Genomic DNA, 288358 nt, shown 5'->3' on the forward strand with positions numbered 1-288358 from the left:
ATTGCCAGGGTGGTGGTGGAGGCTGAAACAATAGAGGCATTTAAGAGACACATGGATGAAAGTAAAATAGAGGGTAAGTAGGGAATGTTCTTTTTTTTTGGTGGGTATTATCGTGTAATAGTTTATCCCATGTAAGTCAACACCTTTTTTGGCCCCAAAATCACATATTTTCCACATATTCCATGTAAAAGTCAACCCTCCCTAATTTTGGCCCCACTCACCTGCCCATCCGAGCTTCCAATGCCCCGAACATGAACTTTTGATCCTGCCACTCACCTATCTGAGCTCCCAATGCCCAAACCGTGAAACCTAGACTCTGGTGTCCACTCATATGAGTAACCAATGCTCTGACTGCCCAGCCATCGGAACTTCTGACGCCTCGACCGCTGAACTCACCCCAGCCACCTGCCCACCAGAGTTTCCGCCACATCATGGATTATTGCTTTAGCTGCCCGCTCATGGATTTTTGCTTCGGCCACCCAGCTGCAGGCTCTCTTCTAGACTCCAGCTGCTCACCCATCCAAGCTCCTGACACCTGAACTTTGACTTACCACCCAGTCCCGGCCATCCAAGCTACTGATCCCTTGAACAATGCAGGTACTTAGTGCAGTCAATAGTATCCTTGTAAAAGTCGACCCCCCAAAATTGGTACCCAAAAACTCAACTATTACACTAGTATATATGGTTATATGTAGCTTGGCACAACATCACAGGCCAAAGGGCTTGTAATGTTTTGTGTTCTATATACATAATTTTTGAAAGTTTCAAAATGTCTACCAGTGTGCTTATCCAGGTGTCTTCTGCAATTTCATGTGCAAAACTTATTCTGGCCCTGTAAAACATGATGGTATGTCACACAAGACCTTGTCATTTGGCAGGGCTTTGTCATTATAGATTCAGGACACTTAGGTTAGCAAGTTGATATCCGCAGATCTACAAGTTTATACTTAAATGTTCCTAATGTGCTGAGTAATTTCAACTATTTTTGTTTTCACATTTGTACTTATCTTGAGGACAGATCAGTCTTAAATTATCCTGTGGATGAATTTTAAATAAGAATGAATAATATCACTCTTTTGGTTTTGATTATTTAGTAGATAATCCCAGAAAATATACTTCTATTGGGCATTTATCCAGTGTCTGCAATTTTTATGAAGAATTTCCTGAGAACAGTTCCAAATGTGTTCGTTTTTATTGATTTGAACTTGTTCTCCACCACCCCCCCCCCCCCCACCCCCACTCCATTTAATAATGTTGCAGATAAACATATTTTCAGATTGGAGTTCAAAAAATTCAGGCAATTTTTTTAAAGCATTCAGCTCTTTTTACTTCTGATACTTTCAGAAAATAAATCTGCTTCCTTGTTTACACCTCCCAGAACTGACCTTTTGTTTCTGCACTAGCTTCATAATCACTCTCATCTCATTTTGGCATTGAATATTCATCTGCAAGCCCCAAAGTGTCTTTTACTCCCCTTTACATTCCAATAAGTGAAAGTGGGCATTGAAATTTATTACATTTCACCAATGCCCTTCACACTTTAATTATTAGTTCATCTTGAATATTGTTTTGCTGTGGATTAAGAATTAGCTTTGTTTATTGAAACAAAAAAGCCTTAGAAGCTGGAAATCTTTAACAAACAGAAAATGCTGAAAGAAGTTTGCAAGTCAGATGACATATAAACAGTTAATGTTTCAGGTTAAAGTCCCTTCTTCAAACTACAAAACAATCTTTTCCTGCATTAGTTGAGTATGCTTAACATGCTTTTGTTATGGTCTGCCTACTTCAGGCTCCTTTATATTTTCAATTGTTTAAATACAATAGCAAAACTCTTACTTCTGCGAATGTCAGAGTGTTCATTAACCAAAAAATGGTTATCACCTGCTAAATGAGGTCAGTAAGAATGCTTCGTTAATTTTTATAGAAGAAATTGAAAACTTATGTAAAACATGCAGGAAATGCCAAAAAATTCTATTCATTTGCTTGGTGCCTTGCTAAAAATGTGGCTTGCATGTGGGAGTAAACAAGTTAAAGTCTTAAAGGTCTGGAGGATGGAAACATTGTGATTCATTGAGAAAAAAAACCCATGCTTTGTTGCTGAGTGAATGGATTTCACACGAAATACTTCAGAGCTAGTGCTGTTAATTGCATTCTCATCATTCCGGCACAACTCCATCTCGCTTCTACCTTCAGGCAGGAGATACAGAAACCTGAAGACCACCACCTCTAGATTCAAGAATAGTTTATTTCCTCAAGCTATCAGGCTGAAGAACCTCTCCTCATTATACCAATCAGGGACTGCTCTGACACCACAAAAGGATTGTCTGTATGATGGCAATTTCAGGAGAAAAATACTTCAATTATAATAACAAACTGTCATTATATTTTCAAATTATAATTACTTTCCATTTACTGTATGTTGATTTAATTTTCTAGCTAACAGAACATTGAAAAGAATCACTTTAATGAACAGTGAGGATCTCGAAAAGGTAGCAATAGCTAAGTTGTCGAACAGACTTTGCCAATTTTATTCTCAAAAAGAAATGTCTTATTCTGAAAAAAAATCTCAAATTTTTATCTATATCCCAAAGTAAATTATCACTATAAGTATCCTTATTTCAGATTCTTTGATACAAAAACAAAACAGTGCCACATGTCAAATTTTATACAAAAATAATAATTGCTAAAGTATTTTTATTCAATACATACAATGAGTAATACAGTGAATACAATTGAATCTTCTGATAGTAGTTGCTGAGTTACAATTACACAAGTTCCGAGTTCATCCAGATCTTATTAGATACAGCTCTGAAGGCCGTCTTTTAAAATCATGGCTCAGAATTCTGTTGAATAAAGAGCCAAAAAAGAGTTTTATCATATTGAATATTTCTATATTCTGTAAATATTCTATTTACAGTTTTTAAACTAATCAACTGTCTTTCAACTTTTCAACAAGTTTGAATGTTAAGTGTGGACATTAACAGCAATGTTCAATATAACTTAATTATTTTCTTTTGATCCGGTCTCTCGTGCTTGAGGGTCTTTAGTAATACATCTCTCATTGAAAAATGAGAGCATCTCTCTGGTTGTCAAGTTTGCTGCCTTCATTATCAAGCTTTCTCCATCATCTGTTAAAAAGGTTAAAAAATAGACTTTTATAAACAAAATTATCATTATTGAACCCTAAAGTAAACAAGCCAAACCTTGAAAGGGCCATGATCTTTCCAGGCATTCATATCATTTACATTATTACACAGAATTTGATAGATTAATTTTTCACATGAAATTAAATTCCCAGATCTCCAAAATATTTTGAAATGCAAGATTCAAGATTTTTTTTTAAAACTTTATTTATTCATTCGAAAAACAAATAATATGACATATGCAGCAGTTAAACATGAACATGAACGATAGGAAAAAAAGGCCCCCTCCCCCTTCAGCCAACTCTCCTAAGGAGAGCCATAAAAATAAGAAAGAATATTAAAGAAAAAGTAAAATATACATATTGAAATCTAGTCAATATAAATTGAAATGTAAATATTCTGAGTATAACAGCCACTTATTAATAAAAAATATAATTATAATGCAAAACATACATAATTTTTTCCATTATTAAACAATATTTCATCTCATTATGCCATCTATTAATATCAATCATATTTGTAACTTTCCACGTACTAGCAATACATTTTTTTTCGCTATGGATAAAGCTAAATATACAAAAGCAAGCTGGAACTTATCTAATCCCAAACCTTTCAAAGGTTGTTACAAGCTACCCAATAAAAATACTGTTGGATCTAAAACTATTTTAATCTTATACAGGTATTCTAAAAACGATTAAATTTTCTTCCAAAAAGATTGTATATGTATACATAACCAAACAGCATGAAAAAAGGTTCCAACCGTATCACCACATCTAAAACACAAATCTGATTCATTAAAACCATTTTTTTTTAAATTTTTCAGGTGTCAAATATAATTGATGTAAAAAATTGTAATTAATCATTGCATAATGTGCATTTATCAATCTAGTTACATTATCATAACAGATATCTAACCAATCATCTTCAGAAATATAAAACCAATATCCGCTTCCCATTTAATTTTAGATCTATCCCAACCCTTTTTATCCATACCATCCTGTAATATTTTATACATAGATGAAATATAACCCTTCTCTGGTACCTTCATAAGAAGTCTCAAATTTAGTCATTTTATGTAAAATCATATCTCTACCAAACATACATTTTACCAAAGATCGAATTTGATAATAAAAAAAGAGTTCTTATCAATACCAAAATCTTCCCTCATCTGATTAAAAGATATAAACTTACCCTCTTTAAATCTCCCACATTTTTCACACCTTTAAATCTCCAATGCAATTAACTTTGATTATGTATTGAAAAATAAATAAGTTGATTATTATACAACGGAGTCAAAGCCAATAATTTACCCCTAGAGTCTATCATTTTATTTTTCTTAATCCATAACTTCATTAAATATTTTAGTATAGGCACATTGTATTGTTGTAACAAATTTATATTCCACCTAAACAAAAATTGATGTATTTCAAATTCAGAAATACTTGCCATCTCAATTTTAGCCCAACTAGGAGGCCGTACCAAATCCATCAATGAACTAATAGATTTAAGTTGGGCTGCTTCAAAATAATTTTAAAAATGTGGTGAACGTAGTCCCCCTCATATTTCCAAATTAATTTATTTAAAGCTACTCTCGAAAATTTACCCCTCCATAAAAACTCCCTAACCATTTTATTCAAATCTTGAAAAAAATTTTTATCAAGTAAATACGGAATAGATTGAAACAAATATTGTATACGTGGAAAAATATTCATCTTAATTGTATTTATCCTTCCCATTAAATTAAAAGGTAAATCTTTCCATTTAATCAAATCAGTTTTAATTTTTTTCATTAACGGAACATAATTTAATTTATATAAAGATTGATAATTAACACTCAAAATTATACCCAGATATTTAATTCGATCAGTCCACTTTAAATTATAATATTCTTATAAACTGAATAATCTCCTTCACTTACCAGTAATATTTCATTTTTTTCCCCAATTAACTTTATATCCAGAAAGACATCCATAACGTATTAAACATTCCTTCAAATGCAAAAGTGACTGAGCTGGGTTTATTAAATACACCAATACATCATCAGCAAATAAATTAATTTTATACTCCTCATCTAAAACTTTCATACCTTGTATCTGTGTATTTTGTTTTATCAACTGTGCTAAAGGTTCAATCATTAACGCAAACAAAGCTGGTGATAAAGGACAATCTTGACGAGTTGATCGAGTTAACTTATAAAAGATTCCAAAATCAAACCATTCGTCTACCGGTTTACTATATAGAGCCCTAATCCAACCAATAAAAGAAGGACCAAACTTAAATTTCTCCAAAACTTTAAACAAAAGATTCCATTCAACTCTATCAAATGCTTTTTCTGCATCTCAGGATATCACCATCGGGTGATCTAAAGATTGTCAAAATCTATTAATCAAACTAATCACGCGCAAAATGTTATCTGAAGCATATCTATTCTTTATGAAACCTGTTTGATCAATATGAATCAACTTTGGTAAAAATTTAGCCAATCTATTCACTAATATTTTAGCTATTATTTTATAATCTACATTTAACAATGAAATTGGTCTATATGAAGAGACTTTCAAAGGATCTCTATCTTTTTTAGGAATTACTGTAATTAAAGCACTAGAACAAGACTCAGGTAATTCAGAATGTTCTCCAACTTGACGTAATACATCCCCAAACACAGTAGATAAATCATCATAAAAAATTTTATAAAATTCAACCGAAAATCCATCATCACCAGGCGATTTACGTTCGGCATTTCCAGCATAGCCATTTTAATTTCTGAATCAGTAAATGGTTCTTCTAACTCCTGTATATCTCCATCCTCTAATATTGGTAAATTCAACTGTGATTAAAAAAAAGATCAATTGATCCAGTTTCTTGTTTTCCTTCAAATGTATATAACTCTTTATAAAATAAATAAAATTCATCATTAATCTCACGAGGTTTATAAGTAATAAGAGAATTCCGTCTAACAGCATTAATAGTCCTCGATATCTGTTCTTTCTTTAATTGCCACGCCAATAGCTTATGTGCTTTCTCTCCCCATTCATAATACCATTGTTTAGTCCTATTAATCACACATTCAAATTGATAAGATTGCAAAGTATTATATTTCAATTTCAGCCTAGATAGAGTTATCTTCTGTAGCATCTTTCTGAAATTCCTTTTCTAACTCATCGATCTGTTTCTCTAATTCAAGACTCTGATTTAATCGATTCTTTTTATTTTAGAAGTATAACTAATTATTTGTCCTCTCAAATAGGCTTTCATAGATCCCATAATACAAACTTACTTTGAACAGAATTAGAATTTTCTTCCAAAAATTAATTTGTTTTTTTCAAAAAAATCAGTAAATTCCACATTTTTTAACAACATTGTATTAAATCTCCAACGATAAGCTATTTGAGTTTTCTCAGAAATTTCATATGTAAAATATAACAGAGAATGATCTGAAATCACCCTACTTTTATATTCCGCTTGTTGTATTTTCCCTTGTAAATGTGCCGATACTAAAAAGAAATCAATCCTTGAAAACGATTCATGTCTAGTTGAATAAAAGGAAAAATCTTTCTCTGTTGGATTAAGACGTCTCCAAATATCTACTAAATTAAGATCTTTCATCAATGCTTGGACCTGAATTGCCATCTTGGATTTTTTTACTTTCTTCGGAGATTTATCTAATAAAGGTTCCAAAACACAATTAAAATCACCACCAACTAAAATATTATCATTAGCCTGACCCAAACATAAAAATGCATCTGAAATAAATATTTACATCATCTGCATTTGGGGCATAAATATTAAGTAAAATCCAAAATTCACTAAAAATCTTACAATTCAATTTAAGAATACATCCTGCCTTTTCCTCCATTGATTGTAATTCAAAAGATACATTTTTATGTATCAAATTGCTACACCTTTAGCTCTAGAATTAAATGAAGAAGAATATACATGCCCAACCCAATCCCTTTTTAATTTCACACTTTCCTTCACATTCAAATATGTTTCTTGCAAAAAGGCAAGATCAATTTTCATTTTCTTAATATACGCCAAGACTCGCTTACGCTTAATCAGACTATTTAATCCTCGAACATTAAAACTAGCAAACCTTAACTTCGACATATCTACTATTATTACTAAATACCAATAATATCTTTATATAAAAACTCAAATCAACGTATATAGGCCCTCCAGTAGAAAAAAAACATTAAAAACTAAAAAAAAATAAAAATTAAAATTAATAAAGGAAAAAAAAGAAAATCCCCCCCCCCAAAAAAAACTACCAAAAGGTAGTAATCCCCTAAACAAAAACTGGGTGTGGGTCACCCACCAGTGGCTAATGACTAGTAAAGAACAGTGCAAATCTCTCCCTCCCCAGCCAAACAGTCAATAACATCAAAATATCATAATAACAAATGAAAAAAATAGAATAATAAAATTCTTCTTTTCATCCAAAAGATTCCCAGCTCGAAGATCCCATTTCAGAAGAAGGTGGACTCTTTCCGTTCCTGTTTTTTTCCCATTTTTGCCATTTCTTCCGTTTCCAGATCAACCAGATTTTTCTTTAGGAGATAATGGTGGACTACGTCTTTGTCCTCTTATATCTGGCAATGAATCAGCAAAAATCATTGCTTCACGATCAGTTTCAAAAAACCGAAATTGATAGTCTCCATAAAACACCTTCAACATTGCAGGGTAACGAAAAGTAGACTTATAACCTTTACGTCACAAAACTTCTTGAACTGGATTGAATCGACGTCGACGTTGAATGACCTCTTGACTCAAATCAGGATTTTAAAAAAAGACACTGCTATTCTGAATCAATAATGGGGTTTGTCGTTGTCTCACATTTTGTACTGCAAGTCAAAGTATTGCTTCTCTGTCCAAATAATTCAAACATCGAATTATTACCGGTCTCTGAGGTTGACCAGCTGAGGGTGTTCTTCTTAAAGCTCTATGGGCTCTTTCCAGTACCAATCCCCCAGAGAAAAATTCTCGCCCTAATATTTGCAGAATCCAGTCTTTAAAGAAATGAAGAGGATCTTGTCCTTCTATACCTTCTGGCAAACCAACAATTTTCACATTATTCCTTCTGCTTTGATTCTCCTAGTAATCTATTTTTCTTTCTAGCTCCTTCTCACGTTCTCCTAGTTCTATGAATGATTTTTCCATCTTCAACACTTTTTCTATTTTAGAAGTCACTTGTTGTTTACAGTCCAAAAAGCAGTCTGAATTTAAAAAAATTCTTCATAAGATGCATCCACACGTGCCTTAACCATATTTAATTCTGAACTCATTCCAGCATTCATTTGAACCATTTCATTCATTTGAGATGTCAACAAATCCATTCCAGGTTTTATAACAGCTTGAACAATAGCATTCAATTGCATACACTATGATTCAGTAAAGCTCAGCTCTGCTCTTTCTGACATAGTAGCAGAACAAGGTAACTGCAGCTCCTGCTGCAACTCAAGAGAAGGCATTTTAAAAGTTTTACTGCGGGTCTGGACTCCCAGCAACGGCACCCCAAGTTCCTCAGGGGGTTGCCACTGGTCTCCCCCCGCATCTCGTTTTTTCATCAATTCACGAAGAAAAACGATTTCTTCAGATTGAAATGCTACCTGGAGTCGTCTTCTTGCGTGCTCCCTCCGTTGAAATCGAAAGGCTTTCCAAATCGGGGTCCACTTCTTGGGAACACGCACCTTCTTCCAGAGAACGGGTAATTCCAGCGCCATCCTTCATTTGGTGAGCAATAGATTTTTTTTCCAGCCCCCACAGGCAATCTTTGGGGTTTAGACAATGAAGAGATTAAGCCTGGGGCTGTATCAAGTTGTCTAGGCCCCAAATCTTCAACACTTCGAAAATGTAACTTCTTCTGAACTTGAGGTTTAGTCTTTTTACCATTAGTGCCCATAATAATTCCTTAATAATTTAAACTAAAATTTTAAAAGTTTAAACTTGAAAACAAAGGATTAAAAAACAGGTATTTAAAAGTCTGGCCAGAGAGGTCGAGATTACACGTCTAGACTCTACGCCATCTTGCCACGCCCCCCAAGATTCCTTTATTGTCATGTAAAAGTACACAACATGGAATATTGCACAAGATTACTTTCTGCCTGCCACAAGGCAGAGTTTCCATTAGTGTCACTCCGCGCTACTTACAGTAAGAGAGAAAGTGAAGCAAGAGTTCCTTGGATTTATCTCCAGTGCTCTTGCAGCCTCTACAGCCACACGGACTCCTGTTCGATTTATTAGCAACCCTTGCTCAGTATTGAAACCTCCAAAAAGATCAGGAAGCCTTCAATGGCCGAGGCCCTTCAGGGACTTTCTTGCCCTCTGCACCCTCTCGAATCCCAGCTCCAATGCCTGGTTATCATGAGCCAGTCCCCAGCACACAGCAATTTGTGTGGGTCCGCAAGTTGCTCACAACCTGTGTAGGTCCCTCAGCCGAGCCCCTCTCTAGTCTGAGACCTTGGTCACTGTCCTGTAGGGTCATATCCCATGCTTTTCCTTCTCAACAAGGTGTACTTTCCCCATTTCTGGTGCCCTTCAGCGATCTGGTACTTCCCTGGAGTCTGCAAACCCTCGTAGCCGTTGCCAAGAACAGGCACTACCATCTTGGGCACAGATGTGTGGTTAAAAGATTTTAGTTTTAAAACACCATTGGCTCCTCTAACAGGCCATTTAATACCGGCATTAGGACCAAGCAGCTGAACCCTTCAGAGTAACATGTGTGGTAAGTAGTTTTAAGTAAAGTTTTTTTAAAAAAAAAACTAGCTTCAGGCATAAATATACTTGGTGGTGACCGAATTCATTTTTATAAAATACAAAAGTTTCCAAATCCCAGAAGATTCCATTGGAAAGTAGAAAGGAAGTATATTATTTAAAATATGTTAGATTGGAAAACATCAATGTGTTAAAAGATTTGGGTGCACACCAACCTTTGAAAGCAAACACAAGTACAACAAGCATTAACAAGACAATCTGCTTTACTACAAGATATGAGTTATGGAGCAAGTATGTCTTGCCACCATTATTCAGTCTGCAGTGTTCTTTCTATTTATCAAGAAATTTAACATAAGGAAATACAACAAAGATCCAATAGAATGACGGAAAATCAAAAGAAAATACATGTCCCTTTGTCCTTTTATCTCCACCCTCATTAATCTATCAACCAATTCCTTGGATGCTGGGATAGCTGTGTGAGGAGAAATAAAATTGACTAGGTTTATATTCACTAACTGAATCTTCTTATAGATGTTGACACGCTGAACAATTGATGTTAAAAGTTGCTGATGTTAGGTTTGCACTGCTTCCCTTGATGGCTGCAAAGGCCAAGTTGCTGAAAATACTTAAAGAGAAAGGGAAATATCCAGTTGCAAAAAATAGCCACGTTGCAAAAATTAGCCATGCCTTATTGAATGGGTGAGCAGAGTTGAAGGGCTGATTAGACTTCTCCTGAGGCCATTTTTACATTTCTCATTTCTTGTTAAAAAAATTTACTCAGCCAGACTATTTGGACCATTTTGATAGACATATGCCACAATGAAAGGCAGTAAATGCCAAATCTAACCTAGTCATGGAAATAATTAACATTATTTGTTTACATTTTGAATTTATAGACTTTGGCATAGTGCCAAGGAATTTACAAACATGTTTCTTGCAGTTTCTTTTTTTTTCATAATTGAATTGCTTGTCAGGATTCTCTGTAGCTTTAAAAATCAATTTTCAATTAATTATTCTGATTAATCATGAGGGTGTTCACTTAATTTTCTCATTTATCCATTTTAACTTCAAAATAGAATAAAGGTTCATAAAATAACAGTGATCCAGTATTATTTAGTTTTTTTCCCCCAATGGCACCTCTATAGAGGCTTGAAGTGATTGATGAACTGAATCATTCAATCAAACACAGCATCATTCTCAAGGTGGGTCAGAACAGGGTAAGAGGGTCAAAGCTATAGCATCTTGTATGGCCTGGTTTCGATGGTGGGCAAACTGGAATGGGTATGATATTGCTGGAAGGTGGATTTGATGTGTTCCATTACCATTTGCTCAAGGCCTTCATAATGGGATGCAGTCATTTAATCCAGTTACCTGTTAGAGACCAGGAATTATGGTGACTGCCTTGAATCTGTGAGGATAGATGACTGCTGAAGTGAGATGTTGAAGGTGTCAGTTAGAATCTCTGTCAGCTGGACTAGGTTGTTGTTTTCCTGTCCTGCTGCTTTGTGTGGGTTCATCCTGAATAGGATCCTCCTCATCTCAGCTGCAGCTGTGCAGGGTGCCTGTTCTTTAGGGTAGATAGTGTCACATCATTTTTTTCCCTAATCAAACCATGAACAGAAGGCATTCAATCTGACTGGAAAGGAAACATCATTGTTACTAACATACAGGGTTGACTTATAGTTAGTTATGGTTTAAATACCATGCCACATGTGGGGCATTGAATATTCCCTCTCAAATTATTCCTCTCTGGCAAGCAAATGTTTGGCCTCTGCACTATACTTTGAAAAGCAATAAAAACGAGTTTGGAAAACTCAGGTTAACCTTTCAGATCAAGTCTGACATAAATTGACAGCCACCTAAAAAGGTAATGACTATAAGATAAATTATGAAATATCATACAGACAGTTGAATACCTTCTCTATGCAATTTGATGAAACAAAAATGATCTGACACCAAGGAAAGCCTCATCTTCCCCCCAAAAAACAGGCACCCTGCCTAGCCACAGCTGAGATGAGGAGGATCCTATCCAGGATGAACCCACATGAAACAACAGGACCAAACACACAGGTCAGGAGAGGCAAAGAGAGTTAAGAGAAAATTATAGGTCTTGAGGCATAGAAAGACAGAGATAAAGAGATGCATGCAAGAAGCAGAATTTAGAAAAAATAAATATTAAATTAATTGCTACTGGTATAAATTGAAATTAAAAATAGAAAAATGCTGGAAAAACTCAGCAAGCCAGGAAACATCTATGGAAAGAGAAACAGTTAACCTTTTAGGTCAAGGGCCCTAAATCCGAACCAAGGAAAAGAGTAACACACGAATCTCGGTAGCAAAGGGGGGGGGGGGGATTGAATGGAACGAAGTGAGGTTCTCTTACAGGTTAAAATAATGAGACAATTAAGGGATAATTCATGTCGTATTTAGTTTCTTTAGCTTGTTAGCTCATGCCCAATTGACCAAGAAATACAAACAAAAATAAAAAGGATGATGGAGGCAAAAAACATCAGTTTTTATATAAACAGAAAGAAAGAGCAAGTTATCTAAAGTTGGACAATTCAATTGAACCCTACAGATTTCAAAGTTCCCAGATGAATGATAACCTTTGAATATAGAAATAAAAGCCATTCAAGCCCATAGTGTTGGGCCGGTCTAATAACTGATAACTGATAACTCTGGTAACTGCCTAGAATTTCCTTATTGCATAATTCTCCATTTTATGTACCCATCTGATAGTCTCTTAAAAGATCCTATTTACCTACCTCCAGCATTGTTGCAGGCTGAGCATTCCATTCACATCCCCTCTATACTTATTCCCAGGCAACTTAAAACTATGCCCACTGGTGTTAGCCATTTCAGCCCTGGGTAAAAGTCTCTGGCCATCCACATTATTAATGTCTCTGAACATTTTTTTTAACCTCTCATCTTTTTTTACCTCTATCAGGTCACTCCTCATCTTCCATCACTCCATGGAGAAAATATCAAGTTCAGTCAACCTATTCTCATAAGCCTTGCTCTCAAATCCAGGCACCATCCTTTTAAATCTCCAGTGCACCCTCTCTCATGATTAAACATAACTACTTTAATATACATACCATGGCTATGTCCCAAATATTATGGTGAGCTGAAATGAGGGGACTATGCATAAAATATGCTGTTATTTCTATATGTCAAACCAAAATGTATACAAATAACCTTGAATAAAGTCTGGAATATGCACTTTAATCACATGTGAATTGTTTGATTACAAATTTAAAATGTGTATCACAGGGGCAAATAAAAGAAAGAAGTGTCTTTGTCCAAAACATATGGAGGGCACACGTGGTTGAACTCCACTTAAAATAGTGTTCCGTTCTGGTCACCCCTCTAAAGGAAACAACGTTCTCCGGTGAAAAACATGCAGACACACAACCAGATATAACACACATCCAGACAAATATTACAGAACAACTATTTTATCTATATAAATAAATAAATAAATAGATAGCTTTGTACAAATGAGTTTTTTTTAATTACTATTTTTCACACTATGAACCATATTGACCAAAAATACACAAACATTTCCCTCTTGAATATACACAGTGTCATTTTCTCCCCTTTTTCCCCCTCCCTTCCCTCCCTCCTTCACCCACCCTCCCCACCCACTCAACGTTCAACATAAATGATACATTAAACCTATTAAACAATGTCATCACACAATGAAAATAAACAAGAAAATTGTGTCATCTACTTTTACATACTGGGTTAGTTCATTTTGTCGCATTTTAGGGGGTGGAGGTCCACGGTAGGACTTCTCTGTTGTGTTCCATGTACGGTTCCCAAATTTGTTCGAATACTGTGATGTTATTTCTTAAATTATATGTTATTTTTTCCAATGGAATACATTTATTCATTTCTATGTACCATTGTTTTATTCTCTTCTGATTTCCAGGTTGACATAATACATTTTTTTGCTACAGCTAAGGCTATCATAACAAATCTTTTTTTGTGCTCCATGCAAATCGAGTCCAAATTCTTTGTTTCTTATATTACTTAGGAGGAAGATCTCTGGGCTTTTTGGTATATTGCTTTTTGTGATTTTATTTAATACCTGATTTAGATCTTCCCAAAACTTTTCTACTTTCTCACATGCCCAAATTGCATGCACTGTTGTTCCCGTTTCCTTCTTAGAACGAAAACATCTGTCTGATACTGTTGGGTCCTATTTATTTAACGTTTGGGGCGTGGTGTATAGCCTGTGTAATCAATTATATTGCATCATGTGTAACCTCACGTTTATTGTATTTCTCATAGTTCCGGAGCATAGCTTTTCCCATGTTTCATTCTTTATCTTTATGTTTAGATCTTGTTCCCACTTTTGTTTGGGTTTACAGCTTATTTCCTCATTCTCTTTCACTTGCAGTTTGATGTACATGTTTGTTATAAATCTTTTAATTATCATTGTGTCTGTAATCACATATTCAAAATTGCTTCCTTCTGGTAACCTCAGCCTACTTCCCAATTTGTCCTTCAAGTAGGTTTTCAGTTGGTGGTATGCAAACATTTCGCGAGTTATACCATATTTGCACTTCATTTGTTCAAAAGATAATAATTTATTTCCCAAAAAACAATTTTCTATTCTTTTGATCCCTTTTCTCTCCCATTCTCTAAAGGAAAGGTTATCTATTGTGAAGGGAATTAGTTGACTTTGTGTCAATATTAATTTTGGTAGTTGATAATTTGTTTTTTCCTTTCTACATGAATCTTCTTCCAAATGTTGAGCAGATAGTGCAGTACTGGTGAATTCCCATGTGGCACCAGCTTTTCATTCCACTTATATAGTATATGTTCACGTACCTTCTCCCCTATTTTATCTAGCTCTAATCTGGTCCAATCTGGTTTTTCCTTTGTTTGATAAAAATCTGATAGGTATCTTAATTGTGCTGCTCTATAATAATTCTTAAAGTTTGGTAGCTGTAAGCCCCCTTGTTTGTACCATTCTGTTAATTTATCTAGCACTATCCTCGGTTTTCCCCCCCTTTCCATAAGAATTTCCTTATTATTTTCTTTAGCTCCTTGAAGAATTTCTCTGTTAGATGAATTGGTAACGATTGAAATAGGTATTGTATCCTTGGAAAGATATTCATTTTAATGCAATTTATCCTTCCTATCAGTGTTAGTGGTAAATCTTTCCAATGTTCTAAGCCGTCTTGTAATTCCTTCATTAATGGCTAATAATACAAATGAGAGTCTTGATGGTTAGTGTGATCATTTCCTTTGGTCATTCAACATTCTCACTGCCCATAGGAAGAAACTGTTCTTCAGCTTGGTGGTGCTGGTTCTGATACTCCTCCTGTATCTCTTCCCCAGCAGGAGCAGCTGAAAGATACTGTGTGTAGGGTGGAAGGGATCCTCAATGATTTTACGCGCCTTCTTCAGACAATGATCTTGGTAGATCACGTCGATGCTGGTGGGGGGGAGAGGGCTCCAGTGATCCTCTCTGCCGCTCATATGGTTCTGTGGATTGACCTCCGATTCATTTCTCTTCAGCAACCTTACCACACTATGATGTAGCCAGCTAGGATGCTCTTGATAGAGCTCCTATAGAAGGTTGACATAATGCTTGGCTGATAGCCTTGCCCACTTCAGTCTTCTCAGGAAATGCAGCCATTTTTGTGTGTTCCTGATAAGTGAGGAGATATTGAGTGTCCATGATAGGTCACTAGTTAAGTGAACTCCAAGGAACATGATGCTCTCCACTCTCTCTACTAAAGAGTTGTTGATGTGTAATGGAGAGTGGTCATTCCCAGTCCTCCTGAAGTCCACAATCATCTCCTTCGTCTTGCCCACGTTGAAACTCAGGTTGTTACCTTCGCACCATTTCACGAGATTTTTCACTTCATCTCTGTAGTACAACTCATCATTGTTGCCGATGAAGACCACTACTGTTGTGTCATCTGCAAACTTGACACTGATGGAGCTGAATCTGGCAATGCAATCATGGGTCAGTAGCATGAACAGGAGCAGACTGAGCAAACAGCCCTGAGGTGCACATGTACTCAGCATGATGGTGCTCAATATTCTGCTACCAACCCAGATAGACTGTAGTCTTTCTGTTAGGAAGTCCAGGATCCAACTATAAGAGGTATGTAATGAATAAATATCAGGAGGAATTTGGTAAGATTAGTGGGTTACATACACATTTTAAAACAGATCTTATTTGAAAGACTGAAGAATTCATATTCAGTAACATTGCAAAGACTATGGAGAATTTTATGCACATTTCACAAGTAGGTGCTAATTGAAATGACATCATGAAATGATTGTTTGGAAGAGACAAAGTGGCTGTTTAAAAGTACCTACAGTGTGCTCACGGAAAGGTCACTCCTAGGTTTTGTTTATCTAAGACAACAGCTTGACCAAGAGAGGAGAACTCCTGTGGTTTGCTGAAGAAGGTGGGGTTATTTGCAAGTGAGAGAATCACATGGGCTTGGGGGGGGGGGGGGAGGGAGGGAGGGAGAGAGGGGGAGAGAGAGAGAGAGAGAGAGAGAGAGAGAGAGAGAAGAAGACAAGATCAAGAAGCTCTCTCAGCTAGTGTGTGTGACACTGAAAGCAGCTGAACAGTGCAACCCAGGAAGCTTGTTGAAACAGAAAGCTCCAGAGCAGTGGATGGCTGGAAGTGCCATCTGTCTGAAATTTCTCTTGGAATAAGAGGAGCAGAAAAGAACTCTGTACCATGATGGGGCAAGTTTCATCAGTGAGACATTGAGGTGACTAATGGTGGTACCTCAGTTGTGGAAATCCTGGAACAACAAATCTCTCTCTGCAAACCCTACAAGAATATTCCTGAGCGGTAAACATTTACATTTTGAGCACCAAAGCCTGGTGAACTTGTAAACATTTACATTTTGAGCACCAAAGCCTGGTGAACTTTATACATGTTAAATTATGTGCACAGTATAAGATTTGCCTTCAACCAGTGAACTTGGAAAAAGGAGAAATTGAGACTGAACTGTGAACCAAAGAATTTTTTTAAAATTTACATACACATTACATACATGTGCACTTAAAATTAGAGGGGGTTAATTTGGGTTAGTTAAGTATAGAGATAAGTTAAAGTCTGGTTCTGTTTTCATGTTTAAAGTTTATTTAAAACAACTTTTGTTTAAATAACTACTTGTCTTGGTGAATGTCTATTGCTGCTGGGTTTTGGGGTCCTTTGAGCACCCATAACAGGTGTATTAAGTCCCAACGAGGACAGCTTCTCCACCAATCTCTGGGGAATGATTGTGTTAAATGCCAAGCTAAAGTCAGTGAACAGCAGCCTGTCTATGAGGTGTCGTTCTCCAGGTGGGCCAGGACAGAGTGAAGCGACAAGGATATAGCATCACCTGTGGAATGGTTTCTTCGATAGGCAAATTGAAATGGATCCAGCGTCTCTGGGAGGTGTGCTTTAATGCATTACTTCACCAGAAGCTTGAAGCATTTTATAATGGTGGCGATCAGTGCCATAGGATAGTCATTAAGGCCTGTTATTGTTGCCCTCTTGGGTTCCATGATGATGGTGGCTGTCTTGAACCCTGCGAGAGTGATGGACTGCTGCAGTGAGGTGTTGAATATACCCATGAAGACCTCTGTCAATTGTTCTGCACAGTCCTTCGGTACCTGACCAGGTATGTTGTCTGGTCCTGCTGCCTCATGTGGGCTCTCCTTGAATAGGATAGGTCTAAGGTGACAACCTCAGTAGACAACTCCTCTACTACTACCCCTTTTCTGCACCCGTGAGAGTATCTCTGTTCAGCAATGCCAGTTCCTCACCTTTTACCTCGATCGTTGTCCTTTTTTAAACATCTGAAGCCTGGCATGTACACCATCCATTTCTGTCCCTAGACAGCCAAGTCTCTGTAATGTCCACAATGTCAAAGTTCCATATTATGAGCCACGCCAAGTTCATCTGTTCAATTCCCAATACATTGCATTAAATTAGACACATTTCAAATCATCCAAATTACTGCCATCCACTACCTATCCTTCCGCACAGTCTACCATTTCCATCATCTGACTTAACACTTCAGTTCCAATTCCCCCATCTACCTAGATTGCACTGGACCTCACTAAAACACTGCAGTAAAGTGGCAAACAACCAAAACCTCAGCCATTCCTGTAACTGAGCACAGATGCTCTTCAATTATCCTATTTTTGTTTGGTTCTGAAGTGTAGCAGCAGCACTTAAAAAAGATTTAAGAGAATGATTTCCTGGACAGAAAAATATCAAAGAAATTTGCTCAGCCAAAATGATAATCGCTAAATTCTTAGAAGGTGTTCTAAGAGATTGGATTTTAGTAAGGCCTTGGACAAGGGAAGTTAGTCAGGAAGGTTCAGATGCTAGGTATTCATAATGAAGTAGTTAACTGGATTTGACAATGGCTAGACAGGAGAAGCCAGAGAGTAGTGGTGGATAATTGCTTCTCAGACTGGAGGCCTGTAACTAGTGGTGTGCCTCAGGGATCAGCACTGGGACCATTGTTGTTTGTCATCTATATCAATGATGTGGATGATAATGTGGATCAGCAAGTTTGCAGATGACAATAAAACTGGTGCTGTGGACAACGAAGAAGGTTTAAAAAGCTTGCAGAGGGATCTGGACCAGCTGGAAAAATGGGCTGAAAAATGGCAGATGGAATTTAATGCAGGCAGTTGTGAGGTGTTGCATTTTGTAAGGACAAACCCAGAAAGGACATGCATGGTAAATGGTAGGGCACTGAGGCGTGTGATAGAACAGACGGACCTGGGAATACAATTCCCTGAAAGTGGTGCCATGGGTAGATGGGTTGTAAAGAGAGCTTTTGGCATATTGGCCTACATCAATCAAAGTATTGAGTACAAGAGTAGGGATGTCATGTTAAAATTTTATAAGACATTGGTGAGGCCAAATTTTGGAGTATTCTGTGCAGTTTAGGGCACGTAACTACAGGAAAGATAGCAATAAGATAGAAAGAGTGTAGAGAAGATTTACAAGGATTGTAATAGCCCACGCTGTTAAGATAGAAAAATGCACAGCAGATCCATAGAGCATACAATACAAGTTTACTAAATTAAGCTAGCGGGAGTGAGGGATATCAAGTTCAGGTAGACAGTAGGAAAGAGTTTTGGCAAATACTAGAGCGCTTCGGATGCCCCCCAAAGTTCCTCAACATAGTTATCCAACTGCACGAAAACCAACAAGGTCGAGTCAGATACAGCAATGAGCTCTCTGAACCCTTCTCCATTAACATTGGTGTGAAGCAAGGCTGCGTTCTTGCAACAACCCTCTTTTCAATCTTCTTCAGCATGATGCTGAAACAAGCTATGAAAGACCTCAACAATGAAGACGCTGTTTACATCCGGTACCGCACAGATGGCAGTCTCTTCAATCTGAGGCGCCTGCAAGCTCACACCAAAACACAAGAGCAACTTGTCCGTGAACTACTCTTTGCAGACGATGCCGCTTTAGTTGCCCATTCAGAGCCAGCTCTTCAGCGCTTGACGTCCTGTTTTGCGGAAACTGCCAAAATGTTTGGCCTGGAAGTCAGCCTGAAGAAAACTGAGGTCCTCCATCAGCCAGCTCTCCACCATGACTACCAGCCCCCACCACATCTCCATCGGGCACACTGAACTCAAAACGGTCAACCAGTTTACCTATCTCAGCTGCACCATTTCATCGGATGCAAGGATTGACAACGAGATAGACAACAGACTCGCCAAAGCAAATAGCGCCTTTGGAAGACTACACAAAAGAGTCTGGAAAAACAACCAACTGAAAAACCTCACAAAGATTAGCGTATACAGAGCCGTTGTCATACTCACACTCCTGTTCGGCTCCGAATCATGGGTCCTCTACCGGCATCACCTACGGCTCCTAGAACGCTTCCACCAGCGTTGTCTCCGCTCCATCCTCAACATTCATTGGAGCAACTTCATCACCAACGTCGAAGTACTCAAGATGGCAGAGGCCGACAGCATCGAATCCACGCTGCTGAAGATCCAACTGCGTTGGGTAGGTCACGTCTCCAGAATGGAGGACCATCACCTTCCCAAGATCGTGTTATATGGCGAACTCTCCACTAGCCACCGAGACAGAGGTGCACCAAAGAAGAGGTACAAGGACTGCCTAAAGAAATCTCTTGGTGCCTGCCACATTGACCATCGCCAGTGGGCTCATATCGCCTCAAACCGTGCATCTTGCCGCCTCACAGTTCAGCGGGCAGCAACCTCCTTTGAAGAAGACCGCAGAACCCACCTCAATGACAAAAGACAAAGGAGGAAAAACCCAACACCCAACCCCAACCAACCAATTTTCCCTTGCAAACGCTGCAACCGTGTCTGCCTGTCCCGCATCGGACTTGTCAGCCACAAACGAGCCTGCAGCTGACGTGGACATTACCCCTCCATAAATCTTCGTCCGCGAAGTCAAGCCAGAGACAATATTAAGACCAATATTAGTCAATATCAAACCTCAAAGATCACAATTAAATGGTACAATATACAAGGCATTTTTTGGTGGCATATCTCTTACAAGTTGATAAGCATACATCTTTGAATTCGTTTGTAGTGTTACAATTGCTCGTTAACATGTCATTGTTTTAATCTCTTAAGAAATGTAAATCAGCACACATCAATCAGTTCCCCATATTTACAATTAATACTGTTAAAAACAGTTCAGGCAATGTCTAAGAGGGTTTACCTTCAATAAGTATCGAACATCCATGTCTTGTGTACAATTGGTTTAAGTTTTAATTATTACATGCTAATCATTTGTATGGAGAATTAATCGAATCTTTAAGACACACAAAGGAAAAGAAACTTTTGCTTAAGGTTGAAAGAGAAAACTTCATCGGGTCCTGATACTGAGATGTGAAGTCTATGCCTTTTGTTTTAGCTTTACAAGCTATCTTGTGGCTGGCAATTGTAAATGGAAGACAGCTGTGACTGCCCAGGAAAATGCTTATGAATGGTTCTGTTAGTCCTGTGACTGTTAATTTAAAGTGTCTTTGAATGGTTATTAAAATGCTAATCTAATTGTCTGGGAGAAACCTGTGGGTTCTGCTTTCAATAAACATAACTGTAACTCCTTGAAACACTGGATTAAATTCATGAGGATTCTGTATTAATAAATTTAATTAAGACATGCTTTTCCTTAATAATCTTCATTTACTGATGACTCACCAATAATTTTTCACAGGATATTGCCTGGACTTCAGGAACCAAGTTACAGGGAAAGGTCAAACAGGTTAAGACTTTGTTCTCTGTAGCGTTGGTGAGGGGAGATTTGATAGAGGTATTTAAAATTCTGAGGCGAGATAGAGTAAATGTAAATAGGCTTTTTTGCCATTGGGATAGATGAGATACAAACCAGATGACCTGAGTTAAGAGTGAAAGGGGAAAAGTTTAGGAGGAACTTCTTCACACAGAGAGTAGTGGGGGTGCAGAACGGACTTCCAGCTGAAGTAATAAATGCGGGCTCTTTTAACATTTAAGAGGAATTTAGACAGGTATGGAGGGCTATGGGCTGGAACTAAGGACAAAAAAATGGTTTGGCACAGACTAGAAGACACCTTTTTCTGTGCTGTAATGTTCTATGGTTTTAATAAATAGCATTTTTTTTAAAAATTGCAGCAAGTTGTGAACTAAGACAGAGAAAGCTGGATATCAGCCTGAGTAACCATAATGACTTCTACCCATAAAGTTGTAATATTACATCATTAATTTTTGTTGCAAGATATGAATATTTTCCAATAAACTAATGTTCTGTTTGTGTATTTGCATTTCATGAAAAAAATTTATAAGTTTTTGAATCTACTGATTGGTAACTTTTCCCATCAAACAATCTCTGAAAGATTATTTCTTTTAAAAATATATCTATAACAGCACTTTTAGAACTAGTTACCATATTTTATAAAAATGAAAAAGTGTATAAACGAAGATAATCAATAATCATGAAATAATCACACTATATAAAAACTTCCAGAGTTCAGCTGGAATAGACCATTAAGCTGATCAATACAACAAAAACTCATTTAAGCATCGTAACTAACCAGGAAAAGTAATTTATAGTCAAGAGCTAAAATTATCTAGCTGCTCAGTCAACAATAAATCATAAGAAAATGACACACATGCATAAGTCCTCTGACATTGAAACTAACATTAGATGAAAAATGTGAAATTGTGTGGGCTTCCTCTTTATCATTTTTGATGGATACATTTTTCATCAGCTAAAATAAGAAGCAAAACTTACTGAAAGTTATTGTTATTACAGGCTCTGTCTCATCATGCTTTACATCAGCTACAATCCGACAGTTGGAGTTTGTTTGACGTGCCTTCTCTGTTCCTATTATAGCAAGAAATTCTCTACAAAACAAGTTGGAAAAGAGATGTAAATGAACACAAACCATTTCCAAATACTATTACACTGGCCTGTTTTTTTCATGCAGTGCATTTATCTTTCATGCCAAATTGCGGAACACAAGGTTGGAATTTTTTGAGTCTTTAGGGATGGAGGAGGGAGTTTGTCCATGGTGGGTCAGTGGTCTGGGTGTGGTTACCTAGTTTCTCGCGGAGTCGCTGTAGCACTATGGTGTTCTCTGGCTCCCAGTCGCGGGTTATTGGCAGGAATTCACCAGGGACTGTCAGGGGCGCACCGTAAACCATTTCAGCTGTTGACACCTGTAAGTCTTCCCTTGGGGCTGTGTGGATCCTGAGAAGGACCCAGGGGAGCTTATCTATCCAGTTGGGGCTCGTCAACCTGGACATGAGCGCTGACTTGAGGTGTCTGGGGAAATGCTCAACCAGGCCACTGGATTGGGGGCGATAGGCTGTGGTGCGGTGTAGCTGCATGCCAAGGAGGCTGGCTAAATCAGACCAAAGGGTGGAAGTGAACTGGGCTCCCGGGTCTGTGGTTATATGTGCCAGGATGCTGAAACGGAATACTCACGTAAACAGCAGGGTCCTGGAACAGGAGTCAGCGGTGGTTTTGGTGATTGGGACAGCCTCAGGCCACCTGGTAAAGTGGTCTACAATAGTAAGGAGGTACCGGTAGCTGCGCGATACTGGCAGGAGCCCTACGATGCATTCAAACTACTGGAAGGGGGCTTTGGTGGTCCGTGAGCGTTGTTGGTTTGACACTGCATAACACACAGAGCCGGTTCGCCTTACACATATTGACTAAAAATAGTATTAAAACCACAGCAATTCTTGAATCAACTACACCCAACCCTTTTTATCTGCCTTTACTGCCAGTCAGTAAAAATACTAATTTCATGCTGTCACAGCGTTTCTGGTATTGAGGCTATCTGTGTGAATTTCAATGGTTCACCCATTGAAAACCTGAGAGATTTGAGAGGCAATTTTTCCCACACAGAAAGTGGTAGTTGTCTGGGACAACCTGCAAAAGGTGGTGGTATAGGCAGATGCAATTACAACCTGTAAAAGGCATTTGATAATGTAAAACACAAACATCTGTAGGCACTGTGGTTGAAGTAAAAAAAACACAATGCTAGAGAAACTCAGCAGGTCAAATAGTGTCCTTTGTATTCTTTCTTCTTTGGCTTGGCTTCGCGGACGAAGATTTATGGAGGGGGTAAAAGTCCACGTCAGCTACAGGCTCGTTTGTGGCTGACAAGTCCGATGCGGGACAGGCAGACACGGTTGCAGCGGCTGCAGGGTAAAATTGGTTGGTTGGGGTTGGGTGTTGGGTTTTTCCTCCTTTGCCTTTTGTCAGTGAGGTGGGCTCTGCGATCTTCTTCAAAGGAGGTTGCTGCCCGCCAAACTGTGAGGCGCCAAGATGGACGGTTTGAGGCGATATGAGCTCACTGGCGGTGGTCAATGTGGCAGGCACCAAGAGATTTCTTTAGGCAGTCCTTGTACCTTTTCTTTGGTGCACCTCTGTCACGGTGGCCAGTGGAGAGCTCGCCATATAAAACGATCTTGGGAAGGCGATGGTCCTCCATTCTGGAGACGTGACCCACCCAGCGCAGCTGGATCTTCAGCAGCGTGGACTCGATGCTGTCGACCTCTGCCATCTCGAGTACTTCGACGTTAGGGATGAAAGCGCTCCAATGGATGTTGAGGATGGAGCGGAGACAACGCTGGTGGAAGCGTTCTAGGAGCCGTAGGTGATGCCGGTAGTGGACCCATGATTCGGAGCCGAACAGGAGTGTGGGTATGACAACGGCTCTGTATACATTTATCTTTGTGAGGTTTTTCAGTTGGTTGTTTTTCCAGACTCTTTTGTGTAGTCTTCCAAAGGCGCTATTTGCCTTGGCGAGTCTGTTGTCTATCTCATTGTCGATCCTTGCATCTGATGAAATGGTGCAGCCGAGATAGGTAAACTGGTTGACCGTTTTGAGTTTTGTGTGCCCGATGGAGATGTGGGGGGGCTGGTAGTCATGGTGGGGAGCTGGCTGATGGAGGACCTCAGTTTTCTTCAGGCTGACTTCCAGGCCAAACACTTTGGCAGTTTCCGCAAAGCAGGACGTCAAGCGCTGAAGAGCTGGCTCTGAATGGGCAACTAAAGCGGCATCGTCTGCAAAGAGTAGTTCGCGGACAAGTTTCTCTTGTGTCTTGGTGTGAGCTTGCAGGTGCCTCAGATTGAAGAGACTGCCATCCGTGTGGTACTGGATGTAAACAGCGTCTTCATTGTTGGGGTCTTTCATGGCTTGGTTCAGCATCATGCTGAAGAAGATTGAAAAGAGGGTTGGTGCGAGAACACAGCCTTGCTTCACGCCATTGTTAATGGAGAAGGGTTCAGAGAGCTCATTGCTGTATCTGACCCGACCTTGTTGGTTTTCGTGCAGTTGGATAATCATGTTGAGGAACTTTGGGGGACATCCGATGCGCTCTAGTATTTGCCAAAGCCCTTTCCTGCTCACGGTGTCGAAGGCTTTGGTGAGGTCAACAAAGGTGATGTAGAGTCCTTTGTTTTGTTCTCTGCACTTTTCTTGGAGCTGTCTGAGGGCAAAGACCATGTCAGTAGTTCCTCTGTTTGCGCGAAAGCCGCACTGTGATTCTGGGAGAATATTCTTGGCGACACTAGGTATTATTCTATTTAGTAGAATCCTAGCGAAGATTTTGCCTGCAATGGAGAGCAGCGTGATTCCCCTGTAGTTTGTGCAGTCTGATTTCTCGCCTTTGTTTTTGTACAGGGTGATGATGGTGGCATCACAAAGGTCCTGAGGCAGTTTTCCTTGGTCCCAACAAAGCTTCAAAAACTCATGCAGTTTGGCCCCGGCCTCGGTCGAGTGAGGCAGGCGGAGGCCCCGATCCGGGCAGAGAGTGGGAGGCGGCGGCCCCAGTCCGGGCACAGAGAGAGCAGCAGCGGCCCCGGCCCCGGCGAAGGGTAGGCAGCGGCGGCCCCGATCCGGGCAGGAGCAAGGGGGAGACGGTGGCCCCGGCCTCGGTCGAGTGAGGCAGGCGGAGGCCCCGATCCGGGCACAGAGAGAGCAGCAGCGGCCCCGGCCCCGGTCCGGGCGAAGGGTAGGTGGCGGCGGCCCCGATCCGGGCAGGAGCAAGGGGGAGACGGGGCCCCGGCCTCGGTCGAGTGAGGCAGGCGGAGGCCCCGATCCGGGCAGAGAGAGAGCAGCAGCGGCCACGGTCCCGGTCCGGGCGAAGGGTAGGCGGCGGCGGCCCCGATCCGGGCAGGAGCAAGGGAGAGACGGCGGCCCCGGCCTCGGTCGAGTGAGGCAGGCGGAGGCCCCAATCCGGGCAGAGAGAGAGCAGCAGCGGCCCCGGCCCCGGTCCGGGCGAAGGGTAGGTGGCGGCGGCCCCGATCCGGGCAGGAGCAAGGGGGAGACGGCGGCCCCGGCCTTGGTCGAGTGAGGCAGGCGGAGGCCCCGATCCGGGCAGAGAGTTGGAGGCGGCGGCCCCAGTCCGGGCACAGGGAGAGCTGCGGCGGCCTCGGCCCCGGTCCGAGCAGTATGGACCGACCTAGGAGGGGAGGCAGACCCCTCCAGCCCGGGTAAGAAACCTGCATAGGAGAAGGCCACTCCGATATAAAACCTACGACCCAAGGACCTCGCTGCCACATCCCAGCTTGCTCGGCCACGGCACACGAACCATGGGTGTAAAGGGTGGGGCCAGTACTGCGCGCACTGCACTCCACCTAAAAGCTCCTTTGCGCAGGCCCGAGGACAGGTCCACGTCCTCCCCCTCCACGTCCTCCCCCTCCACGTCCTCCCCCTCCACGTCCTCCCCCTCCACGTCCTCCCCCTCCACGTCCTCCCCCTCCACGTCCTCCCCCTCCACGTCCTCCCCCTCCACGTCCTCCCCCTCCACGTCCTCCCCCTCCACGTCCTCCCCCTCCACGTCCTCCCCCTCCACGTCCTCCCCCTCCACGTCCTCCCCCTCCACGTCCTCCCCCTCCACGTCCTCCCCCTCCACGTCCTCCCCCTCCACGTCCTCCCCCTCCACGTCCTCCCCCTCCACGTCCTCCCCCTCCACGTCCTCCCCCTCCACGTCCTCCCCCTCCACGTCCTCCCCCTCCACGTCCTCCCCCTCCACGTCCTCCCCCTCAAAAGATGCTCACAAACTCAAGCTAGCATGCTGGAACATCAGAACCATGCTAGACAAGGCTGACAGCCACCGACCTGAACGTCGGTCTGCCCTCATTGCACATGAACTCCTCAGACTTGACATCGACATAGCCGCTCTCAGTGAAGTCCGCCTGGCAGATGTAGGCAGCCTCCAAGAACGCGGCGCGGGCTACACACTCTACTGGTCTGGCAAGCCTTCGGATGAACGACGCCTATCTGGTGTAGGCTTCATGGTCAAGAACTTCATTGCCTCCAAACTCGAAAACCTTCCGACAGGCCACTCGGACCGAATCATGTCCATGCGACTCCCCCTTCAAAACAAGCGTTGCATCACCCTCATCAGTGTCTATGCTCCAACCCTCCAGGTGGAACCAGCAGAAAAGGACAAGTTCTACACCAGCAGAAAAGGACAAGTGTCCTTTGTATAACAAAGATAAAAATACATAACTGACGTTTTGGGCTTGAGCCCTTTATCAAGGTAATGTACATTTGACAATGTACCTGGACAGGAAAGTTGAAGCAGTATTCAGGCCTAATGCAGGCAAACAGGATTGCATATACAGTCATAAGGGCCTGTTTCTATGCTCAATGATTTTATTGAAACATACACATTTACAAGTATGAAGACACAAAAGACTGCAGATACTGAAATCTAAACTGCTGGAGGAACTCAGCAGGTCAAGCAGCACCTGTGGAGACATAGAGGTCGCTGATGATTTGGGTCAAGACCTGATTTGGGTCTTAGAACTCTCCAAATTTAGTAGCCCCTCAAGCTTAGCTGCCCTTTGGCTGATCTGCCCAACATTTCAATTCCTCTTTTGTGGCAGCTTTCTATAGCTTTGGAATCTCATATTTGTTAGCCTCCACAATCCTACAGGTACAGAATTCCTGGGATTTACCACCCTCTGCAAAATAGATTCCTATGCACTTCAGCTTTAAAGAGCACCCTTAATCTTGTAATTGTTTTTTTTTAATTGTTCAAGGCTCTCTCGCTGAAGGAAATACCTGACCATCCATTCACTCATGCATCCTTTGAATCCTGTTATTTTATTTAGACACTTTTCATTCTTCAAAACTCCAAAAAAATACAGATCTAATATCTAATACAGCAACCCTCTCATCCCAAGAATTTTTCTAGTGAATCTCTTTTGGACTTCCTCCAATGCTTGTACATCCTTTCTTAAAACATTAGGACCAAAACTCTGTCATCCTCTAGGTGTAGCCTCATCAGTAACCTATACAATTGCAATAATCCTTCTCTAATTCCGAACTCTAGCCTCCTATCTGGTTTCTTGTTAAACCTGCATGCTAACATTTTGAGATGTACTTTACTCATTTGCAATTTCTCTCCATTTAGATACTGAGTCTGCCTTTTGATTCCTCTTATCAAATTGTATCACCTCATATTTGCCCACATTACACTCCATTTGCCAGGTTTTCACACACTTACTAAAAAAAAATACACACACACTCCCACCAATTTTAATGCTACTGACAAAATTGGATACTTTACCCTTGGTCTCCTCTTCCAGATCATTAATATAAACAGTACAATAAAGGTCAAACAATCCATCTTTGGGAACTAAGTCACATTCTATCAGACTGGAAAAAAAACCTTTTAAACGTTTCCAGTATTTTCTACCTTTATGTCAAATTGTTTTATAGGCAAAAACACAGAATGGGGGGGGGGGGGGGGGGCTTCTAACAAATGTGTAAAAAAGAGATAGCAAAAATAAAAGGTAAACAAGAAAATCTGCAGATTTCAGGCTCTCGCCTGAAACGTTGAATACCTTTTTCTTTCTTTGGATGCTGCGAATCCTGCTGAGTTTCTCCAGCACTTGCGTTCACCAACTAAGTCCACTGGCAAAAGTAAGTGAAGCAAGAAAGTGTGCAGACTTTTCCCTTCCAGATATTGACATACGGATAATAGTAAAGACAACAGTTGATTGATTATTAACAGTCGATTGTAGATTTTAATTTTGAGATTGACTGATTACTTACCAAATGTATTTAATCATACGAGACTAGACTGAGGTTACGGATTAGAAGTAGGTCATAAATCAGGCATGACTTCTCTTAAAGAGAAAAATGTGGCCATTCTTAACCTAAAACATTTAGCAACGTCCTGGAAGATTAGTTTTATTCCGAAGGGCTTCCCTACCTGGCACTTCGGACATTGGATTGGAAAGGACAAAACTGTACGGTGACATCTTTCACGGTTTTCAACATCACCTTCATTCTACCCGCCGCCATTTTACTGCACTCGGTGTGTGCAAAAGGGGGGGGGAGGGGAAGAAGCGGGTAGGACACGTGATCAGAGTTTCGGTATGAACGATGGGAATTGTAGTCCGCTCCGGGTCACTGCGCAGGTCCGTGTAGAGTTCCCTGCGGTGTCACTGCGCAGGTCCGCGCAGAGTTTTGGCGTCCGGGCTCTTTTTGTTTCCTCGGGGGTGCGCAGCCGTCGTCGCGTTCTGCCCAGCTGTTTCCAGCGGGTTGTGTCTGGTCCAACGTGTGGGAGGAGCAGCAGCCGCAGCAGCTCGGCAGAGTCGCCAGCTTGCTGCTGAGTGAAGCGCTGTGAGAACTGCATTGGAAAGCGAGACCGCTTTTCTCTGCGTTCAGCGTTATAATTTACTGTTTCAAGTAGTGCAACATTTAAACTCCGAGTAATTTCCATCAAGTGGAACGAGGAGTATTGCGCGAATTAGAGGATTCGTACGGTATTTTTCGTGGCAAGTTTTTATTTTTTAAAAATATTTGCAACTGTATGTGTGAAATTATAGATATAAATAATGTGGGCATCAGACTAAAGAAGTTGAGTGTAAAAGGACTCGTGGGTTTAATATTTGGAACATTAGAAGGCTGTGTAAGACTTTGATTGCGAGTACAATGAAAAACCTGGTGGAATAACAACGGCTGAAAGCACTAAATTTTTGAACTAGAACGTGAATGTACATTACATTGAACTATGTTTTAGTTTTAATCTTTTCCAGTAAGTGGACGTAGTGAAGACAATTTATTAACGCTGCAGATATTTATGGAAATAAAGGTTCTTCGTGAGAAACCGTCACAGTTGCCGATGTGACTTGGATTTAAATCTGTAAATTGTGCAGAGTTAGGAATTGCATGATGCACTCACCGTTTTGTTCATTTGTTCTCCCAGAGAGTTTCGCCATGGTGTTTTCAAACATTATTAAGACTTTGAAATGAAAGCCTGACCGTCTCAGAAACAGTTATGATAAATTTGAGATCTCTCTAACCGTCTGCAAATTGCCTGTTTTCATGCCTATCACCACGAACTGTCTGTTAAGGTCTTGTGCTTCTATTATGAAGCACTTTATCGTGTCCAATGAATTGAAGGACTCTTGAAGATGAGAACACCAAATCTATCTGATTAATTCACTTTTGTGCAAGAATTGATGTATACAGATTTTAGTAAGGCGTTTGACAAGGTCCCTCGTGGTAGGCTTGTGCAGAGTTCTGAGGCATGGGATCCAAAGAACTGTGACTGCTTGGATGGGCAATTGACTTGCCCGCAGAAAGCAGGGGTTGGATATTCTGCCTTGATGTTAGTGTCTAGTGGCAAAGGTCCATTATTGTCACGTAATACTGCAAGGGAACATCCATTAAATTCTTTGTCTACCGTAAAGAAGACAGAGTTGCCACTTTGTTCAGCACCCCCTCACGTGATTTTTATAAATAACTGGGAGGAAGGAGAGGGATGGGTCAATAAGTTTTGGATGATACAAAAGTTGAAGGTGTTATGGGTACTGTGAAAGGTTGTCATAGGTGACAACAGGATATAGAAAAGATGCTGAAGTGGCGGATGGAGTTCAATCTGGATGAGTGTGAAGTGATGCAATTTGGAAGATTGAACTTGAAGGCAGAGTATTGGTTTAATAGCAGGATTCTTCATTGTGGAGGAACACTGATATCTTGGGGTCCATGTCCATTGATCCCTCAAGATTGCTGTGCAAGTTGATAGGGTGGTGAAGAAGGTGTATGATGTGCTTCCTTCATTAGTCAGGGAATTGTGCTCAAGAGCCATGAGGTAACATTGCAGCTCTATAAAACTCTGGTTCGACTTGGAGTATTGCTTTCAGTTCTGTTCATCTCATTTCAGGAAGGATGTAGATGCTTTAGAAAGGGTGCATGGGAGATTTTAATAGAACAAATTCAAGATTGAAGAACATGTCTTGGGGAGCAAGGCTGACAGAGCTTTTCCCTTTGGAACAAGGAAGATTAAGAGTTGGCTTCATGGAGGTATACATGTTTATGAGGGGCTGAGATAGGATAGACAGCCAGCACCTTTTTCTTGGGGTGACAATAGCAGATACTAAGAAGAGTGTTTAAGATGAATGCAGGGAGATTAGGGGAGATGTCAGATTTTTTTTTGTAGAATGGTGAATGCCTGGAATGCATTGCCCAGGGTGGTGGTGGAGGCTGGTCCAAGAATCTTGGAGAGACATAAGGATGCAAGAAAAATAGGGGGTGAGGTGAGGAAGTATTAGATTGTTTATATAGATAACCACAGCATTGTGGGCTGAATGATTTGCCCAAATGCTGTAATGTTTTATGTTCTATTTTGTTTTTCTAGATGTATACAGTTGTGCAGCATAGTTTGGTGAATCTTAATGAAACAAAACAAAAACTAAATAGTTTCCAGTGCCTGGGTGAATGAGTCTTTGGATTGCAGTTATGCATAAGCTAATTGGATGCATAATAGTATGGTGAACACGAAAAGATGTATGTTTCACAAAAGCCTAATATCCATTTGAAAAGTGGCCATTGGAGTGCAATATTCACCACCCAAGCCTTTGTTCTCACTTCTGACATCAGGAATGGTGTACAGGTGCCTCAAGAGTTGTACCAACAGGTTCAACTACCGTTTAACTATCAGTCTCTTGAATAATAAGGAATAACTATACTCATTTAGAAACTCACTTAAGGAATTTTATCTTTCTTGTTGTTATTTATTTATATCTGCGTTTGTATAGTTTGTTCACAGTGCTAAGATTTTCTAAACCTGACCAACAGAAAACAAAATCTCAGGGATGCATGTTGTCATGTTTCTAATCTGATAATGAATTTAGCTTTGAACTTTGTATTGAACCGTGCAATGGTGCTTCATTACCATAAAGCAGGAGGGGGCCACTGGCCCATCAAGTCCATGCTGGATTCTAGAAGGTCAATCACATCAGTCTCAGTGCCCTTTGAAGACTGCGTGGAAAGAATCAAAGGCTTGTTGATCCAAACCAAGGGTTTTATTAACTAGAAGACTGGAGCGTATCACATGTAGGTCGACCAGTCCAGAATGATCTGGGTCTGGCTAGGAGCAACCCTTTGTTGTCGTGCATATCTATTGCTGCTGGTTTTTGGGGTCCTCTGGACTCCGTAAACAATGGTGAGTACAACTGTCATGGCTGATACAGTCGCATCAGGATGTCAATTCCATTTGAAACTTCTGTTCTTGCAGTATTGTACTTGTGAATCACAAAGGATGTTTACAGAAGGAAAAGGATGATCAGTTTTGAAGTTCTTCAATGATAAATTAATAGAATGTCATTGCTGGTTTAGTGAGGAGTACATATTAAACTTTTGTTGATTCAAAGAATCCAATGTTTATAGAATGATGTAATAACATTCATTCAGTTGAGGGCATTTTGCCTTATTTTCTGACTTGCTTATATCTCTTGCAGGTATTATTCAAGTCAAGTTTATTGTCATGTGATTGCACAAGTACAACTCCATGAAACCGTGTTCTTCTGGTGCAAAAACATGTATTCACAACCAGGCATAACACACTTACAGACAAATAATATATATGCAGGACAAGTAATTCATGTATAAAAATAAATGTTGTTTTGTACAATGAGAGTCTTGCTTGGTTAGCGTGAGCAGTTCTTTTGATTGCTCAGCATTCTTACTGCCTGTGGGAAGAAGCTGTTCCTCAGCCTGGTGGTGCTGGCTCTGATACTCATGTATCCCTTCCCCAATGAGAGCCGCTGAAAGATGTGTGCAAGGTGGAAGAGGTTTTCGATGATTTTGCAACCCCTCTTCAAACAACGATCCCAGTATATCACATCAATTGTGGGGAGGGAGACTTCAGTGATCCTCTCTGCCACTCTTATGGTCCTGTGTTTGACCACCGATCCATTTCTCTGCAGCAACTGTAGCACCCTGTGATAGAGCTGGCCAGGGTACTCTCAACAGAGCTCCTATAGAAGGTTGACAGAATGGTGGCCAGTAGCCTTGCCCTCTTCAGTTTTCTCAGGAAGTGCAATCACAGTGGCATATTCCTGCCAAGTGAGGAGAAGTTGAGTGTCCATGATAGGTCACTAGTTAAGTGGACTCGAAGGAACATGATGCTCTCCACTCTCTCTATTACAGAGTTGTTGATGTGTAGTGGAGAGTGGTTGTTTCCGGTCCTCTGGAAGTCCACAATTATCTCCTTCATCTTGTCCACGATGAGACTCGGGTTGTTTTGCACCATTTCATGAGATTTCCACCTCTTCTCTAGTGCGACTCATCGTTGTTGATGTGGCCAACTGCTGTTGCGTCATCTGCAAACTTGGTGACACTGTTGGAGCTGGATCGGGTGATGCAGTCATGGGTCAGTGTGTAAACAGGAGCAGGCTGAGCTGTTGTGTCATATATAAATTTGATGACACTGTGGAGCTGGATCTGGTAATGTATTCACATGAACAGGAGCGGGCTGAGCACACAGTCCTGATGCGCACCAGTGTTCAGTGTGATGGTGCTTGACATTCTGTTACCAACCCAGAGAGACTGTCAACCCTCCATAGGTGTTGCCTGATTTTCTGAATTTTTGCTCCCGGTTCGAGGATCTGCATCTCTTGTCTTCCATTTGTAGTACGGTTGATTTTCTCTAGGTCTCAAAAGTCAGAAGAGTGCAGACATGGGAAATAGCTCCTCTTCTTTTGGACTGTTCCATCAGTCATTTTAGCTGCATGTCCTAAAATTCTTTTCGTGGCTAAGACTCCAGCTTTAAAGCACTCCATTGTGTCCTTGGTTCTTGCCTAGGCTTTGGTTATGTCTTGCCTTTTCTTTCTGTGTATCTGCCTAGTTCCACTTATGAAGCTCTTTGGGGCTTTTAACAAAATAAATGCATAGTTATAGACTAGTTCATGTTAGAAGTTTCTTAATTAAATATCACACATCCAGTAGTAATTTCATTTTTTTAAATTTACTGTAGTTGGGTTTTGTTTTTATCTTATTTGATTTTCAGCTTAATGAAAATGTTAAATTACTTGTACAAAATTCTGATGGAGCTCGAAAGATTGGATTTGGGGAAGATAATTTCTCCTATTGGGTGTTTAGAATGAGTAATCAGGGTGGGAGATTTTGGTCTGAGTTGCACAGAATTATCTTGAAGGTGGAGAACCAATCCACGTTGTGACCGTGATGACTATAATGACCTAACTGCTGAATACATTTAAGGAGTTTTTAAAAAAATATAAAGAAAAAGTATTGAGATTTGGGAAAGAGCATGTACTGTATATGGTCCTGAGAGATGATTAACTATGATTATCTTGAATGGTGAAAGAGGCTCAAAGGGCTGCATGGCCTACTCCTATTTCCAATTTTTATGAGTTGATTTCACTTGATACTTAACTGCTCCTCCCCTCTCGGCCTTCTGCAGGAACAACTCCCTCTATGATTCCCTTGTGCACTCATCCCTCCCACCCATTGCATTTCTAGCACCTTCCCCTGTGCCCACAGGAGGTGCAACACTTGTGCCCACACCTCCTCCCTTACCACAGTCTGAAGTAACACTTCACTAGCACTTATTTACTGCATCAGGTGCTCTCTTTGTGGCATTTTCTACATCGGAGAGACCAGTCACAGATTGGGAGATCGCTTCGCTGAGCACCTTCTCTCTGTCCACAACCACAGCAACCTCCCAGTAGCCAACCATTTCAGTTCTGAACCACACTCCCACACCCACATGTCTGTCCATGCCCTTTTGCATATCCCACCATGATCACCTGCAGATTGGAGAAACAACACCTTATCTTCTGTCTGGGCAATCTCCAGCCAGATGGCATTAACGTTGATTTCTCTGCTTTCTGTTAAACTTGCTCACCTTTTCTATCCCCTCCCCCTTTCCAGTTCTTCCTGAAGCGCAGTAAATAACTCGAGCGGCTGAGACTGGGTCACTGATTAACAGGCTTTTATTCACAATGGACCGGGACCTCATTCTGTGCCGTGACCCTGGCTTTCTGGGGAAGGGCCGAGGTGTTAGAGGCTTTATACAAGGTCAAAAGAGGGAGGTGGGTGGGGGGGGCACAGGTACAGTCACAGAACAGGGTGGAGCCAGGTAATCAGGAATATCAGCAGTTCATCTTACTCCCTTCCCACTTACCCACCCAGCCATTCCTCCTCCCTTTCATTGCTGCTGTCCCCCACATCTCCCCTTATCCTCCTGCCTTTGCCACCCCTCTACCCTTTTGTTTGGATGCCTGCTGGCATTCCCTCATACCTTCATGAAGGTTTAAAGCCTGAAACTGTTTTTATATATATATATATATATATATAAATATATATATAAATATATATATATTTATATTTATATATATATATATATATATATATATTTATATTTATATATATATATAAATATATATATATATATATATTTATATATATATAAATATATATATTTATATTTATATATATATAAATATATATATATATTTATATATATATATATATATATATTTATATTTATATATATTTTTATATATATATATTTTTTTTTAAATATATATATATATTTCTACCTTTGCTACATAAAGGCACTGTTTGATCTGCTGAGCTTCTCCAGCTTTTTGTGTTTTATACTTAGGAGCTTGTTAGGTTTGTTTTTACTAACAGTCAAATGAAACAAGATGTACAGTTTGTAATATAATCCCTAGTTACTACTTCTGCCATCTTATAAATATTGAAATTATAACTGAAATACTTGGGATAGTGATGGTTTGTAGTGTGCTTATCAAAGTGGATATTAATAGCTCTCCTTAAAGGCAAAAGGTTTGCTAATGTTATATGAATTTTAGATCCCAATTCTAAACTCTATTTTGTTCTTCAGCATTACTACCTGTTACCTCCCACCTCACCAGTCTCTGCATTCAACATATTCCGCAATTTCCATCACCTACAACATGATCCCACCAACAGACACATCTTTCCCTCTCCACCTTCCACAGGGACCATTCCCTCCATGACTCCCTCATCTGCTCATCCCTTCCCACTAATTGCCCCCTTGGCACCTACCCCTGTGATTGCAGGAAATGCCACACTTCTGCCCACAGTTCCTCCCTCTCCACCATTTGGGGCCTCAAAGTAAAGCAGCATAACACTTGTGAATTTGCGAGAACCATCTATTGCATCCAGCATTCCAGAGTGGCCTTCTCTACATTGGAGAGACTGGATGTAGACCAGAGGATTGTTTTGTTGAGCACCTTTGATCTGTCCACAGCAATGGTGGAGATCTCCCAGTGGGCATCTGCTGTGTTGAGAAAGTATCAGGTTCAGTGGGTTCATAGAGAGATGAATCTGGTCACAATGGTTTGCAAGCATGTAGCTTTTATTAACACAACAATTTATAGAAAATTGTAATGGGAACAAAATGCACACAATTTATAAAAGTGCATGGGAAAATGTCAAACAGTACATAATTACTAATTCACACAGGCAGTGCTGACATTTGCACACTATTGGCTAGGATAATACGCACCCTGATCATTAGGTGGCTCTGGTGCAAGCAGTACCCATGGGTATACATACACTCTCAGATCCCTGGTCATCAGGAGGTGTGTCTCTACTGCAAGCATCAATCTATAGCAATTTGATCTATAGCAATGCTTCAGCACAGTGCATACCTTACCTGCGACCCTTCCAAGCAATGTCCACAGTAGCGACCTGACTTGGAGTGGCGTCCGGGGCTATCATCATGAGGCAGAGCGAAATGTGCTCTGTGCTGGTGCTAAATACAGAGCTAATCTGTGTGTCTAGCCAATAGAGATGCTGAGTGATTTGAATTGGCCAATGGCAAGGTGTGCATTAATTAGTGGCCAGAGTCCAACCCTGACTGACAGGTGATGTGACTTCCGAATATATTCCAGATGGAGAGGACAGGTGACCACCCACCACACACTCATTCCAGATAGGCAGGCGGGTCACATTTCCTTCATGCACACCACCCATTTCAATTCTGTGCCTCACTCCCACACTGACTGTCTGTCCATCGACTCATGCATTGCCAAACCAAGGTCATCTGCAAATTGGAGGAGCAACACCTAATATTCTGTCTGGGGATCAACTTCTCTGGTTTTCTTTAGGCCAATCTTCTGTCTCACTCTTCTCTGACCCTCTGTGTCCTTTCTTCCAGCTCTCAAACCCCTTCCTTCTCCATTTAGTTATCTCCTCCCCATCACCTGTGCTCCTTCCCTGCCCCTCCCCTACTATTTTATTCAAGCACGTACTTGCTTTTAGCCCTTTCCTCAGTTAAAGGGCATCAGCCCAAAATGTTGGTTATGTATATATCTTTGCTACATAAAGAATGCTGTGTGACTTGCTGAGCTTCTTCTGTATTTTTTGGAAACTTTTAACACCTCTACAATGACTATGTTCTACAAGGTTAATATTAATAGGTGGCATGATTAAAGTAGTTAGTGCAACGTTGTTACTGCACCAGAGATTGGGACTGTAGCGCAAATAAAAGCTCTCTCGACTGGAGGGAGAACAAATGCTTTTATTAGCTTATAACTATGGGTAGGTCTTCACAGTAGTCTTCAGAAGGGTTCTGGGTTTAAGCAGGAAACCAGGGTTATATGTGAGCAGATGGGGGCGGAGCCAGCCATCAGCACAACACACTACCAGTGAATCCCAGTTAACTGCAGGGATTTGGGTTTGAATCCCATGCTGTCTGTTTGGAATTTGTATGTTCTCCACCTTTCTGTTACTCTGGGTGCTCCAGTTTCCTCCCACCATTCAAAACGTACCAGGGATGTAGGTCAATTGGGTGTAATTGGGTGACACAGGCTTGTGGGCCAAAAGGACCTGTTACCGTGCTATATGTCTAAATTAAACAAAAAAAAAATTGTCGTGTACACTGAAAGTTTGCTAACTCAAGGGGCCACTATCCCCTTTTGCACTCCTCTTTTTGACTTCTGCATTTGAATTTAATGTTATTTATGCAATTTATGCAATGAGCAGGTTTATCAGTAAATGGAATAATTGACTTGAACATTAAATAAAGGTTATACAGCTAACTTGATGAATAACAAGGTTGTGTACAATGGAGAAAAAGCATTATCAGGGAATAGATTTTTATCAACAATATTGTAAGCATTACATGTCACATTTGGAACTGCATGGCAGCAATTTGGAGATACCCAAGGCTTTTTAAATAGTTTTTTTTAAAACCATGAACTGTTTAGTTAAAACACCAAATTTCTTTTCATTCAGTCTAAATGGCATTCTTGTTGATGGATCTCTTGAAATCTTTACACTTGTGTTCAATAGACATTAACAATTTATCCTTGGAATTATTCAATGGAGAATGAAAATATCCAAGCCCAATTTGTTTGTGCAACTTGACTTTGCACTAGAATTGTAGAACCAATAAAATAGCCCTTATAAACAATAATAGAAGTTCAATATTTATGGTCCATCCAAAGTAATGAATCTGCTTTCTTCATCTTTATGGAAGTTTCTTTTCTTTCTGTTCAACTTCCTCCATATCCTTTCCTTCATTGCCTCTGTAACCTCATCCAGTTCTGCAGCCCCAATTCCTCCCTTTGGTGCATCCCTGATTTCCTCTCTCACACTATTGGTGATCATGTGGCCCATTCTCAGATAATTTGGTTATGCTTAAAAATAGATTTTGAAGTACTGCAAAATCAATTGCATCACTTGAGCAATAGCTTGTTGGAAGCAAATTCAGCCCAGAAAGACTTATTTGCAGTCATGTTGAGTGCATAAGTTGTACCAGTGCCTTTTTATTTTTGGAGAACATAATTGTGCAAGAAATAGACCAAAATCATTTAAATTTATTTTTTTTAAAACTTACACATACAGCATGGTGACAAACCCTCTGGCCCATGCTGCTCAATTGCACCCAATTGATCTACAATTTTGTACATTTTGAAGGATGGGAAGAAATCTGAGCATCCGGAGGAAACCCACCAGATATGGGGAGAATGTAAAGAGCTGTAACAACATCGTGCGTACTGCTATGCAAACTGTGCTGTCTCAATCATATTTCCACAAGCTTTATTATTTTGCTTAAGGTGCCAATTAAGTTTTCTTTTTCAGAAGCTTTGAGCGAAACCGTGAATATTTTCCTTCGTCAGCCTGATAATTTCCCATGGCAATGCTCAGAAAAGACCATCTATTTAAAGTGTCAGGAAGTGACCAACTAATTGGGTGCAATGAGGGCCTCAATATTAGGGACTTTGGCTTGGAAAAAGACACTGGCACTTTGAGTTTGGAGGATTTTGTGAAGGTAATATTGGTGATATTTTCCAGCACATTGAGATAGTCATTATAGGTCTCAGAAGTATATCATTGCATAGAACACACATTTTGTGCCACATCAGAAGTCTTAATGTTCATCCCAGAATTTGATGGATTATTAGGAAGACTTATTTACAGTAATTATTAATCTTAAGACGAAGGCACAAGTTGTATCAGCACCTTTTTTGGACAACATTATTGGGTGAGAAGAGCAACATCTTGCTATTTTCTGTAATTTGCTGATAACTTGATTTTTAAAATTCCTAACAGCCTAAAATGGAATACACAGCACTTTTGTACTTAAAGGAACTTGCATCAAAGCATCCGTTAAAGCAGGAGCTAATAGTTATTATTTCACTAATATTTGATGTTCCAAGCAAACTCCGAATTTTTTTAGCAATGACAATTAGCTGGCAAGTGTGGTACTTTCTCCTGCCGAAGATGTTAAAGGGAAAATGGAAGCCTTATCCTGCAACTGAAATATGTAAATAGCATCTTATTTGGTACTGTCAGAGTATCTTTTGGCAATTTTGAGGCCTTAGTTTTCACATGAATAATGATAGGGGATACTTGTAGCTCCTGCATACTTCATTTTGGAAAGGAGTAAATAGCAGGATTACAGAATATGTAATTTACAGAAGAATAGTTGCCATCTATTTGCCATCTATGTTTGCAACAAAGTTTGCTTACTGTCATGTGCACTGAAGTACAGTGAGCAAGATTGTTTTGAGTGCAATCAACTTAGTCAAGTCATAGAACAGCAATAACAAAAGTCATTACAGAGAGAAATTAGTTAGAACAGAGCAAAGGCAACATTATTTCCATTTTAATTTCATTTGAAATGGAGGGCTTCAGTGTTAATGTAGCAGGATATGGATTGTGCTTGATCAGACTAGTTATTTTGGTTTAACTGTAGTGTACTGCATAAATTTGCCAAGATCTGCCATCACATCATAACTCCTTTTCTTGATCAGGTAGTGTTCTGACTCTTGTGGAGATGTTTATTTTTGCTGGAGGTGTAATTATCAATTTTAATAAACAGGAATGAATTCAAAAATTTCTGTTGATATAAATTTTGAAATTTTCCTCCATTATTATACATGAAAGTCTGAATATTTAATTCCAATTATAAAATGTAATGGGCTGGAAGGAATAGGGCTTGTTATAATACTAAATACAGTATGTAGTTTTATTTCCAGTTAACTCAAGATTATAAACTTGACCTCATCGTGCTGTAAAAATCCTTTGAAATTTCGTTCCACTTTATTTAAACAAATGCAATGATTTTGTTACTGTTTTTGTTTCTGGTTTATCTTCAATCTGATGTACATTCTGACTGGAAGAAAATCATCCTGTAAAATACGTTGCACAATTATGTGCATTTATCCTGTCATCAGACAGCATTTCTTGTGTAATTAGGCTGTAAGTTTTTGTTGTGTTATTATCAAGCTAAATTGTACAGTGCGTGCTCTTCAATTGTATTTGAAATTCCCACCCCTATATTATCAGCATTCATAGATATTTCCCAAGAGCTGATCTAGTGCAGATGAATTTCTCTCTCTGTCCCAGTAATGTCCAAAAGGTGTTGTTTGCCTGCAGCTGGCAGTATCTGAGCCTGCCTGATGAAGTTAATGGTGCATGTGGTATATGAAGACAGTTTCTGATCTCTTGTGGGAATGGGAGAGTTTGAATTCATTTCTACTCTACAGGTTAAAAGTCTGAGTGATTGTTATACCTTGACTTCAGTGGCTATTCTGTTGTCCCTACTCTTGCAGCATTCAAACAGAAACTCAGCAGAAGAAACTGTGGCAGTGGTAATTCTGGAGAAATGAATGCACTTCATTCAGTGAGATAACTTGCAATTATGTCTTGTGATCCTCAGTGAAAAGTGATTGCATAGAGTCGTAAAAAGTACAGGAGATATGAATGCTATGAAAATCCTTGCAAGTGCCCCACAATGTTTCCAGTGGCAAATGTCCATATAAACATTGCAAATGAGTGACAGTATCTCCACACACATCCTACTGAGTGCAGTGTAGTAGCAAATGGCATAATTTGACCCATGTTTCTATAATCTTACACAAATCAATGACTTCACAGAAACGTGGTGGAACTATTTTTTAGCACTTGTTCTCATGCAAGCACTTAACTTAATTACTCAACCTTACCTCTCAAATGATGCTCCCTTCCCTTTCTCACTCAATTTTACTTTTTTCTCTGAGCATCCATTTAATTCCACCATCTTCAGTATTTCAATCAGTGTTTTCCCCTTTTGTTCCCACAACTGCTCATAATTGATACTTTTGCACTTTGAATTCCATTTGCTCCACCCCACCACCATGGCCTTGACCTTGGGGTTTGTGCACTAAAGACCCTGCAACTTTTAGAAACACTGGATTCAAGTGGTGAAATTTGTCTTGTTTTTCCTCTTGGCTTGTAGATACCTGATGGGCTAAGCGGTCTCTTTCCCTTGCTGTAAGTCTCCATAATGTGACTCATACACAATACATTAGAATGATTATTTCATATTCTTTAATTTTCAGGCTTTCCTCCCCTCTTTATCACTTGTGGTTACTGTTGCTATTTGTGTACATTATTAATGGGGGATCCATTCTTTTATAGGCACTTAAGGCAAATATGATAAAAGTGACACAATGGAGAAGTGCAAGTTCTGATCGAAAGATGATGAGATAGGAACAATGATCTGGAGCAAAAATAGGTTCAGCAACACTGACAATTTTTCTTTATATATGCTCACAATAGTAAGCTCTGGCAAGGCCAACATTAATTGCTACATTAAGAAACTGGAGCTGCTCCTAGTGAACAGGATCCTTCATGTGGCAGTGATCCTTATGGTGCAGGGTCCCAGGATTCTGAACCAGTGACTATGATGATACTTTGCAAGTCAGGGCAAAGGGAGATGATTGGATGCAGCCATATTTTCTCCTTTCTTTCCCGTCACTCACAAGGATTTTCTCCAATTCGTAGTGATGGAAATCATGGATTTAGAAGGCTCTGCTGATGTCTTGAGTTGTTCCTGTGCAGCTTAAAACTATGTATTGCAATACCCCAGTGGGGTGAGAAGAAGTGGCAATCATATGGGGTTCTCTGCTGTGGATGAAGACCATCAGTGGTTTAACTGAGATTTTGTGCATGTAAGGAAGTGGAGAGCAGATTTGAATCATGTTGATAGGTGGGGACATTGATTTTATTGTTGATCCAGCTCTATTTCCAGTTTGTGGCTACATTTGCTTTCACCTTGCCTTTGAGACATTTGTTCTGTCATATCGGAGAATTTTTCTGGTGTTACTTCCTTCTATTTAGCTACTTAATTGTCCCCCACTGTTTCTTGATTGCTTGCAAAAGGACAGCTGTAGGGTCACAGTTCAATCTGATCCAGGACCATCATTTTGTTGCTTTGGCTAACCAATTCAAGATGTGTATATGGCTGATGGTGCATGATCTTTACAAGAAGTGCCAACCCCTGCTTCGGTCCAGGTGATTTGATTGTCCACATTTTGGACTGTTTGCCAAGATGGCCTGGAAAAGGATAGCCTTGATGCAGCTGCAAGAGATGACTTTGATCGACAGGCAATTCCCAGCAATGCATACTTGGGTGGACATCAAATGCTGTTGGAAGATGATCTACTTGGAGAAAGACACACTGATATGCCTTAAGCATTTTGATCTTCCAGTGTAGAGAGATGCTTATCAGGGAATAGTGGCACATTTGAAACTTTGAGCACATGCCAAAGAAGGACCACAGTCTCGGTTCCTGCCACTACAGGAAATGGATGTCCCAGACCCTGCCTAGCAGCTTTTAAAAAGCTTTGCAGGTTTTGAGGGAGGACATATGTAATGAATAAATTTTACAATGAATGCAGAGAAAGATGTGCGTCCTAATCCATATTTTTGAAGTTAATAAAATAGAGGTGAGAAAGAAGGGCTTGTAGAATTGGGAAGAAGAATCTGCAAAGTATATAGAAAAGTAGTCTGAAAGATTATTTAGATCAGTTTGGGAGTAGGAAAGGAGTTTCACTTCTGTTGTGAAACTGAACAGGAAAGCTTGTCAAAAATTATAACATTTTTGCAATGGTGTTTTTTTTAAAAATAGCTCTGCTTGGTGTGGTTAATTTTAATAAACTGAAGGGCAAAATAGCTATTTTGGTCGTGTTAATGATGGTGAATCTCATTAAGGACCATTTTGCGTTTGAAACATTGATTGGTAGTCACCATTATTGTTATAAAGCACTTAGTCCCTGGTTACTATAACCAACGAATCAAATAAACAAATTGATCATTTTTAAATTATATTTTGCGGACTTTATAAGAAAGTAGATTTCATATACCAGAAAACAGAGAATATTTGGGTTAATTTAAGAAGTAAATACTTTGCAATTTTAATGCAAGCTGTTTTAAAAAAAATTTTTTAAAAATGTTTAGGTTTCTATTCACTGTGTGTTTTGCATTAAAACCAATCACCCTGGAAACCTACTTACTTGGCCTATTTTTATTTCAGCAGAATTGGAACATGATTATAAATATCATTTTTATTTCTCTCGCCATCCTTTTAATTTAGCATGCTTACTGCTGAAGCAAATGTTCTGTTTTGCATATGGTATGTCTAAATTTAATTTAATTTTATTACTAGTCCAGTCACTCAAAATAGCTACAAAGCTGCTATTGTACTCATTCAATTGAGTTTGTTCATTTCATACACTGTTTGCAAGGTGTTGCTTTCTACTTTGTGATGTTGTACTACTTTAAATTGGTGTTATTTATGATTACTTGGCAGATTAAGTTAGTAGGTCCTCACTGATTTTCTTATTGCATTGCCTTTCCATGCTCCTCCTCTGCTTAACATTATTTAAAACTTAGCTTGTGAATTGAGAGAATATTGAGCATCTGAAATGGTTTAACACTTAGATCTTAATAAAACAAATTCTGCAATCATTTCCTTGCAGAAATTATATTTTGAGTTAAATTCACTTTCATCAGCTCCTCACAGTAAGATAGATAATTTGAATTGGTCTGTTCATTACAATACATTTTTCTGGTTTAAAAATGCATGTAATTGATAACATTTTTTTTGGGAGGGTGGTTTGGAGTAGAAGAATCATGGATTATTTTTGCACTTTTACTTAAAAACTCTTTGAAATTTGCAGTAGGTTGTTAGTACAGGTCAAGTACCCCTTATCTAAAATGCATGGGACCAAAAGTGTTTTGGATTTTGGATTTTTTTGGATTAAAAAAAAATCAAGTCAAGTCACCTTTATTTATTGTTAATACCATGCTCGCACGGTAAAGAAGATAGCATTTCTCCAGGACCACGGAGAATATTTGCGTAAATATGTTAGAATAGAAGTTAAACACATTGAATTATTAATATATTAAGACTTGTAGAGTAAAAGTCCACTTTATCCTTTCCAAAAATGTTCGGGGAATTTAAGAGTCTGATGGCTTGGGGAGGGAAAAGCTGTTGCCCAATCTAGACGCAAGATCCTGAGTGCTGCAGTACTTCCTTCCAGATGGCAGAAGGGAGAACAGTTTACATGAGGGGTGTGCATGGAGTCCATCATAATATTTATTGCCTTTTGCCTGCATTGAGTGTTGTAGATGCCCTTCATGATAGGAAGAGGAACCCCCCCCCCCCCAATCTTTTTCACTAACTTCACTATCCTCTGCAAGGTCTTGTGGTCCGAGGAGGTACAGCTTCCAAACCAAGTGGTGATGCAGTTGCACAAAATGCTCCCAATGCATCCTCTTTAAAATGTAGTGAGGATGTAGGGTGGGAGATGAACTTTCAGTAGGAAGTAGAGGAGCTGCTTGGCATTCTTGGCAATGGAGCTAGTGTTAAGGGACCAGGTGAGATTCTCTGCCAAGTGCACTCCAAGGAACCTGATGTGAATTGACTCATTCACTCAGACTTAAGATACATGCATTAACATTACAATACAAATATTTACATCTTTGGCTTGGCTTCGCGGACGAAGATTTATGGAGGGGGTAAAAAGTCCACGTCAGCTGCAGGCTCGTTTGTGGCTGACCAGTCCGATGCGGGACAGGCAGACACGATTGCAGCGGTTGCAAGGGAAAATTGGTTGGTTGGGGTTGGGTGTTGGGTTTTTCCTCCTTTGCCTTTTGTCAGTGAGGTGGGCTCTGCGGTCTTCTTCAAAGGAGGCTGCTGCCCGCCAAACTGTGAGGCGCCAAGATGCACGGTTTGAGGTGTTATCAGCCCACTGGCGGTGGTCAATGTGGCAGGCACCAAGAGATTTCTTTAGGCAGTCCTTGTACCTTTTCTTTGGTGCACCTCTGTCACGGTGGCCAGTGGAGAGCTCGCCATATAATACGATCTTGGGAAGGCGATGGTCCTCCATTCTGGAGACGTGACCCACCCAGCGCAGCTGGATCTTCAGCAGCGTGGACTCGATGCTGTCGACCTCTGCCATCTCGAGTACCTCGACGTTAGGGGTGTGAGCGCTCCAATGGATGTTGAGGATGGAGCGGAGACAACGCTGGTGGAAGCGTTCTAGGAGCCGTAGGTGGTGCCGGTAGAGGACCCATGATTCGGAGCCGAACAGGAGTGTGGGTATGACAACGGCTCTGTATACGCTTATCTTTGTGAGGTTTTTCAGTTGGTTGTTTTTCCAGACTCCTTTGTGTAGTCTTCCAAAGGCGCTATATTTACATATGCACAAATTAAATTCAACATATTGAAAAATCTACACTCAATAATGCACTACATACGTCTGCTTCGTCCCGTTCTCCGATTGGGATTTCTGAACTCTACTGCGTATTTCGTATTACCTTATGGGACCATGGATGAAAAAGTTTCAGATTTTGGATCATTTCAGGAAATCAGATTAGGGGTACTGTCTGTATTGTCATTCAGACTCAAGAATAACATAAACATTTTCATATCAAGATAATAACCACATCACATTCTCAGTTCTTAAAATTATTTGTACTCAAAGTACAACCATTATTTTACTCATATATCATTATTATTAAGTGCCAAAGCCTTTTCAATTCTCCGCACTCTAATTGCAGAAAGGTGGCCTGTACAATGGGCTTCCTAATGTTTGGGACAAAGACACTTTATTTTCCCGTGCTCCACAGTTTTAAATTTGTAATCAAATAATTCAAGTGCACATTCAGATTTTATTCAGGTTATTTGTATACATTTTGGTTTGACCATGTAGAAATTAGAACACTTTTTACAGATTGTTCCCCCATTTCAGGGCACCATAATGTTTGCCACATTTGGCTTCACAAGTGTTTGTGATTACTCGGGTATGTTTAATTGCTTCATTGGTGCAGATATACATGAACTAGGCTTGCTTCTAAGCTTTTGATCACCTTTGGAGTCTGTAGTTTCCATTTTTCAACATGAGTTGTCCCAATGTAAGTCAAAGAAACCATTGAGGCAGGAAAAACAAGATTGAAATAGTAAGAGAATCACCCAAACCTTAGGATGATGAAAATAAATGGTTTGGAACACCATTAAGAAGAAAGAGCATACTGGTGAGTACAGTAATTGGAAAGGGAATGGTAGGCCAAGGAAGACTTCACTCCTGATGACAGAAGAATTCTCCTCATAATGAAGAAAAATCCCCAAATGCCTGTCCAACAGATCAGAAATACTCTTCAGGAGGAATGTGTGGATATGTCAATGGCTACCATCTGCAGAAGACTTCAAGAACAGAAATACAGAGGCTACGCTGCAAGATGCAAACCACTAGTTAGCCACAGAATCAGGATGGCCAGATTACAGTTTACCAAGAAGTATTTAAGAGCCTGCAGAATTCTGGACAAATGTTTTTATGGACAGATGAGACTAAGATTAACCTGTATCAGAGTGATGGCAGGAGTGAAGTGTGGAGGAGTAAAGGAACCGCCCAAGATCCAAAGTGTACCAGGTAATCTGTGAATCATGGTATTATGGCCTGAGCATGTATGGCTGCCACAGATACTGGTGCTCTTATCTTCATTGATGATACAACTGCTGATGGCAGTAATAAAATGAATTTTGAGGTGTTTAGAAACCTCTTATCTGCTTAAGTTTGAGCAAATGGCTCCAAACTTTGTGGACAGTGCTTTATTCTACAGCAAGTCAATAATCCCAAACATACTGCTAAAACAACAAAGGTTTTTCAAAGCTAAAAACTGGAAAATTCTTGATTGGCCAAGACAGTCACCTGATCTAAATCCAATTGAGCATACCTTCCATATGCTGAAGTGAAAACTTAAAGGGACAATCTCCCAAAACAAGCAGGAACTGCAGTGGAGACCTGGCAGAGCAGCACCTGATGATGTCTGTGAATCACAGACAATATATAAATATTGTACCAAAATATATACAAATAACCTTGAATAAAACCTGGAATATGCACTTTAATCACATGGGAATTGTTTGATTACACATTTAAAACTGTGGAGCACAGGGGCAAATAGAGATAAAAATGTCTTTGTCCTAAATATTACAGAGGGCACTTGTATATTGATATTAACAAACATTTTTATGTCTGAATGTTGTAGGAAGTTGCCTTTTGATTTGAATTTTTAAGTTTCAAGTTTATTTGTCAGAAGTATCTAGATAGGGTCTGTCCTGGACCAATTGTATTAATGACATTGTGAAGAAAGCATGACAGCGCCTCCTCTTCCTCAGCAGTCTGCAGTTTCATAATGTCATCATAAACCCTGAGAAACCTCTGCATTGTGTGGTGGAAAGTATGCTGTCAGGCTCTATCTGGCCTGGTATGGGAGTGCCAAGACCTCTGAGTGAAAAATCCTGCAAAAGGTAGTGGGCTCAGCCCAGTACATCGCAGGCAAAACTCTCCGTCCTTGAGAATATCTACATGGAACATTGCCATCAGACAGCAGTGACCATCATCAGGGGTGTGCATCATCTGTTATCACTGCTGACATCAGGAAGGAGGTGCAGGTACCATAGGACTTGTACCACCAGATTCAGGAATAGTTGACATCGTTCAATTATTAGACTCCAGAACTCTTAAACTCATTCGGAGGATAATTTAAGGACTCGGTTATTACTCATTATTTTATTGCTGCATATTTATACCTACTTCTGCAGTCAATTTGCTTAAAGTTTTTTCTTTTTTAAAAAAAATTTGGTTTTCAGTTTACAGTTCCCAGTATAGAGATTACTAAGGGTGGCCTTCAGAAAAAGAATCTCTGGGTTATATGTGATATTATGCATGTACTCTGAAAATAAATTTGAACTTTGAGTACAGTGAGAAGGGTTCTTCTGTGAACAGACCAACAGATTATCTCTAACATTACATTCGGCTATGTAAAGAGCATAATTTAAAGTATAAGATTACAATATAAAGGATGATCACATTAGCACCAAGCAAGATCGGCATGAAAGTACCTATGGAGTTCATTCAGGAGCCTGAAGCTATCTTTAAGCCTGTTGATGAGTGGCTTCACAACATTAAGCTTTCCACGATGAAAGGAGATAGAATAGTGTACTCAGCCTGTGGCGGGTCTTTCAATATGTTGGCTGTCTTTCCTAGGCAGCTGGAGATATAGATGGAGTCCATGGAGGAGAGGAAAATGTTCATTATGTTCCAAGCTGCATTCACTGCCTTCTATATCTTGCTTTAATCTTGAACCGAGCAGCTCCCAAACCACATTGTGATGCATCCAGCAAGTATGTGTTGGTGCAACTGTAGGAATTATTGTGGGATGGGATGAGGAGGGGAGGACATACTAGACTTCCTTGTTTACATTTTTCTGTTTTGTATCTTTACTACTGTTTCCATGTTTAATGATAATTAAAAGCAACTCTTGTTTAAGTAACCATTTGTCTTGGCATTTCTATTGCTGCTGGATTTTGGGGTCCTTTGGGCTCATAACAACTATCAGGTCATTTTTTAAAAATCCAGGCTAGGTCATTGGAATTTGAATCTATGTACTCTTTCGACTTGATATAGATGGGGTGTGGACATTTGCACCCTCTCCAGAAGTCAATGATCATCTCGTTGTTGTTGAGAGAATGGTTCTTTTCTGCATTCCATTTCATCATTGTTTGATACCCACCAGTATTGTGGTGTCAAGAGCAAATTTGAAGTTGGATTTGGAATCGTATTTAGCTGTACAATCATTGACGTCGAGAAAGTATAGTAGGGGACTGAGTACACATCTTGAGTGCTGGTGTTGAGTGTGATTGTGAACGAGACGTTTCCCATCTGCACTGATTTAAGAAGAATCAAGATGACTTTTGTCATCACATTATTGTGGCAAATGCCAATGACTGGTAATTCAACAAAAATAAGTATTTGAGTGTTCAACGGGTTTTAAAATTGATACCATGACTGGAGCTGATCATAGATGTAACTTGAGTGAACAGATGTCAAGTTGCCCATTGTAAATAACAAATTCAAAGAAGCTGGAAACTCTCCGTACCCCATTTTCTAGCCACTGGAAACCAGATGGAAACAAGTATATCAAGTATATCAGAATATATATGTTAAACCAGCATGGGATTTGTGATGAAAGATTTGACTAGACTCGAAGCATGTGGGATGGTGAAGCTGGGTATAGGAAATTAACACCCAGTGTGACGCTGTTTAGTCCTCTTGTAGTGGATTTTCAATTGGGGAATTAAATCTGCTGAATAGATGCCTCAACAATTGTGAAAACCCATCTCCAAGCAACACTGCAAAATAACAATTTGGACTTTATTTAAAAAGAGACATAATAACTTGGTTTTGAAGTTGTCTCTTCATTGAATAGAATTTGATATGTACCATGGATGCAGCCAAATAACCAAGTTAATTTCTCATTGCTATTGTGTAATTGGAATTAAAATGACAGCAAACATTTCCTCAAATGAGTCAACAAATTTTTGCAGTTTATAACAGCCAAGTACCAACTGTTGCTATAAATAGTAATATGCATGTTTCCAAATACTTCATTATACTGATCATTAAGTTCCTCTGCTTAATATTAATGTACAGTTCCGGGTATTTCTCAATACCACGACAAACCAGTTTCATGCGGACATTGCTCCTAGTTATCTAACTAGGAGTAATCATTGTGGCAGCACGGTTGGTGTAGGGGTGGCACGGTTGGTGTAGGGGTGGCACGGTTGGTGTAGGGGTGGCACGGTTGGTGTAGGGGTGGCACGGTTGGTGTAGGGGTGGCACGGTTGGTGTAGGGGTGGCACGGTTGGTGTAGGGGTGGCACGGTTGGTGTAGGGGTGGCACGGTTGGTGTAGGGGTGGCACGGTTGGTGTAGGGGTGGCACGGTTGGTGTAGGGGTGGCACGGTTGGTGTAGGGGTGGCACGGTTGGTGTAGGGGTGGCACGGTTGGTGTAGGGGTGGCACGGTTGGTGTAGGGGTGGCACGGTTGGTGTAGGGGTGGCACGGTTGGTGTAGGGGTGGCACGGTTGGTGTAGGGGTGGCACGGTTGGTGTAGGGGTGGCACGGTTGGTGTAGGGGTGGCACGGTTGGTGTAGGGGTGGCACGGTTGGTGTAGGGGTGGCACGGTTGGTGTAGGGGTGGCACGGTTGGTGTAGGGGTGGCACGGTTGGTGTAGGGGTGGCACGGTTGGTGTAGGGGTGGCACGGTTGGTGTAGGGGTGGCACGGTTGGTGTAGGGGTGGCACGGTTGGTGTAGGGGTGGCACGGTTGGTGTAGGGGTGGCACGGTTGGTGTAGGGGTGGCACGGTTGGTGTAGGGGTGGCACGGTTGGTGTAGGGGTGGCACGGTTGGTGTAGGGGTGGCACGGTTGGTGTAGGGGTGGCACGGTTGGTGTAGGGGTGGCACGGTTGGTGTAGGGGTGGCACGGTTGGTGTAGGGGTGGCACGGTTGGTGTAGGGGTGGCACGGTTGGTGTAGGGGTGGCACGGTTGGTGTAGGGGTGGCACGGTTGGTGTAGGGGTGGCACGGTTGGTGTAGGGGTGGCACGGTTGGTGTAGGGGTGGCACGGTTGGTGTAGGGGTGGCACGGTTGGTGTAGGGGTGGCACGGTTGGTGTAGGGGTGGCACGGTTGGTGTAGGGGTGGCACGGTTGGTGTAGGGGTGGCACGGTTGGTGTAGGGGTGGCACGGTTGGTGTAGGGGTGGCACGGTTGGTGTAGGGGTGGCACGGTTGGTGTAGGGGTGGCACGGTTGGTGTAGGGGTGGCACGGTTGGTGTAGGGGTGGCACGGTTGGTGTAGGGGTGGCACGGTTGGTGTAGGGGTGGCACGGTTGGTGTAGGGGTGGCACGGTTGGTGTAGGGGTGGCACGGTTGGTGTAGGGGTGGCACGGTTGGTGTAGGGGTGGCACGGTTGGTGTAGGGGTGGCACGGTTGGTGTAGGGGTGGCACGGTTGGTGTAGGGGTGGCACGGTTGGTGTAGGGGTGGCACGGTTGGTGTAGGGGTGGCACGGTTGGTGTGGGGTGGCACGGTTGGTGTGGGGTGGCACGGTTGGTGTGGGGTGGCACGGTTGGTGTGGGGTGGCACGGTTGGTGTGGGGTGGCACGGTTGGTGTGGGGTGGCACGGTTGGTGTGGGGTGGCACGGTTGGTGTGGGGTGGCACGGTTGGTGTGGGGTGGCACGGTTGGTGTGGGGTGGCACGGTTGGTGTGGGGTGGCACGGTTGGTGTAGGGGTGGCACGGTTGGTGTAGGGGTGGCACGGTTGGTGTAGGGGTGGCACGGTTGGTGTAGGGGTGGCACGGTTGGTGTAGGGGTGGCACGGTTGGTGTAGGGGTGGCACGGTTGGTGTAGGGGTGGCACGGTTGGTGTAGGGGTGGCACGGTTGGTGTAGGGGTGGCACGGTTGGTGTAGGGGTGGCACGGTTGGTGTAGGGGTGGCACGGTTGGTGTAGGGGAGGCACGGTTGGTGTAGGGGAGGCACGGTTGGTGTAGGGGAGGCACGGTTGGTGTAGGGGAGGCACGGTTGGTGTAGGGGAGGCACGGTTGGTGTAGGGGAGGCACGGTTGGTGTAGGGGAGGCACGGTTGGTGTAGGGGAGGCACGGTTGGTGTAGGGGAGGCACGGTTGGTGTAGGGGAGGCACGGTTGGTGTAGGGGAGGCACGGTTGGTGTAGGGGAGGCACGGTTGGTGTAGGGGGAGGCACGGTTGGTGTAGGGGGAGGCACGGTTGGTGTAGGGGAGGCACGGTTGGTGTAGGGGAGGCACGGTTGGTGTAGGGGAGGCACGGTTGGTGTAGGGGAGGCACGGTTGGTGTAGGGGAGGCACGGTTGGTGTAGGGGAGGCACGGTTGGTGTAGGGGAGGCACGGTTGGTGTAGGGGAGGCACGGTTGGTGTAGGGGAGGCACGGTTGGTGTAGGGGAGGCACGGTTGGTGTAGGGGAGGCACGGTTGGTGTAGGGGAGGCACGGTTGGTGTAGGGGAGGCACGGTTGGTGTAGGGGAGGCACGGTTGGTGTAGGGGAGGCACGGTTGGTGTAGGGGAGGCACGGTTGGTGTAGGGGAGGCACGGTTGGTGTAGGGGAGGCACGGTTGGTGTAGGGGAGGCACGGTTGGTGTAGGGGAGGCACGGTTGGTGTAGGGGAGGCACGGTTGGTGTAGGGGAGGCACGGTTGGTGTAGGGGAGGCACGGTTGGTGTAGGGGAGGCACGGTTGGTGTAGGGGTGGCACGGTTGGTGTAGGGGTGGCACGGTTGGTGTAGGGGAGGCACGGTTGGTGTAGGGGAGGCACGGTTGGTGTAGGGGAGGCACGGTTGGTGTAGGGGAGGCACGGTTGGTGTAGGGGAGGCACGGTTGGTGTTGGGGAGGCACGGTTGGTGTTGGGGAGGCACGGTTGGTGTAGGGGTGGCACGGTTGGTGTAGGGGTGGCACGGTTGGTGTAGGGGTGGCACGGTTGGTGTAGGGGTGGCACGGTTGGTGTAGGGGTGGCACGGTTGGTGTAGCAGTTAGTGCAATGCCTTTATAGCGCCAGCAATCGGGACTTGGGTTCTCATCTTGTGCTGTCTGTAAGGAGTTTGTATCTGCGTGGGTTTTCCCTGGAGACTCTGGTTTCCTCCCAACCATTCAAAATGTACTGGGCGTGTAGTTAATTGGATGTAAAGTGGGTGGCCTGGACTTCTGGACCGAAATAGCCAGTTACTAAGAGGAAAAGATAGAAAATTACACAATCAAAATTATAGTAATAATTAAATAGCCTTTTAAAGGAAAAGTGATCCCATATATATAAAAATAGTAATTATTTTAATATGAGAGCAAATAAGTTGCAAAACTGACTGGTACAATCAGTACAGCTATGAGGAACTTGATCTGCATCAGCAGATTGTTGGGCATATAACATGGGGAGAAGCTTTTTGAGGGTTGGAGGAAAATTTGTGCCATGTAGGAGGCCTCTTGCCCACCATGACCTTGAGCTCAAGTATTTGTCATAAGTATAAATTGTTTGCTGGGAATATTTCTGCCTCCATCACTATTTCAGCTGATGTCCCTTCCTTCAAGAAAAATTAGGTAATTTAGTTTCCCCTTGTGAAGCCCCATGAATTCTATTAATGATCTAAAATTTGTGCTCCCAGCTATTGATTTCCAAAAGGAACTTTCGATTCATGACTCAGAACCATCATAGTTATACTGTATACATTTCTCTTTTGTTTTTCTATGGACAAAACGCCTCAACATGTCCAGTTTTTCCTCATAAGGAACAATTTCTCTCTGGCAGTATATTTTAATTTATTCTGAATCTCTGCTATTGCATTCTTCCTGGAACCTGCTGTGAAACCACTTTGGGTTTTAAGGTTTTGCTTTTTATTTATTCGTACCATTTCCCTTTGAATTGCTGTTTTAATTTCACTTTTATTTCCCATATCTTAAATTTTCCACAACATGGATTTCTCAATGAAATAGACTTCACATAGCACTGCATCTCTTCCCACCATGTCTCCAGTAAGGATTCTAATTCTTTCTCTCAAATCTCTATCGAATCTGCTCCCAGGACATCCAAGATGTCGTTCTCCTCCTTCAGAAAATGTGGCTTCCCCTCTACTGCCCTCATCTGCCCCTCCTCTCTTTCTCCCATATCTGCTCCTCCTCTCTTTCTCCCATATCTGCTCCTCCTCTCTTTCTCCCATATCTGCTCCTCCTCTCTTTCTCCCATATCTGCTCCTCCTCTCTTTCTCCCATATCTGCTCCTCCTCTCTTTCTCCCATATCTGCTCCTCCTCTCTTTCTCCCATATCTGCTCCTCCTCTCTTTCTCCCATATCTGCTCCTCCTCTCTTTCTCCCATATCTGCTCCTCCTCTCTTTCTCCCATATCTGCTCCTCCTCTCTTTCTCCCATGTCTGCCCCTCCTCTCTTTCTCCCATGTCTGCCCCTCCTCTCTTTCTCCCATGTCTGCCCCTCCTCTCTTTCTCCCATGTCTGCCCCTCCTCTCTTTCTCCCATGTCTGCCCCTCCTCTCTTTCTCCCATGTCTGCCCCTCCTCTCTTTCTCCCATGTCTGCCCCTCCTCTCTTTCTCCCATGTCTGCCCCTCCTCTCTTTCTCCCATGTCTGCCCCTCCTCTCTTTCTCCCATGTCTGCCCCTCCTCTCTTTCTCCCATGTCTGCCCCTCCTCTCTTTCTCCCATGTCTGCCCCTCCTCTCTTTCTCCCATGTCTGCCCCTCCTCTCTTTCTCCCATGTCTGCCCCTCCTCTCTTTCTCCCATGTCTGCCCCTCCTCTCTTTCTCCCATGTCTGCCCCTCCTCTCTTTCTCCCATGTCTGCCCCTCCTCTCTTTCTCCCATGTCTGCCCCTCCTCTCTTTCTCCCATGTCTGCCCCTCCTCTCTTTCTCCCATGTCTGCCCCTCCTCTCTTTCTCCCATGTCTGCCCCTCCTCTCTTTCTCCCATGTCTGCCCCTCCTCTCTTTCTCCCATGTCTGCCCCTCCTCTCTTTCTCCCATGTCTGCCCCTCCTCTCTTTCTCCCATGTCTGCCCCTCCTCTCTTTCTCCCATGTCTGCCCCTCCTCTCTTTCTCCCATGTCTGCCCCTCCTCTCTTTCTCCCATGTCTGCCCCTCCTCTCTTTCTCCCATGTCTGCCCCTCCTCTCTTTCTCCCATGTCTGCCCCTCCTCTCTTTCTCCCATGTCTGCCCCTCCTCTCTTTCTCCCATGTCTGCCCCTCCTCTCTTTCTCCCATGTCTGCCCCTCCTCTCTTTCTCCCATGTCTGCCCCTCCTCTCTTTCTCCCATGTCTGCCCCTCCTCTCTTTCTCCCATGTCTGCCCCTCCTCTCTTTCTCCCATGTCTGCCCCTCCTCTCTTTCTCCCATGTCTGCCCCTCCTCTCTTTCTCCCATGTCTGCCCCTCCTCTCTTTCTCCCATGTCTGCCCCTCCTCTCTTTCTCCCATGTCTGCCCCTCCTCTCTTTCTCCCATGTCTGCCCCTCCTCTCTTTCTCCCATGTCTGCCCCTCCTCTCTTTCTCCCATGTCTGCCCCTCCTCTCTTTCTCCCATGTCTGCCCCTCCTCTCTTTCTCCCATGTCTGCCCCTCCTCTCTTTCTCCCATGTCTGCCCCTCCTCTCTTTCTCCCATGTCTGCCCCTCCTCTCTTTCTCCCATGTCTGCCCCTCCTCTCTTTCTCCCATGTCTGCCCCTCCTCTCTTTCTCCCATGTCTGCCCCTCCTCTCTTTCTCCCATGTCTGCCCCTCCTCTCTTTCTCCCATGTCTGCCCCTCCTCTCTTTCTCCCATGTCTGCCCCTCCTCTCTTTCTCCCATGTCTGCCCCTCCTCTCTTTCTCCCATGTCTGCCCCTCCTCTCTTTCTCCCATGTCTGCTCCTCCTCTCTTTCTCCCATGTCTGCCCCTCCTCTCTTTCTCCCATGTCTGCCCCTCCTCTCTTTCTCCCATGTCTGCCCCTCCCCTCTTTCTCCCATGTCTGCCCCTCCTCTCTTTCTCCCATGTCTGCCCCTCCCCTCTTTCTCCCATGTCTGCCCCTCCCCTCTTTCTCCCATGTCTGCCCCTCCCCACTTTCTCCCATGTCTGCCCCTCCCCACTTTCTCCCATGTCTGCCCCTCCCCACTTTCTCCCATGTCTGCCCCTCCCCACTTTCTCCCATGTCTGCCCCTCCCCACTTTCTCCCATGTCTGCCCCTCCCCACTTTCTCCCATGTCTGCCCCTCCCCATCCACCCTCCCCATCCACCCTCCCCATCCACCCTCCCCATCCACCCTCCCCATCCACCCTCCCCATCCACCCTCCCCATCCACCCTCCCCATCCACCCTCCCCATCCACCCTCCCCATCCACCCTCCCCATCCACCCTCCCCATCCACCCTCCCCATCCACCCTCCCCATCCACCCTCCCCATCCACCCTCCCCATCCACCCTCCCCATCCACCCTCCCCATCCACCCTCCCCATCCACCCTCCCCATCCACCCTCCCCATCCACCCTCCCCATCCACCCTCCCCATCCACCCTCCCCATCCACCCTCCCCATCCACCCTCCCCATCCACCCTCCCCATCCACCCTCCCCATCCACCCTCCCCATCCACCCTCCCCATCCACCCTCCCCATCCACCCTCCCCATCCACCCTCCCCATCCACCCTCCCCATCCACCCTCCCCATCCACCCTCCCCATCCACCCTCCCCATCCACCCTCCCCATCCACCCTCCCCATCCACCCTCCCCATCCACCCTCCCCATCCACCCTCCCCATCCACCCTCCCCATCCACCCTCCCCATCCACCCTCCCCATCCACCCTCCCCATCCACCCTCCCCATCCACCCTCCCCATCCACCCTCCCCATCCACCCTCCCCATCCACCCTCCCCCAGATATAGCCAGGACAGTGTTCCTTTTGCCTGTGTTAGCCTGTGCTTCTTCCCTTCCTCTCTGACTCCAAGCCTCTTCTCCCACCTTTTCATTCAGTTGTCTGTTTTTCAACAGACATGAGGCTTCGTCCCAAATTGTTGAATGCCTTTTACTTCCTACGGATTCTGCATGAGCTTCTGTAGCACTCTTGTGTATTGCAGGTGTGATCTTGAGTGACTTGATGTCCGACTTGATGTCCGACTTGATGTGCTCAGTATTTATAATGTTCTTGGGGTAGAGATTCAATAGAATTGTGTTGGCCGTATTTTACTTCTTGGATCCATTCCAAATTCTATAGATTTTTTTATCTTTCATATTTCCTCTAGTAATTATGATACTCTGTTTGAAAAGGTGATCCTTGTCATGTGATCTGGATCAACTGGTAAAATGGACTGAAAAATAGCAGGTGGAGTTTAATGCAGACAAGTGTGAGGTGTTGCATTTTGACCATTTTGGAAGCACAAACCAAGAAAGGACATACTTGGTAAATGAAGGGCACAGAGGAGTGCAGTAGAACACAGATCTGAGAATACAGATACACAATTCCCTGAAAGTGGCGTCACAGTTGGATAGATTTGTAAAGAGAGCTTTTGGCATATTGGCTTTCATAAATCAAAGTTTTGAGTACAGAAATTGGGATGTTATGTTTAAGTTGTATAAGACATTGGTGAGGCAAAATTTGGAGTATTGCATGCAGTTTTGGTCACTTAACTAAAGGAAAGATATCAAAAAGATGAAAGGAGTACAGAGAAGATTACTAGGAACTGAGTTACAGGGAAAGGTTAAACAGGTTAGGACTTTATTCCTTGGAGCGTGGAAGAATGAGGGGAGATTTGATAGAGGTATTTAAAATTCTGAGGGGGATAGACAGAGTAAATGTAAATAGCGCTTTTATTTTCAGTGAAGGTAGGTGAGATACAAACCAGAGGACATTGGTTAAGAATGAAAGGGGAAAGGTTTCAGAGGAAGTTCTTCACACAGATAGTAGTGAGAGTGTAGAACAAGTTCCCAGCTTAAGTGGTAAATGCAGGTTCAATTTTAACATTTAAGAAGAATTTGGACAGGTACATGGCTGGGAGAGGTGTGGAGGGCTATGGGTGTAGTGATACCACTGTGATGCTGTTATGCCATTGGTATATGGCTGGCCTGCCTCCCCTGTAACTCCTCCTCCTGGAATTCCCCAATAAAAATGATTACGTCCGAATCCCTCTGTTCAGTACAAATCCTGGAATCGGACCAGGAACAGCAGCACATGTCCAGTCTTATGATTTAAAAAAGCCTGTAGTCTAGTAACCCCAGTCTTTTGGCATTATTGACAGTATATCAATTTTATTACCATAAAGTTTTTAAACCACAATGGACAAGTTGCTGAGGCTGGAGAAGCTAGATCAGGGGTGTCAAACTCAAATTCACGGAGGGCCAAAATTAAAAACTTGGACTAAGTCGAGGGCCGAACTAAATATTTATTGAAAATTTTCAACAACATCTGCATGTTTTCTCTTCTTTCAACATATGTAATGTTAAACTTTTTCTTATTAAAATAAATGTTTAATAATAGTTTTGGATAAACTCTTTCCAGAAGCATTAACAAATGAGAAATAAAATATTCAATAAATAATATTTCTCTATAGAGGATTTGTCAAATGTTGCTAGTGTGCTGTCGAATAGTAAAATCTGAGGGCTATTGAGAATGTGGGAGAATAACATGATTCCTGAAACAATCAAATGGGTGACTGATTGTGGGCATGAACTCTAGCAGGGTTATTTGCCATGCCCTTTTTCCATTGGTACAGATATCCTTTGATTTATACACTTTTCAAGTTTTATGCCTAATGAACTTGTATCCAGGTGCAGGACCATTTTTAACCAGGAATATATTTATCACTGTGACATGAAACTATTGGAAGATCGTTTTATCCTGAGATTAAAGTTCATAATACTTACTCAGGCCTGTGTGCGGGAGGGCGGGGTTTGCGGGCGATCGGGTTGGACAACGACAGTGCGGGGGCATCGGCTCTCGCTGCAGGGCGGCATCTCGGCGGATCAGCGGCCCCGTCACCGTGAGTCGCGGATCGGCCTTTTGCAGGGAGGGGGAGTGGGCAACGGTCCTGGCGAGGTCAGGCCCGAGGCCTCCGGTTCCGGGCGCTGGGAAGCGGCCTTGGCTTCCCCTGACACTGGCCAGACCCCAAAACCAGAGTCCACGGTGAGACCCTGCAACGTAAACAGAGGAGGTGGGGGCGATTAGCAGGCTGACGCCAATGCATTCTGGGATTTGTTGTATTACTGTGCATGCGCTATACTGGTGCGGCGGCCAGCGGCCCACCTCTAATACATTTTTGAAATGATCTTGCGGGCCAAATATAATTATATCGCGGGCCAAATTTGGCCTCCGGGCCAGAGTTTGACATGTGTGCCCTATGCCATCGGAACTCTGTAATTAGTAAGGGATTGCTTAAGGTGGGATGTGAGTGGGAAGGAAAGGGTGAGAATCACTGCTCTAGACCCAATTGTTACTGAAATATTTTGCTTGAGAAAAATTGTCATTGGCCCATTCCCTTTAGCGTTCTGAAACCGTGCACATGACGAGTCAATGAGGGACGATTAAAAAAAGTGGTCTTCAAACTTTTTCTTCCCACCCACAGACCACCTTAAGCAATCCCTTATTAATCACAGAGCACCAATGGCACAGGGACGCGAGTGGAAAGAAAAAGGTTGAGAACTGTTGTATTGTGGTAACTCCACATCTGATTAGGTTAATTGTTAGGCAAGTGGTCAGAGAAGGACCCCCCCCCCCGCCACCCCAAGAAAGGCTTAAATCACAGGAACAAAATAAGCTTCCGTCTCACTGCTCCCAATCTTACACACAGTCCTGATGTGGAATGTGGGGTCGCAGCTCCACGTTCACCTGAGTTCAGGTGCTGTCTGTGTGGAGTTTGTACGCTCTCCCCTTGTCTTGGACCAACAGGTCAGTCGCCTGACGAAGGCACCTGAACCCCCCTGTTGAAACGCCGGCGTCCGGGGCGGTGGAGGAATTGGCTGAGAAAAGCGTGTTGCTCCCACCCCCCTCCCATGGTTGGAGAGGGATTAAACTGCGATCTCATGGTGCCGGGCTCGTCTCCAACAAAAGGAGCGGGAGGCAGGGTCCACCGCGCACAGAGCGAGGGGGAAGGCATCGCAAACGAGACTTTCGGTCCGGCGTCGCCGTTGAAGCGCAGACCCAGCGAGGATGGTCCCCAACTCCAGCCGCGTCTGTGTGTCCAGGAGCCGGGCGGGCTGAGTGAGGCGCTCCAATCCCCAGGATTCGGGACTCTGAGATCCCTCCACACCTCCGGCGTCTTCATTTTCACCTTCAGTGTGCATGCGCTATACTGGCGCAGCGGCCAGCGGGCCAACTCTAATATATATTTAATATGATCTTGCAGGCCAAAAATAATTATATTGCGGGCCAAATTTGGCCCGCGGGCCAGAGTTTGACATGTGTGAGCTAGATACTGATTTGCAATCGCCCAAAGCCCTAGACTGATTTGCAATCGCCCAAAGCCCTAGACTGATTTGAGCTCTGGCTACTCTGTTTTAATGAGTTTTTTTTCATGCCTCCGCTCAAGTCATAGGTTCCAACGACAACACATTATGCCTGCTACGATTGCGGGCTGGCTACCATGCCTAAGTGATAACAGGGCTGCACCACATTTGAGAATGCCATGAACAAACTCCAAAGCCAGAACAGACCCAGGATGAATGTGGTCTATGTCAGACATCTCCTGGCCACTCACAGGCAACAGCTCTGGGAGCCCCCGGAATACTTTCGGGTCCTGCATAAACTCTGGTGAGCTTGTGGCTGCAGGGACATTATTGCTGATGTCTACACAGATGAACTAGTTCGGGACGCCTGCGTAGCAGGGATCCGATCAGACTGTATCTCCCAATGATGGCTGGAACTGGATGATCTGACGTTGCAGAGGGCCTTAGAGGTGTCCCTCTCTGGAATATGGATTCATTCTCTGACAACATGACTGCCTCATGGGGAACACAGTCCCAGGTTGCCTCCAAGCAGAGAAGCCCTGATCTCACTTCCACCCAAAGTGCTCCTTTTGCAGCCAACAGAAACATCCTCAGAAGCTCTGCTCAGCCAAAGAATCGTGTGTTCAGGATGTGGGAAAAAGGGACACTATGCCAAAGTCCGTAAGTCCAGACCTTCCCCCTCTCCCTAGCAGTGTCACATGTGGGCAGAGGGGCCAGTGCCATCTTGGCCAGCGTCATCTCCAGTGTCACTTCCGTCCTTAAATGACAACACTGCATGAGGGCAAAGGGGTCAGCCATCTTGGCCGGCATCACTTCTGGAACCACTTCCGCCCCTGAGCAACAGTACTGTGTGAACGCCATGGAGGTTGCCATCTTACCAGCCCAAGTTGAGGGCACCATCTTACCAGTCCGAATCAGACAGCGACTCTGACAATGACGGGGTACTGCCATCGATTGTACTCGACCAGGAAAGCCCCCACCAGCTTGCCCATTTGATGATGGGGGTCGAGATAAATTGTCATCTCACTAACTGCATATTCAATAGTGGGAGCACAGAGAGCTTTGTGCACCCTGACACCATGTGGGACTACTCTCCTGCAGTGATCCCAGCAAGTTGCAAGATCCCCATGGCCTCCAGGTCCCAGTCAGCAGAGATTTGTGTCTACTGCATGATGACACTGACTGTACATGCCACAACCTATGAAAACTTTAAACTGTTAGTAATGCCACAGCTCTGCGCACCTGTGATACTGAGCTTCAGTACCACCTCTTGGAGTTAGACAAATCCCAACCAACCACAACCACCTGTTTTTAAACTGCCCACCCTCCGGATACCCTCCTGGCCTTGTTTACCAATCTCACTCCCGACTATAAGCCAGTCACTACCAAGAGCAGGCAATACAGCACTGGGGACAGGACATTCATTAGGTTGGAGGTGCAATGGCTTCTGGCCAAGGGGGTCATTGAACTGAGCACTAGTCCCTGGAGGGCCCAGGTTGTGGTGGTCAAAAATGGGGGAAAAGCTCCGCATAGTGATCAATTACAGCCAAACCATTAACTGTTTCACGCAGTTAGATGTGAACCCCTTCCCCTGCATTGCTGATGTGGTGAACCAGATCGCCCAGTACTGGGTTTTCTCCAGCATAGATTTAAAATTAGTACAGCACCAGCTCCCCATCCACCCAGAAGACCACCAGTACACATCATTTGAGGCGGACGGCACCTCTACCACTTCCTACAGGTCCCCTTTGGAGTCACCAACGGTGTCTCTGTCTTTTAGAGAGAAATAGACTGGATCGTGGACCAGCACGGGCTCAAGGTCACATTCCACTATTTGGACAAGGCCACCATCTGTGACCATGACCTGCAGAACCATGATGCAAACTTTAAAAAAAAAATTTAAAAAAAATTCCTCCAAACAGCCAAGGCACTCAACATCACTTATAATATCATGCCTGGCCATCCTTGGTTGCATCATGGAACATGGCGTCATCTGTCCTGACCCTGACTGAATGCGCCCCCTGATGGACCTCCCACTCCCTCACATCCAAAAGGCCCTGAAGAGATGCGTGGGCTGCTTCTTGGACTATACCCAGTGGGCCCCCAATTGCATGGACAAGGCCTGGCTCCTGGTGAAAGCCACCTCCTTCCCCCCTGTTAGCGGAAGCTCGGGCAGTATTCACCTGCATCAAAGGAGACATCACCAAGGCCACGATGCATGCCATGGACAAATCTATCCTGTTGCAGGTGAAGAACAATGCCTCTGACTTTTCCCTTGTCACCACCCTTAATCAAGTGGGCAGGCCCGTGGTGTTTTTCTCCCACACCCTCCATGACCCTGAAGTCTGGTCCTCCTCTATTGAGAAGGAGGCCCAGACGATCGTTAAGGCAGTGCAACACTGGAGACACGACCTGGTTGGCAAATAATTTACCCTGTTGACTGACCAATGTGCAGTCACTTTTATGTTTAATAATAAACAGTGGGGTAAAATCAAAAATGATAAGATTCTGAGGTGGAGAATAGAACTCTCCACCTATAACTATGACATCTTGTACCAGCCCGGGAAGCTTAACGAGGCTTCAAATACCCTGTCTGGGGGACGTGTGCCACTTCACAGCTGAACTGACTCCAACCACATCATGACAACCTCCATCACGTTGGGATCACCAGGCTTTTTCACTTTAAAGCCAGAAACTTTCCCTATTCCAATGATCTTGTCAAGATGCTGACCAGAAACTGCCAGATCTGTGCTGAGTACAAGCCAAGTTTCTACAAGCCTGACAAGTCACATCTGATCAAAGCCACTGTGTCAGAGTATATAGCTATGTTTTTGGGAGATAAATTAGGAAAGGTTTGTTAGAGTAGATAACATACAAACACTTTAAAACAGATCTTATTTGAAATACTGGAGCTCTGCTAATGCTAGACATATCGGCTCCACAGCATTTGCAAGAGGTTTGGAGAGTGCCCAAGAGACTTCACTAATGGATTGTTTATAAAAGATAACAGATGAAATATCTTGTTGGAGCTGCAGATTGTCTGGAGTTGTTCTAAGAGGATCATGTGGTTTTGCAAGCCGAGAGAGTCAAACAGGTTTTGTGTGTATGTGTGAGAGAGAGAGAGAGAGAGAGAGACACACACACACACACACACACACACACACACACACACACACACACACACACACACACACACACACACACACACACACACACACACACACACACACACACACACACATCACTTCTACAGTGTTACAGCCAGTAACAGTAGCTGGGACTGGAACAGGACAAGCTGGCAAGCTTGTGTAAAGCCCCATTTTGGAGGAGTGGTTTGCAAGTCCTTTGTTCAGCCGGGTCAAAGCCCTAGTGGTCACACAAGAGGAGAGGACTGGCTGTCTAATGTTTCACTTGGAATAAGAGAAACAAAAAGGCACTCTGTGGTGACCTGAAAGAAAGAGGTTATCATCTGGAGAACCCTGAAGGGAGCAAATTTCATCAGCGAGACACTGGAGTGGCTGATAGAAAAGGAATCAGTTGTGGATGTCCTGGAACAACAAATCTCTCTCTGAAAACTGACCAGAACCTTCCTGAGTGGTAACCATTTATCTTTCAAGCACCAAAGCCTGGTGAACTTTATAAATGTTAAATTCTCTGCACAGTATAAGAATTACCTGCAATCAGTGAACTTGGAGGAATGAGAAGGGAGATTGGACTGTGAACCAAAGAACTTTTCTGAACTTGCACACATATTACATACGTGTGTGCTTAGAATTAGAAGGGGATTAAATAAGTCAATAGCGATAAGTTGGTTTGATTCTATTTTCATCTTTAAAGATAATTAAAAGCAACTTTTGTTTAAGTAACCATTTGCCTTGAATATCTATTGCTTCTGGGTTGTTGGGTCCTCTGAGCTTGTAACAGCACCCACCCCTTTGAATGACTGAGCATGGATTTCAAGGGGTCCCTGCCCTCCAACTGAAACATGTACTTCCTCAAAGTCGTTATTAAGTACTCTCAGTTCCCCTCTACCTTTCCCTGCCTGGACATGACCACAGTTCAGACATAAAGGCATTGCGTAGCATCTTTACCTTTTTCGGGTACCACAGCGATCATGGGCCCTATTTCATGAGTGACGAGATGTGTCAGTACCTTTTGACATGGGGTATCACCACCGGGGTAATGACCAAGTGGAATGGGAGAATGCAACTGTTTGGATGGCAGTCCTCCTACCCTTGAAATCAAGAGGCTTACTCATTGCCCTTTAGCAGGAAGTTCTCCCCAAGGCACTCCACGTGATTAGACCCCTTCTGTGTACAACCACTAACACCACGCCACCTGAACAAATATTTTCCTTTTCCCAGGACATCCTCGTCGGAGACGATGCAACCATCCTGGTTGAGTTTCTTAATAAACACTCAGAGAAGCTTGTAAGTTAACAGCACAAACTTTTACTTACATCAGTATTGGCCAAGCTGTTTGTCATATGTAAATACACTCTCGCACTGAGCATGCTCACTACTCTGGGTGATGTGGCTTTTACAGTCTTGCAGTGTTCATGCTCCAGCATAAAATAGTCCCAAGTTTCCACTGAATGTAACATCCCTCCTTCTTTAAAAAAAAATGTCTAAAAATTAAAAGATTAAGATTTAAATTTCTTAAAAATAAATTGTTACTATTTCTTTACCTGCACTTGCCATTAAGAATTAAATATTCTAATTATACAATTGCAGTTCTATATTCTTCTCAGTGGAATCACACTGCTGGTAGGATGTTGCTTCTCCACCTCGTAGACCTTGTGTCTGTTTGCTTCGGTGGTGTTAGTATGCTTGTGGGTGGTGGTGTTGTTTGCCTCGGTTCTTGTGTTGCTTGCTGTTCAGTCGTTATAGTGTTGTTGGTTGGGGTTTCTACTCGTATTCCCTCACAAGTTGTTGGATTTTTAGAAGCTTCTGGTGCTTTCTGTATCAGATCTGGGGTTGGGCGAATGTGGATCCTGTTTCATTTCAGCTGCTTGCCAGATTCTGTCTCAATGATGTATGACCTTGGTGTCTCAGCTTCTCTAACAATCTTTGCTGGACTTCAGGTTTTTATCACTGGCTCTTAAACATGCGCATGCTGCCCTCTGAAGAGTTCTGGTTAGTGTTTGTGCATGTTTATTATAATGTTGACGACTTTCCTCTTGTATGATAGTCAACTTGTTTCCTCTTGGTCGTGTGGTGGATGGATTTTGCTTGGCAGGGTTGTCTTGTACTTTCTGCCATTCAGAAGCTTTGCTGGGGATTTCATGTTGGCCCTCAAAGGCGTGGCTCGCAGTGACAGAAGGGCGAGGTAGGGATCTTTCTTTGTCTCTCGACCCTTTGTGAGAGGGCGTTTAATTGTCTGTACTTGCCTCTCAATGAATCCATGACCTTTGGGGTAATGTGGTGATGAAGTAGTGATGGTGAACCCATATTCTGAAGCTATTTCTCTGAATTTGCACGATGTGAATTGGGTCCCATTGTCACATATCACTTGTTCAGGTATCTCCTGTTCTGTGAAGAGCACACGTGCTGCAGCAGTGATGGTCGATGCTTTCAGGTCCTTCACTTTCCTGATGAAGGGGAATTTGGAGTAGTAGCAGGACACAATCAGATACCATTCTTTGTTTTCTGTGAACAGATCTGCTCCCACTGTATGCCATGGCCTGACGGGTATCATCTCTTGTTGTGTATTTCTGGCATGCCGGACATGTAGCCACCATGTTTCGATGTCCTTGTACATGCCTATCTAGTAAACTGCTGACTTTGCTCTAAGTTTGCATTTCTCCATTCCCATGTGGCCTTGGTGTATTTTCTGGAGAATTTCTTTTTTCATTGTCTCTGGTATTATCACCGAGACCCTGCCAGCAGTACACTGTTCTCCAGGGATATGTCATCCCTGACAGACCAATACTGACATATTGTAGGCTGTACCTGTTTTATCCTTTCTGGCCATCCCTGTATCATCTATTGGGAGAGCAGCTGTAGCTCTTCATCCTTTGTGGTTTCTTCTTTAATCAGGTTTAGTTTGTTATTGGTTACCCTGACGAGGTGATGTATCTTGATTTCCATGTCTTTCATTTCATATTTTTCATTTGGGGAAAGATGTGACAAAGCATCAGCAAGTACCATTTCCTTCCTTGGCCTATACTTCAAGGTAAAGTTGTAACATTGGAGCCGGAGGTGTAGTCTCTGTAGTCTGGGTGGTGCCTTACTTAGGTTCATTTTCTGGATGTGTTCCAGTGGAGCAATGATTACTCTCTACCACGAAATGTCTCCCATAGAGGAATTTGTGAAACTTTTCGCAACCATATACGACTGCCAAAAGCTCCCTTTCAATATTGGCATATTGGTTCTCTGCTGTTGTCAGGGCTTTTGAGGCAAAGGTTATTGGTTTTCCTTCCTGCACCAATGCTGCCCCGAGGCCTCTGATAGAAGCGTCTACTTGTAATGTGGCAGTTTTTTTTCTGTCATAGTAGCTCAGATCTACTTCTCTGCAGACCACTTCCTTAAGCTTGTCAAAATCTTGCTGATGCGATGGTGACCATTGAAACTCCACATCCTCTTTCAGCAACTCTCTGAGGTTAGCTGTGTGGTCTGACATGTGTGCGATGAAGGAACTCGTACATTGGACCAGGCCGAGGAAGTTTCTTAGTTCCTTTATGTCCTTTGGGTGGTCCATTTCAGCAATGGCTGTTCCCTTCTCTGGGCTTGGCCTGACTCCTTCAGGTGTGTCCACCATTCCGAAAAACTGGCACTCCTCCACCTGAATGATGCATTTGTCTGCATTAAGTTTGATGCCGGCCCCTCTTGTTCTCTCCATGGCCTCATGTCAGTGGAGATGGTGGGTTTTCCCATCTCTGCCAAAAATCTGGATGTCATCTGCGATTCCGACAGCACCCTTGCATCCCCTGTTGGTCTCATCTATTTTTTGCTGGAAGATACCTTGGCTCTCCTTTAGGCCACAATGTAGGTGCAGGAACTTGTACTGGCTGAATGGAGTGTTGAAAGTTGTTAGCAGTGTCGATTCTTCATCCAGCTTCACATTCCAGTAACCATTCTTGGCATCTAGCTTACTGAAGATTTTGGATCCCGCTAGTTCAGAAGTGATGTCCTCCAGCATTGGTATTGGATAGTGCCCTCTATTGATTGCTTGGTTTAGGTCTTTGGGGTCCAGACATATTCTTAGGCAGTCATTCAGTTTTTTTTTATTACTATAGAATTTACCCTGTCAGTTGGCTCGACTATTTTGCTATTACTCGTTTTTCTTCCATTTCTTCCAGCTCCTACTTTAGCTTTTGTTTCAGCTCTACTGGGACCTTCTGTGAAACATGGATTACTGGTTTGTATTTTGGCTCTATAGTAATGTGGTATTCAAAGTTCCCAAAGCACCTGACTGTGTCATTGAAGCATTCAGGATACATGTCCATGAGCTTGGCCTTATTTGTGATCGGAAGCCGTTGCTCAAGTGGGGTGTCGCTATTGATCCTCTTGGATATTTTCTTCTCCCTGATCTCATTGTTTACAGAGATTAGCTGTAATTTTTGACAACTATTCAGGCCTAGGATTGCTGGTCCATCTGCATCAACCACAAAGAATGTGCACATGATGCTCTTTCCTTTATGTTTGCTTTTTATTTGGACGTTTCCTAGTTGTTTAATCACAGGGCCACCATAGGCTGTGAGTGTGACATTTGTGGCTTCTCGTGTGCCTTCCTCCGGGTACCCATTCTTTATGTACTTGGGGAACATTCAGTGGTACAGTCTTCGTGGGATGCTTTGTGATCCAGTATTCAACTTTATTTTCAAGTTGAATGTTGTTGGTTTGTTTCTGATCTTTCTTTTAACTTGGATCGTGGTGTGCAATTCATCTTTTTCTCCCTTCCCTTTCTTGGACATCTCATGAAGGAGTATTGTTTCGATGCCGAGCGTCAGTGAATTGGAGTCACTGCTGTCACTTCCCTTGACGTGGTGTACTTCTGTATTCTTGGTTTCTTTCTCTTTTCTTGTCAGACCTACACATCTTTTCCCAATGATTGACCTTCCCACAGGTCCTGCACTTTGAACCATACGCCAAGCATTTCTTGCGGTCATCGAAGGGGTGTATTCTGCCGCACTTCCTGCAGTCCTTGGATGTCTGCGACTTTCTCTGCATGCGCTTTATGGCATTGACGCTTCTGTCTCTGTGCTGCATGTTAGCCTGCACGGAGAGGGATTGCATTTGCCTCCTAGCTGCGTCTACAGCATCTGCTAGTTTCAAGCTATGAGAGCTTTCTGCACTTCAGGATGAGCACTTCCCCAGATTAGTTGGTCGACTATTCTCTCCTCGATTTCTTTGAACATGCATTTTGCTGCCATGTTCTTTAGCCTTGTGAGGAAATTATCTACCAACTCATCAGGCTCTTGTTTTAATCCCTGGAACTCATAGTACTTTAATCTCTGGTTGGATTTTGGTTCCAGATGAGAAGAAATTTTTTCTAATATCCTTTCTGGGTTTTCTTCCCCTTCAGCCAGCTCCCAGCTATTAAACAGGTCTAGTCCTTGCTCCCCCCGTCCAAAGAAGGATGTAACTAACCTTTTACTCTGGTGTGATTCCCTTGAGGAGACTTTTGAATGCCAGGTTGCACTTCTGCTTGAACTTTTTTAAGGTCTCTATGACGTCGCCAGCTTCCCAGTCCATGACTGGGTGTAATGTTGTTGCTGCTACTGTGGCCATTTTCTTCTCCAGCTCTGATAGTCAGGTAATGCTGCTTTTTTCCTTTGTTCCTTCTCTTCATGTTTATTTTAGTTTATAAGGATTTTTTCCTTATCTGATGTGGGTTTCTGTCAATCCCACCGTTGCCACCATGTTATGTCCTCGGTTGTCCCATGGGCAGTTTTAATAAACATTCAGAGAAACTTGTAAATTTACAGCACAAATTTTATTCACATCTCAGGTTGCCAGTCATGTATGAATACACTGTTGCACTGAGCATGCTCACCACTCAGTGTGATGTGGCTTTTACAGTTTTGCAGTGCTCATGCTCCAGCATAAAATAGTCCCAAGTTTCCACTGTATATAACAGTCTGTATTTGGTATTCATCTAAAATGTTCATTCTCTCCACGTTGGCCAGGTAACTTCCTATGTATTTTGTTCATCCCAATTATTATTCATCTTTATTCTTAGGGAAATAAATTAACATCTATTTTACATAACCTATTTACATATTTTTTCACAGACTTGCTGAAGACTAACTAATAACACCTGTGAATTTGTCTTGTTCAGTGGGAGTTAAACAATAGCCCCATTCACATTTATGGTTTTTAGACTGCAATTTCAGGAAAATTGCAGAAGGAATTAGCATAAATACTGCCCATGTGGTCATTTACATGGGTGTCTTTTTAGAGTGGAAGAACTTGAGTGCAACAATCCCGGTGGTTGGATGTGTAGTAGAGTGGATGATCGTCAACAAATTTTTACGGCACGATTTACACTGCAGGCTTCCTCCAAAAGGTTGTAGGAGTCCTGCAGGATAAATTGTGGTGCAGGAATTGACTCAAAATTCCTGCACATTCCTTTTCAGACTGCCCATGTAGCGACAAAATTCCTTGATCGTGCCGTTACATGCCTGTAGTCTAAAAACCATAACTAGCATATTAACCCAGTAATTAACCACCAATCTACCAGTTAATGTGCCAGTGTGAATGATCACAAACTGGCATGCAGGTGTCAGATCGCCTCGGGGATGAATCGCTGAGGGAGGGTGCATCATCGTCAATTCATTTTGAATCTGCATGCCGGTTAGCCCAGTGTGAAAGAGATGGGTAAGCAGGACGTCACTGCTGGAGGATAGGCACCCCTTTGCTCTAGGATTCCAGGTGATGAGTGTGAAAGAGTGCCGAGAACCCATTAATATTGGTTCAAAAATGCTATTTTTAATCGTTTTGTTGAACTGCCAATTTACCGGTTAGCCAATGTGAAAAGGGCTCATGCAACTATCTCATCTGAGCAGGAATTTGGAGGCCTAATTATGAATGCTATGTGGAAGAAAATATTGTGCTCTTTATCAGATGAGATGCCAAGGCCCTATCCCCACATTCATGCTATAAATCACCAGAGTGACTTTTGAGATTAAGGAAGACCTCTGAGCATATTGGTCAATGTTAATCCTATGTCCAACACCACATCAACCCAATTTGTTTGTTATTTTGATGTACTGAGATATAATTATGCTTGGAAAATCCTTGGGTATTTTTAAGTGATAAAATTTCACTGCACCAAGAGGTAGATTAATTTTCAAAATATATCGTCAAATTTCAGATACTAAAATATCAAATTTGCATCATATACAAGATATACAACAAAAGCATGTGTGCCAACTTCCATCATAGAGCAGAAGAGATAGAAGAGCATCACCATCTCTGCCACGACTGTCCTGCCAACTACACAGAACAAGCAGGGCCAGTGCGTTGCCACATAACCTCACACCCCCTGCCAAGAACTGGCACCGGTAGTGATTAGCGTGTAGGAGCCCTTTCTCTGCATGGTGGCCGCTGCACATGGACTGGATGTCTTGTCCAGAAGTGCCAGTTTCAGCCAGTCCACCGTGAATATCTCCCCTCTGTCGTCAACCTGCAAAGTGAAAGTGGTGTGGTAGAGCACCTTGTAGGGTCCCTCGTAGGGGCGTTGGGGTGGTGCTCTGTGACCACCTCTACACACAAACATAAAAACACATCATTAAATCTGAGGGCACACGAGTGGGGGGGGGGGGGGTTGACAGTGTCTGGTTGGGGCTGGTGGAGCCAGGGTGCCTAGTTTCTAACAGAGACACTGGAGGTCCCTGGCGGGGTCCTGAGGCTGTTGCGCAGAGGGCGGTAGGAACTGACTTGGAACTGTGAGGGTGTTGCTGTAGAGCAATTCCATGGTGGAGGCCTGCAGGTCATTTTTTGGGGCTGTGCGGATGCCGAGGAGGACCCAGGGGATCTCGTTTACCCAGTTGGGGCTGTCTAGCCATGCCATGAGGGAAGACTTGAGGTGACGGTGGAACCATTGGATTGGAGGTAGTATGCGGTTGTACGGTGCAGGTCAGTGCCCAGGAATCTGGCAAGGTCAGACCACAGGGACGATGTGAATTGGCCCCCTGATCCGTGGTGATATGTGAAGGGATACTGAAATGGGCAATCCAGGAGGAGAGGAATGCCCTGGCACAAGTGTCTATGTCAGGGAGGGAAACCACCTTGGGTCACCTGGTGTGCCTGTCATCCATGGTGAGGAGGTACCTTTGTCCTCTGGAGACGAGAAGGTGCCCGATGATGTCCACTTGGACATGTTGGAAATGGCATGGGGTGGGCTTAAAGTTCTGCACTGGCAGGTGGGTGTGGGTCCGGAATTTTGCCAGTTGGCAGTTGGGGCATGTCTGTGCCCACTTTGTGACACAATTGCATAGGCCATGCCAGATGAATCAGGTTGAAATGATGTGGAGTGGATGGAAGGGGAAGACAAACCATGTATTTGGTGGACCTTGCCCCATTTCGCTGGGACCACCGGCTGAGGAATGTTAGTGGAGATGTTGCAGAGGATAGTGATCTTGCTGTCGCCGAGGAGCATGTCTGCCAGGTGGAGGCTGGTCATGGCTGTGCAGTAACAGGCTGTATCCGGGTCCATCTCCTGTGACAAACAAGGGGCAGATGGCTGGCCTGGAGATGGTGTCTGCAACAAAGTTGTCCTTGTCCAAGAGGTAGCGTACATTGGTGGTGATTTCGGAGATGTACGGTAGGTGTCTCTGCTGATGAGCTCACCAGGGGTCTGAGACTTTGTTGAAGGCGAAAGTCAGCGATTTGTAGTCGGTGAAGTCTCTGCCCTCGAGGAAATAGTGGAAATGGCGAATGGCCAAGAATTCTTGGTTGAAAGCACTGTACTTGTACTCTGGTGGGTGCAAACGGCAATTGAAAAAGGCAAGTGGCTTCCATATACCATTCATGAACTGCTGGAGGACTGCTCCTATTGCTGTTGTGGATGTGTCAACTGTAAGGGCAGTTGGGGCATTCAGCTGTGGATGCACAAGTATGGTTGAGCTGGCAAGGGCATCCTTCGTCTTCTCGAAATCCACTGTAGCATCGGTGATCCAATAGAGTTCTTTTGTGGAGGTGGAGATGAGGTCAAAGAGGGGTCACATAATGGCAGCTGCCTGGGGAATGAACCTGCTGTAGAAATTGACCATTCTTGCAAATTTCTGTAGGCCTTTCAGTGGGGTTGGATGTGGGAATCGGCGAATGGTGTCTGGTTTGTCTGGGAGGGGGACTGTGCCGTCTTTAGTTATGCCGTGGCCCAGGAAGTTAATCTGTTGGCTGCTGAATTGACATTTGGCTGGATTGATGGTGAGGCTGAACTGACGCAGGCGGGAAAAGAGTTGGCAGAGGTGGAAGACGTGTTCCTCCGGTGTTGGGCTTGTCACCAAGATGTTGTCCAGATGAATGAAGAGATGGGGCTTGTTATGCTCTTATGGCGTCCAATAGTCGCTGGAACATTTGGGCTGCGTTTTTAAGGCCAAAGGGTATCTAAAAATTTGAAAAGGCTGAAAGGGGTGATAATGGCCGTCTTTTGCACATCATTGGGGTGAACCGGTATTTGGTGGTAGCCCCGAGAAGGTCGACCTTGGAGAAAATGTGGGTGCCATTGAGGTTGGCCGTGAAATCTTGTATCTATGGGATAGGGTAATAATCGGGAATGGCTCAGGACTATTTGCCGTAGGGTCTCCAACTGCCATTGGACTTCGGTACCATGTGCTGAGGTGAGGTGCATGGGCTATCTGACCTATGGACAATGCCCAACTCCTCCATGCGTGTGGACTCTTCCCTTGTGAGCTTGAGTTTTTTGGGTGCTAGTTGGTGGGCCTGGAAGTGAATGGGCAGACTGTTGGTTGAAATGTGGTGCTGCACCCCATGGGGTGGCTGAGTAGCCGAGAACTGGGAACTCAATGAGGAAGCGTGAGTAGCAGTTTGTAGCCGTCTGCACTGTGATGAGGTGAGTGGCTTGCTCATTTGACTTTCAGAGGGGGACAGTTTGAAATGTCTCTGTGTGCCTTGTAGGTCAACGAGGAGGGGATGTGCCTGGAGAAAGTCCGCTCCCAGAAGGGCTTGTCGACTGCGGCCAAGGTAAAATGCCGGTGGAAGTCTGTTGTTGAACCACAGCCGAATGTGTTTGCTGCCAAAGGTGGAGATGGCAGAGTTATTGGCTGCGTAAAGGGTGAGGCCGTGCAGTCTCACGGGAATTGGGAGGTATGATGCTTATCTCTGTTCCTGTGGCAACCAGGAACCTGTGGCCTGAGATGCTATCCTACACATGGAACAAGCTGTTCCTCTAGCCAGCGTTGCGGTCACTAATGGTGGCTGGCCCGCTTGTTTCCCTGAAATGTGCAGGGTTGATGGCATTTGTGTGCATTTGACTTCAGCATTAGTGGTAGAAGCACAGATGTGGCTCTGTGGAACTCTGAGGCTGGCCGGAGGGGTGCTTATCTGCTGGCGGGCTTGGTTTGCGGGGTGTTTGCTGTGGTGGTTTGATTATTCAGTGAAGGGCCTCCGGATTCTCACATTTCATGCGGTAGAGGACATTGGCCCTAGCATCCACCTTCCTAGTGTCACTGAAATTGGCATCAGCAAACAGGAGGCGAATGTCCTCAGGCATTTGCTCCAGGAAGACCTGTTCAAACACAAGGCAGAACTTATGTCCTTCCACCAGTGCAAGCATCTCGTCCATTAAGGTGGATGGCATATGGTCCCCTAACCCATCGAGGTGGAAGAGCCTGACTGCCCTTTGGCGGCGCGAGAGACTGTACGTGTCTGTGAGGAGGTGTTTCAAGGCCAGGTATTTACCCTACTCCGGTGGCACCTGTATGAGGTTGTCCATGCGGGCAGCAGTGTGTTGGTCAAGGGAACTGGCAACACAAAAGTACCTGGTGGAGTCTGAGGAGATTTGCTTGAGCTGGAACTGGGTCTCCACCGGGCCGAACCAGATGCGGGACCAGTTGGTCCAGAGCTTGAGCTCCATGGTGCCGACCATTGCAGGGTCCATGTAGCAAGAGTCTGCAGAACATGGAAACTCGTTGGGGTCACCAAATGTAGCATGCTGGATGCAAGCGAGTGAACAGACTGGAGACACAGACCTTGAGCTCTGAAGTCGCAGCAGGAATGTTTATTTAAACTTTGCGCACTTGCTTTTCAGGGGTGTGGTTGGACTGCCACTTGCGTCATGCTGAAGAGATGGAAGAGCTTCGCCATCTCTGCTGCGACTTCCCCGCCGACTGTGCGGAAAAAGCAGGCCGGTTCATTGCGGCAAATTTCTGTGTTTCCACGGCTTCGCTATATCTTTCATTTAATGTCATAGTCCGAGAACCCTGCAGTGCTCCTAATGTTCTTTATGCATAATACTGATTCAGGATAATTTACCTAGTTTTCAATTCTATTCCTTCAGAAATTTATTTTTGTTTCCAGATTCAAAATCATTTATCAACTTCTAAGAGCAACAGAGACCCCAGGCCTAATCCTTATGGAAAACTGTTTGCCATCATGGATAGCTGCATATTTCCCTCACCCAGTTTTTTTACCTAAAGCTTGTCCCCAAGTTCTGCATTCTCAGGACCACTGTACAGGCTTTTGAAAATGTAAATAATTTGATATAACTTTTTGCCTACTCCATTAATTAAAATTTACTAAAGTTAGTTGAGTGATATTTTCCCTTTGTGAAATCATGGTAGTCTTGTTTTAGCAAAGATTCCAAAATTTTCATGATGGGATAGTTGGATTCCTTAGATTTTTAGATTTAGACATACAGCTTGGAAACAGGCCCTTTTGGTCTGTTTTGAAGGATGGGAGGAAACAGGAGCAACCTGATAAAACCCACATAGACATGGGGAGAATGTACAAACTCCTTACAGACAGTGCCGGTTCAAACCCTGGTCGCTGGCGCTGTAAACAGCATTGTGCTAACTGTCTCACTTGAAGTTGTTTCATATTATTGTTTATGTATTCATGTTCTGTTTTTATTAATATTTTGGTTATTACTAGTCCTCAATTATTATGTTTCCATTGAATTATTAAATATGTAGTATTTATTCCCTTTGCAATATTTTTAAAAACTCAATTCTTGTGGTCAAGGGGATTAATTCTAAATTTGATTAAAGTAGTTAATATATCCCTGCTTTTTACTTTCCAAAAGAGATCAATGAAAATAATTCATTGGTACAGGTACATGATCCTTTATCCAGGCATCTAAAATCCAGAAAGCTCCAAAATCCGGCAAATGGGGATCGATTGGGGGAGGCGGCCGAGGAACCGGTGGTTGGGGGAGACTGCTGGGGGACTGAAAAGGGGTAGGGGTGGATATGGCAGCATAATTCGGGTAGGCTATCCGAAATCCAGAAAAATTCAAAATTCGGAACACAATGTCCCCCCAAGGGTTCCGGATAAATGATTGTGCACCTGTACGACATAGTGTGACAGGATAGATGTTGAGATGTTTCCACTAGGGAGAGAACCTCAAATGAGGTGACATGCTCACAAGATGGAGGACAAATTTTAAAAATTAAATGTAAAAACTTTTCAAAGGCTGGTACAGTTCTGGAATTTTATCCCCAGGTAGGTATGGAGACTGTCACTGGAGGATTTGAAGAGTAGGTAGATATAATCTGAAAGATCACTGAATTGAAAGATATGGGGAGCTAATACAGAGGGTGCCTGGCATATCAGTCGTTATACTGAAATGGCAGAACAAGCTTGAAGAGTCACATACCCTTCTCACTTATATTATTTTAAGTTATTCTTCCTCGTTAATTAATATAAGGTCTATTAGAATAAAACATTTGCAAAGCAAATTGGTGAGTGACTGTTGATCAAGATTACTCGAGATGGTCCATTATTTCACTCAGCCCCTTTCGACTCTCTAATCTCAATTTTTGCCCATCTTTTCATCCATTTCAGGATATCTAATTGAATTCTGAAGTTAAAGCAAAGTTTAATATAGGTGCGCAGCAGCCATTTTGTAGATTGCAAGTTCCGAAAAACAGTAATACTGAGGTACAATTATTAGCTAGAGTGTACACCAAAGTGCTGGAGAAACACAGCATGCATAGAAAATAAAAGGCAGTTGACAGTTCATCCCTGAGCCCTTCTTCAGGAGTGCAAAAAATCAGGAAGATGACTGAAAAGATTGAGGGGGGTGGGGGATAAGTTGAATGGGGAGGAAGGTAGATGCAGATGGGAGGGAAAAAGAAGCTGAGAAGTATTAAATGGCAGAGGGTTAAGAAAGTTGTCTGATAAAAGGAAGGGAAGAGGATGGGGTTCTGGAGGAAGAAAGTGGGATATGAGGAAGAAAGAGACCAGGAGAAATGGGGGTTAACAGAAATTGCAAGTTGATATTGATGCTATCTGGTTGAAAACTGCTGAAGCAGAATACAAGATGTTCCTCCAATTTGCAGGTGACATCAACTTGGCTGTATGTGAGGCCATGGATGGACATGTCAGTGTGGTAATAGGGTATGGAGTTGTAGTGGCTGGCATCTAGGAGATCCTTGCTGTTGCAGCAGATGAAGGTCTCAATTCCTCCGTCATCGTCACATTTGATCCCAGGATGAGACTTTCCATTCAGATCATCTGAGATGTCCTCCTTTGGAAAACGTGGCTTCCCCTCTACTGCCATTAGCTCAGCCCTCACCCACATCACCTCTATTTCTTGCACATCTACCCTGGCCCATTCCCCAGGTGCAACAAGGACAGGGTTCCCCTTGCCTACCGCTCCACCAGCCTTTGCATCCAATGTATCATTCTATGGAACTTCTGTCGCCTCCAAAAGGATCCCATCACCAGACTGATCTTTCACTCGCATCTCTGCTTTCCATAGCAATCCTTACCTCCACAGGTCCCTTGTTCACTCATCCCTTCTCACCAATTACCCCCTTGGTATCTACTGCTGTGATTATAAGTGTTACACTTGTACCTCTTGCCTCATCACTATTTTGGACTCTAAACATTCCTTCCAAATGAAGCATAATGTCACTTGTGAATCTTTTGGGTCATTTACCATATCTGGTGCTCCTATTGTGGCCTCCTCTACATCAGAGAGACTGGCGCCAACTGAGAAATTGCTTCACTGAGCACCTCCACTCTATAAGCTTCAACAGCAAGGATCGCCCAGAGGCCAACCAGTTTAATTCCACACCTCAATGCTGTGCTGATGGGTCTATTCATGGCCCCATGGATCACCAAGATGAGGCCACTTGCAAAGTGGAGGAACAACACCCTGATTTCCATCTCAGCAGTTTCCAACCAGATGGCATCAATATCAACCTCCATTTGCATGCTATTTAGGAAGCTTCATTTTCCACCTCCTGTGAGATATTTAGTCAGTTCATAATGCTGTCAAAATTTGATGGTCAATTATGCAATATTAAATGCTGTCAAGTAAATGCTAGGTTGCTGAGAAGCAAAGGTGAAATTAATAATGTAACCTATGCCCTTCCTTTGAATAGAGAATGATGCCCTAGCTGTAGCAAAAAAATGTATTATGTCAGCCTGGAAATTAGAAGATAACTTGAGAATACAACAATGGTATATAGAAATGAGTAAATGTATTCCATTAGAAAAATTACATATAATTTAAGAAATAATATTACAATATTTGAACAAATATGGGAGCCATACATGAAACATAATAGAGAAAACCTACCGGGGACATCTACCACCTAAAATGACAGAAGGAGAAGAGAATGAAAAGAACTGACTCAGTGGAATTTCTTGTTTGTCTTTATTGAGTGACAACATTGTTTGACGGGTTTAATGTATCCTATTTTTTGAACTTTAAATGAATGGGAGCGGAGGTAGGGAGGGAGGGAGGGGGGGGTGGGGAGAAAACGACACTGTATATGTTCAAGAGGGAAAATGAATGTATCTTGATCAATGTGGTTTATAGTGTGAAAAATAAAAAAAAATTAAAAAAGTATAGAGAATGATGCCAGAACACTGGAGGATTGCAAAAATACAAACTTGAGGTTTTGTTTTCAAAATAAGCTAGGGTAAAGGGGGTGTAACAAGAATGAAGCAACACAAAAAATGCTGGAGAAACTTTGCAAGTTAAGCACCATTTGTGGAAAGCATATGATAATGTTTCAGGTTGAAAACTTCAAGAATAGCAAGAACTGGGCAGATGGCAGAATAAAAAATTGGGGGTGGGGGTGGTAGGAGCACAACATGGCAAAACATACCTGAGGTGTATACTGCCAACCTTGTGTAGGGCCCAGACTAACTGCTAAAGAAAACATTGGAACATTTGCAACTATCTTTGAATAGAGGTGTTGAATAGGCCCATCTCTAATTCTTCCTAAATTTCCAGAAGTCTATCCAGCCATTTTGATTCACTCCATGTAATATCAAGAAATGACCAAGAGCACTAAATGCAGACAATATCCCAGCTGTTGCTCTGAGCTGCTCCTCTAGCCAGGCTCTTCCAGCACTAACAATGCCATCTGCCCAACCAAGGAAATTGGCCAGATGTATTCTGTCTGCAAAAAAAAAGGATGAATCCATTCTAAGATCGGCAAAATGATGAAAACATTTACTAACTGCATTTAATCCACAATAACCAATTCACTGGTGTCCATTTTGTGTTTCACCAGGATTATAGAGCTCCAGAATTTATCACAGCCTTGGTTCAAACATGAACCAAAGAGCTGGAATGAAGTGATTGTGACTGAAGGAAAACTGAAGCTTCATGTCTTTGAGAACCTTTGGACATTTTTACTGCTGACAAGTGCGAGTTCAGTTTTATTCCAAGTAATGACTGTCTCTGTCTCCTCTTGATAATTTTACTAAAAAGCCATTAAGGAGTGACTGAAAGGAATCATTTTGTGATTGGATTAGAATTAACAGCAATGGTTAGATGGTTGATCTTTTTTTTTCTCTGGTTGCTTGAAACCCTAATAAACAAAAGATCTTTGTTGTGTAAATCTGCAAAATACTTTGCATTACTTGTCAGTTAAGAGGTCATTGAAAATTCTTGGATGCACAGTAGGAAATGTAAGTTTAAATCAAAACGTTGCATCACTCATGGTTAAAGATGAGCAAATATAATGATATCGGATGGGAAGAACATTTTTTTTAAAGTTATAACCCTAGCCCTAATGCTTCAGCATGTCTAATCTTTTCCTTGTTTGTATTTGGTGAATTGCTAAACATTTGGCTATGTTCTCTTCATTTTCCTTTCTCTGCTTTCAATCATTTTTAGCCTTTTCCCTTAATAATCTAGCAATTTGTTTCATGTCCTTGCAGTGAAGAAATATGCTCCCTGGATTTAACTCCCAAGGTTCTTGGAACATCTCTCCTGATTTAACATTAATGTTAAAGTAATTACCTTTGTCACAAATTCCATAACCAGATTCTATATCAAAACTGCTCAACTGTCACCTATTTTTCTGCATTCCAGGAATGCAATTCCTTGCAAAAATGTGATTTTTATTTGTATTACAAAACAGAATTGGTACTTCAAAATGTAATCACTGCCACATTGTAGTTAACTAGGACAGAGAGAAATGCTGACCATGGCATCAGTAAAACACCCTTTGCCATCGTTGACTACGGCTGAGGTCCCATTGTATCAACTTAAATCTCAACATTGCATTTCTAAGCCTAGATCAATATATAACCAAGAGCAAAAGTGATTCCAGCAATGTGAAATGTAATTGAAATGTATGGAAATTATTCACTAGGTCAGGTAACATCTATGAAGAAAAGGTTAATGTTCTTTGTCTTTTAATTGTCTTTTTTTTTTCTCCACCAGAGTTGAGATTGTGGAGAAAGGGAGGGATGTGGGTGGGTAGAACAGAAAGGACAGTAGATAAATAATAAATGTATCAAAGGAGTAACACCAAAATGAAAGATGGTGATGAATGGATTAGGAAATCCAGAAAGATAGGCATGGAAAAGGTGTAAATAGATGAAGTTGCCTGAAATTAATACTAGAAATGTGAATGGCAAGGGCTGGAAACTCTCATTATCAGAAATTGTTGAATTCCTTGAATTCTTAGTCAAAATCATTGAGTTTCCCTTCAATTTAGATCTTTATTTTGGAGAAAGGGAAATGATCAGCAATCATTACAAGCCCCTTCTGAATTCCCTGCAGACTTAATCTGAAAGGATTCTGGACTGGGACATCAGTGTCACCTTGTCCAAGAGACCTAGACTGAGAACAGTCAGGGTGCTGCTGTGATTTAGACCACAGAAGGATGTAGATTTCTGTGATGATTTTCTGTTAAATCTGGAGCTTGGATTTCAGTAAACACTGGAGAGAATTGCTCTGCAGTATTTAGCCTTCTTACCTGCCTTCTCCAAAGATGACTATGTGCCTGTATCCTTCTCTAATATTTTTGGAAATCTTCCAGAGACAGTACCAGCTAAGTGCCCAGAGTTTCTGGGTCCTTCAATTTCAGTGGAGCTGTCAGCCCTAAGAATCTCATGGAGCACCATGCACCATCAATCACTTGAAAGACTATTGTAGAGAAACCAATAGGTTTTTATTCACTTGAGAACTGAGCATATCCCTACTGAGTAACAGGGGGCTGTAGAACAGACACCTTTATACAGGAGCCTGTGGCGTGGGGCCACAGGTACAACTGGCCTTTAAGTGTGCATGACCAGAAAATTATGCTTAACAGTGGTTTACCACAGAGCAGTGTACACAAGCAGAGTACACAGTGTACTCAACATGATTATCCAACTGCACGAAAACCAACAAGGTCGGGTCAGATACAGCAATGAGCTCTCTGAACCTTTCTCCATTAACAATGGCGTGAAACAAGGCTGTGTTCTGGCACCAACCCTCTTTTCAATCTTCTTCAGCATGATGCTGAACCAAGCCATGAAAGACCCCAACAATGAAGACGCTGTTTACATCCGGTACCGCACGGATGGCAGTCTCTTCAATCTGAGGCGCCTGCAAGCTCACACCAAGACACAAGAGAAATTTGTCCGTGAACTACTCTTTGCAGACGATGCTGCTTTAGTTGCCCATTCAGAGCCAGCTCTTCAGCGCTTGACGTCCTGCTTTGCGGAAACTGCCAAAATGTTTGGCCTGGAAGTCAGCCTGAAGAAAACTGAGGTCCTCCATCAGCCAGCTCCCCACCATGATTACCAGCCCCCCCACATCTCCATCGGGCACACAAAACTCAAAACGGTCAACCAGTTTACCTATCTCGGCTGCACCATTTCATCAGATGCAAGGATCGACAATGAGATAGACAACAGACTCGCCAAGGCAAATAGCGCCTTTGGAAGACTACACAAAAGAGTCTGGAAAAACAACCAACTGAAAAACCTCACAAAGATAAGCGTATACAGAGCCGTTGTCATACCCACACTCCTGTTCGGCTCCGAATCATGGGTCCCCTACCGGCACCACCTACGGCTCCTAGAACGCTTCCACCAGCGTTGTCTCCGCTCCATCCTCAACATCCATTGGAGCGCTTACATCCCTAACGTCAAAGTACTCGAGATGGCAGAGGTCGACAGCATCGAGTCCACGCTGCTGAAGATCCAGCTGCGCTGGATGGGTCACGTCTCCAGAATGGAGGACCATCGCCTTCCCAAGATCGTGTTATATGGCGAGCTCTCCACTGACCACCGTGACAGAGGTGCACCATAGAAAAGGTACAAGGACTGCCTAAAGAAATCTCTTGGTGCCTGCCACATTGACCACCGCCAGTGGGCTGATATCGCCTCAAACCGTGCATCTTGGCGCCTCACAGTTTGGCGGGCAGCAACCTCCTTTGAAGAAGACCGCAGAGCCTACCTCACTGACAAAAGGCAAAGGAGGAAAAACCCAACACCCAACCCCAACCAACCAATTTTCCCCTGCAACCGCTGCAATCGTGTCTGCCTGTCCCGCATCGGACTTGTCAGCCACAAATGAGCCTGCAGCTGACGTGGACTTTTTACCCCCTCCATAAATCTTCGTCCGTGAAGCCAAGCCAAAGAGTGTACACAAGTTGCAATTGAGTGGCTCTTTACATCAGAGCAAACAACAGCCTGAAACTCCAGTCAGAAAGATGGGACTGAATTTCATCTGGAAAGATGAAAACTACATTGCAAGAGGCTTACTGACAGCAGGTGTATGGCTAAGGCCAGAAATGCTTAATTCATGCAAATAAATGTTTTCTGAGACATATCTGTTCAAAGACTTAACCCACAAGTTGTTGCTACTTGGACTTCCACTCTGGAGTAAACTAATTATCAGTCTCTTCCTGGCCTGGCATTTGTTGCTCCATGATTTGGCTGAGAACTGTTGGGCTGTGGAGAAGAAAGGCACCGAGTTCAGCTGGAAAACCAAGAACTGCCTATGATAAAAATCTAAAATAAAAACAGTGCAGGAAGCGAAGCTTCTGCCACGTGTTCAGCCAGAGTTCCCTCCTCTTTATTCTGGCCTCCTGCTTTTGACCCCTGTACCATCAAACAGAAAAATGGGCCCTTCCTCCATCAAGGACACTCATTAGTTTATGTACCTCAGTTGTCAGTCTCCAACGAAAATTCAAGCCTAATCAATCTATCCTCATTACTACAATGTCTTAGACTTGAAATCCCATAAATGTCTGCCCCTTTGCAGTGTAATCACATCCCCTGCAACACAGTGACCAGAACAGCATGAGTGATCAAGCTGTGGCCAAGCTCATGTGTATTTGGCTTCACTGTCTTACTACTAACGAGGATCTGTGCATGTCTAAGGTTCTTCAATCTGTACTTCAGTGTCTTTCTATTCATCATATCTGAATAGTCAGGGTATCAAAGGTTATGGGGCTGAGTAGTAGAATGTATTAGCTCATGATGGAATGGTAGAGTGGATCGATGGACTGAATGGCCTATTTCTGTTGCTCCAGTCCCCTCTATAATGTTTGGAACAGACTTTTTTCCTTTATTTTCTCCTGGGCTCCACAGTTTTACATTCGTCATCAAACAATTCACATGAAATTAAAGTGCATATGACAGATTTTATTCAAGGTTATATGTACACATTTTGGTTTGACTATGTAGAAATTACAGTACTTTTTATACATGGTCTCTTCATTTCTGGGCACCATAATGATTGGGTCATATGTCTTCAAAGGTGTTTGAGTACTCAGTGGTATTTAATTGCTTCATTGGTGCAGGTATAAGAGAGCTAGGCTTGCTTCTAAGAGTCTGGAGTTGCCATTGTACAACATGAGGACCACAGTTGTGCCAATGGAAGTCAAAGAAGCCATTAATGTTGAAAAATAAGAATAAAAGAGTAAGAGACATTGCCTAACCTTTAGGATTACCGAAATCAATAGTTTGGAACATCATTAAGAAGAAAGAGTGTACTGGTGAGCTCAGCAATTGCAAAGGGATTGGTATTCCAAGGAAGACCTCCACTGCTGAGGACAGAAGAATTCTCATCATACAATGGTAGGCACTGTATATCTTAAGGTCTCCATGGGCTCTCAGTCTACATCTCCTGACGAGACTTCATTCCCTTGACTGGTTTCTGTATCACCATTACAATTATTCCCATGATGTCACATTTCACATTTATGCTATTTATAAGTTTCCTTTTTCCTCATAGTATATATAAAAAAAGTTTGTGGGTAGGTGTTTGAAATGCAATAATTAGTGTGTGTATGAACAAATGCTACAAAATTGGATATAACATTTTTTTTTCTGATGCATGCAGCCTTTATCCACAAGGAAAGAATGGGATGATGTTAAAGTGATGGAAATTGGCATTTCTGATGACATCTGCAGAGAGAGAAAGAGTTGTTCTAGAGTCCGAGTTGTCTCATTGAGGAAATCGTGTAACCAATTTAAGCAGCAAAGTCTCATAAACAGATTAAAAAGTCACAGGCATTCGCAACACCATTCCTTGAATATTGCTGTTGGATGGAATTTCAAATGCATCTTTCATTGTTTTAATAAAATTATTTTAATTTGTATCTTCACTGAAAGCTTAATAACTATGATACTTTGTGCTCTTTTTGCCTTTGTTCAAGAAAGTGGTGTTACATTTTGTGCACCAAAAAAAAATCATGATAGAGACTGATTTAACATTTCTCTGTAGAAATTCCCACCATCATTCTTGAGGCAGCTATTCCTTCCTTAAAATAATTAAGATATCATCTTCAGGTGGTACAAGATGGCATGCTGAAGTGAAAATCAGCTGAGATTACAAATTTCACACAATTCATCTATTATTTTCTATGTTTAATAAAATAATATCTATCAACAAAAAAAAACATTTATTAACCAGTTTGGCATTCAACACAATCATACTTCAGTACCTGATAGGGAAGTTGAGCCTGCTGGGTCTAAATACTTTCCTCTGTAATTGGATTCTTGACTTCCTGTTGGGGAGACAACAAGCAGTCTGGATCGGAAATAGCACTTCCAAGACCATCACACTGAGTATGCCCACCCCCCCAGGCTGCTTGTTTAATCCACTGTTGTTCACTCTTATGACCCATGACTGTGCAGCGAAACACAGCTTGAGCCACATCATCAAATTCACTGACGACATGATCGTGGAGGGCCTTATTAGTAAGAATGAGGAGTTAGCATACAGGATGAAGTTCAGTTGATACAGATTGCTGCCTCTGCCCCATTCTGCTATCTGAATGTTAATAAAAACAAAAGAGATGGTTGTCAGCTTCTCGAAGGCCAGGGGGACCACACTCTGCAGACTATTGACGGCTTGACCATTGAGGTCGTCAAAGGAATCAAGTTTCTTGGAGTAAACGTGGCAGAGAATCTCACCTGGTCCCTGAAAGCCCAGCAGCGCCTCTACATCCTGTGAAGGCTGAGGAATGTTCATCTTCCACCCTCCAATCTACAGATGATGTATTGAGAGCATCATGTTCAATTGCATCACTGCCTGGTTTGGAAACGATACCACCCCGGACCACAAGACCCTGCAAAGGATAGTGAAGTCAGCAAAAAGATCATTGGGGGATCTCTTCCTACCACGAAGGACATCTACAACACACGATGCAGGCAAAAGGCAATAAACATTGTGAAGGACTCCACACACCCCTCATGTAAACTGTTCTCCCTCCTGTCATCTGGTAGGAGGTACTGCAGTACTCGGGCCCTTACATTCAGATTGGACAACAGTTTCCCCCCCCCCCCCCCCAAAGCCATCAGACTCCTGAATTCACAGGCATATGTGCATAATGTACCATGGACTTTTACTGCATAGGTTTTAATATTTCAGTGTGGTTAACTTCTATTCTCATTTGTATTTATGTAAATCTGCTTCGTGTGAGCACGGTATGAATGATAAAGGTGACTTGACGTCATGGCAGTATTTATTCTGCCAAGTACAAATAATAGAATAGTGTGAGCTTGAAGTATGCAGTTTTTTTTCCCAAATGGAGCTACTTGACAAGAAGCAATGCCTTTAATTTGGGTGTTAATTACAAGATTTATCTGTTGTGACTATTGGATGGATCGAAAAACAGAAATACATGAACACAAACCAGTTCAAAAAATGAAGTACTTCTCTATCAATTTGGTGGGATAGTTTTTGTACAGTGAAAATCTAATTTTGTAGAAAAATAATCAAAGTCTGAAGGATCAAAGAAAATTGGTCAATGGTACAACTTGGATCGACATAATATTATTCCCCTCTGATCAATTGCACATTTATCCATATCTATACAACTTGCCCCATGAAAGTAAAGCAAATTTCTGATGCTGGTGGCAAATTACATGTGGCATGACTTGGTTATTGACAGAACCACGTTGTCACAATTTATTGTCTTCTATGAATGAGATATAGATAAAGGTTAGACCATTCAACTGTTTGAATTTGTTCTGCCATTAAGATTGTAGCTGGCCTACTTTAGCACCATTTTCCTGCATTATTTTTTGATACTATCCATATTCCAGAAACCTATTAATCTTTTGAATGAACTCCTTATCTGAGAGTTCATCGTAGCACATTGTGGAGAGTTCCAACAATTGAATAGGTGAAATTACGCACAAAGAGGGAAAGAAGTTGGGGCAGGGGTTTAGAACATTTTAGGTAACCCCTATTCCTAACTGATTCCACTGTTTCAATCTCTTCTGTTTTCTCTCAAACTTTTCTTTCCTCTCACTCTTTCCTTATAGTTTCTCCCTCTACCTCCCACACCTTCTGTCCTATCAGATATCACCTCAGTGGCCCCTCCTAGCTTCTTTCCCCTTTTTATGTTGGTAATTTCACCTATTTCATCCTGGCCTTGATTAAGGGTTTAGAGTATTTCTACCCAATGGATGCTGTCTGGCCTGCTGAGTTCCTCCAGTAATTCTTTGCTCAAGTTTTCAGCATCTGCAGCTTTCGTGTTCCTCCTTGGTTCTCTATTTCAGGCAAAGTATTTGTTTAATCTCTCTGCCACTTTTTTGTACCCCATTATTAATTCTTGTTAGTCTCTTTTTTGCATATACACTAAAGCTCTTAATTTGTTTTGGTTTCTGTTCATTTCACTCGTATTCTATATTATCTTTCCATATCAATCTCTTGGTCCTACTGTATGTAGTTATAAAATATCTGAATTCTCAGGCCGCCTTCTGTTTCTGCCAAATTTAAAGCTTTTAAGTGGATTTATATCTTATTTGTGACTGAGGTTTTTTCTTTTGTATATTTCATATGCTTCCATTGCCTGTTTGGTGTCATTCTATTCAATGTATTTTCTCCATGAACCATGTAGACCTTGCCCTTTTCCTTCTTTGTCTTTATTTCTTTGGTTCAGATTTAACACCCTAGTTTTGGATTGAACAACCACCTCTTCAAATGAAGAAGCAGCTAGGATATCAAGGTAGGTTGTTGAGAGGTAGTGACTGAAATACTTTGAATGTATGTTTGAATGTATTTTAATTTGGGCACAATGTATAAAAGACTTAAATATTTTAAAGTAATCGTAGCAATATAATTGACAAAATGCATTTATCTATTGCTAAATTTTCTCTGGTACATTGAAAGATGATGAACATTTGATTTTTTTTTTAAAAAGCTACTATTCTTTCCATTCCAGGTTGTAAATATAATTGCACAGATGCTGTTTCTGCCCTATTGCAGTGCTTCTTGTACATGTAGCAGTGATGAAGTCCCAACGGAGGATTAAGTGTTTAAATAGCATTAGATCAGTTAGCATCTATTGTACTGGGTGTAGTTAAAGTACTTGAATTTTGCAGCTGCCCTCAGCCAGTTTCATTATGGAATGGAGCAGACGTGCCATATACATAGTGAAAAGGTTTTGGTTGCCTCAAGAAAGCACAAGATTCAAGATTCTTTTATTGCCATGGAATAAAACAGAAAATATATTACACAATATTTCCAAGGGTTGCCCAGCACCCCTTACAGTTAGACAAAGAGAAGCAAACGAAAGTTCCCTCCCCCCGCCCCCCCCCCAAGAGACGCTGAGTGTCTATGAATTCTTCTCCAGTGCTTCTGCAACTACACAGCCTTCAGTCCCAACCATCGGAAACCTGAGCTCCAGATGCAAACCTCTGAAAGGATCAGGAAGCCTTCAGCGCACTTGGCACTTTCTCACATCTTGGTTCCGATACCTCGTGTTCCTTCAGTCAGTTTCAAGCCAATCTCCAGCAGTCCACGGCCCGGTGCAAGTCCCTTGACTACAGTTGCTAGCCCCCAGCAGCTTGCATGGGTTTCTCTTCTCGAGTCACCTATGTGTGCTTCAGAGCCCCTCACTGGTCCACCACCGTGGTCACCGTCCAATATGGTTGTCTCATCTACTTAAACAGGGGAAGGTCTCTTTTGCACTAGTCCCCTGCTTCCCTGGAGTCTGCATGGCTGCTGCTGAACATGAGTGCTGCTCTCTTGGTCCCAAACTCCGCAGTCAAAGGATTTTAAATAATCACTGTTGGCACCTTTAACAGGCCATTTAAAGCCTCATGAGAGCCGGCAGCAACCAGATTTGGTGGTTGGACCTTGTGGGGAGGAGCCGATGGTTGTTTATTTTAGAATCCTGCAACCGTGGGGTCTGGGATCAAGATGGCAGTGCTGATGTACAGTAGCAGCCTTGAGGGGTTGCAGACTGTGGGGAATTAGAGGACTGTACAAAACATGAAAAACGGGGAGCCCACTTCAACCAGCAAGGGGCATTGAGACTGAAGAATATGCAGGCTGCTGGGGACTGAACCGGGCTGCAGACTGCTGGGGACTGAACTGGGCTGCAGACTGCTGGAGACTGTCTGAAGGCGTACAAGGTATCAGAACTGAGATGCGAGAGGGTGCTGAAGGCTTCCGGATCATGTTAGAGGTTGGATCTGGAGCTCAGGATGCCAATGGTTTGGACTGAAGTCTGTGTGCCTGTGGTGGCTGCTGGAGCACTGAAGGCAAATCCATGGATACTCAATGGGGAGACTCTCTTTTGCTTCTATCTCTGACTGTAAGGGGTGCCAGGCAATTTCTGCTGATGGCAAATCTTTGCTTTACGGTATACTAAAGGATATTTTGTGTAATATTACATTTTCTTTTTTCTTAGATGACAGTAATAGAATCTTGAATTCATAGAATCCTACAGCTCAGTACAATGAGAGATGCAAGATGTAGGGAGTCATTCAATGGTAAATGATTATGGCTATTTGCTCATACATTCACAATAAGGTTTTGCTTTTCTGTGATTTAATTCGGCTTGAGTTGGTGTTAATGCTACATCATATTTTTTATTTGTAATTATGTGGTACTTGTAAATAATTTGTAAATTATCCACCTAGTCGCTATCAACTCTTCTCTGAGGGCAATTGGCCCGTCCCTTGTTACCCTTCCACTGTCATCCCACAGATTGCACCAAGCAATGACTTTTATTCTCCTTGAACTTGTTCCGTACCAACAGCAGTATCCACGGATATCTGGTACCCATTTTCTTGGCAAATATGTAGATGATTTCCATCTGTGGGAAAGTTGTCTTTCTTTACTAACCAGTGAGAAATGTACCATTTTCTATTCCCATACACCAATCTTCATGATGCCTAGCTAGCACTTAATTTTCATCTTCAATAAGAACTCTAACTCCCTGCCCAGGAATGGTTATTTTTATACATGTTGTTTAAACGTATATATCATAGTACAGCTGGTGTACAGTCAGTACTTTGCAGCACATTGCATTCTGTGCAGTTATCCCATGGTCTCCCAAGATGTAAAATACGGTAGTTGTCAATGTCATTTTTGATAATCATCTGAAAAAATTCTGTTGTCACTTTAATATCTGCCTTTCAATACACTCCCCATCTCCTTGGAAAACAAATCACCTCTCCTCCTCCTTCAAACAGGTTCCATTCTCTGAGCCAACAGCTGATCATTAGTTCCTTCATTATACCATGTGCATAACCTTGATGGACATTTAGCTTGCTGAAATATTTTCATCGATTTGCATGTAACCCACTGGTACTTCATTGTCCAGGATGAACTTGAAATCAGACAAAACTGAAAGGTGCAGAATAACTGGGGTTTGGAATGTTCCAGTCTGATGGACTTGGATTAGAGCCTGTGTCTCACTTGAAATTTCAGAGATTTAACAACAATCAAAATATTCTTTCATTTACCCATCTATATGGCAGCAGATATCTATGATATTTAGAATATTGAGTAAATATCTCTGTCATTCATGAGATAGTGAATCCAGCTGTGAAATGGATCATTCCACTCCCAGGCATTGATATAGAGAGGGATTGTTAGGTGCAAGTCCACAACTCCCTGAAAGTGGGAACACAAATTATAGGGTGAAAAAACATTAGTTGGCCACATTTGGAACATTGTGTGCAGTTCTGGTTGCCACACTACAGGGAGGTGTAGAGCTAGAGTGGCCAAACTACACCCCCCCCACCCCAGTCAACTGTGTCCTGTTACCCATTTTTAAGTAGCACAGGGGCAATTTTAAAAATAAAATGTAATATCTCTTTCTTCTTTCTCTCTTTGCCTTGGCTTCGCGGACGAAGATTTATGGAGGGGTAAAATGTCCACGTCAGCTGCAGGCTCATTTGTGGCTGACAAGTCCGATGCGGGACAGGCAGACACGGTTGCAGCGGTTGCAGGGGAAAATTTGTTGGTTAGGGTTGGGTGTTGGGTATTTCCTCCTTTGTCTTTTGTCAGTGAGGTGGGCTCTGCGGTCTTCTTCAAAGGAGGTTGCTGCCAGCCGAACTGTGAGGCGCCAAGATGCACGGTTTGAGGCGATATCAGCCCACTGGCGGTGGTCAATGTGGCAGGCAGCAAGAGATTTCTTTAGGCAATCCTTGTACCTCTTCTTTGGTGCACCTCTGACACGATGGCTAGTGGAGAGCTCGCCATATAACACGATCTTGGGAAAGCGATGATCCTCCATTCTGGAGACGTGACCTACCCAGCGCAGTTGGATCTTCAACAGCGTGGATTCGATGCTGTCAGCCTCTGCCATCTCGAGTACTTCGATGTTGGAGATGAAGTCGCTCCAATGAATGTTGAGGATGGAGCGGAGACAACGCTGGTGGAAGCGTTCTAGGAGCCGTAGGTGATGCCGGTAGAGGACCCATGATTCGGAGCCGAACAGGAGTGTGGGTATGACAACGGCTCTGTATACGCTTATCTTTGTGAGGTTTTTCAGTTGGTTGTTTTTCCAGACTCTTTTGTGTAGTCTTCCAAAGGCGCTATTTGCCTTGGCGAGCCTGTTGTCTATCTCGTTGTCGATCCTTGCATCTGATGAAATGGTGCAGCCGAGATAGGTAAACTGGTTGACCATTTTGAGTTTTGTGTGCCCGATGGAGATGTGGGGAGGCTGGTAGTCATGGTGGAAAGCTGGCTGATGGAGGACCTCAGTTTTCTTCAGGCTGACTTCCAGGCCAAACATTTTGGCAGTTTCCGCAAAACAGGACGTCAAGCGCTGAAGAGCTGGCTCTGAATGTAATATAGTCTAACAATAAATTGCACTGTATGTACATTGCACTTAGTTTCAATGCTAGATGTTGCTATCATTTTGAACAACTACTAGACTGACCATTAAAATGTTACTCATCAATGAAAACATTTCATTCTGTTTGAAAAAAAGGTTCATTTCATTTGATTAAACGTGGTGGAACCAAAAAGGCAAAAAATAGCAAGGGAGTATTGAAAATTTCAGACGTGGTAGAAAAAAATTAATATTTTTTCACAGAAGTCAAGGGGAGGTATGTTTGATTTTCAAGGAATCTGTTAACTTTAACAGCCTATCTACAGATTTGTATATTGCATCATAATCATTGAGGTGGACACTTAGACCATGGAATGTATTCACTGAGAGTTGTGGAGGAATGTTGGAGACTGCTTTGTCCCTTTCTTGATCTTTTCTCCTGTTTTCATTTTGCACCAGCTTTTTGCACTGCTTTTTGAATGGGAGTTTTAAAGAGTTTTATTGTATTAATTAAATTAAATTTAAGAGCAGCAGATACAGAAATGCCGACTGTAATATGTGAGCACTTCAATAAACTGCTGTAATATCCACAGTTAAATTGTTCAGTAGTATCATCTAGTTATTATGATAGAAAATGCATTTTTGACGACACAGGGTTTTTTTAAATTAAAAACATAGGTTTTCTTGTAGTACAACTGGTTGAAAAATGCCGGTCTTAATATTCCTTGGCCCACAACCAAAAAGTCTTGGCCACCACTGGTGTAGAAGGCTTTGGAGAGGGTACAGAAGAGTTTGATCATAATTTTTCCTGGATTAGAGGATTCACTAGAAGAGAGTGGACAGACCTAGATTTATCTCTGGAATGAAACACTGTGATTGTAGTAAAAACACAGATGCTGGAGGAACTCAGCTAGTCTCGCAGCGTTGTTACAAACCGTGCATAACGAGCAGGAATAGACAATGAACCAGACAGTGTTTAATTTTAAAACACAAATTTTATTTTTAACTCTTAAACTACACTATCCTTAATAAATCTATCCCCAACTATAGGTGGACTAGTGTGTGTGATACACCCAAACCATTAGTCCAGACCAAAATCTAAAAAGTTACTTCAAAGTTCAGTCTTTTAAATTCAGTGTTGAAGTGGAGGCCTTTGAAATTTGATGCCCAGAATTAATGAACTGATGGGATGACTGGAGTTGTGTCTGCTACAGACTCAAGATTTCTCCTTGCGTTGCCTTTGAAGAAATGTCCATCCACATGAGCTGTAGTTATAACACTCCTGGTCCTTTTGTAGACAAGACTCAAACTGGGCGGCCTCCACAAAGCTTCCAAGACCCTGGCACTGATCTTTCCAAGTGACCTTCACTGTTAGTCACAATCAAAATGAAGGACTTTGCTTCCCAAAAGACCCTCCTGGCACAGGTCAATCCACTGAAAAGGCCCAGTCATTCACAGAGCATACATTGTTCTGAATTCCACAAAAATGGCTGGCCACAAGAGCGGCTTCAAAAGAGTTTTCTCTCCAGCCGTCAGAATGGTTCTCCCTTGTCTTTGCAAATGTATCGAATCTAGAACAGACTGCGACAAGCTTTGCCTCAGTTCTTCCAATGTATAGAATTGTCGCTGGGCTGTGACTTGTGATGATGCTTGTGTGAAATGTTAACTATGATTATTCAGTTCCTTCTGGCTATACTATCTCTTACAGTGATAATCCCATTTTACTAAAATGAGTCTTCGTAATAGCGTCCACAGGGGTTAAAGATATATTACTGATGTTTAAGGCCTAAGCTCTTCTTCGAGGTATGGCTCTCTGGAGTGTCAGAGGCAGATGGTGACCTGATAGCAGTCAGTGACTTTAAACAGACCTGTCTTTAGAAAACCCCGCTTAATTATCACCAGCATGTCTCAGCACGCTTAAACTTGTCACACTAAGGAAGGCCTGTTCTTTCCTGAGACTGCATTTTAGCAAGTTGGATCACTTAGTGGTGTTCCTAACTGCATGGAGACATACCGGTCGCAGGAGGCTGAAGAACGAATACAGGATTGCCTCGAGTCGGTAAATTGGGCGGTGTTCAAGAACTCAGCAGAGGATCTGCATGATTGCAGACTTAACAATACAACTGCGGACAAGTACATCCTCGCAAATTGTTGGTGTTTTCCCCAATCAGAAGGCTGAGATGAATGATGAAATCTGGGACCCTGCTGAGAACCAGATCACAGGCATTTAAGTGTGGAGATTCAGAACACGACACAAGGCACAGGGATGGCCAACGGGAAGTCATCTCCCGGGTGAATTGGAGAATGGAAACAATGAAGGACTGTGGCGTCACTAGGGTTGGTGTCTCCCAGTGCAGTAAGTCATGGTGTCACCCTCAGCCCCCCCCCCCCCCCCCACCATGGACCTCCTCCCATACCAGACCATACAAAATTACAATATACTATTCTCAAAAAAAGTTATTGATATAGTTTCTCAAATATTAATTTCAACAATATTGTATTAAAACACCAGGATATTTGACAAAAGCAGTGTCAATTAAAAACACCAACAGCAATGAAAACAACAGCGAGTGCTTGTAGCGCATGCAGACGAAGCCACATGATTCAAAGTGTCGTTGTAATTGGGTAATAATGACAGCTCTGACTGGAGCACATTAGAAGATTCCAAAGATAAATTAGCACAGAGTTTTAGCCTTGTAGGTATATTGACACATTTCAGCTGGGCTTACAAAAAATGTTCTTGTTGTTATAACTAATTACAGGGATATTTTTATAAAATAATAATACATTTTTGCTGAAACACTGCACAAAAATTTATAGACTAATTTTGGTGTCACTCCCTCTGATGGTGTCACCCGGTGCAGTCTGGATCCCCCTAGTGATGCCAGTGATGAAGGATACCAGAAAGCTGTGGTAGGGCCTAAACAACATAACCTGATATAAAATCAAATCTGGTCCAATTGGAGACAGCAAAGCTTCACTCCCAGATGAACGCAATGACTTCTCAGCCCAATTTGACCACCAGAACAAAACCAAGAACCATGGTGCACCACCAGGACCCCTGAGGATCGTCTGCCATCAGTATCTCAGCATCTGAAGATGATAGGTGGACTGCCTTCAGGAGAGTGAATCCAAGGAAAGCATCCGGTCCTGATGGAGTATTTGGCTGAGTACTTAAAACCTTAGCTGACCTAATGGCCAGTGTATTCACACATGTCTTCAATGTCTCATTCTAACAGGGCATGGTACCAACCTTTTTCAAGCAGACCAATCACACTGGTGCCCAAAAGGTAACCTGCCTAAACATCTACTTAGAAGCATTCACATCCACAGTGATGGTGTTTTAGGAAGCTGGTGTTGAAGCATATCAGAGTGGAGACATGGATCCATTCCAATTTTCCTACCACAGCAATAGGTCTGAGGTGGATGCTATCTCACTGGCTCTACAGAAATCTCAGGAACAGCAAAGATGCATACATCAGAATGCTCTTTATTGGCTATAGTTTGGCATTCAACACTATCATCCCCTCAAAACTAATCCAAGACCTGGGCCTCAATACCCCACTGTGTAATTGGATCCTGGACTACAATCATTGAATGTCTCCATTAGTACTGGAGCACCACAGGGTTTTGTACTTAGCCCCCTGCTCTACTCGCTTTACACCTATGACTGTGTGGCCCGGTACAACAGCAACATGGTTTACAAATTTGCTGACAATACCACCCTAGGAGTCTGTATAAAAGGGGACAATGAGTCAGTATGTAGAAGAGAAATTGAAAACTTGCCTGTATGATGTACTAACAATAACCTCTCCCTCTCGGTCACTAAAACCAAGAAGATGGTAGCTGGTTGTGGACTTTAGGAAGGGAAAACCAATGCTCATTGAGGATTAGAGATGGAGAGAGTCAAGAAAATTCAAATTCCTGAGAGTCACTATCACTGAGGAGCTTTCTTGGCCCCAACACACTAATGTCATTGAGAAGAAAGCACGTTAGAGGGCCCCCCGTGCACAAATTGGACTATATGTGATAGGGGAAAAGATGGGACACTAAATTAATATCCCAAAAGATAGACAACCCCATACTAAAACATGGATGTCAGACATGACTTAAAATACATCAGTGTATTGGGTTGAAGATGAGGTAGTCTCCCAATAAGCCTTTGACCCAGAACAATTTAATACCCATGACTCTGGGCAATATGATCATGGATACCTGGTGCCAGAAAGGGATCAAGGTATCAACAAGGATTGTTATGATCAGGGGCAGTTGATTTTATTCGAACAGTTGAGGATCAAATTTGGATTTGCTATCTGCAATTAAGATCTTTCTTAAGAGACAAATTAGAGCCACCAATGACTCTACTGGAATGTGGTACCATGGATATTCTAATGTGTTTGTTAATTTCTAGGATATATTTCTTTCTCCAGAGTGAGGGCCCGAAGTCGGGGTTATACTAGTCGAGGGAAAGATAGGAGTCAGACTTGGGCACACCAATTGATGAACAGTGGTGGGAAGACCGGTGTCTGAGTAGCATGACGGGAATTATCAACACCAGATACTTGCGGGTGCAGTACAATTTCCTACATCAGTTGTACCTCACACCGCAAAACGCTCCATAAATCAAAGCCAGAAATTTTGGAAATGTGCTTTAGATGTGGTGTATAGGTTAGAATCTTTTCCCACTCCACCTTGCTATGTCAGAATGTGAGATCCTTATGGGGGGATCTGGGGGAAATTCTGAAAAAAAAAATTACAAAGGTGGATTTTCCACATGATCCAGAATTGTACAATTTAGATTGACCAAAACCAAATTCAGTTGGTAGTCAGGAAGTGTATGGGGATTGCGTGGAAATCTGGCTTTCAGCATAATGGAATACGGAAATGCAGAGTTGCATTCCCCTGGAGAAGATTATGTATAACTTAAGGAAGAAGTATGGCACATTCGTTAAAGTGAGGCAGCAGTATCTCAAACACATAGGAGCGCAAATGAGCTATGTCCACCCCCCCACCCTCCGCCTCCCCTTTGAGCCGTGAACTTTGAGTAATGATGGGGGGGGGGAAAAGCCATCCCACTAGGTCTATAAAGGAGAGGATGAACTAGCGGGCATAGCACAGATGATGTGTTTTAGTTTTAATTTTAATTTTTATTCTCATTTTCATTGTTTATCCCCTATGTTTTTATTGTTTAATACTTGGGGTCCAGTAGCATGTTGTTTTTTTCTATGTAATTGTGTATTTGTATAAATTATGGGAGAAGGGAGGAAGGGATTAAGGGAAGGGAGAGGGGAAAATTCTGATCAAGGCAAATGAATTATATTGTGCAGAAGGAAAATGTATCATATTGTTTGCTTAGATTTGGATGAGCCTTGAAAGTATTTTTTTTAAAAAAAGGAAAGCATGTTAGCGTCTCAACCAGGAGAAGGCTTGGTATGACATCAGAAACGGCAAACATCTACAGATGTGTAGAGGAAAATGTACTGTCGAGCTGCATCATGGCCTGGTATGGGGGCACTAATGCCTCTGAGTGGAAAGCCCTGCAAAAGATAATGGACGCAGCCCCGTATATCACAGGTAAAACTCTCCCCTCTGTCAAGAATATCTAGATGGAACACTGCCATCAGAGAGATTAGCAGCAATCATTCAGGATCCACACAGTCTGGTTGTTTACATTTCTTTCTTGGCTTGCATTTCTCTCTTCAGTATATATAACATTTTTCTTGAGTAGAGTAGTAGAAATTCTGCCTGGCCTACAGGAAAAAAAATCTCAGGATTGTGTGTGATGTCATGCATGTACTCTGGCAATAAATTTGAACTTTGACTTTGATAATAGTTATGACATTTGAGAGGTGTAGATGGTGTTTTACCCAGGGTGAAAATGTCAACTACTTGAGGGCATAGGTTTAAGGTGAGTTGGAGAAAGTTAAAAGATTTTGTACCCAAGTTTTGTTGCACAATGGTAAGTGCCTAGAATGTGTTGTCAGAGTACCCACAGCACTCTGTGTTGTGTGTGTGTTAATATATATAAAAAAAACGTACCCCTGATCATAGCTACTGCCCCAGCTATCTCTTCCCTCACTTCCCACAGAAGCCTGGGATAGATCACATCCAGCCCTGGGGCCTTATCAATCTTAATGTTTTTAAGAAGATCTAACACTTCCTCTTCCTTAATCTCCACATTGTCCAGCACAGAAGCCTGTTCTATATTTCAATCTCACTCTGTTCAAGGTCCTTTTCTCTTGCGAATATTGAAGCAAACTATTCCTTTAGAACCTCCTCCGCCTCCAGGCACATGTTGCCTTCTTTGTCCTTAGCGGCTCCACTTTCATTCTGGTCATCCTGTTCTTCACATATGCATAGAATGTTTTGGGGTTCTCCTTAATCCTACATCCCAAGGGCTTTCTCATGCCCACTCTGAGCTCTCCCAAGTCCTTTCTTAAGCTCCTTCCTGTCTACCATATACTTCTCATGATCCTTTCCTTCTTCCTATATCTAATATATGCTTCCTTCTTCTTCTTGACTAGTTGCTTGACCTGTTTCGTCAGCCACGGTTTCCTTTTCCTTGTCCCAGTGGGACAAACCTATCTTGAACCTAAAATTCCTCCACATTACTTCTGTGCTTTCACCCTTAAACATCTGTTTCAAATTTATCCTCACTTGTTTCAGCCTCATCCCTTCCCCAGTTAAGCAATTTCCCAGTTTTTAAAGATATTTTTTAATGCAGTCAGAGAAAAGTAAGGGAGAAACCAAATAAACTTGACTGTTTCATAGGGAAGTGGGCCCATAAACTTTGAGTAGACTCTTGGGGGAGACCTAGCCAAAAGAAAGGGTTGAGAATAGGTGCTTTAGAACTAACCTGTATGTAACATTGAACTTGGCTTTTCAAGGTTTATATTCTAAGTGCCTTTGACCTTGAATTCGTTCCTTTATTAGTAGACTGGAATTCCAATTGAACATCAGTTTTTCTTGGGTGGATGGTCATGCCACTAATGTCTGTTCAACCTGCCAAATGTGAATTGTCCCCTCGACCCTATTTCCTAACGCTCTTCATGGTTATCTCGCTTGCATATTGTCTGTCAGGGCATCCCAGCTGCATGACAGTTTTCTTTTGTTCTTCCTTTTATGATGCTGGTATTGTCTGTCACCCTGTTCAGCTTGATTACAAGTCCTATGCAGCAAATTAAGCAATGTCACTTGTGTCAACTAGTTATAACCAGTTCTCTTAAAAAGAGAATTATGTCATTGCATGTAAGGGCAATTGGATGTTGGGAAGCGTGGGGTAATGTTGAAACAAGATGCAATCAACAGAATCTAGAGAAACAAAAATAAGATTGACTGACAAATTAATCCAGGTGAATAATTTAAATCACTTTGCAGGAGAGTGTGGTTGGAGTAAGAAATAAATGACAGAGAAGTAGAGAAAAGAAACCAGTGGAAGGGAGAAATACTTAACATTATAAAAACAGAATTTAAATGGCATTGCAGAAACATGAATGTCATCAAATGAAGTAATAAAAAATTAGGCCAATTCAGGTGCTGTGCTTCATTTTTCAGAAACTGATTTAAAAAATGATGATAATTTGCTGTTTATGCAAGTTTAATCGCAGATTGGTGAAAATCTTCCAGTGATATTGTGAGAGATGGGAAAATTGACCTAAAATTATGAACATGGAAGAAACTAAAGTTCATCAGTAAAATGGCTGAAACCAGTTCAAACAGGATAAGTTTGGGGCTTAGGATGCAGGAAAGCAGAGTCAGCACGATTAACATAAGAATCTTCTATCCTTTGTGACAAGACCATAGGACTAAGATAAGGAATGGTAAGGTACAATAGAATGTAGGAAGTTGAGGTAGTCTGGATCAGATAAGGGTCTCCTAGCCCTGGACAGAAGTACCAAGTCATACATTTCTAATTAGCTAACCATACACAGATTTATACATATGAAATTAGCCAACCCTAGATAGAATGAGTCAACTCTGCATATCAAGAGACTGTAGCCCAGAGAATCAGGAAGGTGTGAATAAGGACAATGACATGAAGGGACACCGACAGGATACCCCCCCTGGTCCTCCAAGTGTACTGAAACTGCACGTAGGCAGGAAGAATTACCTATGCCAAACCCATTCAGGGGGCAGAAGAATGTAAGGGGGAGGGCATTCTGATACTGAAATTGACTGTATAAAAGTTGGGTGAGCCCCAGTATGTGTGTGTATTCCCAAGGTAAGGGGAAGCACCCAACTTTGCATTGTTGTAGTAATAAATGTTCTTTGTTCTCAATTTTTGTCTCGAGCAATTTCTTTAAAGGTACTTTAATTCCTAACAAATGGGGGCTCGTCCGGGATCACACTCCCTCCACTGACAGAGTACCCCGACGACGAGAGTAGGTGCACCCCGGCTGATTCAGCTGGACTCACGGGCGACGGGTGGCTGGTCAGTGGAAGAAGCGAGTGATATCCGAGAAGAGGCATTGAGAACAAACGGCGGAAGGACGCGCGCTAGAGCAGTACTGCCAGAACTCGGTAAGAGTATTTTACTTGTTCCTAAGTATGGGAATAGCGGGCAGTAGAGATGAGAGTCCTGACACAGGACGTGACCACCAGATAGCTACGTACAGCCCGCTTGGGATGATGTTATCTGAGTGGGGCACAGGAAAGACCCGCGGTAAAGACAGACTAGCGGGCAGTAGAGATGAGAGTCCTGACACAGGACGTGACCACCAGATAGCTACGTACAGCCCGCTTGGGATGATGTTATCTGAGTGGGGCACAGGAAAGACCCGCGGTAAAGACAAACTGACGACGGTCAGATATTGTTGTAATGAATGGGTGGGATACCCGGTTAAAGGGAGCTCCGTGTACTGGCCAAAATTCGGATCCGAGGATGAATGGATGTGTGAAGCTTTGAACTTATGGCTCTATCAAAACCAGCCAGACAATGTTGAGAGCAGGGAATATGCAGCCTGCTGGCTCAAGGGATCCATTGAACAGCTGGTTTTGAATGAGAAAGAATCCAGGGATAAGAGAGAGGAGGAACCTCTTGTCCCTGAACCACAGGGTTGGGATGTGTTACATTCCCTCCCTCCACCCTATGTTCCTCCTATGCCGGCTCCTATCTTTCCTTCCCCTCCTATGACCTACCCTTCTGCACCTTCCCCACCTCCCCCACCACTAGAGAAGAGAGCAGGAGTGGTATGATAACTTGCTCACAAAGCACTCGATTACCACCTCTGTTGGCAGGAGAGAGAGGTAACTTTAATTCAGAACAGCGTGAGACTCTTCAGGAAGAAAGGGCAGAACCCTTTGATTCATTTCCCAGGGAGCAGGAACCCAGACCTAATAAGCCAGAAACCAATTGGATGAGACCACTGCGGGAAGTTCCCATGAGAGAGGGTCTCGGTTTCGTAAATGTGCCCCTGACCAGTACTGAAGTGTGTAACTTTAAGAAAGAACTGACCTCCCTGATAGAAGATCCCCAGGGATGTGCCGAACAGTTAGACCAATTTTTGGGACCAAATATATATACAATATGGGGGTCTCGACATAGAATCCCCAGCAGGGGAACAATTGGTACTAACAGGTTTTGTTACCAACTCAGCCCCAGACATTAAGAGAAAATTACAAAAGACAGAAAATTGGCATGAGCAGGGAATAACCCAGCTTCTACAGATCACACAAAAAGCATTTGTCCAGACATCTGAGGATAAGCAGAAAGCAAAGGCTAACATTTTGATGCAAGCAGTTAAAGGAATAGTAGATGAGTAACAAAAAAAAAAAGGCAGGGACTGTGTGCCAGCTCCTGAATGTTGGGAGAAGTGCAGGGAGTGGGAGAGTAGAGACCAGAGATAATTTCATAAATCACGACTTCCCACTTCAGTCACTGACCAATATTGATTAAAATTCATGCTAAAAATTAAATGTCATAAATGATCGTTTTTCAATACTGTAGAATTAGCGAATTTAACTACCAGTTAATTCCAATTTATGAAATAAATTGTATTTAAATGTGATTTTGCACAGGGAGTACCTGAGAGTTGAGTGATGTTATAACATTTGCAGGGAGAAATGTTTGCGCAAATAGGGTGAGTTCTATACATCTTAACTTTAAGTGTATGTGAGATAAAGAAAGGATCTGATGTGTAAAGTGGCTGGATCAGCCAGTTGAAGGGGGAGTGTGCATGTCCCTTTAAGTACACTGTGGCACTTGAAATTGAGGCTTCAGGCTCTTGTCTTGCAGTTAGAGGTATGGAGCCCTATCAACACATTTAATACATTTCTTCTACACATTCAGCAGTCAAGGTCCGTGAGTTTAAAGATCACCCACCTCTGGAGAATAAAGATACCTCTGGGGATTCCTATGGGGATTCCTATAAGTTTAATCATTCATTTCTCTGGTGCATTTTCCTCTGGAGTGAAATTAATGCCTCAGCACAATTTCTCTGTATTGCCGCTGTTATTTAATTCATGATAACTTTCCCCCATTCATCAGGTTTATATTTAAATCCGGTAGTGCGGAAGTTACATTGTAAATAATCACGGAGGTAAACCCTGCGCAACTGGATTCAGCTTAATGGAGAAATAAACCTGCGAACTGGTCTATGGTGCTGTGTGAGTACTGCAATAGGTGGAATATGATTTAAATTGGTGGCATAGTTCAGAACAATTGGGTGCATAAGAATAATAATATCATTAAGAACTCACAGATCTTGTACCAGATGCTATTCAGTACATCTTGACTTAAGGACTGGAGAAATTGGCATGTTAGAATGAGATTGGCATGGTACCAATATTTCTTGATTCAATAATGACTCCACAAGCTCCAGGATTCATGCAGCAGAACTTTTAAGTGGAATATAATAGAAACTAGCCTGTACTTAAATTATTGTGTGTGCAATCCTCAGAAGAACATCTTTTAACTTTTTTTTGGTGCCTGTTTTACAGACTGTTTTAAATAAGGCCAGCTCCTGTGAGCTGTGGCACAAGGCATTTTACTTAAGGCAGAACTAAAGGTTGAATATGTTTCAAGTTCTCTTGCAGGGGCTCTTGTGCTGCAATGTCTGTTATGTACTCACTCTAACAAATTGGAGGGTTGTGCCCCATACAGACAAGCAGCTCCAACTGCATTTTAATAAGGTCTAACATATTCAAAACCCATGCAAATATGGTTTGTGTTTCATTTTACAATTTTTACACTAACACAAAGGAAAGTCAGATTGTTATTCATTTTATTAAAATCTAGTGATTGGTTATATGTAAAAGCATGGCAAGAGGATCAACTAAAACCTGCCTGGGATGGTCCCTTCTGTGTACTTTTAATTACAGACACAGCAGTAAGAACAAGAGAGAAAGGCTGGACCCACATTCAAAGAATTAATGACAAAGTGCCATAATGTTACAATTTTATTCGTTTTTTTAATGGTTTATTCAGTTTTGTGTATTTTATTGCTGTTTTCAATGAGCTTTACATTTATTGTGGTTTTATTCAGTTCTTCTTGCATTTGATTGCTGTTTTCAATGAGCTTTACATTTCTTGTGGTTTTATTCAGTTCTTCTTGCATTTGATTGCTGTTTTCAATGAGCTTTACATTTATTGTGGTTTTATTCAGTTCTTCTTGCATTTTATTGCAGTTTTCAATGAGCTTTACATTTTTTGTGTTTTATTAAGTTCTTATTGTATTTTAATGAGCTTACATGTATTCTTCATTGTTGTTTACTAATTTCTTTGGAATATTGTTCGTTAATGTTTTAAGCCCCCCTGGAATAGGGGCAGCAGAGGTTACAATTCAGCTCCTTTAGAATGTAGACAGGGCATAGATTTAATGTATAGTCATAATGGGATATAAGGGATCCCAATACGGACCAGGGGAATTAAACAGCTTTAGTGGAGTACTCTCGATGTTTTAAGTACTTCTGGAGAAGGGGTAGCAGAGGTTACAGATTGTACTGTTTTACAGGCTAGAGAGGGCATAGAGGCAAGGTATTTAGAATACGGATCAGGGAAACACAGTGGGGATAGGCAGTCACACAGTGAGGCACCTGTGTACACAGACTAACCGCAAAACAAACAATGTACATTTCACACAAAGGGGGAAACTAACAAGCTAACCGCAAAACAAACAGACACTTCACACAACCACGAGACACATAATCCCCCACCTGGCTCTCTCTCTCTGATCATCCCTGAAGGGGAACACCTGTTTTCAGGGAGCTGCTGCTCATCTGGTGCTTATATAACGTGGAAAGGAGCGAAGTAGAGTGCAGGGTGTCAAAATCCTCACAAAGGACATTGGATTGTACATGTAGCAGAGAGAGAGAGAGTTGACACATATGCTAATGTACACAGACAGGCTGCAACTCACAAGTTCAATGAATGTTAGCAGACAAGCTGCAACACACAGTTAAATCACAAGAAACAATCCCCCCCCAGCTTGGTCTCTTTTCATCACCCCATGAAAGGGAGCACCAGTTTCCAACAACGTGAGCTGCTTGACACTTTAATATCAGGCTCCAAACAGCCTTCGGAGATCGGTGGCCCTAGGGTTCGGGGCTGAAGGGGACATCAGATACTAGCCACAATCAAACGGAACCGCCTGACTACTGCTACTCGTTCGCTGCTGAAGGCAGCGCTTCTCATAGACTGCGACTCGTTCGCTGCTGAAGGCAGCGCTTCTCATAGACTGCGACTCGTTCGCTGCTGAAGGCAGCGCTTCTCATAGACTGCGACTCGTTCGCTGCTGAAGGCAGCGCTTCTCATAGACTGCGACTCGTTCGCTGCTGAAGGCAGCGCTTCTCATAGACTGCTACTCGTTCGCTGCTGAAGGCAGCGCCTCTCACAGACTTCGTCGGGACAACACTTAACAAAGGTCGTGTGCTTCAAAGACACTGCTTCCATATTTCAACGTATGGGATGGACTAGACTCTTTACTGAGAACTGGAGCCTGATACTCCAAACCCTAATAAGCAGCTGGACTCACTCCCCTGACCTTCATGGTGCTCCCCTACCTAAAGACTTTACACAGACATTACAATTCGGTTATTGACCAGCTGGGTAAAACTACACCTTACACTTGAAAGATCAGTGTTACTGATCTAAAAGAAAAGTGAGGAAAGGGGGGGGGGGGGATCAGTCACACTGACACTAGTAACCAAAGATCAGTAACACTGATCATGGTGAAAGATCAGTATTACTGATCTAAAAGAAAAGTGAGGATTGTGAGAGATGGGAAAATTGACCTAAAATTATGAACATGGAAGAAACTAAAGTTCATCAGTAAAATGGCTGAAACCAGTTCAAACAGGATAAGTTTGGGGCTTAGGATGCAGGAAAGCAGAGTCAGCACGATTAACATAAGAATCTTCTATCCTTTGTGACAAGACCATAGGACTAAGATAAGGAATGGTAAGGTACAATAGAATGTAGGAAGTTGAGGTAGTCTGGATCAGATAAGGGTCTCCTAGCCCTGGACAGAAGTACCAAGTCATACATTTCTAATTAGCTAACCATACACAGATTTATACATATGAAATTAGCCAACCCTAGATAGAATGAGTCAACTCTGCATATCAAGAGACTGTAGCCCAGAGAATCAGGAAGGTGTGAATAAGGACAATGACATGAAGGGACACCGACAGGATACCCCCCCTGGTCCTCCAAGTGTACTGAAACTGCACGTAGGCAGGAAGAATTACCTATGCCAAACCCATTCAGGGGGCAGAAGAATGTAAGGGGGAGGGCATTCTGATACTGAAATTGACTGTATAAAAGTTGGGTGAGCCCCAGTATGTGTGTGTATTCCCAAGGTAAGGGGAAGCACCCAACTTTGCATTGTTGTAGTAATAAATGTTCTTTGTTCTCAATTTTTGTCTCGAGCAATTTCTTTAAAGGTACTTTAATTCCTAACAATATTGATATAGAAATCTTAATCTCCAACTGAGAAGGAATTGATTGGAGGTTAAGAACAGAAAATAATTGATAAATATAATTGATATAACAAAGAAAATGCACATTCATAGACTGCTGTGTGATGCTGAGAATGACATTCTGGACAGTTCAGTCAAGTTCTCAGTTGATCAATAGTGCAAGTCATTGTAGTTTTGATAGCTGTTTTGCACCTTTTGATTTCACTGGTAATTGGGAAATTGCATGTGAAAATCTGATAACGTTACTGGTTATAACTGGTTGACACAAGTGATATTGCTTAATTTTTTTTAAATGACAGTGTGTAGCGAGGTTGCTACGGCTACAGCTAGGTTATAGCTCTTCGTTATAGCCCTAAGGCTGTAGCTCAATTCTGCAGGAGAAGAAAGACACACACACCAGTAGAGTGTATTCACTGGCAGTTCTACCTTTCATAGTCAGCTTGGCCACGTCACCACCGGGGCATGGCTTGAGTGGGCCGACTGCTGATTGGTCACCTCGGATGTCTGGGCTACAATTGGGCCCCTGCGATCCACCAGCGGTGATTGGCTAGTTTCACTGCTTTGCTGATGGCCTATGGAAATGGGTATTTCAGCCTGCATGATGTTTTGCTGGTGGCCGTGCTCAACGGACTTTCCTGTGTCGGCCTAAGGCATGGGCCATGGGCCACTACACGACAGCCCACCCCCCCTGGCCAAAAGCAGGTGATCAGGGCACTGTTTTTAGGAGGCCGACCCCTGCACCATGGGGTTGGGTGAGTGATGGGCTAATCAAAGTCCAAGTAGGCAAATTTCAACGTATGTACAGTCAGTAAAGTTCTTTGGGATGTAAGTGCAGGATCGGCTGTGGGGGGTCTAGGTTTAGCAGGGGCCAGGATGCCTAGGCGCTCGCGTAGTCATGACAATCTGGTCACTGGGTCTCCCCTAAGTTCTCGTGGACCATCATGAATTTGCCCAGTATAACCAGGGATGCGCCATAGACTAACTTGGCAGAGGATGCTTCGAGGTCCTCCTTGGGTGCAGTGCAGATGCTTAACAAGACCCAAGGGAGTTCATCAGCCCAGTTAGGTCCAGTAAGCTATGCCATTAAGGCTGTCTTAAAGTGTCTGTGGAACCTCTCCACCAACCCGTTGGCCTGTGGGTGATACGCCGTGGTGTGATGGAGTTGGGTCCACAGGGTGTGGGCTAGGGTGGTCCACAGACTGGAAATGAATTGGACCCTGGTCTGATGTAAGGTGCTCGGGACCCCGAAACACGTTATATGCAAGTGTTGAGTAAAGCCTGTGTGCCTGCTTCTGTGGAAGCCTCTGATAGTGGCACCGCCTCTGGATATCTGGTCATCCAGATGACCAATGTGAGAAGGTCATGTACGCCTCTGGATAGGGAGAGGGGTTGCACAATGTCAATGTGCACATGGCTGAAGCGGCGATGTGCTGGCTTGAATGTCTGTGGTGGAGCTTTGATATGAGTCTGGATTTTGGATGACTGGCACTGAGTACTAGTCCTGGTCCACAGGGTGACCTCTTTGCGGAGGCCGTGCCAGACATACCTGTTCGCTACCATTTTGACTCTAGTCCTGATGGCGGGGGGGTGGGGGTAGGGGGGAGAGCCACGTTGTGGAGTGAGTTTAAAACTCGCCTCTTCCATGGTTAAGGTGATGCCTCGAATAAAGGTGGCTAAAAAATTGATATTCTTGATCAAGGAACTTTATTGATATATGGAGGAAATTAACCCCGAAAGAGAGGGACTATTCTTTTTATTCAGCTCAGTATGATACTTATTCTAGAATTGATTTTTTTATTATTATCTGCTCAATTATTGGATAGTGTAGTATTGACTGAATATAATTCTAGGAATTTTGTTGGATCACTCACTTGTTTTATTGACAGCTGCAACAACAGAAAAAATGGGCTCTATATATCATTGGAAGTTTAATTCATTATTATATAAAAATAAAGAACCGTAAATATATTAATGAACAAATACAACAGTTTTTTGATGTAAATAGAAATTCTGTGGACAGTAAATTTGTATTATGGGATGCTTTAAAAGGTCATTATTAGTTTTACAGTCAAACTTAAAAAGCAATATTTAGATGAGGTTGATAAGTTAGAGAAAGACATAAATGTTTTGGAAAAAGAGTTACAGAGGAATCCATTTGATAAAGAGAAAAAAGTACAATTAGATTCTAAGAAATCAAAATATAATACATTATAAACTTATAGAGTTGAATGTTTATTGCAAAGATCTAATCAAAAATATTATGAATTTGGAGAAAAGGCACAAAGTTTTGACATGGCAATTGAAATCTGAGCAAGTATCTAGAACAATAAAGGCAGTTAGAAAAAAAATTGAACATTTCTTATAAACCACAGTAAATTAATGAATTGTTTAAGGAATTTGATTTAAAAAAATTATGTACTTCAGATGTGCAGCAAGATCAAAGTAAAATAAACAGATTTCTAAATAAGTTACAATTACCTATTTTGAATGATTGGATTAAGGAACAATTGGAGAAATCAATAGATTTCTAAGGAAATTATGCTAGTTCTTAAATCAATGCCAAATAGTAAATCTCCAAGAGAGGATGGTTTTATTGTGGAATTCTATTAAAAATTTTCAAAAATTATTACTTCTGTTTGTTGAAGTTTTACAGCAAGCTAGAGATGCACAATCTTTACCAGATTCTTTTTCACAAGCTATTATAACAGTTATTCTTAAGAAAGATAAGGGCCCTTTGAATCCTGGGTCTTCTAGACCAATTTTATTATTGAACGTCGATTACAAACTTTTGACTCAGGCTTTAGCAATTTTTACCAAAGTTGATGCATATTGATCAAACGGGTTTTATTAAAGGTAGGTATTCTGCTGATAATGAAACTAAATTAATTAATTTAATTAATATTTCATGGGAGAAATCCAACTTACCAATGGTCTTATCATTATATGCTGATAGGATGGAATGGTGTTTTTTATTTAAAGTGTTGGAAAAATTTTGGTTTGGACTAATGTTTATAAGTTGGATTAAGGCAATATATAAACAACCAAAAGCTAGAGTTATGACAAATGGGCTTTTATCTGAATCTCGTAATTTAGAGAGATCCACTAGACAAGGTTGCCCTCTGTCACCATCATTATTTGCATTGGTAATTGAACAATTAGCACAATTAATAAGGCAGGATAAGGATATAAAAGGTATTAAAACAGGATTAGATTAATTTAAGATTAGTTTATTTGTGGAAGATGTGTTGATTTATTTAACAGAACCACAAGAGTCATTAAACGTTTTACAGGAGAAGTTAAAACAATATGGAGAATCATCGAGGTATAAAGTGGATTGGAATAAAAGTGAACTTATGCCATTGTCTGAAGCTGATTATTTTGTTTGTAAAGGAGTAGCATGTTTTAAATAGACTGATCTAATTAAATATTTGGGTATTAAAATAGATAGACATATAAATCATTTATATGCTTTAAATTATTTGCTGTTATTTTCCATAATTAAAGAGGATTTAATTAGATGGAAAGACTTGCTGATAACTTTAATTGGTAGAGTGAATTGTATAAAAATGAATATATTTCCTAGACTTCAGTATCTTTTTCAATCTATTCCTTATAATATTCCTAATCTTTTTTAAAGAGTTGAATACAGTAGTTAGGTCATTTTTATGGAAGGGCAAAATAGCAAGAGTATCTATTCATAAATTAACATGGAAATATGAATCAGAGGATTACAACTTCTAAATTTTCTAAATTATTATAAGGCAGCTCAGCTAAAATTTATTAATAGAATGTTTGATCTTGACATTACTTGGGCAGATATAGAATAGAATTAGTGAGGATAGAAGGGATCAATTTATTTATAAATGGAATGTTAAATTGTTAGGTTCTTGTAAGTCACCAATTTTATCTAATTTGATGGATATTTGGGATGGGATAAATAATGAAATTGATACTCAAGGTAAAATATCTAGATATACTCCTTTGTATAGAATAAACTTTTTTTCCTTTTATGGTTAATAATTATCTTAAGATTTGGGATCAGAAAGGGATTAAGATAGAAAATAATTGTTATGAATTAAACTGATTTCTTTTATTTGAAAGAATGAAGAAAAGCAAGTACCAATTAGGACTCCTTTGTTATTATCAAATTAAATCAATGTTGTGTGATCCTTTTGGGAAGAATGTGTTTCTTCCAAGAGCTGAAATTTGAAATGATGGTTCGTGATGGAGGGAAGAAAGGATTAATATCTGAAATATATAAATTTTTGCAACAGAAAATGTCTAAAATTGATTTGCATAAATCAAGATTCAAATGGGAGAAAGATTTGGGAGTTGATTTGAATAGTGATCATTGGAAGACTATTAGTAATGATAGTGTGACAAAAATTATAAATGTCCAGTGTAGACTTGTAAGTTATAATTTTATACATCAATTATTTTAACTCCGATGTCTTTAAAAATATATAATTTGACTTATATTTCTGATTTGTGTTTTTTAGACAGAAGGGTACATTTTTACATTCAGTATGTTTCTGTGATAAGTTTAAACCTTTTTGGTCGTGTTAAGGGTTGTTTATAGGATATTTTGAAAATAAAACTTTAGATTCAAAATTTTTTAAATTGGTGATCTAAGTGGAATTTGTTTGGTATATGGATTGGATAAACTTCAAATAGCATTTTTGAGACTGGCTTCAGCAGCGGCGAGGAAATAGATAAACTTCAAATAGCATTTTTGAGACTGGCTTTAGCAGCGACAAGGAAATGTTTAGCAAGTACATGGAAAGATCAGCTAGAAATTAATTTACACAGATGGGATTCAGAATTAAGGTCCTGTATTCCTTTGGAAAAAATGACGAATAATTTGAGAGATAAACTCAATATTTTTGGGAAGGTTTGGATCTCTTATTTGGATTATCTCAATTGGAAACTTTGAAGATATTGATCTGGATGTAGTGGGGTTCCCTCATTCCATGAGGTGTTCACTCTTGGTTTTTTTTTTCTCTTTTTTTTCTTTTGGGTCAAGTAGGGGTGGATATGGGTGGGGGTGGGTAGAGGATTTTAATATATATAAACCATGTTAAATTTGAAGATAAATTTGTATTATTACTTTATTGGTGTAATCATGATTGATATTTTAAATAAAATATTCAAAAAAAATGTTTGTCTGGAAAATATGGAGTTAGAAATCACTGAGTTCCCTATCCTGAATGAAATTTATTTTTAAGTTATCCTCCAATTCCTCAACCAATTAATTTAAATCAGTTATTGAACCATCAACTAAGAAAAAAATACTCTTGTCCAGGCCTTCAAACATGTTCAATTAAGTCACACAATTCCCCATTTTCAAAGAAAACTGTATTTGCTTCTGCTTATAACTACAATAAATTCACAAGTCCTGATAATATTTTTACAAATATTTGCCTATAATACCATCAAATCCTTTATACAGTGTATAAAGAACTGTTTAAAAATCAGGGGTCAGCTATATTTTCTCTTAATTTGTGTCAAGCAGCCTATCCAGTGATCATTTCTTTTGGAAAAAAAACACATTCTCTGTGTGACCATGAGGTATCAGGATCTGTACTTGATACATCTCAGAACCCTTTGTTGTCATAGATGGCTCTTTTCCAAGATGGTCTTGTTCCAACATACTCAAATTTCCCAACCCTTCCACCTCACAAATAATTTCTGCAATATTGGAATGGAGTTTATGTGATAAGTTGATGAAATGACCTGTTTTTGCTTTACTTGCATTTTATAATATAGAAAGCTGTTCATGGAGTGACCATGCTTTATAGCTAATTATACAAAAGTATAATGAGTCTAAATAGATAAAGTACATGGAAACATTATTCTTTTTCATGTTCATGTAGCCATTGTTTAAATGCAACTATTAAACTAAATGTGCTATGCTGTAGCATTCTTGTAATTTGGGGAAATATGGTAGCCAAAGTGTGCATAAAGTCAGTTGATGATAGGATAAATGTTGGCAGGCTACTAGAAAGACTTCCCTCCCTCAGAGCTATATTTATTTTTTTAGTTGACATTTTTAGAGGACAGGACTACCATTTACCAGCAAAAAGATGATATGCTAATTTGAGGTCCATTCTATACTTGTCATGTATTTCCAAAAACTTATCCCTTCTGAAGATTGCAGAAAGCCTATGTTAAATTAAGAAATCTCCGGTGCCATGATCTACAGAAAAGACTACCTCTTTCAAAGCAGATTTCCTTAAAATATTAGCACGAATTTTGTGTTCGGTTCAACTTTCGCAAGATCTATTCTAGTCAGTGTATTGCTGCTGAGCTACGAGTGAGTGATTCCTGAAAGCTAGTAATATGATGGAACTCTTCCTTTTTCCCTTCAAATTTTTTTGATTATCACGTGTGAAATATATTCTTGTTCACATAGTTTCTACAGTAGAAGTAAATTTATGAGCCTTTTAATTGACTGAATTTCTGTTTCTCTTAGTCGGTTTTGCACTTGTGGTCCCTGATTATTGACCCTCAACTACAGGAAATCCTCCCATAATTTCATCACTTTATCCATTCTATCATTTTTCTTTGCACATTATTATTTTTCTTTGCATTTCTTCATGCTTGGCAAAATATTGTAAATATCAATAGCAGTCTGGAAAAAATTCAAATCCTTTAGCATGGACAGAAACCTGGAGGGATATTATCCTAATTGTACTGCTAGCAGTAAGCTACCCACCCACATCCAAAAAATGTATGGACTTAACATTGCTGGAATCTAGAGCATCTATGGAGGGAGAGTCAAAGTCGATGCTTTGGGTTGAGATTGCACATCAGGACTGGGTACAAGGTCTTGACCCAAAGTCTTGATCTGCTGAGTGCCAGCAATTTGTTTTTGCCCCACTGTTGCCATGGTTATTTAAATACCATCCAGGTTGCAAAAATACATACCTGCAGTCCAGAACAAACATCTTTCATGGAATGTTTGATCATTTTGACATCTGTTGCAAGCCAGGTATTTGGGCTTGGTCAGATGTCAAAGCAATCAGATTGAATACTTAAATGAAATATTAATGTTTGCCATACTTAGTCTTGGTTTTAAAGCAAAGGCAAGCAATATTTTTAAAGTGAATTGTCTTTTATTTGCCCATCTTTTGCATGATTATTGGGGAGTTTCACAAGTTCATTCTCCAGTGTAGAACACCAAATGGAGTCTTAACCTGGAGTGTAGCTGGGAATAAACAGGTGGCAAAATGTTCAACATGAATACTATGAAGTAAGGTTGATGTCATTCATTGTGGAACTATTTACATTTCCCAGAAAATTCCAGCCTATTAAGTTTCTGTGAACTTCAAAAGGAACAAATGGAAGTAATATTTTCTGGTAATACTGAGCTACGTAATTTCGAGTGTTTGCCAAGTGGACCATTCAATTGTTGTTTTGTATCATCCAAGTATTAAAGGGCGGCACTGTTAGTATAGTTGTTAGCGCAATGCCTTTTTTAGTGCCAGTGATCAGGACAGGATATGGGTTTGAATCCTGCGCTGACTGCAAGGAATTTGTACATCTTTGCCATGTGTGCATGGGTTTTCACTGGGAGCTCCAGTTTCCTCCCACCCTTCAAAAATGTACCAGGGTGTCGGTTAATGGGGTGTAAATTGGGCGGCACAGACTCAAGGCCAAATTGGTCTGTTACTGTGCTGTATGTTTAATTTTTTTTTAAAATCTATTGTTTTGCCCACACTGGTATTTCTGTACTGCAAAATTAGTTGAAAGTGTTTATTTGCACGTTAATCGTGACCACCAATGCTTCAGCCACTGCTGATCTTGCATTTCCTGTTTCCCAACAACTTTGAAAGAACAGCATTAGCTATAAAGCATGGTCACTCCATAAACAGCACATTGTAAGTGGAAATTATTTGCTTGTATTGCAGATGATCATGGATTGACTTGAAACATTTTGTAAAGGGAAGAACTTGTGCAGTTTAAAAATAATTATTTGTCCAACGAGAGAATTAACAATATTGAAGACTATGTACAGAAAAAATGTATTCATTTTGTTATGAATCCAGAGGACCCCAAAACCCACCCGCGAAAGAAATTCTCCAAGACAAATGGTTACTTAAACAAAAGTTGCTTTTAATTATCTTTAAACAAAAACAGGATCAAACTTTAACTTATTACTATTAACAACTTAACCCCCTTCTAATTCTAAGTGCACATATATGTAATGAGTATATATAATCAGGAAAGTTCACAGTCCAATCTCACTTCTCACTCCTTCAAGTTCACCTGTATTAGGCAATTCTTATACTGTGCACAGAATTTAACATTTATGGATTTTCACCAAACTCTGCTGCTTAAAGGTAATTGGTTACCACTCAGGAAGGTTCTAGTTGGTTTCAGAGAGAGATTTGTTGTTCCAGGACATCCACAACTGATGTACTTCTATCAGCCACTTCAGTGTCTTGCTGACAAAACCTGTCCCTTCAAGGTTCTCCAGATGATAACCTCTTTCTTTCAGGTCACCATAGAGTTCCTTTTTGTTTCTCTTATTCCAAGTGAAACATTAGACAGCCAGTCCTCTCCTCTTGCATGAACCACAAGAGCTTTGACCAGGTCGTCTTCCAAAATGGGGCTTTCCACAAGCTTGCCAGCTTGTCGTGTTCTAGTCCCAGATGCTACTGCTGTAGTAGTGATCTCTATGTGTGTGTGTGTGTGTCTCTCTCTCTCTCTCTCTCTCTCTCTCTCTGTGAGAAAGCCTGTTTGACTCTACTTGCAAAGCCACATGACCCTCTTAGAACAAGTTCTCTTCCAGACAATCTGCAGCTCCAACAAGATCTTTCATCTGTTGCCTTCTGCAAACAACAATCCAATAGTGAAATCTCTTGAGCAAAGCTCTTGCAAAAGCTGTGGAGCCAATATGTCTAGCATGGGGTAGAGCTCCAGTATTTTAAATAAGATCTGTTTTATTATTTGTATGTGACCTACTCTAACTAACCTTTCCCAATTTATCTCCCAAAAACATATCTATATACTCTGTCACACTATCCCTTTTGAAGACAATATTTATGGTGCAAATCTAATGATTTCACTGCACTAGTTTCTAGTTTATTTCCAACTAGCAGTGGAGAGATAGAAGTCATCTGTAGTTTGTAGCAATTTACAACTAGCGTAATTCTTCCTCCCTTAAAATCATTAATAATGATAGCTGTTGCAGTTTGCCATTTCCCAAGCAACATGAAACTGATCTGGATTTGAAATTGGAGCAATTACAGGCAATAATTAACAAGTGAAATAAATACTACTGGACTTTGACTTCACTAACAACACAGTAGGAAGTTGCTGAAGGGCTGCAGCATTTGATTGATCCTGGTGGAAATAAACTTTTAATTTGACCATAGCAGATGTAATTGCTCCTATATGGTAGGGGAATCTTTTAGAGAGACATTTTTGTGTAGAATTTACTTCAGAATTTTTCACTGGCCATCAGTGAATTGGACCCATCTGGAGATACCTGGTTGTTCCTTTGCATGATGTTAATGCTAAGTAGAAGGAAGCTATTAAATATTCTTGTGATACATCTGTGACATTAAAATAAATAATGGTACTGTAATATCAATAAATTCCTAACTTTGTGGAAATAGGAAGGAAAAGTTCAAGGTTCCCTTTATTGTCACATAATAATACATCAAAAATATAACATGCATGAAATACTTTAACTTTTGTATGCCATAAGGCAAACAGAGCATTGCCCGGCGCACTAACAATATCCCCTCAAAGACACCGAGTGTTTGTGGATTTGCCTCCAACACTTTCTGTGGCTGCGCAGACTCCTCTTCGATTCATTGACAACCGGAACTCCAGATCCAAACCCCCAACACAATCAGGAAGCTTTCAGTGCCCAAGGCCATACAAGATCATTTCAAGAAGAAAGCCTTTTTGCATAATAAAAGATGTGAATAGATTGGTAAAAGTGGAATTGATCATAATGTCATCGCTAAGTCACTTATTTGCCTTCAGTCTCCATAACTGACATCATGAACTTAAATGCCATAAAAAGTATTCAGGCAATTCCTTTGAATAATTCCAATGTGTCTAAAAGAATTAGTAAGATAGCAAGGGACATTGGGAAAACAATTAGTAATTTCCTTACAATCCAAGAAATTCTGTTTACAATTAGATGAATCCACTCTGCAAAACAACACTCTTCTCATGCCTTATGCCAGATTCTGGAATGGATACAGGTGATGGCTGAAGAGCTGAGCTCTTCAGCGCTTGACGTCCTGCTTTGCGGAAACTGCCAAAATGTTTGGCCTGGAAGTCAGCCTGAAGAAAACTGAGGTCCTCCATCAGCCAGCTCCCCACCATGAATACCAGCCCCCCCACATCTCCATCGGGCACACAAAACTCAAAACGGTCAACCAGTTTACCTATCTCGGCTGCACCATTTCATCAGATGCAAGGATCGACAATGAGATAGACAACAGACTCGCCAAGGCAAATAGCGCCTTTGGAAGACTACACAAAAGAGTCTGGAAAAACAACCAACTGAAAAACCTCACAAAGATAAGCGTATACAGAGCCGTTGTCATACCCACACTCCTGTTCGGCTCCGAATCATGGGTCCTCTACCGGCACCACCTACGGCTCCTAGAACGCTTCCACCAGCGTTGTCTCCGCTCCATCCTCAACATCCATTGGAGCGCTCACACCCCTAACGTCGAGGTACTCGAGATGGCAGAGGTCGACAGCATCGAGTCCACGCTGCTGAAGATCCAGCTGCGCTGGATGGGTCACGTCTCCAGAATGGAGGACCATCGCCTTCCCAAGATCGTATTATATGGCGAGCTCTCCACTGGCCACCGTGACAGAGGTGCACCAAAGAAAAGGTACAAGGACTGCCTAAAGAAATCTCTTGGTGCCTGCCACATTGACCACCGCCAGTGGGCTGATAACGCCTCAAACCGTGCATCTTGGCGCCTCACAGTTTGGCGGGCAGCAGCCTCCTTTGAAGAAGACCGCAGAGCCCACCTCACTGACAAAAGGCAAAGGAGGAAAAACCCAACACCCAACCCCAACCAACCAATTTTCCCTTGCAACCGCTGCAATCGTGTCTGCCTGTCCCGCATCGGACTGGTCAGCCACAAACGAGCCTGCAGCTGACGTGGACTTTTTACCCCCTCCATAAATCTTCGTCCGCGAAGCCAAGCCAAAGAAAAAGACAGGTGATGGAAGAAATGTTTGCTAGAAAGATTAAAAGAATTACTAATGGACTATTTTCAAAGTTAAGAATTACATGAACGATAACAAAATTCCATTTGAGAATGTCATTGCCCGTGCAACTGATGGTGCCACTTTGATGTTGGTTGATGCAGAGGGTTCATCACACACCTGAAAAATGTTATACCTTTAGTCTTTACTGTTAACTGTGTCATTCACAGCAAGCACTTAATAGCTAAAAACCATATATACTCATGTAATGGTCGACCCCACCCCTCCCCCCAAACCTTTTTGGCCCAATAATTGCAAATATTCCGTATATCCAGTGTAAAAGTTGACATCCTATTTTTGGCCCCCACTGCCCACCTATCTGAGCTCCTGATGCCCGACCAAGAACCCTTGCCCCGCCCATCCAAGCTCCCAAAGCCCCGACCACAGACACCTGCCTTTCCACAGGAGTTCCAGACACCCGAACGCAGACCCTCGCCCCATGAAGAAAATGGCAAACATTTCCAGATGCCTCTGCTGCTTACTGAGGTGAGATGGCTGTCCAAAGGAAAATGTCATCGTCGTTTTTGTTGCACTCTGGTACACTATTGTTTCCTTTCTTTCACATAACAAGCATGTAGAAATACTTGTTGATGCCAAGGTGGACATATATCTCTGGCAAACTGAATTTACTGAACAAGTTCTTTCAGGGTAAACTCGATTGCCTCACTGGTGGGAAGGAAGCCATTGCTTCTTTTAAAAATCTCCAAGCCTTTTGGAACAATATCAGACAATTTTTACAATTTCCAAATCTAAACATTAATGCAGAGGCACGGAGAACTAGTGGTATGAACATATAGGTGAAACACCAACACAAATACACACAGATCTGCAGGAAAGATTTAATAGCCTGTTAACCTCAATATGCCATATTGGATCCATTTGAGGAACAAATCACTGATGTGACACAGAAATTCAAGAAAGTTTGATTGATCTTCAGAGTGATATAATTACACATCACAAGTTCAATCAACTGAAGAAAGATTTTTGAGTTAAGAGTGATCTGCCAAATCAATTACCAAAACTAAGGGAAAAGGGTCAAATTTTTTTTATTAGCCTTTCCTTCAACATACTTAGTTGAATGTGGATTCAGCAAGTTAGTTTCCTTTACAAAATCCAGGAACAGACTTGATATCACAACAAGAGATGACTATCATTATCCAATATGGAGCCACTCATTAAAAAAAACATTAGCTCTAGGTTCTCACTAACATTTTCATTTTATAAGAATTATTTTTAAAGTTATTTTTATTAATTTTTTTTTTACATCCTTGAGTTTATGCTTAAGTTTGCCTAATAGCATTTGTGTGCAAACCACTGTACTCTAAGAATCTTTTTTAAAAAATGTAATATGTATCTTCATGTTTTCTTTTCTACATGTTCAATGAGAATGACTTCTTATTTACCAGTTTGTTCTGGAATCACATGCCACAGTTGTTATGCTCAGAATAAAAACCTTGTTTTCTTCTCACCTCATGTAAATTAATATTTTAATTTTTTTAATGTGGTTGGTGGGAGAAAGCAACTACACAACTGCTTCAAAGTGAAGGGGGCCTGCAAACTTTGCTGTGGGTTCCTGTTGATCAATGCATGTATCCTTTGTGAATTCAATCTAATCAAAATTCAAAACATTCACTTCTGCAAAATGAAATTACTCATAGTAGACAGTGTAGAAGATTATTTAATATTATAACAAGATGTAGATGGACTGGGAAAGTGTGCAAGGATTGGCAGATGGAATTTAACTTTGACAAGTGCAAGCTCTTGTACTTTGGTAGGTTAAACTGGGAAGGACCTGGAGGGTGAATGGTAAGGTCCTGGGGAGTGTTGCAGAAAAAAAGAGACTTGGTCCACAGAAACAGGGAGGTAATGGTTAAAATATAGAGAGCATTGGCATGGAGTATTGTGTGCAGTTTTGGGTCATTCACCAATAGCATGCATGTCATTAATCTGGAAATGACACAGAAAAGATTCATGTTGACACAGTTAGTCACAGAGTATGGGAATCTATAGCTAGAATGTACAGATTTAATGTGAGAGGGGAAAGATTCAAGGACGATTTGAGGGACATCTTCACACATACGGTGGTGGGTATGGGGAGTGAGTTGCCAGAGGAAGTGGTGGAAGTGAGGATAATGATAATGTTGTCCAAAAGGCATTTGGATAGGTGCATGGATTAAAAATATTTGGATCCAGAGATATGAGACAAAAGCCCCTTTTCCACTGACACCTTGTCCCAGGAATTATCTGGGACAAAATCCAGTGGAAAAAGAAAACTGTTAGCATGCAGGTGTCAAATGACATCATTTCACACCGGGGATTAGCCATCTCTACCCCTACTCATATCCCCGGTGTCAGTTGATGCTGGCATGTTGATAAAACCAGTGGAAAAGGGGCAGAAGAAAGTCACCTGTTTCCAGTTGAAGGTAGAATGCTCTGATCCCTGGCGATGAGCTGTGTCCCAGTTAAAGGTGGCCCAGTGGAAATGGCACAAAGAGCTTCCTATCCAGGACACAGCTAATTAACTGGGATGCCATTGGAAAAGGGGCTAGTACCAAGTGGAGCTCTGATTCTATGATTATGAATATTAGCTTATGGAAGTAGATTAGTTTTTGTGTTTTACTTTAAAAATTCTTTCTCAGAACTAAAATCATAAAATATTTTATTTAGGTTTAAACCTGTTTCTCCATCCATTTCCCAAGATGACAAGGAATTAAAGCACTTTTGTGTCTAACAATTTCTGTTGCCTTTGCAGTATGTTTGTTTCCATTTATCCAATTTATAGCCCTCCAGAAATTGACGTGGTCCTGCAGATGCTTCAGGCACCAGCCCATCTCAAGTTTCAAAGCCACTGATCTTGACCAAAATGCTGCATTCAGCCATTAGAATTCCAACTAAAAGAATCCAGCACTCAGAATTGAAAGCACACAATCTTCAATGCCATAAAATCATTACCAGTCCACTGAGGAGGTAGAAAGTGGATAAAGAATTACAGTACCAGTTCACCAGAGTAGAATACGAGAAATGCCCAAGTAGACTTCATGTGCTAGCAGCTTTTCTGTCAGTTAAATCACCTCTATACCAGAAGTTGAAAGAGACTTAATTGAAAGAAAAAACAGCAATAAACATTCTGGTTCATTTTGGAAAATTGCTTTTGATCTGTCAAACTCTTACAAATTTTGATCTGTGCATCTGGCTTATATTTTAATGACAACTTGTTTTGATTCATTAAGATTTTTAAGATTTAGCGAGGAGATGTAGTAGATTTTCTACAACAAAAACTTGTTTGGAGTCAAAAACACAAGCGAGTTTCAATCTGATTTGAAATGAGAGGTGTAAGATGACATTTCATCCATTGAAATGTATGTAAATATTTTCTCTGTGGGATGAAAAGAACATTGTGAGAAGTAAAAATTTGGTATTTTAAAGCTGGTTTATTCTTTAGTATGCTTTTTTTTCCTGTAAATAGTGGTTCACAAGTCACCTTCTGTTACATGATATGTATTGGCTGTATTAAAGTAGGGGGCTTTGGGAGACCTGCACAATATTCACCAAACAAAAAGCTAAATACTTCTTTCCTTTATTTTTCTGTCCTTGGAGTCTTATGCTACTAACATCTTGGAATGTTGAAATGTACTGTCAAAGGAGCCATCCTGTGTGTCCTTTTGGGTGAATGCGGAAAATCATCCTGCTTAATGATTGAAGAATAACATTTTTTTTCATTATGTTCCTCAAGCAACAAAAAAAAAATAACTTTAAATTTACTTTGAGGCTATCATGCACATACCTGTTTTATATTTTGTAGTACTTCTCATATAATAGAATATGAAGCATTAGAGGAAAGCATTAACAGGTTAAGTCCCCATGTTTTGTTTGTTCTTTTCTCTAGCCTCTGTATTTAAAAAAAAATGTTTGGCACCACTTGAAATCCAATTCTGAAAATCATGGAACTAGTTTGATAATTCTGTGGCCTTGCCTTAGATGCTGCTGCTAGACTGAGAATTCCAAATGTGAAAAAAGAGTAGGGGAGCTCCTAAACTGGAATATTGTCACCCCTAAGCTGATAAATTGCTACATCTGTGTTTAATTAAAAAACAAAACAAAGAACAGTTTTTCCATTATCTAAATGAAAAGTATACCATTGCAAAAGCCACTCGCTGTCAAAGTGCTTGAGAAATCTCAACAATATCATAAATGCTGGTCTCCCTCTTCATATTTTTCCTGAAACAGTTCTGCTGCCAAAAAAAATGTCTTGAAGTCCTTGGCAAAATTTCTCCTTCAAGAGGTTGACTGATGATTTTCTCATTGCTTCTGAGTGTTGACTTAGAAGTAACTACATTTTGTTCAGCTTGGAATGAAGTTCTTTCTCCCCCCCCCCCCAAAAAAAACCTAAGGTGTTTTAATAGTGTTGTTTATGAAGAATACTCCCAGCTTGGAGTTAGTGGAGTGAAAGGAATACGAGGAATAAAGTTCTGCCAGCAATTTTACTATTTATCTGTTAACTACATTTATAATCCATCAAGAATGAACTCAAACTAGGAAGACATCTGCAGGACAGATTCTTCAGCACTTAACACATTTAAATTTAGTATTTGAGCTTCATCAAAATATTGAGCCAATCAAAGTGATTTTAAAAACTATGAATTTAAATTACATTGCGCACATGTGTAAGTAATTTAAGTTTTCACCGAAATGATTAAATGTTTTGTGGAATACTGTGTCTGCTGATGTACTAAAACTCCAGAAATGTTGTCAGAAGCAAACAACCAGGCAGCAAAGAATGTAGGATGGAGAATAAAGGTTGAGAAAATTTGTAAAAATATTTTTGGAGAGAATTTCAAGATCGAGTGAAAATTATACATTTTTGACATTTTTAATAGGCCATAGGGTCTTGCTTTCTTCCAGGAGCTCAAAAATATCTATGCAAATTCTATGCTCCTGTGATAGATGACTTTTCCATGAGAAAAGCTATGTAACAAGATATAATTCTCACATGCAAATGAGGGTTAAGATCTCACTGTTCACAGGAGAGTATGATATCAAAACAAGACCAACCATTGCATTAAAAGTGCAAAGGGTCAAATAATTAAATTTATTTAACAACATTGAACAGAGGTTGCTCAAATAAATATGGAATTTAAGAATATATTTTAAATGGTGAGAACTGGCCTTTAGTCTGATGCTGTCTACATCCCCCATAACTGTGGCTGTTCTCCATTGTCAATTTCAAATTCTAGCCAGATTCTATGATTCATTTTCATTTCCAAAAAAGCGACTATGAAGCCAAATTAAACGAAGCTTATCTTCATGCATAAGATGTATATTCCTTCAAGCCCTGATTGATCATGTGCCTAAGTGCCTGTTAAATGTCATTATTGTATTTGCTTTCACCACTTCCCTTGGGACACTAACACAATACTGTATTTGAATTGTAATACACAAAAGTGCTGCATGGCCTGCTGAGTGCATCCTCATAAGCAACTCAATCAGGCTCAGGGAGATTGGGTTTCCAGTGTTCACTCTGGCAGAAAATGCTCCTTGTTGATTTCACATATTTTGTATAGAATACAAAAGGCAACAACAATGTTTGATACAAAAATGGTACAAACCTCAAGTGATCTTTGAGACAACTGTAAGCATTTTCAAACAACCATCCTTGCTGAGCTCATATGGAAGTTAAAACTTCTCTGATGTTGGTTAGTGAATCCCTTCAACAGCCACTTCCTGAGGGGGTAAGCTGGGTCTCTGATTAGATCAGTGGTTCTCAACCTTTTTCTTTCTGCCCACATCTCTCTTTGGCTTGGCTTCGCGGACGAAGATTTATGGAGGGGGTAAAAAGTCCACATCAGCTGCAGGCTCGTTTGTGGCTGACAAAACAATGAGGGCAGACCGACGTTCAGGTCGGTGGCTGTCAGCCTTGTCTAGCATGGTTCTGATGTTCCAGCATGCTAGCTTGAGTTTGTGAGCATCTTTTGAGGGGGAGGACGTGGAGGGGGAGGACGTGGAGGGGGAGGACGTGGACCTGTCCTCGGGCCTGCGCAAAGGAGCTTTTAGGTGGAGTGCAGTGCGCGCAGTACTGGCCCCACCCTTTACACCCATGGTTCGTGTGCCGTGGCCAAGCAAGCTGGGACGTGGCAGCGAGGTCCTTGGGTCGTAGGTTTTATATCGGAGTGGCCTTCTCCTATGCAGGTTTCTTACCCGGGCTGGAGGGGCCTGCCTCCCCTCCTGTGATTAGTCAGGGATTGCTTAAGGTGATATATGGATAGAAAAAAAGTTTGAAAACCACTGTTTTAATCATATGTGTTAATGTTATGTTAATCATATGTTTTAATGTTATGTGCACGGTTTCATAACTTCAAAGGAAGTGAGCCAATGACATTTTTTCTCAAGCAAACTATTTCAGTAAAAATTGGGTCTAGAGCAGTGATTCTCAACCTTCCCTTCCCACTCACATACCACCTTAAGCAATCCCTGACTAATCACAGAGCACCGATGGCATAGGGAATACTTAAAGTGGCATATGAGTGGAAGAAAAAGTTGAGAACCACTGGATTAGATACATGGGGATTTCTGTGGGCAGAGCAATGTCAATTTATAAAAAATTATGCAACCTCTGAAATCATGATCAATGTTTTCTAGTGGCTGTTTTACAAGGACAGGATAGAACCTGACCCTTGGATGTCAGAAGTTTCATTTGAAGTAGTCAGTCAGCTATTGCTTCAGTGTAACATATATATACTTCATTGTATCCTATATGGTAACAGAAGATGCACTGATTGCTTGCTTGATCCACACATATGTTACTGTACAGTGGGGTATATAAACTTACTTCACGTAGGAAGAGGTACTTGTAGTGTACACAATAATCACATCAACATGATGGAGTGATTAAACGGCTTTAATTACCAAAAACCTGAGCATTACTGATACACGACTTGGCAAGGTTCCAGGTTCAGGAGCAAGAGGAGGCAAGACTGGGAAATCTGGGGAGGAGCCAAGGGAGGGGTTAGGGAAGGTCAGGTAGGTTCAGACTGGCCAGTCCATACAAATGCCTTTCACCACATTCATTCCTTTGACATAAAACAAGGCAGGGTGATGTGACGACATGACCACATGCTGTACTTTATTTACATGTTTACATAGTTCATAGTGTCTATCACAGGTTCAGTCAGTCCGGTGGTCTCGTGATACTCTGTGACTTCCAAGGCACTTGGTGAGGCCCGTTGTTCCTGTGTCGAGCTCACAGGACTGTGTACCTGTGTGGGTGGAATTTCGGTTACAGAGCTTTTCGCTGCCTGTTGGGGTGAGCTCCTTGCTGGCGAGATCTCTGTGGGATTGACCACCTCAGGTGCTTGACTGATGACTAGTGCTGGCAAGGGCGGTTGTACGGTTATCTGGGGGTGGCAGGAGTAATTCAAAACCCTGGGACGTGGATGGGCGCTGTGTCGATTGACTGTCTAGTTCTTCTGGGGTCATCTGATCAGTGTTGGTGTACCCTGCCTGGGCCAGGTCTTATACTGACACCGTGTCCTCCCTCCTGTCCTGGTACCGGACAAATGCATATTGTGGGTTCGTGTGTACCAAATGCACTTTTTCCACTAGGGGATCTGCCTTGTGGGGTCTAATATGTTTGTGAAGAAGTACCGGCCCCGGTGTCGTCAGCCAGACTGGCATAGTGTTCTGGATGCCGATCTCCTGGGAAAAGAAAAGTCTCTTGGGGGTGGCATTATTAGCCATGCACAGCAGGAACCTGGTAGCCTGCAGTGCATCCAATAGTACCTCTTGCCACTGGGAGACGGGCATCTCTTTTGATGTGAGGGCCAACAGGATTGCTCTTCAGATTGTACCATTCTTTCTCTCCACTTACCCATTCCTGTGGGTGTTGTAGCTAGTCGTTCTGCTCGTGACACTGTTGCAGCTCCTGACTCGTGAAGGAGGAAATCCACAACTGTGCATGTAGCTGGGGTATCCAAACATAGTGAATATGTTCTGGAGTGCTTTGATGATCATGGCTGTGGTCGTATCCAGACAAGAAATAACAAATGGGAACTGGGTGTACTCATCCACTACATTGAGGAAGTACAGATTCCTGTTATTGGATGGGAGGGGACGCTTGAAGTCCATACTAAGACTTTCGAAGGGACGGGTTCCCTTTATCAGTTGGGCTCTATCCTGTCTGTAAAAATACGCCTTGCATTTGGCACAGACTGAGCATTTATGGGACAGTTCCTGTATCTCCTCCACTGTGTAAGGTAAATTTCTAACCCTCACGAAATGATACAGCCTTGTGACTCTGGGGTGGCAGAGTTTGTCATTCAGAAACTTCAGACAATCCACTTGTGCATTGGCATGCGTTCCCCAGGACAGACCATCAGGTGGCTCATTAAGCTTCCCGGGCCAATATAAGATCTCATAATTATACATGGAGAGTTGAATTCTCCACCGCATGATCTTATCATTTTTTAAAATTTTACCCCACTGTTTGTTGTTAAACATAAACTGGTCCGTCAGCAGGGTAAATGGTCGACCAGCCAAATAATGCCTCCAGTGGTGCACAGCTTCCACTATGGCCTGGGCCTCTTTCTCAATTGCCGAGTGCCTGAGTTCCGGGCCCTGGAGCGTTTTCATTCAACATGGTTGCTAGGGCAGCATCAGAGGCATCACTTTCCATTGGAATGGGATGGATTCATCAATGGCCTGCATCGCCGCATTGACAATCTCATCCTCAATGCCCTTGAAGGCTTTACAAGCCTCCGTTGATGGGGGAATATCTGTTGTCTTCACTAATGGCCAGGTCTTGTCTGTGTAATTGGGGCATATTTTCAGGGTTTTCAGGTTCTGGGGCAATGGGAGTTCCCTAAGGGGGGACATTCTCTCGGGGTCCGGGGACACGATCCCTCCTTCACCACGTACTCTAGGATCACCAGCCATGAAGTGCGGAACATGCACTTCTTCAGATTATACATCAGGTTTAGGGTTTTTGCTGTGGTGAAGAATTCCTTTAGATTCATTTGGTGTTCCTCCACATCATGGCCGAATATGGGGACGTTATCCAAATACGGGAACGTGGCCTTTAGTTTGTGATCCATCTCCCTTTGGAACACTGATACCCCATTCGTCAGACCGAATGGCACCCTATGGAACTGATACAGTCAGCCGTTGGCTTCAAAAGCCATGTGGGGCCTGCCCTCTGAGTGTGTTTGGATCTGATGGTATACTGACTTAAGGTCTATGGTGGAGAAGACCCTATATTGGGCTAACTAGTTCACCATGTTGGCTATTCTGGGTAGGGGGTAGGCATCCAGTAATGTAAATCTATTCGCTGTCTGGCTGTAGTCTATTACCATCTGGTTCTGGACTTAGATTTTAATGAAACGTCTGTCCTCTGGACTATATCTCCTGCTTTTGGTGGCTATCAGTCTGCATTTCTCTGATAAGTGCTCAAATAGTGGAGGCGGAGGGACCCGAAGGGTGGACAACCACACATACTGCCCAGCTTACTCTCATTGGCTGGGCCAAATTCCTCATTCTACACTGTGATCGGGGGATGCAGACCGTCAAACTGCATCGTTACACTTTCCAGCTGACACTGGAAATCTAACCCCAGGATAACCAGTGCACAGAGTTTGGGCATTACCATGATTTTTAAAAACCCTGTACCCTCTGCCCTTAAGTGCACCCGAGAGTACCCACACATCTCTTCAAACTGGGCTTTAGATGCAAGGGATATTCGCCATTTTTCCGGAGACACCTTCAGTGCATAGCGCTTTATTAAGTTTGGGTGGATAAAACTTTCAGTGCTCCCTGAGTAAAACAAACAACCCGTGACGCGTCCGTTAACCTCAATGTTCAATATTGATCGTGCCAGCTGGTGAAGCCTGTCCAGATCCAGCGACACGGAGGCCAGAGTTAGGCCCGATTCAGAGTCACCATTGTACCGTTCCTGTGGGTAATATGTCAGACTTGACGCCTCAGAAGATGGCCACCCCCAGTACTCTCACATGGCAGGGACCAGAGGTGAAGTTAGTGGTCGCTGATCTGAAGCCGGAAGTGACGTTGGTGATCGTCGTCTTGATTACAGCTACCCTAAAATGGCAACCTGTCCCTCAGATCGCAAGCGGCACTACTGGTAGTGGGCTGTCCCTGGCACACCTTTGCATAGTGCCCTTTCCTTTTGCACTTTGAGCTCACTGCATTCCTGGCTGGGCAAGTCTTCAGGGGGTGCCTGACCAGCCCGCAGAACCCTCTCTTCCTGGCCCCAGTTACCGCTCCTGTCAGTGCTATATCCCAACATGGTAGCGCCCTCATTCCTCATGAGGACACCGGACCGTCGGTGGTATCAGCCTCACAGCTTTGCACCACAGTCTCTATTGCCTCCCCTAAGTCCAGTACTTCTTGTAGCGTGCAGTTACCTTTTTCCAGAAGTCTTTGACAGACCTGGGTCGATAGCATGTTTGTCAGCAGTCTGTTCAGCATCAGCTCATCGGCATACTTGGAGGCACTCACCGCGGTACACCTGCAGCTCTAACCAGCACTGTGTGAAGGGCTCCCCAAGGGCTTGACGCCGGGTTATTAATTTCTACCTCGAGGACATTGGGTTTGTCCTGCAGCAGGGCCACCATCGCTTTGTCGTGCGTTTGGCAGTCTCTAATTATTCGAAACGCTCAACCTGCCACGGATGCAAACAGGAGATAGTACTTATCTTCAGCATCCCCTAGGTTGTGGCGGCGCATGAACGTCTGAATCCCTCTCGAAGGTAACTTCTGCATTGGGCTCCCTGGGTTCATTCATGAGCGTGGTTGGCTGGCAAACTTCTCCCATTACCCACTGCAGAGTTAATGCAGGCCTCAGGGATGCGTCTGCTACTGCACCACATGGTTGGCTTGACTCCACCGTCTGGGCTAGGTGACCGGGCATCTTCCCGATCGCTGCTGCTTTGTCCTGTAGGCTGAGCTTCCATGGCTTTTCTTTTGGTAATTAAATTGTGGTGCACACAATAATCATGTCAACATGATGGAGTGATTAAACAGTTTTAATGACCAAAAACCTGAGCATTACTGATACACTACTTGGCCAGGTTCCAGGTACAGGAGCAAGAGGTGGCAAGTCCAGACACACCAGCCTTTATTGGGAAATACGAGGAAGAGCCAAGGGAGGAGTTAGGGAAGGCCAGGTAGGTTCAGACTGACCAGTCCATACATCTATGCAAATGCCTTTTACCACAGTACCATCCTTGACATTCAGCCGTTCTGTAGATGGGCGAGTTGGCTAGGGAAGGCAGAGGTGTTGAGTCAGCCACTGTAGCCCAGAAAGGTAGGGATAGGAGGAAATGGGTGATAGTTATAGGGGATTCGATGATCAAAAGGACTGACAGAGGTTTTTGTGGACACGTTAAAGAAAACCTAATGGTGGTTTGCCTCCCTGGTGCAAGGGAGGATGTAATTATGTGTGTCCAGGACATCCTAAATGGGGATGGTAAAGAGCCTGAGGTCATGGTACATGTTGGTACCAACGACGCTGGAAGGAAGGAGGAAGTGGTCCTGCAGAATGAGTATAGGGAGTTAGGTAGGGAGCTTAGAAGAAGGACCACTAAGGGTATGATCTCTGGATTGCTTCCTGTGCCACGTGACAGTGAGGGCAGGAACAGAATCAGGTGAAGGTTAAATATGTGGCTAAAGGGGTGGAGAAAGAGACAGAGATTCAAGTTCTTGGACCACTGGGACCTTTTGTGGGGAAGATGGGACCTATACCATAATGATGGGTTACATCTGAGTCCCAGAGGGGCCAGTATCCTGGTGGGGGCATTTGCTAGGATTGCCAGGAGAGCTTTAAACTAGTGTGGTTGGGGACAGGGGTTCAGGTAAGGGAGGACAGCAGAGTGAGGGTTTGCAGACACAGAAAAAAGGCATATTCACATAATTTGGGGGTGGAACGGCAGGAAGTAATGAATAAATGCTATAATGACAATGGTGAGAAAGGTAGAGAGGGTGATAGGCAGAAGGTAGGACACGGGAGATCTCTGAGATGTATTTATTTCAATGCAAGGAGTGTTGCAAGGAAGGTGGATGGGCTACAGGTGTGGATTGACATGTGGCGTTATGATGTTGTGGCCATTAGTGAGACATGGTTGAAGGAGGGTTATGACTGGCAGTTAAATATTCCAGGATTTTGCTGCTTTAGATGTGGCAGAATTGGGGGAGGTGTGGCATTACTTGTCAAGGACGATATTACAGCGGTGCTGAGGCAAGATAGACTGGAGGGCTCATCGAGGGAGGCATTGTGGGTAGAACTAAAAAAAATAAGGTTATTATATGGCTATTATAGGCATATATTATAGGCCACCTAATGGGGAGAGGGAACTTCAAATGTGCAAGGAAATAGCTGAAATGTGCAGTAGGAATAGGGTGGTGTTAGTTGGGGATTTCAATTTTCCTAACATTGATTGGGAAACACAGTCAGTGAGTGGGCAGGATGGCTTAGAATTTATACAATGTGTACAGGACTGCTTTTTGCAGCAGTGTGTGGAGGTGCCCACTAGAGGGGGAGCAATGTTAGATCTGCTGTTTGGGAACAAAATAGGGCAGGTGATGGAGGTGAGTGTTGGGGAGAACTTTGGATCCAGTGATCATGGGTCCATTAGCTTTATTTTAATTATGGAAAGGGATAGGTCGGGTCTGAAGTCGAAGGTCTTTGAGTGGGGGAAGGCCAGATTTGAAGAAATGAGAAGGGATTTGCAGAGAGTTGTGTGGACTGATTTTTTTGCTGGAAAGAATGTAGAGGAAAATTGGAGGGTATTTAAAGGTGAGATTTTGATAGTACAGGATCTTTATGTTCCAGTCCAGTTGAAAGGCAAGACCAAAAGTTTGAGGGAGCCGCGGTTTTCTAGGAAAATTCGGAAGTTGGTTAGGGATAAGAGGGAGGCCTATGCTAAATATAAGAAACAAAAGGTTGATGAGATGTATGGTTGTTACTTAGATTGCAGAAAGAACCTTAAGAGGGACATTAGAAAGGCAAAAAGAAGGTACGAGTTGTCCATAGCTAATAAGGTGAAAGAGAATCCTAAGGGTTTTTACAGATACACAAATAGTAAAAGGAGGGTTAAGGATAGAGTGGGTCCACTGGAAAATGGAAATGGTGGACTATGTGAGGAACCATATGAGATGGGGGAGATATTGAACAATTTTTTTCTCATCTGTATTCACGAGAGAATGGGACATTAGACTATGTGAGATTAGTGAGGCAAACGCCTTAGTTATGCAAAGGATAGGGATTAGTAAAGAGAGGGTTTTGGAGCTTCTAGGGTCAATAATGTCTCCTGGTCCTGATGGGATTTTTCCCAGGACATTATGGGAGATTAGGGAGCAAATAGCAGGGGCTCTAACAGTGATTTTTCAACAATCACTGGAGGAAGGTGAGGTGCCACGGAATTGGAGGGTTGCACATGCTGTTCAGTTATTTAAAAAAGGCACAAAGTGCAGGCCAAGTAATTATCGGCCAGTAAGTTAGACTTTGGTGGTGGGGAAAGTTATGGAGGGTATTCTTATAGATAGTATGTACAAATATCTGGATAGGCAGGTATTGATCAGGGGCACCCAGCATGGGTGATGAGAAAGTCATGTTTGATGAATCTAGTTCAGTTTTTTGAAGAGGTGACAAGAAAAGTGAATGAAGATAGGGCGGTTGACATGATCTATTTGGATTTTAGTAAGGCTTTTGATAAGGTTCCACATGTAAAGTTAGTAAGGAAGGTTCAGTCACTAGGGATTAATAAAGAGATAGTGAGATGGGTTCAGAGGTGGCTGGAAGATAGACAGCAGAGAGTCATAATGGACAACTGTCTCTGTGACAAGTGGCGTGCCTCAGGGATCGGTACTGAGTCCCCTATTGTTTATCATTTATATTAATGATTTGGAGGAGGGATGGTTAACTGGGTAAGCAAATATGCAGACGATACAAAAATAGGGGGAGTGGTGGATAGTGAGGAAGGTTTTCTTGGATTACAGAAGGATTTGGTTTGTTTGGAAAAGTGGGCTGAAAGATGGCAGGTGGAATTTAATGTCGACAAGTGTGAGGTGCTGCATTTCAGAAAAAATAACCAGAATAGGACTTGTGTGTTTAGGGGGGGGCATTGCGGAATGCAGAGGAACAGAGGGGACCTGGATGTTATGGTATAGAGTACATTGAAGGTGGACTCCCATGTAGACAGGGTGGTTAAGAAGGCATATGGTATGCTGGCCTTCATAAATCATAGTGTAGAATATAGGAGCTGGGAGGTGATGCTGCGACTGTTAAAGGCATTGGTGAGGCCAGGTTTGGAGTATTGTGTTCATTTCTGGTCTCCAAATTATAGGAAGGATATAGATAAGGTGGAGAGGGTGCAGAGAAGATTTACAAGGATGTTGCCTGGCTTACAACATCTAGAGTACAGAGAAAGATTAAGGAGACTGGGACTTTATTCATTGGAACATAGACAGTTGAGAGGGAATTTGATAGAGGTATTTAAAATTATGAAGGGAATAGATAGACTAGACGTGAGTAGATTCTTTCCCCTGAGGACAGGGGAGGTTGGAACAAGAGGGGATAAGTTAAGGGTAAGGGGACAAAACTTTAGAAAAAATATTAGAGGATGCTTCTTCACTCAGAGTAGTGACAGAATGGAAAGATCTTCCAGAGGAGATAGTTTCGGCAGGGTCCTTTCTGTCATTTAAGAGAAGGTTGGATGTGTACATGGATATGAGGGGGTTGGAGGGTTATGGGCGGAGAGTGGAAGGGGGGAGCTAGTGGAGTTGTTGGAGTGAACCGGCGCGGACTTGTTGGGCCGATATGGTCTGTTTTCGCGCTGTAAACTGTTGTATGGTTATTTGGTTATCATGTGTGTGGCCAGGCCAACCCACATACACATCTGTGAAGCTGAAAAACCAAAAGATTGAGTGTATAGATCAACATATGAAAGACTTTAATTAATAAAGACAAATAATTGTAACTCAAGCCAAGATCCTCACCAGTAATTATGGTCAACAAAACCTTGAAGAACAATCGAGTATCATCCTTTCCATTTATAGTAGGCTCATGTGTTGTCATGGGGCGGCGATGATGCGAATATGTGTGCCATTGATGACGCCAGCATACATTGGGTACCCCATTCCACAAATCCATCCTGAAGACCTGCACCACTTGGCGGTTCGACAAAATGTTTAGAAAGGGCCCTCCTCAATGCTCCAATAACCTGACGTACAAACACACACACAGTGGCAACACCGACACCAAAAATAACAAAATATGGATCGATTCACATGGGGTGGCATATCACCACAAAGCAACAGCGAGTCTAAGCCAAGGTTCCAGAGGCTGTCGCCAGTTTGTTGTCTTGCGCCTCAGGTGAGGCTCAGTGAGTTCCAATACAAAATGAAAAGTGTTCTGAGTCATACGAAAATGACTCCGCCGCTCATTTTCACCAAAGATGTAGAGGACATTACCACAGAATGGAGACCCATGTGGTCTCTCTCTCCCCCACGCTCTTCTATCAGAGACCAGCATGAATTGACTCAGAAGAACCAAATGTCTCCATCTATGGCGTCTAAGATCCGCTTGCCTTTCTGCCTCAAACTGTTCCATGCTTCTCTTCACATTCTCCTCCAATTGTTTTCTGATCGTGTGAACATGTGGTTCACACAAATGCAACATTGTAAGCTTCAAAAAGTTGAATACAATGCATAGAAAATTTGCTTGCATTCGAAGAGTGCAAAATACGTACACAGCTAGCATAAGCACGTGCTGTTCAACTTCCATAATTGTGTACAGTGCAATGTCACTGCCTGGCGCATATGTTTTATATCACAATAGGCGCCAGTGCTGCTGTGCTATGGGTCCCTCCCCCCCTTTTGCTCCGGGAAGCTGACTTGCTGTGTAAAGGCACTCATTGGCCCAACATTTCTTGTTCTGTGTGAACAAGCAAGCCGGCTTCCAGAGAAGGGTCATGTATATGGCAATAATATGGGTTTTTAGTGTAAAAAGAGTAAAAGATACACCATCAGCAGGAATTATCCAGTGCCCTTAGTCAGAAAAAGAGAACCAAAGAGTCTTCCCTTAGTCACTGAGTGCCCATAGATTTGCCTCCAGCACTCACTCAGCCACACAACTTTCAGTCCAAACCATCGGCAACCCGAGCTCGAGATCAAAACTTCTGCATGATCAGGAAGCTCCTCAACACCCTCGTGCATCTCAGTTCTGATACTGGTACACCTTCAGCCAGTCTCCAGCCTGGTGCTGGTCCCTTGACTGCAATTGTGAGCAGCCTGCAGTCTGTGTAGGTTTCTTGGCTTGAGTCACCAACAGCCTGCTTATTCTTCAGTCTCAGAGACCCTTGTTGGTAGACCGCCGTGGTCACCATTCTGTGAGTCATCTCTTTTGCCTCTCCTTCTCAAGCGGGGGCAGGGGAATGGTGGTGATGGTGATGTCCCCGTTTTCTGGTACTCTAAGCCAATCTTCTACTTCTCTGGAGTCTGCAACCCTTGAGGCTGCGGCTGAAAACAGATGCCGCCATCTTGGACTCAGACCCCAGGGTTGCAGGATTTTAAAATAACCTCATTTGGCTCAGCCATTTAAAGCCTGAATGGAGCCAACAGAAGTTGGAGTGGATTGTTGGACCCTAAGGGGAGCACTGTGACTCCGCTCCACATGGGTCTACACCAGTTGCAGCGCTGTCATTGCAGCAGCTCCAGCAATGCCGCCATTTTTTAATGTATTAAGCTTCAATCACAGTGCCTGAAGACATTTCTGTTTAACGGTGCTTTCTTTTAAAACAAAAGCCTTTCATGTCTTTCCTATTGGATGCTCATAATTTTGTTAACTTCTGACTTGATGAGGATCATCAGCCTCGTAGCTGTTCCCCATAATTCAAATGGATATACTTGCTTTCACTGCACTGTTACAAAGCCACATATTAGTTTAGTAAGCCACCTGATTCCAAATTAAATTACTTCCATGTATTTTCATTGTATGAATATTTTTGCAGGCTGTCATTAGGGGAGTTCTTTAAGGATGAGTTCTTGGTTACCAGCTGAAGAAATTTCAGAATCAGGTTTATTGTCACGAGTGTGTCACAAAATTTGTTGTTTTGTAGCAACAGCAGTATTGTACATTATACATGCAAAATTGCTATAAATTAGTTCCATAGATACAATATTTAAAAATAAATAATTATTGCAAAAAAAGAGAAAAAAAAATGTGCGGTAATGTCTATAGGTTCATTGTTTGTTCAGAATTCTGATGGCGGAGGAGAAGAGGCTGTTTTTGTAACGTTGGGTGTGCATCCTCAGGCTCTTGGACCTCTTTCCTGATGATAACAGTGAGAAAAGGGCATGGTCCGGTTGGTGAGACTCCTTGATGATAGAGGCTGCTTTCTTGAGCCACCACCTCTTGTAAATGTCTTTGATGGAATGGAGATCGATGCCTGTGATGGCACTAGCCAAGTTTAAAACCCTCTGTGGCCTTTTTCCTGTCCTGTGCACCTGCATACCAGTCAGAATGCTCTCCATGATAGATCTGTAGAAATTTGCAACCCTTTGGTGACGACCAAATCTCCTCAAAATCCTAATGAAACATAGCTGCTGGAGAGCCTTGCATCAACATGTTAGCCCCAGGATAGATCTTCAGAGATGTTGACACCCAAGAATTTGAAGTTCTTTACCCCCTCCACTGCTGACTCTGTGATGGGAACTGGTTTGTGTTCTCCTCGTTGCCCCTTCCTGATCCACAATCAATTCCTTCATTCTGCTCACATCAAGTGCAAGGCTGTGGTTGTGACATCACTCAATTATCTACCTATCTCACTTCTGTACGCTTCCTCATTTTCATCTGTGATTTTGCCTACAACCATGGTGTCAATGGCGAATTTGTTTATGGCATTTGAATTGTGCCTGGCCATAGTTTAAAGAGTAAATAGAGCAGTGGGCTAAGCACACATCCTTGAGGTGTCCTTTCTTGATCGTCAGTGAGAAGGAGATATTGCTAGCAATCCACACTGACTGTGGTCTTCCAAGGAATGCGGAGGAAGGTGCACAAGCCTAGGTTTTGAAGCTTGCTGACCAGTACTGAGGGGATGATGGTATTGAAAGCTGAGCTGTAATCGATGAAAAGCAGCCTGATGTCCAGGTGATCCAGAGCTGAGTGGAGAGCCAGTGAGATTGCATCTACTGTGGAGAGATTGCGGTGATAGACAAATTATACTGGGTCTATGTCTTGTCTTCGGTACAAGTTAATTTTGGCCCATCTCCAGATAGTTCATTCTAGTAGAGGTGAGTGCTGCTGAGTGATGGTCGATAAGGCAGCACACCCTACTCTTCTTGGGCACCGACATGATGCCCTATTGAAGCAGGTGGGAATGTGGACCGCAGCAGTGAGAGATTGAAAATATCTGTGAACACTCCAGCTAATCCGCACAGATTTTCAGTACCCTGCCAGGTACGCTGTCAGGATCTGATACCTTGCGATGGTTCACCCTCATGAAAGATATTCTGACAAGAAAAACTCCATCCTCCCATCCACTGATGATGTCATAAAGGACCTCCATCAACCTGGGCACAACCTCTTCTCCCTGCAACTTTGGGAGGAAGGTACAAAAACCTGAAGATAAGCATCATTAGGTTCAAGAACAGTATTTTTTCCAATGGGTATCAGGCTGTGAAAACTCCCTTATAATAATCCTAAACCGCTCTGACACACAATGTGCAAGTAGAAGAGATTTACTTCAATTTGGTATCATGTTTAGCACAAACATTGTGGGTGAAAAGTTTGTTGCTGTATCTATAAATATTTTAAATTAGTTGATTTCAATCTATATTTTGCAGCTTGATCACTTACGTCGCAATTTTAGTACTTGTAAAGTGTTAATTAAATACAATCAGATTGTATCTGCTTTCTGGTATTTAGATTGTGAGAATGTTTTAATTTACTCAGATGGCTCGATGAATATGTAACTCACTGCTGAATTATAACAATTCCTTTGATAATGCTGGGTTTTGGGAAAGGGGTAATTGTCAAAGAGATCACTAGATATTTTGTGAGGAGCTTTCTTCATGATCAGAAGGTGCTGACAAATTGTTTTTCTGTATGATCTATTAATATGCTCCTGTTGAGTTTGATTTTTTTTAAACTCTCACTCATATTGATGCTTATCTTTTTAAGTTAACGCCCCCACAATTCACTGTCAAATATATCCAGATCAGGTACATGGGTAGGCATAGAAGATTTATTTTGATTCGGGTCAGCAGGAGTTCTGCAGGCCCACCAGTGCAAACCTTCACAGTGCTCACACTGGCTCATGCAGTCTGAAAGAGCAGCTGCGCTGATGTGTGTTCAATTTTGAACAATTTTGTTTTCTAAGCTCAAGGACATTAAATTGAAGTTGGCACGGAAACAAAATCATATCGGTTTCAATCAGTGAAAAGAAAATATTTAAAAATCTAAATTTCAGACTGACGGATTGTTTTTGCACAAGATTTTGTAACCAGCGAATGTGTTCAATGAGGCATCTTTTTAAATGTGATTGAGATAGTAAAAATACTATCTTTGTAGCTAAAATATTAAGGACCACTGAACTCTTCTGAGATTTCAGTTCAGCAGCTGCTTCTGCCTCAGGCCATGGATATTAGAGGGAGGGTTATCAGCTCGTGGGAATAACGATGGAGAGAATTTTGCATGAAAATCCATTTTGTGTTTTTTTTTAGAATGTGGTATTGTACACTTATGGCACAAATAGTTTGGCTGCATTATTCTCCAACTTAAGACAGCTTTTCAGCCACAGCATTGGATTTGAAGATGAAATGCTGACCACGATGGCCTGATGCTCCTAACTTGTTTTGTTATCCTGACTTGGGCTTGTTCAAATCTGTTTCTCCTCCTCTCACTTGCTTAATATACTCTTTAGGATTTGCTGCTCAAATGAACTTGTTAATTTTGGTCTTAAATATTATCTTTCCTCTGTGTAGATCAGGTTCTAATATCATGAGGTCATGTTATCCTTGATAATTCTTTTCACTGTAAATTGATAATGGTTATTGAGCCTTTGGCACAGATGATTAGGCAAGATAGCTCTATTAAAGGTATTAAGGTAAAGTCTGATGAATATAAGTTAAACTTGTTTGTGGATGATGTTTTGATATATTTAACACATCCCTTGCAATCTTTGGAGATTTTACTTAAACGTTTGGAACAATATTGAGTGTTGTCTGGTTATAAAGTAAACTGGGAGAAGAGTGAAATTATGCCTTTAGCTAATCGTCGAATCGAAAAGTAGTGAAGTTTAAATGGTCTGACTGTATTAAGTATTTGGGTATTATTATTGATAGTAATTATAATCATTTATTTCCATTGAATTATTTATCCTTATTGACTAAAATTAAATGTTTTTCGAATGCGTACAAAAATTTACCCGTAACGAGTGAATTGTATTAAAATGAATATCTTTCCCTGAATTCAATATTTGTTTCAATCTATTCCATGTCAGATTCCTCATAATTTTTTGAAAGAGTTAAATACTTTGGTGAGAAAATTGTTGTGGAAAGACAAAATGGCGAGAAATTAACTTGGAAATATGTATTAGGAGGTCTACAAATTTCTAATTTTCAAAATTATTATGAATCAGCTCAGTTAAAGTTTATTAATACAGGTACCCAATCCTTTATCCGGACATCTAAAATCCGGAAAGCTCCAAAATCCGGCAAGTGGGGAGAGAGATGGCAGCGCGAGTCCGGTGGGCGGGGGGGGGGGAGACCGGCAGCGCGACTCGCGTGGGCGAGGGGGGTAGGAGACTGGCAGCGTGACTTGGGAGGGTGAAGGGGAGAGACCGGCAGTGCGACTCGGGCAGGGGAGAGACCGACAGCGCGACTCAGGTGGGCGAGGAGGGGGGAGAGAGAGCAACACAATTCAGGTGGGCTTAAATCTGGCTTTCTAAAATCCAGAAAAATCCAAAATTCGGAACACACTGTCCCCCAAGGTTTCCGGATAAAGGATTGTGTACCTGTAGGGAGTTTCAAGTGGATAGCCCCTTGGTATGGGCTAATATTGAATTATCCCAGGTTGGAGAAAAGAGGACGGTGTGGCGCTAGGCGCATCTAAAGAAAGCACAGCTGCCATGTTGAGGGTCGTTAACGACTGTTTTATTTGAATTTAGCGCGCTCCCCTTTAAGGGTAGCGCTGACTCAGTCACCACTTGTGTGGTGATGTCATAATCACTGCCCAAGGCGCGCACTGCATAGGAGGTTTGAGTCAGGAAGAAACCCCTGATGGCGCCATCTTCCCATGACTTTCCCGCCACATGGCGTTACATGTGGGGCCAGTTTGCCATGAGAGAGTGCGCCGCCACACAACACCCCCGCCCCCCCAGAACCAGCTACGCATCCCGCTGCTTGGGCGGGTGGCCTCAGTGTTTAGGCACGGCCATCCATACGGGCTGTGATAAGTCCAAGTGTGTCACCTTCAGGTGGTCCACTATGAAAAGTTCCTCCATCCCCCCAACGTCTAACATGAAAGTTCCGCCAGATCACCGGAGGAACTTATACAGACCTTCATATGGGTGCTGTAACGGTGCTGTCTGCGATCTTCTCTGGACAAACACAAACTGTGCTGAGTCCAGTTCCTTGGGGCAGTGAGACGGCTGGGTGCCGTGGCGCGATTGGGGTGGGGGGCCAGGGAGTTGAGTTTTCTGCGGAGATCTGCCAGCAGGTTCATGTGCTCGGGTGTGGTGCCGGATTCTGGGCTGAAGAACTTGCCAGGCAGGGAGAGTGGCATGCTGTAAACTAGTTCCGCCGACGAAGCTTGCAGGTCCTCCTTGGGTGCAGTCCTGATCCTGAGGAGGACCCAGGGCAGTTCGTCTGCCCGGTCTAGTCTGGTGAGTCAAGCCATGAGTGCCGACTTTAGGTGCCGATGAAACCTCTCCACCAAACCATTGGATTGGGGGTGGTAGGCCATGGTGTGTGGATTTTAATCCCCAGGAGTCTTGCCAGCTGGGCCCAAAGTACAGAGGTTAACTGGGCCCCCCTGTCGCTGGTGATGTGTGCCAGAACCCCGAATCGAGCGATCCACTGATTGACCAGGTTCCTAGCACACGTCTCCGTGGAAGCCTCTCTGATAGGGATGGCCTCAGGCCATCTCGTAGCTCGATCCACCAACATAAGGAGGTAGTGCGCCTCTCTGGACACTGGTAAAGGACCAACAACATCAACGTGGATGAGCTGGAACTACCGCACCGATGAGTCGAAGTGTGGATCAGAGCCTGTGTGTACCGGTGGACCTTGGAGGCCTGGCACTTGGTGCAGTTTCTAGCCAACAACGTCACGTCCTTCTTGAGCCCGTGCCACATGAACCTCTCCGCCACCCTCTGCACGGATGTCTTCACCGAGGGGTGAACTAGGTCGTGGACTAGGCTGAAGACCCTCACTCTCCACTGCGGTGGGACTACCGGATGCGGTGGGCCAGTGGAGACATCACAGAGCAGCGTGTCCGGGCTGTTGGGCAACTGGATGTCCTTGAAGTCAAGCCCGCTAGGCCTGGACTAGCTGTGTATAGTCAAGGCCAGGGGCGAGAGTGTTGATGGTCAGGCGCGAGAGTGCGTCCACTACCACATTGTCCTTGCCCACTCTGTGTCGGATGCCATGGTGAACTCTGACATGTAAGAGAGGTGGCACTGTTGCCTGGCTGACCACGGGACCTTGGCCATTGCGAGTGCCTGGGTGAGGGGCTTGTGATCTGTGAAGATCCTGAAGGGTCTTCCCTCCTGGAAGTAACGGAAATGGTAGATGGCCAAGTACAGCGCCAGGAGTTCCAGATCAAATGCGCTGTACTTGAGCTCCAGCGGGCGCAGCTGCTTACTGAAAAAGGCCAGTGGGCGCCATTGTCTGTTAAGCCACTGCTCCAGAACTCCGCCAACTGCCATGGCGAAGGCGTCCACCGAGAGTACCGCATGTGCCTCCGGGCGTGGGTGCACCAGTAGCGTTGCACTGGCTAGGCCTCCTTCATTGCCATAAACGCCCTGTCTGCCTCTTCTGACCAGGATAAAGTCTTTTCCTTTGCAGCAATCAGTGTGAACAGTAGACGCATAGTACGGGCGGCACTGGGGATAAAACGATGGTAAAAGTTCACCATCCCCACGAACTCCTACAGGCCTTTGAGGGTGGATGGTTTGGGGAAACGTTGGATGGCCACCACCTTCTCCGGTGCCGGAGCGGCCCCAGCCGCTGAGATGGTGTGCCCCAGGAACTGCAGCAACTGCTTGCCAAACTGGCATTTGGCCGCGTTGACCGTGAGGCCGAAGTCTGCCAGCCGGGCAAACAGGGTGTGGAGATGGGCCTTGTGCTCTTCGCGGTTGCGGCTGGTGATGAGAATATCATCTAGGTAGATAAACACAAATTCCAAATCCCTACCGACTGCATATATTCCCTGATGATTGGATATTGATATGTGAGGATAGTATGACTAAAATTGTGAATGTAAGATGTAGATTGGTTCATTATAACTTTATTCACCAATTATACTTGACTCCAGAGAAATTAAAGACATTTAAATATGTCATTTCAGATTTACGTTTCAGATGCCATAAAGAAGTGGGAACTTTTTTACACTTGGTTTGGTGATGTGAGACGGTTAAACTTTTTTGGAATAAAATTAAATAATTTTTGGAAGTTATGATTAAATTTAAAATTCCATTCAATCCTATGATATTTTTATTGGGTCATATTAAATCATTGAGTTTGGAATTAGAATTAGATAAATTCCAAATTGCCTTTATAAGGCTGGCCATAGCAGTAGTTACATGGAAAAATGAGACTAAATTGAATATTCAATGATGGCATGTGGAGTCGAGATCATGTATTCCTTTAGAGAAGATAACATAATTTATGAAATAATGATCCTTTTTTTGTTAAAACCTGGAGCCTGTACATGGATTGGATGCCATTAAATTATTAAAATTTTTTCCCATATGTTGGTAGTATGGTCCCAAACCATGACACATAATTGAAAGTATTGTTTTAGTTGCTCTCCTCTGCTTTCTTTTTCTTCTTTCTTTCTCTCCTTTTTGGGATAGTTTAGAGGTGGGTTGGAAGGGATAGGTATGGTGGGTGGTGGGTTTTATGATAAAATATGTATTGAATGTATTTTGAATGTATGTTTTATTTTTGATTATAAATAACATTAAAAAAAAATAGGGTATATTTATTTTATTCTGTTCTGACCACCAATGGAGAAGTTTCCTCTGGGGTGTGCTTCCAGAACCAAGACCAGACCACCAGCCTTTCACGGGCAGAAGGAGAAAAGTCTGTGGAACGATAATCATGAGATAGCCTTGTGAAAGGAGAAAACGGATGTTTCTACAGTCTCAGAAATAATTCCAGAATGGTATATTCCTTCCTTACGTTAGGGTCTAAGATATTAATAAATGGTTGGGGGATAGGGAGGGTAAAAATCCAGAAATATCAGATTCCATTCATTGTTATGTAATAAAACAGAAATGTAATATTACCCAAAATTGACTTTAGTGTACCAAAAGCAAGACAAAGATTCGATATTAACATATTAACTGGAGTCCCTTATTGTCAGAGAAAGAGAGGCAAAAGAGTGTCCCCTCGGAGTCAGAGTATCTGTGAATTTTCCTCAGCAGCCACACAAGGTGCTCTAGTTCAGATCAAACCATTGACAACCCCAACCAAGATCCTAACCACTGACCTGATGAGGAAGCCTTCTGTACCTAGGGTGATTCAGGAGCCCTTCTTGCCCTCAGCATCCTCTCGAATCCCAGTTCTATTTATCTGTTTATTCATTTATTTATTAAAATTATTTTTTTGCTTTTTTTCTTTTTCTTCCATCTTTTTTTAAATATAATTTTTATTGAGTTTTATCAGAAAAACAAATAAGCAGTAAATCAATTGCAATGAGCCTTTGCAGATTTACAAATAATAGCATTGTACAGTAGCAATACTACAATTCTAAATCAATAAATGGTAATACATACAATATTAGAAGGGATAAGTAAGAAAAAATGAAAAGAAAAAAAATCAAGGTTAAAATTCATATTGTATGTAGTGTTAAATCTGAACAAGCTGCCTCAGGTGACCCAAACAAGCATGGCCAGTGGAAGTGAGCCCCAAGTCTTATCAAAAGAAATCTTAATTTTTGTGACATTAAGCCTAATTTTTTCCAGTTTAGAAAGGACATCATAATATCTAATAGCCATTGATTATTTGTGGGTGGGAGCGCATCGTTCCATTTCAACAGAATTGTTCTTTTTGTTAATAAAGTGGAGAATGCTATAACCTCTTGGATCAGAAGATAAAATAATATTTATATCTTTAGAAAAACCAAATAATGCGATCACCAGACATGGATCTAAAGTGATCCTAAATGTAGTTGAAAAAGTTCTAATAATGTCAGTCCAAAAAGTCCAAAATATATATAGCAAAGGAGCATCAAATATTTTAATTTGTCACAAAGTGAACTAATATCAGAATAAATTCAAACAAGTTTAACTTTGGAGAAATGTACACGATGTTGCACTTTGAACTGAATAAAAATATGCCGAGCACACAATGATGAATCATAAATCAGGCCCAAAATTGAAGTCCATTCTTCTTCTGAGAAAGAGATATTCAGATCATTCCCCATTCAGTTTTAATTGCTTTCATATTCAATAATTTATAATATAAAGCAGATATCATGGCTTTATGAGTAAATTGTAACTCAAAGTTCATTGATAAAATTTGGGTCAGGAAGAGTAGGAGATGTTGAAAGCTTAGAGTGAACAAAATGTTGAATGTGATAGTATCAGAAATAGTCTATTTGACAGGTTAAATATCATCCCCAATTGTTGAAGACATATAAAATATTTTTATATTAAAAAAATCTTTAAAACTATTAATACATAAAAAAAATCCATTCTTGAAAACTGGCAACTAAGATAGTTGAAATAAATAATTAGATATTATAGGACTTGTAACTATAAATCCCATAATTCCAAAACATTTTCTGAATTGATTCCAGGTCTTCAATCAATGTACCATTATTAAGTTATTTGTCAATTTTTGAATGGAGATAGGTAAAGATGAATCCAAAACTGCCCATAGGGAGATACTTATGAGGAATTTCAACTCCATCTCAATCCATATAGGATATTCATCTGTCTTTTCACAATACAAGGAAAGTAATATTTCTTGTGTTTATCGCCCAGTAGTAAAAACAGAAATTAGGTAGGGCTAATCCCCCATAATTTCTAGTGTTCTGAAGATACCTTTTATTCATTTTAAGTCTCTTGTTTTGCCATATGTAAGGCATAATAATTGATTTGAAATCGTCAAAAAAAGACTTAGGAATAAATATCGGCAGTGATTGAAAGAGGTACAAAAATTTTGGTAGAATATTTTAAAGGTGGAAGCATGATAAAGAAGTCTGGGGACAATACAAAAATTGGAGGAATATCTGGAATGGAAGAATATATGGATGGCCTGGTCACTTAAGGCAGAAAAATTGCAAATGAAAGTTGATCAATAAAATTCTGAGGAGCGTGGCAATAAAGCAAAGAAACTTGCAATTGACAGGAGGATATTAAATGTTGTGGAACGCAGAGTAAAGGTAAAAGGACATCAATGAGATTAAAAAGGCAAAGGGATACTTTATAATATAAATTATAAGAAATATAGACAAGACTAAATGATTAAAATCTTTATACCAAGATATAGGTATCAAAAGCAAGAGGATGTAGATTTAAGGTGAGAAGAATTTTAAAGGAGATTTGAAGGCTGATGTTTTTACTCAGTGGTTGATCTCTGGAATTGGATAAAATTACTGTTTAGTTAGGCAATGCATAGAAGTAAATGAATCTCATAGGATTAGTGAAGATGGGCAAAAATGTTTAGTTTGGGTTTGTGGACAGAAGAGCCAGTTTCTCTGCTTTATGAATCTATGATTGTCCTTTAAACTGACATACAGCATGGTTACAGGCCTTTCCGCCCACAAGCCCGTGCTGCCCAAATAACCCATTAACACAACCCGCCCCTAACCGCCACCCCCCCCCCCCCCCCCCATATGTTTTGAAAGGATGGTGGAAACCGGAGCACCTGGAGGAAACCCACTCAGTCATGGGGATAACATGCAACCCTTACAGACAGGATTTGAACCTGGTTTGCTGGTGCTATAAAACCATGGCACTGACTGCTACTTTGACCATGTCGCCCTTTATTAGCTATGGTAGAGATAAGACCAGGGAGGATATGCAAGAGTTTGTACAGCACCACTTTGGTCATAGCTCATCACATCTAACTGATATATGGAATGTGTACTTGAACCAGGACTTGCGATCATGGACTGTGGGATCAGGCTCGTTTTCCCCCAAAATGTATGAATTTGTAGTAGCTGCTACACACACAGAAACACACCACAGGACACAGTGGAGGTTTCAGTTGAACTGTTTATTTGAATTTCACGCGCACCCCTTTAAAGCCAACGGGAGTTCTGCCCCACGCAGCAGTGACGTCACCACGTTGCCTGGGTGCGAGCTGTGGCCTAAGCCATGAGGCAATCAGTAAGCCCCGTCAGCAACATCTTCCTGCAGCTACCCCACCAATGCGGCAATACAAGCGGGGCCGGTTCGCTACAAGAGATGTGCGCTGCTACACAACTCGTCCCCCCACCCCAAAGAACTGACCTACGCATCTCGCCACTTGGGTGGCCAACCCCTCCGCTTAGGTTGGTCTGTCCTCACGGGTTGATCCAAGTCCACATGTGCCAGCTTCATGAATAACTCCTCTCTGTCCCCAATGTCCAAGGTAAAAGTCTTTCCCAACCGGTGTAGGACCTTGAACGGGCCCTTGTATGTGCGCTGCAAGTGGGTATGGTACGGGCCATGCTGGATGAACACTAACTCCGTTGAGGCCAGCTCCATGGGAACGTTCGCTGGGTGTTTGCCATTGTGGGTTGGTGGTGGGGGTGCTAATGAGGCGAGCTTGTTGCAGAGGTCTGTGAGGAGGGTTGGGTTCTCACCTCCAGATTCTGCGCCCGCCCCGAAGAATTCTCCTGGCAGCAACAAAAGTGCACCGTAGACGAGTTCTGCGGATGAAACCTGGAGGTCTTCCTTTGGAGCCATTCTAATGTCAAGCAGGACCCACAGCTTTTCGTCTGTCCAATTGAGTCCTTTCAGCTGCGCCATGAGACTTGCCTTGAGGTGCTGATGGATGCGCTCCACGAGTCCGCTCACTTGAGGATGATAAGCCATGTGGTGGTGGAGCCTGATCCCCAAGCAGTTTGCCAGTTGCGCCCAGAGGGCGGAGGTGAACTGGACGACCTTTTCGCTGGTCATGTGGGCTGGGACACCAAAACGTGCGATCCAGTTCGCGAGCAGGGCTCTGGTGCAGGACTCAGCGGAAGTATCCCTGATGGGGATGGCTTCCAGCCGCCTTGTCATCTGCTCAACCACAGTCAGGAGGTAGCGGGCATCCCTGGACACTGGTAGGGGGATATGGTTGAACCTTCTGGCTGGTGGGTTGAAATGTTGTATGGGGGCTCTGACATGGTGCTGAACTTGAGGCTTGGCAGTGCGTACAATTCCTCACCACCTGAGCCACTTGTTTTTTCAATCCGTGCCAGACTAAACGTTCCGCCACCATGCGTACTGATGTCTTGATGGAGGGGTGGGCCAGGTCATGAACCATCTGGAATGCCTCCTGCCTCCACTGCGGGGTGAATACTGGTCACGACATTGCACAGTATCGTGTCATGGCTGCCCGGTAGCTTCAGGTCCTCGAGGCACAGGCCAGTGATAGCGGTTCGAAAGGCCCGCGTCTCTTCATCCCCTCTCTGGGCCTGAGCTAATTGGGCATAGTTCAAGCTGGGGGACAAGTTGTGGATGGTGGGTCTGGAGAGCGCGTCAGCAACGACATTGTCCTTACCCGCCCGGTGTCAGATGTCGGTTGTGAACTCCGAGATGTAGGAAATGTGCCACTGCTGGAACACCTACCAAGGATCCTTAGCCATGGCAAAGGCCTGAGAGAGTGGTCTGTGGTCCGTGAAGGTGGTGAAAGTTCTGCCCTCCAGGAAGTAGCGGAAGTGCCTGATGGAGAGGTACAGGGCCGGGAGTTCCTTGTTGAAGGCACTGTATTTCAGCTCAGGAGATTGGAAGTGCTGGCTGAAGAATGCTAGCGGGTGCCACGGTCCGTTGACTTCTTTCTTGAGGGCAGCCCCCATTGGCTGTGGTAGACGCGTCCACCAAGAGTGCTGTGTGGGCATCGGGCCGTGGGTGGGCCAGTAGGGTGGCACTAGCGAGGGCAGCTTTGGTCTGTGTGAAAGCTGTTTCAGCCTCCTTCAACTACTCGAGGGTCTTTTGGCTGAGATCAGGGCAAACAGTGGGCGCATTATGTGTGCAGCCCCCGGGATGAAGTGGTGCTAGAAGTTAACCATCCCAGTGAACTCCTGCAGGCCCTTGAGGGTGTCCAGCTTGTGGAACTGTTGTATGGCTTTGACCTCATCCTGTCATGGTGCTGCCCCATCCGCGGTGATGGAATGGCCCAGAAACTGTAGCGACTCCTTCCCGAACTGATATTTGGCCACGTTGACGGTGAGGCCAAATTCAGCCAGGCATGCGAACAGTGTGCAGAGATGGGTCTTGTGTTCATTGTGATCTCGACTGGTGATGAGGATATCGTCTAGATAGATGAACACAAAGTCCAGGTCTCTGCCCACTGCATCCATGAGCCACTGAAACATTTGGGCTGTGTGCTTCAGGACAAAGGGCATCCGCAGGAATTCAAAAAGGCTGAATGGGGTGATGATGGCAGTTTTGCCAATATCATTTGGGTGAACAGGGATTTGATGGTAGCCCTTCACCAAGTTAACCTTCTATAAAACCCTGGCGCCATGTAGGTTGGCTGTGAAGTCCTGTATATGGGGATGAGATATCAGTCAGGCGTGATTGCATCGTTGAGCTGGTGGTAGTCCCTACATGGATGCCAACCCCCCAGAGGCCTTTGGGATCATGTGCAGGGGAGAGGCCCAAGGACTGTCCGACCTGCGGACTATGCCGAGTTCCTGGAGGCAGGAGAACTCCACTTTTGTGAGCTGCAGCTTCTCTGGCGGCAGACATCTGGCCTTGGCATGAAGTGGAGGGCCCCTTGTGGCGATGTGGTGGCGGACTCCATGCTGGGACATGGTGGTGGTGAATTATGGCCGTAGGATGGAGGGGAACTCGTCTAGGATGTGGGAGTACTCATTCCTGGGCGTGCAGATGGTGGCTATGCCCGGGCTGTGCGTGCTGGATCACTCGAGTCGGAGGGTCTGAAAGGTGCGGGTGTGCACGAGTCTCTTGCCCTTCAGATCGACCTGGAGGAAGTCGGCTCCCAGCAGCGCAGTGCCCACGGGGGCCAGCAGGAACTTCCGGTGGTACTTGTCTGGCCCGAGGTGTACCTGAATGCTCTCCGTGCCACAGGTCTTTATGTCGAGCCTCGTGCTCTCGTGTGGGATTCAGTGCTCTCCAGTGTCCACCAGGAAATGCCGTCCATTGTTCTTGTCAACTACATGCAAGAGCCTGTTCATGTGGCCAGCCTTCGCAGCTGTCAGCGATGGCTGGCCTGGTAATTTCCCTGGTATGAGCAGGGCTGACTGCACTTTTGGGCTTGGGCTCCCTCATGTTGGTGGTAGAAACACCAGGTGGTTTGGTGCTCCTCTGGTTTCTGCCTGGGGTTGGGCTGTGGCCGGCTGGGTCCAGGGCGGTGGACCTGATTCATGGTGGCCTAGTTCTCCCATTTGGTTCTCCACAGCACATTGGCATTGGCTGTGACCTTCTGGGGGCTCCGAGAAATCTTCGACCACTAGTGGAAGCTGGATGTCTTCCAGCATTTGTTGCAGGAAGGCTTGCTCAAACATCAGGCAGGGTTTGTGGCCTTCTGCCAGTGTGATCATTTCATCCATTAGTGCGGACGGGCCTCTGTCCCCCAGGCCATCGAGGTGCATCAGTCTGGCTGCATGCTACCGAAGGGAGAGCCCAAAGGTGCCGAGGAGGAGGGCTTTGAGGGCGACATACTTGCCCTCCTCTGAAGTTTCGTGGATCAGGTCGTCCACTCCAGCCGCGGTTTCTTCATCAAGGGTGCTCACCACATGGTAGAACATCATGGAATCAGAGGTGATCTGTCTGAGATGAAATTGTGCCTCTTCCTGCTCAAACCATGTGCGAGGTCAATGGATCCAAAAAGTGGGGGTGGAGTTTCACAGAGACAGTGCTGATCGCCGGTGAATCTATAGTTGGAGACCAGATAATATCTGGGCTCTGCTGTGTCACCAATGTAGTGGCTGCTACACACACAGAAACACATCACAGGACATGGTGAAGGTTTCAGTTGAACTGTTTACTTTAATTTCGCAAGCACCCCTTTAAGGCCATCAGTGACGTCATCACGTTGCCCGTCAACGCAAGCTGCGGCCTAAGCCACGAGGCAATCAGTGAACCCCGATGGCACTATCTTCCTGCAGCTGCACCGCCAGCACGACGATACAAATGGAGTCGGTTCGCCACAGGCGATGTGCGCCGCCACAAATTTGTACTTCTTGAAAATTGAATTGCTTGTGCGTACTCACTTATGAACTTTTCAGCAAACTCCTGCAAACATTTTTCCATCCCTAATTTGATATCATACAATGTTCCTTTATTTCTTCATCCTGATTTGCTGCATAAAATTTAAAATGAATGAGATTCCAGCCTGGAGCTAATTCTATCATTGCCAATGGGTTGATGTGAAAAAACTATTCCCCAGCACCTGTGGGCCAGCTTCTAGATAATCAGTGTGGTGAAAATTGCAGTTTAGATCTGTAAAGAATGAATGTCTGGATTTGATTCTGATTTTTGTTTCTACTCGATGGTTTTACAACCTCAAATTTAACCTCAAAGTTATTTTAACATTAAAGAGTGATCAATACCTGGATTGCACTGCCAGAAGAGGACATGGATTTAGGTAGGCAAGGTGTCGAACACATTGACCTAATGTGGGCAAATGGGATTAGAGTAGATGGGCAAAAAGGTTGGCCTGGACTTGGCGACCTTTCTCTGTACTTCATGACATCGATTATCCATTATTAGCCAAGGCATAGATCATTTTCCTGTGATTACTCTTTGCCACCATCTATATTTTGTACCAAGACGTGGTATATGAAGCTAATCTGTCTCTGCATGATGGCTTTTCTCCTGTTGTACCATTTTGTAAAGAATGACAAGTGATGCAAGATTCAAAATTCAATTTAACAGTGTCATATGACATCAAACTTCTTTTTGCCTGCTGCAAAGCAGATAGATTCGCCACCAATCACCATAAATTGCCTAAGCACCTCTTACAGTCTTGCAGTCAGACTCACAGTCAGAGAGAGAGAAGCAAAAGAGAGTCCCCTCTGAGTCACCGACTGTCCGTAGATTCACCTCCAGTGCTCCTGCATCCACACAGAATCCAGTCCAAATCATTGGCGACCCTCCAGATCCGAACCTCCGACATGATCAGGGATCATCCAGCGCCCTCGGCACAACCTTGCATCCTGGTTACCCTTCCAGCCAGTTCAAGCCAGTCTCTACAGCTTCCACGAGTTCTTTGCCTCAAGTCGCCAGCAGCCCGCTGCACTGGGTCCTCAGCCGCAGAGCCCCCTCACTGGTTCAGCATTGTGGTCACCAACCCTATGGGTCTTCTCTCTGCTTCTCCCTCTCAGATGGTGCTTGATTTTCTTGTCCTCTGGTGCCCTGATCCTTCCTCCACATCCGCAGAGTCTGCAGCCCCTCATGGCTGCTGCCATCTTGGGCACAGACCCACAGTTGTGGGATTACAACTAAAACCATCATTGACTCCCTCAGTGGGCGGTTCAAAGGCCATGTGGCTCTGATAGCAGTTGACTGGGTGGCTGGACTCCATGGGAGCCCTGCATCTCCACTCCCTTGGTTCCCGTGGGTCTACACCAGCAGCAGTGCTTCCGCTACACCGGCTCCGGCACCACTGCCACCTTCATATATTTGATGGTATATTTTCTTTTTGGTCATTGCATTGGGCATGTGGGTTTGCATTTATGAATGAAATTGAGGACATATTGAGAGTCATTCAATTTTTTTAATTGCTTTTCATTGTTTAGCTAGTTAATTTTTCCTTCTGAGCTTCTCCGTATCCACAGTTTCTCAACAGTCAATGGTGCCTCAGGAAGGTAGTCAACATCATAAAGGATTCCCATCACCCTGATCACAATCTCTTCTTCCTTCTACCTTCAGGTGGAAGGTACAGAAACGTGAAGTCCAGCTCCTCTGGGTTCAAGAACACTTTTTTTGCAATAGCTATCAGGTTCTTAAATCTCCCTGTACTATCCTAACTGTAAACTGCTCCAGGACAACCAAAATATTTGTCTACGTCATTGAAATATCACTTTTTTTCCATTGTGTAACCTATCTGTGTTAATATGAGTCCTTAGTTTAATGTTAAATCTATATTTTAGCTGGATATGTATTCTTAGTAAGTTAGTTGTGAGCTGGTACAGAGTCATACCAGCTCATACCATTTACAGATACCACATTGAACTCAGAGAAGTGAGTTCACTCTTAGAGTCGCAGTGTCTTGGAAAGACAGAGCTAATGGATCTGGAGGTTTTTAATTATTCAAGAACCATGGAGTGTTTGCTATATTAAAAACTGAAGTATCTAAGTACTCAATAAGAACTGCTGATGAAGCCATCTGTTTTCAAACCAAACCACTTAAGCCTCTTGAACAAAGATGAGGTCAGAGGTTGTTATAAATATGGAATGGTTTTGAAAAGAGAACAGAATTTTGGTAGAAATAAAATTGATAGTCATGTGGTTTCCAAGAATTGGGACCGACCTCGTTGATGATGTAACTATCATATTATTTGGAGAAATATATTATCGAATTCAGATATTTTTGGCCCATTTCAGCTTGGAGAGAACAGAAGTCAAAACCCTGTGACACATAGGGGTTAGAACCTTGTGAAAGACAGTACCAAGAATAGGTCCTGTTGTGTGTTATTCCTTTGAAAAGGGGAACACAGAATAAGTGGCTTTTAAAATAAGGAAGACCACTTCACTGTTACTGGGTCCAATTTTGTATGGCCTCTTTATTTAATCCTTGTCTAGGTCTGTGAATTCATCATGGAAAAAAGTAACCACTTCACTTAACCCTTGTCTGGGGTTGTGAATTCATCGGGGAAGAAAATAGCCACATTCGTTGTCTCTTTGAAAAGATGGCAGATTCTTAGTGTGGAAAAAAGATTCCAAAATCTTGAGTAAAAAAGAAGATTTGCTCCTGGGAAGACAGGAATTGTTTTCTTCTTTTCACAAGAGGTACATTGGTGGCTCAAAAGATGGTTACTTCTATTTAAAGAATATCTCTCAAGACATCTCATCAAAGGAATTGTGAGTAAAGAGGCCTGAAAATATGTTTAAAAGCGCTTTATAATTCTGAACTGAGAATTTAAGACCTTCAAGCAAGACTAAAATTATGTGAATTTTTTAAAAAGGACTTTTCAGAAAGGGACTTTAATTACACACACACATATTTTACATATGCGCATAGTGGGGTTAAATTTAGAGATAAGTAAGAAATGTAATGTTATTGATAGTTTAATAAAAACTATTATTTTAAATTTACCACTGTCTGGTGAATTTTCTATTTCTGTTCCATTAGTCCCAAACAAAACTTAAAAAGGGTTGTTAATTCATAATACTTGCACTAAGTCCAACTGTGAATATTTATCATTTTATATTTATTTTAGTGGTACTAACTGCAGAACTCAAGAAACACAGCTTACCAGAGAAGAGTCAACTACCAACTGTTTTTTAAACAATCATGCGCCTCATAAAGGGGAGTGATGTCAGTGTGCCTCTCAAAGGGGAGTGAAGTTAATGTGCTGCAGAGTCATTGTCTCTCTGGCAACATGCCAGTAGAGAAGCAACATGCTCCGTCAGCACACGCGGGTCTGCAAACGCGGGCTTCTCCTGTGCAGGCTGCTTGGTGCAGCGATTCTGCCTTTCCAACTGTGCGGCTGCTCGGTCCGCCATGTTATTAATTTTTTTTTCTGTCTTGGCACATTGTGAAAATTTAATTTATACCATTGTAGTTTGTGTATCTTGCATTCCTGTATGGCTGCAGCAAGCAAGAATTTTGATGCTTCAATACATTGTATTTGTCTGTATGACAAGTACACTATCATTTCATCATCATCTCTGTTGTTTCATAATGTTAAAGCTCCTGACAGCCAACAAATTATATTTGAAGGAAAGCTGTAAAGGTCAAAATCTTGTGTTTTTGATTTTTGTTAATTTTGTGCCTCTCCCTTTAAGAAAGGTACTGTTACCATAATGACTATGATGTCATATGTCATAATATCTTGGTGGAGCGAGAGCTTGCATTTCATTCTTCGATAAACCATGAAAGATAGATGAGCTCGAGATACTTTGATTTGAATTCATCTTAATTTCATCTTAATTCATTTCAGTTTGTCTATTTCTTATATCTGTTTAAAATTTAATATCTTTATATCATTATACAGTATGCTTTGTTTACCCATCGTTATAAAAATCTCAATGAGAAGTTATCCAAAATGTTTATTCATTTTATCGATGAATTTAAGCTACTTAAAGCTTCATCTACAAAGTTTGGCTTATTGGATTAATGTTAGTAATTCAGAATATTATCTCTTACATTTCCTAGAAAATAACATTTTGCAATTGGGAAATATTAGAACTTGGAAAGTGTCATCTACCATTTTTATTCAAAAAAGTTAAAATTATGAAATTTGTTTGGAAGAAAGGCTTATAAAATTTGTATGAAAGAACCACAACTTGCTAAAAGTAAGAAGCATTTAAGCTTTAACAAGAAGTTTAGTTGTCTGTGAAAATTTCTAGAGTCTCTGTTATAATATGTCTGTCTGACTGCAGCCACCTGTAACCTTGGAGAGATAAGAGTTAGTGGATCACAGAACGTCTTAAAGGGACCATGCAAGATACAAATATGTTTACAGTTCCCAGGAACTGAGATAAAGGAGAAGACAGGCTGCAGTGTGAAGAATCCAAGATGGAAAAGAAGTCTCATCAGGCGAAAGAACTTGAGCAAATAGCTCCTCTCAAACAACTGTTTGGACATGAGTTAGTCCAGCAAGGCCGACCAGCAGCGCTTGGCAGGAGATTGGAGCCAGCCACCATTGAAGAAGAAGCTTCAACTACCAAGCAAGAAGAACACTCCGATAAGGGAATGCAGGTCTCATTAGCTGACTTATTGGAAATGAAACAGATGAAGCCACATTGCAAAGCCCCACTGGTGCTGTACCGAGCGAAATGCTGAAGATAGAGACTCAATCAGCGGTATCTGAAAGTTCAGATGTGGATCCTGATGATAGTATTTCCAAGGTTATGAGCATAGGATGCCTTCAAAGTCTTCAAAGGCATCTAGAGCATGTACAGCTTTGCGTGCTTCAAGTATATCAGCTATGCAAGCTAAAGTGCAAGCAGACTTGGCTACTGTCTATACACAACATGAGGGGTTGGAGAAGAGATATGCTCAGAAGGTATGGAAGCTGAAATCAAGAAACACCAATTTCAGCAAGAAGAACAAAAAATATTATTGAAGAGAGAAAAGAAAATATGCTATGAATATGGCCAAAGTAAAACCATTAGCTCAGGCTTCTGTAAGATCTATCACTCAAATGATACCCAAAAGGCTAGCACCTAACATTCCAGCAGATCAATGGGTACCGCAGCCACAAGAATTGAGTATACTTGAATAAGGAGCCATGGGTAGCGCTGTTAGTGCTCAAATGACAATGTCCAACCCTGTGGAAATGGCCAGCGACATTCAATTTCTTCAGAGCACACAATATTTGAATCTTCACAAAAGGAGAGCATTTCAAAAAGGTTCAACCATGCGAGTTGATCATTCTCAACCATTGATGTCTCTTCATGTTGCTGAAGAACCAGCGACAAGTCAAGAATCTCCACCAATGCCATCACTTACATACCAAAGATCCCCATCAATGCCATCGTTTACAACTCAAGGTCCTACACCTATGGCACCAGTTCAAGTTCCATATGCTCCATTCACAACAAGATGACCAGTTGCAAGCCATGGTGGACAAGACAATATATTATCGCTTATAGCAAAACAAAATGGAATCTCTGTTATGTTAACTCAGCAACAAGGTTCATATGGTTTACCCAAGAAGGAAATTCCAGTTTTTAATAGAGATCCATTGCAATATCTGACATTCATGAAAACCATTGAACATCACATAGAAAGTAAAACTAAAAATGCTAAAGATCGTCTGTATTACCTGGAACAGGTGAAGGAGTTAGTCAAAAGTTGCCAATATATGGATCCAGAACAAGGTTTTAAAAGGGCAAAATAATTATTACATCATCATTTTGGCGATGAACATAAAATTGCAAAGGCCCACAGAGACAAGATTCTTCCTTAGTCAACAATAAAATCAGAGGGCACAAAGGCTTTACAAGTATATGCACTCTTTCTGAGAGGATATTGTAACACAATGGGAAGTTGCATACATTTGCAAGAGCTGAATTTGCTAGCTAATTTGTCAATTATTGTAAATAAATTACCTTAAAAGAGGAGGAACTTACGGAAACCAAAGTTGCAGAGCTTAAGATGCTTTCGAAAAGGACGTCACTTTTGAGAATGTTGTACAATTCTTTGAATGGCATGTATATGTTAACACTGTACCAGTATTTGGAAATATTATGGATACTTCAAGAGTTCCTAAAGATGTAAAGAAGTCTAAACCATCATCTCAACAGAAACCAAAGGGAAGTACCTTTGTAACTGCTGTGTCAGATACAAGCACAAGAAAGAACAAGGAAACAAAGGAAAAGGAAGTTCAGACTGTTCAGGAAAGCTGTTTGTATTGCAAAGAACAACATGTTTTAGAAAAATGTTCACAATTGGAGAAAAAGTCAAATGACAAAAAATATGCAGTTTAAAACATCCCAAGTTACTGCATACTCAATGAAGTAAAGTTGAGAAGGATGTCAAACAATCTGAATCCAAGACTAAAGACAAAGTCAGAGAGGATGCTTCAGCTTCGGTTCAAACAAACAATCTTACTGGGGCTGGTAACAAAGCTCTCTCAATAGTTTCTGTGCAGGTTAAAGCTAAAAAAGGAAATTTCATACTGAAGAAATTTCTTGATCTAGGAAGTACAGCATCATTTTGTACTGTTGAATTAATGAATAAACTTGATCTTCATGGTAAAAGATCATAGATCTTGTTGAAGACAATGAATGATGTAAAGAACATTGAAACTAATATAGTTTCAGTTTTACAAATTGCTGGATTGATTTCCCCAAATTTCTCACAGATATTCAAGAATCTTCAAAGGAGGATAAGCAGTTTCTGGATTTAGTTTCAAATTCTGTTAAACATGTTGATGGTCATTACTGTATAACATTACCTTTGAAGAAAAGGGAAATTTGTATGCCAGGCAATAAAGTAATTGCAGAACAGTGTCTGCTAAATTTGAAGAGAAAATTCAAGAGAAATGTTTCCATTTATTTGGAATTTACTAATGTCATGCCAGATATGATAACCAAGGGTTATGTGGAAAAGATATCAGAAGATATCTTGGAACGTAAAGGTGGTAGAAAATGGAGAAACTACGTGTAGTATTTGATTGCAGAGCATAATTTAATTTAGTTTCATGAATTCTCAACTTTTACAAGGTCCAGACTTAACCAGTACTTTAATAGGCATTCTGATAAGATTTTGTAAAGAGCCTATGGTAATTGCTGCAGATATTGGAGTGATGTTTCATCAAGTGAAAGTACCATCAGAAGATCGTAATTTTCTATGATTGTTATGGTGGCCTAATGGTGATTACAGTAAAGATATGATTGAATGCAGAATGACAGTTCATTTATTTGGAGCAACTTTGTCACCAAGTTGTGTAAACTTTGCTCTCAGGAAAGGTGCTGAAGATAATGAAGAGCAATTTAGTTCTCAAACTACAAACATCATCAGAAATAATTTCTATGTTGATGATTGTCTCACTTCAGTGGTTTCAGACAAAGAAGCAATAAATCTTTATCATGAGTTTAAAAATCTGTAATAAAGGAGGTTTCTTCCTTACGAAATGGAATTGACTGCCACTACTTTAGTGAACAAAATGGACCCTGCATTAAGAAGAGAATTACAGATGGAGTTAATGGATTCTATGTTTTGTTCTGATAGTACATCAGTACTTAAATACATTAATAACAAAATCATGAGATTTTGTACCTTTGTGACTAACAGAATTAATGAGATCAAGAAGGTTTTGCATGCTAATCAATGGATAATCCAACTGACATGGCTTCAAGAGGATCAGAAGTTCAGTTGTTTCTGAAAAGAGTCAACATTTGGGTGTTCAGTCCTCAATTTCTTTTGCAATCTCAAGAAGAATGACCTCAAAATCCAAAAGAGTTAAAAGAATTTTCAATGGAGGATCCAGAAATCCAAAACACTAACGTGAATACTATTCAAATAGCTAATGAGAATTATTCAATTAATTTGCTATTATTCTTCATGGTTTTGTTTGAAAAGGGCAGTAGCATGGATTTCTAGATTAAAAGCTGTTTTTACATCATATCAAAAAAGAGCATCTAAAAAGCTGTGACCTAACAATTGATGAGTGGGCAAATGGTGAATTTGTGATAATTTGTTTTTGTCAGTAAAAGGTGTTTGATAATGAGATATCAAAATTGAAGAAGAATCTGAATGTTACAAAAGTAAGTTGTGTTTACAAGCTAAATCCAATTCTTGTAAATGATGTATAGAGAGTAGGAGGAAGACTGGAAAAAGCAATAATGCCAGAAGAAGTGAAGCATCTAATTATATTAGCTAAGGAATTTAATATTTCTGAATTGATTGTTTGACATATACATGAGAAAATAGGTTACGGTGGTTGTAATCATGTATTATCAGAATTACGCCAGAAATATTGGATACTTAGTGCTTCAACATTAAGCAAAAGAATGATATCAAAATGCAAATGCTAAACCTGGACAACAACAACTGGTGGATTTGCCACAAGTCAGAGTTTCACCTGATGAACCCCCATTAACATATGTGGGAGTTGATTATTTTGGTCCTTTGCAAGTAAAACGAGGAAGAAGTGTTGAAAAACAATACGGAGCTATTTTTACCTGTTTGAATACAAGAGCAATTGATGTTGAAGTAGCATTATTACTTGATACAGACTCTTTATCAATGTTCTTCAACGTTTTATTGCCAGGCGTGGTCAAGTAAAGGAATTACATTCTGATAATGGATCTAACTTTACAGGAGCTCAACTACAGTTATGAAAAGCAATTCAAAATTGGAATCAACATCAAATTCATGATGCATTACTTCAAAAGGAAATTAATTGGATATTTAACCCACCCACAGGATCACATCAAGAAAATTCTTAATTCCATTTTGAATAGTTAAATATTGAATGATAACAATCTTCAGACAGTATTGTGTGAGATTGAAGCTATTTTAAATAGTCATCCAATAACTAAAATTTCTGTCGATTCAAATGACATCAAGGCACTTACACCGAATCATCTCTTACTTCTTAAATCTAAAACTTAAATGCCCCCAGGTCAATTTCAGAAAGAAGATATTTATGTAAGACGTAGATGGTGACAAGTGCAGTTTATTGCAGATTTATTCTTTTATCCATCTTTTCCAAAGTATCTTTCATTATTACAACCAAGACAAAAATGGTCTAAAGCTAAATGCAATTTTATATGCAGAGACATTATAATTATTATGGACAATTCTCCACCAAGAAATTCTTGGTTGCTAGAGAAAATTGTGGAAACAGTTCCGGACAAAAAGGGTTTCATTTAGCAAGTATGGATTAAAACCAAGACTGGTTACTTAAATCGACCTATTATGAAAAATTGTCTTTTACAAGAAGCAGAAAGATTTGATTTCTAATCTTATACTTACCATATTATCTTTGTATCTGTAATTGTAATTATTATAATAGACATTAATGACCAATATATAATAATTAGGGCCCAGAATATAAAGGTTAAAACCTTGCGTTTTTGATTCTTAGTTAATTTTGTGTCTATCCCTTTAATAAGAAGTATTGTTTGTCATGTTACCATAGTGACTATGACATCATATGTTGTAATATCTGAGCAGATCAAGAATTTGCATCTCATTCTTTAAAGAATTATGAAGGGGACATAAGATTGAGATACTTGTCTTAATTTTGTCTATTTCTTCCTGTATCTGCTTAAAGTTAAATATCATTATATCATTATACAGTGTGCTTTGTTTATTCATCATTATGAAAATCTCAATGCAAAGTTATGCAAAATGTTTGCCTGTTTTATCAATGAATTAAAGCTACTGAAAGCTGCATCTGCAAAGTTTGGTTTATTGGATTAATAAGATAGTAATTTGGAATATCGTCACTCACATCTCTTTGAAGATGACATGTTTTGAAATTGAGAAATACTAGAACTTGGAATGTGTCGTCTATAAGTAGGACTAGGCAGAAAAATGGTTTGGCACAGACGAGAAGGGCTGACGGTATCTGCTTCTGTGCTGCAATGATCTATGGTTCTATGGAGATATGCAAAGCAAATTTATTACACTGAGAATGGTAGTTGTCTGGAATGCACTGGCATAGAAAATATGATAGAAACTTTTAAGAGGGCATTCAGGCAGATACAGATACTTAAATGACAGAGAATAGAGAGATATGGACCATGCTCAGGCAGGTGAGATTAGTTCAATTTGGTATCATGGTAAGAAAATACATGGTGGGCTGAAGGACCTTTATCTGTGCTAAACTTTTGATGTTTCTATATATGTGGACTATTTGGATTAATTTAATTTGGCTGCATATGTCTGACATTCTCAACAATCTTTTCCTTGATTCAATGTGATAATCTGGTCATTGGGTTCAGTTCCAAATGTAAATTCATTTGTTATGCTTTATTTCAAAAAAATTATTTTTGTCATTCCCCTTCTTTCCATATATCCCTGATCTCAAAATCCTTATTGGAGGATAAAGGCATATGGAACAGCAAGACTGCAAAGAGCACAGTTCAGAGGGAGGTGAATCACAAGAGGGCCTCTTGGATATCTTATGGCCTTGAGTAATGTCGACCAACCAAATTTTCAGATTTGTTTAATTTCCAAATTGCTAATCATATTTTCCAGCAATCTTAGACTTTTAAAATGTGATGAATCAGAAGGCAATCAATTGTTTTGAGAGAAATAAGTTTCAATTTTAAATATTCAAAAGTATGTGCATTGAGCTTGACAGAGATGTAACATTGTATTGAAGTACCAGTGTTAGAATGCACATGGGAAAGAATATCCTTGGTTTAGCATCACAGTCTGGATTCATCATGTAAACTAGTTGATTATCAGTTTTTTTTCCCCAGTAAAGAAATCACTGTGGAAGGTGATAATAATTTATTTTACTGTTCATTATCTACTGTGGCATTCTTGCAATAGATGTGGCAATGTTGCAACTCAATTACTATAGTTTTTCCAATTAAAATTTGCATTTAAAAAATATTCCTTATTTGAAAATAATAAATTAAAAGTGAAACCAGCACTCTGTTGCCTTGCAGGGTAGTTGGTCTCTGACTAGACACACTGTGGCAGCGAAAGCACTAAGCTGCAGCCTTCTCACTAATTCCCACCCCCTCAACCCAATACAGTTGGCCTTGTTTCCCATGATGCATTTGGCACTTGAACATTTGTCAATAATTCACAATATTAAAAATCAAAAGGACTCACTTTTTCATGTGGATTCACAAATTCAATAAGGATGGTTTTTTGTAAAAATGATCTCCAATTTTATAGATATTGAATTTAATTTAGATATACTGCAGTGTAACAGGCCCTTTTGGTTCACGAGCCCATCACACCCAAATACCCCAATTAACTTACAACCCCTGTTCATTGTGTGTTCAGTGCTGTCTCTTGCAGCTGCCCGCTGCGGTCTGTTCTGCTTGTGGCTTGCTATCATCCTGGCTTGCCCTTTATCAGGGAGGAACTGGTGGAGAAAGAACAGAATGAAGCAGGGAAAATGAAAGTGGAGTGCAAGTGACTTGCTCGAGAGCGCAATGAGGCTGAGAGACAGCTGAAACAGATCAAGCGACTTTCACAGATGGTCATAAAAGAAGTTTACACTCTGCACACGCATCTAGAGATTGAGAAATCATGTAGAGAGAATACGGAGGTCTTGGCCACAAAGCTTAAGCATGAAATATATGTCAGCTCAAGAATGTTGTTATATCATTATACAGAATGCTTTGTTTACTCATCATTATGAAAATCCTAGAAGATGACATGTTTTGAAATTGGGAAATATTAGAACTTGGAAAGCGCCGTCTACAAAAGCCACTTCTGGTTTGCAGTTACCTCAGGAGGAGGAAATATTATGGCAAATGTAAAAATACTAATGAACAAAAAAGAGTGAGATCAGTGATCTTTCATTCTGTTTTCAATCAAAACTGGAATGGCAGTCTTTTTTGTTTGATCTACAGTAACTTTTATAACATCCTTGTGTTAATGTCGCACTAATATTTAAATTGAGCTGTTGCGAAACTGATATGTGACATCAGAATATATGCAGAGCAAGAAAGATAAAAAAGCCTTTTGGTCCATCAAAGCTCTGATGCCAATGCTACATTTAAGTGAAGCCATGTACAGTAAAACCCCCAGTATCCGGTGTGATGTTTCTTTTATTACAATAAAGAAACGGGTTCTTTTTCAACAACTAAATTTATTAACTAAAACTAACAGTACGAAGACAGAACACACACAGACCAGACCTTGTGTAGAAGCTTCCATCTTGAATCTACCTAAGATGCAACAGCATTCCAAAGATGAAACATTCCCCAGCTGCACACAATCCATCTCCCACTCCTCCTGGTGGTAGCACACTATCACTATATTCGGCACCAATGGGGATTGATAGATGCTGGATAAATGAATTTTTCATTTGCTTGAGATTGTGAGGCAAACTAACTGCTTTTATTTTTTTACTTATTTATTCTCTGCAATTTTGTTTGCCAGTTGATTGAATTCAGGATAACAAGGATTTTACTGTAGTTATTTCAAGCTTCTTCCTATCTTTGGGAGGTAAAAGCACCACAGCTTAACACTTAAGGTTATTGGTTCTATAGCCACAGTTTTCTGATGCTTATATGATTTACTTCTATTGATAAAATGAGACTGATATCTTTAATAAGTTTGTTGATGGAAGATTTGCCAATTATATCTGCTGCTACGCATCAGTGCTTTCGATCCTATTTCATCTATAACTGAGTTGGCTATAGAATAAGTAATAAAATGCCTACCCTGAAGAAGTCTATTACTTACTACAATAACAGAGTCTGCAGACTTTCATATTTCACTCCATTCAGTTAGTCCACTGAGAAATATCTTTGAGGGATGACTACCCTAAAGAATTCTCCTCCTATTTCCATTGGTCACACTCAACCATGTCTCCTTTTCTCTACCCCTCTCTCTCTCTCTATCTCTCTTCCCCTTTGTCTCTGTTCCTTCACCTCAGTTATGCATTCATGGAGCCAAACCCACCCACCACCACCATCACACCATCACCCCCCCCCCCCCAGTCAATTCTCACATTTCCTCTCTCCTGGACTCTTCTTGATATACAATTATCACCTTTTGTCTGCTGGTCTGTACTCTTCCCCTTGCTATTTTTTTTTTATTTAGGCATGCCCTGCTTTTTCTCATATCTTGAAGAGAGGCTCGAGCCTGAAATGTCAGTTAGAGAACCATAGAACACTACAGCACAGAAAATGGGCCATTCAGCCCTTCTAGTCTGTGCCAAAAACAATTCTAATTGTCCTACTGACCTGCACCCATTCCATAACCCTCCAGACCAGTGGATCTCAACCTTTTTCTTTCCACTCACATACCACTTTAAATATTCCCTATGCCATAGTTGGTCTGTGATTAGTAAGGGATTGCTTAAGGTGGTAGGTGGGTGGAAAGAAAAAGTTTAAAAGTTACTGTTTTAATTGTACCTAATTGACTCGTTATGTGCACGGTTTCATAACTCCAAAGGAAAAGGGCCAATGACAATTTTTCTCAAGCAAAATATTTCAATAACATTTGAGTCTAGAGCAGTGATTCTCAACCTTCCCACTCATGTACCACCTTAACCAATCCCTTACTAAGAGCACATGGCATAGGGATTACTTAAAGTGGTCTGTGAGTGGAAAGATTAAGGTTAAGAACCACTGCTCTAGATCTCTCCTATCCATGATTCTATCCAGTTTTTTTTAACCATATCAGATGGCAATTCATTCCACACTCCCACCACTCTGAGTGAAAGTTCCACCTAATGCTCCCCCTAAACTTTTCACCCTAAAACCATGTCCTTTTGTATTTATTTCTCCTAATCTGTGGAAAGAGCCTACTCGCGTTTACTCTGTCTATACTTCTCATGAGTATGCATCTTTACATCCTAAGAATGCTGTGAGACCCGCTGAGTTCCCCCAGCATTTCTGTGTTTTGGCGAGAGAATAAACCTGATTTAGTATTGCATCAAGCACAAATTAATTAACTTCAATATAGTATACATTGATACTGCAGAAATCACAATGAACTGATGTTAATTGGACAATCTCTTCAGAGATGTTTGGAAACTAAAAGGAACAGATTTACAATAAGGGTTGTTTAGGGAGGCTGATGTTCTGAATGGAATGTTGGACATAGAATTGCTCAGTACAACTCCAGTGGTGACAGAAGCCTGATTCCATGTCCAGAAACTAGCAATACTGAAGAGGAAAATTTGTCAACAAAATGTCCTTTTTTTAAATACTTGAATAGAACGCGTGTTGAAAATGCTTAATTTAGAAATGTGGAGATATTAGCTAGTGAAGAATAAAAGGGGACTCTGATTAACCCTACTGGGAGATTACCAAAGTTACCAGCTTTTTACATTTTTTAAAGGCTTTGACTACAGAATCCTTTTGCTAACTGAGCTGTCAGAACTGCTTCAAATTTGGGCCATCTGTTCATCCCTCATTTCCTTTCTCAACACCTCCAGTCATTAGTAGTTCCATATGATAGAACTCAGTAATTCATTTCCAGAGTAAATTTGCCTGAATATCCTGTGGCTTTGGGGCATTCTGATCCTCTCATGTGCTGATTAGGGTTGCTGGGCACTTTTGAGCATGAAGCATTCAAATCTAAAGTTAACTTTCACTATTTAAAAATATACTTCAAACTAGAAGTGCTGCTTTTAACATTAAGGATGGCAGTTAATGATTTGCAAATTCACTTTCACTCACTCATGTCTACATTTCATGATTCTGAATCATGGCTGCGGCGTAAGTGGTCGCGTCCTGGACTCTCTGGTGGACTCTCGGGGATACCATAGTCATCAATATTAGCAGTCGACGGCTGTCCTCTATCACGGCAGGATCAGAGAGCTGTAAGTATGTTTCAAAGCATCTCACCCAGTGGTTAAATTCATTCGAGGCTGTAGCTGACTGTGGGTTGATGTCGAGGCGTTTCAGCCGTAGCATACGCTCCATCCCTTCAAAATTTATTTTTAGTTAATAAAATTGTAATGCGCATCGAAAGAACCAAAGACTTGTTGATCCAAACCAAGGCTTTTATTAACTAAAAGACTGGAGCATATCACAAATTGGTCGACCAGTCCAGAATGACCTGGTCTGTCTAGAAGCAATCCTTTAAGACCTGCCAGTAGGCATGGCTACACTCTCAGCCAATCACAGTCATCCTACACTACCATCTGTACATATCTACATATACACATTGGTGATAGAATCTGTACGATCACATGAACACAAACTGTCCTCTAAAGCCCAATGAGTCCTCCTTTTGTCAGATCTTTCCACCCTGTTCTCTTTCAGGGTACTCTTCCACTTTTCATGTACCACCAAGAATATGATGCTGTCTTCCACAAGGGCAATTCACTGTAGTTGAAGAGCATTCTCTTCTATTTTCTGGGTTCCCCACTGTTCTTTCCTTCCATCTCAGAAGTTTTCACCTCTGTAAACTCGATCATGTGGTGTAATTTGCTCTATTTCCAGAACTCTTGGGCTCCAAAACTATGACAAGACCACTAGTGGCAGAAGTTTTTGCAATGTGAATATTTATTTTTTTTATTTCTTATTTTCTCTTTCTTTTATTTTTTTTTCTCTTCTTGGCACCTTGTGCTAATTATACTGATCGTGTGTTTCACACAAAAAGCTGCAATGAATAATACTTTCATTTATATATTGCATTTGTGTATATGAAAATAAACTTCCATTTACGCATACTATGTAACCACTAAAAACATGCATTAAATTCTTATTTTTCCATTCTAAAATAATTGTTCCCTTTTATTCATCTCAGTCTACTCCTTTGTCACTCCTAACACCTGCTTCCTTTCCCACAGTGTCTTCCCAAAATTTAGGCAGGTTGATATGGGCCGTTATTCGTCCTTTCTAAATGTAGAGGACCCCAGTGAACTCCAGCCTGGTAAAACTATTTTAGTGAATTGCATATACTGCTCACAATGTTGTCTCTTTTACAATAAGAAGATCAACCATGATCTGATTCATCACTTGGCTCAACCTCTCCATTCAGTTCAGAAGCATCTTGTGGAGGCTTCATTTGGCCTCCAAATTCTCCATTTCACCCTCTCACTTAGACTCCTCTATCCTTCTGTTCCAGTGCTTTTTGAATGAGTTCTTAACCTTCTAGAATTAACTTCACTATTTATTCTATTTTTTTAAAACATCTCACCCCCTCCACTTTTCACATTTGAGTTTTATCACAGATCTGCACATTGTTCATTTGTTTCTCATCTTTCCAGCTTCTTTCTATGTTTTCTTCTGATCTGTTAAATCTATTATCTTTTCCCAACATATTTTACACAGAATAGAAAAAGCTGGCAGCATGCCTTTGGTTTCTGATCTGTACTTAAAGTAGGCTAATTCCAACCCTATACTTTGAAGTTGCAATCCACCCCAGAAAGGCAGCAGCTGTGGTGGGATATCTTGCCAATTAATCTGATTTGTGGGTGTTGTTTCATGTGAATGTCTTAATAACATAATCTTCTCTTTTTAGCGTGTACATCAATTAACCTGATAATTTTTTGAAGCACCTGCTTTATTTCTGCATGGATGAAATCTGCATTTTATAGTGGAGATGTGAAAAATTCAAGAAGTGTATAAATAGCCGTGTTGTTCTCTGCAAACTAACGCAGTTAACGTGCATGTTTTCCTTGTTCCTGTGAAATAATACTCCAGCACATCAGTGCTAATTTTTAAACAATGGAAAGCTTGATGTATGTAGTTAAAAAGATTAACATTTTAGAATTATTTTTCATCTGCCATCTCGTGGCAGCATTGAGGAGTATTTAATTTCTTTGCACAAGTTGAAAGGGTAGAAAATGTGTGTGTGTTTTTTTTCCCCCCATTTGTATTCACCTTGTATTAAGAAAGAATCTATTCACTCTTTAGCTCAGTGTGTAGCCACCTAAGTTGTAGCATCTCTGGATAATTCTTAATATATTGACTGTTTCTGACTCCAAAGCTCCATGTTTTGGTGAAAACCATTTTAAGAATCAACCACTTAACATTTATCCTGGAATGGGATGTAGTTGAGATTGCATGCAATTAAGATTTAATCATGAAGGATAAAGTTAAGGGAGGCCTTGATAGTGTGTATATCCAGTCAGGTATTGTTAAGGAATTAATGAATTATCTGGGTTTTACCAGTTATCCAATAGATTTCTGCTCACCATTTTATGATATTCACTCACTTTTCCACTCACCACCAGCCCTACCCCAAATTAGAACACTGGTGTAATACTGGAGAACTGGAGATTTACTAAAATAAGAGTATGGTACATGAAAACAAAGGGCCATCAGAGAATTATAGTTCAGCCTGACTAATGTTGGGTTAGAAATTAATGGAGATCAAGATCAGAGGCTTAATTTTCATTCTTGAGGTTTGGGATTAATCAGAAAAAGGCCGCAGAATTGTGTTAAGAACAAACGGTGTCTGAACAATCTGGATTTAAATTCTTTTAGAGAATGTGAACTTTCAGGAGGCTTTTGGGAATATGCTATATTGGCACTATTCAAAAATATAGAAAACAATAAAATTAAAGGAAAGTTAAGTCCTAGATCCAAAATTAGCCAAGTGAATAGATTAAACTTTGAGGTTTGCATGTCCTATTTTAGATATTGTTACACGCCTCCTTTCCTAATGATGGATTTTTTGTGTAGGATGTGGTAACATAAGTTTGCAGCTGATAATGAAATGACACAATAGTTAAAAGTGATAAGAAAAGTCAGAGGTTTCAGGATTACGAGGGCAGAATGCAAAAAGGAAAGAAGCAGCAGATGTGAATTCAAAGAAGAGGAGGACAAAGTGATGCTCTTTGGGAGAAAAACTATCTTGTACGAGTTGTGGGCAACCCAAAAATCTGCTGTAATTTGCATCATGGAGACTCCAGTAAAAATGCAAAAGTGCTTGAGGACCGTAACAAGATATGCAGTGATGATAGGAGGTAAAGATGTATACCAGCATTTTGAGCCAGAGCCTTTCATCAAGGTATGAGCAAAATGCTGGCAAGCGCTTGATTAAAAAGGCGGAGAAAGGAGGGAAGTAAGGGCAGGGGGAGGAGCACAGACCAATAGACAAAAGGCAATAGTTGGATATGGATAGGAGGACAGAAGAGGAAAGGTGAGAATTGATGGGCGGGGGTGCCTCTGTGAATGTAGACCTGGAGGAAAGGAGACAGAGAGAAAGGGAGTGGGAGGGTGCCCAGATGGAATATGAGGTGTTCCTCCAATTTGCAGGTGGTCTCAATCTGGCAGTGCATGAGATCATGGACAGACATGTCAGCATGGGAATGGGCGGTGAATTCAAATGGGTGGCCACTGAGAGATCCAAGCTATTGGAGCGGACAGAGTGAAGGTGCTCAATGAAGCAATCTCCCAGTCTCTCTGATGATGAGGAGACCACAACAAGGTGTAGTAGATGACTCCTGCTTCATTTGGAAGAGTGACGAGGGAGATGGTGTGGGTACAAGAGTAGCATTTCTTGCAGTCATAGGTAAATTCCAAGGAGACGATTAGTGGGAAGGGAAGAGTGGACAAGAGAGTCACGGAGGGAGCGGTCCCTGCGGAAGGCAGAAAGGGGAGGAGAGAGGATGATGTGTTTGATGTGGAGGAAGTAAGTCATTCTTGATCCTGAGGAGCTGGTCAAGAAGTGAAGAGTACAACCCAAATGTCACAATTTTGTAGATATAATCAGAGCCCACCATAATATTTGGGGCAAAGACATTTTTCTTCCTTCATTTGCCCCTGTGCTTCAGTTTTAAAATTGTAATCAAACAATTCAAATGTGATTAAAGTGCACATCCCAGATTTTATTCAAGGTTATTTGTATGCAATTTGGTTTGACCATGTAGAAATTACAACACTTTTTATACATAGATCTCCCATTTCAGGGCACCATAATGTTTGGATCATTTGGCTTCACATGTATTTGTGATAACTCAGATATGTTTAATTGTTTCATTGGTGCTTCTAAGCTTTTGATCACCTTTGGAGTCTAGTTGCCATTTTTCAACATGAGGACCAGAATTATACCAATGTAAGTCAAAGAAGCCATTATGAGGCAGAAAAATAAGATTAAAATAGTAAGAGAACTACCCAAACTTTAGGATTACCAAAATCAACTGGAACATTATTAAGAAGAAAGAGTGTACTAGTGAGCTCAGTAATCACAAAGGGACTGATAGGCCAAGGAAGACCTCCACTGTTGATAACAGAAGAATTCTCAGCATAATGAAGAAAAATTCCCAATGCCTGTTTGACATATCAGAAATACCCTTCAGGAGGCAGGTGGGGATGTGTCAATGACTCCTGTCTGCAGAAGACTTAATGAACAGAAATACAGAGGCTACACTGCAAGATGCAAACCACTAGTTAGCCATAGAAGCAGGATGGCCAGATTACAGTTTGTTTAAAAAGGCCTGCAGAATTCTGGAAAAAAGGACTTGTGGATAGATGAGACCAAGATTAACCTGTATCAGAGTGATGGCAAGAGCAAACTGTGGAGGTGTGAAGGAACTGGCCAAGAGCCAAAGTATACCACCTCATCTGTGAAACATGATTGGGGAGGTGTTATGGCCTGGGCTTGTATGACTGCCACAGATAATGATGTCACTGCTGATGGCAGGAGCAAAATGAATTCTGAGCTGTATAGAAACATCTGTTCAAGTTCGAGCGAATGCTTCCAAACTGATTGGACAACACTTCATCCTACAGCAAGACAATGATCCCAAACATACTGCTCAAGCAACAAAGGAGATTTTCCAAAGCTCAAACTAGAAAATTCTTGAATGGTCAAGTCAGTCACCCAATCGAAATCCAATTGTGCATACCTTCCATATGCTGAAGAGACAACAAGTACTTGAAACAAGCCGGAGGTAAAGATGGCTGGAGTAGAGGCCCGGCAGAACATCGTCAGAGAAGATGCTGACCACCTGGTCCATGTCCATGAAGTACAGACTTCAAATACTCTTTTCATGCAAGGTATATTCAGCAAAGTAAAGTAGGGACTCCATTATCTGGCACCTTCGGGGGTCGTGGATGCCACATATGCAAATTTTCCTGTTGACTGAGACCTACAGTTACTGCCTAACTAATACACCTACATTAAGAATACACAGTTTAAAAGACAAAAGATAGTGTAAAATGTAAAGAATTTTTTTTAATCAGTTTTGTAGTATTTAATTATGTAAAGTCACTTTAATCAGATAATTCCTGAAAATTACAAAATTAAAATTGAAGCCCCAGTCGCTGATGCTGTAACAGTATTGCACTTGCCATTATGCTAACCATACAGTCATAATGAATCTATCCTTCCCCAAGTTTACAGATAAAGCTTTACTAATATACCTAATGTGAATAAAGATAAAGACTCTTACTAGGCAGACACTTTTGGAGAGTTGCCCTAGCAGCGATCAGCATCGGCCAGCTCTTTATCTTGGGCACCGTCATTTTATTCTAGCACCACTTCATTCAAACTTCGTTCAAGTAGTTGCTACATCCAGGGCCTGACTGGTGCACTCCACTGCCTGAATGTTTGCTCGCATCTTCAAGGGGTTGTGTTTTTAAAAATATAACTGTAAACTTTTATTTAAAGTTGTACTTATTTTTATTTATTTCCTCATACTTTTTTTTGCCGGTTGCTTGAGTTTCCGGTTGATTGAATTCTGGATAATGGGGATTCTACAGTACTAAAAAATGATTACTTTAATATACATATCTTGTTATGTCCCAAATATTATGGTGTCCTGAAATGAGGGGACTAGGTATAAAAAGTGCTGTAATTCCTACATGGTCAAACCAAAATGAACACCCTTGAATAAAATCTAGGATGTGCACTTCAATCACGTGTGAATTGGTTGATTACACATTTGAAACTGTGGAACACGGGCAAATAAAGGAAAAAAAAATCTTTCTCTCAAACATTATGGAGGGCACTGAATATAAATAAAACTCCAGAAATGTGGAAAGACAAATTTAAAAGATTGAAAATCACATGGATTGCTTGAATTTTCCAAATGGGGCGATAATGTACAAAAGCTGAGATTATCCTGGAGTTTTATGAAGCACTGGAAAGGATCTGATACTGCTGGTGGATCAGAAAGCATGTGAAGGCCATGAGAGTTTAAAATATTCTTACCAAAGCTGAATAGCTTCAGTTAAGAGAGATTGGAATTGTTGGGATGACCTCTTTGTACAAAGAACTTGTGATCTATCAAATGATGAAAAGGAGTTTACAGAATGTTCAAGGTTCCTTTTATTATCATGTCATCATAAAAAAAATGTAATATACATGATATACTTTAACTTTTGCATGCTGTAAAGGCAAAAAAAAAGTCATCATTTGCATTGCCTGGCCCCCCTAATAATAAGAGAGAAAAAGAAGCAAAGAAAGTCCCTTCAGAAACACAGATTCACCTCCAGCGCTCCCACAGTCTGTGCAGCCTCACAAACTCCTATTCAATCCATTGGAAATCGGACTTCAGGATCCAAATCTCTGACATGAGCAGGAAGCCTTCAGCACCTGAGGCCCTTTGAGAGCACTTCTTGAGTACTCACTCGAATCCTAGGTTCGATTCCTGGTTTCCATGAGCCAGTCTCCAGCAGCCCACAGCCTGATGTGAATCCTTTGCCCGTAGGTCAAATGGTGAAAGAGTTATTGGTCTGAGGTCACGAGTCTTTTAAAAGGCTCAGAACCATTGGCAAAAGAGATGGAGGGAATATAGACCAAATTGTGTCACTGAGGTTTCAGCATTAACCTAATAAGTTAAGGGATGGTTCTTAGTCATATTAAAATGGTGATATTCTTAAAATCTTGAGGATTACAGTCAAATAGGAGGGATGTGCTGATGTGCACAATTGTTTTCAAATACTAGCATGGTCTAAACCATCCAAACATGTTGCTGTCCCCATTTTGTAGTGTTCAAGTCAGGATCATATTTGACATGGAGCTGAATTTCCAGGTAATTGATCTATTTCTAATTTGTTTCTGAAGGATAGTTCCTGTGGTGGTATTTAGCAACAATGTTTCAAAATTATTGTAACATTTCAAAGATCTATTGTCCAAAATAAAAAAAACTAATCTTTTTCTGAACTTTAGTAATACAGCCATCACTAAAAACCCTCCTCAGCATTTTTGAAAACTTAATTTTACTCACAATTTTACACAATAATTTGAGACTAATTGAGCTTGTAGAGTCCATCACAAAGAAGTTGCATTCAGCCCACCTGATTCATGCCGACTGTAATTCCTATCAACATTGATCCCATTTGGCCGTATTAGGTCCATGTTCCTCGAAACCTTTCCTTTCTCAATAGCAGGCAGTTCATTTCTGATTATTCGAAATGCTTGGGACTGAACCTATCTTGGTTAAGTGGATTTTTCGGATATTTGGGAATTTTCTCTCAAGCAGCCCAGTAGCATCAGGAGAATATGTGTCAGCTGTCGCCAATCCCCGACACCTCCCCATACAATCGCCAATCCTCAATACTCCCCACTTCCATTGCCAATCCTGCCCGGGAGCCTGAGGTCTCTCCTTCCCTGTAAGTGGTAGGAGATTGCACAAGGATTGTCCTCCAGCAGAATTTCAGTGACCCTGCTGAAAGGGTATTTTACAGAGGGAGTGGCTTGTGCAAACAGGAAGTGAGCGCAGCTTGGGTGTGTGAGCGGGGAGAGAGCACGGCTCGGGGATATGAGTAGGGAGAGAGCGCAGCTCAGGCAGGTGAGCGAGCAGAGAGCGCGGTTTGGGCAGGTGGGCAGGGAGAGAGCGCGGTTTAGGCAGGTGGGCAGGGAGAGAGCGCGGCACGGGTGGGCAAGCATGGAGAGAGTGCGGCTTGGGTGGGCAATTGGGAAGAGAATGCAGCTCGGGCGGGTGGTTGGGGAGAGAGCGCGGCTCGACAAGCGGGGAAAGAGGCAGTGCAGATTGGGCGGGTGAGAGGGGAGAGGGCGCGGTTCGGGTGGGCGAACGGGAAGAGAGCGGCAGCGCAGTTTGGGTGGACGAGCTGGGAGAGAACGGCAGCACGATTCAGGCGGGCGTGCGGGGAGAGAACGTGGCTTGGGTGGGCGACCATGGAGAGAGTGCAGTTCAGGCGGGTGATTGGGGAGAGAGTGCGGCATTCAACTCAAATTTTGAACATGCCACAAATGAAAACGGGTAAATTTTTTCAACTTTTCTTCAAATTGTGACATCATGTTTCACCTGAAAAAACCTTTGTATATTCAGAATTTCAGTTGATCGGTTTTCGGTTAATCAGAAACGTACTGTGTTAAGTCCATGATCCTCGAAGCCTTTCCTTCCTCAGCACCGTGCTGATTCCTTTTTAAACATTGTCATTATATCTGCATCTCACACCTCCTCTGGCACTACCTGCAATCTAAAGAACAAGTTACAATGAAGCATCCCTTTTTTTAATAGAGAAGTCAGTGATATCATGAATGTTGACTTCAGGAAGGGAATATCAGAGGTTTACGATCCAGTGATCATTGGGTGATCAGAGGTGGAGAAGTTGAGCAAATTTAAGTTCTTGGGCGTCACTATCTCGGAGGATCATTCCTGGACCCAACACATCAATGGCATCATGAGGAAAGCACATCAGTTCCTCTACTTCCTCAGGAGTTTGCGGAGGTTTGGTATGACACCAGAAACCCTGGCAAGTTTCTACAGATGTGTGATGGAAAGTGTGCTGACCGGCTACATCATGTCTGGTATGGGGACACCAATACCCCTGAGTGTAAGGCCCTCTAAAAGGTAGTGGACACAGCCCAGGACATCACAGGCAACTCCCCACCATCAAGAACATATACAGGGTTGTATAGCAGCAGCAATCATGAAGGATCCACACCACCCAGCATGTGCTCTGTTCTCACTGCTACCATCAGGAAAGAGGTGTAGGTGCCACAAGACTTGCACCATCAGGTTCAGGAACAGTTGCTACCCCTCCACAATCAGACTCCTCAACAACAAACTCAATCAGGGATGCAGTTAAGGAATCTTGTACTATCTATTAATTTTTTTAAAATTCTCTCTGCTGTAGTCAGTTTGTTTACACTTCTTTATTTATTTACATTTCTTTCTTTATTTATGTGTACATTGTACAGTTTTATAAAAGTGTTTTTTTACCAATAAGTGGTAAAAAATGCCTTGCCTGCAGGAAAAATAATCTCAGGGTTTTATGTGATGTCATGTGTGTACTCTGACAATAAATCTGAAATCAATAATGTTCCTATCCAAGGTACACCCTCCCTGTCTACTAGATTCATTGTCACTGGATCAGTATCCCTGATTTTATTTATCTCTCCAAAACCAGGATGAGAAACAACTGTTTCTTCTCATCATCTTCCACCAATTTCCCAGAGCATCTAGGAATGAGCAATAAATATAAACATAAAAGCTTAAAAATTCCCAAACTAATCAAGATTACTTTTCTTTTTAGAAGAAAAAGAAATAAATAATGATGTGGAATCACTGATGACCCCTAGAAAACAGGCAAAGAATTATCAGAACGTATAATACTTATTGACTCTTCCAATTATTTTTTAAAATAATAAATTGAAACTTTCTATCTTTAATCTTGATTAGAGGGAGGGAATTAGATTAGTTTAGTCCTTTAGGGTTTTTTAAAAATCCTTATTTTAATATAACAGGCTAATAATGCACTCAATAATGTTTATTATTAGATGGAGTTATTACAAGTAACTATTAATGTAGGTATGCACATTGTATCACTCATTTTTTTCCTCTCACTTTTGTATGTATTTGCCTGTATACAATTGATTCATTATGTAATCATCATTTATTATGTATGTTTATTATGTTAAACTCAATAAAAATATATGAAAAATAAAAATCCCCAAACTATTCCTTTAATTGTGAGCCCACTCTTAAGGTAAATTTAAAAAAGCAACTCTAATTAAAAGTAAGATGTCAGTAATAATCAGTAGGATTGACAATGAGTGGAGAATCCAAATGATGATCCATTGTGATAATTCAGCAGGTGTGATTCCATCTCCAAACACTCTGTGGCAGCAACACTTCTTGAGGTCCAGAAACTGAAATGAGATTTGTGGAATCTTTAAAAAGAATTTACTAAGGATCGTTAAAACTAATTGTGTTTTCATTAAATTGAAGTGCAAATCATAATTTAAACTCATCTTGCTGGGTTTTTTTGAGATTTATAGGCAAGTTTATCATTTTAGCATTCTTTTAATAAATGTAGCATGGTTCATGTAAACAGTGAATGAGCATTGGGCAGTTATACAAAATGGCCTTGTTATTTTTCAAGCATTCCAGCTTCCTAATACCTACTTCAGCCAGTTTGTATGCATTGTAAGTAGAGCATTTAAATGTACTGCCAGTATTGAAAATAAACTGTACAAATGCAATGCCCCTCAATGATCCAGTTATGTAAATTGCTCTTTTTAAAATGAACATGGCAGAGGCAGTGGTTTTTAATCATCGCAAATTAATCAGCTACATGAGGTATTAGAGAGTGTGTGTGTGTGAGAGAGAGAGAGAGAGAGAAAGAAAGTGTGTGTGACTTTGGCAAGTAGAAGTTGATTATTTGCTTGGGTTGCTTTTTATTAAAGCTTCAGCATGGCATGAATCACTTGGAGATTCTACATTTTAAAAAAGATTCATTCTGGACAGCTTTTGTACTTGAGCTGCATGCTTTTAATGGCAAAACTTTCAAAGTGGACTTTGAACCCTAGATCCAGGTAATTTATCTGTAAATTGTTTCCAGGTTACCTTAAGATTGCCAGATCCATAAATTGAAAGTGAAAACTGTGGCTATTCCTAACAAAAATGTCCAGTGGATATTTGGGAATCTGGACTTTTTATATCCCATGAGCCTCTACTATCCAACAGTTTTTTTCTGTTGTTTGGAAAAGAAATATACTCTCAATTTATTCCTGTGTTCCTCATTCCCTGTTCAGCCTTCTACTTATTGCATCTATAGCACTATTCTTGCTCACTATCAGTGGTTCTCTATTCCCTTTAATTTGTTGACTTGCCATAGCAAAGAAGCTCATCCAATACTTAACTGGTCAGGTTTCTCAATATCATATCTGGATAAACATATTATTGTAATTATTGGCAGCCAAAACCTGGCTTTTCTCCAGAACTAGCTAACTGGAACAACTTTCTTCCCAGACTAGCCATCTGTAACAAATAAATGCAGCTTATTGGCTCTCAATTTCCATCAGTGCAGCTGTCTCCAATGCCAGTTCCACCTCGGCCAGTGCACTGTCAAGATTATAATTTTGGCAGTGATCTCTTCCCTTTAAACAGCATCAAAACTTACTAAAATAGATTTGTTGACCTTTAACAACAATGTGGTAGAATTTTTTTGAATTTAATCTATTGAACAAAAATTAACTCACTTTTTTCATTAAGGAGAGAAAGGTTTACAGGATAATTACAGGAAAGTTTGCTCAGCTAATCTCAATGTATTCATCCAAATAAGTTCTGGTTATTTCCCAGTATGGCCCTGATTGCTTAAAATTTATTCTGAGATTGTTCTATGGTCTACTTCAAGCATCTCTCTTTGTTTGAAAAAGCAGAACTGACTCCCGTCTGCATTTCGTTCCAGTAATTTGAATTTGTGTTCATTTGTTTCACAATCAAAGTATCTAGTAATTTTATAAGATCACATTTTTTATACATCTGAACAATCTTGGATATTCTTTTCGGAATACTGTTTCGCAGGATGAAAAGTTCCATTTTTTTTCCCATTCTTTGTATTGACATAAATGTTAAATTACACTCGGTGAACTTTAATACTTATACATCAGCAGTTGCAAGCAACGGTCATCGGTCCTTTAAACAAGGTCTAGGTACTAGATTGCCAAAGCTAAATTGCCAAGGCTAGATCAAACAAGTTTGTAATTTTCATAATTTTGTGTTGCCTTTGTACTAGAATGGAATCAAATCAATGAAGAACTTGTGGATGCTGAAGTTAGGAATTAAGAGGAGTCGGTGCCCTATTCATCCGTAATCATTATGTCATTCTTTTAATTTAGTAAATTCAGACTTCCATGCAGCTGAAACCTCAACCGTCAAGAAGAAAGCCATCTCTTAAAAACTTTTTTAGATAGAATAGCAATAGAAAATGTTGCTCTGGCTGCTTTTATTTTGTGCTTTGTCTTTCAAATATATATGCACATTGGTCTATGAACATGAAAGTTGTATTCAAATGTTTGCACTGAAGTAACTAAATTACTTCAATAATGTGGTATAGAGGTTAAAGGAGGAAGGAAATTATCGTTTTTCTGCTTTCAGAGCTTTCCACAGTCTGGCTGGTCACAATTAGGTATTTGTTTCACACATTTGCTTCACTGATGGTGGACGTCAACAATCTTCTAAAATATACTTGTTAAAATCATTGTGGACAACAACGAGAAAGCTTAAAGATACAAACTAAATTTGTATAAAATCAGAGATAACCTCTTCAAATGTGGTTAAGGACAAGAGGAATAAGGTTAATGCTCACTGTTTCAAAGTGGCTGAACTTGTTAATCACTTCATGTACATCAAGCAGGAAATGAATAAAGTTCTGCTAAAGTGGGAATAAATCTAGATTATATAAAACTGGAGAGCAATAATCTGTCAAAATATTTGTAATTGTGATTTGTTTTAATATAAATAAATCAAGATGCTTCCAATACATTAATAGCTCTTTGCAATGTAGTTACCTGTTGGAAAATGAGTAAAACAAAATACTTCCATTGTGTGCTGAAGTAGGTTGCCTGAAACATAGTCATATTCCATTGTCAATTCAAACTTAGTTGTTTTAGCAAAGTTCGTAATGCTGTGGTGCCCTTAAAAGAGGCCACAGAGGATATGATATAGATTTATAAATGTAACCTTCAGTTCTTAGGTTTTGTTTCCTGAAGAAAATCAAACTGTTCATTAGAAATTGAAAATGTTATCTTTTGGGTGAATTAAAATATTGGTTAGTCATTCTAAATCTGTTGTAAATAATGATGCACTGTGGCTGATTCTATTTTTCATAATTGGGTCTCCTGTATGACCTCTTTTGCAAAATCTGACATGATTAACATTCTAGACAAATCAGTATGTTAGTTCAATTTGCTGTCTATCAAATATAATGCACTTATGCTTTGGCATTTCAAATGACATGTGTCTTTTCCTATTAATTAAATGTAGTGTAATCTAGCAGGTGCTTATTTTTAAGAATAAAGATGTGACCACTCTGGCACTCATCCTCAAATTAGATCTCAAGTCATCTATTAAAATGTAATTACAACAATTTTATCCTAAAATGCCTCATGAGCTCCTTGGACAATGCAATACCTATTCTAAAATGGGCAAAATAGTACAAGTTATTCACAATAAGTTACATGCTTCACTTCTAATTATTGAATCGAAATGAATGTGTTGCATTTGGTTAATGGTGGGCAAAAGTTTTCCTTTTTTTATAGTAGCATTTTAATAACCAGGCACATGGAACTGGCAAAGGAATTAAATATATTTTTATCTGTCATGAAAAGCAAATATACACAAAAGACCTGCCAGAAATATAGGAAAACCTAGTGCCAAGAAAATGAGGAGCTAAAGGAAATAATTGGAGGGGAGAAAAAAATACAAGAGAAGTTAGGGAGGCTAAAATATAGTAAAACGACCTGATGATTTACAATAGAAATGTTTGAAAAAAATATGCCTAAAACTGTAGTCTGGTACTGTCTCCGAAGACGCAATCTGGGTTCTGAAATGGTCCTTGTAGATTGGTGGATAACGTGTCATGCCTATTTAAGTATAGAAAATTAATGAAAATGGGGATCTGCTAGGTTGTTAACAATGGTCATGTGGTAATGCTGGAACTTCTAATAACATGTTTGTTATCAAAATGTCTGGAAAAGAATAATAGAATTGAGCATAGTCAAAGACGTGAAAGGGAATCTGCTTTTGGCTAATCTGTTGGAGTTAGTTGAAGATGTGTCCAAGGAGAAACCTGTTGATGTGATGCATTTGGATTTTCCAGTGGCTTTTGATGTGGTTGCACACAGGAGCTTAATGAATAATGGTACCACATGGAATTCAGTGTATCATAAAATATATGTGTGAATTAAGATTGTAAACAGGAATAAATGGTTTCTCAGGTTGGCAGACGGTGATTAGTAGGGTAGCACAGGGTTTGGTGTTTGGGTCTCCATTCAGATTCTATATCAGTGATTTGACTTAAGGAACCAAATGCAACATTTCAAAGCTGGATGTCATAAAACTAAATAGGTGCTTGAGGGATGATGAAGTGCAAAACGGCTTCAAGAGAATGCAAGTAAACTAAGTGAGCTGATATCAGCATATGCCATATGAAGGTCAATGTGGAGAAATTAGAAATTAGAAAAAAGACAAATGTGGGTTTTCTTTTCAGTGATAAGATTGGGAAATGTTGATGCTCAGAAGTACTGAGGGTACTTTTACACAAAACACTGGGGGGGAAAAAAACTGTGTTTAGATGCAGCAGGTCATTGGAAAAGCGATTCAGATGTTAGCCTTTACTGTTAGAAGACTAGAGTGAAGATGCCTTACTATATTTGTATAAGTTCTTGGTTAGCCAGCCCTCTGGAATTTGGAAGAATGAGAGGTGACATCTTAGAATGATCGACAAGGTTGATTTGGGGAAAATATTTCCTCTGGTTTTAAGTCTTTGGCTAGAGTTCAGGTCCTAAAGGCATAGGCCTCATATGACTACGATGATGAGACGTTTATCACTTTGGGAGCAGTGAGTCTTTGCAATTGTCTACCTACTGTCCTTGTGGAGAGTTTATAATTGCTCGCATTTAATTGATCACTATACCTTAATGTTAAAGGAATTGAGGAATGACGAGATGGTTTAGGTCTTCCGTTTTTATTTCTTATGTTCTTATTTTTGCATGAATGACAAATTTTTAATCAGATTTTTTGTGCTTTATATATTACAGGTAATAAGATTTCTCCACTGATGTCATTGGGAAATAGAAACTTCCTGCCTTCCTAATGGCTCCAAATTCGGGTGATGTTGTTGGATCTATCCTTGGGTTACTTGACAGTGGGCAATACCAAGTCATATTCTGGGATCTGCTTGCCTTTGTTTGTGCCTTTTTGGCCTTGACAGTTTTCATTTTTGTGTGTAGTAGCTGCGACAGGTAAGAAAAACAAAAACTTTTCAAATAAATTAACTTTTGGTTTTATACTCTGTTTACTGAAATTTGCAACATTCTGTTTGCACTAACTCATCAAACATAATGAGCCAGCTTCTTTTCTGGGGTATCTGCATCTCTCACTGAGCCAATACTTGGAGTGTTTAAGGGAAGTCAACCAAACTATAGCAGTAGGATGTGGGAAAAATCTGAGGGAATGTTGCAAGAGGGCAAGAAAAGTAAACTAAATGAGGTGTGAAGGCTGTGAAACGTGAAAGTCTGCAGACACTGTGATTGTAGTAAAAGCACACCAAAATGCTGGAGGAACTCAGCCGGTCTTTTCAGCATCCATAAAAAGCAAAGATGTATTTCTGACATTTTGAATTGGATGTGATAAGGGATGAGGTAAGAATTTATCATGTTTTTGCGAAAAAGGAGACAGAGAAAAGGGAGAGAGACAGACTGGGGCTAGGCGGTGGGGCAGAAGTGAGGAAGGAGGGGTTTAAACAAAAGCCAGAGAAGTCAATGTTAATGTCATCTGGTTAGAGGCTGCACAGTCAGAAGATGAGGTGCTATTCCTCCAGTTTGTGGGTGGTTTCAGTCTGGCAGTGCATGAGACCATGGACAGACATGTCAGCAAGGGATGGATTGGGGAATTGAAATGGGTGGTCAATGGGAAATCCATGCTGTTGCAGCAGACAGAGCCAAAGCGATCTCCATCCAGTCTGTGTCTGGTCCCTCTGATGCAGAGGAGACCATAATGGGAGCATCGATGTGGTTGATGAACCCTGCATATTTACAAGTGATGTGTTGCTTTACTTGGAAGGACAGTTTGGGGCCCCAAATGGTGGTGGTGGAAAGTGTAGCACTTCCGATGATCATAGGGGTAGATGCAAGGGGAGTGATTGGTAGGAAGGGAGGAGTGGATGAGGGGGTCATGGAGGGAGTGGCTCCTGTGCAAGGTGGAAAGGAGAGAAGATGTGTCTGGTGGTGGGATCACATAGTAGATGGCATATGTGGAGAATATGTTGGATTTCAGATTTATTGTCAGAGTACATACATGACATCACATAAAACCCTGAATTCATTTTCCTACAGATGGGGCAGTATTACCACTAATTTGTAGTGCATAAATAAACTGTACACAGCATATACATGTAAACAAAGAACTGTAAACAGAAAATGAATGTAAACAAACTGATTGTGCAATACAGAGAGAATAATAAAAATCAAAAAAGTGCACAAGAAAGAGTCCTTAAATTTTTGAGTCTCTGATTGAGTTTGTTGTTGAGGGGTCTGATGATGGAGGGGTAGCTGCTTTTCCTGAACCTGGTGGTGCGAGTGTTGTGGCACCTGTTCCTTTTTCCTGATGGCAACAGCCAGAACAGAGTGTGTGCTGGGGATTTGATGTTGCAGAGGCTGGTGGGGCAGTAGGTGAGTACAAAGGGAATCCTGACCTTGTTGTGCATGGCCGCGGAGGCATGTCAGGGCAGATCTGCAGGCAATGGAGGACATGCAGGTGAGAGCTGAGATGACAGTAGAGGGGAAGCCACAATTTTTGATGATCTTGGATGATCTGGCAAGGAAGACTTCACCTGGGAGCAATTGTGACTGACATGGAGGAATTGTGAGAAAGGAATGGAATCCAGGGGATAGGGTGTAAAGAGATGTAGTTGAGGTAGCTTTTGGGAGTTGGGGGTTTGTAGAAAATGTCTGCATTAATTTGTCTCCTGAGATAGAGGCAGAAAGATCAAGAAAGGGGTGAGTGTTCCTGGATTTGGACCAAGTGAATTTGAGGTTGGGGTGGAAGTTGGCAGCAAAGTGGATTGTGACAGATTATGTTATATTTTATATAGATATGTTTTAAACGAGATAAATTGTTGCAGATTTTTTGTGTTGGTCACATACAAACATTTCAAAACAGATCTCATTTAAAATGCAAGAGGTCCACTCAAGGCAGACAGTCCCTTTGCAAAAACTTTGAAGAATGCCTATAAGGACTTCATAAGTAGGTGTTAATTGGACATGCTGTGGAGTAATGGATTTTTTTTTCAAAAGCAACATGAATGATCTCAGAAGATTAAGTCTGTTGCCACAGTCTGAGAGTGGTTTGCTGTTCTAAGAGGGTCATATGGATTTCTCAGAGAGAGAGAGAATTCAGTAGCAGCAGCTGGGACTGGAACATGGCAAGCTTGTGGAAAACCTCCATTTTGAAGGCAGGTAGTGAGTTCTTAGTTCAGCCTATTCAAGGCCCTTGTGGAACATACAAGAGGAGATGGCTGGCTGTGTAGTGTTTCACCTGAAATAAGGGGAACAAAAAGGAACTCTGATGACTTGAAAGAAAGGTTATTATTTGGAAAACCCTAATGGGGCAAGTTTCTTCGGCAAAACACTGAAGTGGCTGATCAGAAGGAATCAGTTATGGGTGTCCAATGAGCAACAAATCTCTCTCTCTGAAAACCACCAAGAACCTAATTGAGCAGTAACCATTTACCTTTCAAGCACCAAAGCCTAGTGAAATTCATAAATGTTAAATTCTGTGCACATTATAAGAATTGCCTGATACCAGTGAACTTGGAGGAATGAGATTGGATTGTGAATCAAATAACATTTCTAAACTGATACCCACATTACATACACATGCACTTAGAATTAGAAGAGAGTTAAGTTAATAATAATAAGTTAAACTGTGATCCTGTTTTCATGTTTAAAGATAATTAAAAGTAACTTTTGTTTACGTAACCATTTGTCTTGGTGAATTCTCTTGCTGCTGCATTTTGGGGTCCTCTGGGCTAATAACAGAATAAAGTCAATGACATTATTATTGGTGTATGAGGCAGCACCAAACAAGTTGTCAATGAAGCAGAGGAAGAGTTGAGGAATCTTGCCTGTGTAGGCATGTAGCATGGATTGCTTCATGTCAAAAAGGCAGCCATTGCTGGAGCCCATGCATGTTCCAATGGCTACTGCTTTGATGTGGGGAAAATAGGATGAGACAAAGGAGAAGTTATTGAGGGTGAGAAAAAATTCTCCCAGTGGAGAAGGGTTATGGTGGAAGGGGATTGGTTGGGTTTGTTGTCAAGGAAGAAATGAAAGTATTTGAGGCCTTCAGTATGGAGGATAATGATAGATTTCCATGGTGAAGATGAGGCGGTCGAGTTCAGGAAACTGGAAGTTTTTGAAGTGATGGAGGGCATGGGAAGTATTGTAGATGTAGGTGTGGAGGGACTGGACTAATGGGTCAAAACAGAATCAAGGTAAGTAGTTAGTAGTTGGGTGTAAAATTTGATGTCCTGCCGATCCATCAGCGTACAGACTATTTTCAGCATCAAATAAGGCATGGATAAAGTTTTGATTTTTCTGGATTACTAATTGGGAAACTTGTGGTGTCCACCTGTTCCGTAATTTTTACAAAATCACTAATGGTCAGAGTATTATTTAGATGGGGAGAAAATTCAAAATATCGAGGTACAAAGTGACTTGGGAATCCTCGTGCAAGATACCCTAAAGGTTAACCTCCATGTTGAGTCAGTGGTGAAGAAGACAAATGCAATGTTGGTATTCATTTCTAGAGGAATACCATATATGAGCAGGGATGTAAAGTCAAGAATTTATAAAGTGCTGGTGAACTCACTTGGAGTATTGTATACAGTTTTGGGCGCCTTATTTGAAAAAAAAAGATGTGCTAGTGTTGGAGAGGGTACAGAGAAGATTTTAGAGAATGATACCAGGAATGAAAAGGTTAGCATATGAAGAACGTTTGTTGGCTCTTGAACTGCACTCGTTGGAGTACAGAAGGATGAAAGGCTTGGGGAAAGTAGATGTGGCAAGCATATTTCTCATGGTAGGAGAGTCTAGTACAAGAGGGCACAACTTCAGGATAAAAGGGTGTCAATTTAAACAGAGATGCAGAAGCTTTTTTTAGTCAGAGGGCCGTGAGTTTGTGGAACATATTGTCACAGGTGGCTGTGGGAGCATGGTCGTTGAATGTAATTAAGGCAGAGATATTTTATTTGTCAGTGCATCAAGGGTTACAGGGAGAAAGCCGAGTAGTGGGGCTGAGTGGAAGGATGGATGATTAGAATGGCAGAGCTGACTGAATGGGCCTTCTTCTGCTCCTATATCGTGTGAGCTTAGGTTTTAACCCACTTTGAGCCTCTGCCACTTAAAGATTATAAAAGCTCTTTTGTTGCATTGCTGTGAGTATCTATCTTTTACTAAACATGCAAGTTTTAAAATGGGATTTATGGAAAACTGAGATGGCCAGCAGAAGTCAACTCATCTCTTTCCCAACTTCCAGCCAAAGAATCAGATTCCTATTGTTCCATTTCATGGGCTCCAACAGGAGCCATCATCATTGAGAGGGTATGAAGGAGAAGGAAATATTTCAGATGCCAATATTTCAGAAAGGTCTGGTCACTGGTTGACCACTGAAATTTATTTGTGTACTAATATTTCACATAACAGCAAAAACAACTTGCATTTTCAAGATGCCTCTAATATCCATTTTGTCCAAAGGCATTTAACGAGAAATTAAAAAAACACAAAGAGTCAATTATATGCAGATAGTGAGGGCTAGAAACGAGCTCCAAATAAAGATGGAAAGAAAGAAAAGATGTTGAAAAAATTCCAGAAATTAGGTCTAAAACAATAGGCCAGGATCAAAGAGATCCAAATTGCTCAAGGTAAGAAGGTGAGGTCCAGATAGGGACCTTGAAATGAGATTATTCATTTTTAAATTACCATTCACAAATAGTAATCTAGCAATTTAATCAGGATACTCATTTTGTGCTTCCCCATTAAACTTTGCTTATCATTTGTATTTCTCTCCTAATATAATATATAAACAATTTCAGATGAAAATCAGCAGTTTAAAGAGAATATTGTTTTGTAATGCTCATAACTGGAATATGGCATTGAAGGAACTGAGAAGTTCAAAATCCTCTGCTCTGTTTTTCCAAAAGGAGCCAAGATGAATTCATTTTCATTATCTCCTAAGAATGCTCGTTGCAGTGAGGACATCAGTGACCTAGATTTCATTGTTTATAATGTGTTTTTTTTAAATGTTGTGGGCAGAAGATTTAAAGAGCTTATGTAAAGAGGCCTGTCTTCTAATAATTTGCTATTAATCTCTTGGTGGTTTATCAAATCAGCCCTGAACAGAATTTGAGTTTATGGATGTTGAAAACCTATAATTCTCTTTTCTTTTTGAGACTGTGCAGTAGATGGCAGTCTAGTTATAGTGCATACTAAGAAATCGGCATTACATTCTTATTGAATGACTTGAGGATCCATAAATTCTTCTAAAATAAATATTTGTGTTATTGTTAGAATTCTTTTGAGTTTTTATTCCATTTCCTGTTGCTTTCCAATCTCTAGGCTTTAATCGAGCCACTGGCTGATGTAGCTTACTCTTTTCAGGGAGTCATTCTCCAATTGTCCACTCATGCACATTACTACGTCTTAGCACCAATGTAACCCAAACCCTACAGTTAAGCCCTAAGACCCTTGTCCTCTAAGATTACCTTAGAGAAAATCTTCATCTGCCATCCTGCTGCCTGATGTTGGCATTTTCCTTCTGGGCCCTCCCAGTGGATGGGGAGCATTCATCCTGCAGGACTGGAAGCATCTCACTTGGCCACTGTCATCTGACATAATCAATAGCTCAATGCTCAGCATGGCTGGTACTACGTTCCTGTATCAGACATTCTGCTACCTCACTCCCCAGCTCCTTTTTAGCTCCCCATCTTCTCTCTCATTCTTCGCCTAAGCTCCTTGCTTTCCCTTTATTTGCCTAGTGCACTCCATGGGCTTCTCCCCTCCATTAAATAAAGTTTAAAGAAAAAGGCAGGTGTAGGCCATGGAGTCAAGTCACATTTGATATCATCTGATTGCACAAGTACAACACGACAAAAGTGTTCTCCAGTCCTTGGTGCAAAGCATGGAGACACAACCAGACATAGCACACACACACAGTCACAATATAAAAGCAGGACATGTATTCATATATGCAAATAAATAAATATTGTTTCATAAATATGAGTCTCGGATGGTTAGTGTGAGCAGTTCCTTTGGTTGTTCAACATTCTCACTGACTGTGGGAAGAAGCCGTTCCTCAGCCTGTTGGTTCTGGCTCTGATACTCCTGAATCTCTTTCCCAATCGGAGCAGCTAAAAGATGCTGTGTGCAGGGTGGAAGGGGTCCTCAATGATTTTGCCTGCCCTCTTTAGACAACAATCCCGCTAGATCACATGGATGGAGGGGACATGAACTCTAGTGATTCTCTCTGCCACTCTTATGGTCCTGTGGATTGACCTCCAATCTATTTCTTTGTATCATAAGTCTGCCTGCTGTTCAGTAATATCTTGGCTTCTCCAATACCTCCTGCTGTTCCATTATTGTGGCTGTATACATGTTCATTATCACCACTAATACTTGTGACCTTCAAGAAAAGCACTTGGAACAGAAGCAGAATAGTGCTTTTTTTAAAATTGGCATTTTACAAGGTGTTGTGTCTTGGACAATAAGCTGGCTTTGACTGGCTCAACTACTAGGGTAATATGTTTGCCCACATACTTCACCACTCTTTTCTCATCTTTATACAAAAACAATATTCCTCAAAAAACTACACAATATGACATAAAAATGATCTGATAATCCAAACTCAGTAAGTATTTCCAAACTTGCATGAAATTGTCACTTCCTCAGGATGTGTGATGGTGACAGATCCCAACTTTTGTACTTCCTCTCGCAAACTATAGTGCCTGTTTACAAAGAGCATTTTGGATCATGTGCCTTGCTGATGCATTGAGGTGTTTATTCTGTGGATCATGGTGCATTGAAACATGTGCTTGATTATGCACATTTCATGACCACCACTGGGCAAACAATAATTTGGTTAATTGTAATTAAAAATGTTTAAGTTTATTAGATGTAATGATGAATTTGACTTTCTATTGATAGACCACCAGAGGAGGATGAGAACCTAATGTCTATGGTAAGTGTTCTACATTTAATATTCTGTTAATGCATCCAGTCTCTTTTTTTCCTCCTCAACCCCAATGTCTCAAATTTAATTTTTATACTCAGCAGCAAACTACTCAGTCCATTGACTCTGGAGTGCTCTGTCTCTCGTTCCTCTGCCCCCTCTCCTTCCCTCACCCATATTATCCATTTTATTTACTCCACTCTGTCTGATCCCTGTTTATTATTTCAGCACTTAAAAGGTAGACCAATATAATAAAATCTTGAGATTTAATTAGACAAATGTTATCCATTTTTATTTTCTATTTTTAAGTAGTCCTAACTACCATACATTGCTCTGATTTTCATGGCATTTGTCCAGTCAGCAGAAGTAGAAGAGAAAATAAAGTTTCATCCTGTCCATTTTTTTGGTGTTTCTACCCTCTTGCCTTTGTAAAATTCATTTTAAAATTATTTTATGGAAAATGATAAAGTTGTATATATTGGCATTTAAACCAGCATATTTTTATTTCCAAAATGATTAGTTTCCACTAAAGCACTTGTGGGTGAAAATTTCAAACACATGGAGCAATTTTTCTTTCAGCATTACACTTGTGAAAATGGAATTTTATTTTCTTCCCCTTCATTGCCCAAACAGAGAAATGCAAGTGAGATATTTTATTAATATCTACTTTATTTTTATTTTCCTCCTCCTTGTATTTTATTATCAACTTTTTTTTCTTGCGTTGTCTATTTTATGTTCCTGAGAAGTTGCAGCAAGACTTTCATTATATTTATGGCATTTGTGTATATAACAATAAACTTAATTCATTCCGATCACATGGGTTGACTGTTTACACATACGCAATTGTATTTTATGCTGTTGCTAGGTTTTCTACATCACTAAAGTAGTGCATTTAATAATTGTGCTGGGCTTCTACACGTAACTGGCACTTTCTGAACAACCTTTCAACAGCAATGCAACCCACTGGAAATCTGATTCAAGCAGATCCATTTTAATTTCCCCCATTGTTTGTTAAACCTCTGGACACCATCCTCTATGAACCTGCTTGAATGTGGTTCTCTGGATTGATATCCCCCTCACCATTCCTCAAGAACTAAGGCTCTTACCAATGATCTGAAACTTGAATATTCTCTCACAAAATTGCACACTGTGCCTGATGACCATTTAGGAGTATCCACCTGTGGTGAATCTATGTTGAGCTGTCAGTCTCTCACTGGGCCTAGCCCTGCTTTACTGACATTGGACGGGTATTATCTCTACCACTTAAGAAACTCCCCTTGGGTATAACTGTGTATGTACCCATTGTCATTCATTATTGTACCACTAGTTTCTGATAATAAAAGCCATGATTACTGCTTGATTTACACTACCTTCGTCTTCTTCATTAACTGGCATTTCACCACCCCCTTATGTGACACAGCTTTTAATGACATTTTCATGACCAAAATTGTTGCTGGCCTCTGTGTAATGCCATATTTACCTGAACTGATTCTAGACCAATCTTCTTCTAGTGTAATATAAACTAGTAAAATTGGAATGCCGCACAAAGCAATATAGTTCTATTTATATGATCCAAACTCAATCAAGAAAGCATCAACTATCTGGAAGCAGCCAGGCACATTTCTGCAGTGCCAGATTTCTTTTCGGTAACTTGTACACAAGTTCTAAGGGAAAGTGGTGGAGAACATTTCTTATGTTTTTTGAAAATTCATGTGAAACATTTGCATTTTATTACAAATTCTTAATCTATTTTTAAGCAAGAGGTGACACTGATTCTGCAATGTTTTACAGCCTTCAGAGAAGGAGACCAACAGTTATCCTTTGAACTCTAGAGAAGAGCTGCCAGCAAATGGTCACACAGACAGCCTTACAAATGGAGATGGTAAGACAGCAATAAGCACGTACAATCTAAAGTATCATAATTTTGAACAAGAAAGTGTAGAACAGTTGCATATATTTAAGAACAATTTTTTCCAAAATTGTTTGTGGTGAAAATAATTTTGACAATTCTAACTGGATGAATGCTCCATTTGTGGAAATAATCTTAATCTATTTTTATCTTTTCCATTGTTCAATGTGAAAACATTCAATTGGCATAGCCTTATTTATCAACTGTTTATTCTCAGTGATAAGCTCAATTTTGTTTGATGTCAGATCCTGTTTGCATTTGGGTTAAAAAAAAGTTAAACCTTAGCCAAGCGCTGTCAACCCAAGTTTGAACCCGGCACTGTCTGTAAGGAGCTTGTATGTTCTTCCCATGTTGCTTGGGTTGCCTCCCACCCTCCAAAAATTGGGTTTGTAGGTTAATAAGAGTATTTGGGTGGCACAGGCTCATGGGTGGAAGGGCCTGTTACTGTGCTGCATGTCTAAAAATAAAATTAATGACATTGATTTTTGAAACAGATATGTTGCTTTCTGATTTTACTTTGGTAGTTGTTTCAGATCAGAGTACAATTGTCAATTCATCTGAAGATGCATTGCTACTAGTGGAACCAAACCAACAAGATACACAGTGCAAGTCTACAAAATGCCATCAAAGCAGAGAACTGCCTCAAATACCTGACTCAATGCCAACCACCGAATCTATAGAAGTGAATGAAGCCAAGCCCATGCATGGAGTTTGTAACACGTATGAAGTGTTAAAGAACAGCTCTTCACAGGACATAGTCATTGAAGACTCGCTCTATGAAACTGTGAAAGAGCTAAAAGAAGAATCTGTCAGTGTAGAAAATGAAATTTATGGTCAGGGTGAAAATACAGATGTGAATATCATGGTGCAAGATCAAATTCAGGAGCATGGTGAGGGTTCTGCAGAATATGCAACGGTGAGGAAGGTGAAACTGAATCACAGTAACTCGACAGAGCAGATATTGATTACTGAAGATGATCCTCCACCACTTCCAATAAAGAAGCTGGATGAAAAGGCAGAGGTGAGCTCCTTTATTTACTGTTTGTAATTCACTGAAACTTCCTAATTTCTAAAACTTCCAACTCCTAAGGGTCACCAGCTCTTAGTACTGTATAGGGTTGGTTTTTGCTGCTATTTGCTGTTTTGGATTCCTTTGTCATTTGCTAATTAAATAGAATTATCACTATTACTACAGATATTTTTTCTTAGTTACATATCTGTAGTTCTCTTTTTTGAAAAAATATTCATAATTTGTAAAACAATGATACCTGCATTTAGATATTACCAAAAACCCCATGTTTTAATGCTGAATTTTGAAAAAAAAAAAGCATATTTTTCTTAATGTTGTTTCTCCCAATTGGTGTTTCTCATAATAGGCTGATTTACCCTCATAGCTAACTGGTGACCTTGTGGTGAATCCTGTTGAGCTTCTGTACATATCAGTAGCCTTGCTTCTGGGTCTTTAACATACATCATTGTTGTGGCCCTGGATTTGCCACTGAGTCCTGGAGTGGTTTAACAAGTTATTAAATTATGTGGCAGTCAGATATTTCTGACCTCTTAACTTTATAGGAGCCATGGTTGGCATATTTGAAAATTAATTAGCTGCCTTCCTGCATGAAAAATTAAGTACAGATGAGTGATTTGCCTTGGTTTTTGCTTTCATTAAAATAACATACACAAATTGAAAGTATTTTAAAATTAGTTTATTTTAAATATATTATTATTTATGTTTATTGCAAGTGTCAGAAGGCTATTAGTAATTATATTATATAATTTAGATATAACACCTTTTGGAGGGAATTTTGAATATAATATATCCTCTAAAACAGTCGTAGTCTCCCGATTGGGAAAAGAGGGTAAAGTCGAAACTAAGAAACTCCTAATCTGCAAATATCGAAAGAAATGAGATCGAGGTAAATCATATTTCATGGATAATTGTTCAAATGACATGAAAGAGTTATCCAAGAATAAATCCGAAAAGCATGTTATACCTTTAACTTTCCAGAGTAAATAAGCTTGATCAATTAGAGAGGGATGAAAAAGGAAATTTAGTACAATAGGAGTTTCCAAGATAAAATGACTTAGGCCAAAAAATCTCCGGAATTGAAACCATATACGTAGTGTATGTTTAGCCATTGGATTATCAATTTGTTTATATAATTTAGTAAGAGTAAAAGGGAGAGCAGCTCCCAAAATAGAGCTAATTGAAAAATTTTGTATCGGTTTAATTTCTAAATTTACCCAATGGGGATTTAGAGATAATTCTGAATAATTCAACCAATACCTTAAGTAACTAATATTAATTGCCCAGTAATAAATTCTAAAGTTGGGTAATGCCAACCCTCCCTCTAGAAGGCTATTAGAGTGGTCTGGTAGCAGGACCTTATTTTATATTGCCATAATTCCAGTTGTCACTTGTAGACCACGTTGCAGGTTAGCCACAGCAGCAAGGTTTCTGCTCTCAATTAAGTGTATGTGTATCTGAAATTAAGTGTCACATGTCATAGTCTTGAGTGTTGATTATTCCAATGTGTTATAAACTTACCACAGAGTCGTTGTGGGAAAGACTGAAGAACTGGTTTATGAAGCAGAGTTCAGTGGCGAGAAATGCCGATCAAATGGGCGATACCTGGCTTGTCAATAAAATCAGATCAAAGCTTTAGGCTGACATTGTAGCAAGCTGAGCGACCGCGCAGGTGGTCGGGCTGAATCGCTGCAACAGTTGGCCATCCCAAGATAGTGCGGGCCCTCCTTCACTACTGAGAAGAAGCCTGCAGTTGATGCCACCCTTGTACTGTGTGGACGTCTCTTCATTTCATAGCGCTGCCGCCGCAGTCACTATAACGTTCCTGAAAAAGTTACAATTCATATTGGCTGACTGTGAAGACACACTGCTTTTCATTTACTAGGTTAGCAGGTGTCACTAAGATTTAACCACCTTCACAATACAGACTTCCCATCTTTACCAATGGATTGTGGCAACGCACATACTTGTAGCGGTGAACTGGTCTCGCTTGTCACGCGTGGTCAGCGGGGCAGCCGCTGCAAAGATGGCATCATGGGACTGTTTCTTCTGGTCTAGACAGGAAGGGCGTGTGCGCACATGTGTCATCATGAGGCAAGAGCTGGAATGCGGGGGCATGGGCTTAAAGGCTGCAGTGCAGAATTCAAAGTAAAGCAGTTGTGTTATTCAAGCTCTCAGCCTGTTGATTCAGTGTTTTTGCACAACACACTACACTAGTGACCCTGACGAGTCTCCACACCCTGAAGACTTGGCACAATAGAACCTGCTGCTGCGGGTGCCATTCCTTTGAAGCTGCCAACATTCTGGATGAACAGGCCCCACACTTGGTTCGGACAAGCGGAGGTCCAGTTGCAGATCATACAGATAACCTCCGATTCGACGAGATGCTTTTACATCATCAACTCACTCAACCGGGAAGCCTCCTCACGGGTTGATGATATCAAACAGGCACTGCTAGAGGAAGGTAAATACATGGCTCTTAAAAACCTCCTTATTAGTGCATTTGTGAGATCCAGACAAACTCAACCTCACCAAGGAAGAGTCTAAACGTATGGAAGAGCTCAGCATCGTCCGCTATTCCAATAGCCAGTGGGCCTCAACCCCTCCACTTGGTGCCAAAGTCCAATGGCAGCTGGAGACCCTGCGAAGACTACAGATGCCTCAACGATGTGATGACGCCCGACTGCTACCTGATACCCCACATCCAGGATTTCGCAGTGAACCTCTATGGCGCAAAGCTGTTCTCTGAAGTTGACCTAATCCGGGGATACCATCAGAGCCCCAGATTAACCAACCAAAATACATACAAACATTTCCCTCTTAAATATACTCAGTGGCATTTTCTCCCCTTTTTTTCCCGCCTACCTTCCCTCCCCCGCACCAAAACCAATAATCATTCAACGTATACAATACAATAAAACCATTAAACAATGTCATCACACAATGAAAATAAACCAGAAAAATGTGTCATCTACTTTTACACACTGAATCAAGTCATTTTGTCTTCTTATCATTTTAGGGGGTGGAAGCCCGAGGCAAGCCCTCTCTGTTATGTTCCATGTATGGTTCCCAAATTTGTGATCTTCCCAAAACTTTTTCACTTTCTCACATGCCCAAATTGCATGTACTGTTGTTCCCATTTCCTTCTTACAGTGAAAACATCTATCTGATAATGTTGGATCCCATTTTTTTTAACTTTTGGGGCATGATATATAACCTGTGTAACCAATTATACTGTATCATGTGTAACTTTGTGTTTATTATATTCTTCATAGTTCCAGAACATAACTTTTCCCATGTTTCATTTTTTATCTTTATGTTTAAATCCTTTTCCCATTTTTGTTTGGGTTTATAGGTTATTTCATCATTTTCCTTCTCTTGCAGTTTGATGTACATGTTTGTTATAAATCTTTTAATTATCATTGTGTCTGTAATCACATATTCAAAGCTGCTTCCTTCTTGTAATCTCAGTCTGTTTCCCAATTTATCCTTTAAATACGCTTTCAGTTGATGGTATGCAAACATTGTACCATGAGTTTTTCCATATTTGTACTTCATTTGTTCAAATGTTAATAAATTATTTCCCAAAAAACAATTTTCTATTCTTTTAATTCCTTTTCTCTCCCATTCTCTAAAGGAAAGGTTATCTATTGAAAAAGGGATTAGCCGATTTTGCATCAATAATAATTTTGGTATTTGGTAATTGGTTTTTTTCCTTTCTAAGTGACTGGTGAGCTTTTATATCATACCAGCTTTTCATCCCACTTATAAAGTATATGTTCCGGTACTTTCTCCCCTATTTTATCTAGCTCTATCTTAGTCCAATCTGGTTTTTCCCTTGTCTGATAAAAATCTGATAAATACCTTAGTTGTGCTGGTCTATAATAATTTTTAAAGTTGGTAGCTGCAAACCATCTTGGATGTACCTCTCTGTTCATTTATCTATCGCTATCTTCGGTTTTCCCCCCTTTCCATAAAAATTTCCTTATTATTCTCTTTAGTTCATTAAAGAATTTCTCTGTTAAGGGAATTGGTAATGATTGAAATAAGTATTGTATCCTTGGGAAGACATTCATTTTAATGCAATTTACCCTCCCTATCAATGTTAGTGGTAATTCTTTCCAATGTTCTAAGTCTTCCTGCAATTTCTTTATTAGTGGCTGATAATTTAATTTGTACAAGTGGCAAATTATTATCTTACCTAATACCGAGGTATCGGATTGCTTGTCTTTGCCATTTAAATGGTGATTCTTTTTTAAAATTCTGTATAATCCGCATTACTCATGGGCATCACTTCACTTTTATTTGCAATGATCTTGTACCCCAATATTTCTCCATACTCCTTCAATTTCTTAATTAGTTCTTTTATTGATATTTCTGGTTCTGTTAAGTATACTATAATGTCATCTGCAAATAAACTGATTTTATACTCCTTCTCCTTTATTTTTATCCCTTTTATTTTATTTTCTGTTCTTAACAGTTCTGCCAAAGCAAACAGTGAGGGAGATAATGGACATCCTTATCTAGTTGACCTACTTAATTTAAATTGGTTCGATACATATCCATTTACTGTTACCTTTGCCAATGGTCCAGTATATAATGCTTTAATCCAATTAATATATTTTTCTGGTAGATTGAACCTCTGTAATACTTTGAATAAATAATTCCATTCTACCCTGTCAAAGGCTTTTTTCTGCGTCTAAAGCAACAGCCAGTGTTGGCATCTTATTTCCTTGAACTGCATTAATTAAATTAATAATTTCACAGACATTATCCGCTATTCGTCTTTTCTTAATAAATCCAGTTTGATCTTGTTTTACTATTTTTGGTACACAGTTGGCCAATCTGTTTGCTAATAATTTTGCTATTATCTTATAATCTGAATTAAGTAGAGATATTGGTCTATATGATGCTGGTATTAGTGGATTCTTCCCCGTCTTTGGTATTACTGTAATTATTACTGTCTTACATGAATCTGGCAAGTTTTGTGTTTCTTCTATCTGGTTCATTACTTCCAGGAGAGGAGGAATTAATAGCTCTTTTAATGTTTTATAGAATTCTATTGGGAATCCATCCTCTCCAGACGTTTTATTGTTCGGCATCTTTTTTAATATATCCTGTACATCCTCTATTTCAAATGGTTTTATCAGTTTGTTTTGTTCCTCTTCTTGCAATTTTGGCAGTTCAATTTTAGCTAAAAACTTTTCTATTTTATCATCTTTTCCCTCGTTCTCAGTTTGGTATAATTGTTCATAAAATTCCTTAAAGTTCTCATTAATCTCCATTGGATTATATGTAATTTGTTTGTCCTTTTTTTCTTGATGCCAATACAGTTCTTTTAGCTTGTTCTGTTTTAAGTTGCCAGGCTAATATTTTGTGTGTTTTTTTCTCCTAGTTCATAATACTTTTGCTTTATTTTCATTATGTTCTCCTCCACCTTATACATTTGTACTGTTTCGCATTTTATTGTTTTGTCCGCCAATTCTCTTCTTTTTTTTATATCATCACTTGTTAATAGTTCCTTTTCTGTACTTACTGTCTCCCTTTCCAACTGTCCTATTTCCCCATTGTAGTCCTTTTTCATCTTTGTTACATAACTTATTATCTGCCCTCTAATGAAGGCTTTCATTGCATCCCATAATATAAATTTGTCTTTTACTGATTCCGTATTTATTTCAAAGTACATTTTAATTTGGCATTCAATAAACTCGCTAAATTCCTGTCTTTTAAGTAGCATGGAGTTTAACCTCCATCTATATGTTCTTGGTGGGATGTCCTCCAGTTCTATTGCTAATAATAGGGGTGAATGATCAGATAGTAATCTAGCTTTATATTCAGTTTTCCTAACTCTCCCTTGAATATGGGCCGACAACAAAAACATATCAATCCTTGAGTATGTTTTATGCCTACTCAAATAATATGAGTATTCCTTCTCCCTTGGGTGCTGCCTCCTCCATATATCCATAAGTTTCATTTCCTGCATTGATTTAACCATAAATTTGGCCACTTTATTCTTTTTGCCTGTCTTTTGTCCAGTTTTATCCAATATTGGATCCAAATTTAGGTTAAAATCCCCTCCTATCAATATATTCCCTCCTTGAGTATCTACAGTCTTTAAAAAAACATCTTGCATAAACTTTTGATCCTCCTCATTAGGTGCATATATATTGAGCAAATTCCAAAATTCTGAATATATCCGACACTTTATCATTACATACGTCCCTGCTGGATCTATTATTTCCTCCTCTATTTTGATTGGTACATTTTTATTAATTAATATAGCTACACCTCTAGCTTTTGAAATATATGATGCTGCTGCTACGTGCGCCACCCACTCTCTCTTTAATTTATTATGTTCCACTTCAGTTAGATGCATTTCCTGCACAAATACTGTCTATTTTTTATTTTTTCAATAAATTTAATAGCCTCTTCCATTTAATTTGGTTATGTATTCCATTAATATTTATAGTCATATAATTCAACATGGCCATCTCATACCCTGTTTACACCTCATTTCCGCTTCCTCACCACCACCATCCCCCTTTTCCCCATTTTCATCTCTCATTTTCCCTTTTTAAACTCAATGTATGACAACACATTTAAAACATAAAATACTTCAACAACTCCCACATCCAATATTCCCTTATCCCCAAATGTTCCCCCCCCCCTCCGAGTTGCCCCTTATCCCTTGCTGGGCAACCACAACTTCCTTCTCCATTTGGATTGCGAACCCGCTCGCAAGCGTCAACTGATTTTACAGTGACGGTTATTGTCTCCCACCCAACCCACCCCAGAAAAGACTTTTTTTTACACATATAACAAAGTTCATCCTTTTTTTTCCGCCTTACTTCCTTTCTTCCCTTCTCTTTCCCTTCTTTAGTTCTTGCATATACATTATTTTTACATCTTTATATATATTTTATCTTGTTACATCTCTTCATCTCTCCTTCTGCAGGCCTTCTGCAAATTCTCGTGCTTCCTCCGGATCTGAGAACAGTCTGTTTTGCTCCCCAGGGATAAATATTTTAAGCACAGCTGGATGTCTTAACATAAATTTATAACCTTTTTTCCATAGGATCAATTTTGCTGTATTAAATTCCTTCCTCTTCTTCAAGAGTTCAAAACTTATGTCTGGGTAAAAAAAAAATATTTTTTGACCCTTGTATTCCAACGGTTTATTGTCTTCTTTAATTTTATTCCTTGCCTGCTCCAGTATATTTTCTCTTGTTGTATATTTCAAAAATTTTACTAAAACGGATTTTGGTTTTTGATGTGTCTGTGGTTTCGGAGCTAGTGTTCTGTGTGCCCTTTCTATTTCCATTCCTTCATGTATTTCTGTCATTCCCAGGAGCTTTGGGATCCATTCTTTTATAAATTCCTTCATGTCTGTGCCTTCTTCATCTTCCTTTAAGCCCACTATTTTTATGTTGTTTCACCTACTATAATTTTCCAACATATCAATTTTCTGAGATAACATCTCTTGTGACTCTTTAACTTTTTTATCACTTTCTTCCAATTTTCTTCTTAAGTTGTTTACTTCCATTTCTACAACTATTTCTCGTTCTTCCACATTTTCTAATCTTTTCCCTATTTCTGTCATGACCAGCTCTAATCTATTCACTTTTTCTTCTGTACTTTTCTTCTGTAATTTCACTAAATTTTGATGTCAACCATTCTTTTAATGCTCTCATTTGTTCTTGAAAAAAACTTTATCTATATTCTGTCCATCTGTTTTACCTTCTATTTCTCTGTGAGGATCTCGGTCTTCTTCTTCCTCTTCTTCTGTGTCTGTATCTGTGTTTGAATCTTCTTCTTCTCCTCTTCCTTGTATCTGTGTCTCTTCTGACTTTCCGGATGAGTTGCTTGTCTCATTTTGCTGGCCTTCTTCTTGCTTGGCTTCTTGCTGTTGGTCCTCTTCTTCTGGGCTACTCATCTGTTGGGCCTCCTGCTGCTGCTCTTCTTTCCTTTCACTCCCTTTCCTGTCTTTTTCTTCTTCTTCCAGCTGAGAGCCCTGGTGTCAGGCATTCCTCAATTGGTCATGTTGTGTTTGCCCGCTCCTCGGCTGAGTCCCCCTCCCATCGGTGTTCCCCTTCTCCTTAGTAAGCGCACTGTGCACTTTTGTTTGGCTCGGAGAGCCATTTTTGCATTCCAGCGGTCGGGGGTCGCGACTCTGTGGGGTCATCACCAACCTCGGAGAATGGGCTCTCTTCTCCACGACCGCTCCCTGTTTCTTCATGCAGGTAAGGCCTTCTCCTTTCTCTTCCGGCGTTTTCTTTTTTTCTCATTGTTTTTAGTTTTTCCTTCTTGGGTGCCATTTTCTCTCTTTTCTGTACAACTTTATCTTTTATTTGTTATGCTTTGTTTTTTTTTGAACTTTGTATTTTCTTCACTTAATTTTTTCTTTTCTGGAGAGGGCTGGTATTCCCCTACTGCCCACTACTCTATCACGTGACTCCTCCACTTTCACTTTCTCAAAGTCCTCCGACCCATAATCTGCCCGACAGCAGAGGCCCTTGTCCTACATCTCTGAATTCACCACAGCCATTCACCATCTCTCTGGAAAATGCAATGTTGTCGCTGACGCACTCTCCAGACCAACGGTCAACGCATTAGCGCAAGGCATCAACTACCACCCAGCAAGACGACCCTGAAACGCACCGTTTTATATCTGTGGTCATGGGATTGCAGGTCCAAGACCTCCCACTTTACGCCAATGGCACTACACTCCTCTGCGACATTTCCACAAGCCAGCCCCGACTGCTGGTCCCCACCCAATGGAGAAGAATGATTTTTGACATAATCCACAGTTTGTCGCACCCCTCTTGATGGGGGCAAGTGTCAGAGCCTGGCTGAGTTAACTCACTAATTGCCTTTGGCAGTGTTAAAGCACAACCAGCTCCGCTGAAGGCGGGAACCCCCCCCCCCCTTTAAAATGCCAGGTTGCCGATTAACCAGGTAAATCATGGTGCAGTGGGAAAGGCTCCTGAGTGCAGCAGGCCCGGTAAGTTTTCCCACTTCATAGGAGGGTTGGCAGTGTGAAAGGGGAACACCATGGAAATGGCCCTCAAGCACCCATTGACACAAAGTTACACTAATCCCATTTTATTTTCCCCATGTTCATCCCACAGATTCCAACACTCACTCAAGGGCAATTTATCGTGCCCATTTAACCTATTGACCTACTGTACATGCTCTTGTGATGTGGGAGGAAACCAAAGCAAATGAAAGAACATAGAAACTTCACACTGGAGGTCGGGATTTAATCCGAATCACTGGATGGCAGCTCCATTGCTCTGCAACTGTCTTTCCTTGTGCCATCCTAATTGGCCTTTTACATTTTGAGCATCTGATCAGGAGCTTTCCAAGAGTGGAGAGGATGTTGGACTTTTAAAAGGAGGCTTTGAAAATCATTGATGGTTTGTCTGTTGACTCTCGTTGCTGCTGCGACAGGGTTCAAAACAGTGTCTACTTCATGAGTCTGGTTTTAAATATGAGTAACATATGTTCATCAGAACCAACTGAGTCATTGGGACCTTGATGCTGGGAATGTCAGCATGGAAGAGGGCACCAACATTGGTTTCCTCATCTTCCTATTTATAGGAATGTGCACCTCATCTAGTCTGTTTGTCAGAAGTATACAGAAGAACAAAGATCCCAGCTGTCAAGTAGATCATTAGCTTTACCAGATTTGAGGTCTAAATTTGTAAACTATTCTACTTTGTTTTTAGTTGTCAATGTATTTCAATCAATTATTGCTTCTATTTGAATCAAAGTTCCTCACATTTCTCTTTTTCCATTTAGAAATTGACCCCTCCACTATATTCATCCTAATCCTGTCCTTGCCTCTGGAAGTTTGGGGTTTAAATGTTTCTCATACCAACTGCAATTAAAGTAATTAAATAGAATATTAAGTGATCACACAATCAAATCTGGAAACATTGGCATAAAAAACAGACACCAAACTCCATCTGTGCTTTGCAAACTCTCAATGGACTGCGTGCGAGGAAAGTGTTGTATTTTGTACTGCTTCACACTGAACAAGTTGTACCTTGTGAGGCAAGCAAGCTAACTCCAGGATTGCATTAAAATTGTGTGGGAATTGGGTGCAAATGGTTGCCTTTTTTGTCACATATATATAAAGACCATAAACCAAAGTGACAGGGCAAAAATCAACCCTTGCTTCAAAACCGTAGGAGACTGAGTTGTTGCATCAATTTATCACAAAACAAATTCTCAACTACAATAATGGACAAAGCTTGTGAAAAATATTGGAAAGCTTTTTCTCTGCCCCTGAGATGTATATCTTGCTGTAATGTGCCTTTTATCTGGGTACCAAATAACATTGTAGAGTTGACTGGTTTTCCAAATGTGTTTACTGGCTCATTTGTCCATCCTCATCAGCTCTCCACTCAAGTAGCTTGATAATTCCATTTCCATTACAAGCCTATTTGCACACTTGAATGAATAAAAATCACACAATAACATTTTTCTTATATCTATAGCAGGAAATTGGTCTCATAATCTCAGTCTCCAATGATGGGTTGACAAACCTGAAAAGGTACTCATCAATTGAGTGGTTAAGAATGATCCCCATAAAAAAAATCATTTACTGAAATAACATGCTGTGCTTTTGTGCATTCATTTTATGTTTATTGGAACTTTATTATTCTGAACCTTCCTAGTGAAATATTGTAAATAGAGAACTTCAGCTTTTGAGTTGTAACATTATAAAGTTTCTAAGTGTGAACCCAAGGTAAGATGGGTATTAGCCAAGATAATTTAGAAGTTTTGTAGAAATTCTTGAAAATATCTCCTTTTACCTATTTTTTGTTGTTGTGAGAATTAAGGAATGGTAATCCATAGGCGAATCTTGTGTTTTGAGATGTGGATCTTATAGCTGGGATTCTGAACATATCTGAGATCTGCAGATTCGTTCCATTCATTAGATGCTCCATCTTGTCAGCATTCAGAAATAAAAACAAAATGCTGTAAATACTCTGCATGTCAAGCAAGACCTGTGGAGGGAAAATCTGTTAATTTTTTGGTAATTGAGCTGTCATGAGGTCAAAGAATGAAGTCTTAATTTGTGGGAATGGAATGGGAGAACTGAGGGAGTCCCTGTGATGGCGTGGAGAGCAGGAGAGAATGAATGGCTCAAGTGACAATGGCACATACTGAGAACCAGTGGTGTATGCTTGTTGATCAGATTGTCTAGCCTGGAGAGATGGAACCAAAATTAAGAGTGAAAACAGAGAGAACAGGAAAAAAAAGTACTTGAAACCTACAATAAAAGAGAATAGAAATTCTCAGCATCTCTCGCTGTATCTTTGGAGAGAGAAATGTTTCCGGTTGCTGTGCATTAAGTTCTCATTTGGATTTGAAGTCAGAGTATCTGAGTAACTGTACAGAGTTGGAGCTAAAATGTGGAAGTAACCTTATGAAATAGATAGAGGACACCTAGTGTATGTGTTCAATGGGTGATTGCCTAATCTACATTTGATTTCTCCCACATAGTGGAGTCAACATTACCAATGCTAAACTTGGGATACTAAATTCTTAAATACCATTTAAAATGTATTGCAGAGTCTCTTCCTGAAGATTTTGAATTTTTTATGTTAGTACAAGCTGTTATAATATGGTGTAAGACTAATGCATTGGCAAAGATCAATGAAATGTCAAAACTAAACCACCACTGAAGTCAATTTCTGCAATCTGATTATTGCAAGTCACATCTTGAACAGAAAATTTTTTAAATGAATCTTTTAAATATGTCTTTTCAGGCACAAAATTGCAATTTTCAAGATGAGGATTCATCACTGACACAAGCCGAAGTGGGTGATGTTCAAGTTCATTTATTTGTCATCCAACTGTATTAGTATAACCTGCAGTGTTCTCTGGTCCACACTGCAGAACAGTGCAAGCACACATACAGATATAACACACATATAGACAAACTATACATATACACAGTACAGACATACATTAAAATAAATATTATTAATAAATAGGGGAGTCACGGAGAGCTGTTTTAGCACTCTCACTCCCATATGAAGAGGCTGTTCCTCAGACTGGTGGTTCTGGCTCTAATACTCTTGTCTCTCATTCCCAAAGGGAGTAGCTGAAAGATGCTCCAGGCAGGGTGAAGGATTATGCAAGCCCACTTTAAACAATGGGCCTGGTAAATGACATTGATTGGGGCGGGGCATAGGGATTACTTAAAGTGGTATGTGGGTGGAAAGAAAAAGGTTGAGAACCACTGCTCTACATCAACTGTACCATACTGTGATGCAGCTGGCTGGGATACTCTTGATAGATCTCTTGTAGAAAGTTTACAGAATGGTGGCTGGGTCAGCCTTCTATGGAAGTTCAATCGCTGTTGCACCTTCCAGATGAGTGAGGGGCTATTGTGTCCATGATAAGTCATTTCTTAAGTGGACTCCAAAGAAGTTGGGGGTCTTCAATCTCTCCACTATCGAGCTGTTAATGTGTAGTGAAGGATGGTCCTCCTGAAGTCCACATTCATTGATCTTTTGTATTCTATAACTTAAATGTCATACTTTATGAAAATATGCTATAAATTCCATTCCATGCAATCTATAGGTTATATTTTTGAATATATTACTTGCTAAATACTCAACAATGTAGTTGGAGCATAATGTATGCACTTGGCTGCTGCAGATGCTATAGTACGTTCCTTCCAAAACTTGTGGAGTACTTTGAATTGCTCTTTGAACAGAAGTCCAAATAAACTATTCTTTTTGGTGGCAATTTTAGAACAGACACTCCTGGAAGTTTTAATGTAGCATGTATGTCATAGATTTGTTTTGAATTGACTTAGTTTTTTTTCCCTTCTCACGGGACGTGGCCATGTTTATCATGGCTACCATTCAAAGTCCCATTCCAATTGCCATTGAAACGGTTTCAGTGAGATAACTTAATCTCGTGCATTTCATTAAGTGAAAAGATTCCCAGAGTATTTTGAGGAAGGGAAACCTTGACCAGGGATGGTGAAGGAAAGGTTACATTTCAAAATCCTGGAAGATGTGTGACCTGAAGGGAGATGATATTCTAGATTTCCTGTTATCTTGTCCTTCCAGGAGTCAAGATTTTGGTACTTTGGGAACTTGTGCGGTAAGTCTATAAGAATGTTAATTTCAGTGCAGGAAGAAATGCTTAATAATGATGAACACAAAAAAAATATTATTTTCATGCTTGAATGTGCTTTGAATGTTAATGTGGACCTCTGTGTTTATATACTTCGGAGGCTACAGAGATTATAAATTTCTATTTCAATGTAACAATGTCATTCCTACAACTTCAGCTGAACTTTTATTCTGCATGAACATTGTTAGGAAATTTCATATTAAAACACCATACACTTAACTATGCAATTTCCCAAATTATCATCTGCTTTATTCATAAATATAATATGAAATAATCTGATTTGTATTTACAATTTTTTTTATTCCACTCTCACTTGTGGGAGTATGTTGTGTAGATTTAGGAGTTACTCAAAGAACTAGTTTTGACCATACCAATTTCTAATCAAGTTATTAAAAAACATATTTTCTTATGAGGTGGTGAAGGCTGTTATGTATACAAGCATTAACGCCTTCACTAAGACTTTCTCGTTACCTTATTTCATCATGCACCTCCAACAACTTTAATACCTGCACCCTCAGTCCTTGGTCTTGATGAATGTCTGCTATAATGGCGTGTTGAATCTCACACTGCCACATTGTCTACACTCAACTGAAACCAGTATTTAGACTAACATGAAATTTATAGAAAAATATGATTTCAATACATTCTTCCTACACGCTGCTGAGTTTGAATTTTGTCACAAATCATGATAGCTTTTGAAACAAGCTGATTTTCTCACCATTAGTGGGTTGTAAAGTTGATTGGCATCATTGGTAATGTTTTAACAGTTTAGCTATCAGAAAACCTGAGGTTTTGAATTTTAAATTGGCTCAAACCAAGCAGAAAAATGCTGTGTATTGCACTTTCAAATGTAAAACTGGTCAGCGTCAGAGTGGAAGGTGATAGATATTCTTGACCTAGTTAGAAAAAAATGTTTTGATGTCCCTTGCTTTGTCCATTTAGAGTTAAAATACTGGATTGTTGTTTCTTCCCAGATTGCAGCCATGTACTCCACTGTGAGTAAACCAGCACAGCAGCGGTTTCAAGCAGACACTGAGCAAGAAGCTGGTTATGCCTGCATTGATGAGGTGACCCCCCGAGGACTTCCATCTGGATCCAACCATCTTTATGCTTCTGTAAATGACTATGAAGAAGCACCTGGAGTCGCAGACCAGACTGAATCTGCAGATGCTGTGGGCGAGGATATTGATCCAGGGTATGAAGCCATTGGAGCTCTGAAAGAGGCTCCAGTGGAACAGAAAGCTGAATCAAATGGAAACCTGTCCACTTGTATAGGAGAGAGTCATTATGAAAGCATTGAAGTGGATCAGAAATAATACATGAGGACCTTGTGGTTTAACTGCAGGATCACATGTATATCTGCTAAGACCCACATCTTAGAATTCTATTTCAAAAATCTTCTGTTGCTTGACATTTCTTCAGCTCGATGCTTTGTAAATAGAATGTGAGGAGTAAGTACTCTGTGACTATATTTACTGCTACCTATTAATGAAAAGGGCTTTTGTGGTGGGAAAACTTTAAGTTTATGAATAGAGAATAGGACTTTTTTTCTGACAGCCTATTTTCATGTCAAGGTAATGATAATTAAACTGGAATGTGCTGCAATTAATCGAACTGTCATTTTCATACACAGAGTAAACACAGCACTTTCATTTCGTAATTTGTTTAGGGAACAGAAAAATCGAGAGCTAGAAATTGCTTTGCTACATTTTTGTTGCGAATATGTTATTTATAAATGTACTTCTAAAGGACATGTTCTTCAAATGTGATGTTGCTAATGGATGCAGCAATGATAGGCAGGGTAGTGCCAGAACTGCTCCCAAAGGGTCAAAGATAGCTGGTAAAGAATATTGCCTGTGGATACCTGCCAGACAGGAAGTCGCTATATAAATGCATTTCTGTGAACCACATAAATGCAGACTATAAATGTTTGGACTTTGGAAGCTTGCAATACCAGCAAATATCTCTTCCCATCTGCCCATCCCTGGGCATGAAAACAAAGTAATCTAATTGTTCTTGCTAATGCAAGAGCAAGGGGTAGATGATGAGAAGTTGCAGTAATTAGCAGTAGGTGCCTAAAATGATCCCAAGGCAGAGTGGTAAAGGGTATGATCCATACCAGCAAAGCCATCTTGGCTCAAATGTAGGACTGAGTTCAAAATTGCAAGGTGTGGAGAACAAAGAAAGCAGTTGAGTACAGTTACAGTTATAGCACAGTTTCTGGAGAGGTGGGATTAATTCAGGTGGTTATTCTGTGAATAATTAAGAATGATTTTTTTTCCAGACACAATAAGGTTCCAAATCTCACAAAATGACATTTGATATCAGGTGGAAATATTTTGCACCAGGATTTAAAAATAATCAATACTATTGAATATTCTGTTCAAAAGTCAGGAGTCATATTTTCCAACCTTTGTTAAGGCATGAAGAAATGGGTGCTATGTTATTTTACTCTGTGTTAAAACACATATCGCTTTTTTTGGAGCTGTTCAAAGGAGGATATGATAACAAATTAAGTAATTCTGAGTACTAGGTAACACAAAGCGTCTTTTATGGCTGAAAAGCTACTTGTATGAAATAAGTAATTAAGAAATGAGCACAGATGACTAACAACCTAAAACTTGTTTGCTTATGTTTGGCCCTAAAATCCATCTGGGCACAACTGCGTTCAATGTGCCCCTATTGGGTTTTTCTGGTTTAGTCTTCAGACTACCGAAGCATTTTATAAACTATACCTCAATGACATTCCTCCTACTGTACTCTTTTCTTGCTGTTGCTCTAACAGGGAAACTATCCTTCTTCCATATAGTACAAAGCTTATTTCCAAAAGATGGCCATAAGAATGTGTTGATAGGAAAGTTAACCTCTCAACAAGAAGCTATTTCAATCCCTAAATGAATCTTAACTGCACTTTTCAAATTATAGAAAAGTACAAAATAATTGGGCCAGGTTTATTCACCGTTGAAAATGTATAGTGACTGGAAAGTTAGCAAATTTATATCTTACTGTGCTCTTGCTCCAGTATACCAGAAATCAAGCTTCTTAATAATTTCAGGTGTTGGTCAAGATGTTGAATTGCTCACTCAGAGTAAAGTTGTTCTTGTGATGGTTTATCAAGATATTTAAAGTGAACTAATCTCACATATTAGCTTCAAAATCTGCTCACCACTGATTCCTCCAGGTATTCAAAACCCACCTGGATTGGCCATGGACAAGTACTTTGAATCAGATTGTTTCTCTCAAACCATCCGACTCAATTGTTCCTAGATTTTTCAAGTATATTTCCTAAGGGATTTGTTTTCCTGGACATGGGTATATGATATATTTGCTATACATGGGTACATGATAGCCATTTTCATTGCTCTGAATTAAGAATTCAATCCCCAAGAGATTTTGCTATTAATCCCAAAGAATTTGTGCAACTCCTGCACCTTCACATGACTTTAAGCAGAAGATTTAGGGTTGCTTTACTGAGGCACATCTTCCTGATAGCATTCCAGCAATGCCTGCACATTTTATCCATGCCTCGCCTTGCCAAGGAATGAATGTTATTCTTGACAGGGTAGAGATTAGATTTTATCATCAATGCAGTTATATGCAGAGATTACTTGATCTGGCAAAATTAGCTGGAGGGAAATCCCTATAATAGGAGAAGTTGATGGGGGAACTTGCTCCATGATTTACAGTCAATGTGCTTCTAATTCTGGCCCAAGACACTTTTGTCCTGATGGTAGTTTCATCTTTTACTTCCTCATCTATGTATGTAATGGCCTTAAGACTTTTCAAATTCTTAATCCTAACAACTTCTTCACAGTAGGTATGTCTGACCAAAGCAGAACAATTAAATAGTAAAGTATAACTCATGACAAGAACAGTTATATTTCTCTGGCATAGCTACAAAATTACTGAGAAGTATTATTTTAATTGTTAAGAATAAAATCACATGGGATGGAATCATACAAAACTAAAAACAAAGATGATAAAATGGTTCTTCAATATGTGACCATTAGGGTCACACCAGGTTGATGAATTAAAATAGTTTTTCTCAACCATATTTATGATTGCAACAAAAATTAAAATAATGGAATTCAGAATTTCTTGCCAGTCTAATACTTTCAATAGTTTGACTACTGAGTTAGAAACTCAAGCACCTAAATCCCTCTTAAATGCCTGTTACCTTTGGAGGGCGTAACAAAAATGAATGTGATGCTGAGACATATTGAGAAAACCATATCCTCAAAAGGCTGATGTCTGCACACCAAAATTCGGTTTGCATCCTGTTCCTTTTGAGATTGTGCATAGTAATGAACTGTTCATACAAGGGATCTTTTTGGTATCTTACAGGGCAAATGGATCCACAAAAAAGCATATGCCATGATGCAATGTCACATTATTTATACATATACATACATGATTTCACCCTCAGTTTGAATACATGTCAAGGATTTCTTAAATTTAACAAACTGATGTTGATAACACATTGGGACGCCACATTTTTTTTCCTCAAAATGTAATTGCAAGATGAGCTTCAGAATGGGCGTGATTTGGAGACTTAAACCGTGAGTTTTAGCAGAATCTATTAAAGTTTACATGTTTCAACTGTGAGTTTCTATAACACTCTAGCCAGTTTCTTTGGATTAGTAAATGATTTCCGACATAGGAAAACAGATGATGGTCAGAGAATCTGGGGGGGGAGAAAATAATCAAATGGAATGGAGATGCATGCTCCACTTTCAACTCTAAGGGAATTTTATGACAAGCTCAAAAAATGTAGATACTTATTTACCAACTACGTTTATTTTTGCTGTAGTATTTGTGAATCTCTGTTCCAAAATATTTTGTATTCATTTTTAAATACATTTTTGTATTTTTAAAATTACAAGATATACATCCAGTTTTACTGAAGACTAATGGATAAATTTCTATTATTTTTTATGATATCTATTTTACTTTTGAACTTTAACGAATTATGTGTATTTGATAAGATGTTATTTTGATAACTGGCAATTTTGTTTTTGAGCTGGAGAAGTTTGATGCTTTCATTGGAATGAAATTGATTTGATTTCTTTCAGTGTAATTTCCATCAATTTGAACATTGGTAAATAAAAATGGTTAAATCTTATCAGAAGGAGTTCATGGCATTAAATATTTTTGGACCATTCTCCATCATATAACTCCTCTTACTTCAATTTAAGGTAGTTTAACCCTTTGTTGTCACTTGATTTTGGATTAATCAGTTTGTTTCTCAAAATTTGGAGAAGAAACGGCTACCAAGAAGTGGGTTTTTTCACATCACTTTCCTGGGTTTAGATCTATTATTGTAAGTATAATTATCATATTTTTTTACTATAGTCGTATGACTGGTCCAAGGACCATGTTTTGTTCAGTACATGAATTCCACAATTAAGCCTATTAGTTTGATCTATTTTCTAACTTACCTTGTTATTTATAACCATAGAATTATCTTGTAGTTGATGAATTACCTTGTTTGTTTCATGATTTAAAATAAATCTGTATGAACTGATGAATGTTGTGAAAATTTATGGATAACTGCTATTGTAAAATAAATACAATATCTGTTCATTAGATTTATTAATTTCATATGTTAATCATTTTACTTCTCTTTTACTGTTAGTGGTATTGGAGAATTTAAATTGAAATAACTCCAAGACATGTCATTATTGTGCTTTAAATTCAAATACCACAAAGTATGTAGTTATTTAACAAAAGTAGTGATTTATTACCAAACAGCTAACTCTAAAGATTTTTGTGACACAAGAGGGTAAATGGTGTAATCTGGATTTTAAAAAACCCCTCAGTAGGTTGAGCAACACCTGTGGAGGGAAAATAATTGTTGAGTTTTGGGTCAGGGCTGAGAGTGGAGAGGGAAGGCAACTGGTTTAAATGTTGGGGGGGGGGGCGGGGGAGAGTAAGATAGGTCAGTAGATGATAGGTGAATCATGGAGAGATGGGCAATAAGACCATAAGACATGGGAGCAGAAATAGACTATTCAGACCATTGAGTCTGCCCCTCCATTTAATCATGAGCTGATCCATTTTCCAACTCAGTTCCACTGCCTGGTCTTCTCATAACCTTGAAACCCTGGCTCATCAAGAGCCCTGGCTAATCATGAATTGCTGGGCATATAGAACCAGGAGGGGAAGGGTAAAGTTGGGAGACAGGCAGATGGGTAAGAGGGAGCAATTAAGGGGGAAAAAAGGGCATATGGTGAAAGGGGAAGATGAAGATGGAGAGAGGCAGGAGGATGACGAACAGGGAAATACAGGTTGCTGATCAGATTCCAAAATATATAATCTTTATGACCCCATCTTTCAGCCTATCTCCACCTTCACAGAGCAGGAGTCATTTTCTTTTACCAAGAACACAAAAATTTGTAAAAATAATTTTTTTAAATCCCTCTCATTTTGCAGACTGGGGCTAAGGTAGACCAGTTCTGAATTTTTTGTAGATATGTTGGGTAACACAGAGAAAAACTGGAGTAATTGAGAATGAAGTCAATAAGATATGTATGTAACTCTCAGTAACAGGTGGTAATGAGATGGTCCATTTTACAGGACTGGCAATGGACTTTTCCAAGGTAGAGAAATAAAGCTCTGTTTGAGTCAGCTATTCAGACTGACTGAATATATGCAATTGGTGAAGGAAAGAAATGGAATTAGTGGCAAGAGTATGGATTATGGGGAGGGCCCATATATCCTCCAATGCACTTCTGGTATCTTCCTATTATTCCAAGCTGCATGGATGGATTCCTCTTCTCAAAAGGTATTGAGCCTGGGACTGGAAGTTGGTCACAATGACAGATGTGATGATTGCTTAAACAAAGGGAACCAAAAGAACGACAGCAACATCTACAAATTTACTGATAATACCACGGTAGTGGGTGTATAAAAAGGGTTGATGAATCAGCATACAGGAGGAAGATTGCAAAATTTGCTGAATGGTGTACTAATGACTACCTCATACTCAAAGTAACCAAAACCAAGGAGCTGATTGTTGACTTTAGGAAGGGAAAACCAGAGGTGATCCTGTGATCATTGGGAGATCAGACGTGGTGAGAGTGAGTAAATTTAAATTCCTCAGAATCTCTATTTTCAGAGGACTTTCCCTGAAACCAAGACACTAATGTCATTATAAAGAAAACACATCGACATTCTACTTCCTCAAGAGTTTGCAGAGGTTTAGTATGACATTGAAAATCTTTGCAAACTTCTACAGATGTTAGTAAAAAGTGTACTGACCTGCTGTATCTTGGCCTGATACAGGGGTAACAATAGCTCTGAGTGGAAAGCCTTGCAAAAGGTAGTGGATGTACCCCACTAGATCACGGAAAAACTCTCCACCATCAAAAAATCTACATGTAATATTGTAGCAATCATCAAGATTCCACACCATTCGGGACGTGCTCTGTTCTTGCTGCTATAATCAGAAAAAATGGTATAAGTGCCAAAAGAGTTGTATCAACAGGTTCAGAAACTGTTGCTACCCTCCACTATTTGACTCCTAAAGAACAAACTCAATCAGAGATTCATTTTTGGACTCTTACTTTGCATATTATTCATTTCTGAATTTTTTTTCTGTATTGCTCAGTGAGTTTGTTTACATTTCTCTTTTATGTACATACCTTTTCTTGAGTACAGTTTTTTTGCATGACTGATAAGTAGAAATTCTGCCTGGCCCATAGGCTAAAGAATCACAGGGTTGTATGTGATTTCTTGTATGTACTCTGACAATAAATTTGAACTTTGAACGTATAACAAATAGAAACAAAAGTTGGTGAATTTGGGCACAAAATCTAATTAATTGTAAACTGCAAGGAGGTTCATGTCATATTTTGAAATAAGGTTTTAATTTCTTTGCTTTTTGCTGAGCACAGTCCGGTCAAATTTTAGAAAGATTAAAATATAAAATAATGAATCTTTAATTTTGTATTTGGAACCCAGACCATTATAACTGGATAATTAATCATCTCTTTATGACCTTCAAGTTCCATCCCTTAATGGTAAAGAGTATTATATTTAAGCATTAACCTTCAAACTCCCATAACCAAAGTAAAGAAGGTTATAAGCTTAACTGAAGAATGAAGCACAAGAGCCCTGAGAGTTCGCACTGGAATCCCAGAATGCGTAGAAATAATGTTCTTGTTTCTAACACTGGGTGCACCAATTAAACTGCACTGGGTGCAGCAACTGAGGGGGCTTCACAAAATATTACAAGTTTTTATTCACACTGGAGGACCTACAACAACAACATTATTTCAACTGAAAAGATGGATTTTCATTTCAAGATGTGGAGATCGTGTTCAATGTAATTTTTTACATCAATTATATCTCATGCCACAGAAATTAAATAGATTAAAATCAGATTTATCAGACCAGCGTTTTAGATGTGGTCAGGAGGTAGGTACTTTTTTACATTCTACTTGGTCCTGTCCCTTTTGAATAAATTTGGCAACTTTTTTTAGAACACGTTACAGGAATTAAATTTCCACAAAACCCAGTGTTATTTTTACAAGGTAATATTGAAGGGATAAGACCAAAATTGAAATTATGCATACACCAAAAAGAATTTGTAAAGATTGCGTTGGCAGTATCAAGAAAATGTATAGCAGTAACATGGAAATTGGACTCTCATCTAAGTATGGAGCGATGGAATGCAGAAATGTATAGTTGCGTTCCTCCGAGAAATAAATACAATGTATTTTTGAAAATTTGGTGCCTGTATTTACAAGTTGCAGGAATTACTTTATAGATGTTTTCATTAAAATTTGAGAACCTTGTTAACCTCCTTGGAAGAATTAAAAGACATAAATGGTCAGAGCTGTGTAGTGAGGGGTGTCTTCTGGCAATTGGGTTTCTTTCCTTGTTTTTCTCATTTCTTTTCTTTCGTGCTTTTTCTCGTTTCTTTTTTCTTGTGGATTTGTTAAGGGGAGGGGGTTGGGGGTTTTATACCATCATATATAATGGGCATGACATTAATATTTGATTATTGTATTTTATATTTGACTATGATTACATGTATAGATAAAAAAATTTAAATAAAAATTTCAAAAAAAGTTGTAGAGATAGCTATCTCTGGCCAATGTATAACTTAATTGCCCATTTGCAGACTATTCGGAATCTTCTCATTAGCTGAAAAATTTCTCCATGCAACAGATGTCACTGTACCCCAGCCTGTACCTGACCTATCTCAATGTGCAATGAATGATGTGCAAACCAACTGATCTCACCAATATAGTTGAGGTGTCCCCATGTCTCATTCAATGGTCCAGTCCATATCATAACAATGCAAACATCATCAAGCTAATATTCAAGATTATTTTATTGTCCTGTAATGAAACAATAAATGTAATATTACACAAAATTTCCTTATTACTTAAGATTACTTAGAATTTAAGGAATCAACCTGAGAATTTTTATATGATTTGAAAACCATATATGGATTTCATCAGTAAGAGTCCATCCACATCGTCCATAACACCCACTCCTCCCAATTAATATGTACAGGATAGAATAATATGTTAGGAATATATGAATAGTGAATAATAAATAAATTCAGGCATTTTTTATTTTTAATATTTTACTTATATTTTTACACAAGCTTGTACACCTATATCCAGTGTCTTGCCAATAATGGCAGTTCACATTCAAATATACATATATTCATTTTCTTTATGACTTTATATACAAGCTTGCGTCTCTACCAACCCCTATCCCACCCCCCACACATAAAGCAAGACAACTCACTCAAACTTCAACCAACAACAAGAAAACAAACACCAGGAAAATAAATAATATGGGGCACGGATTGTCGCAGCTCAGTGGACGACCTCTGGGCTGATATTCATTCTTGTGTGGAACCATCAGCAGAAGGCCTGGGTGGTAAACCCTGTGTCTCTGTGGGTCCGCACCAGCAGCAATGCCACCATTTCTAAAAAATATTTTAGATAATTGAAAGCATGGTGCCATCTATGAAGACAGCTAAATACATTTGGTGCTAAGAAAACTGTATGCAAGTTTGAATCACGAAAACTGATTTGCTTACCTTTAATGTCACCCCAGCTGTTACTTTAAAGACTATAGTGAATATTTTACAATCAGAATCAGGTTTATTGTCATAAGCGTATCATGAAATTTGTTGTTTTGCAGCAGCAGGATTGTGATGAACAAGGTGCAAAATTACAATTACGTAAATAAGATTTTTTTTAAAGTGTAAAAAAGAGGAAAAAGTGACGTTCTGTCAATAGGTTTATTGTCCATTCAAGAATCTGATGGCACAGGAAACAAGCTGGTTTTGTAACTTTGAGTGTGTATCTTCAGGCTCCTGTATCTCCTTCCAGACGGTAGCAGTGAGAAAAGGGCATGGCCTGGGTGGTGAGGGGACTTGATGCACGAGAAAAAAGCAGTTTGCTGAATTTAAAATGCAAAGGCCACTCGTGTTTCATGCTTCAATTAAGTTTTGAACCTACTTTTGGTTATGTCAGTTGAATGCATAAATATTGTAGACTTTCTCCTGACTGTACTGGTTTCCGAGTGGAATTTTTGACTTGGTGACCAGAAGGTTTACAGTTAGAAAACTACTTATTACCTGCTCTCTTTGATGTTCTGTCTTTCTGAATCCAGAATGAACTTATCATTGCTGAGTAGAACCATCTTATTTGAATTGAGTTATTTTTATTTACAGAATTTTAGAGAGAAATGCCACGAAATTCATAAATTGACATTTCAAAAGCCACAAGCTTAACTCCTCAACAACCCACAATACAAAATATTATTCTTCATTCTATTTTACCACATCTTTTTGAAGGTTTTTATTTCAAGATACATTTTCTTTCAGCTCAGCCAATCTTTGAACAGAAGATGAAAATGGTTGATGATCTCATTCTACTTGCAAAGGCTTTTTAATTTTTATTTTGCAAATCATGTTAAATTTCACTTCTTGTTTATCCACAGATTGTGTGTTCAAGCTCAATGATAGATATTATGAGGGGATGGGGGAAATTTTTCCTTCCTGTCTTGCATTATCTTGGGTACGAAGTCTTACCAAAGAGAGTTATGTTGCTCTAAGATGGGGAATTCCAATGGCATAAAGCACACTGAACTTCATTGCACTCCATGAGATGAAGCTAATCTATCTGGGTGTATACTTTTAAACATGGAACTTAGCTTAGTTTCTAAAATCCTGGCAGGTCCAGAATGGGAGAGGACCACTGAAGAAAGAAAGAAAACTGCATTCCTCTGCTCTTTGAGTACTGGCTCTGAAATAATAATACATTGGTTCATTTTTTTTAGTGGACAAATGCAGGTGGCAGGAGGAACACTTGAACAAGCTTCAATAACCAGAATACATTTGGTTTCACATTCACAATGTTTTGTCATTTTGTTGCTTACCAATTATTAATGCGACTACAGGGGTTTTTACGAGGCTCTAAAGGCAGTGTACGGCCCCTCACCTCAAGTCCAAAGCCCGCTGCGCAGCTCAGACGGCAAAGTCCTCCTCAGCGACAAGATCTCCATCCTCAAACGATGATCAGAACACTTCCAATCTCTTTTCAGAGCCAACCGCTCAGTCCAAGAATCCGCCCTGCTCCAGCTCCCTCAACAGCCCTTAAGGCTAGAGCTGGATGAGGTCCTCACCCGGGAAGAGACATATAAGGCAATTGAACAACTGAAAAGTGGCAAAGCAGCAGGTATGGATGGAATCCCCCCAGAGGTCTGGAAGGCTGGTGGCAAAACTCTGCATGCCAAACTGCATGAGTTTTTCAAGCTCTGCTGGGACCAAGGAAAGCTGCCTCAGGACCTTCGTGATGCCATCATCATCACCCTGTACAAAAACAAAGGCGAGAAATCAGACTGCTCAAACTACAGGGGAATCACGCTGCTCTCCATTGCAGGCAAAATCTTCGCTAGGATTCTCCTAAATAGAATAATACCTAGTGTCGCCGAAAATGTTCTCCTAGAATCACAGTGCGGCTTTCGCGCAAACAGAGGAACTACTGAAATGGTCTTTGCCCTCAGACAGCTCCAGGAAAAGTGCAGAGAACAAAACAAAGAACTCTACATCACCTTTGTTGACCTCACCAAAGCCTTTGACACCGTGAGCCGGAAAGGGCTTTGGCAAATACTAGAGCGCCTCAGATGCCCCCCAAAGTTCCTCAACATGGTTATCCAACTGCACGAAAACCAACAAGGTTGGGTCAGATACAGCAATGAGCTCTCTGAACCCTTCTCCATTAACAATGGCGTGAAGCAAGGCTGCGTTCTCGCACCAACCCTCTTTACTATCTTCTTCAGCATGATGCTGAAACAAGCCATGAAAGACCTCAACAATGAAGACGCTGTTTACATCCGGAACTGCACGGAAGGCAGTCTCTTCAATCTGAGGCACCTGCAAGCTCACACCAAGACACAAGAGCAACTTGTCCGTGAACTACTCTTTGCAGACGATGCCGTTTTAGTTGCCCATTCAGACCCAGCTCTTCAGCGCTTGACATCCTGTTTTGCGGAAACTGCCAAAATGTTTGGCCTGGAAGTCAGCCTGAAGAAAACTGAGGTCCTCCATCAGCCAGCTCCCCACCATGACTACCAGACCCCCACATCTCTATCGTGCACACAAAACTCAAAACGGTCAACCAGTTTACCTATCTCGGCTGCACCATTTCATCGGATGCAAGGATCGACAACGAGATAGACAACAGACTCGCCAAGGCAAATAGCGCCTTTGGAAGACTACACAAAAGAGTCTGGAAAAACAACCAACTGAAAAACCTCACAAAGATTAGCGTATACAGAGCCATTGCCATACCCACACTCTTGTTCGGCTCCGAATCATGGGTCCTCTACCGGCATCACCTATGGCTCCTAGAACGCTTCCACCAGCGTTGTCTCCACTCCATCCTCAACATTCATTGGAGCGACTTCATCTCCAACATCGAAGTACTCGAGATGGCAGAGGCTGACAGCATCGAATCCACGCTACTGAAGATCCAACTGCGCTGGATAGGTCACGTCTCCAGAATGGAGGACCATCGCCTTCCCAAGATCATGTTATATGGCGAGCTCTCCACTGGCCACCGTGACAGAGGTGCACCAAAGAAGAGGTACAAGGACTGCCTAAATAAATCTCTTGGTGCCTGCCACATTGACCACCGCCAGTGGGCTGATATCGCCTCAAACCGTGCATCTTGGCACCTCACAGTTCGGCGGGCAGCAACCTCCTTTGAAGAAGACTGCAGAGCCCACCTCACTGACAAAAGACAAAGGAGGTAAAACCCAACACCCAACCCCAACCAACCAATTTTCCCTTGCAACCGCTGCAACCGTGTCTGCCTGTCCCGCATCGGACTTGTCAGCCACAAACGAGCCTGCAGCTGATGTGGACATTACCCCTCCATAAATCTTCATCCGCGAAGCCAAGCCAAAGAAGAAGAATTATTAATGCAACAGAAGTTGGCAAAATAATGTAACCTGTGAAAGAGTAGGTTATCACATTTAACTTCTGAGGTTCCTGACAGTTTCATGTGACGTTGATGGAAAACTGATTGTTTTACCATCAGAAAAAGTAATCCAAGTCTTTATAACAGTAAGAGTTTTATACAGACATTTGCCATCTGTCAGATTACATTGAAGCATAATAATCCTGCAATAAAGTCATTATGAGGAGATGAGCATTTTTTTGGGGGTGGGAAAATTACTGAGCAAGCTCAGCAAACATTACAAAAGTGAAACTTTTTTATAATTTTTAAAGCAATGAATTTCTATATAACTGCATTAAGAAACTTCATTATTATATTTTCCTAGACACAGTAATAAAACCTAAAGGGAATTGTAACAGATATATCTGCATCTTAAAGGAGAAAAAATATTTAAATGAGAGCTGAATTTTCAGTTTAGAGTAGAGCTTTGTTGTGAAAACAATTGGAATAGTTCTCCTAAGACGTCTAAGTTAAGGATTGGGAATTTATCTGCTTTGTTTCACACACAAAATAATGGTGCTTTACTTGTCGCTAAATGTTGGAGTTTTTATTCAGGCAAATAACAAGGTCAACATTGGTACATCTAAGCACAATGTCCTGCATCCAGGTGTTTGAATGCCATTTAAAACAGCATAAACATAACTTTTGTGTACTTATTTACTGACTGCCCTGTTAAAATGAACATGCATTGTGGTGCAGTGTTGCAGCATATTGGCAGTTGGTGTATTATAATTCCCTAAATTGCAATCTCCACCATGGGAACAAGAAACAAAAAGCCAACATGAGAGGCTGGGGATCAATCTGCAACATTATCATTTGTACTTTGCTGGATTCCTGCCTGAACTCACTGCCTACAGGGTTCATCCATCCACACTGTTCTGGATTGGAGGGGTGGCGAAGCTGACCCTCCATTCATGAGAATTCTCTCAGAAAGCATAACTTGGTCTCGGGCATGAATCCTAATGCCCACACTTGGAATGACCTGACCTTATGCCACTTCTAAGGCCATCCTTTGAACAATAGTTAAGTGTATCTAATAGTTAGGAGTATTTAAAACTTTCCAAATAAATCAAAACAATTTAACACAATAAAAGTTGTATAAAGCAAAATGAAAATTTACCTTTTACTTAGTGACAACCATTTCATTCAAATGAATTAGCACACACTTCTTGCAACCTTGGTGTGAACATGAAGGACCAGAAACACTTTGCATGCAGCTGCTCTCTTCAGTCTGTCAGTTGTCCTCTACTGAGCTCAATGGTGAGAGGCCAGTGGACAGGGTTCTAACCTGATCTCTGTGCTTGCAAGCACAGAGAATGGTAGCTAGCTGGTGGTTCACTGCATATCTGTGAACTAGAGGTAAATATGATATGGATCTGAAGAATGGGGAAGCTTTGTTAAAAATAAAACATTTGTAAAATCCTGACCTTCACTCTGAATCTGAACTTCTGTTTGGAAGAATATGAGTTTTGAAAGCAGCTGCTGTCACCAAAAGTGCAGGAGAAACTCAGCAGATCACACAGCATTGATAGGGGAAGTAAAACATAGGTCATCAGTGTTTTGAGCCTCAGCTGAAAATCCGGCAGACTCCTGAAAACAGTTTTTGGCTTCCAGTTCTGAACATTGTGGGTAAAATGAATCACCTGATTTTTTTTAAATACCACAGCAGATGTTGGATGTCTGCTTTCAGATGAGGGACTGCTTATCAAAACCATTATTTGCCTCCTTAAGTGGTGTAGCGTAGATAAAAGCTCACACTCGATTGGAGGGAGAACAAATGTTTTTATTAGCTTACAACACAGGTTGGGTTCACAAACAGGCTTCAGAGGGGTTCAGGGTTTAGGCGGGAAACCAGGGTTATATACGGGCCCCAGGGGGAGGAGTTGGGAGGCAGAACCAGTCATCAGTATAGCACATTTCTAGTGAATCCTAGTTCACTACAAGTGGAGAGTTTGAATTCTTGTTAGTTTTATAATCACTGAACAGTAGTATTTGCAATTAAATCCAGAAATCTTTAGAACCTGTCCCAGGTGAGCTAAATGTTACTGATGGGCAATGCTAAAGTCATAGCCTAGAAAGAGACCCTTCAGCTCACCAAATATGTGCAGACCATCAACCATCTACTTAAACTAATCCTATATGAGTCCCAATTTTTTGTTCTTCATATTTCAGATTTATCGTCAGAGTACATACATGACATCACATACAACCCTGAGGTTCTTTTTTCCTGCAGGCGAGGCAGAATTACCACTAATTGGGAGGTCAAAAAAACTGTATAGTGTATACACATATACAAATAAAGAAATGTAAACAGATAATGAATGTAAACAACTGACTGTGCAATACAGAGAGAATAAAAAAGAAAATCAATAAAGTACATTAGTAAGAGTCCTTAAATGAGTCTCTGATTGAGTTTGTTGTTGAGGAGTCTGATGGTGGAGGGGTAGCAGCTGTTCCTGAACCTGGTGGTGTGAGTCTTGTGGCACCTATATCTCTTTCCTGACGGCAGCAGTGAGAACAGAGCATGTACTGGGTGGTGAGGGCTTTACACTCAAGGGTATTGGTGTTCCCTGTAACGCGACTGATTGCTCTCCGAGACAAGTGAAGAGTAGACACAATAGTCCTCAGGTGAATCTGAGGTAAGGTGGGAAAACCAGGGTTTATATTGGGGTAGGTGAGGGTGGAGCCAGAGGGGGGAGCTAGCCATCTGAACAATACACAGACTGTGAATTCCTGTTCTCTGCATTCACCCCTCCCTGTGGGTGAAAATCAGAGACCATTCATTAAAAAAAAACTAATGCTTTACAGTTATTTACAAATTAAGTCTGTCAGGGGGTCTGAAGTACTGGAGGACTTTGGGCTTCCTGAACTTCCTGGAACCCCTGTAGTACAGGGTCAGTGGGTCTCGAAGGCTCTGGCTCAGGTCGTGGAATGGATTGGACCACTTCCCAAGCAGTGTCCTCCAGGACCCTGAGTAGGATTCTTGGTAGTTCCTAGCTCACTTAAGGCATCAGATCCTCAGTTCTAGTGGGTGCCAGGTCTCTGATCGAAATGGTGTCCTCTCTGCCATCAGGGTACGCCACGTAGGCATACTTTGGGTTGGCATGCAGCAGGTGCACCTTCTCGATCAGAAGGTCTGTCTTTCTCCTCCTCATATGTTTTCTCAGCAGGAGTGGCCCTGGTGCCATTAGCCAAGCTGAGAGAGTAGACCCAGTTGTGGATTTTCTCCGGAATGTAAACGTAAGCTCGTGAGGAGTTGCGTTGGTCACTGTGCAGAGGAGTGACCTTATGGAGTGCAGCGCCATGGGTAGGACTTCTTGCCAGCATGAGTCTGGAAGGCCTTTGGATCTAAGAACCAATTTCATGGCCTTCCATACAGTCACATTTTCTTTTTCAACCTGTCTGTTCCCCTGGAGATTGTAGCTAGTCATTCTGCTTGAGACAATGCCTCTTACGAAAAGGTACTGTCGTAGCTCTTTGCTCATAAATGATGAGCCCCGGTTGCTATGGATATAGCTGGGATACCCAAACAGGGTGAAAATAGAGTGCAAGGCCTGATGACCATGGTGGTGGTCATGTCTGAGCAGGGAATGGCGAAGGGAAAGCGTGGATACTCGTCGATGATGTTGAGAAAGTACACATTTCCATTGGTGGAAGGGGGAGGACCCCTGAAATTGACACAGTTGTTTGAAGGGATAGAATGCCTATATCAGGTGCACTTTGTTGGGCCAGTAGAAGTGCAGTTTGTACTCCATGCAGACCTGACAGGACCTGGTCATTTCCCGATGTCTTCAACGGAGTAGGGCAGGTTGCATGCCATGATGAAATGTGCCATGCTAGTGGTGCCCAGCTGGCAAAGCTCATTGTGAGTTGACAGCAAATGGCCAGTGTGTGCAAGGGCACAACTTTTGCTTGACAAGGCATCTAGACGTTCATTGAGGGTACCTGGCCTGAATGCTATGTCATAATTTTAGGTGGAGAGTTTGATCCTCCACCTAGCGAAGTTATCATTCTTTATTTTGTATTATTAAAAATAAAGGCCACTGATCGCTAGTCGGTGATCATTGTAAATTTTCTGCCAGCCAGGTAATGCCTCCAGTGCTGTCCTGGGTAAACTTGTACCTCTCACTTTGTTCGTTTTAGATTGGTCACAGTGTTTGAGCTACCGAAAGTAAATAGACACCCAGACCGAGAGCAGTTCAGTTTATACAAATGTTTATTACAAATTCAAAAGCTGATTTCAAACTACAATATGCAAGCCCTTCCCAATTATACTTATCAACACCTGGACTGGTCCCAACTGCCGAAGCGAGGCAATGACCGCACACTTGTAGTAGGTTGTCGGGGCGCTGGTAGCAGCTTCTCCACCTCCCCCGACCGGGACATTAGCTGGACTCTAGAAGTTCTTCTTCTTGCTGAGAGACATTTCCACCCCTCAGAGAGTCTGAAACTTCAGCAGCGGGACCATGGCTTATATTACCCAAAAATTGTTGACTCATAGCCCATCACCCTGAATCTTCCAAGGTCTCCTGACAGTCTGAGACCAACAAAGGACAACTGCATCTCTGGGCCTCATGGTGTAAATTAGATTATGTCTACTGATTCATATGCATCCCTGGGCTCCATGGTGGAATTTAGATGTGTCTACTAATTCATGCATCCTGGGCCTCATGCTGGAATTTAGATGTGTCTACTAATTCATATGCATCCTTGGGCCCCATAGTGGAATTTAGATTATGTCTTCTGATGCAACTTCATCCCTTCTTGCATAAGCTGGTCTAAATCCTCCATTACATTCCACCCCTTGGTCGCAGCCTGTCACTTACTGAGACCTTACAAGCATTTGAGTACAGGAGGAGCGAAAAAGAGAAACTAAAACTATAATAAGCACAAAAATAAGCAATAACGCGAGCAACCAACGGAGAATATTGTGGCCCAATCCCCCAAATGTACCAGTTAACCATGAAAAAGGATTCCAATCAAGGCTCAAAGTATCCTTGTGGGCCACAATACCCAGACACTGAAGCTCACGAACAGATTTTGAAACATGCTGAACAATATCAGATATATTAGTGGATACATCGGGCCGTGTCCCCCATGGGCAACTCCCTTGGAATGTCCTCGACATTACAAATCCAATTGCTGGCATCAAAGCAGCTGTTAAGCCAGATCAGCAGGAGTACAAGATGGAGGATCTGGAACAAAGAAGCCTGACATATGTCACTCACGATGCCGTAAGCATTCAGTATTTAAACAAACTAAACCATCATGTCCCTCAATAGCTACCCACCAAGTGTTACCCTGGGCAGGTGTCACTATTTCCCCTTTTACAGGAGGGCCACTACCTGGTGGTGCCACCCATACCTTTTGTCCAGGGTTCTCTAGCTCGGGAATGGGGGGCAATGACTGTTTTTCCTCTGGAATAGGCTGTAGTTCAGAAGCGTGAAGAAGTCGGTGGAAAGGTATACCTCCCTTTAAAGGGCGATGATTCAAATTGTCGACTGCCTACTGCAGCACATGGCTCCACCCCTTCAGGGTCCCCAGTGGTGTTAACAAACAAATTTGTTCCATCAGTAAGCCGTTCATTCATTCATCTAACCCGGCAGCCTGCGTGCTGGTAATAAGGAATATGGTGGACCCATAAAATACTGTTGTCAGCTGCCCAATCACAGATTGCCTTCCTGGAGAAGTGTGAGCCATTATCAGACTGAATTTCCTCTGGTACATCATAACGAGAAATTAAATTGTTTAGTCCTTGGATAGTGCTAGCTTGGTCAGCCGTCTTGATGGGAAAAGCAAAAACCAGGCCTGAAAAGGTGTCAACCATTACCAGGACGTAATGTTTACCCATACAGTCTGGCATGGGGCCTATGTAATCAATTTGCCAGACTGCAGCTGAGCGAGCTCCCTGTCTTATTTGGCCATGCGGACCAAGAGGAACGGTGCAGGACTTCAAAAGCTGGCATGCTGGGCATTTCCACACGGCCATGCGGACATCGTCCTGATGGATGGGCAAGGCATGTGTATGGGCCCACATAGCTGATCCCTTCTTCCCCAAATGGCCACTCTGTTCGTGTGCTCATTGAGCCAGGAGGACGGTATCGGTGCAGCTGATAGTGGCAAGCTGATCTGCTACTGCATTATGTTGTGCCATGTTCGTCGTCACATTGGTATGGGCGTCAATGTGATATACGGTTATCTCACGATGATGGGAAGCATCCCACAACAGCTGCCACAACTGTTTGCCCCATACTGGGTGGTCATGTACCAGCCAGTCATTCTTTTGCCAATCAGGCATCCATACCACTAGTCCATTAGCCATAGCCCAGGAATCAGTGAACAGCCAAAGAGGGTGATCATGGGAGTCTAGTGATAAAGTGACCGTCTTCAACTCAGCATACTGACTGGAGCCACCATCCCCCTCCTCCAATAAGTGAGTTCCTGACCTGGGATGGTAAGCCACCGCCTTCCACTTTTGCTTTCCTTGCACCCACCAGCTGCTACCATCAGAAAACCAGGCGTCCTCTTGTTCTGCTTTCTGTACCATCTCTTCCATGGTCCCTTGGATCATCACATCATCAATATAATGGTGAATCAAGAGAGAAGGCGATACTGGCACCGTCTCCAAATCACAGGCAATTAGGCTGAGTGTACATAGCCCTGAGGGAGGCGGGTGAAGGTATACTGACGCCTCTTCCAGGTAAAGGCAAACTGATCCTGTGAGACCTCAGCTATAAGAATACTGAAGAAGGCGTTAGCGAGATCAATGATAGCATACCATGTTCCTAAGTTCCCAGTAGCAATGTTTTCAATAAGGGTGACAATGTCTGGAACTGCCAAAGCAAGTGGTGGGGCATGGTTGTTCAAGAAACGATAATCAACTGTCATTCTCCAGGAGCCATCCAGCTTCTGGACTGGCCAAACAGGGCTATTAAAGGGTGACGTTGCGGGCCTCACTACCCCTTCTTGCAAAGCATCGATGGTGGCAGTAATCTCTTCTTGCCCTCCAGCGAGGCGATATTGTGGAATGCACACTGGTTTCGGGGGAGGAGGCACCATCACAGGATCCCACTTAGCCCAACCCACCACTAGTCAATTTGTAATAGTCCAAATTCTAAATGCAAATCCCCCTTGGCCGTACCGGCCAACATATTAATACCCAGGATACACTCGTCAGTGGCAGCCACCAGGGCATGTAACCATATAGGGGAAGGGCCATCACCCACCGTGGCGTGGACTTTCATTTCCTTCGCCAGGGTGATCGCTCCTCCTATCCTCTCTATTCGAAATGTCGGACCAGTCCAGAGGTCAGGATTACCCGGAATCACCGAGTGCTCCACACTGGTATCGACTAAGGCCAAATATTGGCGGTCATTACTCCCACCCCAATGGACTGTTAACGGTATGTAGGGCTGTGGGTCCCTGTGTATCCACCGTATCTCAATGGAGTAGACATGGGAACCCCGCCTGCCCCCTCATGCCTTAGTAGGGTTCGGGGGCTTCCAGGACCTCATGCTACTATTATCCATAAGAGCCTTTTTAACCAATTGTTGTATCTCATCATGGGTAACTGGAGCAAGAGCAGCTTGCTCAATAAGAGCAGCAGGGGGAGCAGAAGGCACAGTTGGGCCAGGAAGACTCAACAGCTGGGGATGATGTTCCCCTGCCTTCCTCTTATAAAGGGCAAAAGGACCGTGGTAGGTTTCGCATCAATATCACTTTTAGGTACGCCTAACTTTAACAAGGTTAGAAAAAGGTCCTTTCTTGTCGCTCCGTTATTAGCAGCAGTCCCTCTCTTTTCATCCTGCTTGTCTGATTTAACCTGGGTTGTACGTGAATGGATTTTACCTCCCAACACTAATTCTCGAAGCCCCGATAAGGTGTGCACTGCCTCAGACACAGGGTGCCTAATTAGCGGACTAGTTATGGACAGAACCAGTCCCCGTACAGTGGGTTGGGTGGAACAAACCAATTGGGTTTGCATTCCGGCCATGAATATCTCTTCAACAGGGCTCCCCCCATGTACCCACAGCCTCAAACGCCCTGCATACAAGGCAGAGGCCAGGGCCTGTTGACGAATTACTGCTATACCCTCCTCTGGGTTGCCCCAATTGTTCTGCAAATGTAAATCCCAATCTACTGGTGACGGGTATACTCATAGCAGGGCATCCCCTAGAGTGGCAAGTAAGTAATTCACCTCTCTTCCTCTACCCCGCAGCTCAGCAGTGACCCAGATATCAGTAGTCAATGTTCCTAATCCCAACAATTCCTCAGGTGTTAAATATACATTACCCCCTCCTTGCTCCCAAACACACAGGAACCAGGCCGCCAGATTTTCTTCTGCCTTTTGCCTAAATCAATCTCCAATGGCAGCCAGCTCTTTTACAGAGAAGTCACGTATCATTGACGGCTTCCGACCCCTGTTCCCTCTTTGGCCCACAGGGTCCTTTGCCCAGTGGACAGGACGAGGCCTAGGCCTTCCCTTAGAGGGGGTGGGCCATTGAGCATAAGCAGGGGTTCGGGTACCTTCCCTTGGGTCCTCTAGTGAGATCGTGGGATCATCTACCTCTTCAATCTCGTCAGTTACATTCCACCCCTCTCCCTCTCCGTCCGTTTGGAAAATCTGCTGCCTTACAGGGCGGACGTAAACAGCGGGTGGAGAGGTTGCTATGTTAGGCACATGCTGAGGAGTATCTGCATTATTACCATGGTCATCATTCCAGATATTCCCGTCCCCATCATCAATTACATTAGGATCGTCGCCATTCCTTATCATGGCACGAATACGATGTGGATCGGGTTCTACTCCATGCCTTTCTTTATCTGCACAGAGCTGCTGCCAGAGTTTAATATTATGGCAGATCATTTGGACATGCTTATCCTCCCATTCTTTGGCTCGGTCCTGACTGGTGCGAACAATCTCATCCATCATGGAACAGCATTGTCACAGGGCTTCTAGCTCCTCCTCTAGTTGCTCTCTCGTGCTGAGATTCTACTTCTCGCTGAACTGATTCTGCTTCACGCTGAACGGAGTGGCGTAAGGCTGTGGCCAGCAGCCAAAAACCATCCGTCAGCATCCCCTTTTTAACAGGAAATTTACTTTCTCGAAGGAGAGTGGCAATCCGCTCTTCCAGAGGCGTACTTGATGGATCTAACTTCTCATCCCATCTAAGAGGTGGTACCAACAAAGACAGGGTATTGGCCAACATGCCAAACCCATCGTCTTTGGAAGTCCATCCTGGAATCAAGAACTGCTCAGGGCTCACCTCTTTCCTTCGGCAAAACATCTTGAGACCAATTCTGCTCGCAGCGCCAATTGTCCTGGGTAAACTTTGTTCGTTTTTAGATTGGTCACAGTGTTTGAGCTACCGAAAGAAAATAGACACCCAGACTGAGAGCATTTCAGGTTATACAAATGTTTATTACAAATTCAAAAGCTGATTTCAAACTACAATTTGCAAGCCCTTCCCAATTATACTTGTCAACGCCTGGACTGGTCCCAACTGCCGAAGCGAGGCAATGACCGCACACTTGTAGTAGGTTGTCGGGGTGCCGGTAGCAGCTCATCCACCTCCCCTACCAGGACGTTAGCTGGACTCTAGAAGTTCTTCTTGCTGAGAGACGTTTCCACCCCTTCGAGAGTCTGAAACTTCAGCAGCGGGACCATAGCTTGTTTACTCATAGCCCTGAATAAATGGTTTACTTATCTTCCAAGGTCTCCTGACAGTCTGAGACCAACAAAAGACAACTGCATCTCTGGGCCTCATGGTGTAAATTAGATTATGTCTACTGATTCATATGCATCCCTGGGCCCCATGGTGGAATTTAGATTATGTCTTTTGATGCAACTGCATCCCTCCCTTCTTGCATAAGCTAGTCTAAATCCTCCATCACAAGTGCGTAATGGCCTCTAAAATGGCTTGAGTCTCTTTCTCCACTGATGGGTCCTGAAGCTAATGGCCTTGTAGGGTGCAGGAGAGAATAGCAACTGGTCTGCCCACCTGGTTAAGGGTAGCAGCCAGAGCTACATCAGAAGCATCACTTTCCACCAGGAAGGGTGCATTCTCGTCCACCACATGCATGGTGGCCTTTGCAATATAGTTCGAAACATAGTCAAAAGCTGCCTGGGCTTTGGCCGATAATGGGAAGGAGGTAGATTTTAAGAGAGGGCGGACCTTATTTAAGTAGTGATGGACTCACTGAGTTTAGTAGGCCTGATGAAATGTATCTGAGGTTGCAGTGGAAGGCAAGGGAGGAGACTGCTGGGAAGGTGTCCAAGATTTATAAATCTTTGGGAGACACAAGAGACACTACAAGATGTTGGGCTTGATGAAGGTTTCCAGCCCAAAATGTTAACCCTTCTTTTTCCCCCACTGATGCCACTCAAGCTGCTGAAATCTTCCAGCAGATTGTTTTTTGCTTTTTAATTCTTCACTGGCCACGGACCATATGCAGAGGTCTGCAAATGTGATATATTTTTAAAAAGAACAGCTTAGATGGGGAGTTACAGGCCAGTGTATCTAATCTCTGTGGTAGAGAATTTATTTAAAAAATTCTGAGGGTAGGATAACCAACACATGCACAGTCAGAGATTAGCTAAAGACAGCCTGCCAGCTTGGCTTTGTTAGGGTGAGATTTGGTCCAAAATGTTTGAGCCCAGAGATCAAGCACTTGTTGGCTAATTGGATCCATGATTGGCTTTGTAATAGGACTCAAAGGGTAAGAATAGAAAGCTGTTTTATGATCAGAAGTCTGTGACCAGTGATGTAAAGGGATTAATGCTGGGGTATTCTTGTTCGTATATACATTAATAATTTGGATGTTATTAGTAAGTTCACAAATAAAATAAAATGGGAGCACTGCTGGAGGTTCTGTAATGGCAGAACTGCCACTGGTGCAGACCTGGGAGAGTGGAGAGCAGAGCCACAGCACTGGTCCAAAGGTGCTCTATGCAGGCTTTAAATGGCCACGATGGGTCGCAGGTTCCAGGGGAGCAGCGGACTGATGCAAGGCACCAAAAACAGGAGAAGGAGTTGCAGAGGCGATGACCCTACAGGACATTGATCATGGTAGCAGACCAGTGAGGGGCTCAGTGGCTGAGGGACCCATACGGGTGACTTGTGGTCTGGGGACCTTTATGGGATGCAGGCTGCTCGAGACTGGCTCATGGGAGCAAGGTATTGGAGCTGGGATTTGAGAGAGCTCTGAGGACAAGAAGGGCTCCCAAATGTCTGTGCGGTTGCAGAGGCTGCTTGAGGGCTGGAGGTGAATCCATGGACACTTGGTGACTCTGAAGAGTCTCTTTTGCTTTTTCTCATTATTAGGGGCACTGGGAAATGCTCTTGGCAACTCTTTGCCTAACAACAGACAAAAGTTAATGTATATCATGTATGTTATATTTTTAATGTATCATGTGGCAATAAAAGGAACCTTGAATATATAAAGTTATGGTAGAAAACAAACTGCTTGAGGTAAAGCCTTTAGGTCAAAATTGGTGGTATTGCTACTGAGGTGGATAGTTTTAGGATATAGGACATTACTGTGGCTTGGTTAAAAATAAAGGGCAGAGCAGTGGCAGATGAATTCAGTACTGAAAAGTATGGGTGATGTACTTGGGAAGGCTAATAAGTCTAAATCATTTACAATAATGGTAGAACACTTGGTAGTCTTATGATATATAGGGATCTGTGTACCAATCCAAAGATCTCTGAACTTAACAGCAGGGTTGGTAAGGTCACTAGGAAGGCATCTGGTATTTTTACCTTCATCAGCTTGGGCATGGTATATATGGCAAGAAGGTTACGGCAGAACGTTACACCACAGTTAGCAATCTGTTTGCCACTTTAGAGGAAGGATATGATAATATAGAACTGGTGCAAGGGAGATTCACTTGAATGTTGTCTGGGATAGATGTTTCAATTACAAGGAGAGACTGGGTTTGTTTTACCTGAATCAGAAGAGACTGATGAGTGATCTGATTCAGGCATTCATGATTTTAATGAGCAGAGATATGGTATATAGTTAAAAAAAAAACATTTCCCCATAGCAAATGTACTACCTCGAAGCTGAGGGCATAGCTTTAAGAGATTTAGAAGAGATCTGAGAATTTCCCCCCCCCCCCCCCCCCACAAATAGTTATTGAAATCAGCAATGCTCTACCTGAAGGCGTGGTGCAGGGAGAGACTAACAACATTTAAGTGACATCTAGACAGGCACTTGTAAATCCCAGAAGTCCACAGGCCATGTGGGGTGGACTAAATGGGTGACATGGACATGATGGGCCAAAGTACCTGTTTCTATGCTGTGTGATTCCATGATTCTATATGTAAATTGTTGTTCATAAATGCCATACAGGTTTCCTCAGTATTCAGACTATTATTTTTTTTATTGGAGATAAAATCATGCTACGTTATTTATATATTTATATAGCCTGCAGCTGACGTGGACTTTTTACCCCCTCCATAAATCTTCGTCCGCGAAGCCAAGCCAAAGATTTATCTACTCAGTTTTATTTTCTCGACGCCATGTTTAATTTATGCATGGCTGAGTCAGCTTTCTAGTATACATCTACAACGTGTGATTTTGGCAGGTTCTCTAATTTCTTTGAAGGATAGATAAAATTGTTCATACATTGACCAAAATAATGAAGAATAATCTGAAAGGTGAGGGATAAACAGCAACGGTATAAGGGAAAATCTCATTCCCAACCTTAATGTTAATCGGGAAAATTCTAACCTTTGGTGAGTGGGTTAAAAGATTTGAAAATAAGTGATTGGAGTATAAGACATTATTTTCAAAGCTTGCTCAAAGGGAAGATACAATCGGTCGGAAGAGGACATGGGGCAGGCCAGGAAACGAGTCCGAAAGACAAAAGATAGAGGTGCAGGGAAAGATGCAGATAACAATAAACCATTGAGGTAGGGACTTCTACTTTGGCTTGGCTTTGCGGACGAAGATTTATGAAGGGGTAATGTCCACGTCAGCTGCAGGCTCGTTTGTGGCTGACAAGTCCGATGTGGGACAGGCAGACACGGTTGCAGCGGTTGCAAGGGAAAATTGGTTGGTTGGGGGTTGGGTGTTGGGTTTTTCCTCCTTTGTCTTTTGTCAGTGAGGTGGGCTCTGCGGTCTTCTTCAAAGGAGGTTGCTGCCCGCCGAACTGTGAGGCGCCAAGATGCACGGTTTGAGGCGATATCAGCCCACTGGCGGTGGTCAATGTGGCAAGCACCAAGAGATTTGAGGTAGGGACTTAACACTGAAATAAATGAATTGGAAGGAAGGAAGGAGTGTAGAAGGAACAAAGCTGCCATTTCAGTTTACTCTTTGAAATAGAAAGCTGTATGAAATTCTATTAATAATATGAATTAGTTTATACTGAATTAACTGATTTTTCATTATTGAATATATTACTGTTATCTTTATCTATAAATATGAAAATCTTTCCTATATGCTTGTCAACATTATAGCACTTTAATTTTTTTAAGAGAATGTGTTTTCTATTCCTTTAGATGGAAAGCTGCAATGAGTCAGAACAGTCAACCTTCCTTGGGGGTCAGGGATTGCACCTTCAAAGGCCAAGGACCATTCAATGACATAAACGCACCCACACACACCCACACACACCCACACACACATCCCCACCCATCCACACACACCCACAGACATATACCCCCCACACACACACACCCACCCCACATGCCCACACACCAACACACACACACCCACACACACACCCCCACCCATCCACACACACCCACAGACATACACCCCCCACACACACACACACTCACACACACCCACCCCCACATGCCCACACACCAACACACACACACCCACACACACACCCCCACCCATCCGCACACACCCACAGACATATACCCCCCCCACACACACACACACACTCACACACACCCACCCCCACATGCCCACACACCAACACACACACACCCACACACACACACACACACCCACCCATCTACACACACCCACAGACATACACCCCCCCACACACACACCCACACCCCCCCACACACACACATACACACCCACCCATCCACACACACCCACAGACATACACCCCCCCACACACACACTCACACACACCCACCCCCACATGCCCACACACCAACACACACACACCCACACCCCCACACACACACACACACATACACACCCACCCATCCACACACACCCACACCCCCACACACACACACACACATACACACCCACCCATCCACACACACCCACAGACATACACCCCCCCACACACACACACACTCACACACACCCACCCCCCCCACACACACATACACATACACACCCACCCATCCACACACACACACACACTCACACACACCCACCCCCACAAACACACACACACACACACACGCACACCTGGTATCTCTTTTTTTCAGTGCAATGGAGACTATTCAACTGTGAAACATGCACATCTAAATATATTGCATGATACTCACTAACACACGTGTTTCTCAAGGCGTAACAAAATTGTTCCCTGCAGCAAAAAAAGATAGGGTACAGGCTCTGTTGCAATGGTCTTTGGCCATTTCTTTCTCCACCTCAAAGGTAAGAGTGGCAGATGTAATGAAACAGCTATGCCAGTCACTGAGGATAATTTGCTGATATCTCATTCAGCTTTACACATCCTATTTCTCCATCAGCCTGATCTGCAGCTGGAACAAGCACACACCTCCTATTTTTATTGTCTCTCAATCCTCAGACCTCACAGTGCATGTGTCATCCTTATTTCAGATGGACAAGAAGTTCATTTTAATGGCTAAACATGAACCAAAGATGGAGTCCCTCTTTTTCTAATGTGCACAAGCATTATTTTGCACGCAGCCAGTGAACCAAGGAGACTGGCACTGCATCAGGGTAAGGTAAAAGATAATCCAAATGGCAGCTCAGGAGGATAATGTCACACACCAGATTTGGGCCTAGACCAGTCTGAAGCCATGATGATCTGCTGCATTCCACTCTGTATCGTCCCTTAGCCCTCTCCACCAGCCATACTGCTACCACTGGCAAAACTCCACAGAGGAATTCTAGGGCAGGTAAAGTTTGCAAAGAAAAAAAACTGGTGAAACCACTATTGTATATATTTGCCATATGTAAATATCATGACCTTTCCTGGTTGACCCTGATCTCACTGGCTGGCTTGTGACTCCTCCTTTCTTCCCCTTAAAGGCTGCCATGCCACAAGCCTGCCCCCAGTTCGAGTCTGGGTCAGTGTGAGCTACCAACGCAGGGATGTTGTCCATCTCCTGTAAATAAAAGCCTTCAGACTTGTCAACTTCAGTCTTTGTGTAATTGATCGCGCATCAATTATATTTACAATATTTTAATGAAAACATGGACAGGTACATATAACCATATAACCATTTATGGAATGGAAACAGGCCATGTTGGCCTTTCGAGAGCGCACCAGTTCACTGATTTTGTGCGCCCTCTTCAGGCATTTGTCCCGGTAGATCTTCATTCAATAACGATGGGCGAATTCAATGCAGGTGGAATCAGTCGTAGAAATGTTTGTGATGTTGGAGGACAAACTGTCAGGGTGAAGTTGGAATGCCTAGAAGTCGACCCGAGAGAACCCAAGGAAGCTGACAAGTTTGAGCTCTGGTGCTGCTGCTTTGAAAAGTTCCTCACAGCCTCCGCAGCTATCCAAAACCACGAGGACAAGCTCCATTTGCTGTATTCATACATCAGGAACCAGGTCTACCAGCTGGTCCGGGACTGCCAGACATATGGAGCCACAATGGACATCCTGAAGGATCAGTATAAAGTTCAGGTGAACGAGGTCTATGCACGGCACGTACTCCACTCACACAAGCAGCGACTGGGGGAAACCTTCAATTACTTCATCAGGGTCCTGCAGAAGCTCACGAGGGACTGCAACTGCCAGACTATGAGTGCAGAACAGCACACGCAGCTGCTGATCAGAGACGCCTGTGTAACAGGTGTCTGCTCCGACCATATGAGGCAGAGGTTACTCGAACAGAGACAACTGAGCCTACCTCAAACCATTGAACTGGCGAACACTCTTGAGGTAGCCATCCACAACGTCAAATCATTCTCCAGCGAACACGTGACTGCCTCATGGGGAACATGGGGGCTGCCATCTTGGAAGGTGGCATTGCAAGCTTCCTCCCACTCTGAACTGACCACTGCTGCCATTAGCGACCACCCAAAGTGCTACCTCTGCGGGCAGGCTAAACACCCGAGGAAACGCTGCCCTGCCAGGGATGTCGTCTGCTCCAACTGCGGGAAGAAAAGACACTTCGTGAAGGTCTGTAAGTCCAAACCAATCCCAAGTTCCAGCAGTGCGACGTATGAGTGGAGGCAGCCATCTTCGATGCCGTCACTTCTGGGGACCTGGGATAGCCATGCACATGCGCCACAGAGACCACTGCCTGTGATGATGTCACTTTCATCTTCTTCCCCTTCTGGTGAACTACAATGGGACCGTGTGTGCACCATGGGGGCTGCCATCTTGGGTGCCATCTTATGGAGCACCAGCAGACAAAAGATCTCCTCAGATGATGAGCTGATGCCGACATTGGTAACCCTCAATCAGGACAGGCCCATCATTTCTCCAGATCCATGAAGGACATCCAGGTAAACGACCACCCCACTGCTTGCCTATTTGATAGTGGAAGCACTGAAATCTTCACTCACCTGGACATTGACAGCACTACTCCCTTGGGGTGAAGCCAGCAAGCCACCGTATCTCCATGGCATCCAAATCTCACTCAGCAGAGATTTGTGGCAGTTGCACAGTAGCACTGACTGTCTGGGGCATAGTATAGTGGGACTTTACTCATCATGGTGCCACAGCTCTGTGTACCCATCCTACTGGGATTAGACTTTCAGTGTATCATGAAGAACATCACTGTGGAGTACGATGGGTCCCATCATCCCCTCACAGTCTGCAATGAGCAGTTTTTAAACCGCCTGCCCTCCTCTCATCAGTGGCTAACCGTCAACCCCAAATCCAATCACCACATCCAACGTGCAGTCTGTTACGCTCCAGATCTCTCCCCCACCCATTTGCCAATCTCACTCCTGACTGTAAACCCGTCGCCACTAAAAGTCGGCAATATAGCGCCGGGGACAAGGCATTTATTGTCAGAAGTGAGACCCCCTCCTCACTGAGGGGGTGATAGAACAGAGTACAAGTCCCTGAAGAGCCCTGGTAATGATGGTCAAGAGTGTGGAGAAACACCGGATGGTCATCGATTACTCCCATACCTTCAGACCTTCAATAGGTTCACCTGGCTGGATGCATACCCCTTGCCCCACAAAGTTGACGTGGTGAACCAGATTGCACTATTCACCACCATAGACCTTAAGTCTGCCTACCACCAGCTCCAGAAATTCCTCCACACCATAAAACACCTAAATATGACATATAACATGGGGAAATGTGTCTTCAACACATGTCATCTGGCTATACCAGGCTGCATTGTGGAGAATGGCGTCATCAGCCCTGACCCTGACTGCATGCGCCCCATTAGAACGTCCACCCCACACTCCCTCAAGGCCTTGAAAAGGTGTCTGGGGCTTTTCTCTTATTACACTCAGTGGGGCACTAGCTAAGCAGAAAAGGCCAATCCCCTCATCAGGGCCACCGTTTTTCCCCTGTGGGCAGAAGCCCGCAAGGCATTTGAGTGTATCAAAACTGACATCGCAAAGGTTGCGATGCACGCAGTGGACGAATCCATCCTGTTCCAGGTGGAGAGCGATGCGTCCGACTTTGTCCTGGCCGCCACACTTAACCAGATGGGTAGCCCCCTAGCTTTTTTTTCACACACCCTCCAGGGCCCCAAGATCCGGCCCTCCTCCATTGAGAAAGGGGCCCAGACTATTGTTGAAGCGGTATGGCACTGGAGACATTATCTCGCCAGTAAGCATTTTACCCTAATAATCACCTTTATGTTTTAATAATCATCAGTGCGGTAAAATCAAAAATGATAAAATACTGAGGTGACCTACAATTGTGACGTACTGTACAAGCCCGGAAAGCTCAATGAGCCTTCGGATGCCCGGTGTCAGGGGACTTGCACCAGTGCACAGATGGATCGCTTGTAGGAACTGCACAATGGCCTCTGCCACCCCAGGATCACAAATATTTTTTTCACTTCATCAAGGCCTGTAATCTTCCCTACTCAATCGAGGACATCAGGACACTGACCAGAAATTTCCGGGTCTTCATGAGTGCAAACCGCTCTTCTACTAGCCTGATAGGTCACACCTGATCAAGGCCACTAGCCCCTTTGAACACATAAGCATGGACCTTAAAGGACCCCAATCCTCCTCGAACCGCAATGTATACTTCATCAACGTCATCAAAGTACTGGTTGCACTGTTGATTTTCAATTTAACAACACTGATGTCACATCGCAATTGTCCACTAAGCGATACGTGATGTCATTAACCTGCACACTTCCAGCATGAAGGTCTTCTGTGTTGCCGAGGTTCTTGTTTTCACTGAAGGTGCAAGCATTGTTCGCTCTGTTGCAATCAACAGTCAGTGCCCTTCCATTTCTGTGTCTCTGGGCAGTAATTTTCTGGATTTATGTTTCTTCCTCTTTTTGTATTTTTTTTTCTCTCTCTCCATTCAAATTGCCAAACTTGTGCACTTCTGCCTCTATTACCTGCCAGATCTAGTTATCAACTCAGACAGATTCAGGTTAATACTTCCTCTGTGATACATTATCAGCGGTAGCTGCCATTGTTCCCAATGAAATATATTATTATCCATGTCTCTAGATGATAACCATTAGCCTTTATTTCAGCTGCTTTAGAAATGTATGAGTAAGTCAAAGTTAGTTACACTGTGGTAGGTTTTCAAAACAATTATTTATTTAATGTACATATTATTTGGTAATACTTCAAATGCAAATATTTCGTATAGCTGGTCAGTTGTCAGTTACAAGGGAGCCCTTTAGCCTTCAATAATAAAAAGTATAAATATACTGACTGCAACTTAAACAGATTAACAAAATAAGCTATAGCTTCGCTCAAAGACCCTTTACCAAATTTTTTAAAATGGGAGAACTTAATATCATAATTGGAGGATTTTTCTGTGGAGAATTTCCTAAAACGAATCCATTTGGATTAGAATAGAGTTTTCACTCATTTTTTAGGCATATTAAAGAGGTACAGTGGAATGATAAAGCCTTGAAAATAGGAATAATTTTTCATTGGCCCTTCTTCTCTGCAGAAAAAAAATGACCTGTTGTTGCACAAAACTAACTGTAAAATTATAAGAGATCAAACCAGCCGATCATTATATTCACACAGCTTTTCATAAAGGATTCACCCGACTAGAATAGATCTTATTTGAATTCCTAACAAGTTGTCTGCTAAGTTCCAATGAATAGAAACCATTTTACATTAGAGATAGAAAATAGGTTCCTGCTTCAACAGTGTTTGAACGGAACCATCATTCCCAGCTGCTTTATCCGGCCACTTGACGGTTCAACTCAGCTTGCCAATTGAAATGAGCTCCCAGGTATGACAGAACTACCACCCCGATTGCGAGGCAGCCGTCAATCTGGAGCTCTACACATCCTACGTCTACCTCTCCATGTCCTACTATTTTGATCATGATGACATTGGATTGAAGAACTTTGCCCACTTTTTTTCTGGAGCAATCTCATGAGGAATGTGAGCAGGCTGAGAAACCAATAAAGCTACAGAACCAGTGAGGAGGTCGCATCTTACTCCAGGATATCAAGAAACCAGATCGTGATGAATGGGGAAGTTTGGATGCAATGCTATGCTCTTTTGAGTTGGAGAAGAGTGTGAATCAGTCACTTTTGGAGTGGCATAAACTGGCCCACATAGATTGACCCACATTTATGTGACATTTTGGAGACCCACTCCTTGGATGAACACATCAAGTCCATCATGTAAACAACTTGCCGAGATTAGATGTTGCTGAAGATGGCATGGCAAAATACCCAAGCATACCTTGGGTAAAGAAAGTAGCTGAAAACTTGAATTGGTGTCAGTCTGCTTTCAGCACTGTGTGTGAACCACAATGCACATTTAGCTTATTTGTAGTCTGTCCACTTTTCACACTATTTAATTATGTAATTGATACCACCGTAAACTTGAATGGATTCTATTAAGCTGCATTCTGGCAGATTTATTTATTCTGGCACTTGTTTTAAAAAGTTATTTTATCTGAACAAAGCAACCCAAAAGTGAAAAAAAAAGATAGAAAATAGGTTGCTGCATTAATAGTTACCATTGAATTTACACCTGAGAGTCAAGGAAAGGAATCCCAGTGCTTCTTCCATTGACCTGGCAGGTTTCTTCAGAATTTGTGTGGTGAGATGACATGGCTGTGGCTGGTGGACAAGAAACTATGTTTGGACAAACCAGGTTGAATTAACCTTTTTTTTTAAATGTTGCTTAGATTGATAGGATCTTGATTAACCAGGGCATCAAAGGTTATGGGGAGAAGGCCAGGCAGTGGGGCTGAGTGGGGAATGGTTCAGCTCATGATTAAATGGTGGGGCAGACTCGATGAGCTGAATAGCCTATTTCTGCTCTTATTTCTTATCGTCTTATTTTTCTACTTTATTCACACTACAGTTTTAACCATCTAGTTTCCCCTTGACCACTCATGTTAATTAATATTGTCCTCTGATAGTTTCTCCTCTGCCCTCAGACTTAATAACATCACCCTCTTCTTCAGAAATATTACACTTCTATCCTTACAAACTGGAACTTCATCTTACTTTATTTTGAAGACACTGTTGTCTTCGAGTCTTTATCTACCTCTCCCGTGTTTGTGCCCAAACAATCAATTCCACGCTCCTGCCACAGTAATGAAACAACCTGTATCAAAATCCCAAGTGTAACTCTGCCTCTCATTATGGTTCATTATCTCTCCTCGCTCTTCTCAACCTCTTTGCAGGCTTTGACATGGTTGAATGACCAACTCTCTGACACCACTTAGTTAACTGGATTGGTCTGCCTGTCTTTACTTCCTATGGATGCTGTATGACCTGCTGGGATTCTCCAGCACTTTGGCATATTGCGCAAGACCCCAGCATCTACAGATTTTGTTGTTTACCTCCATCTGGATAGATCTGCCTGCTCTTGCTTAATTCAATATTTACTTACCCAGTCATTGCCAATATCCTCTCATACTTTCACCTAACTTTGGAGCCTCTCAATGATTTTTTTTCTCACCCTTATGTTACCCCCCTCAGTGACATCTGTGAAGATAAAATTCATAGGAAGGAACTTGTCACGTTGCTGCAGATTATCTGTAAGGAATCCAAACTCTGGTGATCTATTCCAGTAGGCACTGATCCTTTGTGAAAAGATGTGTGGATACATTAATTGGCTGGTTTAATCTGGTTGGATACTTAGTGATACCCTATTGCATCTCCCCTCTCCTGGATACTTCACTGATTCAGTGCTGTGCTCTCAGCCTGATTTTCTCTCTTGAACACAGGTTTGAAAAATCTTTTGACACTGGGCTAAAAACCAAACTAGTCCAATAATTCACAGAATGATGGGTGAATTTGATGCTGTGAATTAGAATGCTGAGATTGGTAAGAGGAAGGTAGGAGATTGGCCAGGAAGTCACTGGAATGGTAAGCTCTAAAGATGAGAAACAGTCTTTGGATGAAGATTTCTACAGATGAACTGGGGCCAGGACGAAGGATAGTTCAAATCCGAACATGGAGTTGGAGCATTCTGGAGCTGAAGAGATCAAAAAAGATGCCAATGTCGTGAGCAGATAGAATGAGCCTTAGACATGACCAGTGAAGAGGTACAGTCTGAACCATACTCAGTGAAATTCACATCATTCACCCTCCACATCTCTCCTCCTTAAAGTGAACTCCTAGCTGGATATTTAAGCATCATGTCCTAATTTGTTCTTTTGCTAGAGGTAGTTTCTTATACTGAAGAAACTGTTCATATGTAAGTTATAATTATTTGTTAAAAGGGGTTGTGTTATACCATTTCTCTTACAGCATCCATACCTTGCCATTAATATTTTATATAAGTTGCAAGTATATACAATGCAGAATTTGTCACCATCTATAGTTGAAGCCAAATCATTACATTTACATCATGCCAGCATGACATCAATTTCTTGTTACATACGAGGAAACACTCTGAAGGGGTTTCACAACTTCCAGCCCGCAGTGTGCTGCCCTTTCCCATAAAGTCTTTGCAACATCAGCACATCCCAAAGGCAGCAAAAGCTAGAGGACATAAGGTTCTGGTAACAGCTGTCAGGTTTAGAGGGTACCTGAAGGAGGATAGGCAGAGGCAGTTGGAATCTGGAGTGCACTTCTTGTGTGGGTGGTAGAAGAGGAAATCTCACATTTATCTAAACAAATGCCTTGAATCGCTCAGATAAAGAAGACCTTGGATCAAGTGCATGTGGTCCTGAACCTCAGATTATACATTCTGTACCAATCAATCATGGACACCTCCTTGTATTGGAGGACCACTGAGATTTGGGCAGAACAAAGGACATTTTACTGCCTTGATGGTCCTCCAGCTGTTGATATTTCTCTTGGGAGACAGCTCATTGAGCACAAGCATCCTCTGTTAAGCAGTTACATGGGATGAACCTTGACAAAGGCTGCATCTTTCCAGATTTTCTTGGCAAATGCACATTCCAGAATGAGATGGACAGAACAAAGAACAGTACAACACAGAGCAAATCCTTTAGCCCATGATGTTGTGCTGACTGGTTTACATAGGTCACCACAATCTACGTCAATCCAACCCTTCCCTCCTTCAACCTATAACCTTCCATTTTTCTTACATTCACGTATCAATCTAAGAGTCTTTTAAGAGTCCTTATTGTACCAGCCTCCACCACCCCTGACACTGCATTCCAGGTGTCCATCACTCGCTGTGTAAAAAAAAAGTTATCTTTGATGTCTCCCCTAAACTTTCCTCCACTCACCTTCAACAGACATCCTCTGATATTGGCCATTGCCACCATGAGAAAAAAGGTGCTGGCTGTCCACCCTATTGGTCTCATCCCCACCAAGGCTACCTCAAAGGCAACATGCAGATATAGGGAAAGGATCTGACAGCAAAGACCCCTAGGTGGTGGTGAGGTTTTTGATGAGGCAACCTTCAGTGGGTCAGTGGTGGTAAGGCTTCAGCAAGGCAGCCTTTGGTGGGCCAGCAGAGTTGAGGCTTCGGTGAGATAAGGCGAGGCCTGGCTGGAGAAGTGTTGAGGGAAGATCAATTTTTGATATTTTAGCATTCCTTAATATTTTTATTTATCCCTTAATTAAATTAGGAGAAGGTAGTGGAGTCAGCTAGGGCAGTGGGATTGCAGGATGTGGGAAATCTGGAACAGCACATTTGTCCATAATGGCTACACCTACAAAAGGTGCATCTAGCTGCAGCTCCTGACAAACTGAGTTCGGGAATTGGAGCAGGAGCTGGATGAATTCTGGATCACTCAAGAGGCAGAGAGAGTATAGGTTAAAGTGGACTCCGTTTGTTAAATATATGCATTTAAGTTTGCTTTAAATATGTTTTTAAGTGTGATATTTTAGTATTGATAACTTTTTTTTGTTAGTATCTTTACTTGTTATGTTTTATCTTTTTTTTTGTAAGTGGGCTTTTTTTTCTTATATATAATATTGTTCACTTTATTAACTCTTCACTCTTTATTTTGGGGGGGTTAGACTAATTTTAAGTTAGGTTATTAATGTTGTGTAATAATTATTGGGGGGGCAGTTAGTTTATTTAGTTTACCGATGTGGTACTGTAATTTATTATCTTACTTTTATTCTTTTTAAATGTAATTTTCTATTTTATTCATGTTATAAAATCTTAAATAAAGTTTTTTTAAAAAAAAAGAGGCAGAGAGAGTGATAGAGAGGAGTTTCAGGGTGACAATCAGCCCCAAAGATCAGGAGGCAGGTAACTGAGTGTCTTCAGGAGAGGGAAGTAGAATAGACTGAGAGAGCAAAACACTCCTGTGGGCATTCCCATAAACAATAAGTATACTGATATGGATACTGTTGGTGGGGACAATGTATCAGGGACAAGTTGTAGTGGTCATGTCTCTGTCAACAAGACTGGACCCTCAGAAAGGAAAGAGGGAAAAGAGGAGAGCAGTAGTAATAGGGGATTTGATAGTTAGGGGGACAGATAAGAGGTTATGTGGAAGAAATCAAAAATCCCAGATGGTATGTTGCCTCCCTGGTGCCAGGGTCTGTGATATCTCAGATCAAGTTCTCGGTTTTCTCAGGAGGGAGGGTGAACAGCCAGAAATTGTGGTCCATGTAGGGACCAATGACATGGGTAGGAAGGTTGAAGAGGCCCTGCAAAGAGAGTTAGGTGCAAAGTTGAAAGACAGGATCTCCAGGGTTGTGATATCAGGAGTGCTGCCCATGCCTTGTGCTCGTGAGGTTAGAAATAGGAAGTTAATGCAGCTAAATATAGATAATCCCTGGGTTAAAAACATCCGATTTATGAACAACTTGTACTTATGAACCGACAAGCTGGCCGAAAGTAGAATGGCATCAACTTCCGGTTCAAGAGTAGTTGAGTCAGCATCGCAAGAGAGTAGCATACCACTTATCACAAGCATGGGAACAGATTCAAACTTGTAAACTATGGATTCGAACATTACGTCTGTTCAGTACTGAATACTCTTATTTTTCTGGTTTACAAGTGACTCGTGAACCAACAGTTTGGTGACTCTTTACTGCCTCCTTGGGTTAAAGGCAGCTAGTGAGAAATGAACAGATTCTTCTTTGCAGCTGATTCCAACTCCAAGTTTTACGTGGCAAAAATCCTAATACACCTGTACTGTACCAAATCTACCAGGGAAAAGCCTTGATACTAATGTACTATACATGTAGAATAACAAAGTAACCATGCTTCCAAAGCATAAATCCAATGTAAGTGGTGGTGATCCCCCTATCCAGCACCAGGTCCATCCTCTCCAACAGTTGCCATCTCTCCATCACCTTCTCCTACATCATCCAACTATGTACTGTATTATTATGTTTAAGATGTTGTTGTGTATTTGAAAGTATTTCTTTTATATGCATAGAAAGGTAAAATATACACTATATATGCTATATACTAAGATAAGCATTTGACTGATGCTAAATAAGGACTGTATGTACTGTTCCAACTTAAATACAAATTCGAGTTAAAAACAGACCTGGGTAATGGAACTCATTTTTAACTAGGGGACTGCCTGGGTAATGCAACTCATTTTTAACTAGGGAACTCATTTTTAACTAGGGAACTCATTTTTAACTAGGGGACTGCTAGTGGCCTTGATCAGATTAACTAGGGGACTGCTCAGGAAGGTTCTTCTTGGTTTTCAGAGAGAGATTTGTTGTTTGCTGGACACAAACTGATCCCTTGTAATCAGCCCCTAAGGGTTTTCCAGGTGATAACCTCTTTCTTTCAGATCACCACAGAGTTCCTTTTTCTTTCTCTTATTTCAAGTGAAACATTAGGCAGCCAGTCCTCTCCTCTTGTATGAACCACAAGGGGTTTGACCAGGCTGAACTAAGCACTCATAACCTGTCTTCAAAATGGGATTTCCACAAGTTTTCCAGCTTGTCCTGTTCCAGTCCCAGCTGTTGTTGCTGAGTGTAAAACTGCAAAACTGAATTCCCCCCCCTCTCTCTCTCTCTCTCTCTCTCTCAGAGAAAAAGCCTGTTTGACTCTCTCTGCTTGCAAAACCATATGACCCTCTCAAGTTGCACTCCCAGACAGCCTACGGCTCTGGACCTAATCCAAGTTCTTTCCTCTGTTGCTTTTCAAACAAGAATCCACTAGTGAAGTCCCTTGGACACTCCCCAAAGCTTTTGCATAGGCCTTTGGAGCTGGCCAGTCTAGCTTGAGCAGAGCTCCAGTATTTTAAATGAGATCTATTTTGAAGTGTTTGTATGTGACCTACACTAAAAAAACCTGCCACACTTTATCTCCAAAAATCATATCTATATACAATATAAACACAACATAATCTGTCACAAGGTGAATATTTTGGGTCCAGTGACCATAATGTCATTAGTTTCAAGTTAATTATGGGTAAGGATTGGTCTGGTCCTCGAGTTAAGATTCTAAATTGGAGAAAGGCCAATTTTGTGGAAATGAGAAAGGATCTAGGAAGAGTACATTGGGATAAGTAAATGGAGGACCTTCAAAGGCAAAATTTTGAGAGGACAGAGCTTTTAAGTTCCTGTCATGATGAAAGGCAAAGTTATCAGATAGGGAACCTTGGTTTTCAAGGGATATTAGCAATCGGTTAAGACATAGATTCTCCAGGTGGGGTGTAGGAATATTTTGGTGGGGTGTGGAACTTAAGAATATTTTAGTGGGTGTAGGAATACTTTGGGAAATAATTAAAGTTTGTTTGAAAATATAAACTCGTTATGTTAGTGTGAATGATGTGACTTCTACACTATATGTTCCATGCCACTACTTTGAAAGAAGGTAGGGAAACAAGCAGTAGTGGCATGGAACATATAGAGATTAAAGAGGAGGAGGAGTTTGCTGCCTTTCTGCAAATAAAGGTAGATAAATCTCCTGGGCTGACATGATATTCCCTCGGACCTTGTCAGAGACTAGTGTAGAAATTTCAGGGGCCCTGGCAGAAATATTTGAAATGTCCTTAGGCACGGGTGCTGTTGCAGAAAATTAGAGGGTAGCTCATATTGTTCTATTGTTTAAAAAAGGCTCCAGAAGTAAACCAGGAAATTAGAAGCCAGGAGCCTGACGTCAGTAGTTGATAAACTATTGGAAGGTATTCTGAGAGATCAGATATACAAGTATTTGGACAGCCAAGGACTAATTAAGGACAGTCAGCATGGCTTAGTGCATGTTATCTTTAACTAATCTTATAGAGTTTTTCAAGGCAGTTACCAAGAATGTAGATGAAAGAAAGGTTGTGGATGTTGTCTACATGGACTTTATTAAGGCCTTTAACAAGGTCCCACGTGGGAGGTTTGTTCAGACACTAGGTATCCATGGAGTGGTTGTAAACTGGATTCGAAACTGGCTGAGAAGACAGAGAGTGGTAGTCGATGATTACTTCTCAGACTGGAGGCCTGTGATCAGTGGTGTGCCTCAGGGATCAATCCTGGGACCATTGTTGTTTGTTGTCTGTAGCAATGATTTGGATGATAATGTGGGAAATTGGATCAGCAAGTTTGCTGATGACGCTAAGATTGGAGGCATTGAGGACAGCAAGGAAGGCTTGAAAGCCTTGCATTTTGGAAGGACAAACCAAGGGTAGGTCATGGTAGGGCACTGAGGAGTGCAGAGAAACAAAGGAATCTGCAAATACAGTTACATAATTCCCTGAAAGTGGTGTCACAGGTAGACAGGGTTGTAAAGAAAGCTTTTGGTATCTTGGCCTTCATAAATCAAAGTAGTATGAGAATTGGGATGTTATGGTGAGGACAAATTTGGAATATTGTGTGCAGTTCTGGCCTCAAATTACAGGAAGGATTTAATTACAGTAAGCTTTAATTACAGTAAGATTGAAAGAGTGCAGAGAAGATTTAATGTTGCCGGATCTTCAGGAGTTGAGTTACAGGGAAAGATTAAACAGGTTAGGACTTTATTCCTTGGAGCGTAGAAGAATGAGGGGAAATTTGATAGAGGTTAACAAAATTATGAGGGGTATAAACAGAGTAAATGCGAGTAGACTCCACTTAGATTAGGAGAGACAAATTCAAGAGGACATGGCTTTGGGGTGAAAGGGAAAGATTTAGGGGGAATATTAAGGGGAACATCTTCTCTCAGAGACTACTGGGAGTGTGGAACGAGCTGCCATCTAATGAGGTAAATGCGAGCTCACTCAAGATTTAAGAATAAATTGGATAGATACATGAGTGGGAGAAATCTGGAGGGTTATGGAATGGAGTGGGACTAGTGGAATGATATTTTGGCAGACTAGAAGGACAAAATGGCCTGTTCTCTTTGCTGTAGTGTTCTATGGTTCACCACTACAAGTAAGTTCATAGTGCTTGGTTTAAGCTTTGGTTATGAGGCATTCCAACTTTAGACTTTGGCAGTCTGCTGGGGGGGAAAACCATCTGTCAGGTTCCACTATCTCTTCTTTCTACAAGACCTTTGAGGACAATTCATGTTGGCCATTGCATAATTGATAATGGCCAAAAGTGTTCTTCTACAAGGAACTGTTTCTATAAGGGACTGTTGTGAAGACATTGTCCCAATGGATGAAATGTTCCAGGCCAAGATGGCCAAACCATTCTTTCACAACATTGGGGCAGATAGAATGTCAGCACACAGTGGCACTTATCATTTGCTTCTCTGTGGCTTAATGGAGTGATACATAAAACTATGGGCCACATTTGATACATTTTCCCACTTTCCCTGCCATTTGTGCATCACATTTTTGCAACTGTTCACTTTTAATCACTTTCTCTGTGGATAATTGATTTGGTCCTATCTTTTGAGGCAAATCTAACTTCAAAGAAAGTCAGGAATCCTTTACAACATCTGCAGGCTGAAACAAACATACAACTTTACAATCACAAGGTATGAAAACTGATTGCTGTTGTGAGCACTGCTGTGTGAACAATTCTGACGCAAAGTCCAGAGACTGTACAACAGGCTTTAATTAACTTAAATTTGTACACACCAGTCTTAACATCTTTGCTGACTCTACGTGTCTGGCTCTCCAAAAGGGCCGGCTCGAGTTTTTATATGGGCCAGTGATTGACAGCCGGCAGGTGGAGCCAGCCTCCCGGGTTGCCTATCTGCAGGTACAGTGGTAGGAGTGCAGCCAATGTTGTGGTTGTATTACCACAGTTGTAAAATATAGTATTTATTAATGGTGAATGAATCTCACTAGCGACCTTATTATTCAAGCATAATCAATACCGGAAAAAAAATTCTTCCTGTGCCATGTGACAATAAATTTTTTGCCCTCCTTAGATTTCTTCTTTGGCAGTCTCTCACAATCAAGGATGTCATGGTCTACCCTGCAGCCAGCTGAGAGTAACTAGGGCTGCTCACCTGGGAGGATACTGACATTGGTTTACTTATACTTCCAGTGAATTTGGAGAATTCTTAAGGATAGCATTGGTTGTATTTTTCCAGTACCTTGAGGTGCTTGCTGCAGACATTCCAGGTTTCAGAAACATATTGGTCAGGGATCATTGAAGCCTGGTAGACCAAGATTTTGTGGTAATGATGTCTGAATCTTTGATCTTCAAATACCCTTGTCTTCAAATGACTAAAGGCTGATCTGAAGAATAGAGACTGTGGTGAATTTCATCACCAATGTCTGCCCTGTCAAGAGAGAAGGAAAACAATCCAAGCTTTACAGGATCTGAACGTAAACCTTTATTGTCAGAGGTAGTGTGGTGTTGTGGAGACAATTTGGGAGAGGATATTGGTCTTGTAGATGTTTAAAATTTAAATTTAGACATACAGCAGGGTAACAGGCCATTTCAGCTCACAAGTCCATGCTGCCCAATTTACACCCAATTGACCTACACCACTTGGTACATTTTAAACGGTGGAAGGAAATCAGAGCCCCAGGGGAAAACATTCAAACTCCTTACAGACTGCATTGGATTCGAACCCTGGTCCCGATCGCTGGTGTTAAGGCATTGCGCTAACCGCTGAGCCAACCAGTGATTGTACATTTTAAAGCAATGATACATCCTTGCTTGATACTGGTCTTCTCTGAGATTAGTTCTGTCATAAACCCATTTGTCAGATTCATGACTTGAATTGCCATCATAGATGGAAGATGGGGAAGTTTGACTGGTAGCTTAATTTGAAGAGAATGTTGCACAGTCCTTCCTGATAGATGTAGTCAAAAGCTTTATTTTGGCCTAAGACTGTGAAATGTGAATGGTGGCTGTACTGACAATAACCACACCAGCAGTGCAAGTATAAGACAGCTTTAATAAACTAATATGTACACTACGAGGTCTTGCCTCTCTGCAAGACGAACCAGGAAGGCTAGACTGTAGCTCTGGACTGCTTTATATACAAGGTCACCGGGATGACCCCTGGTAACCTAGTGGTGTAATTACATATCACTTCAGTGGCAGTGGCATAGCTTGGGGGGGGGGGTAGTGGGTGCAGGGACCCCCCCGGGCACATTCTTCAGAGGTGGCACCTTTTTCAGCTGTGTGCTCACTGCTAGGTCTCCTGAATCTCGCTTGTGCTGGTGGGCCACCGGCACGTTACAGGGGCTGAGCAGTTAGCACAGTTTGGAGGGGTGGGGGCTGAACATCACTTTAGGGGAATGTGCTTGGGGAGGGGTCTGACTGCTGGCACGTGGGGAGGAATAGCTCTGAAAGTATTTATTTCTCCTTAGCTTTCAAAATTATAATAAGCTAGCAATCAAAGGTGTAAGTGTGATACGAATAATATAATGTTAGAAGAGTGGACAGAACATCAAATTATAGGCTACTCACAAATTTTGTGTTGTTTACAAGCCAAAACACCACCACGAGTAATGTTTTCAGTTAAGATTTTACTCTATACTTTGAACTACATTATTTAACTGAGCTTTTGTGTGCACATTAATTTCCTTCGTGCTGATTGCAAATGTGTGCATGTGCACACATAGGGAACAGTTGTGGCACCTTTTTTATGTGCTCGCATCCCCTAACATTAGAACCTGGTTGCACCCCTGAGTGGTGCAGCATTTTTCTTGGCGTCATCATATGCAATGTGCTTCTGGATGACCAGAATCCACATTGATATGGAAGCAGTTCTTCAGCCACAGGACAAAGTGGCACCAATAGGGTCATAGAAGCGGCTCTACCTTATGAGGTGTTTGAGGAGATTTGGTACATCACCGAAGATTCTCAAAAACTTCTACAGGTGTACCGTGGAGAGCATTCTGGTTGGTTGCACCACTCTCTGGTACGGAGGTGTCAATGCTCTGGACAGGAAAAAAACTCCAGAGGGTTGTGAACTCAGCCTGCGACATCGTGGGTACCAGTCTTCACTCCATCGAGGACATCTCCAGTATTAAGGAAGCAGCTTCTATCCTTAAGGACTCCCACCACCCAGGCTATGCCCTCTTTATTCTGCTACCATTGGTTAAATGGTACAGAAGCCTGAAGACGAGCACTCAGCAGCACAAGTACAGCTTCCCCCCCCCCCCCACCCCTGCCATCTGATTCCTGAATGAATAATGAACCACAGACACTGCCGAACTTTGATTTTCTCTTGCACTATTTAATTTTTTTTTAAATTGTCAGGTGGTTTAAAAAATATGAAGCTGCGGCAAAACGATGAATTTTGTGAGATGTTCAAGACAGTAAATTCGGATTCTGAAAGACATTTGAGGAATGTAGCAATGATTTTCCCTGTGTAAGATTTCAGGGAGACCAATCTTTTCTTGAAGGTGGTCATAACTGGTGTATTTCTGAAGATGCTTCCATTGTATTCTCTATTTTTCCCCAACTCATTTGATTATTCCTGATCCACTGCCTTCCGAAAACAATTGTAGTTTCTGAACTCTTTTCAGCATCGACTTAAATTATGAATTTTAAAAACAAAATCTACATTCTTTCATTCCTCAGAATTAGGATTTAAGGCAGATCGATGGATCTTAATTAAATCACGATTCTTTGGCTATTAATCATCAGGTGAAATCACACATACTTTGCATTGGAAGGTCATTTCAGATGTATTGTCAGAGTGCATACATGACATCCCATACAACCCTGAGATTCTTTTCTAAGTGGGCGATTTGCAAAATTCCTTGCTACTTAAAATAGCGAAAGCAAAATATATTTTTTAATCCACTGAGCTATCCGCCCCACCACATCAGTGTTCAGAGAAAACCTACCTTGCAAAGGAAGTGTTATAATGCCAGCGTAAATTTTAATAAATTGATTCCACCGTGGTTGAAGATATGCAGTGACCTTTTGCAGTGAAAGGGAATCATTTCTCAGAAGGTTTGTTCTCTCTATCTAACTCATCGCATCTTTTTAAAAATTGCAACACTAACAAGGGTTCACACGCGCGGCACTGCCTGGAATCATTGAGCTGGTGGTCATATTCTGGAAGCTAAATGATGCTCACTCTCCTTCCCTCGAGATCGCCGAGAGGGGGCTGCGCACTGACCCGACGCCGGCCCCCCCGCTGCTCTGACGAGCGAGCAGCATTGACATCCCCAAGAAGTGAATTACTGCCGAGGGCGTGCACAGGGGGAGCCAATGGGCTCCGGTCACCACCTGGATTAGCACGTGGTTACAGCGAGAGGGCGGGCACATTCCGCCGGTCCGGAGAGCCAATCCCAGGGAAAGCGCGGAAAGTTTTAAACCGGAGTTCAGATGGGCGGATCAGGCTCTGAAACGAGAGAAGGAAGCAAGTTGGAATGGCTGGAGAAGCTGAAGCCCAACGATGTTTGTTATTTTACGTTCTGTACCAATGAATCATTTTCCCGTATTAGTGCATGGTTCAACTCTGTGAGCTTGACGCTGTTCCAATTTCTGCTGCTCTCCATTAAGAGCCCAATGTTGAAGTCTTCACATTTACCGCATTTCCCCATCATATAATTTTAATGCCATAATTGCTCTGAGATCTCGGTTTCCTTTCACCGGCTTTCTGCAAATTTCTTTGCTGATACAATTGCCAAAACCTAAATTTCAGGTTCCATCCCTAAACCTCACCAGCTCTTTCACCAAAATGTTGGTCAATGCTTCCTTATGTAGTTCCATGCAATGTTTTGTTTGATAAGACCCCAATCGAGAGGCTTTTCTGACAAGGTTGTTGGTTGATAATAATTTTACTACAAGTATTCATGAATAAATAGGATTAAATAACACGGGGAGTGATAAAATTAGATATTTAACACTTATTTTACTCAGTCTAAACAATTAATTTGAGTTGAGAAGCCACATCTTTTGGTTTTATTTTCCATTTTATTGACTGCTTTGGTACTTATATTGTAATTATCTTGGAAAAACATCATAACTAAACGACTTAATAATTTAGCCTTTATTTTTAATCTATTCGTTTCGAATTTCGTGCCACGTTCAATACAATATTTTTTTTAAAAAGAGCCATCCATTCCGTTGTTTTCTGAAATCCATTTCTAAGTTTGCAGATTGCAATGTCAGCTTTGCGAGGGCTACGAAAACAAACAACTCTGCCCTGAATGCCGGGCGGTTTGCGGTTTGGTTTATTTTTGAAAAAAATAGTTATTTTTCCTATTGGATCTTTGCATATAATTTTTTTACAATAAAATCAATCGAAGGGGTGCAGAAACCTCGCTATGCAAGCACGTCGTTCTGCAAAGAGATCGATTCTCGGCAGCCGGGTTTGCGCTCCTAGTCCGGTCGGGGATGGGCAGCTCATCACCGGGGTGATCCAGGCGGTCAAATCCGAAAACAAGGAGAGCGGCAGACGATGCAACCTGTACATGGTCATGCTGGAGGATGGCACCCTGCGGGAATACCCGGAGGAGGAGATCGTCGTGCTGGGACACGGCTTGCACAACCACGGTCACAAAATGCAGATGAAATGCAGGGAGAAGGTGTGTAACTGGACCGGAATATCATTGGGAATGTCATTTATGCCTGGCCATATGCATCCGAATGCTGTCATGCCGGTAGTAAGAGGATCACAGCCACACCTGCACCGCTGAGATCTGGTGCAAAAAAAACCCCAAACGGCTGGTGGAGATCAGTGGGTCGACCAGTAAGTAGCTGGGGTGGTGGCATGAACTTGTCGGCTTGTTGGGTCGAGAACCCGAGCGAGCGACTGAAGCCGAGGGCCGATCCCTCTTGGTGCATTTCCACCCTCGCTGCATCCCTTGTGGGGTTCAGTGCTGTTGGGACGGTGGGCCATTCAAACTCAATCCGAGCTACTTGGAAAGCTTGAATAGATCACTGGGTGATTTAGTGAGGGCTGAAGCCAACCTGGCCCGCTCTGTCGGGACATCGCGTCGAAGAAATCTTTCGCCAGCTGCTTTTGCTTTGAGCTGCTAAAATTTTAAGTTTTTTTTTTAAAAATCGCATTTGAGGTGGAGAGTGAGAAATCAGCTAGAAGAGGGTGGAGCCTGTGGATATTCAGAATGTATTGCTGTTCACCTGTAGAGTAGAGCGCAGACAGGTCAACACACACACACACACCAACAAACAGGAACACAAATAAATGCCCAAAGGAGACCTGAGAGGAAAAAAAACTCTCTGATCGAAGAGGAAGTTGTGCTTTCTCTCTCCTTGCAACGTGCTGGGGTTATTGAAGATCATCCGCAGTGTGTTGCCTGTTTACTGGAGCTGCAATCAATCAGACCTGGACTGAATGAAAAGCTCCATTGAAAGGCTGGGCGTGGGTGTGTTGGAGTTGTCGCTGCTGACAGACGGCGCGTCCCCGACCCATCCCAAGAGCGCAGAACAGAATCAGCAAAAGAACTGCGTGCAGCTTGGCCTGATGACGAGCAGCGGCCAGAGCCCTGAGCCCCGCCTCTTGCTGTGGTCAGTTTTCAGCCTTCGCAGAGGAGATGTTAACTTGCAGATTGCAGTCAAAACATGTCAGTGGATAAAAGCAGGAAGCACACCTCCTCGTGACGTCGTGTTTTAAATGGGGCTGAGGGCGGTTCACTGAGCAGGGTACCTTTTTTGATCCATATAAATGCAGTGTTAGACGATGTTTCCAGAGATTGGCACTGAGGTATGTATTTAGAAATGACTGCAACAAAGGTGCATTGATAGATAAATGTCATGAAAATACCACTCGTGTTGTCTCCATTTCAATCGCTTAATTCATTAACTCCTGTTTGCATTTGAGAGTAATATCATTCATGATTCAAATTCTGCGTTGCTTGCTTTTGTTCTGACACCAGATTGTTCAAAATTCCTTACAAAAGTGGGGCTAGAACAGGTACTCAGATCACCACCAAGAAAGAGGCAGAGCTGCCATAAAACTTGCACCACCACCAGGTTCAGGAACAGCTGCTCCCCCTTCACCATCAGCCTCCTCAACAATAAACTTAATCAGGGACTCCTTCTTTTGCACTTTCTCTCTCTCTGTTGCACAACCAGTTTGCTTAGGTTTCTTTATCTGTTTTCCTATCGACCTATCTTCTTGAGTACAGTTTCTTGCATGGCCAATAAATGGTCATTCAAAAAAGTTGTAAGTGATAGCATGTACTCCGAACTTTGATTCATTCCCCCATCACAGTAATCAAACATATCCTACACTTCCACACGTTCCCACAAAGCTCTTTGTTTCTGCCATCTTATATGGATCTTTTTTATACTTACAACTGGAATTACTTGACTATAAATGTAACATACAGATTTTATGTTGAAAAAAGAACCTTAACAGATAAAGAATTATGCAATCAGTGTGTTGTATACTAACTGCGCTAATGTAATAGATTAAGGTTCGGCAGTTGCAAAAACTACGCTTGAATAACTGGAGGAGGGAGGATAAATTGAAGGGGTGTTTGAGTTGTGCCAGTTTTCATCCACAACGTTTATAAGATGGTCTTAAGGGTTGTAGGATTGTCAAAATTTAACCTGATTTTTAGTTAGAAAGGTTTTGAAATAGAAACAATGAATTAAATATGGACGAAGATACTGGAATTGTGAAGAGGTTAAGATTGAATGGAAACTGATCATTTTAAATGATAATTTACACTATTTGTGTGTACTATCTGATGATGGTATTGTTGACTTGTGAATGACCTTCTGTCTTGGTGAACATGATTTGGTTGTCCAGTACAAGTCTTCATTGTACCAGTCTCAAACACATCATTTGCATTCAATTTAAATTTTAGCATTTAAATTATTTTAAATTGCCTTCAAATGACTGTTTTTACTGCTTTTGTAACAGTGTATTATCCAATTCACTGCTGACCCACTCCATGATGAACAATGTCTAAGGTTGCTCTTTGTTGAGTTAGGGCATCATTTGGATGATGTTCAGCATCTTTGGTACATTGGGCTGTATTTGGAGCATTGAGTGGAGTTCTGATTGCCATAGTATAGGAAGGACAAAGAGGCTTTGGAGAAGTTGCAGCTGAGGTTCACCAGGATGTTGCCTGGACTGGAATTTATTAACTACAAGGAGATGTTGATCAAACTTGGAATGTTCTTTCTGGAGCTTTAGGAGGTTCAGGAGCAAACCTGATAGACGTATATAAAATTATAAGATAAGTGGATAAATGGATAGATAGAGAGAGAGAAAGAAAGAGAGAAATAGATAAATTAGCAAATAGGCAGGTATAGTCTTTTCCTTAGGTGGAAATGGAAAATACTAAAGGGCATAGTTTTAAGGTGAGAGAGCAAAAGTTTAAAGTGAGTCATTGGGATCTCTTCCAGGGAAGGTGGTACCTGTTTATGAACTGGAGGGGGACTAATATCCTTGCAAGAAGGTTTGCTCATGCTGCTCTGGAGGGATTTGGACTAGATTTGCAGAGGAATGGGAACCAGAATGCCAGAGCAGATAGAGGAGTGGAGGAGGGAAAAGGGGATGTGAAAATTGCATGTATTGTTAGAAGTCAACAGGTTATACAAGGTGGAAATGTTCTCAGGTGCATATATTTCAATGCAAGGAGTATTGTAGGAAAGGCAGAAGAGCTCAGAGCATGGGTTGGCACATGGATTATGACATTGTGGCCATTAGTAAAATTTGGTTGTAGGAGGGGCAGAACTGGCAGCTCTATATTTCAGGCTTCCGTTGCTTCAGATGCAATAGAATGAGGGTGGGGGGGGGGCAGGATGAAAGGGGAAGGAGTGGCATCGCTCATCAGGGAAAAGTATGACCACTCTCATGGGATTGTATTATAGTTAACAAGAATTGGAGGAGCACGTTGGTAAAGTGGTGTAGCAGACAGCTGCAGAAAACATAGTAGTAGATTTTAACTTTCCACATCTTGACTGGGCTCCCATACCGTAAAAGGGCTTGGACTTTGTCACATGTTCAGGAAATTTTTCTAAATCAATATATTGATGTACCAACTAGAGAGAGTGGAATACTGGATCTCCTATTAGGGAACTAGACAGAACAGGTAACAGAAGGGGAACATTTTGGTCCAGTGATCATAATGCCATTAGTTTCATGTAGATAATGGAGAAGGATAGGTCTGGGCCTCATGTTGAGATGCTAAATTGGAGAAAGGCCAATTTTGAGGAAATGAGAAAGGATCTAGAATGCGTGAATTGGGATAAGTTGTTTTCCAGCAAGGATGTACGAGGTAAATGGAGGACCATCAAAGGTGAAATTTTAAGTGTAGAAAGCTTGTATGTTCTTGTCAGGATCAAAGGCAAGGTTATCAGGCATAGAGGACCTTGGTTTTCGTGGGATATTTGGGATCCAATTTGGAAGAAGAGAAAGGTGTCTGGAAGATATAGGCAACATGGGGCAAAAAAGGTATTTGAGGGGTATAAAAAATGCAAGATAAAACCTCAAGAAAGAAATCAGGAAGGCTTAAAGAAGACGAGGTTGCCTTGGCAGATAATGTGAAGGAAAATCCTCATGGTTTCTACAGGTATAGTAAGAGCAAAAGGATAATGAAGGACAAAATTGGTCCCCTTGAAGATCAGAGTGGTCGGCTGTATGGAGACAAAAGAGATGGGGGAGATGATGGTTTTTTTTTCATCAGTATTCACGCAAGAAACTGGCACAGTCAAGGAAGTAAGGAAAATAAGCAATGAGTCATAGAACCTATACAGATTAAAGAGGAGGAGGTGCTTGCTATCTTAAAACAAATAAGGGTTGATAAATCCCCAGGGCCTGACAAAATATTCCCTCAGACCTTTGTGTAGGAATTGCAGAGGCTTTGGCCGAAATATTTAAAATGTCCTTAGCTATGGGTGATGTGCTGGAGGATTGAAGGGCGGATCATGTTGTTCCATTGTTTAAAAAAGGCCCCAAAAGTAGCCCTCAAAATTATAGGTCAGTGAGCCTGACATTAGTAGTAGGTAAATTATTGGAAGGAATTCTAAAGGCTGTATATACAAGTATTTGGATAGCCAGGGACTGCTTAAGGATACTTTTGTGCGTGATAGGTCATGTTTAACCAATCCTATAGAGTTTTATCAGGAGGTTATCAGTAAAGTTGATGAAGGAAAGGCTGTGTTTGATGTCTGCGTGGACTTTAATAAGGCCTTTGGCAAGGTCTCACATGGGAGGTTAGTCAGGAAGGTTCAGACGCTCAGTATTCAAGGTCAAGTAGTGAATTGGATTTGACAATAGCTGGATGGGAAAAGCCAGAGAGTGGTGGTGGATGATCGCTTCCCAGACAGGAGACCTATGTCTAGTGGTGTGCCTCAGGGATTGATGCCGAGACCATTGATGTTTGTCATTTATATCTATATCAATGATCAGGATGATAATGTGGTAAATTGGATCAGATGTCACTAAGATTGGAAGCGTGGTAGACAGCAAAGAACATTTTCAAAGCTTGCAGAGGTATCTGGGCCAGCTGGAAAAATGGGATGAAAAATGGCAGATGGAATTTAATGCAGACAAGTGTGAGGTGTTGCTTTATGGAAAGGCAAATCAAGAAAGGACATACAGATTTCAAATTTGAGATTTACTGTCAGAGCACATACATGATATCACATACCATCCTGAGATTCTTTTTTCTGTGGGCAAGGCAGAATTACCACTTATTGGTAGTGTAAAAAAAACTGTACACAGCGGATAAATGTAAACAAATAAAGAACTGTAAACAGATAACAAATGTAAACTATGCAACACAGAGAGAATTAAAAAAATAAAGTGCACAGGTAAGAGTCCTCAAGAGTCCTTAAATGAGTCCCTGACTGAGTTTGTTGTTGAGGAGTCTGATGGTGAAGGGGTAGCACTGTTCTTGAACCTGGTGGTGTGAGTCTTGTGGCACCTATACCTCTTTACTGATGGCAGCAGTGAGAACAGAGCATGTGCTGGGTGGTGTGGATCCTTGATGATTGCTGCTGCTTTCCGACGGCAGTTCTCTCTGTAGATGTTCAAGATAATGGAGAGGGTTTTGCCTGTGATGTTCTGGGCTGTGTCCATTACCTTTTAGAGGACTTTATGGTCAGGTGTATTGGTGTCCCAATACAAGACCGTGATACATTCGGTCAGCACACTTTCCACCACACATCTGTAGAAATTTGCCAGGGTTTCTGGTGCCATACAAAACCTTCACAAACTCCTGAAGAGGTGTTGACATACTTTCTACATTAGTGTAGTTGGGTCCATTAGTATGTTGGGTCCAGGAAAGATCCTTCAAGATCGTGACTCCCAACGACTTAAATTACTCACCCTGTAAACCTCTGATTCCCCCAATGATCACTGAACTGAATACCCTTGGCTTTACCTTTCTGAAGTCAACAATCAGCTTCTTAATTTTGGTGACATTGAGTGCAAGATTGTTATTGGTGCACTAGTCAGCCAAGTTTTCAGTCTCCCTCCTGTAGGCTGACTCATCCCCATCCTTTATACAACCCACTACCATGGTATTGTTGGTAAATTTGTCGAGGGTGTTATTGTCCTACTGAGCTACACAGCCATAGGTGTAAAGTGAGTAGAGCAGGGGGCTACTAATCCTCACAAAATTTTGGCCTTCTCTCACGTATGGACAGAGTGGGGTAGTGTAGCTGTGCAGGTAATGGAAGATATGCGGGTGAGGGCTGAGCTGATGGCAGTAGGGGGGAAGCCACATTTTTTGAAGGAGGAGATCCCAGATGATCTTGCCTGGAAGGGAGTGGACAGCAGAGCTTTCTGGAAGGGTGAGATTAGAATAAATGAATAAATAAATAACTTCACTTATTCTATCTCACTGAATCTGATCTCAGATTCTGCAGAATGCAGATTTGTTAAGAGTGTGTAGAGAAGGATGCAAAGGTCCTCGTCTTGATTCATCCCCAGCAGCAGCGTGACAGATTTTTGGGGACTGATGGGGATTGTGGAGGAGATGTTCTTACCAATCCTCACTCATTGTGGTCTGCAGATGAGGAAATCCATGATCCATTTACACAGTGGGGTGTTGAGTCCCAGGTCTTGGAGTTTGCTGATCAGTTTTGAGGGGATGATGGTGTTAAATGCTGAACTGTCAATAAAGAACATCCTGATGCATGCATTTTTATTGTCCAGGTATTCCAGTGCTTTGTTTAGAGCCAGTGAAATCGCATGCGCCATAGACCTGTTGCCATGATAGATGAACTGGAACGTACCCATGTCACCGCTCAGATAGGACCTGATAACCTTTTACACCAGCCTGTAAAAACACTTCATCACTGTTGATGTAAGTGCTACTGGCCGATAGTCATTAAGGCAGGTTACTACACTCTTCTTGGGCACCAGTATGATTGACGCCTGTTTGAAATAGGAGGGTACCATGCCCTGCTGGAGGTGAACAGACACAGTAAATGGTAGGGTCTCTGAGGAGTGCGGTAGAACAGAGGGTTGTGGGAATACAGAAGCATTATTCCCTGAAGTGGCGTCACAGGTAAAGGTTCCCTTATTGTCATGTATACTACATTTAGAATGTAACATACATGAAATTCTTTAATTTTTGTCTACTGTAAGGCAGTCAGAGAGTCGCCACTTTTGTCCAGTGGCTCTCACAGTAGCATACAGCACCTGGTGTTCCTAGTCAGTCTCTCCTCCTAGTACTGACCAGTCTTGAGTCTGCTTAGCTTCCAAGATCAGACAATCTCAGGCGTATTCAGGCTGTTAGGTACAGTACAATGCCGATTATCCAAAATGGTTGAGACCGGACCCATTTCAGATAAATGTTTTTTTTGGGTGAACTGGTCATTTCCAGTAGCAACAGGAAATCGCTTGTAACAGTGTTTGTACAACAATAAACAACAAGGTAAGGCTTTTTAAGCATTAAAATAAATTTTAATTCTTACCAAAAAAATGCTGGCCACCACCGATGACTGACACTTCCCCACTGAAGCACCACTTGTGCCAGGAGCCTGAGGGTCCCACTCCTGCCAGGGAGCATGAGGTCCCCGCTAGCGCCGGGAGCCTGAGGTCCACTGTGCTGCTGCTAGCGCTGGGCACCAAAGGTCTACTGCTGCCAGCGCCGGGAGCCTGACGTTCCCGGCCATTTCGGCCCTAAAATAATTTTGGGTAAATGAGGATTTCAGATGTCCTCGGTTATCCAAAATTTTTTAACTGAGGATTTTGGAGAATCCAATTTCAGATGTAGGAGTTGTGCTGTACATAGGGTTGTAAAGAGAGCTTTTGACGTATTCATAAATCAAAGTTTTGGGTATAGAAGTTTGGATGTTATGGTAAAATTGTATAAGACTTTGTTGAGGCCAAATTTGGAGTATTATGTGTAGTTTTGGTCATTTACCTGCTGGAAATATATCAGTGAGATAAAAAGAATGTAGAGAAGATTTATTCGGGTGTTGCCTGAACTTCAAAAACTGAGTTACAGGGAAAGATTAAACAGGTTAGGACTTTATTCGCTGGGATGTAGAAGTATAGAGGTGTTTAAAATTATGAAGGGGTTAGACAGAGTAAATATTGGTAGGCTTTTTCCACTGATGGTGGTGAGATACCATCTAGAGGACATGGGTTAAGGATGAAAGGGGAAATGTTTAGAGGGAATATAAGGGGTATTCACAGAAAGTGGTTGGATTGTGGAACAAGCTGCCAGCTAAAGTGGTGAATGCAATTTTAATATTTTAAAAAATTTGGACAGGTACATGAATGGGAGAGGTATGGAGGGCTGTGGACTGGATGCAAGACAGTGGGACTAGGCAGAAAAATGGTTTGGCACAGACTAGAGGGGTTAAAGGTGCCTGTTTCTGTGCTGCAATGTTCTATGGTTCTATGGAGATATGCAAGGCAAATTTATTACACTGAGAATGGTAGTTGTCTGGAATGCTCTGGCATGGAAAATATGATAGAAACTTTTAAGAGGCATTCAGGCAGATACAGATAGTTGAATGGACAGAGAATAGAGAGATATGGACCATGGTCAAGCAGATGGGATTAGTTTAATTTGGTATCATGGTCAGCACAGACCTGGTGGGCTGAAGGATCTTTATCTGTGCTATACTTTTGATGTTTCTGTATATATGGACCATTTGGATTAATTTAATTTGGCTGCATATGTCTGAGATTCTCAACAATCTTTTCCTTGATTCAATGTGATAATCTGGTCATTGGGTTCACTTCCAGATGTAAATTCATTTGTTATGCTTTATTTCAAAAAATTCTTCTTATCATTTCCCTTCTTTCCACATATCCCTGATCTCTAAATATTTATTGGAGGATAAAGACATATGGAACAGCAAGACTGCAAAGAGCACAGTTCAAATGGAGGTGAATCACAAGAGGGCCTCTTGGTTATCTTATGACCATGAGTAATGTCGTCCAACAGAATTTTCAGATTTGCATAATTTCCAAATTGCTAATCATATTTTCCAGCAATCTTAGATTTTAAAAATGTGATGAATCAGAAGGCAATCAATTGTTTTGAGAGAAATAAGTTTCAATTTTAAATATTCAAAAGTATGTGCATTGAGCTTGACAGAGATGTAACATTGTATTGAAGTACCAGTGTTAGAATGCACATGGGAAAGAATATCGTTGGTTTAGCATCACAGTCTGGATTCATCATGTAAACTAGTTGATTATCAGTTTTTTTTCCCCAGTAAAGAAATCACTGTGGAAGGTGATAATAATTTATTTTACTGTTCATTATCTACTGTGGCATTCTTGCAATAGATGTGGCAATGTTGCAACTCAATTACTATAGTTTTTCCAATTAAAATTTGCATTTAAAAAATATTCCTTATTTGAAAATAATAAATTAAAAGTGAAACCAGCACTCTGTTGCCCTGCAGGGTAGTTGGTCTCTGACTAGACACACTGTGGCAGCGAAAGCACTAAGCTGCAGCCTTCTCACTAATTCCCACCCCCTCAACCCAATACAGTTGGCCTTGTTTCCCATGATGCATTTGGCACTTGAACATTTGTCAATAATTCACAATATTAAAAATCAAAAGGACTCACTTTTTCATGTGGATTCACAAATTCAATAAGGATGGTTTTTGTAAAAATGATCTCCAATTTTATAGATATTGAATTTAGTTTAGATATACTGCAGTGTAACAGGCCCTTTTGGTTCACGAGCCCATCGCACCCAAATACCCCAATTAACCTACATCCCTATTTGTTTTGAAGGGTAGAAAGAAACTGCAGCATCTGGAGAAAACACACACAAACGTGGGTAGAATGTACAAGCTCCTTACAGCACTGAATTTGAACCCAGCTCATTGGTGCTGCAATAGCTTTGCGCTAACCACAATGTTAACCGTGCCACCTTATTATTTGAATGGAAAATAATTCACTTTGAAAAAGAGACCTAGATTTTGTGCTATATTTTTATTTGCAAATACCTCTTTGAATTCTCTCTCTCTCGCTCTCTCTCTCTCTCTCTTTCAAATTCTCTCCAAACACAAGCCCAATCTCCCTCCTAATTGCCAAGAACCCATTGCTAATAATTGTGCGGACGGCTATATATACTGTGCTACTCGTCATTTATAATCACTGATGTTTGTATGCTTGTTTGTTATAATGTGAATGACCAAATGATATATAGCTTGGAAGTATTGTTTTGAATATTCTGTGGCCTGAATGATATGGGCAGACCAATTTTGTTAACTATTAGAGTGGTCAAAAAAGAAGGATAGATGTCAAAACTTTCATCATGTCTGCAAGGAAACAGTAACTGGTGCAAACATAGTTACAGTAGCAGGTAATCAACATGGTTGCTGATGGTGACCTTTCAAGCCTTATTCCTTTCAATCTTTATTTAAGGCATACTATTGTTTCTAAATGAAAATTTACTCCACACTTTGCTGCTCCACTCAATTTCTTCAGTACTCCTAAAGAGCAGAACCCCTTATCTTCCTTGTTTTTTTCCTTTTTTTTAACAATCAACATGTTTGAAAATTCAAGCTCATTGTTCCATGTATTCATTCCTGTACAATATCTTTATTTATTACCCTTTTTTTTAAAACAATGACATCCTGTGAATGTGCCTTCATCAAAGTTCTCTGTTTAAATGAATACTATTCTAGAAGATGGTGCAGTTGACCAGAGATTAGGAGCTTTAGGTTAAGCTACTTTGTTCGACATTCAGGTTCATTAGTTTTGACATTACTAGTCCTGATGTCTCGTGTATAAGGTGGATACCTTATTGGGGGGATGGACAAGGGCAGGGTTGCAGAGTAAATAAATGATAAAATAATCCTCACTGATAGCATTTACTGTTGGATCTGCAAAAAAAACTTTCCAAGATATCTGCCTGACCAATTTCCGTGACATTTTTGAGAAAGTCATATTCCAAAATGACAGGATTTCATCCCAATAGAAGACATGCTGATGTTTTAAGTTGCCTGTTGATTCAGAGAACCTGGTGCTCTCAGGACCAGTACCCAGGATGAATCAGCACTCTTGGGTTTTGTCCACCAGTCAGAGATGGTGCTTATGTGACCCAGGAAGTTGACATGTGGGGCAGATCAGACATACTCACCTTGAATGACAGGGTAGGCTTGATGGGCTGGGCCTGTTTTCTGATGTTCTTTGGTACACCCATTGCAAGGTAAGTTGGCACTCGTACTCATTGATAATGTGGGTTTACCATTGGCCTTTTGATAAAATTCATCATGAGAGTGAAATTGATTAAGGATAAAAAGTTGTGGGTATTTGTTAAGCCAAAGGTGTAATTTGAAGTGAGTTGCATGTATTAAATACAAAGTAGAGTCCTCATGCGTAATGTTAGTTTTCATACTGTTGTAAAGAATGAGAAGTTGGAGGAACTCAGTGAATGAGGCAGCATCCATGAGGAGAAATGACCTGCCAGCATTCTGGGTTGGGACGTTTTGTTGAAATGACAGTGGGAAGGAGAGATAGCAAGCTTAAAAAGGAGGCAGAGAGCCAGTGAGGGGCCATGGTGATAGGATACTGGACAAAAGAAGACGGGAGAGATGGCAATGCAGATGGGGGCAGAGTTCTCACTTTTCCATCAATTTTCCGCTCTGCCACCCCACCCCCCCCACCCGAACTTTCCATATCTGCCTCTCCCACCTTCTTTTGTTCAGTATCCTGTTTCCCTACCCTCTGTCACACTGTGTTCTATCTCCCCTTCTCACTTTACTCTTGACAAAAGATCTTGATCTGGAACGTTGACTGATCATTTCTCCCTATGATGCTGCCTGACCAATTGAACTGCTGGGTTTACTGCAGATGTTGCGTTTTGGTTTTCCTACTGTTGAACTGTTGGATTTGCATATGAAAAAAGGAAGTCAAAGAGTCAAATAATGTAAGCAAATGGATAAAATGCTGACACATGAACATTAATACTTTTAAACATAAAATGGAAAATTAATTGGTGCTTTATTTTGAGTGCAAATAATTTGGAAACAAGTGAAGCTGGAAAGAATCCAGGATCAATTAATAGAGTCAAACTTAAATACTTATTGGTCAGCATTAAACAAAAGAAATAGAAACCTGAATTATGTGGCTCAGAGTGATCAGATACTGAAACTAAATGGCACAGAAGTTTGATGGTTCCCTTGTGTGCTTTGTTCATTGATACAAGAAGACATTTTCAACATTTGAGGGGCTCAAGCGCATGGCCTACTGTCTAATTTTTGGCATTCATGAATTGAGCTACTGTGAAAATATGGTCACTTCAGCCTTGACAGAAAATGCTGGCAGGGGTAGTATGCAAAGTTAGCCAGATATAGAGTATGATTTAAATGCAAGTCTAGATTCCAGGAGCATGGATTAAAATTATGAAAAAAAAAACAATTTAGGTCACATATCAGAAAGAAGTTGTTTGTGGAGCACATTCAAAGCTTGGAATGTTTTCCCAGTTGCAGTAATGGAAGGAAATCCTTAAATCTTAATTGGGATACAGTTTGATAATATAAAATAAATGCAAGTTTCCTCAAGCTTTCAGATAAGAACTTAGTTTGAACTTTTACATAGAGGGTAACTTATTCTATGGTAACCTGAAAGACTGTACCACTGTTACTGAGTGAATGGAACTGAAAAAAACAAACAAATGCTAGAGAAAGTCAGAAGGTCAAACAGTGCCTTAATGTAGCAAAGGTGAAGATACATCACCGATGTTTCAGGCTCGAGCTCTTTATCAAGGTGTGGGGAACATGAGAGATGTCCGAACAAATGGAGGAAATGGGGGGTTGGTGAGGGTGGGAGATGATAGATGGGAGGGAGACTGCAGGAAGGGGTGGAGGGGGGGGAGGAAGGAGCCTAGGCTAAGTCGAGAGAGAAATGAAGTAGGAACTGGAATAAAAGCAAGTTGATTAGTGGAATGCAGTGAACTCAATGTTCACGCCCTGGAGTTGGAGAGTGCACAGATGAAAAATGACGTCTTGTTCCTCCAATCTGCTGGTGGTCAGGGTGCCGTAGTGTGAAAGGCCATGGACAGTCGTGTGAGCTTGAGAGTGTGACTCAGAATTGAAATAATTGGCTACGAGGAGGTTGCTTTTGTTGCGGACAGAGAGGAGGTGCTGGGCGAAGCGATCTAATCTGTGACTGGTCTCTCCGATGTAGAGAAGGCCACAGAGGGTGCACTGGATGCAGTAAATAAGTTCTTTGGAGCTACAGCTGAAATGTTGCTTCACCTGAAAGGTCTGTTTGGGACCTTGGACTATGGTAAGGGAGGAGGTGTGGGTGCAGGAATTACACCTCCTACGACCACGGTGGAAGATTGCAGGTATTACACCTCCTACAACCACATGGAACTTATCTTTTTGTAAGGAGAGTGGGAGTAGGTAGTGACAGAAGCTCAAGGAAATGAAAATATCACAGTGGCTACTTTTTTTCCAATCTGATTAGCTGTTCGCTGCTCATCTGGAGAACAAATCGGACACAAACACAGTCAAATATTTCATATTAGGCTGTTACAATGCTGAGAATGAATTGATCTTCAAAATCAACATTTCCTCTCAGCGTCAATTGAATATTGTTTCTCTTTACCTTTGAATACAAGTAATAAATGGAGAAGAATGCAGTGAAAATCAAATTTGCACCAGTATTCCTGCCACTCATTCACTTCTCCAGCAGTCCCTTGGGGTTGCAGATACTTGCTTCCAGTCCAGGGTGAAAGCAGCTGTTGACTGTGAAATTCGATTTTCAATCATCTTAAAGTGCAGCAAAACAATGGCATAGTTTTCTTCAAGCAATAAATTCCGTGTGATTTCATGTGTGATGTTGGCACTCTCGTCATTGTATCTCAATGTAGTATTTTGACCAAGAGACATCAGTGCCCCTGTAACTGTACATCACAGAAAGAGGGGGTCCTTGCAGCACTTTCCCATTGTCAATGTCTTTGGAACTGCACCCCAGTGAGAGTCAGTTCCTGTGCAACTATTTGTGACTGAAATGAATCATCGAGTGAAATTCAGTGTCTATGCAACCGTACTCCACTGGGAGTCAGTGTCTGTGCAACTGTTGGTCAGTGAGAAGTGTTTGTGCATCCATTCATTGTGCATCATTTCATCAGTGAGGGTCAATACCTATTTACTGTCTTCCCATCACGAAGAGCCTGTATGTGTGCAGCTGCTCCCCAGTGACATTCCATACTTTCTGTGTATGACCCAGCAGGAAATATGTGCCTGAGCAAATGTCCTGAAGTGAAGGTTAGTGCATGTGCAGTGGTATCCCAGTGAGAGTCGGTGACTGTGGATCTAAACCCCAATGAAAGTTATGGCACTGACTGCTAGACTTTCATTAAGGTTCAGATGCATGGAAAAAGAACCTCACAGGTGAATATTTTTACAGCCACTAATTGTCAGCGGGGAACAGTTGGACACTGACTTTCGCTGGAGAATAATTGAACACACAATATCACTGGGGAACCACTGCACAGACTCTAGTGACTGCCACTTCTGAACAATTAAACCTGTGGGAAGTCAGTGGGAGTCAATGTCTGTACAAATTTTCTCTTTGGGAGTCGGGACCTCTGCAATTGTTTATCAGTGATGTTCAATGCTGTGGAACGGAGTTCTACCATTCGCGATAGTTAATGCCTGTGGAACTCTTCTACATGTGATTGTCAGTGTATCCAGGGGGTGTGTGCAAATGTGACAGTGAGAGGCAGTTCTATGCCTTTCTATCTCTGATCATCAGTCCCTCTGCAACCCTTTCTCACTCTGAAATCTGCAATTATGTAGAAATTGTTTGAAGAATTCTGTCAGAGTAATGTTTAAGAAACATTTGGATGGATACATGGGTAGGATAGGTTTAGAGGGATATAGGCCAAACACAGGCAGGTGGGACCAGTGCGGATGGGACATTTAGGTCAGCGGGGGTTAGGTTTACTGAAGGGCCTATTTCTACGCTTTATGACTCCTATGACTTCACCTGTGTGACTAATCCAGTAGGACTTAATTCCCGATCAACAGACAGGATTACTGACGAGATTCTCCAGGCTTAAAAACTGTTTTGACAATAAATGCTTCATTGGTTTAAACATTGCAGGAGAATCAGTGGAGTAGACGGGGTCTCCTGTGGCAGTGAAATAGCTTATGGGACTCATCTCACCACCTCCAGGTGTGTTAGGAAGCTAGAGAACAATTGAAAGAGTTTAACAAAGATTGATATCACTAAATTAGTTTGTAAAACTGTCCAAGTGATAAACAAAAACCCACTAGGGCCAGTGCTTGTTGTAGACTTCGTTTCCTATGATGTGCTTCACGTGATGCACTTGTGTTGTAGCATTTATACTCAAAAAAAAGTTCAGCTACCAAAGAGTTAACTCTCATTAGACCTGTAAAAGAGAGACTCAAATGCATTTTAAAAAATTACTTCCTGAGATGTTGGTGCTGTTATTGTTCATCGCTTATTGTTGTTGAGAATTTCATGTTGAATTGAAATTTTGAACTGGATCAGTTCCTGTGGATCTATTAGAAATAATATCTTCTATAAATCTTTGAGATCACACTTAAAGAAACCTGCAAGAGATTATTTGTTTCTTAACTCTATAGATTTTTAAATTGACATTTGCCAGACATTTAGTAAAATATAAAAACACAATGCTGGAGAAATTCAGCTGTCAAACAGAGTTCTTTATAGAGCAAAGATAAAGATACATAACCAACGTTTCGGGCTTGAGCCCTTCATCAGTACCATTTTCAGGGATCCATGAATCCATTAATGGTGTCACAACAACAACCTTGTACTTAATATTAGCAAAACTAAGGAACTGATTGTGGAAGGGGAAATCAGGAGAATACAAATCAGTCCTCATCAAGGGGTCAATAGTGGAAAGGGTAAAAAACTTCAAATTCCTGGTGTCAACTGTAACGATAGTGATCATGCTTGCATGGCCACTATCAATACCTTGATTATAGTTCCTGTTTAATTGGACTTGGCTGCCAGCAGGGGGCTGATACAGAGCAAGAGACAGTATGTTAGATCTGTAATGGAGGCTTGCAGCCTCATGGCATGCCTCATGGTGCTGTTTACACCAACTTTAAAGAACCTTTTCTTTCATCCATGTGTTGTATAAGAACTCACACATACGAATACCAGATGAAACATTAACATCACTGAACATCTATCCTGGAGCCTTCATGTCGACACAATTATGAAGAAGGCTCATCATCGGTTATACTTAATTAGAAGTTTGAGAAGATTTGATATGCCACCAAATACGCTTGCAAATTTCTACAGTTGTATTGTGGAGAGCATTCTGACTGGTTGTGTAACTGCCTGGTATGGAGGTGCCAATGCACAGGACAGGAAAAAGCTACAGAGAGTTGTGAACTTGGCCAGTGCCATTATGGGCATTAGACTTCACTCCATTAAGGACATCTACAGGAGGCAGTGTCTCAAGAAAGCAGCATTAAAATCAAGGACCCTCGCCACCTAGGCCATGCCCTCTTCTGACTGAATCCATCAGGTCAATGGACGAAGAACCACAGGCATGACCTCACTTTTTCTCTTCTATTTGCACTAATTTATTTATTTAAAAAATATATATAATTATGAGCAATTTTTGCACATGTAATGCTGCCACAAAGCAACAAATTTTGTGTCATGTTCATATCAGTAAATTCTGATTTTAATGGAACAACTACTCTCTATTAGCTCTGTTTTAACCAATAATGTTTTAATACACCTCTATCAAGTCTATTAACCTTCACTGGTGCAAAGTGAGCAACCCCAGCAAACCACTTGTTACGGCCTGACTAATTTTTTAGTAAGGAGTGTCAGCCGATTATAGGCTGCGTCATCTTGGAGCAGTGAAAGATCAATCCAGAGAATTGTATTTTTTTTAAAAACTGCTATACTTTGAAGTATTTATCTGAGGAGATTGTATTTTCAAACCAGAATGCTTGGATTTATAAAGAGCAGTGCACATAGTATCCGATTAAAACCTCATTTACATGTCATACAACAAAATGTGTTATCCCCAGGGTACCTTATTGGAAGGCACACTGAAACAGATTTTTCAAGATTAAACAAAAACTTGCAAACTGCACACTTTGTGGAGTAGCAGGGAATCGCAAATAGTGACTTCTGGAGTCTATATTTTCACCATGGAAATATGTACTGCATAGTATGTTAGTTTTATTTTAATGTGATGAAGAAAAGACCGTTTAACCAACATTACAACCACAAAATCAAAGTGATTGAGCCATCTTCCTTATTCTGTTATCTGTCAAGGATAGCCAGTTGTAATTAATAACCGGGACGGGAGACTGATAAATATTTTCACATTTTATTTGATAACTTTTTCACAGAACATATCAGTGGATATTGTCAATTATGCAGGGCATTTACTCCTGTGTTATTGGCAGGGGAAGGCTTACACCAGAATGCTCTGGAATATTTTGCAATCTGTGGTCTACCCATGACTGATGGTTCATGGGTTTTTTCTAGGTGGTCCGTGGCCACATAACAGAGGCAAGTATTGCTGATGTAATAAATAAATGATATGTAAAATTTGACAGTAAAAATGAACAAGACCAACCAAATCAAATGAATCTCACCAGACTCTACCTCACAATAGTGGTCTGTGAATTTGTTGTACAGTGCTCTCCATATTGTTTGGGGTCATAGATACTTTATTCCTTTATTTGCTCCTGTGCCCAGTTTTAAAGTTGTAATCAAACAATTCACATGTAATTAAAGAGTACATTCCAGATTTTATTCAAAGTTATTTGTATTTATTTTGTTTTGACCATGTAGAAATTAAACCATTTTTTATGCATAGATCCCCCATTTCAGGGCACCATAATGTTTGGAACATTTTGCTTCACAGGTGTTGGTGAGTACTCAGGTATGTTTAATTGCTTAATTAGTGCAAGAATAAGAGAGCAAGGCTTGCTTCTAAGCTTTTGATCACCTTTGGAGCCTGTGGTTACCATTTTTCAACAATGAGTACAGAGTTGCACCAATGAAAGTCAAAAACCATTAGGAGACTGAAAAACAAGAATAAAACAGTAAGAGACATCCCCAAATCTTAGAATTATCAAAATCAACTGTTTGGAACAGTTGAAAGAGCATACCGGTGAGCTCAGTAATTGGAAAGGGACTGGTGTTCCAAGGAAGACTCCATTATTGATGGCAGAAGAATTCTCATGATGATGAAGAAAACCCCCCAAGCACCTGTCCAACAGATCAGAACTGAAGGTGTGTCAATGGCTACTGTCTGCAGAAGACTTCATGAGCAGAAATATAGAGGCAACACTGCAAGATGCAAACTACTAGTTAGCAACAGAAACAAAATGGGCAGCTGGCAGTTTGCTAAGTATTTCAAAGACCCTGCAGAATTCTGGAAAAAAGGTCTGGGAACAGATGAGACCAGGATTAACCTGTATCAGAGTGACGGCAAGAGCAAAGTGTGGAAGCTGCCCAAGATCCAAAGCATACCTTCTCATCTGTGAGAGAGTGGTTGGGATGTAATGGCCTGGGCACATATGGCTGCAAAAAGGTCGTGATGCACTTATCTTCACTGATGATGTAACTACTGATGGCAGTAACAAAATTAATTCTGAGCTGTTTAGAACCATCTTGTCTGCTCAAGTTCAAGCAAATGCCTCCAAACACATTGGGCAGCACTTCATCCTACAGCAAGACAATGATCCCAAACATAGGGCGAAAGGAACAAAGGAGGTTTTCAAAGTTAAAAAACTGGATAATTCCTGAATGGCCAAGTCAGTCACCTGATCTAAATCCAATTGAGCATGCCTTCCATAGGCTGAAGAGTAAACCTAAGGGGACAAACCCCCAAAACAAACAGGAGCTGAAGATGGCTGCACCTGATGATGTCTTTGAATCACAGACTTGAAACGGTCATTGCATGCAGGGGATATGCCACGATATACTAAACATGACTACTTTAATATACATACCATTGTTATGTCCCAAATATTATGGTGCCCTGATATGACAGGGCTATTTATAAAAAGTGCTGTAATTTCTACCTGGTCAAAGCAAAAAATATACAAATAACTTTGAATAAAATCTGGAATGTGCACTTAATCACCTATGAATTGTTTGACTACAAATTTATAACTGTGGAGGACATAGGCAAATAGACAAAAAAAAAGTGTCTTTGTCCCAGACATTTTGGAGGGCACTGTAGATGGTCTGTGGCAAATAAAGGAAAACTTAAGGTGATCTATGTGTGTAAAAAGAAAAGTTGAGAACCACTACTTTACTATATTTCTGTGGCATCATAAAAACTTTATCTGTTAAATGTATCTATTTTCCTGTGGTATAAAATGAACGAACATGTACAGTATATTTTCTCTCGGTGTTTCTGAGAGATTTTTTTTAGATTGCCCTAAGTGCAACTATATGTTTGAGTGAACTTGATGTGATTTGCTTCTGCAGCTCTATTGCAACGGCCGAGATTCAACTTCTTTGGCATCATTGCATGATCAAAGTTATACTGAGAATCATCAGAAAGTGTTGGAGCAGCAACTGCCCCTCATAAGAAAGATTGAAGCTATGAAGATACTGGAAACTAAAAAGATCAGCTGGATTCAGGAGTATGACAAGGATCACATGCGACCGATTGGTGCTGTTTCAGATCAAAAAAGAAAAGTCGTTTCTTCCAACATCGATGTCCCTCATTCAAGGTAGGAGAATTATCCTTTAAATAAGTAGCACATGAGATCTATTTTTGTCAGCCCCGTAACATTTATTTCTCCAGTTAAAAACAAAATAAAATCCTAGAATCATTCCATATATGCGGAGTGAGAGAGAAAGAAATTTATTGTTATAGATTAATGACTTTTAATGATATTTGGGCTGAGGTGTGTTGTAATTCCAACATTCTGATCAAAACTATGATTTAAATATTAAAATATTTCTTTCACATTAACAAAATGCTCCAAGCATATGTTTCTATGCAAAATTTCCTAACATATATTCTTTTCACGTCTTGGTTGTTTTTTGAGAAAATATGTGACAATATCGAACTTTTTCAGGGATCTCCTCCATTAAGCCTAAATCAACTTTTAAGTGGATTTGGATGGACATGTAGGAGCAATATAGGAGTAAGAAACTAGATCAAAGCAGAAAACAGAAGGAGGTGATTGTAAAAAATATGCCATCAAAAAGCCTGATGCCCTCTGAAAATGTCATGAACCTGAACCTTCAACAAATAAATGAAGCAATTGAGCTGAAATTGTAGTGGTCACAATCGTAAGTTGCAGATGTATTTAGTGTTTACTGAGTCATATTGGAGGTTAAAAACATCTGCACAATCGTCTAAGAATTGTACAAGTACTGAAAGCAAATACAGACTATTTTGGTTCTTCAGTGAACATGGATTTTGTATAATTTACTCTAGAAATTGAGAATTTACTCAAGTGTAGCTTTCTACTCAGGAAATTAGCTGTAACAAATCGTCTATTATCTATTTTGTTAAAACAAAAATAGTATTCAAGGGAAATTATGCAAGAGTTATTATTGCACATAACAATATTGGAATTATAGTTAATCTTCCAAATATTTTCACCTGAAGAATTTTGTTTTTTTAACAATCAAAAAATATGTTGTGTTTAAGCAATATCACCTTGACTTTTTAAATACCTTTACCCCTGGAGGAGATAATAATGCAGTTGTATTGGCCAAATCCTTCCCAACTACATCACACTAAATAACTGCTTTTGTCTCTGAGTAAGTTTGATTTGTTAAGACACAGAAGAGGAGTCTGCAGATATATTCTTAGAGGAGAAAGAACTATTGACTTTCAGTAAAGTACATAGAATTTAAAAACAATTTGACGGGTCTATGAACAGCAAAGTTTTATAGGTGCAATACACAAAAGTGCTGGAGAAACTCAGCAGGCTATGTAGCATAATGGGCCAAATGCAACAAAGTTAGGTAGACAACTTGGTTAGTATGGAAAAGTTGAGCCAGAAGGCCTGTTTCCCTGCTGTATATCTGAGACTCTAGGGCTGTATTAAATAATAATTATTTATTAATTTTTACAGCAGTGAACTTGAGGCAGCGATTTGGAACACTTGTGTTCCTTTAATTTGTGCAAGCAGTTCACTTCAAAAAACAACTGTTGTGGTTTTACAAAATGTACTTGGTTGCTTTGATAAATCAGTTGATCATGCATTGCTTCATTGAAGTATTCAAATTAATGTACAGTCATGCATTGCTTAACATCCACGATATGTTCTGTGAAATAGAACGTTATGTGCTTTGGATGTTGTGTGGACACCATATTATAGTAACATAGGCATTTATTATGACTATCAAGACATGTATTGTAGGTTATATATGTACTGTAACATTATATGCCTGGCTTTGTATACAAGAAACATGAGGTACACGTGTTGAGTGCAGGAAGCCACTTCATCCTGTTCTCCAATTGGGATTTCTGAACTCTATTATAACCTAATGGGACCACGGACGTATATGCAGTCAGATGTTGCCCGAACAGACGTTATCCAGTTTATTTATAGAGAAAGTGTTATATTTCAAACAAGGGTTTTATGTTTGTTTAGTTCTGAGTTAGTATGTTTGTACTGCATTTCATTTAATCATTATACATTATGGAAATAGAGTGATTTCTCAATCATTATTCTTAAGATTTAAATGATCTTCCCTTGGAGGATATGCAGCTTACCTCAAACTTTGAACACAATAATTTTGTCACAGATTAATCTTACACTTGAAACCTCAGAGACCTGCAACCCTGACTGCACAGGAGTTAATAGCAATGAAAGTTTCTATGTTCTGCACACAATATAACATTTCTGCTACATTTTCCTGAGTGAGTGCTACTTTGGTATTGATTTTTGTGTATATCTGTGCTACTACACATGAGTTGCCTTGGCTCCTGACATTTTATTTTGGCCCATGAGCCCATTAACCTGAGTACGTTTTGTTGTATTGGGTCAGCTGTGGCTAACCTTTCAGACTGTTGGCTTCTTTTTTAAAAAGAAATGTTAAATTGCATCTGATTATTCACACATTTTTCTTTTTTTTAAACTGAGCTCAGGAATAATCTTAACTTTCTTCTGGATGCTGTTGGTTTTAACCACAGTTGTGTTCCTCACAACTATAATTGGCAACATAATATTTTGATTAAGAAACTGTTGTTTTTAACATTTTTTAGATATAAGCTTTGATTGTATATTTTTAACAAAGATTTACCCAACATGTACATTGACAGCAAGACAGAGAAAGGCCTCAAGAGATTAAAAAAAAATGCCCCATGCCCAGATGCTCCTTATTTACAGATTATTCTTTAAATTGGGTTCTGTCTTTTAACATAGAATATGGAACATTACAGCATTGAACAGGCCCTTCAGCCCATGAAGTTATGCCGACCTACAGAATGCTGCTCAACAAACTAAACCACCCTACCTCACAACCACAACCCTCTATTTTTTTCTATCCATGTGCTTTTCTAAGAGTCTTTTAAATGTCCCTATTGTAGCAGTCTCCACCACCACCCTGGCTATGCATCCCTGAGACTCACTACTCTGTAAAGAAAAACTTATCCCTCACATCGCCCCTAAAATTTCCTCCACTCATCTTGTACAGATGTCTTCTGCTGTTTGCTACTCTCACCCCAGGAAAAATATGGTGGTGTCCACCCTATCTATGCATATCATAATCTTGTAGGCCTCTTTTAAGTCATCTCTAATCCTTCTTAGCTCCAAAGAGAAAAGCTCTAGTTCTCTTAACCTCACCTTATAAGATGCTTTCTCCAATCCAGGCAATATCCTGGTAAATCTCCTCTGCATCCTTTCCATAGAACCACAGAAACTGTGCCGAACCATTTTTTTTTGTTGCTTAGTCCCACTGACCTGTACCCAGTCCAAAGCCCTCCATACCTCTCCCATCCATGTACCTGTCCAAATTCTTTTTAAATTTTAAACTCTCCATAGACACAGGCCTCACCACTCCCCCTCTGCAACTGGATCCTTGACTTCTTGACCTATAAACTGTAAGTGGTAAGGATTGGTGACAACTCTTTGCACATAATAATCCTGAACAGCAGAGCCCCACAAAGCATACTCTCATTATGCTCACTGTACTGTGTACACATTCTTTTACCACCATTGGTATGCTGTGTATACATCCTCTTGGTGTGCTCGCTATACACTTATGAGTGTGTAGCCAAACGCTGCTCTAACCATCCACGTTTGAAGATGACATCACTGTCATGGCTAAGACTCAAAATGATGATGAGATGGTGTATATGAAGGAGATAAAAGAATCTGGTGGCATTGAATAATGTTGAGTGTGTTGTCTTCCGGCTCCTGCACCTCCTTCCTAATAGTAGCAGTGAGAAAAGGGCATGACCTGGGTGGTGAGGGACCTTGATGACAGAGGCTACTTTTTTGAGACATTGGCTCTTAAATATATCATTAATGGAATGAAGACTAATGCCTATGATGGCGCTGACTGAGTTTACAACCCTGTGTAGTCTTTTCCTCCCCTGTGCATTGGCATCCCCATACGTTGAACACAATAATTTTGTCTGAGGTGGAGTTCTTCGGTGTACATATCGACCTGGTCTATCATATAAACGCAGCTTAGAACATCAGGCAACCTCCATCGACCTCCTGCTGTCTCAGGAATGCTGCCAATGTGTTAAAGGATTCATGCCACAGTCTTCTCGCTAAATCAGACAGAAGATACATGTGTTGGTGAAGACCAATGTCCAGACTGAAGGAGAGTTTGTTTCCTTCTGTTATCAGACTCTTAAATGGATCTCTCGATGACAAACGATTTGTACATTGTGTATTGTACAATTTTTTTTTTTGCAAATATACTTTTCTCTGTCCCCTGCTAACATTATCTTAGTACTCCCCACATTGTTGTCATATTTAATTGTTTATTTGTTCTTGTTACACTACCAGCTGCGTGAATTAACTGGCCTGGATAACACACTAATCAAAGCTTTTAATTGATCTCATTTCATCTGACAATAAAACAACTCAGTTATATACCTACAGTGTCTGCATGATGCAATGTTTGATTTAAAAATCATTTTGATGGTAGAAGGAACTGTGCAGGAACATTACGCCACACACCATCTGGTGGTGCAACTGAACTTGATTTCAGCTCTGGAACCATTTGTCAGAGACGGTAATGCTAGTAAAATAGTGCAAGATATGGCAAATTGTAGTTTAAGTCAGAAAATTTGCAGATTAAAGTGAGAAGGAGGTTGCCTTGCAACATGAACATTTTAGTTCCTATCATAGGTTTCAAGTGTATTCATTAAGATAAGTTATGAAAAAAACCTGATCAGTTTTCTTTAAAATAAAGAACCATTGAGGCAGGATTTAGGATCTTCTTGTGAAGATGTTGATACTAACCCAAAATTCCTTTTTGTGGTATTGTAATGTAGGCAGTCATCTGGATTAATGCATCCATTAAAACAAAGTGGGGGAGAATATTGTACAGGCTTATTATTACATATCGATGCAATTTCTTGTTTTTGAGCACCAACTATCCTTCTTAGAATGGTGGTGCAAAGATGTTCTCCCTGATTCAATAAGGATTTTGAAAAGTATTATTTGGAGACCTTTTTTATTTAAACTGTTCCAGGGCAGTTATATTTTATATTTATAATTACTATTATTCTGGTGAAGCAGGATCATCCAGTTCAACTTTGATTATTTATCTCTGCTGGGAAAGACATTTGGTTTGTTCTAGAAATCTAAAGGCCAGATTCTTAAGAGATTGAAGTGAAGAATTAAAAACAATACCAGAATACTGGACATGAAATGGAAAATGCTGAAAAAGCTCAGCAGGTTTCACCTGTGGAAAGAGCGGTAGGTAACTTTTCAGCTTGAAAATCTTTGTCAGAAGTAGGTTTTCATTTCAGATTTTGAGCATCTGCAGGGTTTTGCATTTTATTTCCTGAGTGTAAGTAATTTAACAATTATAGCTTGACAGTATTTCAGTTAATTCTCAAAGTATGAGTTATTAAAGAATGACAATGTCAAATAATCCAATAACTGGTAAAAGTAATTCTTCAAAACTTTAAAAATCACCTTGGCATTTATTTATTTATTTATTACAAATTTATTTAAGAATTTTACAAAACAAAACAAAAATACAAAGTATAATCTAAAACTACCCTCTACTACCCCCCTTCCACCCTTACCCCCCTTCCACCCTTACCCCCCTTCCACCCTCTCCCCCCATGGAGCTTTTAAAAAAAATAATATCAGGTAATAAAAGGTTGTTGTATGTGTGCCATCTTTTACATCTTTCATCACAAGTAAAAAAATTTTTACTTAACATCCAAACCCATACATTCCAAATAAAAACTCCATATTTTAACAAAAAAAGAATAATTATTCTGCAAATTATTCATTATCTTTTCCAAATAAATACATGATTGAATTTCATTGTGCCATCTTTGTATACTCAATTCAACAGCATTTTTCCAAGTAACAGCTATACATTTTCTAGCTACAGCCCATCCTCAACGAATAAATGCAATTTGAGGTTTCTCCAATCGCAAACCTGTCGTAATTGTATTCATATATCCCAATACCTTGGCCTTTATGATAAAAATGCTGGAGGAACTCAGCAGGTCTCACAGCGTTCATGGGCGGTAAATAAAAATAATTGACATGTTGGGCCTGAGCTGCCTTCAAGGTGTGTGCAAAAAGCAGACAAAGGTTGGGGAGAGGGAAGGAAGGAGGAGTACAAACAGAGGTGATAATTGGACATGGATAGGAGGATCGCATTAACGTCGACCTCTGGTTTCCATTAGGCCTGCCCCCATTTCTCTCCTCCCCATTCCTATCTCTCCTTTCCTCCAGCTCTGTCTCTGTCTCTTTCCCTTCCCTTCTATGTCCTTCCATCCACCTCTACACTTACAGAGCCACCTCCTCCTCCAATCAATTCTTACCTTTCCTCTCCTGTCCTCCTATCCATGACCAATTATTAACTTGTCTGTTGACCCATGCTTCTCCCCCTGCCTTTACTTCCCTTCTCACCAGCCTGCTTTTTGCTCATACCTTGATGTTGGTTATATATCTTTACCTCCTATGGATGGTACAAGACCCGCTGAGTTCCTTCAGCATTTTTGTGTTTTTACAACAATCACAGCTTCTGCAGACTTTCACACCTTGGCCTTTAGGATGGTCGAATTGAAGGTATATATTGCATTTTCTGATTCTAACAATGAAATATGACATTTGCATTTATCTATATTTTAATAATGAATTTGCCTGCCACATTGACCACCGCCAGTGGGCTGATATCGCCTCAAACCGTGCATCTTGGCGCCTCACAGTTCGGCGGGCAGCAACCTCCTTTGAAGAAGACCGCAGAGCCCACCTCACTGACAAAAGACAAAGGAGGAAAAACCCAACACCCAACCCTAACCAACCAATTTTCCCCTGCAACCGCTGCAACCGTGTCTGCCTGTCCCGCATCGGACTTGTCAGCCACAAACAAGCCTGCAGCTGACGTGGACATTTACCCCTCCATAAATCTTCGTCCGCGAAGCCAAGCCAAGAAAAATTTGCAACTTATGTCAGAGTTTAGATTGCGTAATCTATCAATAAGAGGCAAATAAACAGCTTTCTCAGTTAAATTCAGAAATCAGGTACGACCTGCAGAGGCTATCTCTGAAGCAAAATGGCAATTCCAGAGGAAACTAGAGTTAGAGACAGATATACATTAGCTATGGCAGGGAGTGCAGGCCATTACATCCTACAAAGCGAGGGAAAACACCATAGGTCACCGCGATGCTTCATTACCCAACAACCTGAACACCTTCTATGCTGTTTTGAGAAGGAGAACTGAACAGAGCCTTCTAGAATCTCTGCAAAGGCTGAGGACCCTGTTTCTCATGGCGATGTCAGAACATCATTCAAGAGGGTGAAACCTTGCAAGGCATCAGGCTCTGACGGCGAACCTTGCAGGGTACTGAAAATCTGTGCCAACAACTTGCCAGGGTGTTCACATACATTTTCAACCTCTCATTGCTGCAGTTACTTCAAAAGGGCATCAATCAGCCTGGTACCCAAGAAGAACAGCTTAAGATGCCTCAACGACTATCGCCAAGTAGCTTGAAAATCTACTGTGATGAAATGTTTTGAGAGGTTGGTTATGGCCAGAATTAACATGTACCTAAGCAAAGGTCTGCAGTTTGTTTAGCAGCACAATTGCTCTACAGCAGACACAATATCACTGCCTCTCCACTCAGCTCTGGATCACCTCGAAAACAGCAAGTCATATATATGGCTGCTCTTCATAGACTACAGCTCAGTCTTCAACACCATTATTCCTTAAGTGCTGATCAAGAAGCTCCAAACCCTAGGCCTCTGCATCCCCCTCTGCAATTGAGTCCTTGATTAACCTCAGTACGAATTGGAAACAACGTCTCCTCCTCATTGATTATCAACACAGGCCCACCTCAAAGATGCGTGCTTAGCCCACTGCTCTACTCATTATACACTGTGTGGCCAGGCACAATTCCAATGCTATCTACAAATTTGCTGATAACACCACAGTTGTCGACATAATCACAAATCTCAATGAGGAAGCATACAGGAGGGAGATAGATCAGCTTGTTTAGTGGTGTCACGCCAACAACCTTGTTCTTAACGTCAGCAAAACCAAGGAGATGATTGTGGAGGAAGTCGGGAGATCAAGATCCAGTCCTCATCAAGGGGTCAGTAGTGAAGAGTGTCAAGAACTTCAAATTCCTGGCTGTATGCATTTCCGAGGATCTGTCCTGGAGCCTCCACGTTGATGCAGTCACAGAGAAGGCCCGGCAGTGGCTATAGTTTGTGAGGTGTTTGAAGAGATTCGGTATGTTACCGAAGTCTCTCAAAAACTTCTACGGGTGAATCGGCGAAAGTATTCTGTCTGGTACAGAGGAGCCAGCACTCAGGACAAGAAAAATACTCAAGATGGTTGTTAACTCAGCCTCCAACATCATGGTGCCAGACTTCACTCCATCAAATCTACAAGAGAGTCTTAAAAAATCAGCCTCTATACTCAAAGACCCCCACCACCCAGGCCATGCCCTCTTCACTCAGGAAAAAGTACAAGAGCCTAAAGATGAGCACTCAGTGGCACAAGGACACCCTCTTCCCTGCTGCTAACAGATTCCTGAATAATCAAAGAACCAAAGACATTGCCTTACTTTGACTTTTTGTGCACTGTTTTTTATTTATTATGTAAGGTGGTTTATATGAATGTTTGTACTGTGATGTTGCCACAAAACAACAAATTTTGTGACATCTTCATGATGATAGATTCTGATCCTGATATCAGAATGCTGTTTGTGCTTCTGTGTTCCACCACATGGGGTGCTGTTGTAGTCTTTGCCAGGATCAGTGCAGAATCCCTGATTTTGTAGTAAATTTTAATTCTATTACTTTGCAACTCCCTGATGTTGTAAAATAGATTATTTTTCCTGCTGGCCAGGCTGACACTACACAAGAAGAAGGATACATATACAAAAGAGAGAAATGTAAGTAAAGAAATGTAAACAAACTAACTGTGCAATAATATATTCAGTAATAAATAATGTGCAATATAAGAGTCCTTAAATGAGTCTCTGAGTTTGTTGTTTGGAAGTTTGATGTGAAGAGGTAGGAATTGTTCCTGAACCTGGTGGTAGAAGTCCTGTAGCACCTATACCTCTTTCCTGGCAACAGCAAGAACAAAGCATGTCCTGGCTGGTGTGGATCCTTGATGATTGCTGCTGTTCTCCAACGGTAGATTTTCTTGATGGTGGGGAGTTTTGCCTGTGATGTACTGGGCTGTGTTCACTACCTTTTGCAGGGCTTTCCAAAGTATTGGTGCCCCCATACCAGCCAGTCAGCAAACTTTCCACTGGATTTCATAGTACCTATACCCCTGTAATTCTCAACTCGACAATTAACTCCTTGGTTTTGGTGACATTGAGTGAGTGGTTGTTAGTACACCATTCAGCCAAGTTTTCAGTCACCCTTTTTATACACCCCACTACTGTGGTATTATCAGCAAATTTGTAGATGGTGGTGTTGGTCATACTGAGCTGCACAGTCATAGGTGTAAAGCGAGTAGGGAAGGGGGCCAAGAATGTAGCCCTATGTGCTCTGGTGTTGATGGAGATTGAGGAGGAGGTGTTCCTACCAATCCTCACATTAGAGTCTGGTGGTGAGGAAATCCAAGATCCAATTTCACAGTTGGGTGGGGGAAGGGGTGGTGGTAAACACAAAACTCTGCAGAAGGTGAGGTCTAGGGTAGTTCCCAGAATTGCTGGAGAAACTCAGAAGGTTTTGCAGCATCCATAGGAAGTAAAAGGCAGTCAATGTTTTGGGCCTGAGGCCCTAATTAGGATTTTTTATATGTTGTCTAAATCTATTACAGTTACTATTTTTAAATTCCTTAGGTTTAAAAATACTTCAATATAACTTTTATTTCATTTTATAAAATTTGCTCTGAATATTTCAGCCTCTACCTTGATGTATTTTGTGCCCATTTTTAAAAGTGTAATCTTTTGTAAGATGTTAAAAAATATGGAAATTAATGCTTTCTACTTGCTGCTTCTCTGCTTGTGAGAACTCAATTGGTTGTTAAGGCAGCTTGATTGCCTCATCTTTAACAAGATGTGTCTGTTGGAACCAGCTAAGATCATGTTGGCAAATGGGAATCCCTGCCAACATGATTTGAGATGGTGACAGGTAAAATAGATGGGGGAGAGCCAGTGGATGTGGTGTACCTGGACTTCCAAAAGGCCTTCGATAAGGTCCCGCATAAACGACTGGCTTCCAAAATCAAGGCTCATGGGATTGGGGGCAAAGTATTGATGTGGATTGAGGACTGGCTGACAGGTAGAAGACAGAGAGTTGGGGTAAATGGCTCATTTTCTGAGTGGCAGGCGGTGACCAGTGGGGTGCCACAGGGATCTGTACTGGGACCCCAGCTGTTCACAATTTACATTAATGATCTGGATGAGGGGATTGGATGTAATATCTCCAAATTTGCAGATGACACTAAGCTAGGAGGGGTTGTGTGCACGGAAGAGGGGGTCAGGAAACTCCAGTGTGATTTGGATAAATTGAGGGACTGGGCAGATACATGGCAAATGCACTACAATGTGGATAAATGTGAGGTTATCCATTTTGGTAATACAAACCGGAGGGCAGATTACTATTTGAATGGCAATAGATTAAGAGATGGGGAAGTGCAGAGAGACCTAGGGGTACTTGTACATCAGTCTCTGAAGGCGAGCATGCAGGTACAGCAGGCGGTTAAAAAGGCAAATGGTATGTTGGCCTTCATATCAAGAGGGTTTGAGTATAGGAACAAGGATACCTTACTGCAGCTGTACAGGGCCTTGGTGAGACCACACCTGGAGTATTGTGTGCATTTTTGGTCACCTTATCTAAGGAAGGATGTTCTTGCAATGGAGGGAGTGCAGAGGCGATTCACCAGGCTGATACCTGGAATGGCAGGAATGACTTATGAGGAAAGATTGTGCAAATTGGGATTGTACTCGCTGGAGTTTAGAAGATTGAGAGGGGATCTCATAGAGACATATAAAATTCTGGCAGGACTGGACAGAATGGATGCAGATGGGATGTTTCCAAGGATGGGAAAATCCAGAACCTGGGGCCATGGTTTGAGGATAATAGGCAAACCATTTAGGACCGAGATGAGGAGGAATTTCTTTACCCAGAGGGTGGTGAATCTGTGGAATTCATTGCCACAGAGGGCAGTAGAGGCAGGTTCATTAAATATATTTAAGAGGGAATTAGATATATTTCTTCAGTATAAGGGTATTAAAGGTTACGGAGAGAAGGCGGGGACGGGGTACTGAACTTTAAGATCAGCCATGATCTCGTTGAATGGCGGAGCAGGCTCGAAGGGTCGAATGACCTACTCCTGCTCCTATCTTCTATGTTTCTATGTTTCTATACAGCTCACCAGAACATTGTGTGCATTTTCTGCAGGGCCGGGTCCAGGGCCAGCCCCCTTTGCTGCAGAATGGAACAACTTTTTCCAAGTAACCATCTCAAATATTTGTTAAAGTTTTACAACAACTTCCAAAGGAGGGTTTTTTTTAAAAATCTCAAATGCCACACTTAACAATTCAGTTTGTTAGCAAATGAGAACTCTGATAGGATGCAAGAAGACAGAAAGGTGATATTTAGCCCAACAGGATTATACATTTGAGGGACTTTATCTTTAATGTGTAGTTCAACTGGAGTTCTTTGTATGAATGAGTAAATACAGTTGATTCTTCTAATGGTGTAGTTCTAGTGTAACCCCTGCCTACACTACTTTTTAATTAAACTGAAATGGATGACAGCAAAGGAAATATTTTGTTCTGTTGCTTGAGGTGCACTACGTGGTCTATCTTGGATCTATAACGGCTCCAGGACCATTGGGTCAGATTCACTAAGTTAGTGTCAAGGATAGAAGGCTATAGTCCTGAGGATAAGTAAGATAGTGAGACCTTTCTTCTGAAGCAGTGAACTGAGGAATTTTATAGAGATGATTAAAATTATGGAGAATTCTTAATGGGTAGATGGAGAATAATTAGGGGGATGAATTTAAAAATAGAACAGAGTGAAATGAAGCATTAGAACAAAGTGTTTCAAATGGAAGATCATTGAAAGGCGAAGACATTGCCACAAAAGATATCTAGAACATCCAGTACAATAACAATTGGTCGAATGACCTTACCATATGGTGAGGTTTGACAGTAAACTGAGAATCATGGCAGATGAAAGTTATTCCGTGGTTGCATACTATTAGTGTCCAATATATTAAAGACAGTGCATTAGGTGATGTATTGCACTTTGGGAGATCAAATGCAAGGAGAAAGTACACAATTAATTATAGAACTCAAAACTATTAATGTGATCCAGGTCAATGGTTCCTTGAAAGTGGCCAAATTGGTCAAAAAATAAGTAGAATGAGCCCAAAGCAGGAAATCTCAGAAAGTCTCAGAATTCAGACAATGCTGGCTGGGGGAGGAATCCAGACCAACGAAATGTTTTAATTGGATATGATAAGGAGATGAGGTAAGAATTGATCATGTCTGCATCAGGAGACAAGGAAAAGGAAGAGACAGAGCTGAGGGAAGGCATGGTGGGGGGGGGGGGGGAGGTGGGGGTTAATGAAACCCATTCAATTGGAGGGTGCCCAGTTGGAAGATGAGGTGTTCCTCCAATTTGCGGGTGGTCTCAGTCTGGCAGTGCACGAGTCTATAGACAGACATTTTGCAAGGGAATAGAATGGAGAATTGAAATGGGTGGCCACTGGGAGATCCACGCTATTGCGGCGGACAGAACTGGGGTGCACAACAAAATGATCTCGCAGCCTATGTCTAGTCTCACTGATGTAGAGGAGGCATAATGGGAACGCCGGATGCAGTAGAGATCTCTGCAGATTCACAAGTAAAATGTTGCTTCACTTGGAATGACTGTGTGGGCCCCTGAACGGTGATGAGGAGGGAGGTGTTGCTGCAAGTGGAACACCTGCGGACGCAGGAGTAGGTACCAAGTGGATGATTGGTGGAGAAGGAGGAGTGGTCAAGTGAGTCATGATGAAAGGCAGAGGGGGAAGTGAGGAGGATATTTGTCTAGTGGTAGGATCACATCGTAGGTGGCAAAAATGGGGAGGGGATGTGGAGGCTGCTGGAGTGGTAGGTGAGGAGAAGAGGAATCCTGTCCTTGTTGTATGTGGGGGCAGAAGGGGCCAGGGCAGATGTGAGTGTAATGGAGGATATTCAGGTGAGGGCTGAATTGATGGTGGTAAGGAAAGCCATGTTATTTGAAGCTCTTTGCTTGACGCTGAAAAGACCGGCAGAGATAAAGAAGGTATGCTTGTCTTCATTTGTTGGGGCACTGAATATAGTAAGGAAGTCATATGCAGCAATTTAAAACTTTGGTTGAGCCACACTTGGAGTCTTTTGTGCAAATTTGGACACCCCATTACAGTAATGACATAAAGATTTTGGAAAAGGGACAGAAGAGATTTACCAGGATACTGCTTGGATTTGAGGTTATGAGCTATGGGGAGAGGTTGGACAAACTTGGGTTGTTTTTTTTATGGCAGCTTGAAGGTTGAGGAGAGATCTGATAGAAGTTTCTTAAATTATGAGAGTCATAGATAGGATAGGCAGTCAGAATCTTTGTCCTTGGATAAAAATGTCAGATACTAGAGGACATGCGTTTAAGGTGAGAGAGAGGGAAATTTTGAGGAGAGATGTGCATGTGTGCCAGTGCGCGACCTGATGGGACTTGAGATTTTGCTGCCAACCCACACCAACTGAGGTCTTTTGGTCAATAAGTCCACGATCCAGTTGCAGAGAGGGGTGTTGAGTCCTGGTGAGGACAGTTTATCCACCTGTCTCTGAGGTATAATCACATTGAATGGCAAGATGAAGACAATGAACTACAGTATGAGTTATCGTTCTCTAGGTGGATCAGGATGGAGTGGAGTTGGAATTCTCCTTGGAATTAAGGAATTGGCAAAAGAGCTGGAAAGGTTGTTAGAAAGTGCATGGGCAAGCATAGATGGCAGGTGATTTGAATATGACTTGATCCCATGAAATTGGGTTTCTCTTGACATTCAGAAGATCATACAAAGCCACAATTAGTCCCGTGTATTTTATGTGAGAGGAAAATCTAGTCCTTTTTTTGATTGACATAGGTCGCCAAAGTATCTGATACACTCACCATAATATAATACAAAGAATCATATTAAAAATTACTAACACGGGTAATATTCTTGTACTTTAGGGGATAACCAAAATTAATTTGAGGGCAAGAATCATTGAAAAATTGTGGCCTGGAAATTCAGTCAAGTGTGTTTTCAGCACCATGTATCTACTGTAAATGTCATTATTTTTTGATGTCCATGTGGTTTCAGAGTCTTCAAGTAAATAAAGTAAATCTCTTCTTCCTATGATTTTATCATTAGCTTTCCTGGAAATATTATTTTTCACTTTACGGTAATGGAATTATGCAGATTTTAACCCCTTTATTTATTCTATTTATTTTATTAATTGAGGACCTGCCAATCCTTGTACTGTATGTATGTTTCAGTAATGTTCATATCCCACACTTTGTGGCTGATGAGACGTCATTGCCTGACGCTACTCCTGTGGATTTGTTGACAGATGATCTACCTGAATGCAACATTTGCAAACCAGCAATGACAGGAGATAGAAATAACTACCTTGCTGCAAATAGGCATTATGAAAGGGAGGCTGCCATCCTTACCTGATATTGCCTCCATGCACTCTAGTTACATACCATCTAAATAAATTCTTCCTGCCCTTAGTGCTTTAACAGTGTCACTCATGGCCCAAGAACATCTATAAATACCAAGCATCATTTGGACCTACACATTATCTCCTACATGTTAGCTAAGTGCAGCACATCCAGGTTGTAAAGTTCCTCTTTATTTTGCATACAAGTTAGAGAAGACTGAGAAACAGGAAGATGAAGCACTGACCACTGCTATCTCTTTGGGGATTCGGTGGCTACTCTGTAAAATTATGCATTGTGAAAAAAGAGGTTACGAAATGTGCGACTTTATTTCTGTGGAGCTTCAAGCCTAACCACATTTGCAGCTGCAAGAAATATTTTGAACAATTGTAGATTACGTTGTCAGATTACAAACGGCCGCATGTTAACTTCCTGAAAGAACACTCCATTTTAAGAAGTGTTTTATTTTGAAGAAGTCATTTTTTTGAAAAGTTATAAATTGAGCCAAGAAACAACATACCTGATATTCAGCCCTCCTGAGGCCAAGTGCCTGTAAACATCCTTGATTTAAAACAATATTCTTTGTACAGCTGTTCACATTCACTTTCACCCCTGCAATTTCAAGCTTGTGTTGCATATTTACTGCTTTTATTCTGCCAACTTCTTAGATAATTCCAGAAATCAGTCATCTCATGGGATTGTATTTGAATCCCAAGGTAACGAAATGATCTGATAATCAAGGAAATTATTGTAATTGGATAATATTAGTTGATCCAACTTTACTGACATTCTCTTTTACATTTACTACTGTTCAGACAGGAACGTCACAGTTTATACAATGGTCATTTGCCTCATTTGTTGTAAACCTAAATGTAAGTACTTTTATGATACAAAAGCTTTTTTTTTAATCTTGGCTGAACTCATGACTCTGTATATTCTTGCTTGGAAGGCTCAATAAAACAGATTTATTTCTATTTACGTTTTGATTTTGACATGGCAATTAAATGAAGAGTTGGATTGTAGTTCATGTAGGTAAATGCATATTCAAAGTAGTTGATTACTGTTAAGTCATTTTTGTGTCATGGTTGGAATTGCTTAATCTTTAAATACATATATTTCCTTGTTGCTGCTATTAAACAGCAGTGCATAACAAACTGGACAATCAGCTCATTCTGATGTAATTTAAAATGGTGTTAAAAGGTGTAGGATTGGGCAAACATTTCTTAGTACGCTGACTGCTTTGTGGTCCATGAACAACAGCTTCTTGAACTTGAACTTATCCCCTCCCTCCACAGACACCAGTGCTGGATGCAGTGGCAACAATCATAGTATGACAAATCTGCATGTTGGCTGAGCTCCCTTTAAACAATATTCAATAGAACAATATTTTTGCTTTATTCTGAGTTTTACCCTGTGGTGTGTAGGTTAATTAGCTTTTGAGAAGGTGAAAGATAATGAACAACAGCCTGGTATATGGAAATATAAGCGTGCAATACCCTCTGTATGGGCATTGATGTTTGTATTAGCAATCCCCACAGGATAATGCGCTCATCCTGACTAACTCCTATGTGGGACCTTGACTTAAGGCCTTACTAAAGTCCATGTAGACATTATTCACAGCCTTTTCTTGGTCAACTTTCCTTGTAAACTCCTCGAAAAACTCTATAAAATTGGTCAAACGTGACCTACCACATACAAAGCTATATTGACTATCCGTGATCAGTCCCTAGTTATCCAAATACTTGTACATCTGATCTCTGAGAATACCTTCCAATAATTTGCCCACTACTGGCTCAACAGCCTATAATATCCAGGGTTACTTTTGGAGCCTATTTACCCTTAGGATTTTCCTTCACATTGACTGCCATGTCTTCTTTTTGCCTTTCTAATTTCTACCTTGAGTTTTTCCTTGCATTTTTTATGCTCAAGCACTTCATTTGTTCCATATTGGCCATACCTGCTATACACCTCGCTTCTTCCAAACAAGATCCTCACTATCCCTCAAAACCAAGATTCCCTATCTCTGTTCATTTTTCCTTTATGCCTGAAAGGAGCATACAAATTCTGTACTCTCAAGATTTCACCTTTGAAGGTTTTCTACTTACCCAGCACATCCTTGCCAGAAAACAACTAATCCCAATCCATACATTCTAGATCCTTTATTGTTTCCTTATGGGGTGGTATATAATCACTTCTGTGAATTAATCTCTTATTCCCTTGATTTCCTTCACATTTGAATGATTCACATACCTGGACATCCAAGTTCCTGTGAGTCTTCATCACTTTTTAACCCATCTTTTAATTTACAAGATGAATAATTTCACCTTGCAGTGATGCCATCAAAATTGAATTGGATACAGATTGAGCCATACTTATATCAAGGACTCTACATCACCTTTGTTGACCTCACCAAAGCCTTTGACACCGTGAGCAGGAAAGGGCTTTGGCAAATACTAGAGCGCCTCGTATGCCCCCCCAAGTTCCTCAACATGGTTATCCAACTGCACGAAAACCAACAAGGTCGGGTCAGATACAGCAATGAGCTCTCCAAACCCTTCTCCATTAACAATGGTGTGAAGCAAGGCTGCGTTCTCGCACCAACCCTCTTTTCAATCTTCTTCTGCATGATGCAGAACCAAGCCATGAAAGAACTCAACAATGAAGACGCTGTTTACATCCGGTACCGCACGGATGGCAATCTCTTCAATCTGAGGCGCCTGCAAGCTCACACCAAGACACAAGAGCAACTTGTCCGTGAACTACTCTTTGCAGACGATGCTGCTTTAGTTGCCCATTCAGAGCCAGCTCTCCAGCGCATGACGTCCTGTTTTGCGGAAACTGCCAAAATGTTTGGCCTGGAAGACAGCCTGAAGAAAACTGAGGTCCTCCATCAGCCAGCTCTCCACCATGACTACCAGCCCCCCCACATCTCCATCGGGCACACAGAACTCAAAAAGGTCAACCAGTTTACCTATCTCGGCTGTACCATTTCATCTGATGCAAGGATTGACAAAGAGATAGACTACTGACTCACCAAGGCAAATAGCGCCTTTGGAAAACTACACAAAAGAGTCTGGAAAAACAATCACCTGAAGAAACACACAAAGATCAGTGTGTACAGAGCCGTTGTCATACCCACGGTCCTGTTTGGCTCCGAATCATGGGTCCTCTACCGGCATCACCTATGGCTCCTAGAACGCTTCCACCAGCGTTGTCTCCGCTCCATCCTCAACATTCATTGGAATGACTTCATCACCAACATCGAAGTACTCGAGCTGGCAGAGTCCACAAGCATTGAATCCACGCTGCTGAAGACCCAACTGCGCTGGGTGTGTCACGTCTCCAGAATGGAGGAACATCGCCTTCCCAAGATCGTGTTATATGGCAAGCTCTCCACTGGCCACCGAGACAGAGGTGCACCAAAGAAGAGGTACAAGGACTGCTTAAAGAAATCTCTTGGTGCCTGCCACATTGACCACCGCCAGTGGGCTGATATTGCCTCCAACCGTGCATCTTGGTGCCTCACAGTTCGGCGGACAGCAACCTCCTTTGAAGAAGACCGCAGAGCCCACCTCACTGACAAAAGACAAAGGAGGAAAAACCCAACACCCAACCCCCAACCAACCAATTTTCCCTTGCAACCACTGCAACCGTGCCTGCCTGTCCCGCATCGGACTTGTCAATCACCAACGAGCCTGCAGCAGACGTGGACATACCCCTCCATAAATCTTCATCAGCGAAGCCAAGCCAAAGAAGAAAGATATCAATGAGCTCCCAATATTTCCAATAGGAGTGCTGGTCACCCAACTTGAAATCCATCTCAAACAAGAGAACAGACTGACTTCCAGGACTGTTATTGCTTTCTGAAGAGAAGCCTACGAGGGGTCAGACAAATGGGAAGTTAAATGGTCCATCCAACCTGACTGTCTGTTTTCTGAGGTTACTGTTGGCCTGGTAGAGATGAGGAGAGCCTGTTGGTGAGTTCAAGACCTTCCATGACTAGAGGATGTTGCAGGAACCTGAGTGCATCTTGGATGATGGAAACAATTCTAATTGCTTTGTACAGTAAATTTATTTTGTAAAATAAAACATTGATGACACCTGGAGAGAGGATTGGAGTCAGTTTAAAATACTTCTAAAATCTTCACATCATCGTGTTCGATTTCTCTAGTCTTTCTTTGGCTTGGCTTCGGGGACGAAGATTTATGGAGGGGTAATGTCCACGTCAGCTTCAGGCTCGTTTGTGACTGACAAGTCCGATGCAGGACAGGCAGAAACGGTTGCAGCGGTTGCAAGGGAAAATTGGTCGGTTGGGGTTGGGTGTTGGGTTTTTCCTCCTTTGTCTTTTGTCAGTGAGGTGGGCTCTGCGGTCTTCTTCAAAGGAGGTTGCTTCCTGCCGAACTGTGAGGCGCCAAGATGCACAGTTTGAGGCGATATCAGCCCACTGGCGGTGGTCAATGTGGCAGGCACCAAGAGATTTCTTTAGGCAGTCCTTGTACCTCTTCTTTGGTGCACCTCTGTCTCGGTGGCCAGTGGAGAGCTAGCCATATAACACGATCTTGGGAAGGCGATGGTCCTCCATTCTGGAGACGTGACCCACCCAGCGCAGTTGGATCTTTAGCAGCATGGATTCGATGCTGTCGGCCTCTGCCATCTCGAGTACTTCGATGTTGGAGATGAAGTCGCTCCAATGAATGTCGAGGATGGAGCGGAGACAAAGCTGGTGGAAGCGTTCTAGGAGCCGTAGGTGATACTGGTATAGGACCCATGATTCGGAGCCGAACAGGAGTGTGGGTATGACAATGGTTCTGTATATGCTAATCTTTGTGAGGTTTTTCAGTTGGTTGTTTTTCCAGACTCTTTTGTGTAGTCTTCCAAAGGCGCTATTTGCCTTGGCGAGTCTGTGGTCTATCTCGTTTTCGATCCTTGCATCCGATGAAATGGTGCAGCCGAGATAGGTAAACTGGTTGACCGTTTTGAGTTTTGTGTGCTCGATGGAGATGTGGGGGTGGGGGGGGGGGGCGGCTGGTAGTCATGGTGGGGAGCTGGCTGATGGAGGACCTCCGTTTTCTTCAGGCTGACTTCCAGGCCAAACATTTTGGCAGTTTCCGCAAAACAGGACGTCAAGTGCTGAAGAGCTGGCTCTGAATGGGCAACTAAAGCGGCATTGTCTGCAAAGAGTAGTTTTCTAGTATCCTTATAGTTAAACACAATCCAGACTCCCTCACTGAAAATTGGATGAAATGCAGCCTTACCCATGCATAGTGAATGTAATGCCTTCTTGTTGAGGTTTTCACTCTCTCTGATGATCCAAAGAGAAAAAAAAATGTCGCTGTTTGTGAATGTGGCAGCAATAATGAGAAAATAGCTTTATTTCTCCTCTCACTTTCTCTCCACACCTGAAGCTACTGGTGATGGGTTTAAATCATTGGACAGTGATTATACTCTGGTATTTGTCTGAGCCCAAGTCTTTCACAGACCTGAACAAAGTTGGTGTGGGTAGTTTGACAGTGAGAATGTGTTGCAGCAAATCCCATGTAGTGCACCCCAGACATAGAGACAGCTCTATTACAGCTAGTGTAATTCAGCAGAAATCAGAGATGCTCTGATACATCGGGTCACACTATGCCAAACTGTGTACTTGATTGCTGGAGCATCTGAGGAATTAACAATGTTAAAAAGGTTCCTGTTGAACAGAACAGATGCCAATCATAGCTGTGAATGTTTGTTTAGTTTGTCACTACAGAAAATACTCAATTAGAACCTTGTCACTCACCGTGGCTGAAAGCCAACCTCTCCACCTTTTACTTAGAAAATGCTGACTGCTACCAGCATGTGTTTAACACAAACGGAAGCATGTCAGGTCTGGAATGCTTGTAGAACAACATGAAAGGAACTGGATTATTTGTTGCTTACTATCCCATTTCCCCTGCTTATACCACTCTCTAAATTGACAGGCAGCTTCCTCCAAGCCTCTAAGAGTCAAACCAAGTTCTGTGAGAAAGGTCCTAACTTGTGACCAACCTATTGA

The 288358-nt window shown here is 41.4% G+C and overlaps 3 protein-coding genes across 6 annotated transcripts in view; 2 read left to right on the forward strand and 1 right to left on the reverse strand.

The window, feature by feature from the left end:
* Positions 1–2677: 2677 nt before the first annotated feature.
* mrpl53 (mitochondrial ribosomal protein L53) lies at positions 2678–28691 on the reverse strand. Its single transcript, XM_069921134.1, has 3 exons — positions 28563–28691; positions 22111–22223; positions 2678–3128 (listed from the first exon to the last, which is right to left on the reverse strand). Exons 1-3 carry the CDS (start codon positions 28652–28654, stop codon positions 3001–3003), a joined length of 333 nt encoding a protein of 110 aa, XP_069777235.1. The 5' UTR covers positions 28655–28691; the 3' UTR covers positions 2678–3000.
* Positions 28692–28937: 246 nt separating this feature from the next.
* Positions 28938–206739, forward strand: pag1 (phosphoprotein membrane anchor with glycosphingolipid microdomains 1). Of its 3 annotated transcripts, none has more exons than XM_069921137.1 (7): positions 28938–29130; positions 177873–178076; positions 185034–185067; positions 186850–186940; positions 187501–187988; positions 199775–199825; positions 202133–206739. In XM_069921137.1, exons 2-7 carry the CDS (start codon positions 177928–177930, stop codon positions 202472–202474), a joined length of 1155 nt encoding a protein of 384 aa, XP_069777238.1. In that variant the 5' UTR covers positions 28938–29130; positions 177873–177927; the 3' UTR covers positions 202475–206739. The 3 variants fall into 3 exon arrangements, with proteins under 3 accessions (XP_069777238.1, XP_069777236.1, XP_069777237.1); XM_069921135.1 differs by having other exon boundaries at positions 28939–29130; positions 187492–187988; XM_069921136.1 differs by having other exon boundaries at positions 28939–29118; positions 187492–187988.
* A 41038-nt stretch (positions 206740–247777) lies between these two features.
* The window catches only part of znf704 (zinc finger protein 704), a 154395-nt gene continuing 113814 nt past the window's right edge, over positions 247778–288358 (forward strand). The window contains exons 1-2 of one of the 2 annotated variants that reach the window (XM_069921142.1): positions 247778–248189; positions 267497–267744. In XM_069921142.1, coding sequence (XP_069777243.1) covers positions 247929–248189; positions 267497–267744 — 509 coding nt within the window. In that variant the 5' untranslated portion in view covers positions 247778–247928. Of the gene's footprint in view, positions 248190–248828; positions 249329–267496; positions 267745–288358 lie in introns of those variants that run through there. The other variant, XM_069921143.1, reaches the window with a different exon arrangement.

Source organism: Narcine bancroftii, chromosome 2 (genome assembly GCF_036971445.1).
Source record: "Narcine bancroftii isolate sNarBan1 chromosome 2, sNarBan1.hap1, whole genome shotgun sequence".
In the NCBI taxonomy this organism is placed as follows: Eukaryota; Metazoa; Chordata; class Chondrichthyes; order Torpediniformes; family Narcinidae; genus Narcine; species Narcine bancroftii.

Bases quoted from the DNA above. Each gene is read 5' to 3' on its own strand.
- pag1 (XM_069921135.1), top strand. From the start codon at position 177,928: ATGGCTCCAAATTCGGGTGATGTTGTTGGATCTATCCTTGGGTTACTT. The intron at 178,077-185,033 runs GTAAGAAAAACA...TTCTATTGATAG, and splicing joins GTGTGTAGTAGCTGCGACAG to ACCACCAGAGGAGGATGAGA. The intron at 199,826-202,132 runs GTGGGTGATGTT...GTTTCTTCCCAG, and splicing joins CATCACTGACACAAGCCGAA to ATTGCAGCCATGTACTCCAC.
- mrpl53 (XM_069921134.1), bottom strand. From the start codon at position 28,654: ATGGCGGCGGGTAGAATGAAGGTGATGTTGAAAACCGTGAAAGATGTC. The intron at 22,224-28,562 runs GTAGGGAAGCCC...CTTGTTTTGTAG, and splicing joins TCCAATGTCCGAAGTGCCAG to AGAATTTCTTGCTATAATAG. The intron at 3,129-22,110 runs GTAAGTTTTGCT...CCTTTTTAACAG, and splicing joins TGTAATAACAATAACTTTCA to ATGATGGAGAAAGCTTGATA.